The sequence below is a fragment of the Pleurodeles waltl genome, chromosome 6 (genome assembly GCF_031143425.1).
Source record: "Pleurodeles waltl isolate 20211129_DDA chromosome 6, aPleWal1.hap1.20221129, whole genome shotgun sequence".
Classification (NCBI taxonomy): Eukaryota; Metazoa; Chordata; class Amphibia; order Caudata; family Salamandridae; genus Pleurodeles; species Pleurodeles waltl.
This window is the reverse complement of record NC_090445.1, coordinates 1,597,372,463-1,597,660,820: the sequence shown is the minus strand read 5'-3', so window position 1 is coordinate 1,597,660,820 and position 288,358 is coordinate 1,597,372,463. Positions and strand designations below refer to the sequence as shown.

General features: G+C 43.9%; 2 protein-coding genes across 2 annotated transcripts; one reads left to right on the top strand and one right to left on the bottom strand.

Moving 5' to 3' along the window:
* The first annotated feature begins 38,387 nt into the window (after positions 1-38,387).
* On the top strand, positions 38,388-40,946 carry LOC138302184 (uncharacterized). The gene is made up of 2 exons (XM_069242532.1): positions 38,388-38,709; positions 39,945-40,946. The coding sequence occupies exons 1-2, from the start codon at positions 38,541-38,543 to the stop codon at positions 40,703-40,705; spliced, it is 930 nt and encodes a 309-aa protein (XP_069098633.1). The 5' UTR covers positions 38,388-38,540; the 3' UTR covers positions 40,706-40,946.
* A 15,738-nt stretch (positions 40,947-56,684) lies between these two features.
* On the bottom strand, positions 56,685-280,500 carry MAMDC4 (MAM domain containing 4). The gene is made up of 29 exons (XM_069241436.1): positions 280,345-280,500; positions 251,553-251,651; positions 249,039-249,200; positions 235,310-235,435; positions 223,815-223,960; positions 220,299-220,383; positions 218,778-218,894; positions 215,901-216,029; positions 215,155-215,255; positions 212,674-212,841; positions 202,959-203,040; positions 171,839-172,060; positions 163,456-163,575; positions 154,127-154,258; positions 147,276-147,406; positions 137,441-137,546; positions 130,915-131,055; positions 129,240-129,380; positions 116,933-117,057; positions 113,920-114,139; positions 112,187-112,324; positions 99,138-99,259; positions 86,652-86,742; positions 78,646-78,792; positions 70,836-70,970; positions 65,225-65,352; positions 63,320-63,440; positions 61,100-61,275; positions 56,685-57,485 (listed from the first exon to the last, which is right to left on the bottom strand). Exons 1-29 carry the CDS (start codon positions 280,388-280,390, stop codon positions 57,459-57,461), a joined length of 3,684 nt encoding a protein of 1,227 aa, XP_069097537.1. The 5' UTR covers positions 280,391-280,500; the 3' UTR covers positions 56,685-57,458.
* Between the last annotated feature and the right edge of the window lie 7,858 nt (positions 280,501-288,358).

Below are 288,358 nucleotides of genomic sequence, written 5' to 3'. Positions count from 1 at the left end.
AAGCATTCCAAAATCATGGAGGGGAGCTATAATCTACCCGATATTTAAAGGAGGTAGTAAATTCTACCCTGAGAACTATTGTTTGATTACCCGAATAGATGTAGAGGCCACATATTATGCTGGGCTTTTACTGGAGGAACTTCGCAGGTGGGAAACCCGGAATAGCATTATTCCCCCCAATCAGACAGGCTTTACAAAGTGCTCAGGAGCCGCCACAAATATTCTCTCTCTATTATCATAGACAAATGCAAACAAAAGAATCAACCCTTGTATCTGTGCTTTGTAGATTTCAAATCAGCTTTTGATTTGGTACAGTGATGCCTTCTATGGGAGAAACTAGCCTCCTGGGGAATACCAGGAAATCTGCTAAAAGCCATCCAGCTGCTATACACAGATAAATGGGTTAGAGTTAAGATAGATGACGGTTCCTTCCTTTCAAGGGAAATTGAGACAAAACAAGGTCTGAAACAAGGCTGTGTGCTGGCACTATTTCTTTTTAATCTTTTTCTGTCAGATCTGACTGTGGAACTAAATAAGGTGAATGCCCACGCCCCTAAGGTTGGAGACATGCTTATCTCCAATTTTTTATACGCTGACGATGTAGTTCTTCTGAGTCAAACCAAAATAGGACTACGTCGGCTCATCGTCAGGTTATCGGAATACTCTAAACAGAATGGAATGGAAATTAATCAGAAAAATACAGATGTGATGAAAATAGGTAATAACATCACCAGATTAAAGAAATGGTACCCCCAAAGGGGAGTACTGCAACAAGTTAATCAATGTAGATACCTGGGCGTACTATTTGACGAACAGGGGTCTTTTCTACCTCATAAGCATGCACTATATCGTAAAGGAAACACTACTGCTTGCTTTTCGCACCCTGAAGAAGCTGCTTAATGGCCCTAGCTACCGTCCCTTGCTGCAAGTTGTTGCAGCCAAACTGAATTCGACTTTAGGATACGGTAGTGAAGCACTGTGTGGACAAGATGCTACCATCCTAAACAGAATCTCTGGGAAAATATTCAGGTCTCTATTCAAGTTACCAGGGTATACCTCCCAAGCACAAATTAGGCTGGAGGTTGGATATTTAAACCAGTGCCTACCTAGGAAAAACTGTTATATTAAAATCTGCAAACACTTGGAGAAAACTAAAGAAAATCAGCTTTGCCAAGTGTGGTTTTCTTGGTAAATGATTCCATTAACGAATGGAATCATTTACTATGGCAACGGAATTTGAGGGACGGTGGGTTTGAAGAATGATGGCAACAGAGAGTGACGGTTGGAGGTCGGATTAGGAAGCTTATGGTTGGGGCGCTAATTGGTTCAGGAATGCAGTAAAGACATCTGATGGGAAACTATGGAATTTGAACAGAGTGGTTCCTCTGAAATTGTTGGCAAGAGAAAAATTAATCTGTCATTGAAAGAGAGTCTTTAGCCATTTTCTGGACACTAAGAAAATTTAAGCATTTTATTTGGGGAACTGTCTGATCATAAACCTCTGGTTGAGGTTTTTGACAGCAAAGGTTTGAATTGCATATCTGCTAGAATTAGAAGATGGTTTATTGGTTTACAAGTATTTAATTTCAGAGTTGTGTATGTACCTGGTGCAACGAATGTGAGTGCAGATTGTTTATCAAGATTGGTTGAGGTTAACAGGACTGGAGGAAGTGTTGATACGCCTATGGTGGAAGAAAATGTGTGTGAAATTTATGAAGATGTGAGTGAAATTACTTTTGGGGCCATAACGGAACAAGAATGGAAAGATGCTCTGGAGAATGATGAGGAATTGATCAAGATTATGGAAGCAATAAAAAATGAGATTTTTTGTGGGTTAAGTAAAAAGTGGAACTTGATAAAAAAGGAATTGGCAGCGGATAGGTCAATGTTATTGAGGGGAACAAGATTAATTTCGCCATTTTGTCTGAGGAAGAAAATAATGGATCAAGCTCATGATGGTCATCTTGGTATAGTAAAAACAAAAGAAAATTTAAGAGCATGGTTTTGGTGGCCAGAAATGGATCGGGAGATTGAACGGGTGGTCCGAGAGTGTGTACAATGTTCGTGTAGCGACAAAAGTTTGAAAACTCATAACAGACCTATGGTTTGTAGGAAATTACCAAGCAAACCGTGGGATGAGGTGGCAATTGATATTGTGGGACTCCTGCAAAGTGAACAGTTTACTCCATATCTGATTGTGTTGATGGATTTGTATTCAAGATGGGTTGAAGTTAAAAATGTGCGAGACATTTAATCTTCAAGTATGAAAACATTTTTAGAAGATGTGTTCAGAAAAGAAGGTTTTCCTAAATCCATTTTATCTGACAATGGACCTTAATTTTGTTCTAAAGAGTTTGAAAACTATTTGAAAAGTTGTGGTATAGTGCACAAAAAATCCGCAAATTATCATCCTGAAACAAATGGTGCTGTGGAGAGGTTCAATAGATATATAAAGGAAAGCATACAGTTGGCGAGGGTAAATTGTATGGATTGGAAAAAAGAGCTTTTAAGAAGAATTACAGCTTATCGTTTTTCTCCACACATGTCAACTGGGAAGTCATTGTTTGAACTGTTCAGAAGAAGAGTGCCCAATACAAAGTTGTGCCCAGGATGGATGGATGGATTGGGTAAAGAATAGCTTTAATGTGGATGAGATGAACTGGAGGAGAAGAGAGGAAATTGCAATGATTAAAAGAAAACAGGATTTTGATATAAGAAAGAAGGTTTGTGATGTGGAAGTGAAAGTGGGTGACGTGGTGAAGATCAAACCTCCGGTTGGTGGTGCGAATTGGTCAAAATATACGGGACCTTTGAAGGTACTTACATGTTTCAGGAATGCAGTAAAGACATCTGATGGGAAAATATGGAATTTGAACAGAGTGGTTCCTCTGAAAGTGTTGGGGGAGGACAATCTGAACTCATCTGCAGACAAGGGTAACGTAGAGGATAAACTATCAGTAGGGTCAAATTGTAGGCCCATGAAGGGAGCTGTGCATGAAGAAAGAAACAGTAATAGAAGGAAATTCGCTCCTGAATATTTTAAAGACTATATATTGAATTGATGGTAATCAAATGAAAGTTCACTTGAGTGTAATGTGGGAGATGTTGTTTCCTATTTAATGCAATTTTCATTTAGTGTATTTCTTGCTTAATTTGTTTAATTGTTATTTTGCCTTGTGCTATTGAATTAGTTTGTATTTTTTTTAGTTACTTAGGACTCAATATTTATGTTTGTATTTGTTAAATGTCGAAGAGAGATGTGTGTTGTTCTTTGTAAATGATTCCATTAACAAATGGAATCACTTACTATGGCAACGGAATTCGAGGGACGGTGGGTTTAAAGAATGATGGCAACAGAGAGTGACGGTTGGAGGTCGGATTAAGAAGCTTATGGTTGGGGCGCTAGTTGGAATAAAACCTACGTGAAGCATAATCACAACGGTGTCATATGTTGTGATTTACAGTTGTTACACCAAGCACTCTGGAAGGAGATTAGTTCCAATCCTAAAGCCAAGCCAAGACAGTATTTAGATCAGGCACTCAAAGGCTTGGAAGTACGGGATCTATGGGGACTCCAATCTCTCCTATAACGCGTAAAAAAAAATCTTAAACAGAACAGTGAAGAAAAGATCGGTAATTGTTGATAAGAGCCTATTAGCTACCAGATCACATGCTTGGATGATAATAAACGAGTGTAAACTTCTGAAATATCAGCCATATTTGAAGGCTGGGTGGTCAAAAGCAGACAAGGATCTTTTCATCAGACATCGATTTGGCATTATTCCTGGTGATGCCCATCGACCCCCATGGCAATGCACTGAAACAATTCCTCAGTGCAGGATGTGCGGATGCGGAGTGAAAGATATAACTCACCTGATCTGCATCTGTAACAATCTACGAAATGAACGAAATCTCTTATTAAAGGCAGCATTCAACCAAAGGGGAATACGGTCCTCTAGACAAGCAGTGATTACTTGCTTCAAACCTTCAGACTTTGTTTTGAACACAAAAATTACTACGTTTTTACGTTTGATATCTAAAAAACTACTACAAGCTTAAAAACCGGTATAAATGTAACATATGTACCTGTAGACTTATAGTCTCGTCTTGATTCTAGGGAAATACTTTTTCGCTCCTCGCTTTAGATAAAATTAATCGGACCTAAAATATACCCTTATAGTCTTTAGGATCACTTGTATAAAGATGTGGGTCACATAGAAAAAGATGTATTATACAACAAACACTATTCAGCAATAATATACCCATCGAAATAGGGGGTCACTGCTAGTCATAACATTTAATAAAATTATTATTCTATGTAATATACACTAGGTAAGTCACGGTTTGACATGCTAGACTGCACATCTACAACAGGAAGGTGTTTTAGATTAAAATGGGAAGTCTTGATCCTTTTTAAAGTATAAGGGAGGGGAGGTATATATATATATATATATATATGTATTTCATCCTTTAAAAAAAAGTGTATGTATAATGCATTGATTTTAATTAACTACGCATTTAAAAAATAAACTTGAACTTTAACTTGAAACTTGAGGAGTTGGAACACAGTTTAACTGCTCCTTGCATCAGAGCAAAGTTTTAAAAATGCATCATTAATGCATTTAACAAATTTAGTAAACAGCATGTCTAACGTGCCCACTTCAATGTCCTGTTGCCCACTTCGTATGCAGCGTTATATTGCTTTGGAACTCAGAAAGTTTTTTTGTAAATGCGTTTGAAAAACAGCTCTGAATGAAAATAAAAATGTTTCTTCGATACAGTATGGTGTTTCTTGGGAACTATTACTTATTTTCCAATTTGTCCTTATGTTTCAAACAACGCTAAAGATTTTGTCCATAGATGCACGCTATGCTTCAAAATGTGTAACATTGCTCAGAAAATAAGGATTAGTGTTTCTTGGGAATGGTTATCTATTTCCCAATCTTTCTATAGTTTCAAACATCGCTAAAGGTTTACTCCAAAGATGCGAGCTATGCTTCAAAATATTTAGCATTGCTCAAAAGATAAGGCCTGGTGTCTATCAGGAATGTTTACTTCGTTCCCATTCTTCCTCTAGTTTCAAACATCGCAAAAGGCCGCGTACAAAGATGCGCGAAATGTTCAAAAGGCTTAACACTGCTCAGAAAATAATAATGAGATGTTTGTGGAAAAAGGGATTTATTGGGCTCTCCAACAGTATACAGCCAAGCGGCTGGTTTTTTTCCCAGGCATCTAAAGTACATTGCAAGAAACATTCAAGATTGCACCAGATACAGGTCATGTCTGGCTGCAAGAAAATTCTTTTTTCACTGGCATTAAACATTTAGGCACAAGACAAATTCTAAACCGCCCAATTTGCAGCTCAGATCTTGGAGGCTCTGGCAAAGTGCTGTAAAATCCTATAACTCCCTTTACTGTCCGATACAGATGGGGGCTCGACAACTGGGAAGCTTCCAGCAACAGATTGAAAACCTCATAAAAGGGGCCTTTAGGTCGAGCACAAAGACCTCATAAATCATGGGCTTATCTCCAGGAAGCGCACCCCTTAGTTGCTTTCGTTGCAAGGACAGGAAGGCAGAATTACAGACCCAGTTCAGTAATAGTCTTGGCTTTTCAAAGGGAAAGCAGGGGCTAATCCTTTCAAACCATACAAATACACTTTACGTGTACATACATGTTTAGGTCGAGCATAGCAGTACGCATGCGCTGCTTTTCTGAAGTGTTGGTATGTACCTGGGCTTTTAACAACGCCCACCTCAGGTCCATCACTATCACTCGTTTTCGGGCTTGCCTTTCAAAAATCCTTTGACATTGGTAAATAGTTTAGTTCGTCCCCCCTTGGGGAGGTTTTGATACCGCCTTGGCTATCACCCCTGTTACTTGGCTAATTGCACTTTAGTCGAGAAATTTGACTGCTAGCGAACTTCTTTTTCCGTTTCTGTCTCTCCTTATTGCTGATGCTCATGCCAGCCGTGGCGCTGTGAATCACCTCGCTTATGTGAAACTGTTTTACTTTTGATTTTCAAGTTATGTGGCAAGAAAATTCCGGTTAGGAGTTTATAACGCTAATAGCGCTAACTCGAGCAAATGAGAGACCCATTGCATTGGAAATGCTTGTGGTTTTATTTTGCTTTTCCTATAGCTATACTAGACAAAATGTAGCATTTCCATGTGCTTAAAAACACACTAATAGAACTGGAAGTGACACTACTAACCTGGGCAACCCTGTTTGCACCTGGTGGAATTTTAACCCTTTTTCAGGGGAAAAAAGGCTTGCACGGGTAAAAGCTATACCCTGTCCTACTACATATACACAGTCAGCTTCTAGTGAGGGGATGGGTCTCTCTCACATAAAAAAAACTTACAAACCCTTACTAGGGGACCACGTCCACAAAGGCAACACAGTACCTTTTTAACCAAGGGAGCCTAATGTCACAACACAATATAAACATAGCCGGCCCTACAACTAATTCATCACTAAACAAGGTGTTTATCACAAGAACAAGGGGCGAGTCACCTTCGGTAAAGAAGACTTATCTGGACCACATGGTTGGGCGTGTCATCAACAAACATTATGTTCTTTCACCAAAAAAACAAACAAAAAAGTATTTGTAATGCAATTAGTCTCATGTTTGCTCGAGTTAGAGCTATTATTGTAAATTCCTAACTAGACTTTTCTTGCCACATAAATTGAAAATGAAAAGTAAAACAGTTGACATAAGGAAGCCGATTTAAAACGCCACGGCCGATATGAGCATAAGCTCAAAGGAGTGACACAAAAGGAAAAAGAAGTTTGCTCACAGTCAAACATATCGGCAAAAGTGCAATTATCCATGTAATAGGGTTGATGGCCAAGGCGATAACAAAACTGTACCAACGATGGACAAACGTAAAACATTTACCAATCATAACAAAGGATTTTTGAAAGGCAAGCCCATGAATCAGTGACGGGTGCACAGTGGGTGTGGTCTAAAGCCCACAGAAATATTACAACAGGCCAGAGTGCTTCCATACGTGACCTAAAAAGAGAAAGATTTGACGGGGAGACTGATTTCAACCAGAATATGGGACGTGGTGATCCCAAAGAAAGTGCAAGTTAGCTCCTACCAGGGAGCCTGATCCGGACACCAGAATGGGGCCAGCGACTCTTGAAAGGGGTTTGACTTTGACCTCAAAATGTGCCACATAAGGTCGGCAACTGGGTTTGACCGGGACCTTTAAATATGCCACATAAGGTGGTGGGGAACACCCCTCCACCACACAAAAACAAAAGAAAAACAATATGCACCCCCCACACAGTGAACGGTCATTACCTCAAAGCATGCACATGCATCTTACATGGTGAAGCTTACTGGGGCCATACTGTAGGGTCCCTCACAACATCTAGTTGTCCGACAAGGGCCTTCTGCTCCACATACTCTATTCCTGCCAATGCAATGCAAACTCAGGTCCTTATTTAGAACTCAGCAGACTGTTTACTCCGTCACAACGGTGACTGATATCTCGTCCGCCAAAATCTAAATTCCATTATGTCCTATGGGATTTAGGCCCATATTTATACTTGCGCTGATTTGCGTCAAAAAGTTTACCGCCGGCTAACGCAATTCCAACGTGCCAGCCGGGCTCCTTATTTATGGAGTGACGTTAGCCGGCACTGCGGCCTGGTTAGCGCCAAAATAAATTACGGTAACCGGGCAGCGGAGGCGAAGGGAAGACTGGGGGTTGTGCGTCAAAGAATGGTGCAAGTCAGGTTAGAGTAAAAAATATTGGCTCTAACCTGACTAGCGTCATTTTTTGACGCACAACCCCCATGGAAATGACTCCTGTCTTAGCAAAGACAGGAGTCATGCCCCCCTGCCCAATGGCCATGCCCAGGGGACTTCTGCCCTGGGCATGGCCATTGAGCACAGTGGCATATAGAGGGGCCCAAGTTAGGCCCCCCTGTGCCACTTAATAAAACAAAAAAAATTATACTTACATGCACTTACCATGGATGGATCCCCCCCGTCCATGGGTGTTCTCCAGGGGCGGGCGAGGGTGGCAGGTGGTGTCCCTGGGTGCAGGGAAGGGCACCAGTGGACTGCTTGAGCCCACAGGTCCCTTAACGCCTGCTCTGACCCAGGTGTAAAAAAACGGTGCAAATCCGGCTGGGCACCTTGTTTTAAGGCCCGCCTTCTCCTGTGCACCATTTTGACGCCGAAGGATAAATAAGGCGCACATGCCTTAGAGTAATTTTTTGCATGGGAACGCCTACCTTTCATGTCATTAGCGCAAGGTAGGTTTTCACGTACAAAAAATGACTCAAACTCCTTAACTTTGGCGTAACAAAAAAAGGACGCAAATCTGGCGCAAACAGAGTATAAATATGGGCCTTAGATTTTGGCGGACAGGATACCCGTCACAGTTGTGACCGAGTAACCTGTCCGCCAAGTTATAAATCAGGCCTTCAGTTCTTTACCAGGTTCTTTTATATTTCACCATATATACACCAACATAAAGGCAATAGTTGTAAAGTTTACAAGGTGCACCTTTCAAACTATACAATTAATAAATGCAGAGTTGGGACAGAATGTGTTCAATGGGTACTGTATCTCACACTTGCCCATTGTTGTATAGCTATTTTAGCCATGTTTAAGACACAATGTTTTAGCTTACTAGGCCTGCTGCTGTGCACTTTAATCGTGTTACATTTTATTCAGAATTGCTTTTATTTTCTAGCAATAGCCACATTTGCGTTGCTGTTTTATTTTCTTTATCTCATTGTCCCTTCGCCTAGGAAAGCAGCACGTTCTTATTGGGAAATGTATTTCACTCTGTGCTTTCTCCAAGGCTACAGTCAGATAGGGTTGCCGACAAATGTGGTAGGCTGTGTCTCCAATATTCACAGAAAACACATACTTATGCATGGGTACCATTTATTAGAATGTCAGTTGTTTTATTATAAAATCACCCCTTTGTCCTTGACACGTTAGATGGAGATTCCTGCCAGATGACCACAACTGTATGCGAATTGCTTCTCTGCATCTACTTGCGTAGACGGCCGAACCCCTGATCCACATGGGGACAATGTCTCTCTAAACTACAGGCTTCTTCCTCCAGGTATGAGGGATGATGTACCCCCAAGGGGGAAACCCGAAGGGTAGATTAGGCTTAGTAAGCTATGCTCAAATATAGTGTAGGTAGGGAAAATAAATATATATGTGTGTGTGTGTGTGTGTATATATATATATATAAAGTCACTCCTAGTGACAGTATGGTAGGACTGTTGTTTTGTTTTACTCTGTTAGTGACATGCTTTATTTTATTGTGTTTTATCATCATCATTATTGCAATACATTCCTTTTTATCTAAGATGCAGTTACTTAAAAAAATCCTTATTGAATTATATTCTGCCTCTGTTGTCTTTGCCTGTATGAGACTTTTGGTAATTGACAGAAAGGGATGAGATCTGAGGAGCCTTTCTTGTCTTGCACCCAGTTCCCACAATCACCTCGGCCAGAAGTTTTCCGGAGAACCCGGATTAGACCGACAGGCGTCATTTGGTGTGGAATCCTACTTAGTACCCACAATCCATGTGATCCTGACTCCCAAATCCAGTAGCCTCATCAGCATAGTGAGAACCTACGCGACATGGCGCCGCCAATGTTTGGCCAGTCACTAATATTCGGATCCTCCTGAGTATCTTGGTCTCATTTAAGGCTAAAAGACACCTCAATACTATATGCGGAGCTGTCCATGGTATTGAGGATTTACTGCTCAGCTAAATAGGTACTACCTAACTTGAGCTGTAGGTTGTTCATGCTTGAACCTTAAAAGGACCAATCCCCACTTGGTGTCCTTACCTCTGAACATACATCTACCATTAATATGGCAAACCCACAATGGGTAGCAATTGCAGTAAATATGCAACCTCCCCTTACTGCACATTTATTGGCAAATGGCCTAACGGCCCATTGGGGTCAAGTTACATTTGTAGTTGAGGCTCATATAGCCTATAGAACAGAATTTGTGTTTATTGCTCGGTCACTTTTACAGCAGTAGATGGGAACACAAATACATTTCATCACTACACACCTGCAAACATACCTGCACAATACAGAGCTTATGCATAGTTAGAAATACTTTTATCTTATCAAGATCATAATAATTGGCTTGATGGTGCCCTACCACATACAATATTATATGTTAGGTTAAGTCCTGTGAGTAATGATGGCCCGACCTGGCCTTTATTAGCCACATACACACCACACCCTTGTGCAGAAACCTTAGCAGTAGCTGAGGTTTGCCGCCTTTATTTAGAGCTCATGACGATATACAGACAATTAGAACAGTTTGTTATGCAAACATTAAATACTAACCCAGCACGTGCTGCCCCAGTGCAACAACATGCAGTCATGCCAGGCATTAACCCTGCGTCTGTACATTCAATCATGGGTAACGTACCCACCAAGCAGGAGGAAATTCCGTTTTGGTTAGCTCAAAAAATAAATGCGCTGGAAGTAGTTTTTCCTCATGGCGGACCTCCGGACAAACATAGAATTCTCACTATGTGCTTGCCATTCAGGACAGTTCCCACAGTGGATAACTGCAATAAATGGGGCATGGTATTTGCCACGCTCTATAATACCGCACACTGTACACCAACACTTGGCAATCTTCCAGAGGTGTTAAAACATATTCAAGATGAATATGGCGCCGCCCTGGATTTGGGGATGTAATTAATGGGCAATTTTGCCACGTTATCCTCAATCATATTAAGTAATCTTAAAGGGGAAGCAGTTGCATTAACAGTGCGCATGAGGCTCCGGGACATTCCTGTACAGGACCAAGAATGTGAGCTACCAAAGATTATCGCAGAGACCTACTCTGTTATTGGTGGAAATAGTCTGGGGGCCAGACCGATCAAACCATAATTTCAAGGCAGATCTAATAAAGATACTACCAAGCAGGCACCCGAAGTACCAAAAAAACGCTGGAATAAAAAAACAACAAACACCTAAAAAAGAAAGGGGAGAATCTCCGCACACGAAGATCCCACAAAATAGGTATAACCTTAGAAATAGGAATAATATAAAAATGCCTGCCAGATATCAATATACTGACACACACCAATCTTGTTCCTTTCAGGATTTAGCAGTCAGTCAGAGCAGGGAACTGAGTACTTCAAACCGAGAAAGGACTCACAACGTTCATCTGTAGTTTCGTTAAAAAAGAAGGGAAACTTCCCCAACAAAAACCCCGCTTTAAAAAGAAAAAAGTGTCCGCAGTTACAATTCGGCATGCCACTCAATAAAAGAGCTTTACTGAAGAACAAGAAGTGGGCACTGGAACTGCTCGACAGTGCAGCAGAGGTCACAATAGTTCGCCAGGATCTTCAAGAGCATCTGGAGGTTAAAGCAACTGATGACTTCTTACAAGTTGAAACTGCGGGCATGAGTGTCTCCACACCTGATAGGGTGTATAGAGTAACTAATCAGTTAGAAGGAGACATTGAACGTAGGATAGACGCCATCTTTTGGGACTGCGTCATTTCTATTTATGATATTTTGCTGGCTGAAAAAGATTGGCTGCCAGAATCCATCCGCAGTCTCCCTTATGGAGAGGATTTGATTGAAAAATCCTTCTCGCCCCTTGTTCCCAGAAAGCTCATTGAAATGCACGCCATGGATTGGGCAGTGGCACATACACCTGCTTTATATCGCAATCACATAGGATGGGACAAAGGCTCCCTCTACCTCGTAATACCAATAAAATCCCAACCCCAACCTCAACCTCAACCTCAATACCCAATAAAATATGATGCAAAAGCACCTGTGAGGGAAATCCTCAACCAATTGGAGTACCAGCGTGTCATTGAACCCTCAGACTCATTAATGAATAATCCATTATTTTCAGTCGCTAAACCTGATCATTCATATAGTCATATATTCAATACTAAACACTACTGTGTGGATGTATTATCACGCCAAGTAGCAAACGTTGGACAGGCAGTGCTTAGAACACTATTTCAAGCTACTCCAACTCCTACAGGCTAGCCACTGCTTATTTTGGGAGGGGACTGCTTTACAGTCTATGCAAAGCATGGGTGTTGGACCTGGCCCTTTTCACAGGGTCATCCCCAAACTTTTTGCATCCTTCCTCCTATTTTTCCTGACCTGTTTTTGTTGGCTTTTGAACGTTGAGCACTGCTAACCAGTGCTAAAGTGCATATGCTCTCTGTAGTAAAGTGTACTGTTAATTGGTTTATCCATGATTGGCATATTTGATTTACTAGTAAGACCCTAGTAAAGTACACTAAAGGTGCCCAGGGCCTGTAAGCCAAATGCTACTAGTGGGCCTGCAGCACCGGTTGTTCCACCCACATAAGTAGCACTGTAATCATGTCTCAGACCTGCCACTGCAGTGTCTGTGTGTGCAGTATTAAAGTATAAATTTGACTTGGCAAGTGTACCCACTTGCCAGGTCAAACCCTTCCCTTTTCCTACATGTAAGACACCCATAAGGTAGGCCCTAAGTAGCGCCATGGGCAGGGTGCAGTGTATGGTTATGGTAGGACATATATTAATGTGTTTTATATGTCCTGACAGTGAAATACTGCCAAATTCGGTTTTCACTGTTGCAAGGCCTATCCCTCTCATAGGTTAACCTGGGGGCTGCCTTTAAACATGATTAAAGCGTAGCTTCCCTTTGAGAGTAGATAGACATGTGGAGTTTGGGACCTCTGAACTCGCAATTTAAAAATACATCTTTTAGTAGAGTTGGTTTTAAGATTGTGTGTTTGAAAATGCCACTTTTAGAAAGTGGGCATTTTGTTGCTTGAACCATTTTGTGACTCTGCCTCTTTGTGGATTCCCTGACTGGGTTAGTTTGACAGTTGGGCTGTTTGCACCTCTCTCTCCAGACAGTGACACAAAGGGGGCTGGGGTGTAGCCTGCATATTCAAATGAGCCATCTGTGCTAGGAGGGAGGGGAGGAGTGGTCACTCGCACCTGAAAGGGCTGTGTCTGCCCTCACACAATACAGACTCCAACCCCCTGGTGTGTGTCTGGGGCCTTGCCGGGGCAAGGCAGGATTTCACAATCAAGCAAGACTTTCCTTTGAAGTAAGCCTACTTCAAAGGCCAAAATGGGTATAAGAAGAGGACCCAAAACCACTTTAGACACTTCTTGGGGTAGACACTCTACCTCACAGACACTTCTGGAGAAGAAACCTGCCCTGTGAAGAATCCCTGAACCAGACCTGACAAGAGGAACTGCCTGGCTGCCCAAAGGACTCACTGGGACTGTTTTTATGACAAGGACTGCTGCCTTGCTGTTGCCCTGCTGCCTTGCTGCTCTCTGGCTGTGCTGAGAAGTGCTCTCCAGGGGCTTGAATAGAGCTTGCCTCCTGTTCCCTGAAGTCTCAGGACCAAAAAGACATCACTCCTGCAACTGGACTCCTTGTACGGCGAAAATTCGATGCTCACCCTGCTAGAAATAACGCACAGCCTGCCCTGCGGTGAGAAATTTAACGTACGCCGAACCAGGGCGATGCAGCGCGCCTTCGCAAGGAGAAGATCGACGCGGCGCCTGCGTTGCGACCGGCCCACCAGATCGACGCCCAGCTGACCTGAGATGACGCAGCCCAACTTCTAGAGGGGAAATTGACGCAGCGCTTTCCGTGAGGAAGAAACTTCCACGCAACGGCCACCGGCACAACGCAGCGCTTGTGAGTTTGCTCCGCAAGCCCAGGATTCCACGCACAGACCCGAAGAAGATCCACGACCGAGCACCAGAAATCGATGCACAGCTGTCCCTGCGTGAAAACCAAACGACACATCGCCGTGTGCTTCCCGAGAAATCGATGCACAACCCTTTGTTTCCACGCTTCTCCGCCTCTGCGGAGATTTTTCACGCGAACATGGTACTTTGTGCTTGAAAGAGACTTTGTTTGCTTTAAAAAGACTTAAGACACTTTATATCACTTTTCAGTGATATCTCTACATTTACTTATTGCATCTTTGATCGTTTTTGACCTGTAAATATCCAGATAAATATTATATATTTTTCTAAACACTGTGTGGTGTATTTTTGTAGTGCTATATGGTGTTATTGTATGATTTATTGCAAAAATACTTTACACATTGCCTTCTAAGTTAAGACTGACTGCTCGTGCAAAGCTACCAGAGGGTATTCAGACGCCCCGGGGTCTATGCGTGGAATCCTGGGCTTGCGGAGCGAAGTCACAAGCGCTGCGTCGTTCCGGTGGGTGTTGCGTGGAAGTTTCTTCCGCACGGAAGGCGCTGTGTCGATTTCCCCAATGGAAGTCGGGCTGCGTCGTCCCAGGTCGGTTGTGCGTCGATCCGGTGGGCCGTGCGTCGAAGTTCCGGTCGCAACGCAGGCGCCACGTCAATCTTCTCCTCGCGAAGTTGCGCTGGTTCCCAAAAATATCTACACTATAATAATTTTTAAAGATAATCCCCATGTTAACCTATGAGAGGGATAGGCCTTGCAACAGTGAAAACTGGATTGGGCAGTATTTCACTGTCAGAACATATAAAACACATTAGTATGTGTCCTACCTTAAACATATACTGCACCCTGCCCATGGGGCTACCTAGGGCCTACCTTTGGGGTGCCTTACATGTAAGAAAGGGAAGGTTTAGTGGGTACACTTGCCAAGTCGAATTGGTAGTTAAAATCTGCACACACAGACAATGCAGTGGCAGGTCTGAGTCATGTTTACAGGGCTACTAATGTGGGTGGCACAACCAGTGCTGCAGGCCCACTAGTAGCATTTGATTTACAGGCCCTGGGCACCTCTAGTGCACTGTACTAAGGACTTCCCAGTAAATCAAATATGCCAATCATGGAAAGCCAATTACATACACATTTTATACAGGAGCACTTGCACTTTAGCACTGGATAGCAGCGGTAAAGTGCCCAGAGCAACAAAAACAGCAAAAACAGAGTCCAGCACACATCAACAACCTGGCAAACAGAGTCAAAATGTTAGGGTCTAACAGTAAAATTTTCCATATGTATCAACCAACATCGGCTTACAATGCAAACACATGTTTCATATAAAGTGAAGCATAGCTTGTCTGGGGGATTTACGCATAAACGCATATGTAAATAACATAGTCATATAGTACTTTCTACGTTGCAGCAAAACCCAAAACATGGAGCGGTAAGGGCTGACTACAACACGTCAACGGCATGTATATAGCTTATGGTCGCTGCCAAAAGCAAGCATCATAGAAACAATACATGCACACATACATAAACAACCAAGCACCCAGTAACCCTTAAGCCATATCTGCACAAAACATTCAGGTTTGGCCCATTACATCACCAAAATTACAAACAGTCTCTGGTTAACTAAACGAAAAGCTAGTGGTAGGGAACGGTGAATTGGGGCCGCTAAATACACACACACTGCTATAAAGCATTGTTTTTGAAGCACAGACAAACTAAAATAACCAGCTTTCACTTTAGCCTAAATCAATATGCATGGACCTAGGGGATATAAGAATTTCCACATACATCCGGTTAACTGCTAGTCAGTAACTGCAAGATAAAGGGCTGCACGGTCATGCCTATAAATAGTCACACACCACACATATGCAGATATATAGTTGGGTGTGTATATATGTATGTACATTTCTGTATTATGGATATATACTGTGTACACACAGTAGAAAACACATGCTCTCTCAAAGAGAACAAGTAGTAGACCACAGGATAATAATGTTTTTCTGTTGGTACTATTGGAACTTCACTCCCTCCTCCACAATGGGTAAATAGCGTTACATAATCGATGCACAGTATGGGAATCTAGAAGACGTCCATGCTGCAAAAGACACTGGTTACTTATCTGTATCAATAGTTTTTCAGCTTCACTCTTCTAGATTCACATACGACCCTCCCACCTCCCTGGTGAAGGAGAAGACTGAAGAATGAATAAAATAGATAAAAGTGGATCACACGTATTCAACAACATAGTTCATAAATAAAGGAATAAATACATTTGTAAATAAAGCATAAGAACACAAAACATTACTATTCTGTTCAAAGTGGGCCAAAAATATGTATACTACTACATATGTGGAATACACAACAAGCACTTTCTTGTTTTTGTTAAAAAAGGTGTATATATATATATATATATATATAAAATATCTTTGTTGGTCAACAAGTAACCCTGACTCTCACTACAGTAAACACATACAAATTATATTATGCTAATTCAACAGGCATATACACAATCACAAAGCATAAAACATAATCTGAGAGGTTGCACACACAAAGGGGGTTGTAGCCCAAGCCAAAGGGATATGGTTTCTCACACACCCATATAAAAAAAAAAGTTAAAACAAAACAGGAAAACTATAGCACTCTGACTCCAACCACTAGATGACAAAATATGCATAGTATGAGCATCTAGAAGAGTCAAGCCGCAAAAATATTGTTACAGGTAAGTCACTAGTTTCTTCTCTAACATTTGGAAGTGTTTAATCTAAGTACACCAGATTATATCACTGCATTGAGTGCCATTTATTAGAAGTGATAGTTTTCACCCATGAATTTAGAAAGATTCATGCCATACCACCATCTCTAGCGACAGTGACATTAGTGAAACAGGTAAGGCAGCTATCACGTGTAACCTCTCTGTGGCCTAAGTTGTTGTTCTAGATGGATCAACAATATAGACTATCAAATCAAACCGAAGAGGAAGTTATGTACAGCACACATCCCAAACTTGTGTATTTCAAGGTGCCTCATGTGATAATAAATAGAAAGGGGGGAATATTAAATAAAAGCATTGCTTAGTTTCTATCAGTCTGGTCAACTGGGATTGATCCCAGTTTTCTGGTGTTACATTGTGTAATGCAGTCACTGGATGGATATCTTTTTCTCTCTTGTTGTACATCAAAAGCTAATGCGTTGTCTTTAATTTTTGGCATATGAGGTTGACGTGTGGGTGGGAAACAGAAGCCACATGAATACTTGGCTCGTTTTGGGGTCAAGGATCCAATGACAATTAAGGGGACAAAGGCTTTTATAGGGACATGATTTGCCATAATCAAACAATTTGGTGCAGCAGGAAGACCAGCGCCACAGTGCAGGACTCCTTATTTCAGGCTCCATAAAGTCCTCACTGCACTACATTTTATTGAGTTGACTATGAGACTGGGTCCCACCAGGAAAACCAAATGATTGGTGGCATACAGTGCTATTTTCTTATCACATACTACTGCCAGTGTTTAGTTTGATTTAGGTTCATCCTATCTCAATAAATACAAAATCTGAGAAAAATCTTCAAAGAGCTATTACCCAAGAACATGTAATTAGCCACAAAGGGAGGTTAGAATTAATAAAAAAAAAACATGTCTTCTGGTTCTATGGTTTCCATCTTGCTCATTACACAATAACTAGGGTACTAGTGGTTTTGTTCGTAAGATTTGGGGACTACTTTCACCAAAGAATGTGCCACGGTTTTGTAAAACCTGCCCAGACTTTTAATGCAGTTCACAATTGGCCTATTTTGGCAAAGTGTTAAAGCCAGGAGTAAACATTGATTCACTGTGCTGTGGTTAAAACCTTCCTGCTGTACCACGTATAGTGGTGAAGGTTGGGTGTTTTGTGTCCGCCCATTTTAGAGAATTGATCACTGTAAGGAAATGCCTTCCTTGGCATGGTTACCCCCTGACTTTTTGCCTTTTGATGATGCCAGTTATGATTGAAAGTGTGCTGGGACCCTGCTAACCAGGCCCCAGCACCAGTGTTCTTTCCCTAAACTGTACCTTTGTTCCCACAATTGGCACAGCCCTGGCACACAGATAAGTCCCTTGTAAATGGTACCCCTGGTACCAAGGGCCCTGTGGCCAGGGAAGGTCTGTAAGGGCGCAGCATGTCTTTTACCACCCTGGGACCCCTCACTCAGCACATGCACACTGCCTCACAGCTTGTGTGTGGTGGTGGGGAGACTATGTCGACATGGCCTCCCCTCAGGGTGCCATGCCCACCTTTCACTGCCTGTGGCATAGGTAAGTCACCCCTCTAGCAGGCCTTACAGCCCTAAGGCAGGGTGCACTATACCACAGGTGAGGGAATGAGTACTATGCCTCTACAGTGTCTAAGCGAAACCTCAGACATTGTAAGTGCAGGGTAGCCATAAAGAGTATATGGTCTGGGAGTCTGTCAATTACAAACTCCACAGTTCCATAATGGCTACACTGAAATCTTTGAAGTTTGGTTTCAAACGTCTCAGCACAATAGATGCACACTGATGCCAGTGTGTGATTTATTGTAAAATATACCAAGAGGGCATCTTAGAGATGTCCCCTGAATACCAGTCGAACTCCTAGTGCTAGGCTGACCAGTTTTTGCCAGCCTGCCACCACGAGTTTCTGGCCTTTGTCACTCTGTGGCCAGGAACAAAGTCTGTACTGGGTGGAGGTGCTTCTCACCTCCCCCTGCAGGAATTGTAACCCCTGGCGGTGAGCCTCAAAGGCTCATGCCTTTTGGTACAGCACCCCAGGGCATCCCAACTAGTGGAGATGCCCATACCTCCGGCCACTGCCCCCACTTTTGGTGATAATGAGAAAAACAAGGAGGAGTCACCCACCAGTCAGGACAGCCCCTAAGGTGCCCTGAACTGAGGTGACCCCTGTCTTTAGAAATCCTCCATCTTGAGTTTGGAGGATTCCCCCAATAGGAATAGGTATGTGTCCCCCTTCCCTCAGGGAAGAGGCACAAAGAGGGTGTAGCCACCCTCAAGGACAGTAGCTATTGGCTACTGCCCGCCTGACTTAAACACCCCCCTAAATTTAGTATTTAGGGGTGACCCTGAACCCAGGATATCAGATTCCTGCAACCTGAAGAAAGAAAAGACACTGCTGACCTGAAAGCCCCGCAGAGACGACGGAGACGACAACTGACTTGGCCCCAGCCCTACCGGCCTGTCTCCAGACTCAAAGAACCTGCACAGCGACGCATCCGACAGGGACCAGCGACCTCTGAGGACTCAGAGGACTGCCCTGAACCCGAAGGACCAAACAAATCTCCAGAGAACAGCAGCACTGTTCAAAACCTGCAACAACTTTGCAACAAAGAAACAACTTTCAAAGAACTCTCTCTTCCCGCCGGAAGCGTGAGACTTCACACTCTGCTCCCGATGCCCCCGGCTCGAGTTCAAGAGAACAAACACCGCAGAAAGGACTCCCAGGTGACGACGATGACGTGGCTACCCTGAGTTGACCCCCCTGTGCCCCCACAGTGATGCCTGCATAGAGGATCCAGAGGCTCCCCCTGACCACGACTACCTGGTAACAAGGAGCCAGATGCCTGGACCAAGCACTGCACCTGCAGCCCCCAGTACCGAGAGGAACAACCTTCCAGTGCAGGAGTGACCAGCAGGCGGCCCTCTTCCTAGTCCAGACGGTGGCTGGCCCGAGAAGCCCCCCTGTGTCCTGCCTGCATCACCTAAGTGACCCAGAGTCCCTCCATTGCTTTAAATAGCAAACCCGACGCCTACTTTGCCCACTGCACCCAGCCGTCCCTGTGCTGCTGAGGGTGTGTTTTGTGGGCTTGTGTGTGTGTGTCCCAGTGCTAGGACCGGAGCACCCCTGTTCTTCATAGGTGCCTATGTGTTTTGGGCCCTCCTTTGACCTCTGCACCTGACCGGCCCTGTGTTGCTGGTGTGGTGGCTTTGGGGTTGCCTTGAACCCCCAACTGTGGGCTGCCTATGCCTAGGAGACTGACTGTGTAAGTGTTTTACTTACCTGAGAAACTTAACCAAACTTTCCTCCCCCAGGAACTGTTGATGTTTGCACTGTGTCCACTTTTAAAATAGCTTATTGCCATTTTAACCCAAACTGTGTGTACTACTGTTTTAAATCAAAGTTCTATACTTACCTGTGTGAAGTACCATGCATTTTATGTACTTACCTCAAATCATGAATCTTGTGGTTCTAAAATAAATTAAGAAAATATATTTGTGTGTGTTCCTCCTTTACTGCCTGTGCGTGTACAACAAATGCTTAACACTACCCTCTGATAAGCCCACTGCTCGACTACACTACTACAAAAATAGAGCATTAATATTATCTAATTTTGCCACTATCAACCTCTAAGGGGAACCCTTGGACTCTGTGCACACTATCTCTCACTTTGAGATAGTATATACAGAGCCAACTTCCTACAATCACTTTGTTGGGGAGGTATTTGTCAAGGATTTCTATAATACCAGTTGCGACCTTGTATGAGCTGGTTTCTAAGCACTCCTAATGTTTTCAGATAGGAGACTAAGGCCCATATTTATGGAAAGTTAGCGTCGCCTTAGCGTAATTTATTTTGATGCTAAAGCGGTGCTAACTTAACTCCATATTTATATTTTCACGCTAGACCCGTCTAGCGTCAAAATATTGGAGTTAGTGCCATTTATTGGACACACCAGCTCATCTTGTGTCAATGAGATGCAAGGTAGGCATTACCTTCATAAAAATTACGCTAGCCCCCCGCGTCATATTTAGCACCTGATGCAGAAACGACGCGCAACTAAGAGGTAGGCCTAAATAATGGCGCTAAGCCCAATTAGCGTCATTATTTAACGCCTGATTAAACCAGGAGTTAAAGTGTAGGTAGGCCAATTTCCATGGGAAAACACCACGGAATTGGCACATAGATACCCACATCACCCCCAGCATCACCACCACCACCACCCACACCACAGGGACACTACAGGAGGAGGGAGCCCATCCAGGTAAGTCTGTGTGTGGTGTGCCACTGGGGGCCCCTTATATGGGGCCCCCTGCCTGGCACTCGGTATGTTGAGTTTGCCCTGGGGACTCTGGTCTCCTGTGGTGGGCATTGGGGTAGTGGTAATGACTCCTGTCTGTACTTAGACAGGAGTCATTATTTGGTTGTTTGTATTTAAAAAAATGGCGCTAGGCTGACTAGTGGCAGATATTTCGCTGTTAGTCAGCCTACCGTCATTTCTGACCCACTAGAGCCATTTCCCCCATGTGACATCCCTCACCTGCTAGCGTCTTTTTTTGAGATGCTAGTCATTCCTTAGCACCATTGTGCGTTATTTCTTTAATATGGCGCACGGATGGCGTTAGGGAATGGTGTTTGCTTGCGTTAAAAAAATAACACACAATATGACGCCATTTTTCATAAACATGGGCTTGAAGGCATAAGGAGATTGGGAGCCCAATATTCCATTTCATTCCAATTCAATAATCAAGTTACTTCCTTTGTACACATGACTCACCAAAGGAAGCAACAGCAAGCACACAAGGGTTACTCCAGGTTGTGGGAGATGGACAACAGTTCTGCTCCAGGCTGTGGTAGATGGGTGACCGTTCCTAAACAGAATAACCCCGTATTATAAAATCTGTTCCTTATAGATACCAGGTGCTTAATTTAGAGGGCAGTATGGAATAAAACCCACAAAACAACTCCGACTCACTATCCACAATATGTACATGCTGTGCTTCTGTTACACCCACATTATGCCTGCGTTCCACAGCCCCAAGCCTGCTGCCATCGATTTGTCCTTTAGTCACTCCACAGGTTATGTTTTTTGCCCATTGGAAAATGTTTACATGTACCCATGCGTTACATGTTCCCATGTGCCAAGTACCAACTTTTTGTCATCAAACTCAAAGTCTGCTTAAGTAGAATTACCTGTAAAGCCTTTTCAATTCAAAAAGATGAAACAGTATGTCTGTAGGTTGATGGTATTACAGGGAATGCATTGGAAACTAAACTATTTTCTTTTCATGCGCCTACTAAACAGGTTCAACTTAAGGTTTATACTACTATATACATTACATCACTTTAGCTTATCAAGGGGTTTAAGCTATCAGCTGAGGTTTCTCATGGCATGTATTATGATGTCGAAGCCCTTCTTTGCTTGTAAACACAAGAATCCCGCAGATGCATACAAAATTGGTAAAGGTCAAAGTTTTTGAGATTGTGTAGCAAAATATTCACGCTGATCTTGGACTATTCACTTTAAATATGTTTTTAAATTTGAATAGGTCCCCTTGTAGGATGATTACAAGATGTATGTCACTTTTTCCAATGTATATGTCTAACCGCAGACTCAATTTGTGAATAATAACCAGGCATCAAACTGGATCCATAAACTTTTAGACCAGTTCTCCTGCGTGTCGCTAGATGTCATGCGGCTTTGCACTAACATTGTTTCACTCTGGAAGTGAGGAGTGGAGCCACATATAAGGCCACCCATGTGTGCTGGCATCAGTTCATTGGTTTCTGTGCCTTCATGCGCAGATCTAGAGCTTTGCTCTTTTTTTTGACCAGTCTTTTCATCAACATTTATTGTATGTATGGGAAATATCACCACCCCCTCAAATCACAGGGTTCACACAATGTAGGGACTATCACAAACAAATGTCTGTTACAGATCCTCGTGAAGTTTGTGGTGACTGTGCCATGATGAACCTGAAGGCCATACAGGATTGTAAAGCCAAACTCTACATCAACAAGCACAAGAAGACTGTGCCATGACCAGTCACAGTCGAAAGGAAGGAGCATTCCTGCAGCAGGTCGTCGGCACAGTTGAAGTCTTCAGCTAAGTCAAAATAAAAAACATAAGAAATCTAAAAAGGAAACTGCCCCTTCCCACCACTCTTAAACTCTAGAGTGGTCACAAGGGTGTCAACGTGTCTACCTGTCTCGCTCCCAATATTTATTGGTGCTGATTCAGAGCCTACTTCCAAGGCACCTTGAGTTGCAAGGTTCGCCAGCGATGCTGAAGCAAGTAGAAGTCTTCAGGGAGGCTATGCTGTAGATTTTCTGCACTTTACCAGTGCCATCCATCAGGTTTCTGGCCCCAAAGACAGCAGGAATCTCCAAATGGATTTTCACCGACCAGTCCCATTTCGGGGTCAGCAAAGGCTCCAGTGCCACCCCCTGCACCAGCCCTGCTTGCATTCACACTGATGCCATCAATGCTGGATAAGGATATACAGCCCATTATGCTATCCAACCCTGAGAAGAATCTGCCATGACCTTGACTGCAGTTGGGCCCAGCACACTACCTCTTGACAACACTTCCTAGTCTGATACCTGCCCTAAACAAATTGTAGGTCCCAGACTTTGCACAATTTATTTTGCACTGATTCTGAAAACGACAACTATGATGACAGGGATGATTATGTTCCCCAGTATGATGAGGAAAACTGGTAAGAGAAACTTCAGGATGCCAGTGGGCTTGACGCTTCGCCTGATACTGGCCTTGTGTTTCTCTTGACTCCAGCTACACAGGAAAGCGCTTCTTTCACTTTTGTGATGCAAAGTCTTGAAACTCCAACTGTCAAGCATGGAAGTGAAAACAAATGAACTGACAAACTTTGCATCCTGAGCAGGCTCTCACTGAGCCATTGTTGCAATTTAATAAGGCGCTTGCCCTGTTCAGGGGTGCCCGTTAATAGACTGTTTGCTCATCGCCATCACCCTGCACCCGGCAGTCCTGCTTTCCTAACTCAACATCCAACTTCAGAAAGTCTGGTGGGTGTAGGCATCCACCAGCAGAGTTAACCTTAATGCGTTTCCTAATACTCTTAATTATCGTACGCTAAAGAATACAGACGTTTGGTAAGAGAGTTTTCTCCTCCACAACACCATCTGTCACCTTTGACATTTTTCTCATGTCCTTTGGGACACGGTGACTCCGGTTTTACCGGCTGTTCCGAACGACCTTCAGGCACCCTTTACTCATGCTATTAAGGACAGTTGTGATGCCAACTTTGTGATACGCTCCGGACTGGACACAACTGCTTGCCTGGGAAATGCCATGGGTATCAATGGGGCCCTCCAATGCCACGCCCTGATTAGGTCTACAGGCTTCTCCAGGAATGTCTAGGGATCTTTAACAGATAAGTATGCCCTTTGGGAACGATGTGGACTTGGCTTTGGAGCATTTCAAGGAGAACAGAGCATCAGTATATTCTGTAGGCCTTCCTGCCCCAAACTAGGCAATTCCACCAGCAATTTCGCCCTCTCCATGGCTACTTTTCAGGAGTCCCCATCCATCCATGCCAGATCCCTCCAGCGTTTCAGCCCTTTTGTGGCAGAGGCCATGACTCCCAGACACTGAGGACAACACATACAATGGGCGGGTCATTGCCCTGCCCCTCTAGGGCTGCAACCACAAAACTGCTTCAGCGTGTCCTTGCTGGCACAAAGCCACCCTTTTGGATGTGGGATCCAATATTTCCTCTGGGAATGGCAGGCCATCACGATGGACAAGTTGGTCCTACAAATTGTGTGCTGGGGCTATGCTATCCTGTGCCCTTCTTTTTTATCCTGCTGCACTTTTCACTGCCTTCAGGGAGGCTGCCAGACGACAAGCTGTCCATCTTACGAGAGGAAGTGCAGGCCATTCTGGGCCATATAGATGGTTCTGGCCTCAGAAGTAGGAACTAAGGGCCTTATTTATGGAAAGTTAGTATTGCTGTTGCATCATTTTTTGACGCAAAAGCGGCATTAACTTACAAAATATATGTATATTTTGTAAATTTGTGCCGCTTTTGCGTAAAAAAATTATGCAAAGGCGGCGCTAACTTCCCTAAATTAGGCCCTAGGTATTACTCCAGTTAATTCCTTGTGCCAAAGAAGGACCAAGGCCTCCATCCAATTTTAGATCTTTGCCCTCTCAATGCCTATCTTTGGCATGCGAAATTCAAGATGCTCATGCTAGCCCAGGTGCTGTCGGTCTTAATGGATGGTGGTGTTGGACCCGCAGGAGGCTTACTTTCACAACCCTCTTCTACAGGACCACAGACACTAACTGCAGTCCATGGTGGGCCAGGAGCATTATCAGCTTGCACTGTTCGCAGGCTCACCAGTGGCCCTCGAGTGTTAACGGTGGTCGCAGCATATCGACAGAGGTTGTGAATATCAGTCTTCTTCTACCGCAGCAACTGGCTTTTGAAGGCGGGCTTTCCCATGGAAATTGTCACACACTCCAGATGACAGCAACTCTTACCATCTTTTGGGTTCTCTATCAATGAGCTGAAGTCACACCTGACTCCTTCTCAGATGCTCCCTTTTATCAGCTCCATTCTAAATACTGTACATTTTCGTACCTTTCCCCTGAAATGGAGCGTCTAGGACATTTAGGCTATGATACCAATGTTTCAGCCTCCGTCCTGAATTTCAGTGGGAATGACTATGAGGCTCCTGGAATTTTTGGCCTTCTGCTTCCTACTATTGTTGCATGCCAGATGGCACATGTGGGCTCTGAGTGGGACCTCAAATCGCAGAGGGCACAACAACATAAGGGGAATCTGCTGAATTCTATCCAGTTTTCAGAGAAGGACTGTAAAGGCTCTGCAGTTGTGGCTACTAGACTGTGATTGGATCCTAGCCTTAACCCACCCAGCGTTGACAGTGGTCATGGATTCATCACAACTGGGGTTAGTGAGGCCATCTGTGAAAGGTGGAGATCTCTGGACATAGTGGGACTGCCATGGGTTTTTTCAGATGGCGGCAGGATCTTTAAACGCCAGGGCAGAGTAAATCAGAAACAACTGCCTAGCAGATCATAAATATAAATTGCACTCGGAAGTGGCACAGTCCATCTCCCTGCAGAGAAGAGAATCCTGGCTTGATCTTTTTGCCATCACAGAGAATGCACAATGTCAGCACTTCTGCGCACTGGAGTTTTTAAAGCAGTTCTTACTTTTGAGATGCCTTCCATCTACAATGGATCTCAGGAATCCATTTTAGCTTGCCTGTGCTGCTTCTCCTGCACCAAATTCTGCAGAAGATCAGGAGTGACTGGGCTCACATCATCCTTATGGCATGATCGTCTGTCCTACAATCAAGGTGACACTTTCGGAATACCTTCTGTTGCAGCAACAGGGCAGGTTGCTTCACCTGGGCCTGCACATGTTGCATCTCCATGCTTGAAAATTGAGCGGTGATAATCAATCTGCTTCAACCTGCACCCCTAGGTTATTGGTGTCATCTTGGCAGCGAGGCGGGTCATTGATGGCATCTTGGAAGGGTGGCGTCCCTCCTCTAAATCAGTATATGCCAGCCATTGTGACAAATTTGTTGATTGGTGCAGCAACTGATAAATTAACCATTTGCAGGCAAAGTTGTCTGATGTTTTGCTGTTTGTTCTGTCCTTAGCCCATCATGGACTTCTCTGGGCACTGATAAGGGCTTCTTGTCAGCTCTTTTGGCCGTCTTGTGGTTGCCGGATCTGATTCTAATCATTCTTTGTGATGAGCCTTTCAAAATGATTGCAACAATTGTTTCAGCCAAAAAACTTTGTGATGCCCCAGTGGGACTTGAACTTAGTCAATTATTCAACTGCTGCTAACCGAAGAGGCCCAAAGAGTTTAAAAGGGGGAGTTTGATTCTTGCTGGGACAATTTCATGAATGCATGCTTTATGTACTGTTGTAAAATGAGTGCAAAAGTGAGTTAAATAAATGGAATGCTGCAAACGACACGCACCAGAGAAGAGGGAAAATAGCACAACATTCAATCAAGCATAATATCCAATAAGACAATCAAGAAAGCAAATGGAGAAACATGAAGGAAAAGACTCCATGAGGACCGTGCAAGAATACATGTTGTGCCTTGGAAGGATTTTTCATCCTTGCTCATTCCTTGAGAACTTAAGCAAAGGAATGAAAGGAGAGTGTTCATGAAAGTCGCTTGTAACCTTCCAGATGAAAGGAATCATGCTAGAGCTGTCTATATGACTACGAATGGGAAACACCTATATCTAGTGATGTTATGCCCAAAACACAAAGATATCTGTAAACCAAAGGATCTAAAGGAGGGTTTCTGGTGAACACAAAGTAAGAGTGATGACATGGCTGATAGACACATACCACCATGAAACACCAGCGAAAGCATGAAACTAGAATAAAACAACACAGTATTAATTGTTCAGGACACCCAACTATAAAAACTTAGAAACGTGTCCAGCTTTTACAGAACATCTACCACAGCTTAACATTAGAGTGATCATCTTACCTGTTACTCAATAGGTTAAAACCTTAAGTCCAGCACAGAATGCCGATTATCCGGTGCATAAAGAGAATTGAGATTTTATTAAAATATAGGAAGCTAGCATTATGCATACCTTCCTTTTATTTACTACTCTGAAGCATGTAAATAAACCACAAGAACTTAAAGCCTAATATGATTGCTCATGTAAATTAGAGCAGTCCATTCCAATGTTAGCAGTCCATCTTTCTCTTTTGGATGCCACTTATCTCCATCGCCAACATCAGTCTCCATCACTGACTGTAAAAATAAATATCTAAATGGTGAACACAAAAAACATTTTTTAAATCCATTTTGAACCTGATTACAGATCTGTCAAATAACCTGAATCTCATTAAATAAAATGAATTCAATAATTTAGCTACCTCTTCTACCCTCTGCACTTATTTCACCTTGGTGCAGATAGAGTGATAATGGAAGCCTCCTGGTCTCTAATAACATTTTGATTTTCTCTACTCTGTATTTTGGAAAGACCACATTTAGGGCCAGATGTAGCAAAGGTTTTTCCCCATTCTGTGTCTATGGGAAAAAGTGTTTGTACATATGGCCCTTAATGACAAGACAGGAGGCTGGCATTATTCATGTTCCAAAGTCCTTTAATGCAAAACCTGAAAAAATTATCTACAGGTCTAAAGTAAAATTTACTAAAACCTCCTGCTCTAGACCAATCTGGCCCTTTCAGAATATATTATAACCTTCCTCCACCAGTGAAGACCTTACAAGTTATAGTGGTGCCAAATAAATAAGCTTTGAAAACAAACATATTTACATCTGTCTCCTGCATCATCTCCTTAATCTTTTAGCAATTGTAGCAGATTTCACAGCCCTAGACAGCTTTATGTAAATCTACCCCTGCACCTGTATTCTTAATCACTCAATGATCATACTTACTCATACATCTCACCACAAATAGCTTTGAGTGCTTTTCAAAACCTGGGTATAAAATGAACTCAGCATTGTTTTTGTTCTCTGCCATACTTTAAAAACACTTTTTGGTTGATAATATATGTTACTCTGATCTGAAGTCCTCACATCAGACACTCTTCTAAATGATATTAGTCAAAGTAAGGTTGCTTGTTTCCAAGTCACCTTGCACGATGCAAAAAACTGTTTGCCAGCCGTCTCTCAGATAGTAAAAAAGCTAAATTGACATCACACAAAGCCTCATACCTAGAACCTGAAGGCGTTTTTAGGCTCATGCATTTCATGACAGCATACAAATGGACATCTTTCAATTGATACACCATCTAACAAACAATGACCTGCAGTGATGGATAAACCGTAACAAGTTACTGTCCTTTAGCACGAATCTTCCTTGAATAAATCTGCCAAGAAGTTGTCTACCATAATGTCAACCATCTCCACAGGATGCAAACCCCTCTCCAAGCACCAATCAGACCATACATTTTCCTAATACCAGGGTACCCAAGATCCACTGAAAAGCTCCGAGGACTCCCTGAAAGATTCTCATATTCTCTGGATCCCATGAAATTCCATAAACAAGACGTCTGAGGGCCCCTGACTTTACTGAAGGATGTTCCTCCCCTACTACTCCTATCAACATTCCCCTAGAAATTTGAATCATAAACAATTGCTTCATAGCCAGTTCTAACACTGTTGCCTGAGCGTTCCAAAAAGGAGTCACCAAATTTACACAACATCTTTGCTCTTCTCACAAACATCAACAATTGTTGAATCCTTGCAAAAGGTGGAAAAATATAACCCACTAAGATCTTACCAATTCTAATTGAATGCTCCCACTAGCATGGCTCTCAGATCCAGACGCCAACTGAAATACTTCTCCAGCGGAAATGGCAAACGAGAAGCAAAAAAATCTACTTCCAGTGGTCCTCAGAGCTCCTGAATTCTCAAAATATATTCTCTGCTCAACATCCAATTAGTGTACAATCTATCAAATGACAACAATTCCAATCTGCTACCTGATTGTCTTTTACCGAAATACTCTGGCCATGATTCATACTTTTTCACGCAAAACTGCGCTAATGCAGTTTTGCGTGAAGAAGTATACCGCCGGCTAGTGCCATCCCAAGATGCCGCCCGGACATCATATTTCTGGTATGACGGTAGCCTGCAGTTAGGCCTGGCTAGCGTTATGAAAAAGGACGCTAGCTGGGTGGGGGAGGCGTAGGGGGAACAGGAGGTTGTGCTTCAAAGTATGACTCTAGTCTGGTAAAAGGCATACAAATGCCTCTAACCAGACTAGCCTCATACTTTGACGCAAACCCCCATGGACATGTTTTCTGCCTTAGACCCCACATCCACTGACATCCCTCTCGTGTAGGAGGGGGTGTCCCTGGGGCTAGGGAAGGGCACCTGTGGGCCCATTACATGGTCTCTGACTATGGAAATAGCCCCACAGGTCCCCTAACGCCTGCCCCGACCCAGGCATTAAATAATGGCGCTAAGGAAGCTTAGCACCATTATTTAAGGCCCCACTACCCGCGTGCTTGATTTTAGCACAGGGGGATAACGTCTACTTTGCATCTCATTGACGCAAGGTAGTTTCCCGCAAGCAAAAAATGACTTTAACTCTATAACTGTGGCGCTAGGCGGGTCTAGTGCCAAAGTATAAATATGGAGTTAGGTTTGGGCAGAGTTTGGGTTAAAAATAATTATGCAAATTTGACGCAAACAGAGTATAAATCTGGACCTCTGTTCTCAAATTAATCTTCTGTTCCAAGCAGTAATGCTAATGCCACATCTCTTTCGCTATCTCTGTGAGTTTGTCTCTCTTTGGTAAATATTCTACTCTCTAATCCACCTTCTGTTCCAAATAATAATGCTAATGCACATCTCTTTCATTGCCGCAATAATTTCCTCTAGCTGCTGCCTCCCAACTTGTTTATGGAAGTAACTGCTGTCATATTGTCCATTTTTAACAGTTCTGAATCTGGGTTTTGTAACTCTAAATAGTGAAACAAACAGCAATATTTTCCAGAATATTAATGTAATCCTCTCTCAATTTTACTGTACACCTTTCAGCTGACATAACACACCAGTTTCTTTTGCTGGCTTCCACTTAAACCACGTAATATGGGGCTATTCCAAAGATGGCCTGCCACTTCCATGCCTGAAGCTTCTGCAATCACCATAGCAACTCTTTTATCTTCCCCAACAAACCAGAGACATTTTAACAATTCTGCATGCTTAAACCACTGTCGAGCCCTTTAAGTCAGAGGCCCTGGAAAAACTGCTTGGTTTAATGAGGGCAATAGAACTATCACTCTTGCCAGATCCCTCAAAGAGACCTTTTCTGTTTCCAATAAATGACAGATGTCTTGATCAATGTCACTTTCGTTTCAGCAACTGACACTTCACTGAATCTATCTTGAATCTCAATAACTAAAACCTTTGTGAAAAGTGACTTCCCCAAATTCAGAATTAATGTTAATTTTCTATCACTGATTTTGCCAGCTGAAGCTGTAAAACCAGAACCTTAGCATCTTGACACAATAGCAAAATATCATCCACAAAAATTACCTCACCCCTCTTAAAGTCGTACTCCTATCTCCTCCTCTTTCTCTTTGAAGGAAGAGCCCAGATGCACTCTGTTCACAGTGGTATGAAGGTCTTCCTTTATTATGCTGGGCTCAAAATCTCAGCTGAGGTTTCGCCCCCCTCCTGGCCCTGCCACGTAAAGCCCCTCCAAAAACTCTACTCATGGAGGTTGGAGCACTATCCAAGGCGTTGGATGCTGCCACACATTTCTTTAAAAATATAATAATTTCTTCTTCAAATAGGAGCCCTTTTGCCTTTTTATTAACCCCTTTCCTGGCTAGATCCCCCAGCTTGGGACTGATTTGTATTAAAATTAGATTTATACCTCTCCGAAATAAGCCTCACATTAGCATTTCCTAGAAAACAAATCACTCACAAGGTGCGCACCCTGTTCTATGAAGAAACACTCCTACACCATAGCAAATAGTCAAGCCAACAGATCTACGACATTCAGGAGCATATAGGGCCATATTTATACTCTGTCTGTGCCGAATGTGCGTCATAAAATTTGACGCACAATCGGTGCAAACCTTGCCCCATAATTAAACTTTGATGCCTGAGCCCGCGGACGACAAAATCCTGCGTGTGCGTCATTTTCTGGATGCAGGAAACCGCCTTGCGAGGTAGGCGTTCCCGTCCCAAAAAAAGACGTAAACGCCCGTGCGTCGTATTTATGCTTCCGGGCAAAAATCCTGCATGGCCGGTAGGCGGAGTCGGAAAATGACGCACAGCCCGATTTGCGTCAAAAATTAACGCCTTGGTCAAGGCAGGCGTTAAAATGGGGCAAACACACCTGTATTTAATCAGAACACACAGAAGCAACAGCAGAGCAGCAAAAGGGAGACATGGAGGTGCTTCACATCCAGCGTGCACGCAGACGCAGACGCAGAGCCCAGCAACAACAACAGCAGCAGCTACCACAACACCAGCAGGGACCCCAAAGGCAGTGCAGAAGGCAGGAGAGGATATTCCGCACCATAGAGCCACAGTTGGCACCCACCTTGCTGACACCCCGCACCATCCCAACAGAAACCAAGCTGCTAGCTGTACTTCACATGTTGGCAAGTGGCTCCTTTCAAAGCACTGGCGCCCTGGTTGCCGGAATATCACAGCCATCATTCTCTGCCTTCTTGCCCAGAGTACTAAATGCCATCATTGGACTCACACCCCACCACATCTGCTTCCCAAACACACAGCAGAAGCAGCAGGAGACAAAACAGGGGTTTTACCTCATTAATGGATTCCCACACGTCCTTGGTGCCATTGACTGCACACATGTACACCTTGTGCCACCTGCTGCAACTGAACACCTCTACCGCAACAGGAAGCACACACACTCCATCAATGTGCAGGCCATTATCGATCACCAAGGATTGATCACCAACATTGTGGCAAAGTATCCTGGGAGTGTCCATGACTCATTCATCTTCCGTCACTCTACCATCAATCAACACTTCCAGAATGGACGATATGGCAATGGGCAACTTGTTGGTAAGTACAGAAACCTACTTATATACACACTGCACAGCAACCCTCTAGGACACACAACTCATACACCACGACAGCAACATGTGGACAGGAACACACTGAGGTCGTGACACCACTAGCCATGTTTGATAGGTCTGCAGTGAACCTGTCACACATCTGAAATTAGTGTACAGTCTAATGTCAATACGTCAATGATCACTACGTATGGAGAGGTTTGACTAATTGTCACCTTGCAAAATGTAAGCGTCTCACTGATGTTTAAATTAATCCATTGCATATGTCTAAAGGTATGGGATGTCCAGGGTACATAGATGCTAACGTGTTACCACCACTGTCAATTTGAATCTGTGTATGGAACTATCATCTCACCCCCAGTGAGGACACAGGGGCACCTGTATCACAAGTCACAATGCTAGGGAGTGCACACTGTACTGCAAATCCCAAACATCGTTCAGCCAAGGAAACAACCCAATGCAGATGGTACATCCTAGAAGGCTACAAAGCAACACAATAACACAAAAGAGTCACAGACAACACAAGACAACTACTGCCATGCAAGGTGATATTAATGGGGCAAGCTACATCAACATGATCCCAATCATTTTCTTTTTCAGCTGATCAGGGGTATGGGACCCAGCCATGGATTATGACACAATTTGGCAACCCAAGCACTGCAGCAGAGCGTGCCTACAATTAGGCACATAGGAGGACAAGCACCATAGTGGAGAGGACCTTCGGCATCCTCAAGTCAAGATTCAGGTGCCTCGACATCACTGGTGGCAGCCTCCTATATTCACCAGAAATGGTCTGTAATATCATTTTAACATGTGCCATCCTGCACAACATTTGCATACGAAGGAACATTCCCCTCTTAGAACCAGAGCCACAAATGCCTGAAGAGGAGGATGCTGGCCTGCAACATGAGGGGGAACAACAAAACACAGCTGCTGGATTGCGTAGGTGCCAACATATTGTGAACAATTTCTTTTAAAACAACTCACTATCACCACTGTAGCAACATATGTAAATAAACACCTATAATAATCACAATATCATGATCTGGGTAATCATTTTTGCTCACCTTTATCTCTAACTATCAGAATAACAGTGTAGCCTCATGGAGCATTGCTGATATACCGATTAGGACACAGAACATTCCAAAGCAATTGTGATGCGTATTACACAACAGTCACATACACACACACACTGTAAATGACATACATCCTGTACATTTCACCTTTGAAGGGCAATAGCAGAGGGCCACACCTGTTTCACACATACATGTTGGCAACATGGTTCATCGCAGCATATGGCACACAACTAAGACACCATCAGTCTATAAGGGAAAATAATGCCTCATACATGAGGCAGTGGATGTGGTATTGCATTGGTAACAGGAATGTATGACCAGACCCTTGACAGCACCTATCTTTGCAAGGACTATCTGTGACTAGAGTTCCATATAAGCAGAACATAGACAGCGCAAGTGCCACACCTATGGCAAGCATTGCGCACATGACATTCCTTGTACATGTCAGCCCATTTCCTAACTCCTGACACACCCATGCTCCTGGTCTCACCACACATGTCTGAAGAGGTCCCTGGAATGGTAATATGTGTACCAAGATATTCCCTCCTCTCCACACACAGACTAACAATAGTAATCCAGTGTGCTTCACCCTTTCCTATGGTATGCCATTGTCATAGTACATCTGACTGCATGGACGTCAGGTCAATTAATACACTGGCTTGTAGTTTCTAAGCCCTGTTATCACCTGTAGATTGCTTCCCATGTGAAAGGTACTGTTGGCCATTTAAACTCAAATCTCACCTACAGGACATGTGATAAACTGATGCAGCACACACCTGTGAGCACCTCCATGCAGACCACCCATTTGTACATGCACTGCCCTTGCAGATGCTTGCAACAGCATAGAAGTTGCCATTTTGTGAAATACACTGTTATGCATTGCTAGAAAATAAGCCGTGTAACACAGCCCTTGGATTTATGTGTCACCTTCCAAAACACAGGACAAACACAGTTTCCCATGTCAACTGTCTTGTTCTTCCTCTGACCAGTGTAAGTCAGACCACGGAGTATGTACCTTGTGAAATTGCTGGATCCTGATTGACCCTGCATCCTGTCAGCCTGACTGGCACCTGTCTGTGCATTACCCTAAAGGTTCCTTGTGGCTACATATGTACTACACTTGCTTTCCCAAACTTCACATTCCTCAGGGGGTATTTTGTCAGATGCTTCCTCAATGCATACCCAAATACATTGTATAGCATCATCTGCTTTTTAATTGTACCATAATTGTAAAATTGTCTTCGAATACCAAAATCATGACCTATCCCTTGTCTGGGTCTCATGTATGCATGAACGACAAAGTGTGACAGTGTACCAGGGCCGTATGCAGGGATTGGGTATGGTGCCTCCAGCAGAACCAGCAACCTCTGATAATGTGCATGAAAATTCCACACATGTTAGGACCCTGACAGTTCACACGCTGAATCATATTGCTCACAACCTATTGATGGCCTGTGCGTGCTGAATAGCTGCAAGATTAATCAACACAGAGGCTATGATGTTCCAGGATGCAGTGGGAACTTTACAGGCCAACCTGTGTACAAATGTTGCTATGACACCTGCCGAAACCTGACTCCTGAGATATGATCTCACTCAGCACACCAAGGTTGCCCTGTTGACAGCCTCATAACACGTCTGCAGTGACAGGGTGGGACCATCCCCATGTAGGTTCTCATGTCCTCATTGGCTTTACTTCCATTGATCTCCGAAGGATACTCAGTAGATACAGGAATAGTTGCCATTGACTCATGATGAGACCTGAATGTAACTGTGACAACATAGACCCCTAAAAATATACAGGTCAACATTGAACCACACACACATGAACCAGACACCTCTGTGCAATTGATCACTGGAAATATGTGGCCACGTGCCACAGGAGAGTTGTGGCTCAGTCATATGACCACAACTGTGGGGTGAAATTACAGTTGTGGGTCACTTTTGGCTTTCCGTGTCAATAACATAGTACCCACTTAGTCTGTACATGTGCCTGACTCACGGTGGGTTCACCAACAAGTGCCTAGGACATGTGATGGGCAACTTTTGGACCATTGACATGAACAAGATTCTGCCATCTATCCGGTGCATGCTTTGACATTTGTGGTGTCTACGTTACCCAAAATGTTGGAAGTGCACACAACAAATGTTGCTACATGTATGACTAACACATGTCCTTTCTCATTTTCACACTGAATTGCATCTAAGGTTAGGACACATTGACGTCCCAGTCATACAAGCACATTTTCAATAATGCATCTTGTGATGCACACACACTGGGTCAACAACTACATTAGTAGCCAATGCACACACATTGAGCCATAGGCATTGAGGTATTGTACTTATGTGCGTCACATTGCTATCCTTTCCTGATGCCAAACATGCCCAATTTGTGTAATACACATATGTAGGCCACACATATGGCCATCTAGTGCGTCAGCCAAGAGTGAAAATCACATTAAGGAAGTAGTAGATCATGGTCCGCAGCAGTACGATGTCTCACATCTGCCCATACACCGTCAAGACCAAAGTGGGTGCAATCAGCCTCAGTTGTGTCACAAATGTAACATTACATTAAAATGGTAAAATTACCCAAACCCATACGCGTAAAAAAATGACACTTATGCCCGAAAAACAAAACATTATGCCCTGAAAATTGGTTAAGTGTTAGACTATTTCAAAATATATGGATGCGGACTCATTTTTTACTCCTGTGCGTCGAAATAAATGATGCCCAGACTGTATGCGTCAAATTGTGTTGATGCATAACGATAAAAATGGCGTCCATTTTATGCAGGAAGTGATGTAATAGATTATGTACAGTGGGTGTCCTTTCACTTTTACTTTGCAGTCTGTGATTCTTCTAGACTGTGTGGCTGTGTATTGAGTTTTGTCTAGTCAAATTGTGCTTTTGGCTCCGGTGTGGTCCATTACTTGTCAGTTTGTTAATGGGTTCATATCTCTATGGTTGGTGCAACTCATCATAGCTGGGCCACATCAAATGAAGACACTGTAACAACATGAGGGTTTACAACTGTCCCTGCCCCTCTGTACATTGTACCTGTGTGTCATAAATTTGTCATGGCCACAATGTCTGGTTGAATGGTAATGCACTCCTCAAGGAGAGTGGCTTTGGATGTCTCTCTTGGATACACATGATGTGACGAATACACTCCATTATTATGTTTGCCTACTAATGAAGGAGCATGTTTGCCACCACATGATAGTTAGGGCCACTGCATGTGTGCAGATGTGTGTGTAAATTTCCCAGGAGACCCATGGTATGTACATGTTAGCCATGCTATATCGGATGCAGTATCATCATGTCTGAGTGGCTTTACTTACTTATGTAATCTTACACATTGTATTTGTCTTTGGACTTGTTGGACAGTGCACAGAATTTGAGGATATTTCTCCCTTCTATGCCTTACAGGTGGACCCGCACCCTACACTGTGGGTGAGGTGGCTTCTTTCGAGGACCCCGACAAGTCCAGTAAGTGTTGATATCTCTTATGTGTTGTGTTTGCTGGTGATGTGTGATGGACTCCTGTGTGTTGAACACATAGCAAGGTGTGAAGCGCTGGCCCATTATTTGTCTTGTTCCATGAGTGGGATTTCATTTTCTCACCATTTTAGAGTTGGCCAATCCTTATCCTATTGTCTTATTTAGGGATTTTAGGTCAGTCCTGTAGGCCCCGCAATGTGAATGGAAATGAGCCATGTGGATAGCGCTTGTATCAGCAAGAGTTGCACTGGACCTAATCTGTGATTTAGTCAGCCTGTCAGACCCACATTCTCCCAGAATGGGGCTGCAAAATGCTTACCCACAGACTTCTGCTTCCCTATTCACTAATGTACTTATTAAACTGTAGGTTGAACTTCCTAGCAGCATGTAGCTCCACATGTAGTGCTATGAGTATGTGGCACTTGAGTGCAATGGCCTAGGTATGCATGCAAATCATGGCCAGGGGTGTTCTTGCATCTCTGTGTTAGTTGTAAGTCATGGTTTACTGGAAGTATATGATGTGGACAAAGGACTGCATCACCAGACATGTGTGGCGCTGGGATTGGTCTAGGATTTGCTGTCTCCTATTTGTAGATACACCTTACCTGTGGTGTGTGTGTAGGGCCAAACACATCAGCTTTCATAAGCTTCCTGGGTGTCCTTGTTGTTTGAAATTGTTAGTTGTTTCTAAACCCCCCACCCTCAATCTTTTGTCTGAACCTAGTATACACACTCATGTTTAGCACATGAGTACTATACTAGCAAGTCCATTTACAACTTGCAGATTATGTGGCCCTAGATTTCCATCCGGTCCAATGACATTTGTAGCCATGGCATTGGTGGAGGATGTGCTGCATGATTGTTAGCTGACAACTGGCAGAACTATGATGCCAAAACATGTCAGTTGTTACCCATCTTGTAGGGTTTGGATGTGCTATGTGTGATACGCCCTTTGTAGGCTGGCCTGTCATGTACTTCCTCAAGGACATTCAATGATCTGTATGATGATATGAGCTGTTACATGTACAGTAGATGTATTGTCTGATTTACTTCTTGTGCCATTTCACACAATGCAGTTGCTAATGTAATTTTTTTCATTTGTATTCCCAGCAGCAAATATGACACCCATCCAGATGCGGGAATTCCAAAGGCGGGCAATGCGGTACCAGCATATACTGCAGGTAGAGTCGGGGTACCGAAGAATGGCCCGCAGATATAGAAACGAATGGGCCTCCGGAGCCTGGAGGGCATTCCACCGGTGGCCCTTCTTTGCCCACGACAGCCACCACCAACACCACCACCACCACTACCACCCAGGTGGCACCACCAACAGCTGTGACCGTTGTGGCAACAACATCAGCAAGTGCTCCAGGCCCTAGCACAGGACCACCTGCAGGGCAGCCCACAGACATTGACCCTACATGGCCCCACACTTCTTCAGCTGGCACACAGACCACCCCAGCTGCAGCTATTGACCCTGCTGCTTTTGTGGACATGCAGCGTAAAATGGACCGTGTCCTGAGGAAAATGAGTCGCCTGCGGCAGGATGTTCGCCATATTAACCGGCGGGTGCGGTGCATTAAGCGGACCCTCCGGAGGGCCAACTTATAGACATTTGGATGGACATGATTCCCTCCCCTCCCTCCTCTTTCCTTATTCTTATACTTTGTGGGTTTAGGGGGCTTAGTGTTAGGTTAGTATAGGCTGTTAGTTTAGTTAGTGTTAGTGGGTGGGGGGTGGGGGTCCTGGTTATCACCTCAAAGTTGTCAATCAGTAGGAGAGAGGCCATATGGCAACAAATTGTTGACAAGATTAACAGTGTGGCTGAAGTACGCAGAACAGTCACCGAGTGTAAGAAACGCTGGCATGACTGCAAACGCAGGACCAAGGAAAAGATGGCCAGGAACAGGAAGGCAGCACTGCAGACTGGAGGGGGGAGTCCAGCACCACAGGAGGCCCTGGACCACATGGAGGAGATGGTTGCAGCCGTCATCCCTGAGGAGATCGTCACAGGGATTCAAGGACAGGACAGTGCAGACTACCACGAGACAACGCACATGCAGGGTAAGTTGCATGGGGAATTATAATGCAATAATGTCAACTGTGAGCAGGGGGGAATACCCACTACACATTGCATGTAAGTCATCATATACATGGAGTGGCATGGGTAAAGGGGCACCACAGGGGGGCATGGCCTTCACAAACAGAAGCTGGGGCACACCATTACACTACACCAACAACAGTCCCATGGGGGCATGCTGTCATTCCAACGATGGAGCAAAGGGAAAGCCACGACAGGAGGGAAGGCCACTACGTCAAACTTACATCCTGGCACTCGTCAGCCAACATATCTCCTACATTAACTAGGGCCCTATTAGCAATCCTCTAGCCAAACTGACAACTGCAATGTAACTGCAACAACAGTTGCCACTACCACCTCTGATCTGTGTGCAGCTCAAGTAGCCAATGGCAGTAACCTCCCCATGGAACATACATACCTAAATTAGGGGGTGAGGATGACATCTGCAACAATCTCCTGAAACAAGACAAAGGCCCCAGTACACTCATATGTCAATGCCCATAGGTGTCACTAACATCAGCCAATGTAAACAACAATAGGAGCGACACAGCACTAAGGATACACCCATGCTGCATATGTCAGGGTCCATCCTTTGCCTGGGTAACAAGGCAACATCCCAAATGTCATACTGCTCAGGCAACAGCATTGAGGAGGGGACACATGGAACTGGTCACTGAAATACACCTGCACAGTCAGAGAACAAAATAAGACACTGATAAGACTATCAGGGCAATCCAATGTAACACACATTACCCAACATCAGCAGGACACATCAACAATGTCAACATCCATATCACAACATAACATTGCCATGCATAGGATATGCTACATGTCAAGTAAAATTAAGTTGATCTGAACGATCAGGGATTGGGGCAGGTCCTGATAGTTAAGTGTGGTGCCAGGGCCATCACAACACCTACAGCCACTGAAAGGTCTCACCATGAGAATGGATATACACGGAGGGTCGAGTAGGACAAGAAGGTGGCAATTCTCTAGTTGGCATAAATCTACACCTAGAGGCGATGAGGCTGACAAGTCGGATAACTCAATAACATACATGTGACACACAGGTGGGCCATAGGCCTGAAACAATGCCCATCTGAAGGATTGCAGATATTAACACAAAACAAGATCACAAAGTGAATTCATCAAAAGGCAGGCACGTCACGTCAAAAATGTCACAACACAGACACACTAATTGTACCCTGTTTCATTGCAGAGGAAGATGGATCTCCTGCCGATATGCCTGTCCCAGATTTCCCTAATGACATGGATGATGAGCCCATAAACATTCCCCAGGAGACTATCCAAAAGGTCCTTGAAACCCTCCAGACCCCACCTTCAGTCACAAGGAGGAGCACAGAACAATCAGCCACCGCAGAGGACCCACCCACCACCCCAATTGCAAGACCTGCCAGCTCCAATACAGCTGAGGACTCAGACGACACAGGCACCAGCTTTGAGCGAACTGTAGTTGGAGTACAGCGGGAGCTGGCCAAGGAGGTGCGGGTGGGGATGCAAACTATGGCAGCCAGCCTAGAGGGGGTGCGTTTGTGCATGATGTCATCTGCAGATCAGGCAGCAGCTATGCAAGCCCTAACATCCATACTGCAAGGACTACAAGAAACTGTCAAGGAATTCACCACTGCAGTAAGGGAGTTGCCACAACACCTCGCACCCCAAACCTTCCACTGCATGCACGAATGCAATCATAACTCCCTCAGGGCCGACCTGGCTGCCTACCATCGTGATGTGGCTGCTATTCTCAAAAACCAGCAGACCCTCCTTGCTGCAGTACTGCCCTTAAGACCTTCACAGGGAGCAAAGACCGGGATGTCTGACTCCACGTCTTCTAACACTGAGGTGTGTGTTGTCCCTTCACAACCAACAACAACAAGGACGAAGCAGGCAACACACACATCAGAAGAAGAAGACATGGAACAGATCACATTCACACGGAAGAGTACCCGGAAGCACTAGTTCCTGCACCATGGCCTACTTTGACCAAGGTCCAACGTTTTGTCAAATGCCAGTCTTACAACAACTATACTCAATGACTGTTCTGCTAACCACTGTATAACTTGTCAGCATGCCCAGTTAATGTCTCTCTCCTACTAATCGGCAAATCCTGTCCCTCTGCACTGTCTGTAACATCACCCCAGCATGTCAGTAGCATTACCTACACCCCTTCTGTAGGATCACCATGTAAGATTTCACTAGAATGGACTCAGCGAACATCGACAATGTACATATTGGACTACAGCACCTATCAATAAATAGCACTTGCACAACAAATATGTCTCTGTGTAATTTGACACATCAACTGTGCAGTAGATAACACAGTAGTGTTCCAATCATGTAGCTTGTCAATACAACTGTCCCGACATTATGTAGTCAGAACCATCTGCACAGTGGCCAGGATTGCATCATAGCCTGCCCATCCTGAGGAGAATAACTGATGAAGTGAGAAACCACACACCATCATGCTGTGTTGGACAGAATAATGGTTCCTCAAGAGATATCAAAGTCAACTATTAGTGGCTGTTAAATGTTGTCACCATGCAATACTAACAGATTGAACTGTGCAGTCTAATCTAAGCAAACACTACAAAACACAGCATGAATCAATCTTTCGGAGTTAACACCCAAATAGGTAATGATGCTGAATATTGACACAAATGATCTATGTCAGTTATGAAGACAAGAAGACAAGAGTGTTAACAAGACCTCATCTTCGAAGGTGTCCCTGAACATCACACTGCAGTCCGACCTAACACTGTCCCCACAATACCAAGTCTGGAAGCACACTTTGTGACGTAGAAAACATACTCATCAACAAAAATCCTTTGTGATCCATGTCAACTCCGATTGGTGGTTCGAACAAATGGTGGATTCTTACCAAGGTAGCACTGGGGTAGCTGCCATTTTACACCTCAGATTGTATTTGTTTGTAGCACAGGACACAAATGTCATAGAACAACAATTATCTACACTGATACCAAGGCCATGATCAAGTAGCAGTTAACACATAATGTAAAGGGTTATCTATATATTTATTCAAAACTAATCACACCAGAGGCAACTAAGGGAAAAGTCATACCTACCTTAATCTAACCTGACTACTCATTACCCACAACTGTCCCTAACTAACCTAAGTTAAACTTACTCTACACATATAACGAATCGTTCTAAACATCAACCCCCCACCCACCATTATGAGACAGGACACATGGAGGACAACACATACTAACCTACACACATACTATACTATCCTAAACAATCATATATTTTTTTGTTATTTTTGTTTTATAATTTTTATATATATTTTTATTTTTTAGTTTTTTTTTCCAAACACACAGGAACCCCAACATTGACCCCCACCCACCCACACACTTAATAAGGAAAAGTAGAAAGAATCAGGGCCCCCCACCCCCATCCCTAACACTAACTAAACTAACAACCTATACTAACCTAACACTAATCCCCCAAGCCCACTAATCATGATAACAAGGAACGAGGAGGGAGGGGAGGGAATTATGTCCATAGAAAAAAGTTATTCCTAGAGGTTGACCCTCCGGAGGGTCCGCCTGATCGATTTGACCCGCTTCTTGATGTAGCTGACATCCTGGCTAAGATTGTTCACCTTCCATAGAACTCTGTCCATCTTACATTCCAAAGCCAGGAATGCCGCAGGATCGATTGTTGGTGCTGGTGCAGTTTGTGTCCCGGCCGAGGTGCTCTGTGTCCGTGTGGAGCCTAGCCCACTGGACTGTCCTGCAGCTGTCACACTGCTGGGCCTGGGTGTGCTGCAGATGTAGGGACAACTGTCCCCGGTGTGTCTGGGGCCACCTGGGGAGAACCAGTGGTTGTGGTAGTGGTGGCTATAGTGGGCAACCTTGGGCCACCCTGCGGTGAAGCCCACCATGCTCCGGAGGCCCGATCAGACTGGTAGGTACGGGCCATCCTTCGGAACCCCGACTGCACCTGCAGGATGTGTCTGTACCTCATGGCCCGCCTCTCAAATTCATGCTTCTGGGCAGGTGTCATGTTTGCAGCTGTGAAGACAAAGGGCAACTATTTACCATAGGAACTGCATTGTGTGGAATAGCACAAGTGGTCAATCTGACAATACATCTACTGTACTTGTAACAGCTCAGATCACCATACAGATCATTGAAAGTCTCAGAGTAAGTAAATGGAAACCCTGCCTACAAAGGTCATCCCACACATACCACATACAAAATCTACATGATGGGTAACAACTGGCAATAACTTGTCATCAAAGTACTGACAGTTGCAGCTAACAATCATGCTGCACCTCCTCCGCCTATTGCCTGGACTACATATGTCAGTGTATGTGATGATAATCACAAACCTCAAGGTCTGCGATTTGTAATGGGATTTGCTAGTACAGTACTCATGTGTCACACCTCAGTGAGTACACTAGGTTCAACATACTGGTTGCTTCAGTCCTAGGTACCCCATTCACAAACCTATGCCTGTGTTTGAGGGGGGGGGGGGAGAACAACAAACAATTCCAAAATACATGCACACCCAGGAGTGTATAGAAAGCTCAACATGTTTTTGGCTCTACACACACACCACCAGTAAGGGCTATCAACAAATTGGAGTCAGCTAAACCTTGTCCTATCCAAGGCCCACACATGTCAGAATGTGCAGACCTAGGTCAACATCACATACTTCCAGTGAGGCATAATTTTCAACAGACACAGAGGAGCAAGAACACCCATGATCATGAATAGCATGCACACCTAGGCCTTTGCACTCTACTTCCACACACTTGTAGTACAACTTGTGGAAGTACATGCTCCCAGGAGGTCCAACCTACAGTGTACTCAGTACATCGGTTAATAGGGAAGCAGCAGTCTTCAGAAAAGCCATTTGCAGAAGCTATCTGGGAGAATGTCAGTCTGACTTGCAGACTGAGTCTTAGACGAGTCCCAGTGCAACTCTTATTGTAACTAGTGTCTTTCACATGACTCACCCCAGTTCTCATAGCGGGCCCTACAGGAATGGCCTACAAAGCCAAGATCAGACAAATGGATAAGCATTGGTCAACTCAAAATATTCTAAGAACTGAAATCCCACTAATGGAACAAGACTAAGGATTGGGCAGTGCATCACACCTTGCAATGTGTTAAACACACTGGAGTCCATCACACATCATCAGCAAACACAAAACAGAACACACATGTCAACACTCACTGTAGGTGTCGGGGTCCTCAAAACGAGCCACCTCTCCCACTGTGTACGGTGCAGGTCCACCTGTAAAGCATGGAAGGAAGAATATGCTCAGAATCAGTGCAGTGACAAACAATTTCAAATAAAAATTACAATTTGTAAGCTGACATGGGTAATGAAACACTTTCAGACATGATCATACTGCATGGAATCTTTAATGGACAACATTTACATAGGATGGGTCTCCTGCTACAGTTACACACACTTCTACACACATGCAGTGGCCCTGACTGTCATGTGGTGGCAAACATGCACCTCCATTAGTGAGCAGCAAGAATATTGGTGTGTATTCGTCTATTCATGTGCATCCAAGAGAAACATCCATAGACTGGTTACTTGAGGACTGCATGACCTGTCAAACAGCCTATGTGGTCATGACACATTTGTGACAGATAGGTACATGGTACAGAGGGGCAGGGACTTTGGCAATACCTCATGTTGTAAAAGTTTAATAAATTGATGTGTCCCAACAATGGTGATTGGCACCAAAAATAGATTTTTGTACCCTAGCCCATACCTTTGGACTGCCATCCCTAATCGGATTTTGGCACAGGAAACAAAAAATACCTGTCTAAGATGTTAGCTGAGGGCACCTGACTCCTTTCCAAATATGGTTCATGTTCATATCTGGCATGTATCAATAAAATATGAAGGAGCACATTAATCCCTAACAGGCATAGCACTTCCGTGAACACTTTCCTTACACACTCACCAGACACACATGAGACATATGTCTGGGCCACATTGATATCATCAAATGACGTGAAGGCAGCACTCATTTTCTGCATCACGTAGGGTTTCCAATTTCAGTCTAGCTATAGTGTCAACATATGTAGCTATGATGTTAGTACATCCATACTTCACTGGCAATTGTGACCTGTAGAGTCCTGATAGCCTCATTAATGTTTCGCTTGTCTGACACAAAGGCGGCACTAAATTACATTCAGCAACAAGCAACTTGTAAGTGTGCAAAACATGAGCTGCCTGACTGCTAGTATTTGTCATCCTTCACATAGTGCATCAATTACCCTGTATGTTTCCTCAGCATTACACACAGTCAGCTACTTATCTGGCAGATTGTGTACCAATCATCTCATGTCACTACACAGCTTTTAATTGTGCACATTTACATGATCTGTACTCACCAACATGGCCACCAATCATGATTCCCAGGTGGTCCAGCAGATCTTGCTCCCTGGAGATCAGGTCAGCCCAGCGGTGCTTCAGTTGATGCTCATTGCGTTGGCTCCCATACAGACGCACCAAGTGATGGCGCACCTTCCCCCACCGGACTTTTCGGGCCTCAGTGTGATACCCCTGTATCACCCTACCCCCGGCCTCCAGCATCAGTGGGAGGAAATGGCACACCAGCCATATGAACCGCCCCAATTCCTCCTCACCCATGGAAAGATGTGGCCTACAAGACATTTAGGCACAGAAAAGGGAAAAATGTAGTGGTAAAAAAAGAAGAAAGGGGAAAATGGGGAAAGTTGGAGTAAGGAAATACAAAGTAAACTTAACAAATAGAAGAGCCCAACTATCCCCTATATTACAGTACCCACAACAGACTCCCACAGACAATAAATACAACACTGGACTGGACAAATGTAGACAACACAGACTCAGACAGTATTCTACAACAATATATTAATGACAAAACAACAAGTAAGATGGCACTCTGGACACTAAAGCACAAAATCACAGGACAACACTCTGCACACAACCACACAGTCTAGAATAATCACAGACTGCAAAGTGAAAGTACACCCACTGTACAGAATCTGTAAACAGGATATCCTATTACATCACATCCTGCATAACATGGCCGCAGTTTTTTCCCATTATGCCTCATATTTTCACGCATACAGCTTGTGCGTCATATTTTGTGACGCACAGGAGTGCAAATAATGCTGTATCAAAATATTTTTAATAATTGGTAAATATTATTTGTTTGCGGCATAATTTACACTTCCAGAGGTGAAAATTAAGCCGCATCCAAATATTATTTACCTGTTATTAAAAATATTTTGACTCAGCATTATTTGCACTCCTGTGCGTCCAAAAATATGACGCATAAGCTGTATGCGTGAAAATATGACGCATAATGACAAATATGTATTTTATATGTCCAAATGAGTCATGAAATTTACCTTTACCAAACGGTGCTAAATGATAAATACTGGGGTTAGCGAAAGCAAATGTGCCTTACAGGATGTATGGAAGGTATTCACAGTGCAATAGTAATGATTGGCCAAAATGGAGATTACTCATAATTGCGCACACATGTAGGTAAATGCTGTTTGCAACTTTCCAAATATGAAAGAGCTGACAGGATGTCTTTATTAGCTAATTTGTGAGCACATGTATCAAGCTATTCCAAATGGCAAAATGGCCATTTAGGTAATGCAATTGATGCCTAAACAATTTTTGGGGGTAACCATGTGCTAATTACGAGTTAATGTAGCTAAAATATGTTTCACTATAGACATGTAGCGCACACATGCCCCTTAAGCATGTGTGTGATTCACGTGTCCGTAAAAAGTTTTTAATTGGGGTGCAGCAGAGGGGGACTTAGGCCCCCAGCACCCTGGGATTTGCTGTTCCTGACTTGCAAATAAATCAACGGTTTTACCAATTTCAGTAATGCTAAACCATTGGCAGCAGGCCCATAGAAGCAAATTGAGTATGATTCTCATTTTGCAAATCTGTAATACCATTAGCCCATTTGAAGTTTGCCCTATTACTTCTTTAGAGAATTGTGACATACCATTTAGCATTGATTTATTAGGAAATTCTCAAAGTTCCTTATGTCATAATTGCAAATAGGTTTTTGATGTATGTGGCCCTTTACGCATTACCTGGTTTAGTGGCATGTTTCAATCTTCATGCTAGGTCACAATTGGGACACTACTGTGATAAGCTGCTTGCAAACACTTTGTTGATTGGATGGTACATGTACATGTGTGTGGTCCAATGTTGATCCTGTATCAACTGTTAAGGTGTATGTTGTCACTGTTACGTCCAGGTCTCATCATGAGTTAGTGGCAGCTAATCGTGTATCTAATGAGTATCCTTTGGAGATAAATGTGAGTAAAGTAATTGAGGACATGGTGACCTACACGTGGATGGTCCCACCCTGTCACTGAAGACGTGTAATGAGACTTTCAACTGGGCAACCTTGGTGTGCTGAGTGAGAGAATGTCTCAGGTGTCAGGATCCGGCATGTGTCATTGCAACATTTGTACTCAAGTTGGCCTCTGTGGATGGAAATGCATCTGGGAACATCATAGCCTCTGTGGAGAATAATATGGCTGGTATTCACCACACACGAGCCATCTCTATTATTTGGACAATGTTACTCAGTGTGTGAACTGTCAGGGTCCTCAAATGTGTCGACTTTTCATGGACATTATCTGAGGTTGCTGGTTCTCCTGGAGGCCAAGTACACCATCAAAGGCTATGGGCCAGGTACACTGTCACACTTTGTAGTTTAGGCATTAATGAGGCCCAGACAACGGATGGGCCATGATTTAGCTATTCAAGGGCACTGTAACAAATATGATACCAAGAAAAGTCAGATGATGCAACACAATGTATTTGAGTATACATTGATGAGGTAAATGACAAATTAGCGTCTGAGGAAAGAGAGGTTTTGAACAGCAAGTGTGGTCCATATGTGGCCACCGGGTATCTTTAGGGTGACCCACGGACAGGTGCCAGTCAGGCTGACAGGGTGCAGGGTCAATCAGGATCCAGCTCTTTCAGAATTGACATGATCAGTGGTCTGACTAAGACTGGTCAGAGGGAGCAGTAGACAGTTGACATGTCAAACTTTGTATGTCCTGTGTTGTTCTGAAGGTGACACATGAACCCTGATACAGTGTTACTCAGCAACATTAGTAGCAATGCTTAACAATGTAATTGTCAAAATAACTACATCTATGCTGTAGGAGGCATCAGCAGGGACAGTGCATGTAAATTTGGGTGGTGTGCATGAAGGTGATCACTGGTGTGGCCTCCATCAGTGTCTCACAAGTCCTGTCGGATGAGAATTGCTTTCAAAGGGCCTACAGTACCTTTCACACGGGAAGCAAACTACAGGTGATACCAGGCCTTAAAAACTCCAAGCCAGTGTATTATTTGAGCTGACTTCCATGCAGTCAGATAGTACAATGACAATGGTATACCATAGGAAAGGGTGTGGCACACTGGATGACTCTTGTTAGTGTGTGTGTGTAGATGAGGGAATATCAGGGTACACATATTTGTATTCCAGGGACCTCTTCAGACAGGTGGTGTGTGACCAGACGCTTGGGTGTGTCATGTTTTTAGAAAAGGGCTGACATGTAGATGGGATGTGATGTGCTGGATGCTTGTCATATGTGTGGCACTTGTGCTGTGTATGTTCTGCTTATGTGTAACTCTAGTGACAGATAGTCTTTGCAAAGATTGTATGTAGTTGGAATTACTGCTGCCAAGGGTCTGGTCATACATTCCTGTTCCTGATGCAAAAGCATGTCAACTGCCTGATGTATGAGGCCTGTTTTCCCCTAGTTGAGTGATGGTGTTTTAGTTGTGTGCCATATGCAGCGATGAAACATGTTTCCAACATGTATGTGTGTAATAGGTGTGGTCCTCAGCTATTGCCCTTCAAAGGTGAACTGTACAGGTTGTCAGTCATTTACATTGTGTGTGTATGTGACCGTTGTATGATAGGCATCACATTTGTAGTGGTATTTTCTGTGTCCTGATTGTTATATCATCAATGCTCCATGAGGTGACACTCTTCTCCCGATATTTAGAGCTAAAGGTTTGCAGAAATGATTAGCCAGACCATGATGTGGTGTTTCTTATCAGTGTTTATTTACAATAGTTCATTTAGTGGTGATGGTGATAATATGTAAAAAGAATTGTTCACAATGTGTTGGCGCCTACGCACTCCAGCAGCCGTGTTTGGTTGTTTCCCCTCATGTTGCAGGGCAGCATCCTCCTCTTCAGGCATGTATGGGTCTGGTTCCAGGAGGGGAATGTTCCGTTTGATGCAAATGTTGTGCAGGATGGAACATGTTAGTATGATCTTACAGACCATCTCTGGGGAATATAGTAGGCTATCACCAGTGATGTCGAGGCAGCGGAACCTTGACTTGAGAATGCCGAAGGTCCGCTCGACAATGCTGCGTGTCCTCTTATGGGCGTCGTTGTATGCACGCTCTGCAGCTGTACTCAGGTTGCCAAATGGTGTCATTATCCATGGCTGGATGCCATACCCCTGATCAGCTGCAAGAGATAAAGAATGGGATTATGTTGATGTAGCTGGCACTATTGAATAGACCTTTAACGGCAGTAGTTGTCTTGTGTTGTCTGTGACTCTTTTGTGTACTGATGTGACATCCTATACTTGTAGGCTATACCATCTGCATTGTGTTGTTTCCTTGGCTGAATGAGTGTTTGTCTGCTAACCGTTTGCCATCAGTATGTTTTGGGATTTTCAGTACAGTGTGCCCTCCCTAGCATTGTGACTTGTGATACAGGTGTCCGTGTGTCTTCACTTGGGGTGAGCTGATAGTTCCATGTACAGTTAAAATAGAAAGTGTTGTTCACACGTTCATATGTAAGTACCCTGGACATCCCATACCTTTAGTCTTCTGCAATGTATTAATGTAAAGGTCATTGAGACACTTACAATTTGCAAGGTGACATTTCGGCAACCACACTCATTAATGTCTGCACATTAGGCTGTACCGTAATTTCAAATGTGTGACAGGTTCAATGGTGACTTAAGAAACACGGCTAGTGATGTCAGGACCTCAGTGTGTTCCTGTTGACATGTTGCTGTTGTGGTGTATGTGTTGTGTGTCCTAGAGGGTTGCTGTGCAGTGTGTATATATGTAGGTAATTGTACTTACCAACAAGAAGTCCATTGCCATACCGTCTATCCTGGAAGTGTTGGTTGATGGTGCAGTGACGGAAGATGAAGGAGTCATGTACACTCCCAGGATATTTAGCCACGATGTTGGTGAACATTCCTTGGTGATCGACAATGGCCTGCACGTTGATGGAATGTGTGTGCTTCCTGTTGCGGTAGAGGTGTTCAGTTGCAGCAGGTGGCACAAGGCGTACATGTGTGCAGTCGATTGCACCAAGGACGTGTGGGAAGCCACTGATTGCGTAGAACCCCTGTTTTGTCTCCAGCTGCTTCTGCAGTGTGTTAGGGAAGCAGATGTGGCGGGGTGTCAGTCCAATGATGGCATCCAGTACTTTGGGCAGAAATGCGGAGAATGATGGTTGTGATATTCCGCCAACCAGGGCACCAGTTGTTTGAAAAGAGCCACTTGCCAGCATGTGAAGTACGGCAAGCAGCTTTGTTTCTGTTGGTATGGTGTGGGGTGTCACCAAAGTGGGGGCCAACTGCTGTTCGATATTTCGCAGCAGCTGCTGAATGGCCTGCCAGTTCAACCGGTACCTCTGTATGATGTCATGTTCCCTGAGGCCCTGAAGGGTGTTCTTGGGCGGAATATCCTCTCCTGCCTTCTGCGCTGCCTTTGGGGTCCCTGCTGGTGTTGTTGTAGCTGCTGTTGTTGCTGCTGGGCTCTGCGTCTGCGTGCACGCTGGACTAGAATCACCTCCATGTCTCTCTGTTGCTGCTCTGCTGCTCTACTGTTTGTTCTGTGTGTTCTGATTAAATACAGGTGTGTTTGCCACATTTTAACACCTGCCCTTACCCAGGCGTTAATTTTTGACGCAATCGGGCTGTGCATCATTTTCTGGCTCCGCCTCCCGGCTGTGCGTCATTTTTGCCCGAAAGCATAAATATGACGCACGGCCGTTTAAGCCAATTTTTGGACGGGAACACCTACCTTGCATATCATTAACGCAGGGCAGGTTGCCGCATCCAAAAAATGACGCACACGGCGGAATTCTGTCGTCCGCGGGCTCGGGCGTCAAAGTTTAAATACGGGGCAACGTTTACGCTGATTGTGCGTCAAATTTTTTTTTTTTATGCACAATCGGCGCAAACGGAGTATAAATATGCCCCTTAGACTATTGCGGCAGCCCATTCAGGGCAACCTAATTGAGTCAGAACTGACAGGTTGATGAATGGGTTTGGCCTAATGTTGAAGTTTAAGATAAAGAGTTAGATTAATTAATTGTTTTTCATTAATTTTCATTGCTTTATGATAGAGTATTAGAATGATGATTTTTTTATTAGTGTATCCGTTATAATGAATGGTTTCCAATAAGTTTTACATGTTCAAAGATGGCCTCCACCATACATTAAAGTATTATCTGTGAATAATGTACATTCTGTATGTTTGATAAAAATTCAGGACGCACTGAATGAAGTTTTCTGCCTAATACTATGAAAGATTAGCAATGTACGTTTTGAATGATTGACATTGAGAAAGGCGAGGAAGCCAAACATGTTTGTCATATGTAACATTTGTGGCCAAATAAATCAATTTTGCAGATCTACATTATTGGGTGGATACCTCCTGTGAGTGCCCGACATTGAGTCGAAGAAACAGATTTTGGTGAGGCCGTCCTCATTGGTCGGAGCACCCACCGTGTCAGAGGTGCAGCAGTGTTTAAGTATATATAGTGAATGATTTGGATATCTATAACCAAGGATTGCACTTAATTAACGAAAACATATAGGAACTAGCGAACAATAAATCTGTTACCCTGCCACCACTGTCGAGTACACTGTCTAGTACACTGTCTAGTACACCGGTGGGAGGAATCATCTTGTACTGTCTTACACTGTGGCATGGTTCCTTGACATTGTGAAAAATGCATAAACCCTTCATTTAAAATGTTTCTGCAAACAATGTGCTCAAGCAGCAGGCATCTCCATCTGGACTGAGGGTCGTATTCTACTAAAATAAATGACCAGAGGCGTTGCTCGTTTCCCACCAAGAAGCAATTTTTTTTTTAGGTTGAATATGAACAGCCAGGTCGACCAAAGCCTGCGGCTTGCTCCGTGCACCTCCTCCAAATGTGTGACAGGACTAGCTGTTCACCTTTGAAGGAGGCAATGTTTTTCTTGAAGGATTTCACACTAACGTTTGACATTTGGCAGATGATGTGGTCCAAGATACATTATAACGTGATCATCTATACTCCAACAGAGAATTCAGAGCTTGGCTGCTGTTTCTCAGATGCAGATTGCAAATGTGTATTTCAGGGAGGGCATACGGTCATCTATCAGAAACATTTCTTCGATGTAATCTTCCACCGCTGGCAGTCAGATATTTGGGTTTGATGGCCTCCTGCATTTTCTGTTTATATTGCACATGAGATTTCGTTGTGTCATAATCTATAACATTGAAAAGGACACTCCTTTTCTTCGGCTGTATTTTTTTTTAACTGCTTACACATGTCTCGTTGTACATCAAATCACTGCACATTCTTTCACTGAGGTCAACTTACTCCTGCTCTGTGCCCCATACGTGTGATGTTCAAACCTTTATTTTCACACTTTAAAAAAACGTTCAATTAATTTTTCAGTGGACTGGGACGCATCCTCAAGTAATTACCAGTGGCTGAGATTAATTCAGGCATTCCATTCATCACTTTTTGTATTCTTCATTGTGACGCCCTAAATGCTGGACGTGTGTCCGGACACCACGGACGTTGGTCCGGTGTTCACTGTGCCACTTCAGCTAAGAAGCACCCGACTGAAGAGGCCCAGATAGGCCAAAAATAGTCCTGTGTTGCTTGTGTTCCAGCTCAGACAGGAACTGACTTGGCATTTCAGGCTGGACTGTTCTTACTGGAACAGGAACACAGCTAATTTGCAAATGGCTGGTTCTAATCTGAGGTGGCAAGGTGGGCAAAAAAGTGTTGCACTGAGATGCAACCCCAAGTAATTACCAGTGGCTGGGACTTTAGGCATTTAATCCATCACTCTTTGTATTCTTCATTGTACACACCGCAGCACACCCTCAAAGATCCTGAAAAAATGTGAACACATCATTCCCACCCTGATGAAACTCCACTTGCTCCCTGATCCAGCAGCATCATCTTGAAAACCAGATGCATTATCTACAAAGCCATCACAATCAGGAATCCTGCCTATCTGGCTGACAAGATCACCATCTCAGGTGGCTCTTGGCACTCCTGCAGTCAGGATACCATCCAAATGAAGACAAAGAAGTGTCAAAAGGGAAATAACCAAGGCAACAGGCATTACACCTCTGTGCACCCAGAATCTGGAACAACATTTTCGTATCCATCAGGACTGCTCCACCCTGCTACAATTTAACAAATAGCCCAAGACATGTTTGTTAAGGACCACTCAGTGCTTAATTTGTGCTTGTTGTTTCCGGTGTGGGGCACCAATACTTATTTTTGAGGCCGGCGCTTAGTTTTCTGCATCAGGCATTTACTGTGAGCAAAATACACATATGGGAAAGACGGGGGAAGAGAAAACCGAAAAAGTGTTTAAAGGGAGAGAGCAGAAGGCTGCGAGAGTGAGCTGAAGGGCGAGGGAGGGGCTGTAAATGGATTAAAGATGCCCGAGAAGGCTTTACGGATACACTGCCTTGATGTTCTGTGTTTGCACATTTAATTGCAGCAACCTCGTTTTTCATAGGAGCACTTTGGGCACCGGCACGTTTTTATTTACAAATTAAGCACTGGGACCACTACATCACAATGCAATAACAATCCACTCTTGCTCCTTGAAACAGCTTTCCCTTTAATCGAATGTTCACTATCTTTGCTGTATCCACTGCTTCAACTGCCTTTTTGGCTAGATTTTATTCTATACAAATACCACATACACAAAAAGGGACACATATGCCCACCTGTCCCTGGCACAAAAGAGATTTACCTTAGTCGCACATGTACACTTTGTTGCATATGGTACAGAACCAAAATGCAGTCACTCAAAATGAGGAGACTAAGGCCCATATTTATGGAAGGTTTGTGTCGTCTTGGTGCCATTTATTTTGCTGCTAACCTGACTCCATATTTATACTTTGAAGCTAGACCAGTCTAGCATCAAAGTTTTGGAGTTAGCAGCATTTTTAGGAAGCGCCAGCCCACCTTGCGCTTATGAGCTGCATGGTAGGCATTCCCTTCCTAAACTTGACGCTAGCCCCCAGCGCCATATTTACCTCCTGATGAAGAAACGACGCACAACTGGGAAGCGGACCTAAATAATGGCACTAAGCCTGTTTAGTGCCATTATTTAACACCTAGTCAGACCAGGTGTTAAAGTGCAGGTAGGCCCATTTCCATGGGGAAACACCATGGAATCGGCACAAAGATGCCCACCCCAACCCCCAGCAACACCACCACCCACACCACAGGAGGAAGGAGCCCATCCTAGGTAAGTTGCAGGTAGGTGTTTGTGTATGTGTGTGATGTGCCATTGGGGACCCCTTACATGGGGCCCCCTGCCTGGCACTGGGTATGTAGGGCTTGCCCAGGGGACACTAGTCCCCTGTGGGGAGCATTGGGCTAGGGGTAATGAATATACTTAGACAGGAGTCCTTATTTGGCTGCTTGTGCATCAAAAAAATGATGCTAGTCTGACTAGCGGCAGATATTTTGCTGCTAACCAGCCTAACGTCATTTCTGACCTACTAGCGCCATTTACCCATACACCATCCCTCACCGGCTAGTGTCTTTTTTTGAGACACTAGCCATTGCTTAGCTCCATAGTGCACCATTTTATAAATATGGTGTACAGATGGCGTTAGGGAATGGCATTAACCGGTGTTTAAAAAAATCACGCACAACTGCATTAGCGCAGTTGTGTGCCATTTTTCATCAATATGGGCCTCAATGGCTGAGCCACTGTCCTATGCTGTGGCTAGCATATGCAAAATGTGAATACATTACATTAGACCAATGGATGAAAAGGGCTAACAAAAACTAACTGTAAGCTCCTCTGTGCGTATATATATTATTTTAAAAAAATGCTTTCAAAATACAAAAGGTCTTAGCGAATATCAGACTTTAAAAAGCTTCTCCAGTCCCATTCTGGTGACTTTAGGTTTTGCGAACAGTTAGATTCCTTAGTGGGTTTCATGTTAACACATTTGGAGAGGTTTAGCTCCCCTAGTGAAGCACTGCTATAATTTTTCAATCTTTCTTTTGACTACAGTGTGGTGTTTTCACATACTTTTAGGTGTGATGGTCTCTTTGATCAATCTTATTCCGTTGATTTGTCTATGGATGAGGGTTTGCAGTGGCATCTGGTTTAGAAGTGTGAACCCCAGTATGGGCTGGGGGAGTCTTCAGTGGTGGATGCTTGAATCCAATCGACTGAAAGGTGGCCCCTTTTCAGGCTTTTCCTCTCTTTATAATGAGGACAATAGGACTTGTACTACATAAAGTGCCCTTTGGGGGGGGGGGGGGGCGTAACAAGTATTTGTGCACACTTCCTGCACCCCGGGACACTTTGGTATTAAAGAAAGGGCCCTTGTAATACAGATAGCATGGGCACACATGTTACACTAATGCTATCCTTAAGGGACGTTCCCTCATTTGCATGGAGCTGTGACCCTATGCAATCAGGGAAACACGTTGCCTTTGCGCCTATGTCATGTTATGGATGCAGGTGTGGAGGCAATGGAGCAGTCACGAGATGCACAGATTATGTTTCACAAAGAGGTGGCACACTCAGGGGTGAAATTTTCATAGGCCTCCACAGACATCCCTCTGCAGGTCGGCGCAGCCACTCACTGAACCTGCCTGCAGGGGGATCTCTATCATTCCTTTGAACTGCAGGCATGGTACAGCCTCCACTGTAAAAGATGGAGCACCACTTCAAAAAGCTGCTCTTCTTATCATTAATGTGCCCCGCCCCTGGGGCTGTCACAAGGCTCAGATTGCCTTGGGGGCAGTGCATTATATGTAGGAGTACACGCTGTCCCTGTTGCCCTGCTATAGACATTTGTGCCTACTATAGAAATAATATCCTCTGCCTTATAGAAAAAAATGCCATGGTGTATTCAAATGAATTAATTAATTAATGAGCTGCCCTAAATCAGGGTATCCCGGTGCTAAGACATCAGGCTTGCAATTAAGAGAAGAGAATTAATTGGAGTTGAAAAGCCACGGAAGTTCAGTTGAGGCATGGTGGAGCTCCAGAGGAAAGGAGTTCCAGTGCTTGGAGAGTAGTGGGCAATAAGTAGGAAAATGACCATCCTGGTCCATGAAGATCTGAGGGACCTACTAGAGGGGTAAATATGGATTGATTTCTAAAGATAGTTTGTGCCTGCTAGTTACACATTAGTTTGCATTATGACCATTGCATCTAACTGTCCCAAGAAACCCTTTCCTACAACCTGTTGTGTATGGATTCTTCCTGATTTACGGGTGGTGTATACAGAGTGAAGGCGTAGGGCAGTACTGTGACCGGGCCACAGAAGTGCGTGGAAGTAGGATGGACGACAGCATGTGCATCTACATCTTGGGTCCTTCAAGTGTCAATACTACGCACAGTGTAGAACGGGTGAGATAACAAAATGTTTACCGTAGCTAGGGTGGGGAGGTTGATGGGCTGGGTGGGCAGGGTGAGCCTTTCAATGAGCACAGACCACGAGAATGATTGCCCCTGTGGATTCAGAATGGAAGGGCATGAGAATTCTGCTGGAGGACTCATTGGTGACACAGTGTGATGCATTTCCGATAGTAGTAAGCGGGCACAACCCACTGAGGGTGACAGAGCGGTAATAATACACTGCTCACAAAATGAATTAATTCATGGGTAAGTTGATTTTACTGTCCTACAGTGGGTTTCACAAAACCCTCGGGAATAATTACAACAGGAAGACCCAAATGTAAACTACTGCAGGTCTTGCAGAAAAAGATCAAACAAATGTATGTTGCATCAGCTAGAGTGCTAGAGTGCATCTAGTTAAAGAATCAAAGAATCATGCGAGGTACAGGAATGTTTGCTTCTTAGATGAGAGTATTGCACAGCCTAAATTCTCCAACGTTTCAAGTTGCTTTTCTCACTTCTGCACATCGCCACAAATACCATTTTCAAAATGGAAACATCCTGTTCCTGTCCAACCGCATAACGTACTGGTCCAAGCCTAGCAGTCAGACATTGACCCACAGCTTTCCACAACTCAATGCTTTGGAGACCAAAAATGGTCATCTAGACTTTTTGCAGACTGCAACTAGTAGCCAGCTCAGATGGTGGAGGTAGGGCATTTGCAGGCAGCGGTTCCTGACGTAGGTCATGCAAGCAGCCATCTTGAGCATTCGCTGGAGGATTCAGAGGAAGTTACAGGCCGCAGAAGAGAACACACCTCTCCTTGATGTGTGGTGAATAATTGCTGGCTTTTGGTCCTTTGACTGTCGTTTCTTCCCCCTTTTTTGGGCCTATTGTCCTCGCATCTTCAATCCTGGAAGGTTGAGTCCGTGTCCTAACCTGTATTTCTGAGTGCTCTCATACAAAGAGACATGGTAGTGTTCCTTCACTTCCTTGCTGTCTTGGCGTTCTTCGTCATTGCTCACCAAAGTTCACTGTGTCCTGAAATAAAGCACAAGCACACTCTGGTTACAGATCCGCCTGCACGGGGAAATCACAGCATCACAGCCATTAATATTAGTCATATGGCCAGATTTACTATAAAGCGGTGCTGCACCAAAATTTGCAACTCTGCCATGGTGAATATAGAAATGCAGCTATGTAGTGTATTTACTAAAATACTGCGCACCCCGGTGTTTCCCCCTGCGCCAGTGCAAATTAGTTGCCAATGCAGGGATCCTTGCACCATAGTGCAAGGGTGTCTGTGTTGAGGAGATTGATTGTTTATGTGCAGGAAGGACACCTTCCATGGAATGGACAAACAAAAGATGGACAGGCTTAAATAAGGAAAGCCGCCCAAAGGGAAGCAAGCAAATAGGAATGGCAGGAAAGCTAGCCAATGCAAGCAATGTCCAGTGTGCAAACCCCAGTGTGCCTTTGGTATGTCTGTCACTACCAGACTGGTAGGCTGGACCTAAAAAGGATGCACTGTGTAGATCATCATGTTCGGTTATAGTTAGCTAAATTTTATAACACCACATTTAAATAGGGCAAAAGTGAAAGATCAAAAGACATATGGACAGAGGAATTACATAAATAAAATGAATGCCCTTTATGCCCACTTTGCTGATGCCTTGAAATCTCCCTGTTTTGATCAGTGAAAAGATGACATAAAAGTTGCTGAATGGAAATCTTGCTATACTTACAAGATATTTGTTGCACCTGTGAGCTCAGGATTTGAATGACGTTTTGGAGATTCCATGGTTGTCACTACTTAAGGCAAGGTGCTGGAGGAGTTCTAGAGTTTAGAGATTCATTGAGTGCACTTTCTGTACATTAGGGCTCATATTTATACTACTTTAGCGCTGCATTTGTGTCGTTTTTTGATGCAAAATCGGCGCAAACTTATAAAATACAATTGTATTTTGTACGTTTGTGCCTTTTTTTGCGTCAAAAAACGACACAACTGCGGCGCTAAAAAACTATAAATATGGGCCTAGATTTCTTGGCATTGTGAGCTCAGATGTGAGCGGATGTTTTCAAATGGCAGAGCTGAGAAGCTGAAATTAACACACCCAGGAACTAACTGAATATGAAGTTATGGTTATTAGATAAGGTTGCCACCTCTTCCTATGTGGATAAGGAGAGGTGGAACTGGAACATATTTCCAGTTCAGGACTTTCAGTGGACAACCTAATGTGCTATGTGAGTTGTAGTTCTTGTGTGGTTCTATTGAGCCAATTGGATGAGAATGTCTAATAGCAATCATGTCTATCGGGAACGTCCAGGACTCAAAACATGGTGATCTGCTGGCATGGATAAACATAACAACTCCTAGATTAGGGTTTGTTCCACAGCTATGGTTGTTCAGAGGAGACTTTTAACACTTTCCAATAGCATGGAGGTTGATTCACCAAAATGCCAGGGGTGGCGGAAGTGACATCTCACTCAATGACATAACAGGAAGTGACATAATTTGACCTTTGACCTCGAATATCCCCAGGAAGTGGAATAATATGGCCTAAAACATTACAATAATTGTCTTAACTAAAGTACCATAACTGCATGATTACTATAACACAACACAGACAAATGTCCATTTTAGAAACCACCTACATTACGGCGTTCAAATGACCTTTGAAGTGGTTGGAAGTAATACTTGCCTTGAATTATTACAAGCCAGCCCTGTTCTAGAAGGTTTGGGGGGTTCTCCCCCCTGAGAAAATGAGTGTTAAATGGGATCAAATAGTGTATTTAAAAGCACAATTTTCACATCATTTTGCTAAAAAGCCAGAGACTCTGAAAAGACACTCATTCATATTCAAGTCCTTTCATGGTGTGCTAAGACAACGAAACTGGACGCTCATGAGGAGAAGACCCCATTGTTTTCAGCATGTGCTACGGGTGCCCCCCACATGTCAAAGATTACCTCCATTGAGCCGGGGCCAGCAGTTTATCATGCAGCCTTCTCGTAAACATGGATGCCCCCTCACACCAATAAATGAACTGCAACATGCCAGTGTCAAAATGTTGAATAATATATACTCTATCAAAATTTCTTTTAGTATGCAAGGGCCAGTATTTTATCCTGGTGCCTCCTTCTCATATGCCAAGATCTTCCTCTCTTATGTCAAGACGTATCTCCCATAAGCTAGTGCCACATGTGCCCCAATGCCAAAAATTTCCCTCAAGTATGACCGTGCCACCATTCTTCTATGGGTGCCACATTTTTCAAGAATTAATTCTGGTATGCCACTACCATTATTTTACTTAAGGGTGACAATTATACTGAGAATTGCCTCCAGCATGCCAGTGCCAGTATTTTGTCACAGATGCATGTAATGCTAACAATTGCCTCCAGTTTGCCAGCAGCAGTTTTTCTCTGTATGCCTGTAAAAGCCAGGGATTACCATCAGTATGCCAGGGCCAATGACAGACTCTACATTCTTACCCACACCCACTCACACTCCCTCATTCATTCTCACTTACACTCATTCACTGTTAGTCGGTATCTTGCACTGACTTAACTATCTATGAGGCCAGGGATCGCAAAGGCTGTGCCAGGGGTAATAAAGGGCAAGCCAGGGCTCGCATCTGCGACACCTGGAAACTTCTAAATGACATCCATGTGGATTACACTGTACTCTGAAGTGAGTGATTGAGTGGGTTTTTGCAGCTACTGTTGCTCACTAGAACGAACCATACCCTAGTTTGTACCTAGCAAGTGAGGAATTCCAAGGGGTCTTAAAAGCAGCTCTGTTTAGTGTAGGCTTTCTATTACTTTAGGAGATGTGGAAGTCTGCAGTGAGAATATGAGGGGATATGGGAGGTCAATAGCTAAACTAATATTAAACACATTCCTAGAGGTGTCTAGGTACTGACAGCCAGCGAACAGAAAGGCATCCCACAGACAGAAGTGCTCAGGTGGGAGACTTGATTGCACTCCAGCAGATGCCTAGATATCAGAAATTTGGAGATTGGGTGGGGGGAGGGGGCTACAGCCAAAATAGATTAGATGAAATCATTGCAATACAGAAGATGCGTCCTATATCCTTCCCCACTGTTAAATGGCTTGTCACCATGATGCACAGGAGTATGTTTGTGTCTGCTAGAGAAGTTACTCATCAGCAGTATCGGGCTTCGAGCTACGTCTGCATAGTATGGACCCCTGAAATCATGAGGCATACACCTGCTTTTTTCTGTATGGAGTCAGCATTCAAAAGTCTTTCTAATGAGGCTCTTTGGAATAAGACTGGGAGGTTTTGCAGGTCACTCATTAGTATAAGCAAAATGTCTAGGATTCTGCAGCACACATAAAAACAGGAAAACACCTCTTGTGATTGTTCAAAACAATCACCCTCGCAATGCAGACATCCTTGCACCATGGTGCAAGGGTGCCTGCGTTAGCGCATGTCAAACCATTGTGCACCAGCGCAGGAGAAAAGGATAGGAATGTGCCGTATCTTGAAGATACGCGCATTCCTGTCATTTTATTTTGACGCAGGGCAGCGCCACAAGAAGGCCTGCGGCACTGCCCTGCATTAAAACTTTGTAAATATGGCCCGTGTATTAGTCTATTTTCCACCCCAAACCAAATAAAAAATGCTTCCTTTTACCTCCTCAAATGTGAGGTTGTTGAAGCCTGCCACACCATCCACGTGGCCGAAATCCTCGGACAGCTGGGCTTGCTGCCTCTTCCTCACCCAGCGCAGCAGCAGAATGGCGGCAACCACCAGAAATATTGTTCCACCAATTACGCCAAATACGATAGCTGCTGTGTTGTCCTTCTTACCTACAAGCAGAGGTAGAGATTTTTTATTATTTTTCGGAGATCTTCATCTATTACTGTGTAAGGGCACCCAAGTCAAGCTTAAGTTTATTGTAATAAGGTTCATCAAAACACATGGTCGTAAAATACGGAGAAATGGAGAAAGTCAATCCTAATATCTCCCAAATTCCATATAAGGTGGGGCTATTACTTAATACTACAAGTAGAACTCAGTTAAAAACTCTCCAAGATTGTTAACTCTGAGTCAGTTGCAGGCCTGCTGAGCATAACATTATAAGTTTGCAAGGAAAGCAAAATGACTGCTCTAGATAGCATGTAGAAGCTTCAAGATATTAATCAAGCCAATGTATCTTAGATACTCTAACAAGGCAGAATACTTTGTCACTAGGGCACAAGGGCATTCAACGTTAGCATCACTAACTCAATACAAGTGATCACCTTGTTGTATACCCAATAATCCTTACAATTTCACCATAACTACATCATTTCTGCTATGGTACGCCCATTGCTTCTTTGAATGCAGGTCTTATAGCCTTGGTCTTGGAAAATATGAAGGAGAATTCAGTTTTAACATGGCTCAACACTGGTTCATACTCTGAGGTGAGAAGATGATTCATAGTCTCCAGATTGCCTCACCTTTGCCTTACTAGGCATGACATACTCCACCCCAAAGAAATAATGGCTACCAATAGTATAAACCAGGAGAGGGACTGTAATTGATGGTCGCCATTAAGGGGCACATCTGCCAAAATTCTGGTTTCTTTTTTTCTATGTTCATACTTGTTTTACAATTTTATCCACTTACAGAGTTCTCGGTGCTTCATTTGGAAGAGGCCACAGAAATGCCATAGAACAGAGAGAGCAATTAGAATCATGCAATAAACACTGCCTATTGCAGGTGAAAATACAACCAGCAGTATAGTCTTCTATTGTGAGTTACTACCATGGCTAAATGTACTACCAAAAGTAACAGGTATCATCATAGGCACTTCACAGAAAATAATACTGTCCAAATCCTGTAGGAATCATTGTATAAAATAAGATCAGCTCTAAATAGTCTGGACATTGGTAAAGCCCATCACCACCTTTTACAACATGAAGGTTTGGTTAAGTATGGTTATTAAACAATCAAGCAATAGTGCAGGTGAATATTATCCAGTAGGATCTTAGTCTCGAATATTTAAATATGTTTGTCTTCTGTACTATTAGCATCTAGCAGTAAATAATTCTACCAATAGTATGTGTTCAGCTGATAATTCCATACATGTGTCTAGCATGTGCATGCATTTTCTATCAGCCAAATCTCACAAACCTCGCAATAATTCATTTTTACTGGGAGTAATGTATAAGTATACTATGCAGACAGCAACCTTTGCATATCTGTATCACTAGCAGTAATTCTGTTCTTATGAGGGCCATCGTTTGTTATGATTTTTTCAAGGCTCTTTACACTGTAAGTGTGCAGCAAAATCACTTTTTTTAATGATTGATTCATTATACCCTTGCATCCAGCATTGCCTCTTTTGTGTATACCATTTGTTGAATGTGTAAAAGCCGTTCGATACCTAAACATATTGCATCCTTAATATTTTACCTACATTATCTGGATAACTCTGGTTTTCTGAAGGCCACTTGTAGTGATTTTCACCCTCGGGTTGGTTGCTAGACCGATTTAAGAAAAAGTTCTGGAGCGGTCTTTAGGTTGTGCTGTGGTCTGTAGTAGGCACATGCAGTTGTAACATAGGAAGAAAGTGCCCTTGAACTTTGGAACTTTTGAAATGTCATGAGAAGCTCTGTCTGAAGATATGGAGGCACTGACATACACAGTAGAGCTTTTTTTAAAAAAAATTGGAAGTGCATATTTCCTGAGGCCTCAAAAAATAGAGACCTACTCTAGGTGGTAGCAGTAGAGAGGTTAACATCTGCAATTTAATATTTATGAGATCTGAGTTTTTGTATACAGTTTGTTAACACCTTTCTCGCTTTGTGCAATATTATGTTACCAGACTGCCTCCAGTTGGAACAATTTATCACCCTCTTGTCTTACCTTTAGGTTTTTCCTCCTCCTTCTTGACAGTGTCACAGCTCTCCCCCATAACATATTCTATGTCATCCAGTGCCACAGGTCCAGAAGCCCCCAGGACACCTTTGGCCGCTTCAAACACAACCTGTAGAGAAGAATGTGATAGGCATCTTGAAGGGGTAATTCGGTGAATGATGTTACAATACAAGTCACAACCCATGCAGACATCGAACAAGGAACACTCTAGCATGCCTACTGCTGGTGATTGTTGGAGATGTCATACTGGGAGAAGTTTTTTTTTTCTAATCATTTGAGATCATCATATATGACTGCTCAAACAATAATAGCGTCTGCAGAATTCCAGGCAATATTTAAGATCCTAAATGCTCCTCCAATAGCACCACTCTTAACAACGGAGATCAAAATATTGTTCAAAGTCTTGCATTATATTTTTAAATGTATTGGTGGAGGTGCTCAGTTGAAGGATGGTTTGGGAATAAAACATGTCTATTTTTCGCTATTTATAAATTATCTGCTTTTCACTCTTATTAGTGTCAACATGTTTCAGCCTCCCTTATTGCCATTAATGGTCCCAGGCTTTTGTCAGGACAATAAAGGATGTCCTGGCATATGTGTCTTTTTGACCTTATTTGTGCTATTTGTAGCCTATTTGTCTGTAGGTATTGCATCTGGACTAGAAACATACACACGCAGGTGGACTACTCGCCAATTATTTTCGAATATTTATTTATTTGTTCCTGTAAAGGGAAAAGGCAAAACGGGGGTACATGGTAATGCAATCAATTGTCAGGAAGTAACCTTGAACTGGTGGTGCGATTTCACAGCACACAGACATGCACAAATGCAGTGTGAAGCCCAATGCGAACATACATGCATTCCATATGTAACACCATATGCACATAAAGCCAACATAAATTTGAGAAACATATTTTAGTAAATAGCTGCACACTGCCCTGCAATAACATGATCAGTGATTACATGTACTCACATGGAAAGTATCTTACCCTTTTATGGGATAATCTATGTGACATAAGAAAAGAGTGGGACATGCCCCTGCAGTCACATACTGAGGTGAAAAACAATAATAGTTATGCATTCATCATCAATTTCCTGAATGGGTTTGATCTCATTACTATACTTCAAGCAGCCCAAACATCTTTTCGAATAGTTTTAGGTGGTGCTGAGAAGCGCGGATAATCTGGACTAAGCTCTACTAAATGAAAATATAAAGGATTGAACACCCACCAAAAGTGTACAAGGTATTTATTGGTTGCCAATCCAAACAAAATTTCTGAACATTTGATCTGATAGCCTTGCGGTCCAAGGTTGTAGATTGGTGTCCATTTTAAATAAAAGTCGTAGATGTTTGAGGCAATGAAACAGAAAGCCGACATGTGTTTCGCCCCCTATGGTGTATCTACCTGGGGCTTTTTCAAGGCTAGTGAACAGAATCACAATACTTCCATTATTGCTTCTGTTTTGGCACTAATTGTTGGCGGTGCCATTGGCAAGGCCTCTGTTCATAATCAAGTAAAAAGCGAGTCCTTAGGTTCTATTCATTTAACAGTAAAGGCCTTGTTACGACATACCTTATTTTGTTGAAATGTCTCAAGTCACCATCTCCCAAATCCCTGATTTAGCAACTGGTGGATATGGGGGCTAAAGAGAGGAGAGGGTGGTGGAGATAATGGGGGATTACAAGGTGGCCCCTGAGAGTCCCCGCACAAAGGAGAAACAACCGGCAGAACTTGCAGTACTAAAGCCAACTATGCAAGTTATTCCTCATTTATCCCAGGAGTTTCTACTGGAGACTTCGGTTACTTACACCCTATAACAGCCGCAGTCTCCAGCCCTATATTGCTCTAATATTCCACGCAATATTCCACGCGCCTGTACCCTGGTGCTTACTTGAAAGTCCACCGAGCTGGTCACTGTGATCGTGCCCTCTTGCCAACCTGTCGTCCGATGTCCTTGAATGCCCCACAAGGTGAGCTGGCCTGCGGAGCTGGACGTCTTCACCCTCAGTTCTCCTGGATCTGCCACAAGTAGAACACAAGGCAATGAAAAAGCAGGTGTAGGTTGGCTTAAACAATATGGAAAGGAACATTTCCTGGGATGGCAGAGGGATCTTGAAAGAATCCTTGATGATTCATATATAGTAGGTATATACGCTCCACAGCTACTATAACTGTGCGGTATATAATGAGGAGGCCCCATTTAAGTCACTACCATAAAATTGTGTGACCTGCACACTTAGGAGTCAGGAAATGAAGGAAATGCCTCCACTTTGCTGTGTAATGGAAAATATAGCAACCCTTATTGAAACCAGAATTGACTTTAATATCCACCCTTACCCTCTCCTGCTTGTGGGACAAATCCAATGACAGGCAATGACAGGCAACAACTAACCAATAACACCAACAGCAGGCATGCCAAACTATTTGCAGTGCTACATGAAAAGAAAAGTCACTAATAAGCAATGCATCCACTATTAAAACAAAAGCAACCAGAGAAACCCAGAACGGTAATGCAAAAAGTTGGAGGATCCTTAGCAAACAGGGGGGCTATGTAACATCTGCCCAACGGAAAAAAATAATCGAGGAAATCATTTTATCTTCGGACTCTGTGTTCAAACTCCCCACACAAGACGCTCTCCTATGGACCTCGCTCAGATTAGGTACGGCGGGGACACGATGGTTGGCATGTAAGCGGATGGGTGTAGAGAATGCTTTTCGAAACCCACTGTTGTCCCAACACTTGGTGGGGTTCTTAGTCATAACCTGAGAGCCGCTGTCCATACTATGAATGGATGAGACTAACGTTTCTTTTCTTGGCCACAAAAAACTCTTCACAATAACCTGGATGCTGAAAAACACATTTTACAAACATACAAGATCAGGTGGATAACAGATGACACGCTCTCTGATCCTCGTCCCTATACAAAATGCGCGCTGGAGAAGGAAGCCCGCCGCAGGTTTCATCTCAAAAGTGGATTACAAGCATTGATGTGCTATAACTCATAATCTCAATGAAAGTTAGGCGCCTAAAATTGCTTCCACCTGAAACGTTTTCTACCAAAATATTCAAGAGAAGCAAGGCATTTCTGAACCATACTTATAAAAAGAGGCGCTACAGTTGTAAATGGGCAGATGACAACTACCTTCTGACAGGAAGCAGTAGTTCAGCGTTGCTATAGTCAAACATGTAGAGAGATGGAGAGTTTCGAATGATCAATGTAATGCCGCACAGCAGGCGCGCAAGCGGTAATAAAGACTCAGAGACAATATGTAACTGACAGCTCGTTTATTCACCTCGCTAGAACCATACTAACCCATTCCCGCCTTTCCACTTCTATATATCACATTCTCCCCGTCATCCTGGTGCGACCATCTCGCACCTCCGGCAAGGGGGGTTTCCTTCACCCAACACTTCCGCTCCTACCATACTGGTGCTGGCCGGTTCCGGCCACAACATTACATCCCTCCCCAACGGGGAAGAGAGGAACAAACAAAAACGTGAGATGAACTTAAGTGAGATGCTGCTATTGTCTGCGTGGCTTGTGAATGAAAACAAATGTTTCCTTTTCTTTTGAACGTTCCCTTATTAAGGTCAGTCACACGCATAGTCCGCGTATCGCCGAGAGGGGCCTGGGTTATGTCTCAACATGTACCTCCCTTCTCTCGACCGGTCCGACACCTGCATCCTTTCCGCACTCTGGCGGGGTGCTGTTGCTCCTGCGAGCTGGTTCTGCGGTTGTTCTGCCCTCGGGCAGGCTGTGAGGTGTTCCGAGGTATTTTCCGGTCCTCCACTTGTGGGTTCCAGGCATGCAGGTTCCACATCTGAGTCTGCACTTTCGTCTGTGTTGCTCCCGTCATTTTAGCTGAGGGGCCAATGTTTGAAGAGTGCCGCGTTGCGGGTTACTGTCTCTGGCCCTCGCCGGGCTGTTACCATGGTGCCCTTCACGGCAGTTACAGTCCACGGCCGTGTCTCGAAAGGTAGGCTGAACTTCCCTCCTGGGTGGCGGTCTTTTACCAGGACGGCATCACCTATTTGCACGTTTACTTCTCGGGCTCTCCGCTTCTTGGATGCGCGTGCATTAGTGTTGGCTCTCCTTACTGCTGACTTGTCAGGCGGTGGTGGTTGATTTGCCTACATTGGGTGATGCGGGATAGCATCTGTCACTGTTCTCCCGAAGCAGAGCAGACTGGGGGTGGCTCCCGTGGTGGCGTGAGGCAGCACCCTGTACTCCCTTAGGAACGCATATATCGCTCTTTCGGGGTTTTCCGCTTCTGCCACGGCAATGCGGATGACCTTGCTCAGGGTTTTCACAAACCTTTCCACCTCTCCATTTGCTTGTGGCCACCGGGGTGTGATGCGCCGGTGTTTGGTGTTTGTTGATGCTAGGAAGTCTGCCCACTCATGGCTGTTGAAAGGAGGGCCATTGTCTTTGCGCACCTCTCCGAAGAAAGAGAGTAGAGGTTTTGAGATTCCAGACCCTGAAATGTATTATCTTGTAGCTCTAGGTCTCTTTGCCACGTTTTGGTGCTACCCTGATGCGCATATTCCCTATCCTGTTCCGGAACAAGCTCAGACTAGTGTGAGTCCATTGGCTTCCCTTCTAGCATTAGACTTGTCCAGACCCCAGAGGGAATGTCACACAGTCGCCATCACATGCTAGGCCTGTAGATCTCTAAGTCATAAGACAGGCATGTCCTGCTTATATTGTCCAGTCATCAAATTGTTCTCCAACCGCCTACTTCCTCTCACCCTCAAACACACAGTGCAAAACACTTTTTCTAAAATGGCTATGGGGAAAATTGGCCACCTTTATATCTATGTCTCTTTTATGTTCTAGACCAATTTTGTTCCCACAGCAAAACTACTGCCCTTGATGTTTTCATATATGCTCATGTACATGACATGGTGAGAAAGATCTTGCCAGGATTCCCACGAAAGCCTGCTGAATTTCTCCCCCTGGCATCACATCAGCGGATACTACTCAATGGGTGTCTAAACTACACAACATGGTGTCACACTCAGAAGGGCCAGAACTGACTCAGTTTTCATATATGCTCATGTACATGACATGGTGAGAAAGATCTTGCCAGGATTCCCACGAAAGCCTGCTGAATTTCTCCCCCTGGCATCACAACAGCGGATACTACTCAATGGGTGTCTAAACTACACAACATGGTGTCACACTCAGAAGGGCCAGAACTGACTGAGTGCGTGACTGACTCAGCTAGAGTGGCTGGGAAGCTAGAGCTTAGGACCCTACCCCTGTTGTGTAGCCATTTTAGTTATAGCTCCATGCACGTTATTTTAGCACACTAGGCCTGTCGCTGTGCACTTTAAACAAGACATATTTTATTCGGCTTTGTTTATTATTTTAACAATATCCACATTTGCGGTCTTGTTTATTTCTCTCTATCTAGCTGTTGCTTGCCTAGGCCAGCAACGTGTTCTTAAACAAGACATTTCCTTCACTCTGTGCTTCTCTCAAGGCTGCAGTAAGATAGGTTGCAGGAAAACGTGGTAACGGTTTGGCTCTGATATTCACAGAAACATACACATCCTTATGTAGGGCCATTTTCTCAGAACATCAGCTGTTTTATTATAAAAAGACTTCTATGTCCCATACACGTTAGAGGGAGATTCCAGCCAGATGATCACGACTGTATGCTGATTGCTAAGTGCTTCGCTGAAACTGCTTATGTGGACTACTGGCCTCTTGCTCAGGTATGAGGGATGATGTCTTCCCAGGGGAACCTGAAGGGCAGAACTAGAGCTTAACAGGCTGTGCTCTAACTTAGCCTAGGTAGGAATTATATTAGTGACTCTAATGACAATATGGTAGCGTTATTGTTATGCTTTACTCTCTTTGTCACCATTTTAATCCTGTCATGCTTCATTGTCCTGGTTATTGCAGTACATGGTCTATTATCTAAGATGCAGTTGCTTCATTAAAACCTTATTGAAACATATACTGCCTCTGTTTGTCATTTGTATATGTGAGACTAATGTAACTGAGAGAAACAGATGCGATCTGAGTGACCATGATTTCCCTGAGGAGTCAGTTGTGTCATGTGCTCGGCTGCCCAATCATCCCCGCTCTTGTGTGGACATGAGGCACTGCTAGTTAGCCGGAGCAAAACCCGGATTAGGCTGACAGATGTTTCCTGTAGTGGGTTAGACTCAGTCCCCCAAACCGCTGGTGATTCTGTCGCTCAAATCCAGTAGTCTCATTAGAATAATGAGAGCCTACCTGACACCCCTATACCTGCTGGAAATACTGTTTCACATAAACAGGCACGCTGTCTATAAAATATAGGCACAAGTTAGTTATTACACTGCACATTCCTCCACCGCGCCTACAGCACCCCATGAAAACCACATAGAATTGATCCCTCTCTCCCTCATGGCTGCTGTCACTGCAGACAGGCTGATGACACTGGATTCCTTCACTTAGCTTGGGAATGCCTCTCCATCTTCAATTTCTGGCGTGAGATCCTTTGTGTGATAGCGTACATAACACAACACCCCCTACAGCTGGACCCAATGATCACTCTACTTGGTTATGTAAAAGAGGTCCCACCCGGGTCAGGCGTCTCATTGGAACAGCTCTGCTGCTAGTTAAACAAAGGATAGCGATGAGTAACCTAAGGTTACTGATTGTCTACGAGATATGGCAACTTGTAATGACCTAGTTGAAACCTACTCTTTAAATGCAACCACCCACATCTCGACCGCATGACCTATGGGGACTGTGTCGTGCCTGTCCCTCCGCAGCACGCCTGACAAGGTGATTCGCAGGAAGAGACTGACTAGGGCAACCTGAGCATCCAGGACCTGGCTTGCCCCCAGATTTCCTCCTTGTCACAACAGTCTCCTAGACCACCTCAGAGGCGAGGTGGGTCTATCCCTCCGCCGCCCTCCCCCGCCCCTGCTTTAATTTTTCTTCTCTCCTTTAATCTCAATGTTGTTCAGTAAATGTGTACAGCCAACATTCCTGGTGTACACCTCCCCAATGACTTTTCCTGATGGAGTTCTGATACTGACTGTCGCGTAGAAATGCAGACCTGCTGACACATCGCCATGTCGTCTGTTATGTACGTTATTAACTATAAGTGCTGATTAAAAAAAGAAGGGGGTGGGGTTCATAAAAATAGAATTCACTGCCACAACATTGCAAGGTAAATTTCAGTGTTATTTTTCAGTGCCATCAAACCTAGCCTAGAGGAATATATATGCAGGCCTTTTCTATCCTCCTGTACCCTTTGCAGAGTTGTTTATGCACAATAGTGAATGTATGTGGCTATCTTCTTTGCAGGTTTGCCTTTTAAGAAATTGTTTCAAAAGTAAAATTCTAACCAAGTGTTCACCAATGTGGAAAAGTGGAAAACTCTGCAACCTTTGCAAAACTGTAGCGAAGGTAGAAAACATTATTTGTAACTGCACACTAGCAGCAGATTCACCGGTGACATGGCACTTCGGACACAGGGAGAGGACCTGTACTTACACAATTCGTCTTCGGAGTCTGTACGATACCAGAATCTCAGGCAGGAGTCGGTGGTTGCAGAGAGCTGCTCACTCACCAGCCAGGCAGAGGTATCCCCAGCATTCAGTCGGTCAGTATCAAAGAAAATGTAGTGCCCTAAAGAACATGGAGAAAAAATAGAAATCCATGAACTGTGCCTTCATAGCTACTTTGTAAAAGTTCACTTCCTTGTGTAGATCAACCGAGGTTCTCATCAAAAGTGTACAAAGTAAAAGATGAAACTGAAAAAAACATCTTTCTGCTAGATATCATGCGACTAGTAACACAAATCATACTTCAATGGGGTACACTACAAAATTCACCTGGATTTCCCATGTTCCTAAAGTGGCCATTGGGTCAGCTCCTTGCTCATGATGACGTTATTGCCTCAGTTGTTTACTCGTGATTCACTAGCTTTCCTCCATATCACTGTGTTTGCCCCCCAACCCCCACCCCGGACTTATAAGGTCACACATTTGTTGTGATTGGATTATTTTTATCCTCCCACTGCACACTTGAGGGGACCTATGTATTTAGTATTGAACACCACATGGGAGCGCATATGTTTTCTTGCTCCCCCCTCTTTTCCTCTTTATCATCCCAGTCACCCTGTTTTACCTCCCCCGGCACCCGGTCCTGCTTCTCATGTTCATTTGTTTATATGATCATTATCATTATTATCAATGAGGGCCCCTCAGCTGCAAAGTGCTGCTCGGTCACTCACTTATGTTTTTCTTTTGCACTTCACATGCCTTCTTTTTTACTTGTTTTTACAATATAATTTAACATTCTAACATGACTTTCGACATGTTGGGACAGTAAATGAAAAATGGCTGCCATACATCACACCTCACGCACATGACATAACACACATGCGCTTGCATTACGACGCATGCATGCGTATGCATCAGTGGCCAATCACTTGCATGATTGCTGGCCATGCGCTTGTATCCGCCATTACACATGCGCATGCACGGGATTGGCAACAAACTTTGGCAAAGCCAATAGCTCACTCAGCCTTTAGAACCGAGACCTAATGGCTTTGACAATGCTTATTTTTCTTTCTGGTGACACCACTCTGGAGGAGTAAGTTAACGTGAAGCCTATGTCATAAGTGGTGTGAGGATCATAAATTGTATTCAGCAGCTGAAGCGCAACGAGCTAGAGAGACCGCGATCTCTGCACATTGCACTGTTCGCCGTAATCTTCTGTATTCTTTCTTTGCTGCCATCTTCTTTCTTCCTTACCGCATGCCGTCTTCTGTCTTCTTTCTTCACTGCTGTCTTTCTTTGCTGCCGTCATTTTTCTTCTTTGCCACATGCCATCTTTTCTTCCTTCACTGCTGTCTTATTTCTTCTTTACCGCATGCCGACTTCTGTCTTCTTTCTTTACTACTGTCTTCTTTCTTCACTGCTGTCTTTCTTCTGTACTGCTTGCCGTCTTCTGTCTTCTTACTTCACTGCCGTCTTCTTTCTTTACTGCATGCCGTCTTCTGTCTTCTTTCTTCATTGACGTCTTCTTTCTTCTTTACCGCACGCCGTCTTCTGTCTTCTTTCTTTACTGCCATCTTCTTTCTTCTTAACCGCATGCTGTTTCTTCACTGCCATCTTCAGTCTTCTTTCTTCACTGCTCTCTTCTTTATCACATGCCGTCTTCTTTCTTCACTGCCATCTTCTTTATTCTTTACCGCGTGCCATTTTCTGTCTTCTTTCTTCACTGCCATCTTCTTTATCCCATGCGGTCTTCTTTCTTCACTGCCCTCTTCTTTAGTCTTTACTGCATGCCATCTTGTGTCTTCTTTCTTCACTGCAGTCTTCTTTCTTCCTGTCTTCTTTCTTCACTGCTGTCTTCTTTCTTCTTTGCCACATGCCGGCATGCCAATAGGTTTCGCCTTTGTTTCTTCTTTCTATCTAACTGGATTACAAATATTAGAAACATTTTATAATAATGTTTGTTTTAAACTTGATAAACCATTAACTGTTTATCATAATTAAAACATTATTATAACATTTTTCTAATATTTTAGAATCCAGATAGAAAGAAAAACAGAGGAGTAACCTATTGGCTTTGCCAGTGCGTGTTGTAATTTGGTGTAAATCTGTACAGTAGTTTAGGAGTTATTAAAGGAAATAAATATAGATATCTAGGGACTCAGATACTTTGTGGATCCGTGGGTACCCACGGGCTATGTTCCCTGTAATGTGCAACATGCACAAACCCTACACTTTCACAGCACCCTGTGCCTCTGCAGGAGCACACATTGGATTACTGGCATGGAGAGAAAGACTTCCTGAGCTGCTCATTCAAAACGAACGCAGCAGTGTGAAAGTGTACTTTCTCTTTGTGTGCGCCTGCTGTCAAAGAGAATCCAGTTGAAAAGAGATCCTGCTGAGCCCCCATCAGTATTCTGATAGAGACCCTCAAGCTGGCAGTGTGATGAGGCATAATTTATATTCTAATACACTTAACCCTTTTTTGCTCTATCCCTTGAAAAGACTTGACAAGGTATTAAGTGCATTCACAAATCAACAGGCTGCAGGGGAAAACACACAGGTTCACTCGTCTATAGGGCAATCAGGCTAGTCTTACAGGTGTTTTTATTGTGGGCCGGTTTTTAGGAGCAAGCGCAAAGCGCTCCAGCCCTCTTCTAATCTCTCTTTAGGGGGATTTTAACCACGCCCATGTTACGTCAGTCACTTTTATTGGCTCGTGGGCTTGCCTTTTAAAATTTGCTTGTTTTCATTTGTGAAAGGCATTCATACGTCATGCCTTTTCCGGTGTTTAGACCTCCTTGAGAGCACCGGTAAACTACTGGAAACATATGAGGCTCCATGTTTTCCGTATGGTTTCTGGACTACTTTTTCTATTTATTTTGCAGCTCGATCGCGCTGTGTTTTACACAGCGCAATCGCGCTAGTTTTTTTTGTTTTGTTCATTTAATGTGGCAAGAAAAGTCCAGTTAGGAGTTTACAACGATAATAGCTCTAACTCGATGTAATGCGAGACCAGTTGCATTGCAAATGCTTGTTACTGTTGATTTCCCTGATATCATCACAAGCGCTGTCTGCAGTAAACACAAACACATGGAGTCTCACATAACTTGCAAAACACTTATATAGCATGTATTTACATGTTCAAAACTGCCCTCATTTGCAAATGTGGGCCACTTTTTTAGCTGTCTCATTCCCTAAAGGGGGCCACTTGCTGCCCAGTACGAACGTGCATGCATGGCTACAGGAACACGCATTGGCAAAGCCAATAGGTTTCACCATGCCAGATCTAATGGCTTTGTCAATGTTTTATTAGATATGTTGCACAGCAGCACAGGATTAAAGGAAAAAAAAGTGCTACAACTGTCACGTCATAGAGCTTTGTTTTCCTCTTCAAGCCATGTTGCATAGCAGCCTGTGCTGCTGCTCAGTATGTCTAAAAAAACATTGACAAAGCCAAATAGCTCTCAGGCATGCAAGTGCTATTTATCTTTGTTTAAAGCTTTTGTGGCTGCAACTTTGAGGCCAGCCAATCTTGGCCTTGCTTTTTGCCTGATGCGTGGACGGATCTGCGTCCCTAGATATCTATAATTATTCCTTTAATAACTCTGAAGCTCCAGAACAGATTTACACCAAAGTACAAAAAGAGCTCTTCTAGGCCAAGATCTACCTTTCTGCAAATTTGGTGTAATTTTTTCAGCGGTTTGGGCTGTAGTTGTGCTAAAAACTGCAAAATTCAAGTAGATATTACATGGGGATAAGCATTTCAGGAGCCCCCCCTTTTTCTAAGCCTCCGTTTGATGAATCACCCCAAAACCATCCAGACAGTATCTGAAGTATCTGGCACACTAGATTTGAACATTTTATGAAGATTCGTAAAATGGAGCAAAAGGTATTAGCAAAACAAAAACCCTTTGTCTATGGGAAATGCTGGTCCTAAGTATAACTATGTACTGGCTATCGTCAGCAGGTTATATATATATATGTATATATATATATATATATATATATATATATATATATATACTGTGCAAATTTAGATAGAGGGCATTAGAGAGGAGAGCTATACAAAGTTATTTCTATCTGCGCTGCCTCCCGTTTGACACACTCACTGGGTCATTTGAATGGGAACAACAATGGGACTTCCATTCTCTGTTCATATCACTGGCCTGTTCTTCACCAGCCTCTTCTTTCCAATATACCAAGGTAACAATTATTCCTTCAGGCAGTTTTTGCAGTTGGCTTCACATAATTGTCACTTACTTCTCATATGTTCCTTTGATTCACTTTAACTGTATTAGGTGCAACTTTTGGTCTTGCCAGGAGGTCTTCGAAACCCTAGGGAGTACCCACAAACTGATATCAGATGCATTTTGTTCTTTATAGGTCGAGTATAGCAGCGTGCAAGCACTGCTTTTCTGACGTGTTGGTATCTATGTGGGCTTTTAACCACGCCCACCTCACTTCCATTACTTTCACTCGTTTGTGGGCTTGCATTTCAAAAATCCTTTGATGACATTGGTAAAAGCTTCACGTTTGTCCCGCTGAATGGTTTCTACTGGGTGCTGAGTTAGATCTCTGACTTAATGGTGCATATCAGTTTAACCAGGGCTGAGCTTAGTGACCACCAAATATATACATATATTTTTTGCAGTTTTATATAGGATGAACTCAACCCGAAGGTACTGGAGCGCCTTACATTAGCACTAGTTAGGTTATATAAGGACACATTCATTTTTTGGTAGGCATGGGGAGATTAAGTGATTTGCCCAGAATCAGAGGATGTTGAGCCGACGCCGAGGCTTAAAACTGGTTCCCCAGCTCCAAAGTCAGCCGCTCTGGCTGTTACACCGCATCCACTTCCCTCTGGTTTCTAGAAAATCCACCATGCATAGGTATGAGAAGAATGCACATATAACCTATTCATTTGTAATTATTTGATTTGTTTTTGTTATTTAGTTTATTTCGGTGGAAACTCCTCTAACAAATCACAGTCAACATTTACAGTACATAAAAATATTGGCAATTAAAAATCAGACAAGGAACAATTACATCAAAATACACAGTAAAGCTTAAAAATGTATATAAATACTAAGACAACAGATAAAAATAGTATTACAAGCCTTACATTTGAGTACATGGAAATGCCTGTTGCTGCTCCTTATAATTTACAATCAGTTCATTAGTATCTGACTTAAGCAGTCTATGGGAGGTTTCATAACTTAAGACATCCAACCTCCAGCAGATGGGAGGTATCTATTTCTGCCTAATCTGATTATAGGCTAGACAAAAGAAACAGAAAATGAGCTCCCGTTTCAACATCAACCTTGCAGAATGGCAATTTCCCAAAATACCTTCTATAGTATGCCACTTTCAGCTTTATGTAAACTTGTCACGTTACAGTAGACCCACATCTCAGCACCATAGAGGCTGCACCAATCGTTTGGCTCAATGCATCTCTATCATTGGTGATATAGGTCAAAATATAGAGGTATTCTACACCTTCAAGATGACAATAACTCTGTGCTGTAAGATCATAGTACTTTTGGTGATCTGAAAAGACCAAACCATCTAATTTGCCAGCCTTACCCCAAATAATCAAAATCTGCCACCCTTTCTATCTCACTATCCCCCAATTTCAGTTTCCCCCAAAATAATCTATGTGGGTTAAAAGTCATAAACTTAGTCTTTGTTGGATTAATTTCCAGACCTCGGAGTTCACAAAATTTAGGGACTCAATTAAGCAGAATGTGCATTCCCATTAAAGTCTTGGATATTAATAAGGTATTGTCTGCAAAAAGCAGGGCTGGAATCTTAGAGTCAGACAGCTCAGGGGAATAATTCTGACAGTCATGTGAAAAAGGAACCACACTGTTGATGAAAAGAGTAAATAAGGTTGGAGCTTGCACCCAGCCATGACGGACACCTCTCTGAATGTTTATCTTTTTTGATCCATCTAACCTGGGCATAATTATTACTATGTAGACTGATTATCAGACTTAGAAGTTTAGTCAGCATGCTCATCACTTCAAGCACTACCCTTAGCTTGTTTCAGGGGACTAGAACAAAAGCTGCTCTTACGGCCAACAAATATTCCATAGAGGTTGCCATGACTCAAGTAAGTCTTTTTCCAATGCCACAGGGCACAGCGAAAAACCTGATCAATAGTACTGGTTTCTGATCTAAACTCTGTTGACAAGTGTGATAGAATATGACACTCCTGTGTCAAGTCTTACACTTTATTCAATATGTGTAAGTTATCAATCAGGCTTATTGGCCTGTAATATCCCCAGACTTATGAATCTTGTCCAATCCAAGTGCTTTGTTAGGTTTTAGTGATTCAATGGCTTCTAATGTATTATTATGAGAGACTCTAACAAGAAGTCCTACTTTCATTAATTAATTAAGGTATGACTCATGATAAAGGGTGCTGCTGAGTGATGGACCTCAGCCTCATGTAATTTATTCAATTCAGAGAAATGTTGATGCCATACTTGAGGCTGTATATAGAATTCCTCACTCCTAATTGCTTTTAAGTTGCCAAATGCAAGTAGTTGCCAGAAAGACCGATTATCTTTACTCTTTAGTAAGTCTTACCACCTTTCATCCCACTTCTGTTTGCTAGCAGCGTGTATGAATTTATACTCTTTCCTACTTTTCTGTATAACTAACCTATCACCACTTTTAACTGAAGCTAAACGTTTTGATTTAGCTTCCCTGGATTTACCATCAAACCATAGTGTTTCTTTATGACTGAAAGGTTGCGGCTTTACTTCCTTATAGAAGATTACTTTGACTTTCTTAAATAAAGTTGAATAAATTTCGATAATTGGGACCTGATTATCTGCAACAAACAAATAAGGCTCCAGACTATATGCGCAAACGGTTTTGATGTTTGCTTCATAATATATGACCATTTACCATTTCTCTTATTATTAGTATAAAGAATTGGCATCTCAGGTGTGTTGTCGACTAAGATCAATAAAATAAAAGGGAATCCATTCAATGTCAAGGATAACGCATTATGATCACTATCTTCTCTTTGTACAACTTCCATGTCATAAACATAACACCCTAAACTTAAATCTAACAATATACAGTCAATTTTGCTAGTACTATCACCCCTCTTAAAAGTGTAAGCTGCCTCCTTACCTGAGGAGGTTTGGCCATTACAGACATGCAGCCCAAAAAACAATATAAAAGTTGTTACTTGTAATGTCAAAGCCTATGTTTTGTTATTTGAGGTGCAGTTAGGGTGGGATACCTCACTCCTCCTGTATGCCTGAGATGGTATTCATTACCCTGAAAGGCTCAAATGTTTCAATAAAATCTGCAGCTACCATCAGTAGGTAGTTGCCTGGAATTTGTTCCAAATAACTGTCGAGAAGATGAACAGTGGCTTCTATTACATGTTATATAATTTAAAAAGATGACCTGAAGATGAAGAAATTAACAATCCTAAAGTATCACAGGAAGGTAAATCAATTATTTTGATTTTGCAAACCAGGACGTTCTTCATATCAGCATTGTTTGTATTTATCAGTCATCCTGGAAGCTCGACTGGATTTTCCTATTTATTGTCGCAATTTCGATGAAGTAGCCACCGAGATCACATTTCAGTTAACATCTAGGATTCTAAAGTATTTTAATTGCAAATCATATGAAACACATACCACACATTTTTAGCTCTGCCAACTTCAACCTACTGTACCATAACCTTAATCGCCAGAAACATTTTTAGTCAGAACAGATCACTGGGGGCTTCACTTTCAGCAGCTATACAATGTGCTGAAGTGCCTTACCTTCCTTGGTGCCCAACGTGTGGTCTGCATTAGGAGAGCGGTATCCTCCCTGGGTTGCCCCACTGCTCCAGTCCCAGTCGTGCCTCTCCCGGCGCCCATTCTTCATGGTGCTCCAGCCACAAGAATCACGCTCAAAATCACAGGTCCCTGCCAGGAAGGAGAACTCATGAGTGTTACACAAACACACACACCCTCCCGTTCAAATCATAGATTTATTCAAGAGGCAGCTCTAAATTGATGATACTCATAGGATAGTGTTAAATAGGGGAAATTGCACGTTTGTGGTGAAAAGATGGACAGTGTAGAGAAACCTGTAATCTACTGTGCCGCTTAAATTGACATAGTACTTAAATTACAGCATGACAAATTATGAAGTTAGTATTATCTAGTGTACATCAAGTGTGGGCCACTCATAACTTGGATTTTGCGGAGACAATATAAGAGTATCTAGATCAGCCGACTGATGTATCAATAGGGTATATCCCATTTAACATAAACTACCCATGGTTGAAATATTTTATCGGACTGAAAGTGTGCTTCTGTTCCTTTAACATGTCTGTGTCGGAGACAATTATTTTTAACTAGGATTTTATTGATACGCCAAATTAATTCAGATCTATGTCAAGCCAGTTGTACTATCTATACTTTTCGTACTAAGCACTGTGCATCTCGGTAAAAAGTCATATTACATTTTGGCACATAAATAAAACTTTATATCTAGATCCAAGGTGAACGTATTTAGCTGAACTATGAATCACTCAAAATTTTCTGTGATTTGGTGTTACACCAAATCTTCCAAAATGTTGAGACTTTGGTGCAAACGTTTGTGCAGGGAAGGGGGTGAAGGAATTGATTTGTTTTGCAAAGCTCCGATGCTAAATGTAATCTACTGTATGGCAAAAGCCTAGCACTGACTTGGGGCCAAATACTGTTTGCAACTACTGGTCTGAAACAGCAAGTTGGTAGCGCAACAACAATGTACAAAAAACACTGTTATTGTGCCATTTGGCTACAAGGAGAGGGCCACAGAATGCTGCCAAAAGTGACCCTGGTTTGCAACAGGGACCAAGCATGGTAAGCTTTCTTCCTCAAACAAGTTCTAACAGCTGAGATCTCTTCATCGAACACTGATATATATCACCAGTGAGGCCAATCAAAGCAAGATTGAGAAAGACGTTCACATCAAGTCCAATCTTCAATCAGGGCCGGACTGGGAGCTAAAAGCAGCCCTGGCAAATTTTGTCAGACCAGCCCCCTTACCGTGCACAGAGAGCAAGTGCAGCGAGCGAGCCTAACCACAATGGCGGCTTGGAGGGGTTATGACACAAGAATATTTGGGGAAAAAATGGTACATTCTAATGTATATTTTTCATTATATATTCAATTGTATTAGCTTTTAAAGCTTAGTAAATGATGATGATCTTACAGTCCACCATGATAGGACAATCTTTGTTGGGGGTCTTCAACACTGCATCTCATCTCTCCATGACACCTCTCTCACATGTATTTCATTTTTTATTGCACCTCTCATACTAGTGTATGGTGTTGGGTACTTTACATCACACACATGCAGGGAATCGTACATGTGAAAATCAGGTTATATAAAATGTCACCATACTGGCAGGCATTTTGTGAGAGTGCCTGGTCTGGAGAAGAACACACTCATGAATCAGAGCATAACACAGTGTTTAGGGTTGTATTTACTAATAAGAATGTATTTCTACAGAAACAAACCCTTACCAATATTAGAATAATGAAGGACCTTCTGGCCTGTATCATCCAGTTTGCATGCATCTCTTTGAAGGCACTTCATAGCTCTCTGTGCTAGATTACCATTGTAACTTATGAACTGCACAGTAACAAAAAGATCTCTATGACAAAAGCAATATCCCACTGAGCATTGCACATAAAAATACTGTTCTGTGATCTGCACGGTATGTGTTCTGTGTAACAATCATATTAACCCTCTGCACTACACTAGATGACTCAAAACTGCCACTAGACAAAACTCCGATCCCTCTCCAGCATGTACATTAAACACCCGGGTTGAGTGACACATTTATGGTTGCCTGAAAACTACTGCACATACAAGCAACTCTGGAGTGGGCGCTTTTTAAACTGCTGCCCTGCTCCAGTAACAAAGCTGCCCCCTTACCTTTCTAGCCTTCCGGGGAAGTACCTCATGGCCTCTACGGCCATTCCGGACATTTCAGCCTTGGGCCCTCATCATGAACATGGCGGTCTGGGCCGCCATGCCGGTGGTGGCGGTAATTACCGCCACTGGCATGGTGGCCCAGACCGCCATATAATATATGCAGCAGAACCACCACTGGCGTAACTCCGCCACTGCCATGCTTCCGCCGCCAGGCAGCCTGGCAATGGCGGAGTTACATATCTGACAGGGCAGCGTGCAAGCAGCGCTGCCCGCCGTATAATGTACCTGATTCCACCAGCCTTTCCCTGGTGGTTTACCCCACCAGGGAAAGGCTGGCGGAATGGGTGCCTCGGGCCCCTGCACTGCCCATGCACTTGGCACAGGCAATGCAGGGCCCCCGTGCACAGCCCCGTTGCGCATGTCACTTCCCGATTTATGGGCAATGATATGCGTGATGGGTGCTGCTACACCCGCCGCACTGCTTCATTGCCACCGGCTCCATGTGGAGCCGGTGTCAATGTACAGGCCCTGCATTCAGCTGGGCTGGCTGGCGTAAACACTGTTTCCGCCCGCCGGCCCAGCTGAATGTTCATAATGTGGCCGGCAGGGTCTTCAACGCACTGGTGGTCTTTTGGAGACCGCCAGCGCCAAACTCAGCGGGCTTTCCCGCCGAGTTCATAGTGAGGGCCATGGTCTCAATCCTCCTGAGCCTTCCAACTGCTTATAACACCAATGACTGTCTAAACCCACCACGCTGTTTTTCACTCCTCATTCACTTATTAAGAATGATAAGACATCCAAATCCATTCATTTCTGGGGGCGTTTAAATATATGATAATAGGACTAAGCCTGTCCACTCTATTAAAAGGGCTGACACTGTGACAAGTCATATTTTGAAAGCACATGCGCAATGACAGGTAAAGGTTTCACTGAGTACTAATTAGCTAGAAACTTTGGGACGACCCCGTACCTCTGTTGCAGGATGACGTTGACCAGTACATAGAGATTGCACGAGAATGGATGGAGAAACCAATAAAGCACTTAATGGGGTATATCAAGGGTTGCATACTCTCTTAATATAGTATACGAAGCAACTGGAAAACTGGACTGTTTTCACAGGAATTAAAAATCAAAGGTTGTGGTAAATGGCATTAAGCCAGACCATGCTAACTGTACTTGGTTTGCCTCACCAGAGAACAATGGCCCCAAAACAGTAGACCCACTCTGTCTTGCATTGAAATCTACTGTATATAGATATAAAATGAAAGCAATGAGCTTACAATGCGCACTGATATGCTGAAAGAGCTGTTGGCGCTACAGAGAAAGCAGGGCTTCCAGTAGAGAAGCTGTAATACAAACATATAAGGATTGGTTTCTCTAGTGGGATGTTATATCCACAGGGAAGAATTGCACAGCTTCTCTTAATTAATTAGCGTCTGTTGCCTTTCACAGGGAATTGAGTATTATTTTGTTGTATGAGAATGGAGAATTTGTTTACAAATATTCTGAACTCCATGAAGGGCCCGCGGATGGTAAGGATAAAGTGACAACAAAAATGGTAGGGAAAGAGAAAAAGTATTAAACAATAGATGAAGATGTATAAATCCCGTGGACCTTAGGGGGCTCCAATAGTAGATGACAATGGGATAATGATGTATTGAAACATGATCTGCATAGAATAAGGAAAGACACTTCTGGAAAAAAGGGACAGGAACAAATAAATGATCCTACACATAAGAAAGGAGAGAAAAAAATATTTAAAAATAGGGGGCATATTTACAAGCCCCTAGAGGCATGGGATCATCACTTTTTGTGAAGCTCCGGTAGGACTGTGACACTGCGCCATATTTACACTTTGTTGTGGCTTAATCCCGCCTTGTAAATATGGGTCCCTCTGATGCAGTTTTCTACAGCAGTGGGGCGTGCAATTGGTGTTGCTGTGGGCATTCCACCGCAACACCCATTGCTTTTGACGCTGCCCCAGATTGACAAGGAATCATAAATCTGAGGCAGGGGTGGCATTAACATGGCGCAATACTATAATTTCTCCTCATTTTTGCATTTTCCATGTGTGTTGCATTCTGCAGCATGCATAGAAAGAGTAAAACGCCATGAATGATTGTTTATGTACAGGAAGGTGCACTACGCAGCACACATAGAAGTGCTAAATTGCCATTGTAGATTTTTTTATGAGCAGGAAGGGAAACCTTCCTGCACATAAACAATCAATCCCCTCAATGCAGACACCCTTGCACTTTGGTGCAAGGATGCCTGCATTGGCAGATAAATTTAGCACTAGGGGAAACACAGAGGTGTGCCGTATTTTTGTAAATACGGAGCATCCCTGCATTTCAGAACTGACGCAGCGCGGTGCTGTCAATTTTGGCGCAGCGCCGCGCTGCACCAGTTTCTTGCAAATCTGGCCCTAGATGTCCTAGGAAAGCTCCTCAAGAACCACCTGGGAGCATCATAAAAAGCCACCTCAACTCAGCGTGGTTGCTTAATGAGTAATTTGAAAAAAAGGAAAAAAATACTTTGTATATTGTAGGAAGCATGGTCGTGAATTTAAAGTGTGATGAGATTGATGATCACTATGGCAAAACGTTTGGCAAGCCCTGCGTTAAAAAGACAAATAAGAATGAAAAAAGGGTGCACATGCAAGCATGTGATGTGTGGAATAGTCAACATCTCATAGACTCTTGTGACCGTTAGTTCAAAATATCTAAGCTGGATTGTCCACCTTGGTCAATCGATCTGATCCTCCTTTCAATGGAGAAAGAGTATTAGATGTTTTTAATATGCAGTGTCAACAAGTCATTTTGCCCAAGGACATTTACCCCATATAACGTAATCCTCCACTTGTATGGGACTCAGCAGGGGCGGCTCCTCTGCAGTGGTGGAGGGGTGTCGGCCCCCTGGCTGAGCCAGCACACGAAAAATAAAACAATAGCTTGCTATAGTTTTATTTTTCATCATTTTTCATCTGCTGGCTCAGCCAGCAGCACGTACAGGGAGGGGTGGGGCTGGGCCACAGGACGTGGGAGGGCGGGTGAGTGCACTAAGGGGGTCATTCTGACCCCGGCGGGCGGCGGGAGCCGCCGAATGACCGCACTGCGGTCAAAAGACCGCGGCGGCCATTCTGGCTTTCCCGCTGGGCCGGCGGGCGACCGCCAGAAGGCCGCCCGCCGGCCCAGCGGGAAACCCCCCTCAACAATGAAGCCGGCTCCGAATGGAGCCGGCGGAGTTGTAGGGGTGCGACGGGTGCAGTGGCACCCGTCGCGATTTTCAGTGTCTGCAAAGCAGACACTGAAAATCATTATGGGGCCCTGTTAGGGGGACCCTGCACTGCCCATGCCATTGGCATGGGCAGTGCAGGGGCCCCCAGGGGCCCCACGACACCCGTTCCCGCCATCCTGTTCCTGGCGGTAAAAACCACCAGGAACAGGATGGCGGGAAGGGGGTCGGAATCCCCATGGCGGCGCTGCAAGCAGCGCCGCCATGGAGGATTGCCTGGACCAGGGGTAAACCGGCAGGAAACCGCCGGTTCCCCTTTTCTGACCGCAGCTTTACCGCCGCGGTCAGAATGGCCCAGGAAGCACCGCCAGCCTGTTGGCGGTGCTTCCTCTGCCCTCTGCCGTGGCGGTTTCAAACCGCCAGGATCAGAATGAGGGCCTAAGTGTCTCAGGCCGGCCAAACACACATGCACACTTAGGTTTCTCCAACACGGCTGTATACAGAGCCGGGCTAGTGAAAACAGCGCAGACTCCAGGCTTTTGTCTGACCGGCAGTCACTGCCGCTCAGACCAATCCTGATGCTGCTTTTATGTTAGATTTAGTGAATGCTGGGACATCAGATGCAGAGGAGTGACAAGCGAGGCAGCATGATGCGGCGGGAGGCGGTGGCGGCAGGGAGAACCGGTGTGTGGAGGGTTTATTTCAGTTTCCCCCATTGTCGCCCCTGTCCCCCAGTCTCTCCCCTCCCCCCCGACATATCCGCCGGCTGCCGCTGGGACTCAGGCCAATAAACTGTGTCTGTAATCAGGTAAAAGATGTAATTATAGATCACCTAGGGGCCATACATCGATTGAGCTTTGATTTGCTTGTAATATTGGAAAAACACAAGGAAGGCACAAAACCAGGGGATTAGAGTTAAAAGAGTATGCACAAATTATAGTCCACCACTTTACTCTTCATCATACTCATTTTGAGACCCTGTTGTTTATCTGGCCACCTTAAGGACAAAAATGGTACATTTTAATTGCTATCTAGCTTGGTTTCAGATTAAGGCTGAAGAACAGTTGCTGGATATTAATACTCTGAGAAAGCAGTGTCTGAAATAAAAGTGATGGGGAATTCCGGTTGCAGGATGCAGACTGTGGCTTTGAGGATAATATAGCAGAATCGTCATAGATCTTCAAGATTAACATTGAAAGTACCAGGAAATCTTTCACACTAAAGGTATTCAGTTTGACACCATAATAGATATTAACCTCAAAACCAAAAATGGCTCTGTGAAGTGGTCCCTGAAGTCCTTGCTATGTAACAGACTCTTTTTAACATTGCTGGCATGATTGCATCGGACAACCTTGTCCTTTTATCCGTGACCAGAATGTGGCTTAACAATGTCTCTCAGCATGTGATGGGCATGCTTATCCCACCAGACTACTCTATCATCTGCCTGGTTGGACAGGAAAAAACATTGGAAGAGTAGCCGTGACATCATTGAATGTAAAAGTCGGGAAACAAAAAAAACCTTCCTCAATGGTTAAACTTAAAGAAAACAGTGGTTAACATTAAATTATCCAAACTCGGGGGTGGCTCCTTTGATATTGCGAAGGAGCGTCACCCCACTGGCTGTGCAAGAAGCAGACAAATAAAACAATAGATCATTTTATTTTTCTGCTTCTGGCACAACCAGCAGTGCTGGGAGGGGCGGGGCGGGGCCACGGGAGTGGGCAGGGGGGAGGAGAGTGCACATGTGTGTTTGGCTGGCCGGCTTTTGTAGAGCAACTGCTTTGCGACTCAACTTCAGTTTTGCAATTTGACTAATCTACAAATTGGTTGAAAATCATTGATACATTGCATTGCAAACACTAAGGAAGCTTTTTAATGGACTCTGGTGTATCTAGGAATACTTTAAGATGCAATCACATTTATTTATCAGGGACAGGCAATAAGATCTAAACTATTTAGTGAATAAACTAACATCTTCAGCTTATAGTAAAATAAACGCCACCAACAGGATTCTGACCAGTCAGACATTCCTACCTACGGATGCAGGCCACAACTAGATCATTCATTTATATTTGTTTGCTTTAATTTTTAAGATCCTCTTATGTCTATAAATCACATGCACATGGATTGGCATCCTCAAAACCGAACTGACTGACTATTCAATCATGAAGTGAAAACTACCCTTCATCTACTGTTTGGATACTTGATTATTAGGAACTTCCTGTTAATGTTAATTGGTATATTTATGTCTAAGATGAAACCCCACAATGATAGGAAAAACATTGACTTGTTTTGTTTATACAGTTAAACAGTATAAAATATATTTGTTATTGATCTTGGTCACTGAACTATCTACTTCTTTGAAGTAGAGGAGGTCTTTTAATGCGTAACATAATACGTAAGTCCACATCACGACTGCTGTTTGTAATGATTAATAGTCAATTTTAATGTTATGTTGTCCTGTTTGGGCCTTTCCTGTCTGTCATGCCCCAATAAGCTTGCAGTCCTTGACCTCACTCCACATGTCAGGGTTCAAGCAAACAGCAAATGATTTATTAGAGTTATATGACATGCAGGCATCCTAAGCATTGGAATCTGGGAAGCTTTATGCACTAACCTGGTTTTGGACAGCTCTTGCGACTCAGCTGTATATCATCCACGGCAATGAACGAGAGATCAGCCCCAGCTCCCACTGCCTCAATAGCCACCTGTCAGGAGAATGAGATTTACAGCATCATTGAAAGTTCAGAAAAGAAGTGGAACTTGTGGAAACATTAAGATATTTATTTGTGCCCTACCTTCATTAATCCAACCTTCTTGTAAAGTATCACAGTGTCCTCCAGGCATTCACTATAGTCTTGCCTGGTTCAGCTTGGTAGACAATTAATTCCTGTATTCCCACATACATTTTAATATCATCTTTTAAACGAATACACCACTTATGCGGGATGCTAGGGCTCTAGATGGCTCCAGTCTGCCATCAACAGATGAGAATCTGAACTCCAAGGGTGAAAGCCTTTGCTCTCTGGAGATAAGAAATAAAGTCTGCTCTGGCAGGGGTGTTGCACGCACCTCCCAATAGGATGAACTGCATTCCAAGGCAGGAGGCTTCATAGAAGCCCACTGCCTTTGGTATGTTGATCTGGCCTTCCTCAGAGGAAGATGCCAACCCCCGTGCCCCATGGCCTATCTGACACCTGGAGTTGGTAAAATTAGCTATGGATGAGGTGTGTTGCCTTTCTAGGCTAGACACATCCCTAGGGTGACCAGTCTCAAATGAACACAGCCTTAGAAATTCCGCCATATTGTCTGTGGTGGAATTAGGAATTCTGGGACACGGTGATGCCAACTCCCCAAAGGAAGCGGTCATCTAGGGGATGTAGTGACCTCAAGGGTAAGTAGTCCATTGACTACTTGTAAGGAAATGGCTCCCTGTTGCAGTTACCCCCCACTTTTTGCCTGATACTGATGCTGACTTGACTGAGAAGTGTGCTGGGACCCTGCTAACCAGGCCCCAGCACCAGTGTTCTTTCACCTAAAATGTACCATTGTCTCCACAACAGGCACAACCCTGGCACCCAGGTAAGTCCCTTGTAACTGGTACCCCTGGTACCAAGGGCCCTGATGCCAGGGAAGGTCTCTAAGGGCTGCAGAATGTCTTATGCCACCCTAGGGACCCCTCACTCAGCACAGCCACACTGCTTGCCAGCTTGTGTGTGCTGGTGGGGAGAAAATGACTAAGTCGACATGGCACTCCCCTCAGGGTGCCATGCCAACCTCACACTGCCTATGGCATAGGTAAGTCACCCCTCTAACAGGCCTTACAGCCCTAAGGCAGGGTGCACTATACCACAGGTGAGGGCATAGGTGCATGAGCACTATGCCCCTACAGTGTCCAAGCAAAATCTTAGACATTGTAAGTGCAGGGTAGCCATAAGAGTATATGGTCTGGGAGTCTGTCAAAAACGAACTCCACTGCTCCATAATGGCTACACTGAATACTGGGAAGTTTAGTATCAAACTTCTCAGAATAATAAACCCACACTGATGCCAGTGTTGGATTTATTAAAAAATGCCCACAGAGTGCATCTTAGAGATGCCCCCTGTATTTTACCCAATTGTTCAGTGCAGGACTGACTGGTCTGTGCCAGCCTGCTGCCGAGAGACGAGTTTCTGACCCCATGTGGTGAGGGCCTTTGTGCTCTCTGGGGACAGAAACAAAAGCCTGCTCTGGGTGGAGGTGCTTCACACCTCCCCCCTGCAGGAACTGTAACACCTAGCAGTGAGCCTCAAAGGCTCAGGCTTCATGTTACAAAGCCCCAGGGCATTCCAGCTAGTGGAGATGCCCGCCCCCTGGACACAGCCCCCACTTCAAGTCCAGGAGAGATAACGAGAAAAACAAGGAGGAGTCACTGGCCAGTCAGGACAGCCCCTAAGGTGTCCTGAGCTGAGGTGACTCTGACTTTTAGAAATCCTCCATCTTGATTTTGGAGGATTCCCCCAATAGGAATAGGGATGTGCCCCCCTCCCCTCAGGGAGGAGGCACAAAGAGGGTGTAGCCACCCTCAAGGACAATAGCCATTGGCTACTGCCCTCCCAGACCTAAACACACCCCTAAATTCAGTATTTAGGGGCTCCCCAGAACCTAGGAAATCAGATTCCTGCAACCTAAGAAGAAGAGGACTGCTAAGCTGAAAAACCCTGCAGAGAAGACGGAGACACCAACTGCTTTGGCCCCAGCTCTACCGGCCTGTCTCCCCACTTCTAAAGACACTGCTCCAGCGACGCTTTCCCCAGGACCAGCGACCTCTGAATCCTCAGAGGACTGCCCTGCTCTAGAAGGACCAAGAAACTCCCGAGGACAGCGGCCCTGTTCACCCAAGACTGCAACTTTGTTTCAAAGGAGCAACTTTAAAACAACTGCGTTTCCCGCCGGAAGCGTGAGACTTGCTACTCTGCACCCGACGCCCCCGGCTCGACTTGTGGAGAAACAACACTTCAGGGAGGACTCCCCGGCGACTACGAGACTGAGTAGCCAGAGTTGCCCCCCCTGAGCCCCCACAGCGACGCCTGCAGAGGGAATCCCGAGACTCCCCCTGACCGCGACTGCCTGCTTCCCAGATCCCGACGCCTGGTAAAGACTCTGCACCCGCAGCCCCCAGGACCTGAAAGATCGGAACTCCAGTGCAGGAGTGACCCCCAGGAGGCCCTCTCCCTTGCCCAGGTGGTGGCTACCCCGAGGAGCCCCCCCCTTGCCTGCCTGCATCGCTAAAGAGACCCCTTGGTCTCCCATTGATTTACATTGGAAACCCGACGTGTGTTTGCACACTGCACCCGGCCGCCCCCGTGCTGCTGAGGGTGTACTTTCTGTGCTAACTTGTGTCCCCCCCGGTGCCCTACAAGCCCCCCCCCCCCCCCCCGGTCTGCCCTCCGAAGACACCGGTACTTACCTGCTGGCAGACTGGAACTAGGGCACCCCCTTCTCCATTGAAGCCTATGCGTTTTGGGCACCACTTTGACCTCTGCACCTGACCGGCCCTGAGCTGCTGGTGTGGTAACTTTGGGGTGGCTCTGAACCCCCAACGGTGGGCTACTTTGGACCCAAACTTGAACCCCGTAGGTGGTTTACTTACCTGCAAGAACTAACAAACTCTTACTCCCCCTAGGAACTGTGAAAATTGCACTGTGTCTAGTTTTAAAATAGCTATATGTGATTTCTGTGAAAAGTATATATGCTATTGTGATTATTCAAAGTTCCTAAAGTACCTACCTGCAATACCTTTCATTTGAAGTAGTACATGTAAAATTTTAACCTGTGGTTCTTAAAATAAACTAAGAAAATATATTTTTCTATACAAAAACCTATTGGCCTGGAATTGTCTGAGTGTGTGTTCCTCATTTATTGCTTGTGTATGTACAACAAATGCTTAACACTACTCCTTTGATAAGCCTACTGCTCGACCACACTACCACAAAATAGAGCATTAGTATTATCTCTTTTTGCCACTATCTTACCTCTAAGGGGAACCCTTGGACTCTGTGCATACTATTCCTTACTTTGAAATAGTGCATACAGAGCCAACTTCCTACACTACTACTCTTCAGAGTACTTAGGAGACCCCTGGTACCAGGACTTTAGATCTTCTATGGACCCAAAAGAAGAAGTGGAGAAGAAGCCTGCTGAATGTAAAAACTGAGGCGCACAACAGTCTTGACACCAGTCCTAGTAGCCTGCCTGCTGCACCCCACCCACGAGGAGCACCTGACCTGTCCTGCCGCTGCTGCCTCCAAGAAACTGGGAGAGCTGCCAGTGCTCCGCAAACCACCAAGAAGAACACCCTTGGAGCAGAGAAGCTGGTTCCCTGCATCTGCAGGCACCCACAGAAAAAACCGAGGACCCGGACTGCTAAAAACCCGATGCCGGACAGCACCACTGCACCCGAGCCTCCGAGCCTGAGCTGAAGTAGGCCAAACGGTGCAGTGTGGTTCCCAGGCCCTCCAGAAATGAAGCCCCCTCTGCCCTCTGTGGACTTCCTGACAGCGTCTGCAGATCTCCCTGCAACCGCGAGTGACCTGGAGACAAAGAGCCAACACTACAGGACACCTCTGACCCGTCTGCCCCGGACCGAGGAGAAGAGGACCAAGGGTGACCCCACCTCTCCCTGCCTCATAATACCGAGCCCCCTTGTTGGCTTGGTCAGACGGGACCCCCAGTCCACGCCTGCAACATGTTTCTCTGGGTCCCCCTCCAACGGCGAGTAACTCCAGCACCAGACATGATGCCAAAAGACACCATTGCACCCGATCCCCACTGCCTGAGGAGAAGTGAACCAATGGTATCCCCACATGCCCGATGACCTCAAGGGTTGAGCCCCCTGTGGGTTCCCCAGACTGACCTTCGAGTCCCAGCTTGCAGCAACTTCTTGAGTGGACCATTTCTCTTTTAACTGAATGGGACACCAGACGCAGTAACAAACCTCTGCACCCGGATGCCCCAGAGTCTTCTGAGATGACTTGTTGGTGTGGCCTTGGACCGTGCCCCATACTCGCCTTAAGTCTTGGAGAACAGTCCAGTAAGACGCTGTTAAGAGTCTGAATGCAGTACATGTTTTTCCCCCATAGGATAACATTACACCACCCAAACAATGCACTGTCAACTTTTAAAAACTGTAAAAAATAAATATCTTGAAAGGTTTCTGTAAAAATGCCTATCTTGAAAAGGATCAAAGTGTATATAAAAGTACAAGTCATTTTTATAAATTGGTGTTGGATTTTTTTTTTTATTCAGCGTTTCTCACTAGCTGTATGAGTTGTGCCTTACATTCATTGCACTATCTTCTGATATGCCTAACTGCTGGACCACAATACCACCAAAAGAGAGCATTTGGGATGTCATTTGTGCCTATGTGATACCTCTGGGGTTTGTCTTGACTCTTTGCACAGTGCACCTCAATTTGGTCCACTATATAAAGAGCCAGCTTCCTACACAACTCTACCTCCTCCAAGGAATACTAACCACCAGAGTTTGCTAACGCATGCTGTAGCATGGCTTCATTAAATTACTGTAATGTAGTCTCCACTGGCCCCTCATGAAATATTTTCACCAGAATGAAAAGTGCACAGAATCAGGTAGCAAAAATGTGCTTCGACCTACCGAAATGGGACCATATTACCAGCCACCAGAGAGCTCCATTGGTCCACAGGAGAATTTGAGATCAAAGCTCTACGCCTTATGTACAAAGTATGTGGGGCAAAGGTCCTGGTTACATTGAAACAGTACCGTGTTACTGTGATCCATGAGGAAATCTGCACTCTTGATTGCATACATTTATCAAATAGTGCCACTTTGAGAATCTTAAATATGGCACAAGACGCTTGGCAGTCTAGGATCTGAAATTTTGGAATAGCCTCGGCTCTTAGGATTAGCTGAAATTAGGGCACTATTTGATAAATGTATGCAATAGTCACCCTACTCCTTTTGCTATGTTGTAGATGCTGTTTTTTAACCTAACATAATGATCAAAATGGGGAAAAAACTGCACTTTTCAGGTTCTGGAGCAGGGCCAATGGTCATTGATGGGTGATACTGAAAAGCTTGCCATGATGTTAAAGACTTCATTCTGCTAAGGCTCGTCCCTGTATTTTTCACAAACGCTGACATACACAGGTTAAATAGACTTCCATAACATAGTACTCCTTTGCTTCCCATAAAGTGAATCTTCCTACTATTCACACCACTGCATCCTTTCTCTCCTTTCTGTTTTACCAAACACTACACTGCCACAGATCTGTTTCCCCATCACGACAAAATGTGTGGATTATCTAATACGTGTTATTGCATTAGCTGTATAGCAGATGAAGTTCATAAAATGGAGTAACAATATATAAGTACCACTGTGAAGGCACTTCAGTGGGCAATGTGAACTAATGGTGATGAAGTAAGGGTGCAGATACAAGCTATTCTGTGTCTTACTTCGTTCATGCTCAAAGAAATGTAGCAAAGTCAGAAATCTATTCCATGAAATGGATGTACACAACATTACTGTTTCAAACAATTCAAACTAAGAACGTGTTTAAATCTTGGTGGTTGTTTGACTTGTATCCAGGTCTATCAGACTATGCCTCGCACGAGAGTCAATGGAATAGCCTAGGCAGTGAAGAAAGACTCTGGAAAACCGAGATTCAGTCTGTCAAGCTTTCCATACTCTAGGCAAGGATAGATCAGAGATGTTTTAAGGCATTGGCAGAGTGATCTCTGGCCTAGGGCCCCAGCCTTTCAGGGAGCTCTCAGGGAGCCCTCTTATAGAGCCAACTCTGGTCTACAGAGCATCTTGCCCTGATGACCTTGAACAATTCCTGAATAGATTTGTGCTGGTTGTTGGGACTTGTATCCAGGTCTAGCAGATGATGCTTCCCATGAGAGTCAATGGAATAGCATAGGCGAGAAGAAAGACTGCAATACCGAGTGGCATTCTGTCAAGCTTTCCATACTCTAGGCAAGGATAAATCAGAGACGTTTTAGGGCATGGGCAGAGTAGGTTTTGGCCTAGGGCCCCAGCTTTTCAGGGGGCCTGCAGAGGGGCCCCTGGTAGAGCCAGCTCTGTTCTGCAGAGAGTCTTGCCCTGATGACCTTCAATAATTCTTAAACAGATATTTTAAATACTGTTTTCCTTTAATTTATTTTGAATGTGGGTGATGTGAGAGCCTATTACAGACATTTTGCAGACAAATGTTGTGTTTGTTTCATGCAACATCTATAAAAAAGTTTGTTTTATGAGAAATGGGACACATCAAATCAAAATCAAAAATATCAAATCAAAAACACATGTCACTGTCCCTGAATATTAGATGCAAACACATTTAGAACTTGGACAGGTGTATCTGTGCACCGTTAGTGACCTGGCCAAAGATGGCATGAAAGAGCCGAAACTGAATCTTAAATTAAACGCTGTTCTGAACAGGGGCCTGGTGTGCAGAGATTTGTTGCTTTGGTGGTTTAATCTGACACCCTTCGAGTTGTCTCATAAAAAAGACTGGTGGCACCAGTAAATTCTGCAGTTCATCAATGCCCAGTGACCCAGAGAGTCACGCCTTTCAGATGACATTCCCCTCTTTCTGGTTTTCAACACCCAGGGGAGAGGGTGAGGTACAGGCACCGTACGTGCTCTCTAGTCACATACACTCCATCACACCAGGTACGGTAGATAATGAGCAAAGTAAATTGACTGTTTCCCTGTATCGGCAAACCAGTCAGTGTCCAAAATGGGGACATCACAGGAGTACTGTCAAAACACAACTCAAGGAAGATCATTCTTATGGAAGAGTAAGTCTCACACCCATATTTGTGTCGTGCATCATCATCTGCAACCTCTCACTACCCTGACAGGACAGTGCCACCAGGGCGGACTTGACCTCCTGATGGACCCTGAGAGGATGGAGTTCTTATAAAAATTAAAAAAACACTGGACAAAGGCGGGACCCAGATTGATCAAAAATAACTTGAGGTGGTCCAGGGTGCCACCTTTAATATTGGGGCTTCAGGTATATTTAAAAACTGAGTTGAGATGGTATTTTTTAGGTCAATGGCTCAACCCATCTCCTTTAGCCAACATGTTTCTGCTCTACTAAGTAGCCTTAACAGGTGTGGGGCATTCTTCAGGGCTGAGGATTCCTAACTAACTCAGGCGATCTAAACGCTGAGTTATATCTTTTAATTAACCAAAGAAAAACCAGGCGGACTTTGGCGGTCTTTTGGAAAGACTGCCGTGGTGGAGGCAGCCTTCCCAAAAGACCAATAAAGTCTGTCTGGTTTTTCTTTAGACCACCATGTTGGCGGTCATCCACCTGGCGCAGTAAGAGTCACACTGTGAAGACTGCCATAAAACAGCCAAAAATCTGACACCGCCACGACACAGGAGGGCGGGAAATAGGTGGTTCCACCACCAGCACTGCCAGGCCGAAACAAATCTACCCAGCAGATTACAAGCCACAAATCAGCACAGAGGTTCTTTCATGGCGGTTAACCGTTGGTGGTGCGAACCACCGCGGTCAAAACCCACTACTTTCAGAACACAACACCACATTGGACAGTTTGAACACCCCACACCTGACACACATCCACACACCAGACACATCTCTGCACTATATAACACCCACTCACACAACCGACAATTATTTGCAACTAAAATGACATACACATACACAGAGAGCAGGCAATCACAGAGAGAGAAAGAGCACCCTAACACCACAGCCACACACACACACCACACACCATACACCAGCACAACTAACACACAACACACATTACAAGCACCCACAAATCACCACAAGCGCCCATCACTCACAACATACCACCAACACCCCATCACTTACCCAACACTGCACCCTTACACACACACACACCAACCCTGTGTCAACACAACCACAACCGTGTCCCCACAAAAGCACCCACGGTTCACAGATGATGAGTTCAGGGTCAAGGTGGATGAAATTGTCAGGGTAGAGCCACAACTGTTTGGAGCACTGGTCCAGCAAATGTTGATTGCCAGGAAAATGGAGTTGAGGCAAAGAACAGCCAACAGAGTCAACTCAGTAGGCAACCATCCATGCACAAGGGAGGACATCATGAAGAGGTGGAATGACCTACGGGGGAAGGTACATTATAACAACACCAGATCGCTTTGCACAAGACTAGCGGTGGGCCCCCACCTCCTTCCCCACAGTTCACATCTTGGGAGGAGAAGGTCTTAGACATTCTGCATCCCAAGGGCCTGACTAGAAAACCTGGGGGGAATGGACTCTGGTAAGTACCCACAACTTCCATGTCACACAATTGTTGTGTCCTGCATGCTTACTCACCACCCAAATTCTCACCAATTCACTGTATGTCTCACTACACCTCTGACCTATTCACCTAATGCCCCTCTCCTGCATGCCACACCTCCCCCCAGCCCAACTGCCCACACAAAACTTGGCAAAGGCATGGATAGCATTGTCTAATACTATCACTACAACTCCCGCAATGGCCGTGGTGTGTGCAGTATGTGTGTGCGTGTGTGTATGTGAATGGGCGTATCAGTGTGAGGTAATGTGTGTGTCGCCCTCGCCACCCATCCCAGATTTTTATGTTGTGTTTGCGTGGGTAGTTTGCCTTTTACCTACATGTCAGGTAGGTGTGTGAACTCACAGCTGTTGTAATCGTTGTTAGTTCCAGAGTTGTTGGGCGAGCAGGAGCAGTGGGAGGACATGCAGTTCAGATTCCATGGTGGCTCCAGACAGGTATGTGTTCCAGAAGGTGGGTGTCTTCTTTTATAGAGTTGGTTTCCGCCAGGGTTTCCATGGTGGTGCGACCGCAGCGGAAACCTTGGATGTGTGCAGCCTCGTAATGTGTCCGGTTGGAACATGGTGTCCGCCGGCTTGAAGGTGGCTACCGCCGTCTGTGGCAAGCTGACCGCACTGGTGGTGTCGGTGGTTGTTTGGCTACATTCTGTGGTGAATACTGCCATGGTCATAATTTGGCAGTCTTCCCTGCCGGCCTGTTGTCGATCCGACCGCCACCGCCAACATGGTGGTCCTGAGACCTCCAGGCTCGTAATGACCGCCTATGTCCTTTGTAGTCACACATTTGTCAAAAGGTCCACGGTTCAATGCCACCTGAGTGGGACCGTTCCCAAGCACTGGTCCCTCTCTTTCTGCCATAGAGGTGAGTGCTGTGTGCACATTTGCTCCAGGAATTGTTAGTTACTTGTGTTTTTGTCTCTGCATCTCCCAGAAAGTTGCATCACTACAGAAACATAGGACAAAAAACGGCTCACATTACTTCTTCTTTGTAAGAAATTGGGTTATTGTTTGAAGAGGGTGAAAGCCCTACTCAGGCAACAACCACAATCCTTGTCAGAGTGAACCAGAAAAAGTCACTAAAGTATCCTGTGCTTAATCCTCTGGGTAGCTTGGCACAAAGCAGTCAGGCTTAACTTACAGGGAATGTGTAAAGTATTTATGCAGCACACAAACAGCAGCAAAGTGAACACACAACACAAGAAAAACCTCAAATCAATTTAGAAAAAAAGTAAATGTTAATAAGTAAAATGCTGCCAGAGCAAGAAAAATCCTACACGTAGAACCGGAGATATTAAATCCTAAGGTTTTTAGTGGAAATAGTGAATAAAAGCACAAAGCACCACTCACGGTCATGCAGTCACGCTAGACTGGGGGAAGACAAGTGCAGGTGGATCGCAAAAGAACAGGGGTCGGATACAGGGGCCACATTAGTCCCACATATGAGTTGCCTTTAAAGTCTGGCGCAAAGAGTTCCTTTTGTGGTGAGGAGGCCGTGAGGTTGAGGCTGAGTGTCACAGACAGTCATTGTAGTGAGAAGAGTCAGATAGGTATCACAGAGAGTCATTGCAGGCTGTTGTTGCTGTAGCGTGAAGTGCGGATCTTGTGTTGCCAGTTGTCACTGGCAGTGGCTGGTGATGTGAAGAGCAGGTCTCACCAGAACTTCAAGTTGGCGGTCGTTGCATGTGACTCAGTGATGGCGCAAATGGGGCAGGTCGCGAGGAGCCCAAACTTCAGAATTATGACCTTTCCTTTAATAGGAGTACATTTTGATGCCAGCCAAGGGTCCAAAATCTGGTAAGTCACCTCTTGGGGATAAGGAACTTTCTCGAGCAGAGGCTAGAAGGACTCAAGCAGGTCCAGTTTCAGGTCAAGGTAGGCCCAGTTGCAGCTGGCAGCTTGGCAGTTGCATGGAGGCCTCTCAAGTTTGTTGTGTCCCTGTAGCTGTAACAGGAGGTTAGCCTACTGACCCTTGGAGTCAACTCCGGTTAGCCTGGGATGAAGGCAAGCAGGTCCAGTTTTTCTTCTAAGACAGCAAAGTAGTCCTTCAAGCAGCAGGGTAGTCCTTCTTCTGTAACTTCTTCAGGTCCAGGAGTGTTCTGAAGAGTGGCTCCGGAGGTCCAATATTTACACCTGGTGCCAGTCATTGTGTGGGAGGCTCTATTTCCTACCTCCACATATGACTCTGGAAAGTTCTTCCCCTTCCACTGTCAAGGCTCCGAACTGTCTGAGGGTGGCAAAATGCAGGGCAGGCCTGTCTCCGGTGCCTTTTTTGTTTGCAGGAGGCAAAGTCCTTTGAAGTATAAGTGGGCAGGGTAAGCCCCTCCCCAGTCATCTTGCCAGGATGGCAAGTTCTAGCCATAACTAAGCCCCCTTTGTGTTACTGTCTGGAAGCTGTACACAAGCCCAAACAGAAGATCCACTCACAGTCAGGTGATCCTGGAAACTGGCAGAAGGCACAAATGGTTGGAAGAAGAAAATGCCAACTTTCAGAAATTCTAACTTAAAATCTACCTTTATCATTAAAGAGGATTTTAAATACAGTTCATTTGAGTGTCTGCTCCCAATGAAAAGTTATCACTTATTAAATACAATAAGGTAATGCATTGTTAGCCAATGGTAGAGATAGGCTTTACAAAAGTGAACAACTACTACCAGTTTTTCACTGCCAGGACATGTAGAACTTAAATACACATCTCCTACTTTTTACATACAATGTATCCAGCCCTTATGGGCCTCTGGGACCTACTTTAAGGGTAACTTATAAGTAGGTTGACCAGAATTTTAAAGTCAAAAACAGGGAATCTTCATAAAAATAGAAATAGAACTACAATTTCACTTAAATTGAGCACGCAGAATGACAGCTCTCATCAGCATAAAATTAAAGCAGAAGCACTAAGAACATAAATAAAATGCAATTTTCAAAGCTGGCATCATGCCTGTTAATTAAATTGCTTTCTTATAATAGTTGCTAACTCTCTCTGATTAAGAAAACATACAAAGGCACTTCCCACTTTTTTCAGTCAACCCTCTTTAAAAACCAGGACAAGAGCTACATTTCCAGAAACCTGCCAGGACAGCTGGTGAAAACCAAGGAACAGTCCTGGCAAATCTGGGATGCCTGGTCACTCTACATATAAGTATTAAAAGGAAGGTTTAAGCCTGGCAAAAGCCTGGCAAAAGGTTTATTTTGCCAGATCAAAATGACATTTTAAAACTGCCCTGAAGGCTGAAGCATGTTTTAAACGGCTATTTTAGTGGGTGGCACAATGAGTGCTGCAGGCCTACTAGTAGCATTTACTAGGGCTGTACAAGTAAGTTAAATGTGCCAGTTAGGTGTAGGCCAATTGTACCACGCTTGAAGGAGAGACTACAAACACTTTAGCACCAGTTAGGAATGGTGCAGGGCAGAGAGTCTTAAAACTAACAAAGCATGAGTTCAGCAAAGCAGGAGGGGTAAAAGCAAAAAGCTTAGGGGAATATCACATCAAGGTTGTCAGGTCTAACTCACTTTCACTCTTTTCCTTCTATCCCAGCATTTCCGTTTGCCTCCCATACTGTGCTGACATGTCCCGATTTCTCTCATTCCACCCCCATCTCCATTCCAAACCAGAATGTTTTTTTCTTTCCCAACATACACTGCTCCTTTCTCTCCCAAGGTGCACTGTTACTCTTTCCTTTCCATTCCACCTTTTGACTTCCACACCACCCTAGTCCTTTTACTCTCGCTGCTCATGATTCAGAGGGTACTACAGAGCTTGCTTACCGTCCAATGAATATCTGCTTGGATGCTGATGTTATTGTAGTGCCAGGTGCCCCCTGGGATGTCACTGATTCTCAGGACCTGTTTTCTGGTCTTCTCTTGCTCCACATATATGTTCAGAATTCCTGCCAACACAGAGTAGAAACCATTAGTGGAAATTCACTTTCAAAAAACATATTTTCCTTCCTCCACTTTAAGTGATATACTTCATTAATATTATTCAAAGGGAGGGCAATCCCAGGTAGTTATCGACCAAGGAGGAGTCAGAGTTGTCCCATGCATGTACATTACAAAGTTTTATTAATGCTCTGTTTTGTTTGTTAGGGTGTCAGACCCCATTCAGTGGCCACAGAGCAAACAGGCTACTGGGGACCGACCATAATGGTTGAGGTTGTTTGCCGCTGGTGTTTCAACAAAGTAAACCCTTTTTGCAGTTGACTCTAAGGTTAGTGGAGGCGAGCAGTCAAAAGCTTCTCAGAGAGTTAGTGTGGGGCACAAAATATGAGAACTCAACAGTTAACCACTAGACTCAAGAATGTATTGTTCAGCCCAGTGCTTAAGCATTAGGTAAAATAATGTACAGCAAATTGAAATACTACACAGCTCAATAGGGGACTCAGTTACAGGATTGTTATCTTATTTGCAATCTTCAATGAGGAGTTGCTCCTCTTTCAGTACCCTCGCCCTGCTATAGTAGTTTCCTAATGTACCCAGCCCCCTGTGTGTGGTAGGGGTGTAGGAATTGATTCTTCATAGGTGCAGTTCACCCAAAACTTCATGTGATGTCCAGTCTTGCAGACATCAGTCCTGGTATTGCAGCAGTCCTCCAAGTACTCTGCAAACCACTTCCTTCATGGTCAAGAAGAACATACATGTGATACACACTAACTGCACATAGACACACACACGGAAAGTCAGCACCAAGTCTGGATTCACATCAAAGTAAAATATTACACAAAAGGGATCTGTAATCTGTGCTTTCTTCTGACACAGAGAAAACGTTCTGGCTATACTTAACATTCACAATGACTTGTTAGGCTGCCACTGTTGCTTTAATACATAGAATGTAGTAGTCCTATGCTCTCTATGAAGGCACACTTTGTGATCTGCCCCTGGTCACAGAACAGGTTCTGGACCTGGTTATACAAGGGTCAGGCCTAGGTCTACAAATATGCTTGATTGGCCTGATGCTAGAGCCAACAAATAAGTTAAGAAACTAGATTCACATTCACTAGGGCACACAAGGGATGTGTATACTCCCCACACACATTGACCACCCAAGGGGCATTCCAAACCCAACAAGGGTTTGTACAAGTTGCCAAAGGGCATTGCCATTTAATTCCAAGGGGCTAAGCACATATGTGAGCACCATATAATTGGTGGGGTATACATAACTGGACTATCTATTAATTAAGAAAAGTGTTAACAATATTGGAGAATGTGATGTTGCATGTGGAGTATCTAAGACAGGATGTAGATTGCCAGGCTATATGGCTCAAATCTCTCTTCTCCTTTAATGGATTTTGAATTGGCGGATGCCTGCGGTGGCTCAACATCTTATTAGTAAGCGTGTTAGCCGCCTATATGCCAGTTTTGCACATTACTTGTATGTGAGTTGTAACCCAGTCATGGGCGGCCAACCCTCCAATGTGCATGGTCTTCAGCTGTGTGTAGTGGAGAGTTAGAAACAGGGCCTGGCCACTGATCAGACCCTGCATCCATGACCCCCATGGGTGGCCAACACAAATTCATTATTTTACTTTGTAAATATGTGCTAATGTAAAAATTTGCTTTCTAGTGCCTAAAAGCAATAAGCACCAACCATGGACATCTGGTCATGTTTTCCAGGTCAAGTCAAATTTTGAGGCTGATCGCGATGGGGCCCAAGTTAGCTACACAGAGCAGGAGTTACCTTCGGACGTAGGGCCTGATTTAGATTTCGGCAGATGGCATACTCTTTCACAAAGGTGACGTATATCCTGTCCACTGTATTACGATGCCCATAGGATATAATGGGATCGTAATACGGTGGAAGATATATCTGTCACATTTGAAACAGAGTATTTCTCTCCACTGAAATCTAAATCAGGTCCTTAGTCTTTTTTCTGCAGCTTTTACTCTCGTCGTCGAGTGGGGCTCCTCTTCAGGCCTGCTTGCAATGCAACATTGTCATATTGACTCAGCACTAAGTCCCGGTCAACTCCTGTAAGTCTTGACAATGGGGAAAAGCTCTGGAGCTTCAGCGGGACAAGCCTGAAATTTAGGCTGGGTTACGGTTTTGACTTCGCTGGCTTGACTCTTGTTGACGGGTTGGTCACATTATTTAATTTTTTTTCGAAGTTGCTTCAAAAATCTGGATCTTCCTACAGAAGTCCTTTCTAGAGTCTTGCAGTGTCCACAAACTTGGTCTAAGGTTCCAGAAGCTCTGAGTTGCTCCTTGGGAGTTGGGACTACAATTTTCAGAAAGCACCTGGTCAAAATCCTCAAAAGGCCACGGGACTCCGGACAGCTGGCTCTTCTTGCAGGACTTAATGCAGAGGACTCTTGTTAGCTCCTTTGTACCTGTTGCTTACAAGGAGTCCACTCCTGGATCTTGAGAAGCAAGGCAAAGTCCTTTTTGTAGGGAAGCCCAGACTGTGCAGCTGATGCAGTCCTTATAAATGCAGTCCTTCAGGTGCACACCAGGGGTTCAGAAAGGCAGTTCTTCTACTTCTGATTTCTTCCAGCAGGAATCTGAGTTGCTGTGCAACTCTTTCATATTTATACATGCTCCTGGGTTGGCAAGCATGGAGGGCACCCCTGACCAGTGGGATTCAGGGTGCCACCCTCTGGTGTGACCCCTTCTTGCGAAGTGTGGAAAGAATCAATCCCAGAAAGCACTTTTCCTCAAAAGTCCAAGATGGAGAAAGTCTCTCCTGGGAGATTAGATCTGGCTGAGCCCACCCACTGGTGTGGTTAAGTTTCCCTAACACACCCCTTCCAGCCGCTCTTCTAATCTAATTATTGGGGCTCCCATCTGGCTGGGGCTGCAGGAAATGCAGGAGCTCTGGTTTCTGTCCCAAGTGGCTTTCCCTCCTTTAAACACCAGTTTGGACATCCAGCCCTCTTCCTGCGTGCCATTTGCCACAGCAGTTCTCCATTCACCAGATGATTCCTTTGTTTCAGCCCAGGCCATTTCACACCTCATTAAAGTAGCCTGACTCAGCCTGCCAGAGGCAGATCAATCAAGAAAGGCTACTTCTGGGCTTATTTAGCAACTTATATTTAAAAAATAAATGTATGTGACCGTCATCATTTATTTCTGTATGGCAAACTGATAACAATCATTACAGACCCTTAGGCACTCAAAGCTCTTACCATGATTGTAATTCAAAAGCAAAACTGTCACAGAAAATTTACAGGTGTGGAATTGTTTACAAACCAGGCAGCTGACTATGTTTTGCACCATCCATTTAAAGATCAAAACATGCTCACCAAGAAATACATACATTTTATTACATCACAATCAATGCTGTAAAGACTATCAGAAAAGGAATCAGAAAAGCCTCCTACGAGGCTTTTTTGTGGACTGCATAACATGAATGAATGAATCCAAACATTTAAACTCATAAACAAAATTACAAAAGAGGAAAAGTATAATGAGATGCTAGTATACAGATATACAAAATGAATTTAGAATCTCTTTTTTTTCTAATGTTTTTTATTGAAAAATGTTAAAATATAGAAACAAACAAACCCACTTCCACCAGCACAAGAGCAATCATGAATCAAATATAAGATTATAGACACACAGGGGGTCATTATGATTTTGGCGGATGGAAAAGGCCATCCGCCAAACTCCTGTGCCTTCCCGCTGGCCCTATTATGAGTTTCCCACTGGGTCAGTGGGCAGAAACAGAGTTTCCGCCCACTGGTTCAGTGGGAAACAGCCCGCAACATTGATGCCGGCTCATAATTGCATAGGGTGCACCAGCAACCGTCGCACAGTTTTTTGTCTGCAATGGAGACAGTGAATTGCATAACGGGGTGGCCATGGGGGCCCCTGCATGGCCCCTGGGGCCTCCAGCACCCCATCTCTGCCAGTCTTTACATGGGGTGCTGTAATCCCCAGGGCGGCGCTGCATTCAGCACTGCCCTGGCAAATTATTACCGCCAGCACTGTCAGCCCCTCCTGTGGAGGGAAACTGGTGATGTGGCGGTCTGACCGCTGCCAAAGGAGTCGGACCACCGCAAAGACCGGCAGGGTTGTAATGAGAGGTACATTGTTAAAAAGTGCAACTTTCATATAAATGGAACCACAGATCCCCACATTCATTTCATAGTGAAAAGTGCAATAAATAAAGTGCAAGGTGCAGAAGCCGTCCCTTGGATCCCCATCGTAAAGATAAGATTAAATTAATCTAAATGTTGCGCAATTAAAAAAGCAATTAGCATCCTACCCAAAACCCCCACATGCTATTCCTGATGGGCCAGAATCCAATCAGAAAAGGGGGCCCGAATCCAAAGCCCCCTCTTTGCCTTTTTAACCTTTCATTGGTACAAAGCATTTTCAAGCTTGTATGTGGCAAACATTCTAGCAAGCCATTGCCAAAAGAGGGAGATTCAAGATTGAGCCAGGCCGAGCTGACACTAAGCCGGAATACTGTTAAGGCCATAAATAAAAATGGACTTACCCCTTCTAGGACACCCTCTTCCTGAATTCCAAGCAATATAAACTGGGGAGGTGGGGTTAAAGAAACTCCATGCTTAAGCTTCTCATTGAGAAACCTGGAAATTTCAGCGATGACTTCAGCTTAGTTAAATTTACTCCATAAAGAAGGCATCTTGGTCAACCACGATCCCTTGCCTCCCTACACTGCACAGTCTTCCCCAGGGTGTTGTATAAATCAAAACAAGTTTTATAATGTTGAGCTAACAAGTTAACAGACAGGAAGACTGAGCGAGTACAAAGAGATTCCAAAAGGGTAGAGTTAGGGATGGAAAGTTTTTCCTGCAATTTCTCAGAATGCTTATTTTGATTATCCTTCATAAATTGAATCAACAGCCCGTATATTTCCCCAATTGGTCAAAGTCTTGCATTTAAAAATAAATCCACAAGCTCCACCCAGAGAAATCCAGTAGGGCCACATCCCTTCCAGCTGAGAAAGTCCCTAATTTGCAAAATGTAAAACAATTCCCCATGTCCGACTGAATAATCACTGACCAGAGCCTCAAAAGACACAAGACCTGAGTAAGAAAAGAACTCCCCCAGCCTAAGAAGTGATAATCCTTTCCAGCGGGAAATATATATGGGTCCTAGAATATATCTGGTAAAAAGGGATTATTAAACATAGGCATACAGTAATTTAGCCAACTGATACTGAGATGTTTACGAATAGCCCATACCTTAAAAGCATACAGCCAAGACTTAAATTGAACCCTTTTAAAATATACAGATTCAACTTGTCTCCAAAGTCAACCCCATGCCCCTTTCCCGAGCAGAAGAATAAATGGCCAGGGATCATTACCAGCCATCACCGACTCGGAGCTTTCCTCCTGACACAGGATTCAACATTGTTGGAGAGTGATCGACCAATAATATAATTTAAAATTTGGCACCGACCAGCCACCTCTCTCGCACAGAATTGTCAAAAACCTTAGAGCTCTCCGAGTCCAACCGTAGGACCATAAGAATCTTATTATCATGCCACCCAAACTTCTAAACCAACAATTCTGAACTTCTATTGGATTGGCCCGAAAGAAGTATAGACCTTTCAGAAGAAGCAGCATTTTAAGAACATTACATTGGCTGACTAAGGAGAGGTGTAAATTATTTGTCTGGGCAAGATCCTTGTAAGCTCCCTCTATTAAGAGCTCCATGTTAGAGCCTACATTCTGGTCGACATTATAAGAGATACTAACTCCTAAATACATTGCACTGTCTACTACGCAAACATCATTCAACAAAGCTAGACGATTGCTAACCACTTGTGTCTTATCATTAAGCCAGTACCCTGAAAACCGCCCAAACCAAATGGGCGTCTCTTCTGATTTCTTTCAAAGCGGTCTTGGGGTCCAGACAGACTAGAGCAACATCATCAGCATATCCCAAGGTCTTTGTATCCCATCTGTTCAACTGCATAGGCATAATCTTTGGGTTAGCATCAAATCTCTATACATATGGATCAATATAGATAGAAAAATGTAAAGGAGAGCAAGGGCATCCATGCCTTGTCCCCCTTTAAATCTTAATAAGCTCCAAGTACCCTCCCTTTGCAAAGACTCTGGCGGTCGGATCCTGATATACAGCACCAATAGCCTTGATAAATCCAGGTCCGATCCCCACTTTCCGCATAACATCCCACAGGTACTGCCAGGAGACCCTATCAAACGCTTTCTCAGTGTCCAAAATTAAAGCCATAGAGTCTCCGGCTGTACCTGCGGCATCAAAAAGCAGAATCACACAACAGATATGGTCAGTCATTCCCCTCCCAGGAATAAAACAATTTTGCTGATAACACTGGACAAACGCATAGACGTAACTTTGGAATACATTTTGGAGTCCCCATTAATCAGCGTAATTGGGGGATACAAGCACAATTCCTGTACTAGTTTATGTTTTTTTAGGAAAAACCACAATATTGGCCATAGACCACGACTTCGGGGGATGGTGCCGTTTTGAATATTTATAAAGAGATTGAATAGGTACTCTCTGATAGATATGGAAAAAACCTGATAAAACTCAAGAGAGATGCTGTCTGGCAGGCCGCCTTACCTGATGGTAAGCTAGGGATAGGCAGCAGAATTTGTTCCCATGATATAGGGCTTCCAATAATTCCCAATCCAGTTAAACTAGGACGTCTAATGAAGTTTGTCTCAAAACTGCAGAACCTCTCTGTCTTCCCAATCCAAGTTCTCAGTGGACAGAGTCGAATAAAAACCTCTGGAAGGTGGCGAGGATGTCTGAGGGTTATGAGACTTACCCAAACAGAGTCCCTTACTTCTTTTATACCTCCTTGCACTTGCTTTCGACGCACACAGATAGCAAGGAGATGACCTACCCATTCGCCAAAGTTGTAGGATTTCTCTTTCCAAGCAAGATATATATCTGCCGCTTTTTTGGCGGTCACCTCTAAATATGAGCCCTTAATCATTTCAACCCATTGTTGGACTTTTGTATGTCCTCCCTCTTGATGATAGCAGATACTAACCTAGTTTCTGCCACCGCCAAAGCTGTAAGTAACTCAGTTATGCAGAGCTTCTCCTTTTGGTGATTCAGAGTAAAACATTTCTTCTCTGAATGCCAGCTTTAAATGTGTCCCACCCGACCCGAGCAGAACACTCCCGATGTTTTCTTTCATAAAGATTGGGATTCATTTCTTAATGGTATATTTATATAATCATCAGCCATTAAAAGGGCACGCTCAAAGCTCCATTTCGAAGCCTGTTTTTCCCCAACTTTGAGTGTAAGAGCCAACACAAGAGGGTCATGATCAGACATATAATGGGGAATCAATTCTATAATCCCAGATTAAAGAGCTTGACACCAAAAAATAGTCAAGCTCCACATGTTTTTGGTGTGGGCAGAATAGTATGTATATCCAGGGTCGAAAGGCATTTTGACCCCCCAAACCTCTACCAACCCATGGTTATGAACAAAGTCACACAGAGAGCGAACAACCATGGGCTTTTGACCAGAATATGCTTAATGCTTAATAATTGGTGACGGCCATAAGGCCAATTCATTATTAAAGCACTCGAACACCGTTGGGTCATCAAAGATGGTCCCGTACGTGGAGCAACTTGTGAATGCCCCATTTGGAAAGAGGCATTCAGTTATGACCCATTGCCCCTGACTATCAACTTGTGTGCGATTAAAAGAAAAGAGCTGCCTTCTTGCAAGGACTGCAACACCTCTTGTCCGTGCTCCAGGCGACGTGGCGCCTTTTAACTGGAGCCTGAGAGACTCAAGGATCCCTCACCTAGAACCCTCGGTGTGTCTCTTGGAGAGAGATGATATCCACCTTTAATAACTGTAACTCCAAGGAGATCCTATGGCATTTTTTAACATCATTTAGCCCACAGATATTAACTGTGGCTATTCGAATACTGTTAGTCATATAGCTAAGGTAGGGAAAAATCCATAGCCAAACAAACCCCAACTGTAGCTGAGAATATATAGTACCAACACATACGGAATCTGTCCAGGAAAATCCCCTTGTGCTCTTGTGTTGAAGCAGCTCCCACCACCACCACTCCAACCCCTACCGCCCCCTAACCACCTGAACCCTGTCCCACCCCCCACCCCCAGCCAAGGTCCCACTAAACTCATATCCCCCACTGCCCAATTGGAGCAATCAGATCAATGACCTAATGGGTGCCACCCAATATTATTCCTGCCACTCCCACCAGCCCCACAGCCACTGATAACTAGACAGAGAAAAAGAGAGAAGGGGAGCAAAAAAAAGAGAGACAGGGAGCAGGGAAAAAAACAGAAAGGAAGATTACCACTGAGCCATATATATCTAACAAACACCATTACACGTGAGTAAACTTAGAAAGAAAAGCACACTCATACCCAACAGCTAACGGCAAAGCATTTCCATCTTACAACACATATTCCCAAGGCAAAGGAAGAAAAAAGAAAATAAAAAAACAGAGGCGAGAAAGAGACAGCCTTCACTTGATAAACAAGTCCATTAAGTCCCTACTGAAGGCAGGACACTAGCTCTTTTAAATACTCTCCCGAATTGATTCCTGATAAGAAGGTGCACATTTTTCCCTTATTAGTTACTTTGAGACAAGCAGGGTTCAAAAGGAAGACTTCTCCTCCCAGCGTTTGAAAGGGAACAAAGAGCTTCCTCAGGCACCAACGTAGCTCAGTCGTTGAATGACAGAAGTCAGCTCTGACAAAAAAGGAGTGACCATTGAACTCTCTTCTGGCATTAGGACATGCCTTCGAAAATTAGTTGCTCTCAGGAGAAAATTTCCAAAGTACTCTAAGATGGCTCTCGGTTTCTCCATATCTGTCACCTGCTGTTTCTTGATGGTAAAGGAGAAGTGATGCACCCGCTGAAGCTCAAAATCCCAGTCCCATTGTGTAAGCTCAGGAAATGCTTCTTTAAGAAGTGTCAGTATAAAAGAGCCAATATTGTTACCCTTAGCTCCTTCCGCTATCCCAAGGAAGCAGAAATTGTTCCTTTGCTGCCGGTTTTCAAATTCCTTAAGCTTCCACATACCATCTGTTAACAGAGATTCTTGTAACCCTTCTGGGATTTTATTAAACCCATCTCAGACTGAGGCAGCTCGGAACGTTCTTCCACCCCAGAAATGCACGTGCCAATGTTGGAGTAAGTTTTATTAACCTTCTTGATGACTGCCTGAAGTTTTTGAGATGCCAGGGGAGTGCATCGGTTCTCTATATGCATGTCCTCTTGCAACTCCTTTATGGACTAGAAAATGAGTGACAGCAAGGGTTCCCGGGCCTCAGCAGTATCTCTTGCGTCACAAACCAGAAAATGCCCTAGATGTGATGATTCCGGGCCTCTTTGGTCCTCCGGATATACCTGCTGTGTGGTTGAGTAGTCCCACTTAAGTTTACGGGCCACATTCTCCTCAGAAGCCTATCCTGTGCCCCCATGCAGTTCCCCTTTTTTCCTCTAAGACTCTCCACCCTGACCACATTTGATTGTTACCGCTGGTTCATCCACTATGCTACTAGTGCTAGAGTTTGAGACAGTATCTTCTGCGGATGATACTCAGCTAATCTCAGAATTATCCAAGTCATCAGTAAGAGAAAATAACTTGTCCCCAATATCAGGGGACCCGACGGCACCTTGTGTCAAGTCCTTTCCAGCACCTAACTGAGGCTCCTCGGAGCTTACTGAGGCTTGTGACGAGAGATGATTTAAAGCAATACCACCCATAAGAGAGCTCACAGCTGGCCTTGCTTCTGACAGGAGAGTATGCACCCTCAAATTATCTTCCCCAGAAATGCTAATTTCATCACACACCCCCATACCTGATAAAGTTTTGACCACAGAGTGTGTAATGTCAGTGTCATGGGGGTTAACTGGACCTTCCTGTTTACTCTCAATACTCCCTCCGGGCTGTGCAAGGACCATGCTGCCGGAGCCTCCCTCAGAAATCAGAGCCACCTTTGATGATTCCTGAAGTGCATCTAGTGTCACCAGAGGGGCCGTAGAAGAAGGAGTGGAAAACATGTCTGTGATAGAGGGCTGTAAGGCTTTGTTGGCAGGGAGGGAGGGTCGCAGATCAGCCTTCTGCAGCTGCCTCTTCAAAGCGGGGGCCCACTTTGCAGTAGGGGGTGGTGCTGCCTCCCTTTTCCGCGATGTCTGTCTGGTGCCACGCTGAAGAGGTAATAATCTGGCGACCGAGCAGCTCTTAGTGCCTTTGAGCCCCCTTGCGCCTCTGCCTCCTCTGTCAGACATAATCTGTGCCCTGCCATATAGCCCAGTCTGCCAGGGAGAGAAAGAGCTGATCACCTGCAGAACGCATTGCTGTAAGAGCAAAGAGCTGATGTCGCGGAACAGTTCAACAGCGCTTCCCAGGGCAGCCCAGGAAAATGCGGTGCACCAGCACCTTCTCTCAACCTTACTGACGATACCGCGGGCCAAGAGTGAAGCAAAACAATGCCGATAGATAATTGAATGGGGCTGGCAAGATGCCTCCATCTTCCCCAAAGATGGGTTTTCTTTGGGCTGCGAGGACGGGGAGAGCAGCGAGCCGGCATGCTACACAGGCGCCATCTTGCTCCAAGGTACAAGCACCGCCCATTAAACCATGTAGATAACACAGGTGGAAACCCGTCGCCTACTGCCTTAGGATATTGCATGGACCAGTAGTAGCCTCACCATGAAGCAGGGGATCTGAGTTGGGCCGCCTCAGTGTCAGGTGCGGCTAGCTGGAGCATCCAGGCAGCCATGGCACCACACAATCACTCAGTAATGGGAGGAAGATTAGGCCATCTTCGTCGGTGAGTTTGACTTCCCCTCTCCCCCTCAGGCGCAGGGGGTCATCTTGCAGCCACGACCTGCCCGACAGGAGGGGAACAGAGCCATATCAGTGGAGCACTTCTCACTGCACCCCCTAGCTCCTCTGCAGCTCCCCCGATCCTAGCAAGGTGTGAGGGAGGGGCAGAAATTCCAACCTGCAGGCGGTCTCCTGTGCAACAGGCCTTTGGGCAACAATACCCCTCCTTGTGGTGTGGTGATGGATAGTGCAAGGCACAGGAGCAGTAAGGCGCTGCTGAGCACACCACCAGGCCCGTATCCCGTGCAGCCCCACACCATGCGCCGGCAGTGATTGGATTCAGCTAGGCCAGGCAGGTCGATGTCAGTTCTATTGCTACAACAGAGGCAGAGTTACTAGTTAATAGTATGTGGATCCTCAGTCCAGCAAGATAAGTGTTGGATGATGAAAGAGGAACATTTCTGTTCTCTGTTGTTTAAACTTTGTTACATGTTTTAATTTTGGGTCTGTATTTGTACTACAACTACTGCTATATTTTGGATTTAGGTTTTTGTTGTCATTGTTTTGTTGCAATTTTGGTAGTGTATAGAACCCCACACCACCTTTATGTGAGGGTGAGCTTTAGAAAATGCTTTCAAAAGTTATAATAAAATATTCAGAGTGAGAGAAAGTGAGCCTGGCCAAAAGTACGATCAAAAGCAATGTTAAATTATAATTATATAACGGGGACTATATATCAAGCTTGAGTTTCTTTATTGGCATCAAAATGACATCCTCTAGGAAATAATGGTAAATTAAATTCAATTATTTAAAATAGTTCACAATATAAATAAATATAATGTAATGTTAAAAACATATATAAAGATAAAATATTTTTATTATTTATTATTTAATAAACTATTTTAACTACCCTTTATGAATGTATACATTAACATTTTTTTCAAAATTTGGTAAAGTATAGGGAAAAATAAAAAAAGTTGATTTAGTTTAAAAATGGTAAAAACATTTTTATGTCAAGTATTGTGAATTAATTTTATATATTTTAAATATAGAAGAAAATAATAAAATGCTACTGCACTATTAACCTAATTTTGCATTGAATTATTAACTAATTTAAATTTAAATGTATAAAACTATTTTAAAGTTTAAATTAAAAAATAAATTCCCACTAAAGTAAGCAAATTAAACCTTTTTATTATGCATTAATAAATATTTATTGTGATGTATAGACATAATTAGATGTAATTTAAATATATTTCAAGGAAATGTAATTAATATCAAAATTCAAAAATGGCTGTTAAAAATTAAGTGATAAATATGTGCTATTTTTAAATATTTTTTTAACATTAAATTATATTTCGTTATATTTTAACTATTTTAAATGTTTTAATTTAATGTAACATTATTTCCTACTGGGTTTTATTTTAAGTCCTTATCTCCATTATTTCCTATGGGAGGGTTTGCAGTACTAGTGGTTGGCTATGTGTGGGGATGGACATACTTCAGTTCTGAACTGAAGTAATTTACTTCAGTTTTAGGTTTCTTTTTAGCTCGAGTAACTTTATAGGTGAAGCTTATGTATAGCATTGGGCTTACTCTTTCTTGTGTGGGTGGGTGCAGGACCTTTCTTACCCCCCCTCCTAAGCTCCTTATTACTACTCTTTATACCCCTCACATGCTGTAGTAAGTATGCCCCTTTTTTCTAGCCACTCCTCATGCTCCCTCCGATATTTGTTACTAAATAAGAAGCTGGCATGTGTGAGAATGTCCCCATAGAAAAGATAGGAGGGCTGGAGGTGGAGATTTATACTTGTAGGTTTGTGAATAGTGTTTTGTAGTACATCAGCAGTAGTATTGTAGTACTACTAAATGTAAAACAAAATGCAATTTGTGAGTAGGCCCCATAGTCTCTATAGTACACATCAGAAGTTTTAAAGCTTGCTCATTAAAAGTATAAAAGTACTTCTTAGAGTGCATGCCTCCAGATGTAAAGGTGGCTTCTGAATTCTAAAAGAAGAAAGGGTTGGAATTTAAGTTATAAGACTGAAGATCAAGGTCACCATTTGACCCAGCGGCCTTACCTGCATTTCTGCCGCTCACATAGTACCAGAGCCCAAGGCATCCATCCCCATAGAGTGGCTCATGCACCTCTGATCTCATCAAAAAGGAAGTCCCACTGGCCATAGCCACTTTGCTTGTGTCCACAATCATATATTGCCCTGTAAAAGAAGGACACGCAATAATAATAAATTGTTTATGCCATCGCTTGTCAATTTGCCCCATCCCTTATTTTTCATATTTCCTGTGGCACAAGAATAACAATCTTCAAGAAGAAGACTGAAGATGCGGACATGAATTAGCACAAACACTTACTTTTTAATGTATCAAACACAAGAGCCCTCCATCTGGCTCCAGAGTTACTTTATTACTACAGTCCAGAAACCACATAACAATCCACCACTAACAACCCTTGCCCCACTACATAGTTTTAGTTACAAGAGCGATTATTGCCAGAGCACAAATGATCACCCAAAAACTTATGCTTTTTGACCTAAAAACAGTGGTTCCAACTGAAAGAACACGAACACTATCTAATCAGGAACCCTACTAGCGGAAAGATGGTGATTTACACACTGGTCAAGACGCACCCACACAGTGCTTACCAATCAGTAAATACCTAGTGAAAGTGACAAGTTCAAGGAAAGTGGGGACGATCTTAGTCATAGTCCAAATCAAATGTGTTAGCTCTATCTTCAAGCTTTAAATGAACACGCCAGCCCATAACATAGATGTGGGTTGAACTCCCTGTCAAATTTCTGAGACTTGTAAGCTCAGAAGATGGGTTAAAATAGTTTTGAAAAAATCATGCACATTTTTCAAGGTGTAGGACGTCTTGGATTGTGTCCTTGTAACTGTCCACAGATCAGCCTGCTTCTGATCTCTACTCAGATGCAAAGGTATGGAGAAATCTAATTGTGTCTCCATCAAAAGTTATTTAATGTACAGTAGGCACTCTATCACTACATTTCTGCCAAAATATTGATCAATAAAAATATTGCGTCCGCTTAATCAACTTTACCTCTACAATGCATGGCAAGTGTAAGCAAGTGAATGTGGTGTTAAGAATAGCACATATACACTTACCTTGACAATGTATTGGTAGGTGATGCAATGGTTGCAATGTTTTTGTAGGTTGATATTTCAATCTCGATGTAAAAAAAACTATGATATATAATGTCATCTGGTCTGGAAGTGACATTTAGGAAGCCCTAGACTTTCAAGGTGATATCGTTGAAAAAGCACTCAGCATTTACAAAGATGTTTTAACGTCTGGCTTTTAAAAAGAAAGGAAGGCCCAAGTACAACAAGCTAATGAAGACAACCAGTGTTTTGTAGTATTCAAAAGCCACATTAGGAGAAGAACTTAAAGGAGCATGCACATTTTTGAAAATTAAGATGTTGACCTACTTTGTTAATGTTATGACTTCAGCTGGATTTCCACTTTAAATTTAAAAACTCCTTCCACCCATCTTATTTCTAACTTTTTAGAGGTTTTCTTAATTTGTGTCCTGCATTTTGGGAACTACTGTCATTCCATGAACCAGGAAGTGGCATCATCACAGATAAATAGCAAGTACAGTTTGCAGATATATTACACCTGCAAGGAAAGACAATTTAAACACTTCTTCTCTAATTTTCACCGCAATGAAAATGTAAATAAAGAGGAGATCTTGAAGAATATGACATCAAAGAAGATTCTTAAATCAAGTTACATCAGGCCCTTGTTACCAATATTGGCTTAAGAATGTCCTACCTATGATGGTCTCTGTGGTGTGATCAATAGAAGGTCCTCCTCTGGTGATGCCACTGAAGTTGCTCTGTCGGACCCACAAGTGGTTTGTTTCATTGGAATAACCACACAGGCCTTCCTCAAAGGAGCAGTGCACCTGAGCTACACAGTGCCCTGACCGCACTGTGATATCATCAATGGCAATGTTGCCCAAGGAGCCTCCAAGCACGGCATCGAAGATCAGCTGCAATGAACAGAAATCAGTTTGTTGAGGAATCTTGCAAAAACGATTTGAATACTAGGTGAATGCCATGGGGTTCATCACAATTCTTAGTATATTTACTGTCATGGCCATTGAAGATGTTACTGTAGAAAAAGCAGACAGCTCTGGATTCGGTAGCCCACCAGTAGTTGTGGAGGAGGAGATCCTCCCTCTTTGGCACCAGCTGCATGGCTAAATGATGCCTTAGAGGTGTAGCCATGAAGATTCTAGACTAGCAAGACAGAACAAGCATAACACTACGATTTTGGGGGCAACGTGAAAACCTGGAGTCAGGTTATCCAAACTCAAAGTGCAAGTGTCTCAGGTACTCGTTTTGATGATGGGATCTGAGAATGAGTCAATTGTCTTTCCAGTTAAGGCCACCATTTCTAGCATAAGTAATAACGATGAATTAAACAGCTACCTTTCATTTTCCAGCAGCTTCAACAGCATTCGTGAATGTCTTTGTATAATAATGTCTGGTAAAGAGGCTAGTTACATCCCTGCACCTTCACAGTGCTCATAACAACATATCACTTACAGTGAACACATTACTGGATATTTTTATTGTCATAGAACTTGCAAGTTACCGTCTATCACTTCCTGGCTCTGCACTGTCCATTTTAGAAATCATCATTTTTTGTTAATAAAAGTGTATGCTTCAGAGGTGAACAAAAGTTGAAGGTGTGTATATCATCCTAAAAGGTATTTCTAACTATTGAGGTCAAGTCGGTACAAGGGGTTCTAATCCCACTTTGAATCGCATACTAAAATCAGGGACTTCTGTCCTAAGTAAGTTTCTAGAAGCAAACCTTATCCAGCATACAAAGTCACAAACTGAAAATAATTCTTATTTCAACCCCTTTCCTTCTAGCCAATTTGCAGGCTTTGGGCCTAATTACGAGTTTGGCAGATGGGAACAGCCGTCCGCCAAAACTCCTGACACTGTAGTGGTGACCTCCCCACCGGCCCAATTATGACTTTCATGGATACTGGGCTGACAATCGAGCCGGCGGCACTGCTGCCGCCCGCAGTGGACACCAGCACCCTCGTAATGCGCACTGTATTCAAAGCAGACGAGGAGGTATTATGAGGGTGCTGGGCAGGGAGACCCATGCATTGCCCATGCCGCGGGCAGTGCAGCGGCTCCCCTGTGGCCCCTTGCACCTATTCTCCGACAGCCTTTACATGTGGTGAAACCGCCATGAAAAGGCTGGCGGAGAAGCAGGTTGTAATCTGGAGGGCAGCGCTGCCCTGGCTGATTGCAACCTGCCGTCAGCCCGTCGGGATCACAGATCCCGGAGGAGATGGCGGTACTCTGTTGGTTGGACTGCCAGGGTCATAATGTGGCAGTGGGCCTGCCACAGCAGCGTCGGTCTAGTGACTGCCAGACTCGTAATTAGGCCCTTTGTTTCTGCAGGAGCTTGCAGCCCAACAAACCATGTAGTCTCAGATGCATTTGCACTGTTTTGATTAGATGTTTTCAGTTGATGCATTGAGTTGAATTGAGCTGGCTTGGACAATGATTTAAGCATGGGGATTCTTTCTGTAACAGAGAACCTGTGTAATCTAGGTCTTTGGGTATTGTATATTCTTGATCTTGATAATGGTCTATAATAGTTATTGAATACATAATGCAACATCAAATTCTAACGTGAGCCATATCACTGTTTCTTGTTCTTTTATTTAAGGGTTGACACGCTAATTACCACACCACTTCCTCAACCATTCATATGGAATTTTTTAATATTTATGTTGATCTGCGGCCACATTTATTATAAACGTGTCTCTTTTGTGTCCAAGCACTTATTGATTGATTGATTGTACATATAAGGATACAAATATTTAATTGTGGATAAAGGTATAATCCTCCCAATTTATTTGAATAATTCCAGTGTGGGAGAATGGTTACCTTTGGGAATCCTCGCTATCTTGTATATTGATTTCTCAGGGGATATAGTATTATCCATTAAGATATAACAGGAAAGATGGCAGACATCTCTTTGTACCAAAATCATTGTTTTTCACAAATTGTCTCTCCTGATTCTATTTCCAACATCCCCTTCTTCTAGACTTAGCATCAGTTTCACAGCAAAAGGCAGCAGTGTACCTTCATCAGTTGAAATGTCACCTCACACACTACTATGATCTCAATTTCTACAAAATGTAACACATCTTACACTGCACTCTGCCAAAACCATCATCACAACTAATGCACTAAAGACCTATGCAAGCATGACCTTTTCATCAAACTCATGATTTCCTTCCCCTTCCTTTTTCTAGCCCTTCAAACTCTTCACAACCATCCAAAACCCAGTTCCTAATCCCTCTACAGATCTCGGGAAGGCTGGTTTAGACTGTAACACATATGTAGGATTCACAGCCTTGCCCTCAGCCTACCATGCATACAGTTCCCTGTACAAATCCATCCACCACCTCACTGCATAACTGAAATACACTGCCTTGTCAGTACCAAACTGCCCTGGTTTCCAGGTGATTTAGTTTTCCTTCCTGTCACTCAATTGGAAAGGCTGCCCAATTGACCCTAGGTCTAACCCTTCCTTGAGCACCTTAAAATTATCCTCAATAGAATTTACTTACAACTGTATATATCCCTCATCACCTCTGCCCCATCTGGATGATGTAACTTGGAAAAAATGCATTACAATCACTTGACAATATGTAGATTATGTGTGGTGCTGTGTACCTTTTGCACTAAACGATGGGAAGCATATCTGTTTCATATAAATGCAAACACAAAGAATGTGTAGTTACCTGGTATTCTTCCCCATTATGGTTAAGTGTTTGATATCCGAGGTGCCAGGCATTCCCATGGGTTCCTGTCTGGGTCCAGAGGAGGGTCTCGTGTTCTCCATGTCTGATTTTCAGGTTCAGCATGCCTGTGGTACAGCAAAAGGCATTTAGTGGACGTATGAATGCCAATTGGCTTTAGACAGGATTTGCTACAAGTAGTAACCAAAGATATAGTTAAGTCTAGCACAATATATATCCAAATTCCAAAATGGATAATTCTGAAAACGTTAAATAAAGATAGATTGATTTATCATTCTAAGTTGTAGTGGGGGGTATTGTTTTATAATTCTTGATGGTCTTCAGACATTGTTAACTGGGTACAAAATTTTAAGAATTGTGACCAGCGGACATGCGTTTCCCCCATGCGGCACGCAGGCCCCGGGCTTTTTCAAGGCTGTACACACACACACACACACATATATATATATATATGTCAATCATAACACCATAAGTAAGCACAATAATATTATAATGTGTGAAATAGGTATTAAATAAATAGAAACAAAAAGGAAATTGCATAATTTTGGTGTATTAGTGATAACCATGAGTTAAATAACAAAGTGAAAAGGAAAAAAAAGATTTGCAAGCGATGAAAAGACATCACAAAAAGGACAAAGAAAAAACAAAGACAAATTATCAAATGACATACAAGTGGTTGGTCCATAAGATCCTACCTAAAAGGGTGGCAAAGCAGTGCTTGTGCAGGAGTGTACATGCATGTTGGGCCATACTCATGTTTGGAAAGCCTTGAGAAAAGCATTCAGTTCTACTATGTGCTTGGTAGTGATTAGTATCATAAGGTGTAGCGGTATCTTTTAGAAGAAACAATTTTGTGGCAGGGACCATTGTGAGGGGAGGCGAACACACATCATCATGCTAATTGATGAGGAGAAAGAAAGCCTATCGAAAAACCACTGTCCTGATAAAGTAAAGTGTTTAATGTTTGATCTAGAAGAGAGATACAAGAAATTACAGTATAAATGTTAAATAAAAGGAAGTAAAAAAGCCAGGTGGTTGAAGGAGAGGGAACTTAAATTTTAAAAGAGTCTCAAGACGTGTGTCGGATTTGGAGGAAAAGAGCTCTGTGCTTACATCCAGAAAACAGGAGATTGATAATCGCTGTAGTCTTTAGGAGGGATATGGTACTCCCTGAAGTAGCTCCTGCTGTTGTCTATTCAGAGAGGTAGGTCCCAAGGTTTTTAAGGTTACTAACCTTTGATTTAGTGCCGGTGCAAAGGTCAGGCATTAGTATGTGATGGGGGCAGCCATAATAGGACAAGGAAAGTAGTAGAACTAGGCGGCCATGTTTTAATGGGTTAGGTCAAAATGCATAAGTGTCTACAGACAGGCAGGGTTAGTGCTAGAAGAAGATCATATCACGGTCAGGTTAACATGAAAATGAGTTTCTTATTAGGGAGAGCCCAAGCGTTATGACAACATACCGAAATATGCTACAGTGTCAGAACTTAGTCATTGTCCTGCAGAACAAATAAATAAAATGAATAAATCTAAGATTTGTAAAGGGGGTGCAAATCACCCATAAGGGTTTCAAAGAGCTGAATTGTAGGCACAGGAGAATAAGTAACAAGAAACTAGCTCTGATCTGGACTCACTGGGAGGTGGAGTAGAAACTACAACCTCCAAACTCAATGTTAGTTTTTTTCGAAGAAGTCAGAAGACATCGACTCTGTATACGGAACCAAAACAACCACGATACCAGAACTATAACCAAGGCTCCCAAAACCTCACAACCACAGACAATCACTCCAGGAGTACCTACACGAGCACGGAGGACGGAACAAAGAAAAGAAACCAAGAACCAAACCAACTGAATCAACTTAACTAAACGCTAAATTGAGCTCATGAACTAAGGCTTAACAGTTTGCACTACTTCACACTGAGACCTTACAAAAACTCAAATTGATCCATTCAAATTCACCAGAAAACTGAATCTTGCATCTTTCTTCAGCAACAAACTCAAGAAACCTACCAAAAAAGACAAATATTGACTATTACACTATCAGTCCAGGACCTGGAAGATATACATCTGATTGCTACTCTCTTAGAATTATCAGAGGATCTGCAATCCTCTCCCCTCTACTTGGCCCAAGGTTTTGGAATTGATACTTCCCATACTATGAGTGACATTATAACCACCAAGACATTCTTCTATCCACAACTGCCAACTGGATATACTACAGATCATTGTACACAGCAGTATCTCAGTATCTGGAAAAAGAATATAAAAAAATATCAGAAATGTAAAAGGTATGTACCTAGGAACTTGAATAAACAGAAACAATCTACTTTGAAGCTTCTTAAAAACAACCCTGAACAAATTGTTACTGAAGCAGACAAAAGGGGCAATGTTCTACAAAATAACTATTAAATAATGATTGCTAAACAAAACTAAAAGAAAACCCTATGAAAGAAATACAAATGAAACTGAAAACCAAACTGGATAAATGGTACAACATGAACTTACTCACATTGGAAGAAAGAAACTACCTGTTCATCGAACATCCTATCTTGGCTACCTTGTATGTGCTACCTATTATTTACAAAATATAATTTGCACTGCCAGGGAGCTCATTATTGTAGGTATTAATTCCAGCTGCTCCCATGTAGGAGAATAAATTGATCACCACTTGTATCCTTCCATAAAACATCTTCAGTCCTATATCCAGGATTCTAAGGATATTTTATAAAAATTAGACAACATTGTCTTGGAGGAAGACTTTGTCCTGACAACCACAGACGTAATCAGCCTTTTCACCTAAATAAGACATTCGGATGGCATCAATGCGGTACGTAAAGCATCAGCAACCAAACCAGCCTACTTTGTGGAATCCAACCAAATGATATTGGAAAGGGCACAGCCTTCCTAACAATGTTTTTAACTTTCATTCTGAGTATTACCTCCAGACCCAAGGAACTATGATAGGGGCCAAAGTTGCACCCAGTGCACATGCATTCTAATGGGAGAGGTAGAAGAATTTTGGTTATGGGATAAAAGATCTACAGAATACATTCTTCATATAATGTTTTGGGGATGTTACATTGACGATATCCTTGGCATTTCACTGGCAATGAAACATTACTGCAACAGTACTTATAATAAATAAATAATAATCAATGGAACATTCAGACAACAGTCAATATGCCCCTTACAGAGACTGACTTTCTGGACATAACCATCGAGGTTAAAAACAGGAGGATACAAAATCAACAACTGACAATTGTATTCAGCAAGCAGACAGTTGCCATCCCCAAACAATGATCAACAATATTCTTAAAGTGGGTGTGGCTTAATCAGCCATGGAGTAAACTGCGTCTTGGCAGAGCTCCCACAGCCGACGGAGGCCCCAGGGCCATATATCCTCAACACTGCTGTGCTCTGGCACCTGGGAGTACAAACAGCACTGGCAGAGGTGGGAGCCTCCTTGGCCAGACACACAGTGACTATCCTGGAGGCTATAAGGGGCACAAAGGTATCAGTGGAGACGCTGATCATGCAGTGGGCGTCCTGCATGAGGGTCATAAAAAGCTGGCAGATGGCGTGAAGGAGACGGAGGATGATCTGGGTACTGCTCTACCAGTCATCAAGAAGCTCACACTGAAATGCTTAACCATGGGAAGAGAGGCAAAGATGCTAACAAACCACCTAAAAGATGCAGAGAGCAGGTCCTGCCACCATAATGTAAGACTAGTGGGTGTACCAGAAAAAGCAGAAGGTCCCACTACGGAAGTTTTCATTGAGGACCGGCTCGCAAAAATTGTTCTGCAGAGACATCCAGCAAAGTTCTTTTCAATTGAGCGAGCCTCAGGGATTCCAGCAACTCCCCCGGCACCCGGGCCCACATTCAATCATAGCCCAGCTGATGTCCTTAGGGACAGAGACGTCCTACTACAGGCAGCACAGAAAAATGGACCTTGGCTGTTAGAAGGTCAAGAGGTTAACCTGTACCTGGACTACACTAATATGGTAGAGAGAGACAGAGAAGGGCGGTCACACCATACCATAGACTGGTCTGCTATGCACACTACACCTTGGGCTCAAGCGGGGTGATAATCCTTATCAAGAGGGCTCTGCCATTTCATATGTCCCACACATTGATGGATACTAGTGAGTGCTATATTGTAATGATGAGAGAATGTGAGGGCGAGACCATGCTGCTAATCAAGTCCTAGTCTACACCCCACTGGGACTTTGTTCCGCAACACTTCACAACTTTGGAGACATTCTGATGGAGGCCCCCCTGGCAGTTATGATCATTGGCAGGGACTTAAGTTCAGTGACGGATACACAGATAAATAGGATGAGCATGAAGAGAGAGGGAGAGGCGACCCGGGGAAAATTAGAGGGGTGTGCGTAGGCACTGGGGTTCTGTGACTTCTGAAGAGGTATACATGGACAAGACAGGGGATACTCGTACCACTTAAAGGCACACAACATGCAATCTAGGCTTGATTACTTCCTCACACCAGGGAGCACTTTTAATAGATTCACAAGGCTGGATATTTGGCCCGATGAATCAGTGATCATTCACTCCTGAGCCTCATTATGACCACTAGTAGGCAGTGGGCGCACAGACCTTGAAGGATGGAGACCTGGCAATAATAAACAAACAGGTCAAAATACTGGGGGCATATTTACAAGGAACTGGTGCATTGGCTCCAATGCACCCGTTTCTTTACGTCACCCTGCGCCCCCTTATGACACCATTGGTAGCTCTGTATTTACAATACAGCGACATATGGCACATTTTAGCACAATAGCGTCAACATTTTTGACGCTGTTGTGGCACTTTGCTTGACTACACCAAAAATGTTGACGCCAGTCCAGCAAAGCTCAGGGAGGCTCATAGCAAATAGCCAAGTGTCACTTTAACCCCTGCCCTGGGCAGGCATTAATAAAATGATGCTAGAATGGTGCAGTGAAATCTTGTAAATTTCACTGCACCATTTTTTTGGGCCTCCCTGCAGTGGAACTCCCCCATGCATATATTATCCCTGGCACAAGTACAAGGTGGTGCAAGGGTTTACAAAGTGGTGTAATGCTAGCATTGCGTCACTTTGTAAATATGACACAGGGTGAGGGCCTGTTTAGTGCCGCCACAGTATGGCGGCGCTAAGGGGCGCAAGGAGCTTGTGAAAATGCCTCTACATGAGATCACTAAAATTTAGTTTGAGGAGAATAAGGACACAGTCCACATTCAGGTCACATTATGAGAAGCATATAAAGTCACAATCCCGGCATATCATAATTACTGGGGAGATGGGGGACAGGAGGGAAAGAATCCATAGACAACCACCCTGGAGCAGGAACTGGCACACCTAGAGAGAGACTATGCTGCCTCCCCGACATCCAGCCTCAGAGCAGATCTAGACCAAAAACAGGCTGAATACCAACTGGAAGCTAGACATGAGGTGAAAACAACTTACTTGATGAGGCAGAGGCGTTTATACGAAGCCTGGGACAGAGCAGGTAAACTGCTAGTGTGAATAGGCAGTAAGGAAAGGAAGTGAATGCACATACGAGAAATACAGGCAGCATTAGGGGAAGTGGTGAGAGACAGTGAACCAATAGTGGAAGAATCCACGAGGTACATGGAAACTTCCTTTAGTGTGCAGCTGCATGCCTCGGTAGGAGGAAGTACTGGCTTTCATACATGACTGTCCAGTGTGGCGCTTAAGCCCAGGAGAGGCGAGGGAAGAAAAGGCTGATATCTTGGTATAGGAGGTATCACTAGCTGTGTGACAAATGCAGACTGGGAAGGCCCAGGGCATGAACAGGCTCCCTGTTGAGCTGATCCGCAAACTGAATAGGAGGATAGCAAAACCTCTAGAAGTGGAGTATGTCCAAGCATTTAGAAATGGGGGACTGTTGGCAGACATGAGGACTGCATCTGTCGTTCTTATACCGAAAGCTAGGAAACCCCGAGACAGCTGTGAATCTCAGAGGCCGATATCCCAGCTCAATGCAGGCACCAAAATCCTGGCAAAAGTATAAGTATCCAGATTATGAAAAGTAGTGACTGACCTTGTGCACCCAGACCAAAACAGGTTCATGCTGGGTTGCTTGACCCAGCTGAACCTAGGACGCCTCCACAAACACATGGCTGCTGCGAAGGTTCTAGTTGACCGAGGGATCATATTGGTGCTTGATGACAATAAGGCTTTTGACTCGGAGGAATTCCCCTACTTATTTGGGATACTGGCCAAGATGGGCATTGGGCCCTAATACCTTAAATGGGTCAAGCTGCTGTAAAATAGACCAAGAGCCAGAGTGAAACTCAATGGTCACATCTCCTGAGAAGTCAAAGTTCAGAGGGGCACCAGACGGGGTGGCCACTGTCACCGGTGTTATTCACCCTGACAAAAGAGGTCGTGGTGGAATGGGTAGGGATCAATGCCCAGGAATGGGGTTGGACGGGTGGCACAGGCTGGGAAGACTGCATATCACTCTACACTGCTGACTTTTTTTGTACTTGATGAAACCAGCTCAGACGCTGACCAATGGCAGAATATTTTCCAGATATTTGGCAGACACATCGGCTTTGCCATAAATTGGGAGAAGTCCCTACTGTTTCCAAAGGGGGGCTGGGTACCAGAAGGTGCTATACCCTTGCCTCTATGTGTGGAAACAGACCAATTTAAAAACTTGGGGATATGGGTCGCTGGAGATGCAGACTCAAACTACGGAGCAAACCTGTTGCCCATGATTAGGGCGCTGGAACGTGACATGAGGCATAGGCACACGTTGCCGCTCTCGCTAATGGGAAAAGCAGCAATGTTCAAAATTATAGCTCTTTCCTGGTTCGTCTACATCCTTCAGAATAGTCTGTACAGGATCACTCATGCCCTGTTTGCCAGTGTTGATGCACTTGAACACTTCTCTGGGAGGGGGGACAACCCCGCATTGCTATGATGGTCCTCCAAAGATCCAAATTTAAAGGGGGTATAGATTTGCAGAATATCGAGAAATATTACGAGGTGATGCAGGTAAGCTTGGCAACAACTGGGCATAGGCAGATTGGGGAGACCCGCCTCTTCACCTGGACAGGCGGGGTATGGGTGAGCAAAGATATATGCACACACTATGTGGGGGAAGCTGGAACTTCAGGCAGGCCCGGCAACAAGGACAGTAGTAGACATCTGGAGGAGACTGACTAGAGAGATGGGAAGGGGAGGCAGACTGAGCCCCTAAATGCCATCATGGGAAGGGATCTGACTGAGGCCAAAGACAGCACTGAGAGATTTCCAGGGTGGGACAATATCGGTCTTTCCATCTTGGCAGATGTCTGGGAGGCCAACGGCATGGTCCCCTTTGACTTTCTAATGAAAGAATATCAGATGCCAGAGTCGCAGTGGCTACGATATGGCCAGTTGCAGCAAGCACTCCAAGAATGTGTGCCACAGGAGGAAACCCAGGAGGACTCCCCCTTGGAAGGGAGACTGTAAGACGGGTGAGACAGCAGCAAACTAGTATTGATGACATATGGCACTATTATGAGGAACAGACAACCCCCCCCCCCAAAAAAGCTACAGGAGAGGTGGGAACAGGACCTGGAAGAATTAAATGACAAGGACTGGCAGATGGCACTGAGCTTTCTGGCAGTGGTCACAATAAAAGCAAGTTACCACCTTATCCACCTTAAAATTATCCACAGGACGTACTACACAAGAACACTCCTACATAAATTCAGGAGAGTGGAGAGTGCAGTCTGCCTCCGAGGCTGCTGGATGTACTATTACACACATTATGGAGCTGCCCCAGGTTGCGCTCCTACTGGGAAGCAGTTAGTGGAATATTGGAAGAGGCCACGGGGATCCCCACTGGAGATAGAACCCAGATAGGAGCTTCTGGGAAAGTGGGGCCCCTTGGATCTGATGCGCCACCAGAAGATACTGGTAAACATTGGATGGATGGTGACGAAGCTGGATGTTGCCCAGAAATGGGGCAGTGGGATTCCCCACCTATACCAAGGCGGGGTGGCTAGCATGGAACATTGTAAGCTGGTGGAAAGGGAGTTCTACAAAGGGCGAGGCTGTCCACGGAAATTCGAGAGAATATGGGGCAGCTGGGGGTCGATGAGCCTTTAGGAATCGGGGGGGGATAGTGGCGAGGAACGCCCAAAAGGGACAAGAGAAGCATGTGATTAAGTGGTCTAGATTAGAATTACATTAGAGATGAGCCACAACAGATAACAGGCGATACACCGCACAGTTGGAGGATGGTGTGTGGATAAATAATCAAACCTGGAATATTTATGTGCGGGGAATGAGGGGCTGATGGGTGATCAGTTTGACGTGATATATGCCGATTTATATGTTTGTCCTGTTGGGCATAAAACAAATATTCTTTAACTAGAATATTCGTAAAGCTGAACTTCAATGCATTAGAAGGAATTGTACGGGGATGAACTTTACCAAACAAACTCATAAGAACTGACCATGCACCTTGAACAAAGGGGATATTGGAGGAATCACCACTGAACATGTGCAAATGCAACAAGTCAGAAAAACTGCAAATATCAGTTACTACCTAAAACTCTAAAGGAACAATCAAGCCACAAAATAGTGTAAGATTTATGACAGATTATCACAATGGACATTTCTGTATCGGAAAAATTCTCAAACAACACTGCCATCTACTATTGAATAACCGATCCATTAATAATGTTATTACCAACTGCTCACAATTGTGTTTCCACAGAACCAAAAACCTCAAACAAATACTTTGCAAATCTGAATTTATTGACAAGACATGTCCTAAAACCACCCTTTTAGACAAACAACGTGATTTCCACACATGCCGTAATTGTGGAGTCTGCAAACTTGGACACAACAAAATGAAAGTTTTCTCACCACACTGGATAAATTGCAACAGCAGCTGCATAGTGTACATAATAAAATGCCAATGCAACCAATTTCACGTTGGCAGTACTATCAGATCCCTATGAACCAGGCTACCATAAATCTACAGGAATATTAATAAACCAGAAATTGGTCTTACAGCCAGTTTCATCCAAAAAAAACGATAACTTCTTTGTATTAGAACACATCAAGGCACATTCACGAGGAGATTTTGTCATGAAGAGACGAGGAAGTGAATTTATAGTTAAGCTGGGTACCACCAAAACTGGATTAAACAAAGATGCAGAAATGCACTATTGGCTATAAGGAAGTCAGGACCCCCAACCCATTGTTATGTTCTTGCATGAGACACTAGACTACTGATGTCAACTGATTACTTTTTACTTAGGAATGTGCACTTAGGAGCTAATGAACAACTATGCTAGAAACTGGGGTTACCACTACAATCGCCTAGTCTCTGCCATAGGAAACACATAACCCTTAGTTAACATCTTGAGATTTGTATATTAATGGGATTACTACAATGCAGATCTTTCTTTGTTTTTTGGGGGCTTATGTTTGACTATGTATTAGGACGAAACTCTTTACTGTTTTAATGTAGCAGTAAGTATCCGTATAACTTTTATTATAATGTTTTAATTAGAAACAAGTAATATACTGCTTAATATTGGCTATCACAATATGGCTAAATATGTGTTGACGAAGTGAAACAGGAAGACACTTTCTATTGTCTCTCTGTACCAGTGAATAATAGGGCACCTTTTACTGCAATATTTGCATTACAAAATAAGTTCCTGCTTATCTTTGGCAATTATAAGATGGCCACCACTGTTTTGTCTCTTTCCATCATATTCCAAGATCTTACTAAGATCATATTCAGATCACTATATTTTATTAAAACTAGATGTGTTGGGTTCTTCTTAATAAAAAAAACTACTTTACATGTTCACCTGACCAAGATATGCTTCACTTCACTTACTGGCCGTGCCTCTCTGTAGACACTCATGCATTTTGACCTCACCTGTTACAAAATGGCAGCCTTGTCCTACTACTTTCCTTGTCCTATTATGGCTGCCCCGATCACATACTGTTGCTTGACTTTTGCACCGGCACAAAATCAAAGGTTTGCGCTGTTAAAAACCTTGGGTACCCTGGTCTCCGAATAGATGACAGCCGGGATTGTACCCATAGAGCAAGTAACTGTGTGCAGTGTCCCAGGATTGTGAATTGCTTTTAAACGGACACAATGCACTCAATCAACACATTTCTGAAGATACTGACTAGACAAATTATATGATAGTATATTCATTGATAATTACTTTGTTTTTCTATTTTTTTGTTGTCCTTTTTGTGATGTCATATAATAGTGCCTAGATACCCTCTCAGGTCATTAGTGTGCTATACAAATCAATATAACATAACATAACATTGCTTGGAAATCTTTCCTTTCCTTTTTCACCTTTGTTATTTCACTCACAATATGTGTATAACTAATACACTGAAAGATGCTATTTCCTTTTCGTTTCTATTTATTTGATACCTATTTTACACGTTATAATATTATTGTGTTCATTTATGGTGTTATGAAATATACTTACAGCCTTCAATAAGCCCAAGGCCTATGGGCCACATGGGTGAAACATGTGTCAGCTGGTCACGATTCTTACATTTTTGCACCAGGTCTACAATGTTTGAAGGCCATCAAGAATTACAAAAATAATAGACCGCTACAACCTAAAATCATAAAACAATCTACCTTGTATGTAAAGTTTTCAGAATAATCCATTTTGGAATTTGGACATATATTGCACAGGAATAACCTATACCCTTAGTTACTATTTGTTGATTTGTGGGTTCTTAGGGGTATAGCCCACCCACCTATTGATGAGACATCTGATGGGTACATTTAGCCCTGTCTAGGTGACGTAGATCCACCAGATCAATAACCCCTATTCTCACTAAAAGCATTTGCTACAAGGCATGTGCATGTTGTACACCCCCAACTAGCATTAAAGATGTTTCTGCTGCGTTTGTTCTCCTATCGTCTCCTATATTAATACAACATTGGTTGGTATTTCTAATGGCTCCTTGGTGCTGTTAGGTTTTTAAAGCTTAGAGATGGGAGGTCTCTATCGGAGGATGGTGTGTGGGCAGGGCCGTCTTTAGAGCAGTGCTAATGGTGCAGCTACACCTGGAGCTGACTTTGGTAGGGGGCCCAGTGTTAAAAATAACAGCAGTTTTCAGGCAACAATAAAAATGTCAAGATAACTCTGGTGATTAGTGTGCCTGCTGGTGGGAGATCGGAATTTCGTCTAGTGGCAGTTTTGACTCATCATAGTAATGCAGAGGGTTAAAATGCCTTCTGCAAAGAACGTGCACCATGCAGATCACATAACTGAGTGTGAGTGAATTATGAGCAGCGCTATCAAAAAATACGTTTTATCGAGATGATCTGGAGAGAAATTAGGGGCACTGCTGGGGGGCAGCAGAGAGGGGAATTCGTGGAGAAGGAGGTCATTGTTAGGGGGTGGGGGGCGCCGAAAAAGACTGTTGCACTGGGCGGCCACCAGCGCTAAAGCCTACCCTGTCTTTGAGGGACCAAGCCTTGCAGCCGTCTGTCACAACCCATGTCTGTGCTGATTGACCCTAAAAGTGGCTTAATCTCTATTAGTCAGATGTACTTTCTTATGTCCCTTGTTTAAGCAGTCATACATGTTTGTATATTCTCCTTCTTTTTCTGTGTTCCGTGTCACCCTTACTGCGGTCTCCTGGTTGTGAGCGATCACCAGGGATCTCTAGATATGGGGCTTCCTGCCAACCCTGTGAAGGTGTGAAAAGATGAAAGATTTGTACTTGCGCCATCAGCACTATCCGTGGGGGCCGTAGAACCGTGCCTGTCACTGTGTGCAGACAGGTACAGCTGGAACCTAGACTACGAGCCGCTAATGTTTCGGCCAGTGAATATTCATTTGCATTTGGAGTAACCAGGTTATCTGCGGTTTCCGCATTTCTGAATGAGGACTGTGACTGACCTGCATTTGTCACTGACCTCCCGGTATCTGCAAATGAGCTCTGAAGGTCAGTTTTCATTCTGTCACATTGGTCATTTCAAGGAATAGAAGCAATCAGGCTTTAATCGAGCTGTTGAGATTTGCAGTGTTCTTTTTCAATTTAGTAATCGCTATCTGCTTTGAATGAAGAACATAAATGAATGTAAGTTGGCGGTATTGGGATTCTTCAGAAGGATCCTATATTATGTCCGCAAACGGGAGGATTTTCTAGTACCACCAAGTCCAAATCAGTATCGAAACAATTTTGTGATCAGGGGCCACTCATGTCCCTTCAATCCTGAAAGGTAAGATCTCAGGCAGCACGGAATGATGCTTACCAGTGTGAGGCCCGTACATGTGGTACCACAACGAGAGGCACTGCTTCTCCGCGGCGGGAGCGGGCTTCTGCGGGTAGGTGAGAAGGCGAGTCCTGGTGCCACGATGCAAACCAGAGGAGGTGTCCGCATAGAGGAATGTGCCTAAGGACCAAGAAAAGGTTCTGTTCATGTCCAGCAGACTTGCAAGAAAGGAAACATCATCATGGGTTAACATAAAATCTTATAGTACTGTCTGCTTATCTCAAAGACCCACTTGGCCTATCTGGCTACAGTCTTAGAGATAACTAATGCGGCCTGCTGAAACCAAGTAATATATGTCCACATTGCACACGAACAGTATTACAGCACACGACACGAACCACATAACAGGAAGCACTCGTTATCATTAGCATGAGAGGATGGTTCAATCTGTTGTCTGAAGGATAGACAATCCTGTGCCATCAAGAAATAATTCTCCAGTCAACGCGGGCCAACAGCTAAATGTCACAATCAAGACTAACTAACTGCCTTAACAAACAAACGAAAGCACAAATGTCAAGCGCTAAGAACCAGCTCCTTGGCAGAATTATATAGACTGGTTCTGCAAACTGAACTGTTTGGTGGCTGTCCGCTGGCTGTCTTGCTCTGGTTCCATTGGCCACTCATAATGTTTGGTGAAATAACATAGTCATAGTTAGAACTCTAGTTGGCAGACTCTGCACAGATGCCGGCCAATCAGCAATGAGAATAAATATATTTCTTTTATGTTTTTGTTATGCAAATTAAAAAATTGTGGTAGCTTACACTGGTTCTCTCACTTGAACCAAACCAGTATCTTAATTTTTCTTCATCAAATGCCATGTACTAGTCAACTGTATCTCCTTGTTGTTACTTCTAGAGTTAGGGAATTGTGTTTTTAATGTCTGGGAAGATAAGGTAGGATACATACTAACATAGATGGTGCTTGCCAAGTTAAGGCCGTCTTGTGTGAAAATTATGATTCACAGTGATCCCAAAAGAAGATCAGGAGTTGAAAGCCCATGGGCACAGAACCTTTCTGTCATTCAGAGAAGTGACCCCCAGAAAATCCCACCAGGCCCCAGAGGAGAGGCAATGCAATGAAGTCATCATTGGGGCAGTTGTTCCCAAAGCACTGAGTGGCAGCACTGCAGGGAAGCCACTATACCACCACACTGTTGCTTGAGCATCTTGAGATGAGAATTGTGCCCGGGGTAGCACAGGCAATGTAAGTGAATAATCTCCTCTTGCACTGAACTGTTGCATAGGGATGTTAATGACAAAACTTTCTGGAGAGGTGGTCTAAGTATCATAATGTCACTTGAGACCCTGTTGTGCTGCAACTCGCAGAGTACTGAAATACTATACCAGAAGATAATTGATTGGATGGAAGGCACTTTCTCTCACTAAAGTTTTAAGAAGGCACCAGTTACTGCAGAACACCTTCCTCCCCTCAGCAATCCTGGTGTTTCAAATGGGAAGCCCTCAGATGTTTAGAAGTCTGGAGCTCAAGAATTGGAGAGAAGTCTACGTAACCTGAACTTGAACATCAATCAGAGTCCCAAAATGTTGGTTGAGAATTGAGCACAGTCTGTAGGCACCGGTATCCATGGCATTCTTGATTGTTAGTAACACAGGGATCTGAAACAAAGTGTCATAGTCTGTGAAATATACATACCATTTCCAGTGGTATGGTCAAAATTTGGCCTGTTGCTAGAGACAGGATCTTGGCTCGAAAGTCCAAGTGCCCATTCAAAGTCATCTCTTTGGTCCTGATACCATCCACACAAATCTGTCTCAAAGTTGCAAGAAATGTCAGCTAGGGATAGAAACAGAAACAAATTTCAGAAATGGCAGAACATATGCAGTTACATCTTTCAGTAACTAATTACCTACTGTTTTATTTACTGTCCTGTGCAGATGATCAAAATTGTTGCATAGTCTGTAAGCGATCTTAACTTTCTTATCTTTCACCTGTTATATATGCTTAGCGTGTGAGATAATAATCTGAAATACAACAATTGCACTGAATTACATCTTCATGTGAATTAAACCTTTTTTTAATAATTTTTTTAATGTTGTTATACATCACAAACTCACTCAGATTAACAATCAGTAAACATTTGCAGCTATTAGCATATATATAAAATTAGCATATAAGATCTAGCTAAAATATGTTATGTCAATTTTGTGGATGGTTGAACATAACCTTTGCATTGTGAACAATCAAATCTCTTGTCAAAAATAATATTTAGCTGACCGCTGGCATCTCAACAGAGTTTCCTCAAGTTTAGCTTCAATGTCAATATTCTCCAGGTTCATTCGGGACATCAAGCTGTACAGTTGCTTTCTGTTGGACCTGTCCCTTTTTACAGGGTCATCCCCAAACCTTTTGCCTTCCTCCTCTTTTTTCACACCCTTTTTGCTGACGTTAGGCCTCTGGGCACTTTACCACTGCTGATCAGTGCTAAAGTGCATGTGCTCTCCCTTCTAAACTTGGTATGATTGGCTTACACCTGATTGGCACATTTAATTTACCTGTAGGTTTCTTGTACAGTGGTATCTCTATACCCAGGGCTTGTGAATTAAATGCTACTAGTGCACCTGCAGCGCAGCGTGCGCCACCCACCTGTCTCAGGCCAACTAGCACAGGGCCTGCGTGCACAGTTCACTGCCACAGGGACCTTGCATCCAAATTCACTTGCCAGGCCTGGAACTCCCCTTTTACTACAAGTAAGTCACCCCTAAGGTAGGCCCTAGCTAGCCCTAGGGGCAGGGTGCTGTGTGAGTAAAAGGTAGGACATGTGCCTGATTGTGTGGTCTGTCCTGGTAGTAACAAACAGCCTAATTGTTTCCTCACTACTGTGGGCGATGCCCTTCTCATAGGATTGCATTGAAAATGCCCTAACAATTGTCTAAGTGGTATTGTCTGATCTATGAGGGGTACCGTAGGCATGTTTGATATGGTTGTAATGGTAGTGAGAAATGCTGCTTACTGGTGTAGGTGGATCTTTTATTACCATTATAGAAATGCCCCTTCTAGAAAGTGGGCATTTCTCTGTGCTTTTGACTCTGGTGTCTTTCAGCTTGACTCCAATCCACATCTGGGGCAGAGTGACAGCTGGGCTTTGTGCATATCTTTCAGATACTGTTCATAGGGAGGGTGGAGGTGTCACACAGGTGCATCTGCATATTGAATGGCCTTCCTGGGCTGAGATAGGGAGAGGCAGGGCGCACCTGCATTTGTAAATTATGTGCCCTTACCTCACACAAAGAGCTCGTTTACCCCTCTCCCCCCCACACACACACTGGAGGAGAGAGGGGGCACTCCTAGAACCAGTAAGGACTGGTTGGATCCCCTTCCCCCCTTTTGTGGAGACTGCGCAAAATGCGTATAAGTACCAGGGTTTTCCCCCACATGGAGAGACACTGATGGACTAGACACAAGATGCTGCTGGAGGGACTCAACAGGATCCGCCTTGGGACTGTTTTGCTGATGGGCTGACCTTTGACCTGCTAGGTCACAAGAGGAACTGTCACTGATTTTCTTCAGGACCCTTGTGCTGGCCTGCTTGCTGGACCCTACAGCTGTGTGGCACCCCAGTTGTCTCCAGAGCCTGGGTGGAATGCTACCCCGTCCACTGGCCGGGAGATTCTCCATTGCTGTTTCCCCCTCAGGGGCAGACAGGGCACAAGTGCAGTGCTCCTGACTGGACTGCTCTGGTGTGTGGAGAGCACCTCATCTTTATTGTGTGGTGCAGCACGTGAGGAGCGCTGCACCCAATCTGACAACAGCACGTGAAGAGTGCTGAATTTGAGTTATCCTCTTGCCCTGAGGGCTTTATTTCCATGTAGACTATCCCTCCGGTGCAAGGAAGCTCCCCTGTGACCCTGTGTTGTCCCCCTCTCCCCCCCCCGATGTGGGAAGAGGCCGTGAGGGGCCGGCAGCCAGTGCGGCAAGAGCACCCCATCCAGTGTCCCAGGGGCACAAACAGGTACCTACTTTGGTGCATTCACCACCATGACCCGGATCAAAGCCCCAGAGCAGCCGGCTCACAGCCGAAGGCCCCAGAAGGATTCCCCAGGCCGTCGCATCAGGAACAAAGGGGGAGCATCTGGGGAAAAGGCGAGCGACTCTGGAGGGCTACAGACGTGCCCAGGACAGCGTGGCAGCTGGGGAGGAGGCTGCTGTTTCCGGTAGCCACTCCCACATGGTGGCAGTTGGCAGCACAAAGTTCTCTCCGACATGGGGGGCCCAGAGAGGTAACCACATTGCCAGGGAAGCAGTGTGTGTTTCCCATCTCCCAACCCCCCTTTTCTGTCAGAGAGGTTGCCCTGCTAGGCCCTGCATGGAGGAGCCCAGGGAGGGTTCCCCCCCTCCAGTCCTCACTTTGGGGGAGTCCATCTTGTTGTCCTGGAGGCATCGCTTCAGGGCAATACCTTATGGCTGGCAGGACAGGAGGGAAACCTCAATGGAGGTCCTGTGCCTGCTTAGCCCCGTTTGTCATTCCCACCACCTCATTCAGAAACAGAGCGCAGGAGGCTCAGTAATGTTGGGAGGTTACATTTCAAGTACCATCATTGTAGAAGTAGCTGGGCAGAGGGCCCAGTGACCAAGGTTGGAGATAACTTCCTGATGTAAAAAACAAGCACAGAAATGATGTGGCCTTCGTGCAGAAGGTGTTTGGGGTGATTGCTGTGTATGTTGTTTTCTCCATAGGAACATTCTCCTCATTATTCATGCTAGGAGTTATGCTGGGATTGGTTATGCCATTCCCCCTTGCTGTGTAAACTGGCCTTTCAGAACCTGCATTACCTGCGTTAAGAGGGATATTGTTCTATGACAGGGACCACATGGGAATGTCCTCATAATATGTGCAGTCATGATGATGTCTTAGCATGTTTACTCTGATGTGCATTTCTTTTTCTTTAGTGGTAATGACAGATACCCTGACTACTGCTTGTGTTACAGAATACCAGTAACCTATATGTTAACCTGACTATTGCTTATTTTTTCAGAGTACTAGTAACCTGTGTAATGTTCTGACAACTTCCTTGGTAGCTGGGTATTACTGATACATGTCATGTTTGGTCTAATTATGTTTTATGCAATACAGTTTTATTTTATATACCTTGGTGTTGTGTTTTCTTTGTGATGTATTTATTGTATCACTTGTTGTGTGTGTTGTGCAATCGCTTTACACATTGCCTCTGGGATAAGCTTGACTGCTCATGACAAGCTACCATGGGGGTGATCAGGGGTTATCTTGGGTGTGTAACTCCATTGTCCTAACTAGAGTGGGTGGGTTCTGCCTGGCTTATGTGCATACCCTAGTCAATCAGAAACCCCATTTCTAACATTGGTGATCAGTGGTGAGGAGAGGACTTGCGCTTGCAAAGTACCATTGTGACTCGGTATTGCACTTAAAACTGCTCTTAGACCATTACATATTTTATTTTTAATGATTCTCTCATTTAGTCATTTTCTCTGTGTCAGCTCTTACACCTGGGATTCTTGTTTTACACTTGTGGTTTGTTGCACTCACCTAGCCAAAATGCAGTCAACCTTTAATGCTGAAGAACTAACGTTTTACACAGTGGAAGAGCTTAAGGGCCTTTGCAGGGAGAAAGGGTTAGCAGTGATTGGGGAAGCCACACAGCTGGATCCCTGGAATACCCTGTTGGCTTCCGAGCGTGAGGGGGCAATAGCAAGATTGAATCAGGGGGGTAGTGGTTTTGAGGAAGATCCCGAAGAGGACCCCGAGATTCGTGTTGACTCTGAGTGGGAGGGTTCCCAGTTCACACCCCACGGGGACAGTGACTCCGAAGAGACTGAGGCAGAGGGAGAAGGTGACTAGGTAGGGACGCCAGTAGAGAGAGAGGACCCCATAGATAGGGAGTCCCTTACTGGGTCCTGTCCTAGGAGCAGTGTCACCTCCAATTCCCTGTCACCTGAGGAGCTCAGAGATAGGCAGGACGAGAGGGACCTGAGGTTGCAGCTAGCACAGTTGATTGTGGAGGTGAGAAGGGTTGAAGAATAGAAGGCCTTACTCCAGGAGAGGATGGCAGAGGCTGAAAGGGCCTTTGCCAGAGAAAGACTTGCCCTTGAGTGCTGTCTGACAAGTCTGGACTTACCAGCACTGCAGGTGAAGTCCAGTGGTCGCAGCAATTGCAAAATTGTAAATGTAGTGTCAGGGACAATCCCCACATTCTCACCGACTTGGTGCCTGGGTTAAAAAGGGGGGAAGACATACATCAGTGGCTGAGGGAGTATGAAAAGGCTCTGGTAGTGTACAGGATCCCTGAGAAGGATTGGGGGACTGACCTGGGGAGCTATATTCTTGAGGATTAGAGGGATGCTCTACGGCCCCTGGAAGGGAGTGCCAGGCAGGAGTATCCCCTCATGAAGAAGGCACTGATGAAGAGGTATGGCTTCACCCCTGAAGACTACAGTTTGAGGTTCAGGGGCAGCATAAAGTGGTCTCACCAGTCTTCGGGGAGTTTGTGGAGGATTGCTGCATGGCACTGGAAGGATGGGTGAAGGGTAGCACAGCAAACAATTTTGATAGGCTGGTCAATCTGATTGTCAGAGAGCACATGTTCTGTAGTGGTAATGACAACCTGACTACTGCTTGTGTTGCAGAATACCAGTAACCTATATGTTTACCTGACTACAGCTTATTTTTTAAGAGTACTAGTAACCTGTGTAATGTTCTGACAACTGCTTGGGTTGGAGGGTATTACTGATACATGTTGTATTTGGTCTAATTTTGTTTTAGGAAATATAGTTTAATTTTATATAACTTGGTGCTGAGTTTCCTTTGTGGTGTATTTATTGTGTAACATGTGTTTTGTGTGTGTGTGTTTATGTGTGTGTGGTGCAATCGCTTTACACATTGCCTCTGGGATAAGCCTAACTGCTCGTGCCAAGCTGCCAAGAGGGTGAACAGGGGTTATCTTGGGTGTGTAACTCCCTCGTCCTGACTAGAGTGGGTGGGTTCTGCCTGGCTTAGGTGCATACCCTACCCAACCAGAAACCCCATTTCTAACACTTCCTCTTCAGATCTTAATCAAATATGTAATAGACTAGTCATGATGTCTGACATTTCATTGTAAGAGATCAAGGGCCTGATTTCGAAATTTGGCGGATGGGATACTCCATCACAAACATAAGAGATATCCCGTCCGCTGTATTGCAAGTGCCATTGGTTATAATGCAATTGTAACAAGGCAGACAGGATATCTGTCATGTTTGTGACGGAGTATCCCAAATGCTGAACTCTAAATCAGGCCCCAAATCTCCAATCCAAAAATCTAATTCTTGATTTTGGACCAGATGAATGTAGCTTTTTTGTGCTCGCAAACAGCTCGATTTGCAGAATTGGGCCGTTTGCGATCGACAAAAAAGCTTTTTTGTATGTACAAACCCCATTTTGCGATAAGGTAACCTTTTACCGAATTGAAAAATGGGTTTGAGAGTCGGTATTATGAAGCGGGGATGGGGGGGTTTAAGGGCATCCCTTCCTCATAGCGCCTCGCACAGGGATGTAAGAATGTTTTGCGACCAAAATGGGGTCACAAAACATTTGCAGTTTACCACCAACTTCAAGTTGGTGGTAACCAATTTGCAAATGGGAAGGAGTCCCCAAAGGACCCATTCCCCTTTGTGAATGTGGGTGGAAACCTTTTTTAAGAGCGGGCAGTGGTCCTTAAAAAATTAAAAGAAAACTTTTCATTTTTGAAAATTATTACGTTTTCCTTTAATGAAAACGGGCTGCATTAAAAAAAAAAAAGTTGCTTTATTTAAAAGCAAGTACAGACATGGTGGTCTACTGTCCCCAGCAGGCCACAGTGTGTTTTTAGAGATTCCCAATGTTTCACTAATTCCCAATGGGTTGTCAACCAGACGCTTATGGTTACAGTTACGTGTGAGTGGCATCCTTTGTTATAAGCAGATGAGAGGGGCGGCGGGCACCTAATGGGCATACTGCCCCGCCACGGACGCAGAGAGTAAGTAGACTTACATAACGGGGATGCAGTAGATTATTGCTTTTAGTTGTTGGCTTAGACCGTTTATTCCTATAGTATCATTTGGTTCTCCTCAGAACCTGTCAGTCAGTTTGATCCCAATGAGATGACGGGCTTCTGAATAGACCAGCGATTTGGGGGAATTCCTGACTGATTGACTGATGAGGAACACCTACTTCTTGCATTCGTTGTATTCAGCTCACAGTCCACAAATTGGATGTTTTTAACACCAGCACTTGGTTCTTTGTCTTCATGTAGATGCGCCCAGCCAAGGATCATGACCTATTGCAAGACAGAATAAGAAAACGTGAGGTGCACACTCCATTCATGTGACATTCTCTTCAATCTCCTAGTAGCCGCAACCACACCTGTGTTCTTCTTGCAGGACCTGCAACAATGTGCCTAAGTCATGTATATTCCCTCAAGATTCTCGACTCATCAACAGAAGTACACTACAGACCACATATGGAAATGCTTAGGCTTTTTACCCCATTTCCAGTCCTTGGGATTAGTAGAGTGCATCCAACGCAATTCACATTACGCTTCAGTAATCAACACCCATGTTCCCTTTACTTTAACACAAAAATACATGAAAGCAAATAATGTTGGATCTTTGTTGCTACTGTCCCTGAGCCCAAAGTCCCTCCCATTAAGGTGAATAGCTTAGATTAGTGCTGAGGGTCATGTGATCTGCAAAAGAGAGCCAAATTAATCTTTGTTGAAAACAAATGTACTATAGGTCTGCAGGTTTCTGGTCATTTAGGGGCACTGTAGCCACCTATTGGGGAGTGCTTGGCAGCCACTGCCCGTTAGGGGTGGAGGGGTCACGCCCCCCCACCTTTTGCCCCTCATGGAGAGTGTCTGTTTGGCTGAGCAAAGGCGAGCCTGACAGACACTCTTCATGTTCAGCTCAGGCAGCCAGGAGCGAGACATGCACGATTTGCACAGACTCCTGGCTGCCTGAGGTGAACTTTGCTGGGCTGAAGAGGTCACAGCTCCTATGGGTGTGACCTCCTTAGCTCAGCAAAGGTGCCCGAGGCCCTTCTCCTCGGTGACAAGGGGAAGCATCACCCATTGACTTCGACCTGGGCGCTTCAGGTTTAAGCCCTGAAGCGCCCAGGGCGAGTGTCAATCAGTGACACCTCGTCACAGAGTGGGGTGAGGTCAGCAGACTCACTGACCCCATCCCACTCTGTGACGAAGTTGGGACTGCTGCCTTCCCTCATTGGCTGATCTAAGGTCAGCCAGAGAGGGAAAGCAGCAGTCCCAACCCTCCTGGGACCTCCGAGCAGAAGGTAAGTGTGTGTGTGTTTTTAAATGAATGTTTGGTGCGTGCATGTATGTTTGAATGTTGATGATTGTTGTGATTGGATGTGCGTGTGTGTGTGAATGAATGAGTGTGCTGCCCACCCTCCTCCCTCCTATAATTACCGGCCGCCACTGGTGCTTGGGCACAGTGAGGAGTAGGTGTCTTGAAAAGTGAAGAGAACAGAAAGAACGGAGCCTTAAGGTGAGTTCTTCAGAGTTCCCAGCCATGTTGTTAGCTGCTTAAGGAGAATAAATCTCACTAACAAAGTAAATGTGGCTACAGTGACGTGAACTAGTTGGTACAAATGACTCAAAAGAGTAGACACCTGAACAACAAGACACCTGACATACTACAATTCCCATGAATAAACCAACGGAGCAAGGTATGTAAGACACACCAAATAGAAATATCTTGCATGAAGCAAACAAATAAGACATTGTCTCAATTTGTAGGCATGGATAGGTTACTGCAACAGAGCGTTGCAGTAGACAGTGCACAAGCACTATGTGGCCCTAACTACTTGGTTCCCGTCCTAATACTGCACTCTGTTCCCTATTGTTCAGATATTTTGGACATTACTGATGGAGCCTGAAGTAAAGACCAATTGCCCTGTGATAAGAGATGCACAAGAAGTAGGGTGCACAGTTCGGTACCAGTAGCTGTGGATGAATCCATAGAAGGCTGCAAAATGTGAGAGGAACATACTGGTGCTTAGCCTAGCAAAGAAGGTGCAGATAGGGAAAGTCAGACATACTGTACTGAGCAGGCCACACATGACCCAATAAAGGAGTGGGGAATGGTTCTTGCAGCTAGACCTAGCGGCTGATGAGGCACCTGCGAGGTGAGTTATGTTAGAAGCCAGGGGCCCACTAACAGCAGGGGTTCAAGATTGACCAAGGAAATAAAACATCTGTTTGCAAGAGCAGAGGATTTGCTTGTGCTGCACTCTTCCGGGAATTGTCAACGATTGCCAGAAAATCAGATTCTCTCAGGCACAATCTGATTATCTCTTGGGAACCTCACTGTATAGATTTCCATTTCTTCAGTGGTGGCTGGTGACTGAAAGCAGTGGTGGGGCACAAATACAAGACGGAATTGCACCTTGTGAGTGAGCCTCACTACCCACGTATTTCCATTCACCTACTCACCCACTGCCTTTGGTCACCTACCCATTTACTCATCCACATTGTCATTCACTGCCATTCACACAACTCTTATACACAGACACCCACATTTTCTCAGCCACTCTGTCAAGCCCTGCAAACACATTCAAACAAACACACATTGCCTCACCCATCCAGTATCCAGCAGTTTCAGTGATAAAAGCTACACGTTTATTTGAGCTGCAGATTACATGTTTAATATGACATATCATGTTATTAGTCTGCAGAAGAAATAAAACAATAACTAGCCATGATAAATTACTGGAACCATTACTGCCTTTGAGAGACGAAATCTACAGAGGCAGTGAAAGGAGAGGAGAGCTGAGAGAACAGATTATTTTCTTATTGTCTGTAAAAAAGATAGAGCTCCAACTTACTTGTGTGCAGGGTTGTCTTTGGCATATTTATGACTTGATGTCTTCAGGTCACACTCCTGTCTCCAAGAGAGCCCTGGATGGAGTTATTTATTGTATTTATTCCATTTCTCTGCCACAGACTGGGGATTTTCTTTGCGCAATGCCACATTCTTTTAATAAAATGTGACCTCTGGTACGTTTACCCTTCTGATCACACCCCACCATTTGAGTAAATAGGAAAGGGTTGAGAATAATATTGGAGTGACATGAAGTTTTCAGAAACCCGGGCTGAACAAAAAATGCTCCAGGTTGTTTACAATCAGGGCTTCTGGTGGAGGAGGAGATAAGCCAGGGACGTCACTGCGTTCTGAGAAAACGTAAGGGCTTTGCGTGGGCAAGCCCTGTCAGCCCTACTGTGCAGCTTTCAGCCACATACTGACGCAGGCGCAGTGGGGCTTTTCAAAGTGCACAACTTTAACTCCGAAAATGTTGTGCAGAAAATGTTTTACTTTCATCATGTAATTAAATTTATGCTTCACTAGAGAGGCCAGAAAAGGCTAGGGGCGGGCGCAGCCCCTTAGCCCTTGAACACCAGCCGCCACTGCATTTATTGTCGAATTATATTGGTTTATGTAGAATCCCACCTGGGACCCCTCTGGCATTAGGAGGAAAGCAGAGTAATTTGACTTGTTCAGTGGCTCAAAGAAGCAGACCTCTGCAGAGAAGGTTCGAGTCAGCTAGTGTGGATGGCACACAATGTGGTGGCAAAGTGGTGGACCCTGTGTTTCCAGGACCGAGGCCATAAGCCTGTGAACAGAAATGAGCTCCCACAAAATGTCCATCCACCAGGAGACACACTTAGATGATCTGCAAAGCAGATGTTAACAATACCTCCATTGAGACCTTCACTTCTGGTGCACCAGCAGGAGAAGAGGGATAACTCTTGACCGATGAGTGTTCTGCATGAAGCAGAGTGTACAATCCAGTGAGGGACTGAGCACCATCTTGAACTTCCTCTAACTTTCTAGAAGAACACAGTGAGGCCAGCAAACCAAATGATTTGAGGGTGACTTAGTCGTCCTCGGTTCTGGAAGAATTCAGAGAAATCACTACCTCACTGTAAAGGCAAATCCAAAGCAACCATTATACCCTTCATGTCCTTACACATCTTCCTGTACTAGGCAGTGCTCTATACTCCATGCAGCCAGAGCTTTTGTTCATCAGATCGCATGCTAATGCATGTTATAAGGCATCAGATTGCCTGCCGATGCATGGTATATGGCCAAGAACAGTACCAAGGTGAATGTACTTTCTCCAGTCTTAGCCCTGCCCTGGCTAGTGTCTCAGAAGGCCAAGGTTCATGGTATGGGTTGTAGGGTACACCCTTCCTGAAAAGGGGGATGTTGTAATAGCAAAAAAATTGTAATGAAATTTCAAGTGATTCCTTGAAAATGTTCTGAAATTCCATTACAATTTCCCAAAATTAAACTTTTGGGGCAAAATGTAGTTTACTGGTACAGAGCATGCACCTCAGAAAAAAAACCTTTAGCGAGGAACCTGTGCGAGACTAGTTTAAGTCGAATTTCTTCCTCAGAGACAATGTTTCTGTTTCAACCTTCTCCTACTGGCATCTTAAAACACATTTGTTCACTAAATGCATGTTCATATTAGCATGCATTTGCAATGCAAAGGGTCTTGCATTTGATCAAGTTAGAGCTAATAGTGTTGTAAATTCCTAACTGGACTTTTCTTGCCACATAAATTAAAAATGAAAAGTAAAACAGTTGACATAAGCCGATTCAAATCTCCACGGCTGCCATGAGCATGAGCGCGAAGGAGAGACACAAAAAGAAGTTTGCCAGCAGTCAAACGTATCAGCAAACTTGCAATTATCCATGTAACAGGGTTGTGGCCAAGGCCGTAACTAAACTGCAGCAAGGAGGGGCAAGCATCATTTTCCAATGATAACAAAGGCTTTTTGACAGGCAAGCCCATTAATGAGTGATGGTGTTGGGCGTGCCAAGGGCAGGTTCAAGAGCCCACAGATAGATTAGAACACGTCAGACAGCTTGCACGCTCGACCTAAAAACAGATTTGAAAACAGATACAATCCAATTTTCGCTGGAGTTAATTTTGATTTTGCTGGCTAAGACTCTTTCAAACATAAGTAAAAAAAAAAGTGATTGATTGCATTTTTTAATTTATCTTAGACAATGGCAATTGTTTAGGGTTGTATTCCATTCCATTGTTTTTACCACTACACTACTCTTGATTCTTCTTCATTAGGAAAAATCCAGCTCAACCTGCCTTGTCAATTCGCTTCTAGATGAGAAAACAAACTACCCCAGACCATTTTCAGTCTCTTGAAGCTCTTTTGTGAGGTGCAGCTTGAGGCCTACGGCACAGGGAGAACGGAACCAAAGACTGGACATATCTGCCGCATTTAGGCCCTGATTTATACTTTTTGGTGCAAAACTGCACTAACGCAGTTTTGCACCACAAAATTTAGCACCGGCTTGCACCGTTTCTGTGCACCGGCTTGCACCATTTCTGTGCACCGGACGGGCACCATATTTATGGAATGGTGCAAGCCAGTGCTAAATTTTGTGGTGCAAAACTGCGTTAGTGCAGTTTTGCACCAAAAAGTATAAATCAGGGCCTAAATGCGGTAGATATGTCCAGTCTTTGGTTCCGTTCTCCCTGTGCCGTAGGCCTCAAGCTGCACCTCACAAAAGAGCTTCAAGAGACTGAAAGGGTAGGCTAGCATTAAAAAAAGTGACTTAAGTCGGGTGGCGCTGGCAGTATAGAAGAAGGGGGTTTTCCACCAAAAAATGACGTTAGGCAGGTTAAAATAAAAAAAAATTACTCTAACCTGCCAAGAGTCATTTTCTGATGCAAAACCATCCATACCACATGACACAAACTTACCACATCTTAGAAAAGACAGGAGCCATGCTCACCTCCCCAATGGCCAGCACAGGGGACCAGGGTCCCCTGGGCATGGCCATTGCACCCAGTGTCATGTAGGGGGGACCATTTCAGGGTCCCCAATGGCACTTAAAAAAATAAAAAAAATACTTACCTGTACTTACCTATACTTACCTGGGATGGGGTCCTTATCCTCCGCTGTCCCTCTGGTGTGGGTGGAGGTGTCCCTGGGGCCTGGGAGGGCACCTGTGGGCTTATTCCATGGTGTTCCACCATGGAAATAGGCCCACAGGTCCCTAAACGCCTGCCCTGATCCATGCATTAACAAATGGGGCAAAGCAAGCTTTGCACAATTTTTTGACCCCTCCTCCCACCCTTGCATGATTATTGCACAGGAGGATTAATAAGGCCCTAGGGCCTTAGAGTCATTTTTTGCCGGGGAACGCCTACCTTGCATTTCATTGACGCAAGGTAGTATTCCATAGGCAAAAATGACTTTAACTCCAATATTTTAGAACTAGACATGTCTAGTGCCAAAATATAAATATGAGTTAAGTTTGCGTCGGATTTGCGTAAAAGAAAAATGACTCAAATCTGGCGCAAAGAGTATAAATATGCCCCTTAGGGTCACGCCATTAGAAAAACAAATACAATGATGGGTTGGAGGCTTGATATAATCTCAGGTACTGATAATTACTGGGGCGCATTTCCATTCCATTTTGATTACCCACTGTTAGACTTTTCATCCTTGGCGTGATCTCCCTTAAATTTTTGCCTCTGTTTCCCAGGTTGTTGATGTGTGCTGGACTCTGATTTTGCTGTTTTTGTTACTCTGGGCACTTTACCACTGCTAACCAGTGCTAAAGTGCAAGTGCGCCTTTACAAAATGTGTATGTAATTGGCTTATACATGATTGGCATATTTGATTTATTATGAAGTCCCTAGTACAGTGCACTAGAGGTGCCCAGGGCCTGTAAATCAAATGCTACTAGTGGGCCTGCAGCACTGGTTGTGCCACCCACATAAGTAGCTCTGTAATCATGTCTCAGACCTGCCACTGCAGTGTCTGTGTGTGCAGTTTTAACTGTAAATTCGACTTGGCAAGTATACCCACTTGCCAGGCCTAAACCTTCCATTTTCCTACAAGTAAGGCACCCCTAGGGTAGGCCCTAGGTAGCTTCAAGGGCAGGGTTCAGTGTGTGGTTAAGGTAGGACATATAGGGGGTCATTCTGACCCTGGCGGTAAAAACCGCCAGGGCCAACGACCGCGAGAGCACCGCCAACAGGCTGGCGGTGCTCCCATGGGCATTCTGACCGCGGTGGTACAGCCGCGGTCAGAAACGGAAAACCGGCGGTTTCCCGCCGGTTTCCCGCTGCCCTGGGGAATCCTCCATGGCGGCGCAGCTTGCTGCGCCGCCATGGGGATTCCGAGCCGCATACTGCCATCCTGTTCCTGGCGGTTTTAGCCGCCAGGAAGAGGATGGCGGTATGGGGTGTCGTGGGGCCCCCGTAACAGGGCCCCACAAAGATTTTCAGTGTCTGCCATGCAGACACTGAAAATTGCGACGGGTGCAACTGCACCCGTCGCACCCCTTCCACTCCGCCGGCTCCATTCGGAGCCGGCATCCTCATGGAAGGGTTTTTCCCGCTGGGCTGGCGGGCGGCCTTCTGGCAGTCGCCCGCCAGCCCAGCGGGAAACTCAGAATAACCGCGGCGGTCTTTTGACCGCGCAGCGGTATTCTGCTGGTGGGACTTTGGCGGACGGCCTCTGCCGCCCGCCAAGGTCAGAATGAGGGCCATAGTAATGTGTTTTATATGTCTTGACAGTGAAATATTGGTAATTTCGTTTTTCACCATTGCAAGGCCTGTCCCTCTCATAGGTTAACATGGGGGCTACCTTTAAATCTGATTAAAGTGTAGATTCCCTTTTGGAGTGGTTGGACATGAGGAGTTTGGGGTCTCTGAGCTCAAAATTTAAAAATACATCTTTTAGTAAAGTTGATTTTAAGATTGTGTGTTTGAAAATGCCACTTTTAGAAAGTGAGCTTTTTCTTGCTTATACCATTTCTGGGACTCTGCCCGTTTGTGGATTCCCTGTCTGGGTGAGTTTGACAGTTGGGCTTGTTGCACCTCACACTAGACAGTGACACAAAGGGAGCTGGGGTGTAGTCTGCATTTCCTGATGAGCCATCTGTTCTAGGAGGGAGGGGAGGCGTGCTCACTCACACCTGAAAGGGCTGTGCCTGTCCTCACACAATGCAGTCTCCAACCCCCTTGGTGAGTGTCTGGGGCCTGGCCTGGGCAAGGCAGGATTTCACATTCAAGAGAGACTTTGCTTTGAAGTAGGCCTACTTCAAATGAGAAATTGGGTATAAGAAGGGCACCCAAAACAACAGACTTTAGAACACTTCTGGAAACCAAGAGGACCCTCTGCCTGGAGAAGAAGAGATGTTCTGCCTGTGACTGTGCTTTGTGGAGCTATCCTGCATTTGCTGCTTCTGCAAGAGTAAGAGGGCAAAGACTGGACTTTGTGTGCCTTCCATTTTGTGAAGATCTCCAAGGGCTTGATTTAGAGCTTGCCTCCTGTTGTTTGGAGTCTCAGGGACAGCAAAGACTTCTCTCTGCCAGCACCTGGAGTCTCTGGAGAGACTCCTACTCTGCCCTGTGGTGCCCATCCAGTTCCTGGGACCCTGAAAGGAGAAGCTGGCAGCCTAAGAGGAAAAAATCCACACACAGAACGCCATGCAGGGAAAAGATCGACGCAACTCCGATCTGCGGCTGAAAAACCGACACGCCGCCAGCTTCGCGGCTGAAAATTGACGTTCACCTGCAACGCAACCAAAGAATCAACGCATGGAGCTGGAGAAACGACGCTCAGCACTGCTGACGGAGGCTGGTGAGATTGCCACCCACGCTGCGTGGTTTTCGGATCATCGTGTGGCTGTATTTGTGACGCAAGCACCAGTGGGCATGTAAAAACAACGCAATGCCTGCCCAGACTCGAGAGTGCCTACCCGATCAACGCATCGCTCTCCCGTGGAGAGAAGAAACGATGCACCCCGACCCGATGAAAGGAGAAACAACGTAAGGACTCGCTCGTGAGTGGAATTGATGCATCACAAGCCCCTTATGACGCACCCTCGCCCGTGCGGGGTTATTTTTGACGCACCCAAGGTACATTTTCACGCTAACAGTGTTAGTGTGTCTTTTAAACTACATAAAGACTCTTTTTGCTTTTTAATTGATTTGTGTATGGTGGATTTTTGTTGTTTTGGTCTTGTTTTGTTTAGATAAATATTTTCTATTTTTCTAAACCTCTGTTGTGTCATTTTGTAGTGTTTTCATTAAGTTACTGTGTGTGTTACAAATAGTTTACACCTAGCACTCTGAAGTTAAGCCTACTGCTCGTGCCAAGCTACCAAGGGGGTAAGCAGGGTTTAGCTGAGGGTGATTCTCTTTTACCCTGACTAGATTGAGGGTCCTTGCTTGGACAGGGTGTAACCTGACTACCAACCAAAGACCCCATTTCTAACACCCACTATCCCACTCCAGACAGAGAGCAGCCATTCTTAAGTCATGTAATATTTTAGCACTTCAAGGCTGCTCCTCTGATTCTGACATGAATTCCCTTTATTACTACTTCCTAAGTACAACAGCACTAGCCAGATTGCCAGTCCATCTTTGTTGACAAGATGCTATGGAAACTCACACAGCCTTTGAGGTATCATTTCAGGAGAGGACAAATCTTAAGTCCTAAAAAGAAAATGCACCATCACCATGTAAACTGGGAGATAAGAGTAAGGGTACATAACATGCACTCAGTTTTAGCCACAGAAAGTTCCATGGCTTTTGAAGTGTTCGGCTAAAGTTAAACAAATCTCGAACCGCCTTCCGGAGCACACTTGTCCAATTTCTTGCAAATCTGAGGTTACTTGAAAGATTTCACCTTCGAAAATCTGTTTAAAGTCTATTTGGAATACTTTTTAACACAGACATCTCTATGGAGTACATTGCGGGATAGATTACTCAGAACTGTCCGCATTGAACCTCATGAACATTGACAAGGCCTGAAGAAACTTACTGGAAGTATGTGCGCTTCATAGATCCCTTTTTTGTGGACTAGTTTGGGTCCCTTGATGACCACTGTTTATAGACAGCTTTTTATGTAGATTTGTCTCCAACTAGTCCACAAAAAAGGGATCTATGTAAGGTGTCCACCGTCTAGGGGCCCATCACCAAAGATGCGTTTGTTTACCTGGTACGGATACAGCCTTTCTCCAAGTGGGACAGACACCTGGGTCCAGTTTGTGCTGTGCTCTCCTTGCACATACCACACCACCTGGTGTGTTCCAAAAGTCGAGTCTACAACACTGGCGGAAAGGACACCTACCACAGAAAGAGAATGCATTAATTAATTGTGTGATATAGATAACTGGCGACAATAATCTCCACATGTATTTATAACATCCCTCAATAGTTGAATGTCTGTTAAATGATCTGTGCCATGAGTAGCTATATTCATCACTTCCCTGTGCTTCAGTCTCACGGACCAGAAAGGCTGACAATGTGCAGCAACAAATACACCTGGTAATTCACTCTGAGCCCAAAGAACATGGGATCTATTCACAAAGGAATGTAAGAGTATGTGATGAGTTGTTCTCTATTACTCTTTAACATACTTTTATTTGCCTTTGAGAATTAGCCCCTAAACAACTAAAATAGGAATAATATGAAATATTCAGGGAATATTCACATCCAGTTAGTACATATAGGACTGTGCCCTCAGTGCACATTTATTAAAAAGGAGTTGGATATTTTGAGATGATTCACAAAGGCTTGTAGGAGTAAGCAAAAATACTCTAGTAGTACTACTTTCCATACTTACAAATGCTTTTGTGAATTGGCCTGATATATTTTGTGCATATAAATCTGTAAATATGGGGATGTGGCTTTGGGTGTAAAGAAGGAGATTGCACTCTGAGAGGGCTCCGGACCCCTCCATTATCCACCGCCATCAATGTTCTCTAGTGCCCCCTCACCAGCTCCCTCCCCTCTGCTGCTGACCAGATCATGCTATTGATCTTTCTTTAGGGCTGTCTGTGATTCGGCTGCGGCCCGAGGTGGCCAGGTTGTGGAGCGGTTCCAAGGCAGGAGCCGGCCGCCTTCAACTTGGCAGCTCCCAAGGGATGCTAAGGCCGTTTGAAGCCTTACTAGATGCAGCCTCCTTTTTGTGGGGCTACTGCTGTTGCATTCCTGCTGCAGCCCTGTGCTGAGGAGGCCTGTGGTGCTTACTGGAGTGGCCATCCTGCTGACAAAAGGAGTTCTGCGGTCTGGTCGCTGCCGGGTGGCGCAGACCCCACAACTGATCCAGGCAGGCTCAGGAGGCCATATCGGGCTCGGTGTGATGACCCTATTAGATACCTCTGAGACCATTTCTGGCCTCAGGTGAACTGGGCGAGCTCCTGTCTGTTACCCCTTGCACCGGTTCCAGCACATTTCAGAGCAGCACTTCCGAATCATCGCCTACACTGGTGCCTCCCCCATGCCCAGGGAGGATTTTTTGGTCTAGAGGGCAGGGTTGAGAAAAAAGGCCTAAATTTGGTGTGTCTACGCATCCCCCATCGGCAACTGAGCTCTTTCTTCACACTTTCAGAGCTCTAATCCTGGTGCTTCCAGGTGGCACCACAGTGGTGGGAGGGGATTTCAATGTGGTCCTCCAGGCACACACTCCAGACACAGATGTGCGAGAGCCTGTCAACTATCCAACTGGGTTGATGCCCTTGTATTGTGCCATACATGCTGACTATGGCACCCCTGATAATGGCAGTACACGCACACCTCAGCGTCCCATCACTCACATGTACATGTAGACCTTATACTTATGGCAACTGCCGACTATTGACACATTTCAGAGATACAAATTCTACCCAGAGGGATCTCTAACCATTCCCCGGTGCTCCTCTGTCTAGGCTCTAAACTTTCTACCCAGCGCCCAATGTGGTGCCTCACTGCATGGATTCTCAAAGACAAAACATACTCTTGGGCTCAGATTAAAGAGTTGAAAAAAAAATTTTCAAATTAGAGAATGGTGAAGTCTACCAGTAGCCTATGGTCAGCCTGTAAAACTAACATTAGTATTCTTAGGTCGAAAGAGAAGAAAAGACTCCAATGCATGACTTGACTGGAGGCTCAGGCCCTCCGGCTGGAGGCGCAACTTCCAGATGACCCCCATGGGGCACTCTTCTGACAACTTGTCCTTGTCCACGACACACTTTGACATATATTGCTCAAAGAGGTGCAACAAGTTTGGAGTACCTCCACAGCGAGGGTTTATGAATCGGGTAAAAAACAGCAAATTGCTATACTGCCAAGCTACTAGGCCCCTGGCCACCAGAGTGATCCTTGAGGTGTTGGAGGGTAATAGCACCCTCCTTCGTTCTGCCCCAGCCATAGTCCAGGCATTTTCGACTTATACCTGCTGCCTGTACACAGAAGTTCCACAACTATAAGGTGAACAGGCCTCCCTACTTTTAAATGACATTCCATTGCCTAAAGACTTGCAGACTGAGTGACATAACTTGGAACAGCCCATCATAGCTGAGGAAATTGCCACCTGCCTGACCTATCAGCCGGGAAAAAGCCTGGTCCTGATGGTTATCCCTGCTGAATTTGATGGCAAATACAGGGACATCCTCTTCCCACGCTTGCTGGTGCTTTATAATGAAGCCAACAACATAGGCCATTTTCCACCAGAATGTGTTATGCCCACCATAATGGCCATTCAAAGTCAAACCCCTCACTCAATACCTGCGCGACTTACTGAGTCACCTCACTCATTAATGGGGTGATTAAACTCTTTGTCACAATACTAGCCAATCGACTGGAAACAGTCCTTACCACCCTTGTACACCCAGACCAACGTGACTTCATGCTGTCTAGAAGCATGAGGCATTGCCTCAGATGCCTCCATATTGCACTAGCATACCAACACCTCTGACACCAACCATGGTCCTGCCATTACTAGACTTTGAACACAGTGGACTGAGCCTACCTGCCACAGGTACTGCAAAAGGCAGATTGGGTACTCTCTTTTCTGGTTATGTTAAACTGCTTTATTCCAATCCGACTGCACGGGTGCAAATCAATGATGTAGTTTCCCACCCGTTCCATATTCAACAGGGCTGTCCCATATCCTCTCTCATTTTTGCCCGGGTCATTGAACCTCTGCCATGGCTCATTAGATGTAATGCACATGTACAGGTTGGATGTGGGATGCGGGCCATGATGACCACATTGCATTATATACCGACAATGCCCTCCTGCACATGGCCACCCTACCTTAACCAGCCCACACTGCCTTCAACTCATGCAACTCTATTCGGAGGCTTCCAGTCTATGAGTTAATCATGCTAAGTCCATGCTGATCCCCCAGTGGTTCAGGGAAATGGACTTCTTAGTGACGCCCTTTATCTGGCATAAAACCAGACTGAGACTAGCTTTTGCTAAATGTCAGTAGGCATCGTATGATAGGGGTTTGTGTATGGCCAATCTAAGCATGTATTACTTTGTTAGCCAGGTCTCAGACACTATGATTAGTTTAACAGGGGTTGGTTTGATCTATCAATTAGAGTGGAGCTGACCTTGCTGAGTTTTGGGAGCGTACTGGGGCTGCTTTGTGGTGCCCAACTCCCTAGAGACTTGCCCGAAGTGACCGAATAGTCTTTCTTTGTTGGTGTGGTGTGCTTCGTTACCCAGATTGGGACACCAAGCTCAGTCTGCAGATCCCCCTACGGAGTGGGAGGTGGCCACAGGAAACGGCTGGCTTGAAAGGGTTTACTCACTAGGACATGATAAGCATTTCTTTGCTTGGGATGCACAGTCTGACACTAAGATTTCCTCTTTCCAGGACCTCCAATTGACCCATAGCCTATCAACCACACAATTCCATAAAAATCTTCAACTGTGGCATGCATTGAGGACTCACAATTCCCCCAACTATAACACTTCCCAAATTCAATCCCATAGAAGCTGAACTCATGATGAGTGCATTTCCTAAATCTACCACTTCTTAACCATTAATTCCCCTGACACGTTTGCACAGCTGAGGACCCAATGGAAGGAATGGGTGGGGCAACTGGATGAAGGTGATTGGTGAGACACAAAGATGGCCCCTGCACTATCACAATTTCCTCTACAATGTGGCTGGTACAAACATACAATCTCCACTATGCTTATCTCGCCCCTGGCCTTCTCCATAAGGCACTCCTCCTCCCTAGCCTTAAGTGTTTTAGATGTCCATACCATCCTGCGGACTTCTATCATATGGGTACTACTGGTATGAAGTAATTAGGATGCTGTAGACAGTAGTGGGGTGGGAGGTGGAGCTTTCACCAAAATTCGTCCTCATAGGAATCTTTGATGGTATGAGAGGCACGAATGCTGACAGGGCACTGAATGGAGTTGCCACCATGGTTGCCAAAAGGGAAATAGCCTGTAGATAGAAATCCCCCATTTCACCATTGCTATATCAATGGCGCCTTGGAGTGAACTGGTGTGCACAGCAAGAAAAACCAGTATATGAAGCCTGGGGCTGCACTAAAAAGCAGGCGTGGCTCCTCCGCTATGGCGCACGAGCGTTGCCCCCTGCAGCAGCAGCAGCAGCAGCAGCTGCAAACCTTTTACTACAAACAATATGGGGCCACGGGCTTTGATGCGGACAGAGGGGGAGTGCCCAGCACTCCCCCTCAGTGCACACTCCCACTCAGTGCACATGTATGTTTGGCCGGCCATCTTGTGCCGGTCAAACGCACATGCGCACTGTGTTCTCTCCACAGAGAGAGCAGGCACAGGCTACCAGTCTGCCTGGGAGAGCCCTGGCTGGCTGCTCCGCCGAATCCGAACACTGCTGTCATGCTGCCAGCAGTGTTCAGACTGTCCGCAGGGCAGGCTGGGAGCCTGTGCCTGCAGCTGCAGCAGAGGAGCGGCGTGGTGGTGGCGGCAATAAAGGTAAGTGTTATTTTTTTTGTTTTTGTTTTTTAATTCCCCCCCGTACGTGCCGCCCCAGCCCTACAAAGCGTTGCAAGCCACTCCTGCTAAAAAGCATGAAAATATTTGGAATAAATGGAGGGGTCATTTTGAACTCGGTTCATTATTCTAAATAATATTGTAAATTACTGAAAGCTGTCCCTCATGAGTGTGCTTATGTAGGCCTTAAGCTGATGACTGTGTAATATGCTCCAATTTCAGTCTCCAATGATAATGTTCAGAAATGGCTGGATGTGATATGACTAATCATTGCCAAAACATCAATAAAGTTGTTTATAAAAACAAATCTGTAAATATATGCAATATACTCTCACTCTATTTTAACCACTTCTCTATATCACTATTTCACCATCGACATTCTCTTGTACCTCTATATTACTATGTACTATGCCTTTCTGTCCAAAATGCCTACGTGTTCTTTCTATTCATACTAGCACACAAGCCACAGAAAATGTATGGATGACTTGGAGCAGACACACATCATTCCATGAATAAGTACAAAAAATATGAACCATATTTATTAATGAGTTGTGACGCCCTTGCGCCATGCAACTGGCGCAAGAGTGACCCAACTCTTAAGTTAGATTTGTCAAGCCACACAAGGCCACTTTAAGTGGCCTTGTGTAGCATGATTAATCTAGAGTAATGCAACGCAGTGCAAATTGCTGTGTTGTATTACTCTGCACTGGAAAGATGTTCCAGGGGAGGAGTGTCAGTGTTCCCAAGCATCTACCCATAGACTTTGGCGCACTCCCAGATTTACTATTACTTGTAGACCTGGGAGGCATAAAATGCTACGCCTCCACAAGTAAGGGGTAAATATCTTCATTTCTCCTCGTTACTTCCTCTTTCTGCAGCACACACAGAGGAAAATCTCTCAGAGGATGTCTTTGTGCAGGAAGACACCTTCCTGCACAGAGCAATCCTGCTTACAATGCAGATACCCTTGCACCATGATGCAAGGTTGCCTGTGTTGATACTAGGCAGCACATTGTGCACCAGCGGTGGGAAAAAGACAGGATTGAGCTGTATTATATTAAATACAGCGTGTTGCTGCCCTTTCCCTTTCACGCAGTGCAGAGGAGTAAGGCGACTTGCAGTGCTGCGTAATTTTTTATAAATATGCCCCTATGAGTTCAAGAAAAGAGGCAAAGTGCGGATCATTCTCAATCCAAGAGTTCATAAATTTAACACACCGTTGAAAAATCTCAATTTGGGAGTCTAAGGGCAGAATCAAAAAACGCAAAAGTGTCATTCTGGGAATCCACAAGCAGACTCACAGCAGAAAGATTTCACAGGAGCAGACACAAACGGCAACAGTCTTGGTCTGTCAATTCAAGAACAGACAGAAAGATCGAAAGAATCTCATTCTCAGATCCTGGAGTACACGTCTATGATCTACTGGTAAGCTGGGGGAGCAGAAACAAACCCGCGCAGAGATCTCATTCTGGCAGCACTGGAGAAGGCTTCAAACAAATGATGTGTTGTAGGATTTCTCAAGCACACACTGATCTCGTGTAGGAGTGTTGGTGCAGAATCAAAGGCTGCCATGCAACTTTTTACTTATATTTTCTAAAAACAGTTTTAACACAAGTTCAACATAAATGCACACATAGTAGAAGCCAAGTTTAAATCAAAATTCTAAAAGATATGCAATGCAGTATTACATCCATGGAAGCGGAAAGCTACTCATGCTTTTACAGAGAGAGCAATTTCGGTTCCTGCCAAAAACTGTTAGGGATCCAGGACATAGGATGAAATTATTTAATTAAGTGAGCCTCTAGTTTGAGTAGTTTCATATATAGACCACTTTGCTAACACACACTTTTGGCGGTATTTTGCCCGATTTTCAAATCTAGCACAGGTAGCACCATCTGTCATCAAAATGCCCCAACTGAAGCTCTCGATCATGAAACCTGAATCCACTTATCATTATTCTAAATAATATTGTAAATTACTGAAAGCTGTACCCTCATGAGTGTGCTTATGTAGGCCTATGATAAGGACTGTATTGATGAACTTCAGGGACTGTAATTAAAAGAATAAACTTAAAAGGATTACCTGCATGTCCATCTTTCAGATAGTAGGACAGAGTCATGGTACAGGCCGCACCAGAGGGAGGCAACGCAGCAGTGCGCATCTTAGCTGGAGTCAGCATCTGCCCCCCGGCGCCCTGCAAAATCATGTAAGGTTCTGTGTGAAGTAAAACAAAATAATGAGGGTTACGTTTGAAAAAATTGAAATGGGCATGTGTACATTAACACAAGGTATCGATTCAGCTTCTCTTCGCCTTCTGCTTTGGGGAGTCTAATGGTACCCCGTTCCATGATGGAGTTTCCCTCTCCCTGGGGAAGAGATTGTCTGTAGTTGTGACAGGATACTCTTCGTAATGGAGTCTCCATCACTAGCTGTTTTTTGGGGAGACTCTCAATTTTTTACCTCTGGGTAAATTTCAAGCTCTAGCTCTGCCAGAGGGACTCTTAATTATTAATCTGACGTTGGGGTCTTTGTCTGTAGCTCCCTCAGCAAGGGGTAGTTTTCATTTTTAACTCAATGTCTTTGGCTTTCCACCTCTAGCTCTTTCTAGGGAACTCTCCTACGCTCACATTTCATGGAGAGTCTCTATCTCTATCAAAGGATGTGCTTTGTCTGTCACCACTGTGTCTGACGGAGCGTCCATCACTATCTCCTTTTATGTGTATCTTACCTGTACTTCTACTTGACATTGGTGCTCTTTACCTGTAGCACCCTCCATATTTAGCTCTATGTGGGGGAGGTCTTTGTGATCCCACTGTAAGACTTTGGCAGGAGTCCTTTTCAAGGCCTTGGTGGGATAGTGGTATAAGTTAGGTGGACATGATCAGTACATGTCTCAAGCCTTGTTTGAGGGGCATCTCAGGCAGTGCTTAATTTGTAAACTAAAACTTGCCAGTGCCCAAAGCTCTCCTCTGAAACATGCGGCTGCTTCAATTAAATGTGTGAGCACAGAATACTGCGGCAGCTTAATCCTAAAGTCATCCTGGGCCTCTTTAATCCATTTAAAGACACTCCCTGCTCCTTCAGATCGCCCTTCAGGTTTCTGCTTTTCTCCATTTGTGAAGCTTTTCCATCTTTCTCTTCCCCCATCTTTCCCATATGTGTCTATTGCTCGCAGTAATTGCCTGATGCAGAAAAATAAGTGCCAGCCCGCCAAAGAAAGTGCTGGCCCCCACCCTCCCACCGACAACTTTTGGTTGAAATTAAGCACTGATCTCATGCCTTGTATGAGTTATGTGTGTAAGCAGTATCTATGCACACCAACGGACCTCCATGAAAGGCTCAGTAAGCATGCACAGATGGTAGTTTCCCTATCACAAAGGTCAATCACTGTAGTTCGGATTGAGCCTTAGTAAAAGTCTTGTATGTCTTCCCATTCCCCAGTTTTTGCAGATTTATACTTGTAAATGGCCAATACACATCTGGGTTCTTCAAACTGGATCCTGCTAGTTTGACCTAAGCCCTTTTCATAAGGAAAGTTCATAAAGTTGGGCATATCCATTAAATTCTCCATCCAAATCCACACAATAATTGAAAGGACCTTAGCGGGGAGAATTGTAAATCATCTCCAGGTACAATAGATCTGGTTCAATAATCATACAACACTGAACTGCAGTCTAGTCCATTCAATACCTTTGTTGATTGTTTTTTTTCATGATGCCAAAATTTGTAGCTCTATCACCATTTTATTAGCTTGCCAAAGGTCAGGTCTGAGTAGTGCCTTCTCCCTGCTACTGACCATATCCAGAAGGGGGGTCTCGGTTTGGCCACCTCTCAGCAACATTTCAAAGTTCTTCTCAACACTACATTCATAGCCCTATATCAAGCCCCTTGCAGTGACTTTGTGCTTCAAGGTGTTGTGTAGCCATTTTAGCTATAGTTTATACACGTTATTTTAGCAAACTAGGCCTGCCGCTGTGCACTTTAATCTAGATATGTTTTATTTTAGCTTTGTTATATTATTTTAACATTAGCCACATTTGCGGTCTTGTTTTATTTTCTCTATCTAGCAGTTCTTTGCCTAGGTCAGCACTAGGTTCTTAAACAAGACATTTCTTTCACTCTGTGCTTTTTTCAAGGCTGCAGTAAGACAGGTTGCCGGCAAAAGTGGTACGCTTTGTCTCCACTGTTCACAGAAACATACACACTCTTACATGGGGATCCTTTCTTGGAACATCAGATGCTTTTTTATAAAAAAAACACTACTTTGACCCATGTACGTTAGAGGGATATTCCAGGAGGTCACGACTGTATGCTGATTGCTTCGCTACAGCTGCTTATGTAGACTACAGACCTCTTGCTCAGGTATGAGGGATGATATCTTCCCAGGGGGAACCTGAAGGGCAGAATTAGAGCTTAACATGAGGTGCTCTAACAGTCTTGGTAGGAACTATCTTTACAAACTCTAGCAACAATATGGTAGCGTTATTTTTGTGTTTTACTCTCCTTGTCACAATTTTAATCTTATTGTGCTTCATCGTCCTAGTTATTGCAATTCATGCTTTGTTATCTAAGATGCAGTTACTTCAATAACACCTTATTTAGCTTTACTCTGCCTGATTATCCTTGCATACGTTAGACCAATGTAACTGAGAGAAACGGATGAGACCACGATTCCCCTGAGGAGTCACTTATGGCATGCGCCCAGTTGCCCTAATCACTCCTGCTCTTGAGTGGAGATGAGCCATTGCTAGTTAGCCGGAACAAACCCGGATTAGGCTGACAGGTGTCACGTGGTGCGGGATCAGACTAATTCCCCACAGTACAGATGATTCTGCCACCCAAATCCAGTAGTCTCATTAGGATAAAGAGAACCTACGCGACAGAGGTTTGTGAAATGCCTTGTCTTATGGCATGTCTTGCAAGACATTTTCTCTCTGGGCCAATCAGCCATTTTCAGGAGTGCTTGAAATTGATTCATAGTCCTGATAAAGACCTCAAATTCAGATGAGTGGTTGAACCATTGTTGAATCATTTACACCTAGACTCATAGACCATGCATTCTTATGTATCTTTCTGGGTTCAGAGCCAATTGTTCACCAATTTACACATTACCACCTCAAGTCTGTCATACTGTGTTTTCACTTTTTTGAGCACTCAACAGTTATTATTGAATAAACACTGACCAATGTATTTATGCATATGTATTTAATATATACTTTGTTGGCATGGACATACTTATCTGTTTGCTTTAAGCCTGTATGATATACACATCCATTAATTCAGTATTAATTATCAAAGTAAGTCTCTAGTGAATCAGTGTTGTTTTCCATCACTCAAGACATCTTCCCAGAAACTCTCATGAAACATTAAACCCTCCCACTCCTGATAAAACCAACACTGCTCCTTGACGACCCCCTCTACTCTTGGCCAATTACTTACTAATTCTTCATTGGCAAGATCATCAAAAAAGCAATCTATGCACAAATTAAAGACTGTATCAATGCCAACCATCTCACGTAGGACTATCAATCTGGCTTTAGATAATGTTGCAGCACAGTGACCGCTACAATACAAATGATAGACAACACCCTCTAGACCACAGATAATGATAACTGTGACTCTTGACATTGCTGGACCTCTGAGCCGTCTTTGACACTGTCAACCATCCAACCCTCATCTACACCCTGAAGTCTTGAAGGACAATTGAAAGGGATGGCGTGGTCTTGATGGATCATCATTTACTGGTCCTCCTCTTATCCATCTAACTGACATGAGTTCATTCATATGGGCACCTTTAGGTCTCTGAAGATCTTCATCATCTGCAGAGTTCCCTAAGGTTTCATCCTATCCCCATCACTGTCAACTTCTAGATGGAGTCCCTTGAGATTCTATTCACTGATAATAGCATAAAAATATAAAAATACGCCAATAATACTCTAATTGAAAGTCTCCTCCAACTCAGACATCAAATACCTCAAAAACTACCTGTGTCTCATCCAGACCTGGATGTCCAGCACCTATCTGAAGCTCAACTCCACCAAAACAATATCAAGAAAAATGAGCATAAAATAGTTCAGAGCTGGCTCAAGGACAGGATCCTTGATGGATTCAATCTCCATCTTTCGCTTGGTACACAGACAATTAGTTTCACTTTGTACATTGATCTGAGCCTTTACAAACATATCTTGGTACAAGAACTCTGTACTCAAGAACTTTAATTCATTCCTGCCTAAAAGCAAATTCAGAACTACTCTCTTGAATACTTGCATCTTGATGGTGGCAACACCTTGGTACTTGGCCTTCATGTCTTCATGCTGTCTCCCAATCAAGTGCATCCTACAATTCACAGCATGCCTTATCAAGGGACTAACAAAATATGAATAATCACCCCTTACTTTGATGGAACACCACTGGATCCACTTATCTGTCTGCACTATATTCAAAACTAGATGCATCATCTACAAAGCCATCACAATCACCATTCCTGCCTATCTGGATGAGACTCTAGCAACTTTATTGGCTGTCAGTACATCCAAAGCCAGGATACCATCACACTTGAGACAATGATGTGAAGAAAAAAAAAAAAGAAAAATAGGCAAACAACTCTCTCCATCAATGCACCAACAATACAGAATGACATTGCCATATGCATTAAGACCACGCCACCCCTGCTCCAATTTAGGACTTGGGCTTGGTTGGTTTTCAGCTGGTTTCCTCAGCTATGCCCACCCCCTACTTCATGAAAAAGATTAAGGCTATTTCTTGAGATATGCAGAGTGGAGATATGAGAAGAGCATTGGGCTTTGTTTCCCATCTAAAAATATGTTCCAGATATATTCAGTGACTATGGAGGTTCAGTGCAGATTATTTCCCTTACTTATGTCATAAGATCATGATATGGAGGAATGCGGTTACTTGTCTATTACCGATCATGAAGAGGCCTGTAAATTTATAATGGCTGAAATGCTTCAACCTGTTGTTTAGTGGAGGAGCCTACAGAAGATGGACTTTTTGCTGAAGATTTGTGTTTGGAAGGCTTATAATTGACATTTATATGTTATTTTCAAGCCAGAACATTCCCTTGCTAATCGGGTGGATTATGAACTTTTAGGAATATATACCCACCCATTTGATTCAACTTTGCAATTGGGACAGACAAGAGATTACCACAAATTATGTGTTTTTGTATGATAATAGATGTGTCAATATTTGTGTTGATTTTTTGTGAATCAATTAATGTTTTTTTTAAAGAATTGCGTGAGAATGTACTCTTTCATGTACAATGGTAATGAATAAAAACATACAAGGTTTCAAACAAAGATATATGGTGGTTTATACTGACATTCCAGATTAAGCTTCATAATAGTAGTGAGTTGCGAACAGATAAGTTTTGGGTTGCTGAAAAAAGCTTTATTTGGATTAACTGATGCTTGTGCTCTCCATTCCTTTCTGTTGGTAATATTAGCCCATGATCAGCAAGACTTTGTAGGGTTCCCCCTCCCTCCCTTTGATGCCAATTTAGGATAGAACTGAAGATACACCTCTTTAAAAAAATGACATCACAATGCAGAACCCATCACTCACAGACTATTTTGACTTTTACCCTATACGGTACTCTGCTGACTTTTGGCTAGCTTTACACTACAAAAATACCACATTCTCACATACATACACGTACTCATCATATAACTCCAGAGAGCACATAATACAGCTGACAGAGCCATTTTGGGTAGCTAGGAATAAATCATATTTTCTCAGCTTACACAGCCAATGGAAATGCACAAACGTGTTTTCCAGTGATTACAAACTAGTTACTTTTACTCCAGTGCCTGCTGAAAATGCAATTTTCATTTAAAGGTGGAATGTCGCAGGGCATCACCGGTTGGACATTTGGTAGATGGCCTAGGACAGTGTTTCTTTTTTTCATGGAATTGGAATCGCGGTCAAACGCTGTGGCTCCTTATAAGTTACTCATTCTTAACTTTTCTTACAAGCTCTCTCACACATGCCTATTGCCTCCCAAACATTCATGGAAGTCTATCTGGTTTACAAGGCTATTAATGGAATGAGATTATCTATATTCAATATTTTTAGGAACTAATTCTTGGACACAGTTAATGGCCATTGCCTAATACATGTGAAAAATTATGACATCTGTAGGGATCTCAACTATGAAAACATAGTTTTTTGTGTGGAATTTCTAAACCTCTGAGTTACACCAGGTTAATGTGTATCCCCTACAACAGAAACATGATCCTTGCAGCACGGATGTGGTACTGCTTTTGCATGGATAGTCACAGCAGTCAAGCCACACTTTTAAACAGTCTTGACCTTTTAACCAACATCATATTGCATTCTGCAACTTGTTGATATACGTTTAACTTTGTGTATTTGGACTCGTACCCAAGTAGTCAAAGTATGGTTGGCAAACTAACAGGACTGGCTGAAGATGTCATACATGACATTATGCCACTTGTCAGCTTTGAATAATGCTACTGTATTTTGGTTTGTGTCGTATCCTGTTTCCACCACTCTCTCATGCACTTGGTGCTACAGACCTTCCACAAGTACATGGTAATCCATGAAGCATTAAGTGACAATGGACCTGATTTAAATGATGGTGGTAAGCGCACTCCATTACAATGGGGATGGAGTGTGCTTACTGCCAACATGATGGTCAGCTCACATAATGTAAAAGCAGGCAAACTATAGTTTGACCAAAGTGGGGAGTACTCTATCTCCATCTTGGCCAAACTTCTCTGATGGTCCGATCGATTCAGAATTGTCGGCGAACTGGCTATATGTCCCTCTGTCCAATTAGGCTGGACAGACATATAGCTGTTTTTTACTGCCTGTCACCATCAGGCAAACCCGGACAGTAAGGGGCAGTAAAAAAGCGATAGCCACAGGAGATTACTCCCATGATGGGTGGGGGAATTGTTTTTTTTAGATTTTCAAACACAAAACCCAATTTGGGTTCTTGTACTTGAAACAAAAAAAAAAACTTTGGAAACTTTGCCGTATGGCTCTATCATGTTTGGTGGAACCATAGGACAAAGTTACAATGCATTCACCGGAACTGCCTTGATAGCAGTTCCTGTGAGTGCTAGAAATATCCATCAGCCCGAGGGACACTTCTAAATTTGGCAGTGGGGACCTCTGCCAGAGAAACGGAGCATTTTACTCCATCGTCCTGGCAGAAAATGGCCTGTCCCCCAATAACTAAATTGGGCCCTAAATCCTGAAATGTGTGCATGTGTCCTGTATGGCTAATGACTTGTGAGCAAGACTTCTTGCATACCAGCTCTATTGCCAATCAGTGACTGAAAAAAACAACATACTGCAAAAAGGTTAATAGTGTAAAACATATAATTAGAACAGATCTGAAAACATGGTTGTATATCCTGCAACTCTACACATAAAATGAGACCAACAAAAAAGTGAAATATAATTTTTAGAGATATTCCTAAATAATAACATGTAAGCAGATTAGGGCCTTATTATGAGTTTGGTGGTCCCACCGCGGGACCGGCAAACTTGCGCGAGGACGCCACCGTGATGGCAGTGTCGTCCCCCTCCTCCAATCGTATTACAATGTCTAGCAGGCCTGACTAGTGGAAACATTGAAGTACACAGTTCCTGCTAGGCTGCCCGGCGGGAACAGTGCTACGATATTGGTCTTTCCTCGAGGCCAATAGCCTACAACAGAGCACCCTCGGAATGTGCACTGTGTGACTGTGCTGGGTGGGTGGGCTCTGCAATGCCCATGCCCTGGGCATGGGCATTGCAAGGCCCCTGTGGCCCTCAGCACTGGCTATCCGCCAGCCTTCTCATGCGGGGACCCTGCCATGAGAAGGCTGGCGGAAAGCTGAGTTGTATTCAGCCAGGGGACGCTGAACTCAGCACCACCCTGGCTGAGTACAATTCAGACCACCGTCGGACTGTCACGAACCACATTTCCCAATGGCAATGGCGATCCCCTGACAGGTCCGCCTGCTAAGGTTGTAATGTGGCAGTCAGACTGCCATAGTTGCGGTGGTCCAAACGTCACTGCGAGACTGGTGGTCCTCAGACAGCCAGCCTCGAAATGAGGCCCATAGAGCCTCATAGAATTTGAGAACCAAAGCTTCACCATAAATTGATGGCACTACACCCCCATCAAACTCGCAAATACCATGCGCCATATAGTGGTGAGAAAATGAAATGAATCCAAGCTTGACACAAAGAAGAAGTTGGTAATTTCCTTGAAATAAAAAAGCTGCCAAGAGAAAACAAACCAGTATCCCCGATAAATATCAGAGAAAAGGAAGACACAGTCAAGGGACAGAAGCTGCGGAGAGAAGAGGATGACACTCAGAAATGACCCAGTCAGAAACAGCCAAGAAGTGTGCTAGAAAACCGGACTTTGAGGCCCTTACAACGCTCAGGACATGGGTGGAAGTGGCCCATACATGGCCCATGGAAGAAGCAGCACAGATATGGTCTAGAAAAGAAGCCTATATCGATGAAGTTCAGAGAACAGAAGAATTGGCTCAGACAAGACCAAGGAAAGAAGGAGCCCAGAAAAGAAGCCAAGCAGCCTAGATGAGATTCAGAGAAGAAGAAGAAAAGGCCAGACGTCCCCAAAGGAAGATGAGAAAATGTCCCGGACATGGCCCAAAGTTGAAGAAGATATATACAACAAACAAGGTACCACCCATTAGTCCTAGGGAACCTAGGTAAACTTGAATTAAAGAAACACAGTGGTTCTCTTGGAATCACTTAATGGTAAATTATTCTTTCATTCACATCCAAGGATACCAAATGTATACCTATTAGTACATTATATGTAAATAATACACATTAGAGAATCCAGAGTTCTCCCAAATAAAGTGATCAAACAATATAATTTCCTATAATGAGTGATGTCTGAGGAACCGCTGTGTTTCTTTAACTCAAAGATGAAGGAGAAGTAACACGAGAACAGATACAAAGCAGGCCTAGTAGCATCCAATACAAAAGAAATACATTTCCACACCCTGCCCAAATAAAAAGGGGCAGCAAGCCAGATACAGTCTACAGAATTGCGGTCACATATGTTGGTCAACAGCCCAGGAACTACCCTGGAAACAAAACAGCCAATAATCCTTCAACTTAGTGTTATTTGTTACTTGGGTGCCTTCACCAAGGTCACCAAGGTCAAAGGCCACAGGGAGTAATGTTCTTTATAGCCAATAAATATGATTAGTAACTTCGAAAAAATCATACCTCTTTTTGTCTTCAAAAAGGGCACGATTCTATTACCCTACCTACGGCTCTTACATGCCTATCTACACCCCCCCCAGTATATTATACAAACAGAAACCCATTTACACCACCTCAATTAAATCAAAAGCTCTACTTAGGAGATCTATCCACAGTTAAACTATTACCTTCAACAAAGCTTGTGTTTTCATTGTTAGGAGGTGTATTTATTTTTGGTTTTGCCCACTTCAGTCGCCCAACACTGTGATCCTTCCAGTCAAAATAGTTTGTCTTGATGTTGGTTGCCCCTGTAGAAACAAAAGCGTTTTAAATGAAAGAGCGTTGAAGCTAGAGTCACAAAGGGCAGACAAAGTTTCAGTTCACCCATCTGAAGGCCAAGTCCAGCTTTAATCTCCCCCTTCCCAAGAATCCACCATACTGATTTCTAGGGACCAATGGTTCCAAGTTTGCTAGTTTATTTCGTCTTCTGAAACTCTCACCAATGCTCTGTGTGCCTTAGGAGCAAGGGCCGTTGTCAGACCTCAGCCAATGGCTTACTTGGTCTTGCCAGTGCATATCATTTCACCGTTAGCAGTGGTTGTCTCTTCCATTAATGAGGTGGAGAAGCTTCAGGCTAATCATTTTTAGCAAATAGTGGATTTAAGGTTGGCTGCCCTGCAGGGTTCCACACTGCACCTTACCATCATGAATTTTAGTTAATTCCATCAATGTAAGAAAATATCAAGGCACACTGACATGGTCATTTTTGAACTATTGTAGATTTGTATTCCTACTATATGACTCTTTATAGTTTTAACACTGCTTTTGTGACTTTTTGCACTCACAGCAGACTGTGTGACATGTTCTCTTCTTTCTCAATCACTTCTTTACACACCCTAATGAAGTGGCCGAGGGCAGGTTGTGTTGCAGTTGCTTTTATATGCCAGCGGACAGTATCAGATCTCTAGTGTGCACATACTGACTCTCAATCTAACAGAGTCACTATCACAGATGTGGCTGCTCCATGCTCTCTCAGGGAGTGGTCGGATGGAAGCACAAGGACAGGTGGCAAGTATGGGTCCAGTTGGCAGAACACTAGGTATATGTCTAATGTATCAAAATTGGAAGAGGTAGAAAACACAAAGAGAAGGGGTGATAAGGTAGTGAGATACCAGAATCCAGAACAGTAAAACTATGGGAGTAATGAATGGAAGAAGATCTCTCAAGAGACAAATGTATTGTTTCAAATATTTAAGGGACCCTTTATTTTCTGATATATTTGTGATATGGTACGATGAGAAAGACAGAAGCAAAAAAGCAATAGAATTGAAAAGGCAAGAGTTGCTTTGTTACACTTAAATAATTTAATACATTGTGTGTGCCAACTAATGGCAACCATAGGAAGCACAAGAGAAAGCAGACGTACAAAATAATTGCTGTGACTGAGTATGCAGCAGCTTCACATACTGGATCTCAGTCAAATACAAATGTTTTGTTTCATGTATGAATGTACTACGTCCTTTGTCTCAATATTTAGGGCTTCATTACGGCCCTGGCGGACGGCGGTACAATGGCGGTAACACCGCCAACAGGCTGGCGGCTTACCAGCAGTAAATTATGACTGTGGCGCATTAGCCACGGCCATGCCGCCGGCCCCTCCAACTGACCGCCACGCTTCCGCCAGGCAGTCATAATCCCCAACCGCCAGCCTGTCGCCATGGAAAGGCTGGCGGAAAGGGGGACTCGGGTGCCCGGGGGGCCCCTGCACTGCCCATGCACTTGGCATGGGCAGTGCAGGGGCCCCCAGGCACAGCCCCATCATGCATTACACTGCCCGAATTTTGGGCAGTGAAATGCACGACATGTGCTGCTGCACCCACTGCACTTCAACATTGCCGCCGGCTCTATTATGAGCCGGCTGCAATGTTGATGTGACTTTTCCGCTGGGCCAGCGGAAAAGTCATGATAGGGAGCCACATATACCGCCAGTACTGGCGGTATAGTGGCGCCTGCGGCTTTGGTGTTTTTTTTAGTAAGACCGCCGAAGTCGTAATGAGGCCCTTAGTTTTTTTTGTATGTCCTGTCATGTGAATGTATCATTTATCTAAACGGGTGATAATACCACAAGTATTAACAAGCATTTGCAATGCAATGGGTCTCGCATATTTCGAACAAGTTATTGGTCATCTTTTGACAACAGAATCCACAAGAAAAATGAAAACATGAGAAGAAACTCAAAAATGAAATCTTGGCAAAATTAAATTTAGTTAGCTTTAAAAAATACAACTTTTCAATTTTGTGCCTGCTGGGCATGTTTTTGCCAGTCACAAGCCTTCTGTTTGCAGGGCTCTCACAGTTAAAAACAACAAATAGTACCTCGATCATGTCGGGAGCAGCGGACGGGCACTGATTAAGTTGCATCAATTAGTGCTTTGTCGCTGCTCAACACAGAGAAACAGAAGTGATGTTCGACATGCCTTGACGTATTATGAGGCTGTAAAGAAGAGTGGCAAGCAAACCAACAAATGGTGAGCGACAGGTGGGCTCCAAGCCCTGAACTAAACACAAGAGAGTCTCGAAAGCGAGACGCATGCGCTAGTGCATGCACTCGCAGGCTGGACCCTAATAATGGTGGAAATGTTATCTTTTGTTTCTAATACTGTATTGTTTATTAAATTGGATGTTGTGCCTATGCTTACAGACATTCTTCAGAACACAGTACTGAAATCCAGTCACAAGAGACATTCTATCCCGGTCCATCTCTTTTACTTTGGGCTTGTCTAAGAACTATTTTATGATTCAAAATATAGTTTTCTTTTTGAGAAATGATACAAGCAAGAGGACCGCTTTTGCCCCAATCCCACCCAACCAATACATTGACCATTTCAAGTCACTACATATACTGAATAATACTGCTCCCAAATTCAACAACATCTGAAATTGGTTTTGAAATAAATTACATGATATTCAGTTTGTAAGGCAGGCTCTCGACATCTGAAGATTTTTTTGAAAGGCTAAAACAACGGTTTAAGAATTGAGGCCCACGTTTTTCTGCTACAAACGAATACATTTTCTTGAGGTGCTCATTAAAGTCTAGGAGGGTAACAGTACACTAATACATCTGTAAAGAAGACCACCAAGAATACACTAATGCCTTCAAATTGCCACACGGCTCAATGTTCTTTTGGTCAGTTCCAGAGGCTAACACAAAAGTTAATTTACTCTGAGGTTATCATGAAGAAAACAGGTGCACTTCAGATTGGTTCCCCAAAGTGAGCTGTTTACAGGTATGCAAGAGAGGCAAGAGCTTTGATTGGCAAGTTCTCTTGCAGCCTTGGCACCGGTAACATTCCATGGATCATTTTGGTATATGCCACAAAGGACAATCTGGAGGATGAAGCAGTGTAAAATCTGGTCAACGTGAATCAGCAATTTTTATAATGTTGGAAATCTGCCCACTTGGGTAAGGGTACCTTTCAACCCACCTTCCACAATATCCTTTGACTGATATATAGATTGCTCTGTTAGTACTTTTTTGGGCAACTTGCCCTGAGATGTAAGTTGACTTTAAAGATATATATTTCCGTAAAATGTAATTCAGCACCTTACCATCTAGTAAGTAAAGAAACATTTTAAACATGCAGATAATAGTGTGGGATTTTGAGGATCTTCTTCTGGGCTGTTTTTTCAGACTCATTTAATTACTCCTTTCATTTGAGCTTTATTTCGGCAACAGATACCATAAAAACAGTACACATACACACATAAAACCATAATTCACAGTACAACATATAAAAATACAATAAAATCCTCAAGATAAAAGGTTCCACATTACCAGAGCCCATGGCATGAAAATCGCACACAACACTAGGTACTCTATCAAAAGATGCATGTGGCTTAATTTTGTGGACCTATACCATAAAAATTATTAAACAAACTTCTACTCTGAAACATGCAAATAACACAGAAGATCTTTACCAAATGGGTTTAAATTCCTAAGACCTTGGCGATCTCCTCCCCGTGTTATAAAAAACGCCTGATATAATACAAATGTATGAGCAAGGAACTAAGAATAAGCAATATAAAATTGATTAAGAAACACGATCTATGTTGTTAAATAAATGGTGTGTTAATATTTTAAAAAACTTACTCCGATACACCATATTGCCGCTAAAATCTTTGCCACAACACACACCACCGGCCCATGGGTACTAGTTCTGAAAATCCTAAGGGCCAAATGACGGTCCCTAATGCCCAAGGTATTGCAGAGAGGTCTTATCCAATGGGCCCTTTGCTTTTTATATGTGGGACAATGGAATAAAACATGACTACTAGATTCCCTAGTGTTACACACCATCGGGCAAGAGTCTGTTGAACTAGCAGTTTGCTTCCACCTGGAAGTAAGATCACTTACTGCTAAGGATCCTAATTTAAATCTTGTGTAAAGTGCACGTGCCACAGGATGTGAAATAATATCAAAAAAGTGCTCAAACTCATAATGACACTTAATTGATAAAAGACTGTCCGTCATACTACCCGACGGAACAGCTGCTAAAACTGACTTTTGCACACTCACCCACTATGGTGGTCATTCCGACCCTGGCGGTTTGAAACCGCCAGGGCCGGGGACCACGGAAGCACCGCCAACAGGCTGGCGGTGGTTCCAGGGCCATTCTGACCGCGGCGGTAAAGCCGCGGTCAGAAAAGGGGATCCGGCGGTTTCCCGCCGGATTTCCCCTGGCCCAGAGAATCCTCCATGGCGGCACTGCTTGCAGCGCCGCCATGGGGATTCCGACCCCCTTCCCGCCAGTCTGTTCCTGGCGGTAAAACCCGCCAGGAACAGGATGGCGGGAACGGGTGTCGTGGGGCCCCTGGGGGGCCCTGCACTGCTCATGCCACAGGCATGGGCAGTGCAGGGGCCCCCTAACAGGGCCCCACCATGATTTTCACTGTCTGCTATGCAGACAGTGAAAATCGCGATGGGTGCTACTGCACCCGTCGCACCCCTGCAACTCCGCCGGCTCCATTCGGAGCCGGCTTCCTCGTTGCAGGGGCTTTCCCGCTGGGCCGGCGGGCGATCTTCTGGCGATCGCCCGCCGGCCCAGCGGGAAAGTCAAAATGACCCCCACGGTCTATTGACCGCGGTGCGGTCTTTCGGCGGTTTCCGCCCGGCGGGCGGCACCCGCCGCACGCCAGGCTCAGAATGAGCCCCTATGTGTCTTTCAAGATCTGTGAGGTGTGTTTTGGGAGATGCAAGGGATATGCCCTATAGCAACCCAACCCACGCTTGAGGAAAACGCTTTTTACATAATGACACCATGGAATTTTCCCAACCTAGGGGTCTCTTAAGACCACTCCTGGCCATGTCCTATAAGGGTCTAAGGCTGCTGTGGACCAAATCTGAATCCAATATTGCAACAGTCTCAGAGCAGCAATATCTGTAATAGAGTACAAGTTCAAATCCATTCGGATAGGCAAGGTAGGAGAACTCAAGGGAACATTTAACAGGGCCGTAATAAAAAATATCTCTGCTCTTTCTATGTCATGTAGTTTACCATGGCCCCACAGCTCAGCACCGTACAAGGCACCCGCTGTAGCCTGCATTTTGTAAATATCTACTGCAGGTGTGATGGGAAAGGTGGGCATTCTAGCAGCAAACCTCAAAATGCCCCCGGTCTTTTGTTTGAGGGACATGGTGCACTTTGTCAGATGTGCTGACCATTTATGCGAATTTTCTAATCTAACTCCCAGATAGTCAAAATCAGTTACACGTTCAAGGGCCTTGCCATCCAGCACTATACTTTTCTTAGCTCTAAATTTTGGATCACCAAATACCATGCCTTTGGTTTTGGTGCTGTTTATTTGAAGTCCGTAGTCCCTACAAAACCCCGAAATTTCCCCAGAAGCTTGGATAATCCAAAGGCAGATTATTTAATTACTCATCTCAAGTCTTAATTGAAAAACCCCTGACCTAGCAGTGGGAATCTTACCTACGGCAGACTCTGGACAATTGAAAATCTATTTAGGTTGGTAAGTGGATTGGTCTTTGAAACACTGAAATCTTCCTGTATATGTTTATATCTTTAAAAGACGCTCATATGCAAACAGTTTCTACATTTTTTTCATTTGGCTATTTATAAAAGACAGAGAGGCTTTTGATTGTAATTATTTTATCACTCCTACATAATTTATCCATTAATTGACGTTTTTGGCCAATCCATTACTATCCATTATTAATGAGTATCGGCCTCAATAAGAATGGCTCTTTACTTCTGAAGGGGCTGTTACTTTACTTAATAGCCACTTTGGAATTACAAGATCAATGGCAACACCACAGATCCAATGGATTATTTCCGCTGCTAAAAGTAGGTGAAATCTTTGTGAATCTGTTTGCATATCAATAAATTATGTTTGATAATTTTGTATATTACATTATCTTTTTGTCGCACTTAAATTTTCTATCCTGCTATTCAGAAATGTAATTCTGTGCTCCAAAATATGTGATTCCACTTCCTGCTAATTTAGGGACACCTTCCACCGCATTGTAAGTTAGGCACCTGGGAGTCCTATTGGAGTCTGAACCCTCCTTTGTTTCCCAAGTCAATGAAATGTCAAGGGGATTAATCTGCAACTCTACATATTCTAGAAACCCTTCCTCTCCCCTGACCTAGTCCCTGTGGTGAGCTGACTAGAGCCTTTGTGGTGGCCCACTTAGATAACCGTACCCTTGTTTACACCAGGCTTCTACTTGAACTCATTGACGGGTCTTAAAGGCTCCAGAACAGAGAGGGCATAATGTGCCTGAACCTGGGGTGGGGAAACCACTTACGACCAGTTTTGATAAAACGTCACTGCCTCCTAGGAGACTCAAGGAGATGGTTCAAAGTTCCATGCACCATGTGCAAGACTTGCTGGGACAGGTGTCCTGGCTATTGTGGAGACTGGCAACTCACAATGTGCCGAATAGAAAACTGTGATCCACCAGCGCAACCGTAACTGTTTGTATGTCCAGAGTCCCAGACTGTGGACTTCACTGAACCCAAGTGTCACAGTGGATGCAAACTGCAACCTTTAGAGATCACTCATGAAAACTGAACTAGTCCAGAATGAATCCAACTGAGCCCCTCACTCCTGGGGTGTGACTGACAAATATGGCACCAAGGCCTTTCCTTCACAAATTACACTGTAACTCCTCTGTTCTGTATTTCACCTAGCGCTCTGAAGTAACTGAAAGGAGGCTTGCAGTGTGCTTTTAAAACTCTAACTAAATAAATGTTCAGCAAGTGAATTCTGATAAGTCATCACATGTGACGACCTCATTTGAATGTATGGCCATAAGGGCAGTTTTATTTGAGTGGGGTATAGCAGATAAATGCACATTTTAGGCCGAGAATTCTGCCATCGAGGCTAAGGGTTGCATCACTGGTGCTTCCGCAACGGGGGACCCGGAAGGAGGCAGAGTTTCCAGCCGTGTGAAAATCTAGAGATGGCGAAAAACTCCTAACAAAGTCTCAGCACAAGTTACCCAACATTACAGAACAAGGCAATGGTGAGCAGGCCAGAGGCTGCTGTTTTTTTTAACTAGTGCTACCGGTGTACCTCTTTGGATTAACCGGGTTATAAAGGCTGCCGAATAACCAGGTTATTAAAGCTGCGGAATAACCGGGTTATAAAGGCTACCCAAACTCCACTGCAGATAGCCTGGTCCTTGCGTTTCATTACTGTCTGCTTTAGAAGTTCATGATTTCCACCTTTATTGGTTGATGTGAGGTGAAGAGTTCAAGGTAGGATTTTATCTTGGGGCTAGATGTGCCTCCTGAATGACAAAAATGTCTGGCTACCCAGTACAGAACCACAAACTCCCTCCTATTACCAGAAAGCCTACTTTTCTTCAGAAGTGTCTTTATTTGCTTCAGGTGAGTCTCAACCAGAACAGTAGGAATTTTTTAGAAGGTACCGCTTCTGTTCAGAGGGAAAAATTTTGTTTTTGCCATGGATATTCTCACCGCGACTTGTGAATACAGCAGGCACACCAAATATACTACTTAAACTAACAATAAGAAATTGTGTGAGTGAGGGTGAACTAGGGGCCCTTATATACAGCATTAGCAGATCAGACCATACACAAAATGCAAATATAATGTAAATTCCAAACCTGCTGTGGTTCATTATACTGCACATGGAAAGTCTGTAAGAATGTTGGCAAACCATCGGAAGGTTTCATTTTCCATTAGGCATGGGAGTTATGGTATATAAATGCCTGATAGGGGAATACGATACCCGCACCTTTAAAAGCGAAAAATGGGGTTGGTAGTGCCAGGTTGAGCAAATAATACATTATTATTTGTATAGTTAATAAAAGTGGTGGTCTTCATGGCAACATTTGTAAGGGTTCCCGGCACTACCCAACTGCTAGTACAAATACACATAATGGTGCATGACTTGGGCATTGTGAGGCCACCCTAAGAAGTCAATATATGTCACATTCTTAGTGTTGCTAAGATGATCTTACTCGGAACGCTTGAGTCACTGAACCCACATGATTTAGCTATGTTAAAAGGTATCTCTTACATGTCAGTTGGCCTTTATTACAGGTTTTTTCATCAGTGCCATCGCCACAGTCATCCTCAAAGTTGCAGACCTGGTGCTCTGCCAAGATCTTCCCATTGGTACAGCGGAAAAGTATTTTCTTATTTGAGGCATTGGGGACCTTTGAGGCTGTGTTTGAGGCTGCCATTGTGGTTGTGATTGTGGTTGCAGGTGGTGGAGACACCGTCCCATCTGTCAGATTTCCTGGCAAGAAAAGAAAACGTTTAATGCAAAGGAGGCAATTTTACAAACTCTGGTGTGAGTGAGGCACACCCAAAGCAGAGGTTGCTATGTTTACAGAGCTAGAAATGTTTAAGAATGTTTTTTTCTTCTAAGATCTTATGTCAGAATATCTGGGATAAAAAAATCACCCTACCAAAATATCGAGGATAGAATATTCACACCCAGCTACAAATCCAAGTTTCTTGAAGAGAGAGAGATAGATAGATAGATTGAGATAGATAGATAGATAGATTGAAAGTACTAGGTATAGTAAACCCTTTACTTGCCTCTATATAGGTAACTTCATAATACTGTGATAGTCGATATTTATGTCCCAATATGTTTGGAGGCTATTTCATTCACAGTGTTTTGATACCATATCTTACTAATCCGAATTTGAGTTTCTACAGTTGGAGTGTAATTTAGTTTTAGAGCTACAAACAAGAATACGACTGTATGGTTATGCACCCAGCTTGAGGTCATTTCCACCTGGCTGGTTTGACACCATCTGTCGTGGCCACATTAAAGCCGCCATATTAAATGTCCGGGGAATGATCAATCTCATCATTGCAATCCAAAAGAGCCCTCCTTTGTCTCCTCAATCTTCCGGATCATCTCTGGTCCCTACTGCTGTACTTCCACCAGCCTCTTCCTTATACAATAGGAGTTACGCGTTCCCGACTAGCCCCGAACCATCCCCCGATTCATCTTTATATTATAGGACCAGAAGTAGGAACAATAAGGGACACAGCACCCTGAAGGTGAGAATGCGCAGCCTGCAGGCGCGAGGACGAGGGAGCTGCATGGGAGCCGCGCTGTGGCCGGTGAAGCCAAGGAACCCGAAGCCTGCGAGGCCACGAGGTGGCCATGCGGCTGCAGGGCTGACGGGGAGAAGGATGCCGGTGTTTGGAATGCGTTGGGAGAGTGACGCGTGGCCACAACAAGCTAGACCTGGAGGACTGAGAATGAGTCTGGGGCGGCAACAGGTAGAGTCGCTTTCATTACCCCTCCCATCGCTCCTGCTCTCTCCTGTCGCCACTGCTGCCTGCTTTGCCCACCTGTGCCCACCTAAAACCACCGACAGCAGAGCCCACAGAGCTGGCCTTTCAGTGCTTGGGCCTCGTTGGGCTCCCTACTCCTGCCCGCACCAGTATTTTCTTCCCTCAATCAAGTGCCACTGAGGAGAGGAAGGGAAGGGTGAGGGCGGAGGCAGCGCAGTAAGGTCTGCTCCTACTACAGGTTGGCAGGCTGAGCCCCGAGTCACGAAAGCGGCCTGACCAGGACAGGGTGTGGCCTGCATTCGGGTGCGCTCTCGCCCACCTAATCCCCCCTTCCAGGTATCATCCCCTAGTTCCAGCCGCAGAGGACGGAGAGGAATCAGCGTGGAACTGGGGTTTGAGTCGCTTGCCAGCCATCACCCATCACAGCAGCGTGCCCGTGCCCCTCTTCTACTAATGGCATAAGAATAAGGAGACTCGCAGACGGGGCGAGGCAGTGCTGTGAAGTCTGAGTGCAGCACTTGGCCATCGATTCCTTCACGAGCGGACCTGCTCACTATTGCCTTATCCATGCCGACTTCCAGGCAGGGCTATAGAGCCCTATTCTGATTCCGGGATTCGAGGAGGCAGTGTGGCGGGGAGCTTTACGTACCGTCATAGCTGGGCAACTAGACAGACAGTGGTTAGGTGGCGCCTTTATCGATTATACTCCAGTTAACCCTCATGAGGTCGGGGAAAGCCAGGGGATGGTCCCCACAGCACCCCCAAGGAGGAAATGAGCCAGAAGCAACAGCCCTCCTGGCCAGGAGAAGAAACAAGTGAGACCAAAGACTGAGTTTAAATCGCAACCTACAGAGGAGCCTATAATAAACCTTACGGGCTCGTGTGTAGATAAGTCAAAGAAGCCAGGGAACTGCCTGACCTCCTCTAAGCGGGCAACAACAGGTCCTACTTCTAATAAACACTTAGGGGGTTATTACAACTTTGGAGGAGGTGTTAATCCGTCCCAAAAGTAACGGTAAAGTGACGGATATACCACCAGCCGTATTACGAGTTCCATAGGAGATAATGGACTCGTAATACGGCTGGTGGTATATCCGTCACTTTACCGTCACTTTTGGGACGGATTAACACCTCCTCCAAAGTTGTAATAACCCCCTTTGTTTGTACAAAACAGCCCAAAATCTACTCATAAAAGTTTAGCTTTCTGAAAGAAGCAGGCTCAGCTCTATTTTCAAGTAACGAACCATACCACAGGGCCAGTACCAAAGTGCTAAACTGCGTTCCAGAATATGTCTCCAGAGGAAAGCATGACACTCTAAATAGGGGTAATATTCCCTGGCTCTTATCATCAATCCCAAAATTAGCTGACTTGAGGATAATGGATCTTACGGCAATTGAGTTTTTGTGGACAGATGAAGCGCCCGGAGGGGAAGCATCCAAGGTCACTTGGTCCTCAATTAAAATTGCCCAGAAAGTGCTCTCAGAACGGTCTACCTTTGAGAGGTGGAGCATAAAGATCTCTCTGTGCCATGATCCAGGATATCCTCTACTTATCCTCTTCCCTGGCCACCCCAGAGGGAGAGTCAGAGTACACATTTCAGCCTTTTCTGTGCTCAGGGGGGCAAGTGGCCTCGCATCAAGGGAATCAGAAGCAATCACTGAGCAACAGGGATTAACAAGCGAAGACACAGGCACTCAATGAGAGAGTGTCGTAGTTGGACTCTTGCTCTAGGCAAGACTGCTGGTTTAAGGATAACAGTACTTATGTTTGTAGGCGACTATGCCAGTCCTACAACAAGTCGCAACTGTTGTCCCAGCCCTCCTGGCTCACAAGCAGCACCTCACCAGAAACCCAAACAGTAGAAGGTGATTTGTGGCAGCCTTTACGCATGGACTCAAGAGTGTGACATCTCAGGGAGTGTCGTAGTTAAACGGAGATTACCCCTTTCTCACATTAACATGTCTCAATCACACATGCAATGACGAAGATGCAGTAAAGTTTCAATAGGTTTTATTTTAGCAAACTGCAATCTGCGATAAGTTGCATGGGTTGCAATAATTAGGATATTGAACAGTGCAAGAAACAGAATGGTAAAGATGAGAGTCATTAATACAAAGACCCCCACCATCTTGCAATATCATGAAATGACATGAAGTGTGTAATATGTCCTAATACCCTAGCATGATAGGCCTAACCTCTAAACTAAAAGAGAGCTAGGTATGTTAAACCTTAATCTGCCATGTCCATGAGATGAGCCCCCAACCCTCGTTACCTTGGAATGAGGTCTCTAGCTCAGACTCCGTACAGACACGAAGACTGGGTAAGTAAGAAGGTGACGTGAAGCATCGATAGCAGCGATGGCATCTGGTCGGAATCCCTCTGACTATCTGTTTAAGTGAGGAGTATTTATACAGATCTACTTGGACCCCAAACGTAGGTTTGTGTCCAAACAACAGATAACAAGGCGTGCCTAGGACGGTAATTAATATAAACAATTCCCTCGAAAGCATGAAGAGGGAAAGTATCTAAAGTGAACACCTACAGTTTGTTAATCTTTGTCGCTTGATCTTGACGCCTCAGCACGGTGACACTGATAACGCAAACTAAAACACAGGCCTAACTCAAAACAAGGCAGCCATTTTAAAATATTTAATTAAATAGATGCGCTGAAAAAGAGCAAGCTAAGTAGGGTAAAAGTCACTGGGTGACGGGGGGCAAGTTTGCAAGCCAAAGGCTAAGCTAACTCCTATATACCATTAAAACAAACTAGGATTCACTACACCCTCCCTATTGCCGTAACAAGTATGACGCCACAGAAGGTGAATGAATCCAAATGCTAAAATGCGCTGGACTAAAAGCTTAAAACATGAAAACTAGCTAAAAAAAAATCACCTTTAAAATATGTTAAAATCAATAGCTAAAAACATACCAAGAGATATAATGTCGACCATGACAAGCACAGCAGGCCAAAGTAAGGGTAATAAATGTATACTTTGTATTAGGTGTAAAAGCCAATCATCAAATTGTTTAACAATAGCCATGATATTGAAGAGCATCTCCGAAGTCATTGAATGGAATGGTTCTCAAGAAAGAGACCACATCATCAGACGTTAGATCGATGGGCAGTCGGATCCATGGAGCAATAGTGTGTAGTAGTCTCTTGTGCAGGACCACCTGCAGTAGTGCCATCCTCCATAGTGCAAAGAACCAACTCGGTCAGCAAGGAAGGCTCATAAGTGGCCTCGTGAATCAGCCTTAGTCTCAAGGGGCACAATCGTGAATGAACCCTCATCGGGGACATCAGCAGTTCTTGGTCCACAGGAGTCACTGGCGTAACAGCAATACACATTGAAGGCAAATGTTCGAAGACGCACCGTTCGCAGCAAAAGACTGGTTGCATGCACCATAGGAGTGGTTGGAATGACAATGACCAATCATTCTCCAATTCCATCAGCGAGGAAGCATCGAAGATCTGAACCATGCGTTTACTGTACAGTTGAGCTGGTGGCAGCGGCTCCATTGCTTTGTGTAGCTGGAAAGACCCAACCACTGCGAATCAGAAGAAATAGCAGCAGTATTCGGCCAATCAATGTAAAAATAATAGGAAAGCCACCAAACACACTTGAAAAGAGTGAATGGATGGCCTATGGAATGACTCCAAAGACAGTATGGAAGATGGACATGAATCCAGACCCAACAGCCTTAAAGAAATGGACAATCCTAGCTGTGCTCGAGGCGTTGAAAATTCTGGATACCAGCTCCCCAAAGTGCTTGGGGAAGTTGGTATTTGTTGGACCTGGCTTTTTGACAGGGACATCCCCAAACTTTTTGCCTCCTTCCTCCTATTTGTTCTGACCTGTTGTTGTTGGCTTTTGACCTCTGGGCACTTTACCACTGCTAACCAGTGCTAAAGTGCATATGCTCTCTGTGTAAATTGTACTACTGATTGGTTTATCCATGATTGACTATTTAATTTACTTGTAAGTCCCTGGTAGAGTGAACTACATGTGCCTAGGGCAGGTAGATTAAATGCTACTAGTGGGCCTGCAGCACTGGTTGTGCCACCCACCTCAGTAGCCCATTAACCTTGTCTCAGGCCTGCCATTGCAAGGCCTGTGTGTGCAGTTTCACTGCCACTTCGACTTGGCATTTAAAGGTATTTGCCAAGCCTAGAACTCCCCTTTTTCTATACATAAGTCACCCCTAATGTGTGCCCTAGGTAACCCCTAGAGCAGGGTGCTGTGTGGGTAAAAGGCAGGACATGTACGTATGTGGTTATATGTCCTGGTAGTGTAAAACTTCTAAATTCGTTTTTACACTACTGTGAGGCCTGCTCCCTTCATAGGCCAACATTGGGGCTGCTCTCATACATTGTTGAAGTGGCAGCTGCTGATCTGAAAGGAGCAGGAAGGTCATATTTAGTATGGCCAGAATGGTAATATAAAATCCTGCTGACTGGCGAAGTCGGATTTAATATTACTATTCTAGAAATGCCACTTTTAGAAAGTGAGCATTTCTTTGCACTAAAATCTTGTTGTGCCCTTCAATCCACGTCTGGCTAGGTTTAGTTGACAGCTCCTTGTGCATTCACTAAGACACACCCCAAACACAGGGTACTCAGCCTCACTTGCATACATCTGCATTTTGAATGGGTCTTCCTGGGCTGGGAGGGTGGAGGGCCTGCCCTCACACAAAGGACTGCCACACCCCCTACTGGGACTCTGGCAGACAGGATTGAACTGAAAGAGGGCTTGGTGCATTTCTTAGAGACTCTTTGAAGTCACCCCCACTTCAAAGGCAGAACTTAGTATAAAACAGGGCCTCTGCCCTACCTCATCAGACACTTGCTGGAGAAGAAACCTGAACCAGAAACTACATCCTGCCAAGAAGAACTGCCTGGCTGCTCAAAGGACTCACCTGTCTGCTTTCTACAAAGGACTGCTGCCTTGCTGTTGCCCTGCTGCCTTGCTGAACTCTTGTCTGTCTGTGAAAGTGCTCTCCAAGGGCTTGGATAGAGCTTGCCTTCTGTTCCTTGAAGTCTCAGGGCCAAAAAGACTTCTCTCTTTTACTTGGACGCTCCGTCCGCCGAAAATTTCGACGCACAGCTTGTTTCGCGGCGAGAAAAACGGCGCACTCTGACGCTGATCAACGCAACGCTCTGGGGACGATCGAAGATCCGATGCACGGCCTCGCAAGGACAACGCCGCGCGACCTCTAGAGGAGAAATCGACGCAAAGCCTGCCCTGAGATCGTAATTTCAACGCGCAGCCCCGCAGATCGAAGTCTAGAGGAGAAATCGACGCGACGCCTGCCGTGAGATCGTAATTTCAACGCGCAGCCCCGCAGACCGACGCGCAGCCAGAGAACAAGCAGGAAAATCCACGCACAGACCCGGGACATCTGGTAATCCCCGCGATCCACAGAAAGAGACTGTCCACGCGCCGGAAAACGACGCCGACTTCCCCGCGTGGAAAATAACGTTGCAAGTCCGTGTGTGCTGGGGAGAAATCGACGCACACACCCTTGTCCACGCACCTCTTCTCTTGTGGCCCTCTGAGGAGATTTTTCCACTCCCAACCAGGTACTTGTGCTTGAAAGAGACTTTGTTTATATTCTAAAGACTTAAGACACTTTCTATCACTTTTCAGTGATATCTTTACAAATTCGTATTGCAACTTTGATAATTTTGACCTGAAGATACCCAGATAAATATTATATATTTTTCTAAATACTGTGTGGTGTATTTTTGTGGTGTTATGCTATGGTGTTGTATGATTTATTGCACAAATGCTTTACACATTGCCTTCTAAGTTAAGCCTGACTGCTCGTGCCAAGCTACCGGAGGGTGAGCACAGGCTGATTTTGGATTGTGTGTGACTTACCCTGACTAGAGTGAGGGTTCTTGCTTGGACAGAGGGCAACCTGACGGCCAACCAAAAACCCCATTTCTAACATTGGTGATCAGCGGTGAGGATAGGACTTGTGTTTGTGCAGTGACATACAGTAGCTAAGTATTTCACTACCTACCCACAGTTGAAGGTCAACTTGATTTTTCATCTTTTTTTTGGCTTTTGGTTCTCTGATGTCCTCCTGGATATACTATTGATATTTTGGATTTTGGATTTTGGTTTTTGCTAGTAAGATCTTATCAGAATGGGATTGCTTACCTACTCATTCTTTGTTCGTACTGACCACCTCACTAAGGCTGACCTAAGGAAGCTTTGCAGACAATGGGGCCTTCCTGTAGCAAGGAGATCTACTAAAGCGGAGATGCTACATGCCTACATAGTCTGGGGGGAGGAAAGATGGGCAGAGAGAGAGGCAGCAAGAAACCAAATGACTAAGTACCCCTCAGATGAGGAGGAGGACTACGCACATGAGGAGGAAGACTACTCAGATGAGGAGGAAGACTACTCAGAGTTGGACAGTGACCCAGAAATAGATGAATGGCTCCGAGGTCAAAGGCGACAGGAGCAACAATTAGAGGAGTATCTTGCAGAGGTTGAGGCAAAAAGACTCTTAGCCCTGGAAGAAGAAAAGATTGCAGCTCAAGAGCTGAGCTGTAAAGAGCTGAAACTGGAGGCCGGAAGGGCTGAGTCCAGTTCAGATGGTGGCAGCAAAAATCTTGCATCTAGTACTGCTGAAGAAGGGCACAAGCCCAGAGATGTGGTGCCCAACTTGAAGAAGGGAGTTGACACACCCCAGGCAGTTGACACACCCCAGGCAGTTCAAGGGTATGAGGTAGTTCCCGTTATGCACAGGGTCCCTGAGAAGGATTGGGGAACTGGCACAGGGAGTCATATTCCTACTGGGGGGAGGGACACTTTACTGACTCTAGCAGAGAGTGACAGAGAAAAGGGTTCCCCCCTGGTGGACGTCCTGGATATAGAGTGTAGAGACATCCCAGAAGAGTATGGGTTGAGTGTCAGGGACAGACAGATACTGTCTCACCAGTCTCAGGAGGGTGAGGTAGAGTGCTTTTCCAAGGTTGAGTTACTGGGTGGTTGGGTGAAGGGTACTGTGGTTAATACATGTGAAGGGCAGAATGATGTAATTGCTAGAGAGCATATGTCTGGTCCTTATTTTCCAGAGCTACGCCAACACCAGGTGGAGTGTGAGTTCTCTGACCCCAGGGAACTTACAATGGAGGCAGACTTCTGGGTGAGTATCAGAGAGTCTGAAGAGGCATTTGGGGGTGCTCCTGAAGGGACTGGTCTAGGTGGTTCCCAACCGAGTGAGGTGGGAAAGGATTGTAGTGTCCCAGGTAGGTCCCAGGTCCTAGAGGGTTCCGTGAGGGAACACCAGGAGGGAAGCCTAGCCTGTACCGTAGGGCCACCTTTTGAGGGAAGCCCGCAGTGTCAGAAGAACTTGGGGGGGGTGACTGTAGCCAGCATCCCAACAGTTCTGGTATCTGGCAGTACCCCTCCTAGTGAGGGGGTGCAGAAGTCCAGACATAGGGTTGAGAGGGGGTTGCAGACCCCAGTGGAGGACCTTGAGAGTCAGGGGACAGCTCTGAGAGCAGAGCCCCCCAGGAATGACCCAGGTGAAACCGTTTCTGGTTTGGGGGAAACCCAGACTCTGCCGGATGGGCAGAGGTCGGGAGACCTGCGCCAACCAGACTCTTGTGTGGCCCTTGGGGACGGTGTGTCCCTTGTGGGGGGTGAGAGTGCCCCCCAGGAAGTCCTGGCATGCCAGGCAAAGATTCAACCTCAGGGTGGTGACTCTGGGTTGGATACCCAGGTTCAGAGGTTAAACTCTGACCTGGTGGGAGGTAGATGTGCCTCCCAAGAAGTCCTGCTGTGCCAGGCAATTGTCCAACCTCAGGGTGTTGACCCTGGGTTGGATGACCAGGTTCAGAGGTTAAACTCTGACCTGGTGGGGGGTAGGTGTGCCCCCCAGAAAGTCCTGGCGTGCAAGGCAATTGCCCAACCTCGGGGTGGTGACCCTGGGTTGGGGAACCAGGCTCAGAGGTTAAACTCTGACCTGGTGGGAGGTAGGTGTGCCTCCCTGGAAGTCCTGGCCTGCCAGGCAATGGTTCAACCTCAGGGTGGTGACCCTGGGTTGGCTAACCAGGTTCAGGGGATAAACTCTGAACTGTTGGGGGGTAGGTGTGCCCCCCAGAAAGTCCTGGCGTGCCAGGCAAGTGTTCAACCTCAGGGTGGTGACCCTGGGTTGGAGAACCAGGTTCAGAGGTTAACCTCTGACCTGGTGGGAGGTAGGCGTGCCTCCCAGAAAGTCCTGGTGTGCCAGGCAGTTGCCCAACCTCAGGGTGGTGACTCTGGGTTGGATACCCAGGTTCAGAGGTTAAACTCTGACCTGGTGGGAGGTAGGTGTGCCTCCCAAGAAGTCCTGCTGCACCAGGCAATTGTCCAACCTCAGGGTGTTGACTCTGGGTTGGATGACCAGGCTCAGAGGTTAAACTCTGACCTGGTGGGGGGTAGGTGTGCCCCCCAGAAAGTCCTGGCGTGCCAGGCAATTGCCCAACCTCAGGGTGGTGACCCTGGGTTGGGGAACCAGGCTCAGAGGTTAAACTCTGACCTGGTGGGAGGTAGGTGTGCCTCCCTGGAAGTCCTGGCCTGGCAGGCAATGGTCCAACCTCAGGGTGTTGATTCTGGGTTGGATAACCGGGTTCAGAGGTTAAACTCTGACCCGGTGGGAGGTAGGTGTGCCCCCCAGAAAGTCCTGGCGTGCCAGGCAATTGTTCAACCTCAGGGTGGTGACCCTGGGTTGGAGAACCAGGTTCAGGGGTTAACCTCTGACCTGGTGGGAGGTAGGTGTGCCTCCCAGAAAGTCCTGGTGTGCCAGGCAGTTGCCCAACCTCAGGGTGGTGACCCTAGGTTGGAGAACCAGGTTCAGAGGTTAAACTCTGACCTGGTGGAGGGTCAGTGTGCCCTCCAGGAAGTCCTGGCGTGCCAGGCAATTGTTCAGCTTCAGGGTGGTGACTCTGAGTTGAACGGTCAGGTGCAGAGGTTAAACTCGACCTGGTGGGGGGTAGGTTGCCTCCCAGGAAGTCCTGGTTTGCCAGGCAGTGATCCAGTCTGAGGGTACAGACCCTGGGCTGGAAGACCAGGGTCAGGGTGTCCCCCCGGACCTGGAGGGAGGGGCTACTGATAACAGTGCCCCTACCATGTTGTCTTCTGAGGAGGCCACTCCTAGTTGGAGGGTGCTGGACCCCAGAAGGGAGGGCAGGGGGAGGGAAGCCTCACCCCGGGCCCTAGTCCAACCTGAAGGTACAGACCCCAGGTTGGAGGGCCAGTTGCAGGTTAACAGCCCTGCACTGGTGGAGGAATGGTACAGGGCGACTTCTGTAAGCACCCTGACCATGTTGGACTCTGGGGGTACCGCTCCAGGAGGGAGGGTACAGAGCCCCAGAGGGGAGGACCAGGTTCAGGCTGTCATCCCTGACCTGGTGGAGGGGAGAGTGGTTAAAGGGTGCCCAGCACCTGGGGCTACCGCCCCCCACTCTCCACAGCCACAGTGGTTGGAGAGCTTTGAGAGGCCTGGGGCCTGGCTCTCATCCCTGGCAGCTGTCAGTAATCACTGTGGCTTGCTGTCCGGGTGGACAGAGTTATCCCTGGGGAGGGGACAAGTGCCACACCCCGGGGGTAGAGTGGGCAACACCACTGTGTTGGTCATGGTGGTACTATCCTGCTCCTGGGATACATCTGTGAGCAAAGTAAGGTTAGGTGCTGCACAGATGGGATCCGCAGGTAAGGAGAAAGGTTCCCCATGGGTTGGCTTAGTGGGCCCTGAGAGTATGGACAGAGGGATCCAATTGGAGTCAGGAAGGCGAAGAACTGGAGCATGCCCCTGCTGTTGTGGGCCTGGGTCCTTGTTCTGTCGCCTCAAACAGGGAAGTACATCAGGATAGTGATTGTTCTCCCCTGGCTTTAGGCTGGTAGGGGGTCATGTTGGACCTGGCTTTTTGACAGGGACATCCCCAAACTTTTTGCCTCCTTCCTCCTATTTTTTCTGACCTGTTGTTGTTGGCCTTTGACCTCTGGGCACTTTACCACTGCTAACCAGTGCTAAAGTGCATATGCTCTCTGTGTAAATTGTACTACTGATTGGTTTATCCATGATTGACTATTTAATTTACTTGTAAGTCCCTGGTAGAGTGCACTACATGTGCCTAGGGCAGGTAGATTAAATGCTACTAGTGGGCCTGCAGCACTGGTTGTGCCACCCACCTCAGTAGCCCCTTAACCTTGTCTCAGGCCTGCCATTGCAAGGCCTGTGTGTGCAGTTTCACTGCCACTTCGACTTGGCATTTAAAGGTATTTGCCAAGCCTAGAACTCCCCTTTTTCTATACATAAGTCACCCCTAATGTGTGCCCTAGGTAACCCCTAGAGCAGGGTGCTGTGTGGGTAAAAGGCAGGACATGTACGTATGTGGTTATATGTCCTGGTAGTGTAAAACTCCTAAATTCGTTTTTACACTACTGTGAGGCCTGCTCCCTTCATAGGCTAACATTGGGGCTGCTCTCATACATTGTTGAAGTGGCAGCTGCTGATCTGAAAGGAGCAGGAAGGTCATATTTAGTATGGCCAGAATGGTAATATAAAATCCTGCTGACTGGTGAAGTCGGATTTAATATTACTATTCTAGAAATGCCACTTTTAGAAAGTGAGCATTTCTTTGCACTAAAATCTTATTGTGCCCTTCAATCCACGTCTGGCTAGGTTTAGTTGACAGCTCCTCGTGCATTCACTCAGACACACCCCAAACACAGGGTACTCAGCCTCACTTGCATACATCTGCATTTTGAATGGGTCTTCCTGGGCTGGGAGGGTGGAGGGCCTGCCCTCACACAAAGGACTGCCACACCCCCTACTGGGACTCTGGCAGACAGGATTGAACTGAAAGAGGGCTTGGTGCATTTCTTAGAGACTCTTTGAAGTCACCCCCACTTCAAAGGCACAACTTAGTATAAAACAGGGCCTCTGCCCTACCTCATCAGACACTTGCTGGAGAAGAAACCTGAACCAGAAACTACATCCTGCCAAGAAGAACTGCCTGGCTGCTCAAAGGACTCATCTGTCTGCTTTCTATAAAGGACTGCTGCCTTGCTGTTGCCCTGCTGCCTTGCTGAACTCTTGTCTGGCTGTGAAAGTGCTCTCCAAGGGCTTGGATAGAGCTTGCCTCCTGTTCCTTGAAGTCTCAGGGCCAAAAAGACTTCTCTCTTTTACTTGGACACTCCGTGCGCCGAAAATTTCGACGCACAGCTTGTTTCGCGGTGAGAAAAACGCCGCACTCCGACGCTGATCAACGCAACGCTCTGGGGACGATCGAAGATCCGACGCACGGCCTCGCAAGGACAACGCCGCCCGACCTCTAGAGGAGAAATCGATGCGACGCCTGTTGTGAGATTGTAATTTCAACGCGCAGCCCGAAGTCTAGAGGAGAAATCGACGCGACGCCTGCCGTGAGATCGTAATTTCGACGCGCAGCCGGAGAACAAGGAGGAAAATCCACGCACAGACCCGGGACATCTGGTAATCCCCGCGATCCACAGAAAGAGACTGTCCATGCGCCGGAAAACGACGCCGACTTCCCCGCGTGAAAAATAACGACGCAAGTCCGTGTGTGCTGGGGAAAAATCGATGCGCACACACCCTTTTTCCACGCACCTCTTCTCTTGTGGCCCTCTGAGAAGATTTTTCCACTCCCAACCAGGTACTTGTGCTTGAAAGAGACTTTGTTTATATTCTAAAGACTTAAGACACTTTCTATCACTTTTCAGTGATATCTTTACAAATTCGTATTGCAACTTTGATAATTTTGACCTGAAGATACCCAGATAAATATTATATATTTTTCTAAATACTGTGTGGTGTATTTTTGTGGTGTTATGCTATGGTGTTGTATGATTTATTGCACAAATGCTTTACACATTGCCTTCTAAGTTAAGCCTGACTGCTCGTGCCAAGCTACCGGAGGGTGAGCACAGGCTGATTTTGGATTGTGTGTGACTTACCCTGACTAGAGTGAGGGTTCTTGCTTGGACAGAGGGCAACCTGACGGCCAACCAAAAAACCCATTTCTAACAGTATTTAATAGGGATTGTATCTCGGCTGATGATCTTGCTATCTGGAGAGCATATGTGTCTCCAGCTGATGTCAATGCCCCTTGTTTTTGAAACAGTAGTGCCTTTAGTCTGCACAGCTTGTCATAATTTACATTAACAGTATCAATGTGAGGCCACATGTCTGATACTTTTATCTCCTGTGTGGGGGAAAATAAAACTTGCCCACAACACGTAACGACCTTAGAAACTGAAATTGCATACGCAATTCCTGGTCGCATACCGCAACAGCTTTGGTCGCTCAGCACCACATAACTTCCATTTGAAAGTACATGAAATGCCAGTCGAATCAAAGGGATGGGAGTACCCTTCAGAAAACAGGCCAAGTTCGCAACCCCTGCATTGCAAAGGCCGTGAAGGGACACCTGCTTGCAGATCATTGAATGACTGACAGTAGTCTCATATTCGCTTCCGCTAAGAAAGACCTCTGTTTTGCCGTTCAGACATTTATAATCAAAGGGCAACTCCCACTCTTCTTTAATATAGCTATTGCCTAGTCGCTCGTACCTGCGACAGCAAGATGTTTCAGGCATTTTGAAAAATGAAAAGTGGAAATGGGCAGATTAATAAGGCCATGTAGAAACCATACTGTTGAAGGACTCTCTACAACTGTGAAAGGCAACTTTTCTAACTTCTCTATGTGAAGCATGGTGAAGCTCGTTTCCCTTTTAGCCATTGTCTGCTGTTCCCAGGATACATTAAAAGCAGTGAACAATTCACTACCGTTAATGTACTTCCACGGAATTCTTCCCATTTTTCAAAGTCTGTAACGTCCAACCTAGCTGCATGATGAAACGCAGCTGATTTTGCCCATGATATAAAAGGGACATGTCTGCCTGAATGATATCTATTGCAGACGACACTATGTTTGCCAGTGAATAAATTATGTTGGACAGAGTGTTCATGCCGTTTTCGACAACAGCTAAAGCCTTTTCTAAATTTTCCCTATCTATTTGCCTTAAGTGCGCAGTAGCTTCGATCTGAGAAAGCTTGCAGATCTCGTTATACATAGCATATATGAATCTTTTAGAGCGTGGCTTTCTAGGACTTAGCAAAGAGTCCTGCAGGTCTACATCCTCAGAAAGAGTGTTAAGATGTTCTTTAACTCCGGCTAACATGTTAGACTGTACCCATTGTTAGCACAGTTTACCCACACTGTATGTTGTAAGTATATCCTTGTTTTGACCCGAGACAAAGCGAGGGTCTGGCCGGCTAATCTTGAAACCCCCTGAGGAATTAAAAAAACGTGCCTGACATCCATTGGTGTCCAATGGCCAAATTAACCACCCCTGGGACTGGAAAGTGAAGAATTATAAGTACCAGCCTGAACCTTTGCATCTAGCTCTTCCTCTGTGACATTCAGGAAGAATTGACAATCATTAAACTTTGCCGGTGTGGGGATACTGGGCATGTTAATTTATTTTATTTTTGCTAACCCCAGACATGATGTCTGTTGAATGGTGTCATTTAAAAAGATCATTTACACAGGAATCAGGAACGCTCTAAATCAGTGGTTCCCAACTTATGGTCTGCAGACCCCCAGGCGTCAGTGACACATTCCCAGGGGGTCTGCAGGCCTGGGCTGGGAGGAAGGCACTTCTCGAGCTCGGGCCTCTGACAAACACGTGCATGCGTGTTTTCATATTTATTACTTCCTTTGTTGAGCAGTTTTAAACGCACTGCAAAGCTCCTTGTACTGCAAAAAAAAAAAAGCATCAAGCTAACTCAAGTGATTAATGTGTCTGCTGGAGAGAGATGGGAGTTTTGTGCAGTGGCAGTTTTGACTCAAAGGTAGCACAGATGGTTAATATGCCTCCTGCAAAGAATGTGTATCATGCAAAAAACTGTATTTTATGTGCATGGCACAGTGGGTTACTGCTTTTGTCACAGATAATTTTTTGTTACTATTCAAGTCATAATCGTAATCTAGCACAGTGAGCTGTGAACTGCCATTAAAGAGCTGCATGCAAACCGCATGGCACAAATTAGAAAGTTGTTTATTTACTCATCTTTCATTTTCCTTATGCTGCTAAAAAAGGTATGCTTGTGTAGAAACACATTCTTATTGTTAACGCAGTGCTCAATTTGTGCTTGTTGTTTCCGGTGCTGAGCACCGGCATTTATTTTTGAGGGCCGGGGCTTATTCTTCTGCCTTAAGCATTTGCTGTGAGCAAAAGACACATATGGGAAAGACGGGAGGAAGGGAAAAATAAAAAAGCGTCACAAAGGGAGAAAGTAGAAAGCTGCTAGAGTGAGCTGAAGTGGCAGGGAGTGGCTTTAATGGATTATGGATTGAAGAGGCCCGAGATGGTTTAGGATTATGCTGGCTCAGGATTCCGTGTACACACATTTTATTGCAGCAGCCGCATGTTTAAGAGGAGGGCTTTGGGCACCGGCACATTTTTATTTACATATTAAGCACTGTGCTAACGTCATCGCTAATCACTGTGCTGTGTTCTGAATTCTAAGTTTGTGCTTCTCCGGACCAAGCACTCTTAGAAAATGCCTACCAGTGTGGATGACATGTGAATCCTGCACCCTGTAGTCCCCTGCAAAGTGCCCTGACACCCTACAGTGGTACGAGAGGTGCTATAAAACAAATGAAGTACATGTGACAGAGAGGCTAGGGAGAGATGAGAGGCCCTTATGGTTTACTTCCTTTCCCCTTCACTTATTTATGTGAAAAAGCTTTCTCAGATCTTGCATACCTGAAAAATAAAAACAGAAATCGCTCCGGAAATGTAGAATCTGACCTGAGGATTCACCTTTCCTAAATAGAACCAAACATTGAAAAGGTAGTTAACCGAGATGCAGCGTTAACCTTCCCAATAAAATGTTTCAATTTTTGCATATTTTTTCAATATAAAAGAATTTTATCTTTAGTAATTTGAGTATTTGTTTGGTGTGTACTTGTTATATTTTTTGCGAATTACTATTTTAATGTTTGAAAATTAAATCGTACAAATTGCTGGGGGTCCCCGGCTTCCAGTAATGATTCATTGGGGGTCCTCAGGAGTCAAAAGGTTGGGAATCACTGCTCTAAATAAAGCTTCCCTACCCTGTATTCCCCAATCTTGTGTATACACTGTTTAAATCAATAGTGTTCTTCCAGTATTCGTAACCATCAATCCGTAAGATGGGAAACAAAGGAATCTGAATAAATTAGCTTTGTATCAGTTAGCAAAATTTTCCTAATTTTTTAAGGAGGTAATTTGAAATAGTATGATGCTGAATTTCTTGTGTCATACCCACTAAAATAAGTGAAGTTATCTAAATAAAGTTTTGGGCTCCCCACAGGTGGTGTCGAACAGTGTTCCCACTGTGTGTAGTTAAGTACTGGTCTGGCTCTAGTGGTACGGTGCAGGTAGTAATGTCCCCAGTTACTATAACAGAACATTTCCCCATAATTCATTGTATATCTATATATATCATCACTTTCAAACACTGAATAGTCCTTCATTTCAGTTAACTGTCTGGACATCCCAATCATCAGATACAACACCAGGTGTAATTACATCTGTCATAGAAATTTTAAATACATATGGAATTTGAATGCCCTCAGTGGGCCTGTATATATATCAAATGGAACGTTGTCCCACACAATCCCATGAGGAATTGGCACAGCTGAAATGTTCACAAGGGATAAGTCTCTTCGGACCTTATGTGAGGAATGATATAGAGTTAAGACTTATCCACAAGCTCCACTGAGGAGCGTTCAGGAAGGTAATGACCATTTATAAGCAAAAAGAAAACAGTCACAAAACAAATCCATAGAAATAATGCAAGAAATGTCAAGCAGAATCATAAATAGTTCCATGGGTATATTAAATAGTTATTTTTAAGCTATAGGTATAGCTTATGTGTCTTTGAAACATTTTCAATTACTGGAGTCGATGAGTCTGAAGAAAAGTCATCAATGCTGATGAAATAACCAGAGGCAGTCTCTGAAAACGCAGGATCAGGTGCATTACTGGTAAATAGATCCACTTCACGTGGAAACTCATAGTAGACGGTGTCATCAGTCTGTGTAGTGTCGGTGAAAAAAACAGCCAAGTCTTGGACAGGTGTTGTCATTGGAGTGGTAACTGGAATCAGTAAAATCTCATTTTCTATCCTCCCCAAGGTCAATGAGGTATTTGTAGCATCGTTGGACATTGTTATATAGTCCGAAGTAGTGTTGTTAATTCTACTTTGAAGAGGTTCATCCTGTTGCATAGTGAGAGGGGATCGGGAACTACCCAAGGGACCTTTGGGTCTACTGTGCAGGATCGGCCACATGGTGAACTTTGACATCATCAATGGAAATGAATCTGTTTGCTCTGCAACCAGGCAGTGGAGGTAAGATGACAGTTCTGGTGCCTTGTACTCCCAGGACTGGGACTGGTGCTCTGTAGGATGGACTGAATTCCTTCTTCACAGCGATCTTCTCACAAACCAGATCCCGACTTTAGGAATCCAGCCAGTGGAAGTTGTTGGTAAATCCCTTATGCCTAAAGTGGCAGCACTGGTGGATGATTTGTCATCACAAAATTGCTGAAGCTCCTGTAAGACAGTGAGATGTTCATTTATGTCAAAAGGTGTGTGTGCTGATACCAAACCAGGGCCATCAAGATCTGGGACATACATAGGTATCCCAAAGAGAACCTCATAAGGAGTGCGTCCCCCCCAAGGACTATCTTGGCAGATTGTTCAGTGCTCTCTGGACCCCATATAGGTAATGAAGCCAGCTGTGGCCAGAGTCTAGTACTCTAGCTGTTAAGGACTGCTTCAGATCATGGTTCCGCCTCTCCAAGACCGAATTTTCCTCGGAATGGTATGGTGAGGAGTAATGGAGTTCAACACCCATCGTCCCCATGGTGTCCCTGAATGCCTTGGAGGCAAATCAGGGCCCTGGTCCGAATGGAATGCTGCAACCGCATATGTACCGATAAAATCAGCAAGTCTTTCATAACCGCTTGAGCGTCAGCCGACTGCTGAGGCAATACCCAAAGGAATCTAGAACAAGAATCTACAGCGACTAAGATGTATTTGTATGCACCATCAGGTTGAAGTGGACCCCAATGGTCCAGGTACACATATTGTAGTGGCCTGCTGGACACTAAGAGGGATGTCTGTGGTGGGGGTTTGATATTCGAGCCCTTTATTTGCTGACAAATGTCACAACAAAGGATGTATCGTTTGTATAGACCTTGCCACCGGAAGCGTTTCTGTAAGAGTGTTACTGTGGCCGAGATACCAGCATGAGCAGAAGTGACACCCTCATGCGCTGCTTTTATTAGATCTAATCTCTGGTCTTTGTTGGGGATCACTCGATCTCTAACTCCAGGAATTGTTGTGTAGTCAACATTCTGTGCACTGATGTGGTAAGAATATTTTGTAGGGTATGCTTTTGGAAGAGACTTGCCTTCAGCCGAAGCCTTCACGGCAGTCAGAATCTCATTATCCAATCTCGTCTGAGAATGAGTCACTGCAGCCACAGAAGCTGTAGCTAAAACTGATTTGGCTGTTTCGTCAGCCAAAGTGTCGCCGATAATGTGTACTCATACATGTTGGTGGCCCAATGTATGTACTACATGGACACACGGCAGCTTATCTTTAAGATCAGCCACCCTCCCCCACAATGTTTTGTGTTTTATGGTGTTCCTTTTGAAATCTCTAAACCTGTTCAGTTTCTCATTATTGAGGTAATCATTATAGGACTGGACGCAGTAGTATGAGTCACAGACAATGAAGGTCAGCAATCCTGGCTCTGTGTGTTCTAGCGCTAAAAAAAGAGCTTTAAGTTCAGCCAGCTGAGCTGTGCAGTCCCCAAGGGTCTGCATGTAGGTATTTTGAGGGTGGAAAACTCCATCCTTCATCACTCCATATACGGTTGCGCAAGCGGTTGAATATTGATGTTTGGTACCTACAGCTGGTTGTGCTGAACCATCAGTATAAATGACAGTATGGTACCTGCCAAGTGGCAAAATATCTAGAGGAGGGGGGTAATCCTGGTCGTATTGGAGAAATTCTTGTGTCTGAAGTTTTGGATCAAAGATATAGACAACATCAGTGGCGGACAGGGAGGTTGCCCACTGAATCCAACGTGGATGTAATGCTTTAGCATTAGGAACGCTTGCTTTGATGACGGCCTCTAAGACTGGCACTGGGGTGATGACAATGATGCATTTCCCTTGGGCAAGTGGCCTGTCCTTAATGACAGCCATTTGAACTGCAGTTAGATTTTTTTCTGTGGGTGCAAAACGTTGTTCTGCATTGAAGTATAAATGTGATTTATATGCCATGGGCACTGTGTCACCCTCATTAAAGGTGACGTAAGTAAACCCAATAGCACTAGAAATTATTCTGATGACCAAATTTGTTTTGTTGTCACATGTGCAAGTGTTTGGCTTCTAGCAGGTCCTGTTGCACTTCCCTAAGGGTGCGTGTGTGTTCAACTGTCCAGTGTCTGCTAGAAAAATCTGGGCGTATTAAGTCATAAAGTGGCTTGATACGTTGTGCATAGTTTGGAATGTACGTTCTACTAAAATTAAAGAAACCAAGTAATGACTGTAGTTTCTTGAAAGTGTTAGGTGGGTGAAGTTGTGCACATTTCTCTAGAAACTGCAGGGCCAGGCTATTCCCCTCGTTTGATAGCTCATATCCCAGGAACAGTACGTTGAGAAAGGCTATTTTAGTTTTCCTAAAATTGAATTTGTATCCAAGGGCTGCGAATCATAAAACAATCCGATCGACCCTGGCAAGATGAATGTTGAGGTCGTCATCTGTGAGATAGATGTCATCCACACAGGACAACGGCTCGGGATCAATATCATGTAATATTGACGTTATTCGGGCTGAGAACAGCCCTGGGCTGTTCTTATAGCCCTGGGGTAAACAGCAGAAGCGTTTCTGTGAACCAAATGAGAATGCACTCAGGTCCCGACTTTCGTGTGCTAAGGTTTTGCAGAGAAATACGTTTTATATATCCAAAGTTGTTTTGTATTTTTTTACGCACTATATTATTAATCATTGCTGTGCTGTGTGAATTTTGTACAGCATATGTACGTGTATGACTGTTTAAGTGTCTGTAATCTAGGACTATTCTGTGGGAGTGGTCTGGTTTTGCAACAGGGAATAACGGATTATTCATTGCCGTGACACAGGGCTCAATTCCTCCCTGGTATTCAAGCTGCGTAAGGATCACCCTCACTGGAGCTTTTGCTTCGTGTTTAACAGGATATTGTGGCTGAGGTTGGGGTGTAGACCTGATAGGTATTACATGACAAGTAGAGTCCTCGTCCCAACCTACATGATTGCGCTACAACGCAGGTGCCTGCGCTAAAGCCCAATTGACAGCGTAGGCTTCTGTTACTGCTTCTGGAACAAGGTCAGAGAAAGAAGGCAAAATTATATCTTCCCCATGTGGGAGCTTACGGACGTGCTCAGGTGGCCAGTCCTGTTCAGCCAGCAGGATATCACACTAAGTTCATCCCAGAATATTACAGCAATGGTGCGCTCCACGTCTCCCTCAATTTGGATGTTTAAATCATAAACCCCGTTGGGTGGTAGTACGCGGCCGTCCGCAGTCTCAACTGCAACGAAATTGCTAGTTGCAGTCGCATGCAGATGATCTTTCAGACTCTGGTGACATATCGTGACCTCTGCTGCGCTGTCCAGTGCTTAATTTGTAAATAAAATGGTGCTGGTGCCCAAAGCCCTCCTCTTAAATAAGCGGCTGCAGCAATTAAATATGCGAACACGGAATACTGAGGCGGCGTAATCCTGAAGCCATCTTGGGCCTCTTCAATCCATATAAAGCCAATCCCTGAACCTTCAGCTCACTCTTTCAGCTTTCTACTTTCTCCCTTTGTGACGCTTTTTCGTTTTTCTCTTCCTCTGTCTGTCCAATATGTGTCTTTTGCTTGCAGCAATTGCTTGAGGTAGAAGAATAAGCCCTGGCTCTCAAAAATAAATGCTGGTGCTCAGCACCGGAAACAAGCACAAATTAAGCACCGGTGCTGTCTAACAGTGTCACTGCCCACGTCTTGTTCTTCAGCAATGTTCTCGAGTGTACTGGCATTTTTAATTGACAGTGCTGCCACCTTTTTCTTTTTAAACTGTGGCTTTTGTTGTGGGGACTTTGCTTCTTTTTTGTCTGAAGACTGTAGTGAGTCTTATTTCTGTTTCATGTATTCAGGACGTTGATCAGGACGGCCCCCTCTCTATCCGGTGCGTCCTGAAACGAACGAGAGGGACGTGAATCAGTATATCTGTCAGGAGAGTTTATACTTTCTCTATTTCTGAGAGTGTATCTCCTTTTGGAGTTCTCCAGATGTGGAGAATCTGCTCTCTGATTTAGTCTATCTTTAAATTGTGTCTGCTTATATCCCAGCGCTTCTTAGAACCCTCCTGTGCTTGTTTAGTACCTTCCTTAGGGGTGGTACTCTTGTAATTTGAGTTTTTTCGGCTTAGCTCCCAAACTATCCCGTCCTAAACTAGTATAGGTTTCGGAAATAATTTTTGGTAGCCCCTTCTCCCGATCCAAATGTGAAATCTCTCAGAGACTCTGACGTATAGCCAGTTCTACCGCTTCCCCTTTAATGTTACTGAGTATGATTGAGGAGACCGCTTTGAAGTTACGCATTCATTTCATCTCCAAATCTAGGGCTGGTGCAGCCACATGCTTATTCTGTATTTGTTTTAACACTTCTGGTAAATTGGCAAGTGTCGGGGTACCATGTGTGGTACTGAATATTGCAGTGAAGACTGTACCCCATGTGGCACAGACCATCCCGAAGGGCAAGCACATTGTGAGAATTCTATGTTTCTCCTGTGGTCCCGTAAGGGGAACACAGCTTCCAGCTGATTTGTTTTCTGGGCTAGCCAGAATGGTATTTTCTCCCATTCTGTGGATACCTTATCCATGATAGTATGTACTGTTTGTGGATTAATCCAAGTAGCCAATTGGTATCCAGCAGGTGCTGGTGGTGCTGGATGCACTGATGTAGTGTTCAAAGTCCACATTACGAACTGAACATGTCATCTGTAAAGTATTACTAGTTCAAGACAAAAGTCTTGCAGGTCTACCGCCTGCATATTTTGCATGTCTGGGTGAGGCGTGTATGTGGCAAACATTGGCCACGTTGGTCCCTCATTACCTAAGGGACCTAATCTCATTGGTTGTATTACATGTGGTAGGGCACCATTAAACCAGTTGTGGTGTCCTTGATAAGTAATCAGAATCTCAAGATACTGGTATGCTTGGTACCGTTGAGGTACGTTTGCAATTCTGTATATGTGTAATGTAAATAATCTTTGGTCTTCCTCTGGAAAGGTGACCCAAGAGTAGAATGTTTCTGTTTGGTAAGCTTCACTAGCTCCTACTATGGTTGTGACATCCCCGCCCTCATCTGTTAAGCTATGCGCTACCAAATGTAGTGTTAATGCTTGTCTAGCATTTTCAGGAATGTCTATGGCGTTAGCCATATTGTGAAATGAGTAAAGAGATGGAACACCAAGTGGGGAGTAAAGTCCTTTTATGAATTTGAGTTCGAACAACCTACAGCCTAATTAGGTGCTCTCTGTTCAGCTGAGGAGGGTCTTCCCCAAGACCACAGACGTCTCCTTATAATCGTACTTAGGTTACCTGTCGTCTGCGAGACAGTGATAATTAAGGTATCCGTAAATTAGTGCCTAAACACCATCGTTGGTGGTGCCATGTCATAGTTGGACTCTTGCTCTAGGCAAGACTGCTGGTTTAAGGATGACAGTACTTATGTTTTCAGGCGACTATGCCAATCCTACAAAAGTCGCAACTCTCGTCCCAACACTCCTGGCTCACAAGCAGCACCTCACCAGGAAACAAAACAGTAAAAGATGATTTGTGGCAGCCTTTACGCATGGACTCAAGTGTGACATCTCAGGGCGTGTTGTGGTTAAATGGAGATTACCCCTTTCTCACATTAACAACATATCTCATTCACACACAGGCAAGGAAAAAGATGCAGTAAAGTTTCAATAGGTTTTGTTTTAGCAAAACTGCAATCTGTGATAAATTGCATGGATTGCAATGATTAGGATAATGAACAGTGCAAGAAACAGAATGGTAAAGACGAGAGTCATTAATACAAAGACCCCCACCATTTTGCAATATCATGAAATGACATGAAGTGTGTAATATGTCCTATTACCCTAGCATGATAGGCATAACCTCTAACCTAAAAGAGAGCTAGGTATGTTAAACCTTAATCTGCCAATGCTATGTCCGTTAGAATAGACCCCAACCCTCGTTACCTTGGAATGAGGTCTCTAGCTCAGACTCCGAAGACTGGGTCAGCGTCAAGGCGACGTGCAGCATCGATAGCAGCGATGGCATCTGGTCTGAATACCTCTGACTATCTGTTTAAGTGAGGAACATGTATAGAGATCTACTTGGACCCCTGACGTAGGTTTGTTCACAAACAATAGATTACAAGGCGTGCTTGGGACAGTAATTAATATTAACAATTCCCTTGAAAGCATGAAGAGGGAAAGTACCTAAAGTGAACCCCTACAGTTTGTTTATCTTTGTCGCTTGATCTTGACGCCTTAACGCGGTGACACTGATAACGCAAACTAAAACATGGGCCTAACTCAAAACAAGGCAGCCATCTTAAAAGATTAATTAAATAAATGCGCTAAAACAGAACAACCTAAATAGGGTAAAAGTCACTGGGTGACGGGGGCACGAGTCTGCAAGCCAAAGGCTAAGCTAACTCCTGTATTCCATTAAAACAAACTAGGATTCACTACAAGCGTACGATGGGCTTCAAGAACAATCATTTGCTTATCTATGAGTAGATGACAGAACCTGGCCAAGGGGCCACCAGACGGAGCCAGATGCTGCCTGGTGAGCTTGTGCTCCTGGAACATTAATGGCGTTGTCACCAAATCAAATGATCCAGATTTTCAGGACCATCTGGGATCATTTTGTATCATTCTCTCTGCTTGCTGAACCTGCCCATATTCAAGGCTGTATGAACTTTTCTGTGCCGCCTGTGAAAAAGTCCAAATATGTCTTGGCAACTTAAATTTGTCATCTTGGATAACATAGCAGAAATTGAAGTGGTCCCCATCAATGCCTACAGCCATCTGAAAAGCAGGTCGAAGACCTCCAGGTGATTAGTGCAGGAACTTGTGAGGATTACAGAGGGGGAGGGCACCTCGTACTTTGTTGTCTCTGGGGATTTTAACCAGAATTTATTGGGCTCCTCCTCAATTCATATCAGAATGGACCAATCCTCACAACGGAAGATCCAATTACAAGGTTGGAACAAATCTGGGACACAAAATAAAATTGGAAGTCGATTGCTAGGATACCTTGAACACCTCATTTTCTGGGCATTGAATGGCAGGTTCATAGGAAACAACCTACTGGCTGCCACATGTCACTTGTCAAGAACCAGGATAACATTGGACTATACTCTTCTCACCCTTACGCTATTCCAATATGTATGTGCATACTGGATTAATGAGACAAAGGACAGTGACCACCTTCCACAGAGGTGACCTTTTCATCTGGTTAATCTGCTACGAGTCGAATAAGGGAGGCACTGGACACCACTTACATCATCAACTACAAGCCAATTAAGTTCTCACCGGCTACCCTTAGTGATCTGCCCCTGGCTGCAGCTGACATGCTGCAAAAATCAAGGGCACTGTCTAGTGATGCTGTGTCCATGTGGGAGTGCTTTACAACAACACTCCGGGCTGCGTATCAGTCAAGACTAGACCTGCCCACACGGGCCACTCTAGCAACAATTCATGGCACAAGGGGCACACTTCAAGACGCTCAAAAAGGCGATAAAAAGAACTCTTAGAACTCTGTGGAAAAGACCAGGTGATGAAAGTCTGCATGTGGTATTAAGTCAACCGAAGACTCAGCTAAAAAACACAGAAGTGGGCAGTTAAAAGAGCACAAGATGATAACCTCTTGACTAAATTGTTTTCTGACTTAAAATTCGAAGACAGCGTCAGGTTCTGGGTTTACGTTAATAAACTAATCTGGCCCAAACATGCAGGTATTATCCCCTATATCTCGGAGGCCACTTAGGCAAAGTTTCTAACCGAGCACTTTGACCATTAGGAGACCAGAAGTATTCTGCAGGTCACTCAAGAAGCCATAAACTCAATTTATCCCACAGGACTGAACTAAGGGACGAAGGGAGGGTGCCCAGGGCCCCAATTACATTCTGCCAGAAGTCACTGAGCAGGATGCCGCTTTCTGGGCTGAAACCCTGGTACCGGTTTCCCCACAGATCAGGAGTCTGTGTAGTACCTGCATCATGGACAGGCTCAATAATGTCGCCCATATTCAAGAGCGGGGATAAAACTCTGCCAAAAAACTATCATTTAGTAGACCTGATTAAAAATGAGGCAAAATATTTCACCAGAAACTTGCTTGAAGAGTTAACACTCTGGACTTCCAGCAATTCTATGATACCGCTTAACCAGACTGGTTTTCCGAAAAAGACAGGCACTGCAACAAACATCTTGGCAATTTTTCAATTATGTTGACCGGGGACGTTTTGGGATAATCTGGCAAGATGGAACATATCTCAAGCCCTGCTGGACATGCTGATCCTGCTCCTTAAGGATACATGGGAGCAGATCAACCTGGACGATGGAACACACCTACCTAGGGAAATCTCAACAACTCACGGCTTGAAGCTAGGGTGCATCCTGGCGCCAACCCTTTTCAATCTCTTTTTGGTGGACCTGACACAGTTGCTGCAATCTGCAATACCCATGCTCAAAAAAAGGGGTCACTGCAATCTCCAGCTTTCTTTATGCGATTACGTGTTCTTGGTCAGCCTTACTCAGGTGGGGCTGCAGCACCGAGGTCTTATTCTGTGACCAATGGCCTGACTATCAACCTTGGGACAACCAAGACCATGACGTCTAACAATAACAAAAAATGAGCTTTTACATGGTTCCCGGGAGGTACCCGGATTGAAAGCACAGAAGAGTATAAATATTTAGGGGTTATTATTGATAAAAATGGCTTCTTAACGGCTTAGAAAGAAGCTTTCAAAAGAATAGGATTGGCCCTGGCTGTAACATTAAAAAACGTTAAAAATAAATTTGCAGGACCTTCACTTGCACTCCTTCTTTGAGTAGTGCAAGCTAAACTCATACTGACAATTACATATGGGAGCCAGCTACTTAGGGGCAGTGACACTAGAGTCTTGGACAATATAACAGCACGCTCGTATAGTATTAGTTTTTTACCTCCCCGGCACAGATTCAGCTGGAGTTTGGCGTGTTAAAACAGACTCTGGCTAGGTGGGGAACCTACCTAATATGCTGGAATAAAATCAGGAAAGCTGAGCCCAGCACACTGAAATACCTCCTATGGAAGGAGCTGTAAGATCAGGATGTGTTGTCAACAAGGGCGTATCTCCAGGAATCACTAGCAACTAATGGGCTATTAGAGCTTTGGGATGCACCTACCAGCCATCAGGTCTTTAAGACGCTAGTTTGGAAATCACTAAAAATCTGCTCGCTCCCCGAAGATAAGTCTTTACTAACACATGGAGCCCACGGATGGATGACACTAGATAACTACAAGACTCTCTCACCACAAAATTATTTTCACTCCGAGTACCCAGCCTTTGTTAAGGAGCAGTTTTTACAGTACCGGCTGGGGTTGCTGCCCTCAAAATTTCATCTACCCCCTTGGCTACGGGAGGGCCTACCTGATACTTGCTGATTATGTGGCTTAGGGGAGGGAGACTTGCTTCACCATTTCTGCTCTTGTGAAGTGTTGCTGGACGAAAGGAAACAACTGTTAAAAACCCCGCTTAATCAAAGAGGCAAACTCACCCGGAGGCAGGAGATGCTGGCCTGCTTTGATCCAAGGAGCCCTCAGCTAAACTGCCATTTTGTTAAATTTTTGTTGAAGGTGGGGAAAAAAGTTGCCTCATAATACACCGAATTATCTCACCATGCAGGAGTCGGCTATGACTAAACTAAAGTAGGAGGCGAAAGGCATCTCTCACGAGGGCAGCTTTGCTGGGGCCAGAGGCAAGCTAATCATGTGGGTGGTTCTGCTGTGAGGGAGGTTTGTTTGGCTTTGTCACCGAGGGAGGGCAATCCATATAGACCTGCCTCCCCCTTTTCATTCCCCTGGGCTCCATCCCTCCTGTTTTTGCACTTTAACTCAGGGGTCGTTTTGGTCCCTGTCTTCTCACCATTCAGAACAGGCTTAGTTATAATAGGCAGCTAAGACTTGCTGCCCCCTCTAAACTTGTTGCTGTGGACTATACCTGTACTGTTGAGCTTTTAAGGTCTTTTATCTGAGGCACTTAATGTAACTTTTTCATTTTTTCACCCTTGTTTTATTTATGGGGTCTGCTTACCTATGCATGGGACTTTTAACCAAGACTAATTAATTTGAGGAGTTTACTTGTAACGATTGTAGAACTGATATTTAGTTTTAAGTCGCTGTTTTATTGCAAAGGTTTTAAGTAACTATGCAATTAATAAATACATCTGAATCTGTTTTGTTCAGTGCATTTGTCAGTCTTTTGAGTAGCAATCATTTTTTTAGGACCTATATATACACTGCATTTTCCTGTCTTAAACTTGTAAGAAACAGATTTTTTCAGGGTGTTTGTTGATATTTTAGATCCTAAATATATATATTTTTTACTTTTTTCATTCTTGGATGATGTGTCACTTATGTGCTTTTGGTGCTCATAGCATAACACTGATCAAATTGGGGGAGAGAGACATTTTGAATGACTGGCAAGCAGTAGGGAAACATAATCACAGAAAGACTTCTAGAAAGAGACAGCCATTTTGAGAAGGCGGATCAGGTGAAAACTACAGATTTGATTGTTTCTGCTCGGACATCTATCCCAATATTATTCCTTTTGTCCTTTCACTGAGATCTCATCACCCAGCATGCTTTGTCACTCTTGGGAAACTTTCAAATTCAGACGCTCTCACCTTCAATAATATGCTGTATTTACTACAGGGAAATGCAATACCCACAACTGTGTGTCTAACCCTTTGCAAACCACCTCGATGGGAACACACAACATGTTATTAGGTGTAACCAACCCCACATGTGAGTATGTGTATCCTCAGACAAGAACCAGACCTTCCTTCTTGTGGGCTCATTGTTAACAAGTTAACAGATCAAACCTATATGGCTATCTAGAGGGGAACTACAAAACCAGTAACATCCTCCAGGCTCCTGCACTGCTACATCCCCACACTACATCTGCCATGATTTACAGTGCACTACAGACATGGGCTTTTCTTAATTGTACATACCGTGCTATAAGAAACAAAACTCAGCGATCAAGTCTTAAACATGTTGTACATACAGTCCTTGCTGTGAGTAATCATCCATCTATGGATTCAGTGTTTTCCCTGGTATAATCCTTATAATCAGTAGGTGTTAACTCTTACCCAACGTAGGTCTCAATATGAGTGTCCTGGAATTTTGGGTGGCAGAATACAGCTGCTGCAGGGTGTTTGGTTTTACCAGCTATGGTATTACCCACTCATTGCTAGATCCACAGGTTGGAATGGATCATAACAGGTGCTATCAGATTATGTGCACCCTATTAAAGCAAGTGTTGCCTCTTTCTCACCCTTTTCCTCAGATACATAGCACCAGAATTTTCCTGGACAAAGGAGCCCAGGGAAAATTGTGATATTTACAAAGCTCAGAACCACTCTGGTTGCTACTAAAAACAGGATTTTCTCAGCACTTGGCCTCAATGATGGCCTGAATATAGAAAACATGAAAGGCTGAGTTCACCTTGCAGGGATTTGTACTTGTGTCCTCAGGTCACACCAATCTCAGGTGTGAGTTCTTAATTTATTGAGCTGTTTTACGAGTTTATTGATAAGTACATTGACACCCATAATAAGAGCACCATTCGTACTAGAGAGAATTTCTCATTAGTCTCTCAGCAGCCATTGCTCTAAGGAGAGATAAGAATGGTCACACTGGGTTCCATTCTACATGGACTATATCTTTCTTACTAATCCTTAGGGCCATGAACGAGGCACTATATAGTTATGTTCTCTGCAACACCTTGTATAGTTCCTTGAAAATTATGTCCCATGGCGCACACTCTTTCAGGTGACCCACTCCTTCAGTATTTATGTGGCTTGTAATAGTAATAAATGAGGCAAACTTTTAGCATTCTTCACAACCCACAGAAATGGCAACAGTTAATTCAATAAGAAACAGAAGGACTCCTGCCATTTTATCAAGCCAACAGCTCCTCATTGAAAGGCAAGGAGTAGTGGAAGTGGCATTACTTGTCCTTTGACCACTTGCTGACATCAAGAGTTCATCCACTTTCCAACTGTCATCCTCAAACTAGGGGAACGGCTTGGAATGGATACTGCAGAGAATAAAAAGAGCTCTTGGAAACTAAAGAGATAGGTGTGCTAGAGGACAAAGGCCCATGGAATGTGTGTGACAGAAAGTGAGGAAGGTGGAACCATAGGACAATACCTGACATCAAAGTGCTGCTAAAATAAGACAGATTAGCTCTCTTCATCAAAATCCTTCTTTGTTCTAAAAGCATGGAGCCCTAGTAATGGCCAGGTTAAGGATGCTGAAGTTCTGAAATTAGTTTACACAGTGCAGGTTTTTTTGTCATGGTTAGCATCTTACGGCGTGATTTAAAGAAGAGTGGAAGTCTGTCATCACCTGAGAAGCAGTGACATCTTCGCTGGCAGATTTTCTACCAGACAATTTACTTTTGCCATTCTATAGCATGACAAAGGTAATTGCCCCAGAAATTCCAATTCTATGTCAAAATATCATCTATGGAACTATCATCTGACATAAACATTGTATCATAAATTTCCTTTACAAAAATATTGTCCGATTGGCTGCAGATTTTCTATTATCTCAAAAAGGGTGATATCTTTGTTGTCAATATTTAGGACACAACATGTACACCAGACAGTATTGTGACAACAATATTGTAGTAACACATAAGAAATTACATTGCCATTGCTTTTCAGGGAATCAGACCACAAGCTAGCATGTAACCAGTCCTTGTGTGGCTTGGTCCACCTCCTGGGCACTGTCTGGGGTGGTGCTATCATAATACACAGGTGCAGTGGTACCGAGTCTCCGGGGTATCGGAACCATTGCACTCTTATTATGGTTGTCATTTGCTATCCAAAGGGGTATTTCCCCCCAGCTTAAATACTTATTTTAGATCCATTTGCATTCTTTATGGGTCAAGTAACACCATGCAAGTTCCAGGAGTTTCCTCATTTTGAACAAAGCCTGTTAAGAGTGGCTCATTGCATTCTGCTAGAAGAAAGAGATTTTATAACATATAGGTATATAAAATATAATAAAACACATAACTTGTAGCCAGAAAATGTGACATAGATATTGTCCTTTCTAAACAAAAATAATATTTTCTTTTCAAGTGTGGATTAACTGTGCGATCAACTTGCTTACCTCTGTTTTCTGCTGCAGGATCTTACTCTCATTTTTGAAAGCTCTTCAGCTTCCGCAAGAGTGGCACTACATCAAACGTACCATAACAGGCAGGTGTGTGGTGCAGGATGCAGGGTTTAGTGTCATACTACATTGTGGCATAGGTGTAGGTCCATCATGGACGTGATGACAAATAACCCATGGAGAAGGTCTTAACCATGTGCTTTATTAAGAGACATGTCTCCACTTTTGCAAAAGGTGTAGTTCACCCGTCCAATGGTTCACAATAAACAGTAAAATCAAAGTTTAGATTTGATCATCCCTAAATTCATGTACTCACCATCAGATGGTCTGCATCCCGGTGAAATGATGAGGTCATCCAAAGCAATTCCACCCATCTCCACTATGCCCTCAATGACAATCTGCCAAGACAAATCAAATGTTTCCTAAGCAGGGTCGTTATTTGCCCCTCTCAGACTTGCCTTTTGGAAGGCACTGCTGCCATGCAAAGAAAATTAGGTTGATAGGGCATTTATATTGATACAACCCAAATTGATCAGACATAAAGGGGGAAAAAAAGAAAATATGAATATATAAAAATGTTAATTGATTATATTTAAGAATAAAATTAATGAAATTAATGAGCAAGCCATAACAGTGGGGTATGGATTTCTCGTCAAAAGCCAACTAGTGAATTTCATCAGCGTGGGTTTTTGAGACCTAGCTTTCAGAAATATTTTATAGTAGCCCCTATGAGATTGATCCAATACCGTTTGGCAAGCCATTTGTATTAGAATTCTATTGAGGATCTGTCATTTTAATATCTTATGCTACTTGATATGTCAGATGCGATTGTTTTGATTGAATTCTCTTCACCCATTTTTTGTTATGAAGGTTTGCCTTAAAATAGTGGATGACATCTGCAATACCTGTTTGGAGGTTAGAAAAGCATTTGTTTCCTTTCCTATTGATTTTACTGTTAGGAAGGTTCACACACTTTTCTGGTTTGGACAAGTTAGCCCTAATCACTGTATCTGTACCTTTAGTTTTGTGTTTTAAGCAGGGCTACATCCATAAGTACTATTGTAGATCATTGTTCTACAAAGAACAGCTCACTTGACTTGAGTATTTGACCTTTCAGCTGATAGTGGAAAAGTCTAAAAAAAGTTGTAAGACCTTCCTTATGCCTTGAAAAGGATTATGCTGGTCACACAAACCAGCACATTCCAAAATATATCTCAATTTCCAGTGGTATAGTTGTTAAATGGAGTATTATGAGGCAGCTAATATCTTAAGGAACATTTGGAATTGATTAATAGCATTTCTTCAAATAATATCACACCTTTGTTTGAAGGGAAGGAAACCTACTAATTATGAAACAGAAACTTTGTCTCTTCTGAACAAGAAGAACTACTGATTTTTGGAAAAACACTCCTGTACATCGTTCATACATTTGGACATTTTGGATTTTTAGGAATACTTGTACTAATTTTTACTACTACAATTTTTTAGAACTCCAATTCTGTTTTTGTGTAGAAAGTAATAGAGAAGAAATAGTTGACATCTATAGATTAATGGATAATTGTGAACTCTCCAAACCTTTGCACATTTGATGCTTATTTTGAATGTCCAAATTTTTAAAATGGAACTAAATTTCTCTTCTGGGTAGAGTGTACTTTGGATTCGTGAATGTAAGATGCAATCATAATTATTTCATTCTACAAGTGGAAAGTAAAACTAGTGAAATATGTAGTGTAAGTTATGTGAATGTGACTCATTTGGACGAACTTTGCTGCTGCCTGGGGCTGGGAGGAGCCCCGTTCCTGTTTCCTGTGTGCGCACCCGGGAGAGCAGGTTGCGCTTACCTGCCTGACACCACGGGATAGCGTGGGAGGCTCCCATAAAGGAAGGGAGCACTCCCGCTTTGCGGGACGAACTTTGCTGCTGCCTGGGGCTAGGAGGAGCCCCCTTCCTGTTTCCTGTGTGCGCGCCCGGGAGAGCGGGTCGCGCTTACCTGCCTGACGCCGCGGGACAGCGCGGGGGGCTCCCGTGGAGGAAGGGAGCACTCCCGCTTCGCGGGACGAACTTTGCTGCTGCCTGGGGCTGGGAGGAGCCCCCTTCCTGTTTCCTGTGTGTGCGCCCGGGAGAGCGGGTCGCGCTTACCTGCCTGACAGCGCGGGAGGCTCCCATAAAGGAAGGGAGCACTCCCGCTTCGTGGGACGCGCCCGGGCCAAGAGCGGGCCCGTCCTTCGCCCCTCGTCGCCAGGAGGAGGCTGGGCTTGGCCCCCCCTCTTTCATCTGCCATTGAGGATCCCACGGCCATAAAGGAGAAGAGAAACATTATCTTAATTTGACAAGTTTAAAGAACTTTTGCCTATCTTGGGCCGGACTGTGGCCCCCTTGGGAAGCTTTGGAACCTGCTTCTTCCGCTGGCGGGACTCAGCCTTAGGAATACCCAGGATCCACCACACGCTGGATACCCAAGTGACAATTTTCTTTTTTTTCTTTCTTCTCTTTTATCATTTATCTCTCATATCCTGACCTTATAATCGAGTAGATTGCTACCTGTTGGTAAAGTGCCTTTTCTTTGTACCTCACCTTGGCCAGCCATTTATATAATCTAGTTGGGGTGGAGCTATTCTGGCGCAGGTAACATAATCAACTAGCACATTTTATACATCCTCATCCCCCTATATTGTACTTAGAGCAACACCCTATCAAATATGGGGAAAAGGAAGCATTCAACATTGAGCCATCCCTCAAATTTAAAAGATAGTACTTCCATACTAAAGTACATCTCTGGGGCTATGGGGATGATAGACAAACAAATTGGCAATGTAGAGGGGAAAATCCTGACATCCAAAGATTATACCGCACAATCACCAACGAATGTGGTGATAATTGACGACTCTACTCAATGCAATAATGATGCCCTGAATAAAGACGCTATAGATAAAAATGGATGCATCCAAAATACTTCAGATTCAATATTCACATTGGATGACCTCTCACCTGCACCTAAACGCCGAAAAAAGCCGCCCCTAGTGAAGGCAGACAATATCTCTAAAAATAAATCTCCCAAGAATGATCTGGTACCCACATTTGATCGAAAGCCCCCAAAGAAATCATCTAGAAAGAAACTCCCGATCAATCCAGCTGACACGACCCGAACCCTCCTCGCAAACCTCTATGACCTGATAAATAGTATGAAATCAGCAATTGGGGCCACATTGGACTCCTTGTCGGAACGCTTAAAAGCGGTGGAGTGCAAGGTTGACGCGGGTGTGGGAATTATAAAGTCCCTAAACACAGAGACCTTACATGATACTAAACAAGGCTTTAGGGTAATACAGCTGAGTCAAACTTCTGAGTGCAATTCTCAACTCTTCCCCCAGGATAGGGCTGACGACCTACCCTTGATCCCAAAGATCTTGATTAATTCACAGGCACCACCTATATCTCCAAGCACTAGTTATACACATTTGACTCACAAGCCTCCGATCAGAACACAATCATTCACACATGCATCAATTATTAATCATGAATCAGCTATAACATCTCCGAATATTCCACCACTAATTAGGACAAAGCACCCCCAGGCAGTCAAAGGGAGGACCCATTATACTGGAACAAGACCTCCGAAGCCTATATATTTACCAAGCGACCTCCTACATCTTCCTCCGGAGGCAACCCCATACGTTGTGGTCCTGGCAAACGTCCCTCCCATAGGCGACCAATATCGTGAAACGTAGCCGGTGCTGAGGAACAAGGCCCTGAATTGGATAGGAACACGCCTGGGTCCTGGGATGGTGGGGGTTCTTTTTGATGATATACAAATGGCCAGAAGAGTCAAGTGGATAGGAAATAGGGAGAAAGCAGTGGAAGGAGACTGTGTGGTCCTTTCATTTAAGACCCCTGAACGGGTGCACAGCATTATCCATAAACTAGGTGTCAGGCAAGCCACCTGCCAAGGAATCTCACTACTACCCCTGGGGTTCTTTTACCCAAGACCCTGGGGGTGTAATTCAAGGAACTTGCAATCTGTAAATGATCAAGTATTAAATGTCCCGGACCCTATTCCCCTTAGTAATAGATTTCAATCACTTAACACGATAGAAGATGTGGATTGACTAACTAGGATTAAGAGAGATTCCCCACATGAAGATGCTCTGATCGCAAAAATAGAAAAGCCTACCAAAAATAGGGGAGATGTATTCCGTGAGACGGAACCCGACAGGAACATCACAGACATCCACTTGAATCCGGGAAATCTTCCCTTTCCAATAACTTACACTCTAGATGATGGATTATCCACATCAAGTATAGAGAAGGAATGTCCTCAACCACTCCAACACATGAAAACAGCTATACTCGATTGGAATCTGGCAGGCCTAACCAATAAGATTAACAACGAGCTCTGGGTGAACTTTATTGAGGAGTTTCCCTGTACATGTCTCCAGGAGACCTGGACACTAAATCCTGCCCATATAAATGGCTATAAGACATTTCATACACCAGCTGTACAGACCAACCATGGCAGGCCAAAAGGAGTCTTATGTACATATATTTCTAACAAGGCGTGGTTACACAACCCAAAAAAGCAAATCACGAAACCTTATTACCAACTGATAGAGTCTAATCTCGATCAGAATACACACTTAGGGGGTCATTACAACCTCAGCGGTCTTTTAACAAGACCGCCGAGGGACCGCCGTGCGGAAGACCGTCAGTAGTGGCGGTTTGCCGCTCGGCGTATTATGACCGTTGGCTGCCCTCCGTCGTTTTCAGATGGAGAGCCGCCAACAGCCATATTTGCGGGTGGCGGGGAAGTGGAGGTTGCTCCACCTCCACCGCCACGCCAACAGAACACCGCCCAGCCAATCACGTCCTGTGATTCTGCACGGCGGTGTTCTGTTGGCGATGTAGTGTCGGCGGAGCTGCCCCCATGGCTCCCGTCCCCTCCCGGCGGATCGACAGAACAGGTAAGTCGATCGTCCGTTAGGGGAGGGGGTGAGGGGTTGTTGTGTGTTGTGTGGGTGCATGGGGGTGTGCGTCTGTGTATATAGGGGGGTGTGTGAGCGCGTGTATGCTCGCGGGGTGTTGTGTGTTTTGGGAATGAGTGCGTGTATGTCTGTGGGTATGTCTGTATGGATGTGTGCGTGTATGTTTGAATGTGGGTGTACATGTCTGACTGTGTGTGTGGATGTTGGCATGTATGTCGGTGTGCGCGCGTGGATGTGTGTTGGTGGTGTCTGCGTGCGTGTCGGGTGTGTATGTGTAAGGTAATGTCAGGGGTCGGGGTGGGGAGGGGGGCCCTGCCACCTTTGGGGGGTGGCAGGGGTAGTGGGGGGGGTGTAGGGGAGGGAGTCAGAGTGGGGTGTGGGGGATACCCCTATCAGTGCCAGGGAAGGAATTCCCTGGCACTGATAGTGCTTACCGCCATGGATTTCATGGCGGTTCCTACCGCTGGAAATCCACGGTGGTACACCGGGTCAAAATACCGGCGGCGGTATTGTGATGGCTGCCGGGCTGGAGACCCAGGTCTCCAGCTCAGCGGGCGGAACGGAGAACCGGCGGATGACCATGGCGGTAACCGCCATGGTCATGATTCCACAAAGTAAGACCGCCAGCCTGTTGGCGGTCTTACCGCCGGTTTAACACCGACCGCCAGGGTTGTAATGACCCCCTTAGTACTCATTAACTTTTATAATACCGCACTGCCAAGAGAAGCCTCAAAAATGTTAACAGAGATGAGCGAGGATTTAGAGAAAATATGTGGGGGGCTGATTTTAATGTACATCTTTGTAAGGAACCCACGGGAAGGGTGTGTGGCTGGGACACCGAAGATATTGGCATAGGGCCGCACTTTTCACATACCACTCAAGGAGACACAATGAACTTAGTGGCCCAAAAACACAACTTGTCTCTTGTAAATGATTTATGCTCAAAAGAGTTACAGTTTAAACCAACCTTCAATGGAAGGGGTGTCAATACAGTGATTGACTACATTTTAATGTCAACTCATTTTGCACATTATTTTACTAACTACACAATTCACGATATTGCAATAAGTGACCATTTCCCCCAAAGCTTGGAACTGCTACTAACTCCTGCCCTAGAGGCCAAAGTTGGAAAGTTAACGATGTCGCGCCGCGTCCGCAAGCACGGGCTGCGCGGCATTCAATAAACACCGCGGCCAACAGGCAAGCCGCGGGGAAAGCCGCGGCTTGCGAGCAGGCCGCGGGGGAAGCCGCGAATCAGGCCAGGGGTCGCGGCACTCGCCGCGCCCCCTTCTTTCGTTTTTTCTGCAAGGGCAGACGTGGCAAGAGATGAGACTCCAAGCTGGGTCTCGAACCTGCCGCGCATATCGCATTTAGTGCGCTTTACATTCTGGTACATTAGGTGTATTAAGAAACCTTCTTTTCCCACCACTTACCGGCCACACAAGCAAAAGCCGGATTTTTGCACATGATTCCCTTTTATGCATGTCCTTCTCTTTCCCAGCATGCTGCTCACTTCCTCTCTTCCCAGCATGCATTGTTTCTCTTTGTTTAGACGCATGTTCTTTATTCATTGATATAACCTCTTCCCCAATCCAAGATGGTGGTGTTTCTACTTCCTGTTTTCTACTTCCTGTCTAGGGGTATATAAGGGGAATTCAGCTTCTTGCTCATTGCGTTGCAACACTCCTTTGGTGGTAGTCACGCTCCGGCTGGTTTCCTCTTGTGGATCCAGTTATTCTTGACCTGTCTTCGTCTCCAGTTTTCCTGTACTCTTGGATCTTCAGTTCTAACGTCCTTGTGTCCTCCTTCTGTTTCAGGGAGTTCCTGTTGGAGTTTTTTTACCCTTTTGGGTCGTTCCCCAACTCTCATCAACTTCGACGGTAAGCCCAGTGTAAACCGTGACAAACTATGGCAAATGATATTGAACTAACCGCGGGTAATGGCTATACATTAAGATGGACTCGGACTGATCCACAGGTATTATTGAAACATATACTAAGTGAACATAATCAAGCGTTCATTGATTGCCTCGGCGAAGATACGGCCCCAGGAAAATGCATAAGTGCATTCCTACAGATAACGCAAGCCGTGAAAGAAACTCTTATGATCAGGACGGGAGGGGCATGGAAAAAAAAAAGGAAACTGGCTGGTTTGACCATGACTGCACGAAAGCCCATACGAGACTTAAAAAAGCCCTAAGTGCCCCTACAAGATGCTCGACTGAAATACGTACCTGCAGACAGGCATACAAAACAGCCATAAAAAAGAGGAAACTTGCTTTGAGAGGGGAGTTATGGGATAACCTACACAGAGCTAGTCTTATGAAAGACAATGTCCTCTTCTGGAAAATAATAAATACACCTGTTCTAGGTAACAGCGATACTCCCAGAATAGAAATTGCAATCTCGAAGGAGGACTGGATTACGTACTTTTCCAAGATATATTGCCAACCTAATGACAGAGCCCCCCTGGACCCTTTAATGGCCTCAGACTCCCAGGAAGTCCTATACCCAGCAGTATCACCTCAGTTTACTTTAGAGGAGGTAGCGGAAGCCATAAATATAAGCAAAGCTGGGAAAGCGCCGGGGCCTGATGGCGTCCCAATTGACTTATACAAAGCTAACATTCACTTATGGGGTCCTCTATTGATGCAGGTATTGAGGGCTTTCTGTTCACAAGGCCTTCCATCGACCCGGCGCGACTCTATTATTATACCCATATATAAAAAAGGCGATCGCCTTAATCCAGCCTGTTATAGGCCTATTTCTCTCCTTGATACATCAGCCAAGAAGAAAATAATATTTTATCCCCAGTGCAGTACGGATTCCGTACAGGACTAGGTACCGTCGAACAGGCTCTAAATTTAAACATCTTAGTGGGGAAGTATGCGAAGATCAGAGAGGGTAATTTGCACCTGCCTCTTATAGATCTATCGTCAGCATTTGACTGCGTCCTGCACGAGAAGTTATGGGACATTCTAACAAGAATGGGGGTCGAATCAACAATAGTTCATTTCATAAGGGATTTGTATACAGGCTGTAGAGCAAGAGTAAGGTACGGGACGAGAGGGGAATGTACCAGGTCCTTTAGAATATATAGAGGGGTGCGTCAAGGTTGCATTCTTGCTTCACTTCTATTCTCATTATACATAAATAATCTAGAAAGAGAACTGACAGGTAAATGCAGAGACCTTCCTCAAATAGATAATCGCCCCGTCCCCACACTTCTTTATGCAGATGATGCAGTACTCATGGCCAGGACACCACTAGCCCTCCAGAAACTTTTAACCACCTGCATAAATTATATGACAGACCTGGGACCCACATTCAACCGCTCAAAAACCTTTATAATGAACTGTGGCAGGAAACTGAGTAAGTCCTACAATTTTACTATCCACGAGGATAAGGTGAAGATAGCCCCTACCTTTTCATATCTGGGCATAATGTTTGACAAACAGATCACTTGGGCACACTTTGTGAAGATAAAAAAAAAAGATCAGCTTATTAAAACAACGGCGGCCTTGAAGATCTTCTCTAAAAAGATAGGAGGGATTACCCCGATAAATATGGTAAAAATCTACAAGGCCAAGTGTATCCCTGCAGCCACTTACGGAGCATGTATTTGGGGGTATACTAACTGGAATGCGATTCAGACAGTGGAAAACGATTTCCTTAGACACTTGCTAATGATACCAAATAGCACATCATCATACATTAGTCACGCAGAACTTGGGGTCCACTATGTAATCGATCTGATAAAAATCCAGCCATTATTATTATGGCATAAGGTGTGGACCACTGAGCATACTGGACTAAACAAGGCCATTTTATCTGATTGCACAAGGCTAACACACTCGCTCAGAGTTCCCTGGCTGAGCTACATCATGACTTTTTAAAAAAAAATGGGTTGCAAAGATTATTACTTAAATCCACAATCACTGGAAAAAATAACCAGGAGAGAACTGAGGGTCTTGTCATTGAAGTATTTGGAAGAACAGAGACGGGAAAAGGAATAAAAAAAATCCACTGTAATGTCTAATCAACTAATTTTGTCTACGGATGCCATCCAGCCTTACCTAGTAAGCGTGGCAAACCCCCGACATCGATTTGTTCCTACAAGACTCCGTTTAGATATCTTCCATCGGCTAGAAACTTTCCCGACCATGAATGATTGGAGTATAATTTTAAGAGTTTGTCCTTGTGATGCAAAGGCCCCCCAATACACAATGCATGTGGTCCTTTTCTGCAAATTTTACAACTCACAAAGAAAACAGCTTTTATTGCCTTTTTTAAGGTCGATTCATTTGCGTCGGTGCCGCGACGCGTATTTTAGCTTACAGCTTTTATCCTCAATTGAAATGTGTGGAATTTTAGCAAACTTTTTATGCTCAGTATTAACCGTAAGGAATTCTATGGGAATCCTGGACTAATTTAATTGGATTGTTTGGAATTTTTTACCTTACGGAAAATACAAAAGAGAAAAACAAAAACTGCAAGGACACTTGATCTGGTATTGGTGTAAATCTATTAGGGGTTCATATACCTGTATTGAATGAATTTAGAATGTGCTTTTACTTCTTCTCCTTCTACTACTTACTTCTTTTATATATATTTATTTATTTATTACTAAATGTGTTATTACTTGATACTTTTATGGCCGGTTGAAAGCCAAATAAAGTCTGTTTGATGATGATGATGACTCATTTGTGTTATGTGTATCTACCCTGTATTTAAATTACTAATGTGAATAGTGAACATCTGTCTTTAAAGTCCCCATTTCAATTAGTGATTTAGAGCCTGATTTAAAGTTTGGCATACAGAGACTGGTGCCACAAATGTGACAGATATCCCATCAACATATATCCTAATGCACTTATAAGGCAAACATAATATCCATCAAGTTTATCAAGTTTGTCAGGAAGTACCTGTCCACTAAATTCTACATCAGGTCTTTAATCCCTAACAACAGTACTCCCACTTCCCCACACAATTATGATGGATTTGCCATAATTTCACTTTGTTCCCAGGAAGCAATCACTGTAGAATACTGTACCTGGAATGTCCCTTGAGTGACATTAAAGACCACCCTGTCTCTGAACCAGTGATCTCCCATCTCTCCTTCATGTTCCGATTCCATGACTAGAGATCCTTCACTGCTCATGTTGTAGTAAATGTTGAGGATGTTTGAATCAGAGCCAGACATAAAATAGTAGAGCACCAACTGGGGAAAGAATGGGGACCAATGTTACTCGAAGTACTTCTTCAAATGAAGGGCAGGCATGTTCGCCATCCGTCATATCAGATTTGATCCTCAAAAAGCTCGTAAGATGGAGGAGCGCCTTTTTGGAAGCTAAATATCACAATCTTCCTTGACAAGATTATGGGGGTTATTCTAACTTTGGAGGAGGTGTTAATCCGTCCCAAAAGTGACGGAAAAGTGACGGATTTACCACCAGCCGTATTACGAGTCCATTATATCCTATGGAACTCGTAATACGGCTGGTGGTATATCCGTCACTTTACCGTCACTTTTGGGACGGATTAACACTCCTCCAAAGTTAGAATAACCCCCTATATCAGGACACAAGGTATCAGAACTTTATGATAAGAATATCTGTTATCGTTTTGACTTCACCAGAAATATTCTTAATCATTTAAAACATAATTTCCCTTCTTCCATACCCACTGGTCACCCACAAGAATATGTAATTCATTCTCCCTTTTTGCGAGCCACCATGCCAATCAAGCCATCAAAGCTGATGGCTAAAACTGACCCAACATCAGCACAATGTGTAACTCATGCTTTTAATGACTCTTTTTTGACAATTGTCCCTGAAAAAATGCACACTATTGCTCAACAAAACCCTGGTTTCAATGCAACCCAACAAGCAAGCCTGATGTGGTACTAACTCCATCACAACCCCCTGCCCTTTTAATGCCATCAGACTATTAGAAAATCCTCGTGCATAGGCCAGCTCACCTCTGCATGGAGTGGCCCAATCCCCACTTTCTGGCCCCAGCCTATCTGAGATAATTCAGGAAAACAGTCAAATTCTTCCTGTTGATCGAAGCTTATCTTTAAGAGTGTGGTTGTGGGATGGGAATAGATTCAAGACAGTGGTGAGCTACCTAGCAATAGAACGTATTTGACATAATTTGTCAGTTTAGAGGCTATTAAATATTACATAACAATGTGTCTGTTTTACCCTTTGTTCCTGTCATTCTTATAGTCAGGAGTCACTAAAAATCCTGATTGTTTGCTTTTTTTGGTATCTCACTAAAATGTTCATCTCAGAGCCATTCCAAATAGCCTTCATTTTAAGATCATTTTCCAATAATGCTGAGAATTTTAAGCATAATTTATTCATAAAATGTTATTTGTATAGCACTGACCAGGAAACAAGGCCAATGGTGAAAAAGGCAGAAAACATTAATACATTAGTAATGACAAGAAATGTATAGTCTAGAGAACATAGTACATAATAAAACTCTGTGGAGCTGGAGCAATAGCAGTGAGAGCAGGGTTGAAGATGGTTAACTATTTAAATAGATCTTGAAGATGTGACTCTTTAGGAATGTTCAGGTTCTTCACAAGATCATCATGAACTAATCATTAATTTCAGGACAAAACTGAACTGCTATTCGACCACTCATCTACCATTCCCTAAAAGTCTTCTTAAATGGAGATTACATGCAACATCGTATTGCGTCTGTTCTTTAGGATCCAACAGGAAACGTGACACGAAATTTGCATGTTCATAAAAATGTTTTATTTCAAGTTTTCATCCTTTAAACATGATTGGCCAGATGTAAGGAGGCATTTTGCGGTCACAAAAGGCCCAACTTACAAAATCAGGCAGTTTAAGACTGCAAAAAGGCTTTATGGCACGCAACAAACCCAAATTGTGATTCAGTAATATGCTCCTGAATCACAATTTGAGTTTGCGACTCAATACCGAATTGATATATGGAGGGGCTTGTTTAGGGTGTCCCTTCCAAATATTGATTCGTAATGGGAAACATGATTTTTTTTTTACTGAAATCAGTTTGTAAAAACAATAGTATTTTACTGACTAAGTAAATGTAGTGGTAACCCATTTGTAAATGCTCTTTCCTTTGTTAATGTTGACAAAAACATGTTTTAAGTGTAGGCAGTGGTTCAATAGAACACAATTTGTTTTAGTAAAACTTCATTTTTTTAATGCAGCCAGTTTTCCTTTGAGTAAAACTAACTGTGTTAAAAACAAATAGTTTATTTAAAGCAATCACAGACATGGTGGTCTGCTGACCCCAGTAGACCACCACCCCAGTCATGGCAGCGAATCACAGTGGGTAGAAATTTGTGACATACCTCATTAATATTTATGAGGAATTACAACTAGTATTTTGCAACAAGTACTTCATACATCTGGCTCAAAATCTATTCCATTTTCGATCACAAACTCTTTTCTCCATATGTTTAGACACACAGTCCATTTTTCTAAAATGAAAGGCCAATACTGGATACAACTATAAAAAAAATGATCCAACTTACAAAACATGTACCATCGTTCGTTGCATTGAAGGTTGGACTGGTCAGCATGGCTGTGACCGCCTTACCATCTGTTTTGTTGTTTGTAGCATAAATAAAATAGCCTGCATTAAGAGCAAAGTATACACAGTTTAGAGTGTGCCTTCCACAATATAGGATAATTCAAATGACTTTACATATGGAGACCTGGGTACTTCTAATTACAGAACCCAGGAATCTATGAAATGCACTTGCAAAAGAAAGAATGTTCACAGGCTCTTCAGACCTGACCAGCATTACTCCAACAAAGCTTATCTCAGCTGCTGACATGCTGGAGAAGACATCTTCTGCTCTTTACTTATCCTCCTTCTTGAGTAACATCCAAACCAAATAATCCCTGACCTCTTGATTGCAGCTCATCAGATACACCATGTTAGTAAACAGTGATGAGTAATATGCATGATGAATGGATTGCTTTGGATTGTCTGGCATAAATCAACAGTAATCACAAAATAAGAAGATTGGTCTCCCTCCTTTGTCGCACAGTCCTGACCATTCTGGGAACATAATCAGAGTAGCTACACGATTTTAGTGAAGATTGATCATTGTTTAGAAAGAGATGAGCAAGGAAAAAAAACATAAGATAATGACTATGCCTGTATGCATTTGTTGTAGAAGGCGTACAAGTTCCATAAACAGTTTAGTAGCTACAATGCAAGCTCCTCATTTCGAAAGATGCAACGGAAGGCACTCTTGAAAGATGTACATACCCTCAGGGCTGTTGCTGGTGTGGTCCCTGGGTGGTCCAATCTCGTTGGTCCTTGACCAGCCCAAATCTGACGCGGCCTCTGTCCACATACAGAATGTATTTTCGAAGTGGCACACCTTGTACGACGTGCCTTAAAAAGGAGAATATGTGTATGAGACGTGATTTGTTTCATTCTATCTCTCCCTTCTCCTATATACGTCTCAATGAAGATCGTGACTCTCACTCACACAAGCTTTAAGAAATATTATGAGACCCAAATCCCGACACCTTCAGAGCTCTGGAAAGGAATCCTCCACAGTTACTTAATCTATGTTACATGAGGGGTTTCAAGACCCGATGCCTCTTATGGGTGACCACTGCACAGAAAAGGAACAACTGGCAGGTGACACCTTAAAGGCAACATTGTACGAACTAATAGCATGAAGTTGAAGGCTGAACATCCCTTCCTGCGACTATATAGAGCCCCTCCACCGAAAATATCCATGCACTTGATGTCCCACTAAAGCTAAGTGGCCAAGACTTTAGCTACCAGAGAGCTACACTAAAAAGCATCACGTTACTCATGGAACAAGCATAAAGTGATGGTTAACGTGTCTGGAATACACCCTGAGAATTGTTGTTTAAGTTCATGAACCACAGCATGGTAAAAAAAATAAGTTTAGGTACTCCAGTTTTGGTGTGAGTCTGCAGTGATTTCAGCATCAGAGGCACCACTGTGGTAGCCAGCCCAAGACCAGCAGGAGTAATACGTGGCTGCAGGTGTAAAAGAAAGAGAGATAGGAAGAAGTAGGGATAAAACTATCAGCTTAGAAGGCCTTAGTGAAGGGCATGCTCATATTGCTGACTGATCCCCAGATAAGATTAGCTGAGGCTCTGCTTCCTACAGAATATTTTGGTAGGTTTCTTGGTCACTTTGTTTAAAATACCCTATTTCAAATAACTCAAAGTGCTCTATAAATATGAAACCTCACTTTAAAATTGTAGAATTTATGATCGTTTAGAATGTAGATTTCTATTTCAAATAAAGAAAATATATCTACCTGTCATGCCATGGACCCTGTGAATTTTTATTCTATTTACTCTTTCCAAGCATCTATTATTAACAAAAAAGTTGTCTCTCCCGCTCCAAAATGTTCAAATACGTTGCCTTGTATGGCAGCTTCCTCTGTATATCACCTTGAGAACTGAAGAAAGCCAGAGCTCTGTGTAAGGTTTGTCATAGGCCACAAATATAAATACTACATTGCTGCTCAAGTCATATTAATACATTGTTGCCACCAGATAAACTATAGCAGAGGCCAAACTCCCACTGTGAGACACTTGGGGTCATACAGCGACCATTAGAGGATCTGCCGGCCCACCAGGTCACTAAGGTTATGGCCTCTGCTCACCTGGTTGAGGACAGCTCACCAGATTTAGAGATGCCCATCTGCCCGACAGGGATCTCTATGACTTTAGTGGGCCTGCCACTCTGTTGGCTGCATTAAAGGCATTGATTCTTTACCAAGTGGGCTATAATATTGGTAATACTAGTCAGCAAAGCGTTTTTTGTTTTCTTTAACAAACTCCCAAAGCAGGGATGTGCTATTGAAAAACAAAACATAAATGGTTCTGATATGCTGGATGCTTTAATGCTGCACATTTCGGTTGGATTCCTGTTCAGAAGAACCAGGCTTTCCCTGACCATTCCGAACAGGAAACATATACACCGGAAGGGCAGCCCTAAACAGGACGGTTGTTCTGACGTAGATTGACTGGTGGCCTTACGGCGGACATGCTGTCGGCAAGGGTGGAGCCAGGTGAGGTCTCACCGGCAGGAACCTAGCACTTCACACACTTACCCGGAGCAGACAAACCACAAGCCTGGAGGACGAGGCAGCTGCCACTTTGTAGCAGATGATTCACATCAGCCAAACTGTGTATAGCACCTTTATCTTGCTTGGCCTCAATCTGGCACCCTCCACCACACTCAGCTCCTGACTGTGTCTTCCTATTGCAAATCATCCGAGTTCAGCAAAATGGTCTTCACTAAACTATTCTATGTCCCCTGTCATCGGCACTCCCACCTCTCGACACATTACAGTGCCCCTACATCTGTCTCAAGCCTCATCGAGACACAGATAACCAACTCATTCAATATTGATCTATTCATGAGTTAAGGGTGGTGAGACATACTCAGAACTTTAACCTCTGACACTGTTGAGGATGTGTGGAAGATAATTTACTCATTGATCGATGATGTTACTTACGACTAAGGGACATGGTAACAAACAATATAAATATACAAGAATGTCGGATAGAGGAGTTGGGTGGATATTTCTGTGCCCCAACAATTTAGAAATCATTGATAACTCAGTGCCCTGTTATAGATCATTATGTCTTCATATTATGTGGAGGCCAGCAGTAAGAGTATAAAAACATGTTTCCATTTTTCACATCAATTCTCATTTGTAATAGAAAATGGCAACTCTTCAATGATCTTTTATTGCAGGCCATTTGTGATGCCACAAGCCTACTCTCAGAGGTAGCTGAGAGCGTGGAAGATAACTTACTTAGCAAAATGTCAATGCATCGTAAACAATTAAAGTGCCCAATGGCTTTTCATCTCTGTTTCTTTAGATCATTACACTGCTGGAGTTCGTTACAGTAAATATTTCCAATTTTTCTCTGGTTCATAAGAAGACACCAGACTGAGGATTTAAAATAGGGTTGGGATGAAAAGTGATGATGGAATCGTGATATAGAGAATAAAATACAGCCTTTGGTCGATTTATTCTTTATGGGCACAGGACTCCTCAGTGGCTTGCAATGTGTATTTACAAACTATCGCAGGTGGCAGTTTAACCCATGGAGCACAAAGGGTACAAGTGAAACTCACAGTCTGCTTCGTCAGCACTAGATCCACAGTCGGCGGTGCCATCACAAACCCGATCCGGCTCAACACACGACCCCTCGGTGCATTGGAACCAATCCTGCGGGCACACACGCTGGGGCTCTAGATGAAGTAGGATTGAGAGAAGGGATCAGAGTTATTGGACATATATATCAGGAATCCATCCACACTGCCATCTCTCACGAACAGCATGCTAACCAAGGCCTGAAGCTAGAGATCCAGACCTCATCCGTTCCATGGACAGCAGGTGGAGGAAGAGATTCTTTGTGTCAATTCTGATGTGTATTTAAATGAAAGAATTGTGTATGTAGGGAATTGTCAAAGAGGGGTAATCCCTTGCGTAGCTGTTCTTGCAGCTAGTCTCTGTGTATTGCTTTTTTAAGGAAGATGTAATTTTCAATCCACTGGAATGTCTTCCATCTGCTTTAAAAAAAAAGAGAGATCTTTAGCTGGATATTTACTTAAGCTACATATGTTAAGAAAGTGGGATATGGTGGGAAAGTCAAGGAGACGTAAGGCAATGAGGATCATATTTACTATTGCAAAACACACTACAAAATTGCAAAATGTGTTTTTTATTCATAAATTGGCTTCCTCACACTAAGATTTTATATGAGCAACTCTAGGACTAAGGGAATGAAGTGAGTGGGAAGTGAGTGGGGAGTGGGTTGGGTGTGACATGGAAGGCATGCCCTCTACGTTTATGAAAAGCCACAAACGTGTATTTATATATTTATTTCACATTTGTACATAGCACAGCTCTTCCTAAAACAGGCAGCAATGTGGTTTACTAAAGGAACGGCAGATAGGCGTCTGGAGCTCCAGAACTGTGGTAACTAGAATCTCTTTACAGTAGCAGAAAATAAAAAACAATGAAGTCTAACTTACATTAAATTCAGCATTATATACAAAATAGCAACACCTGGGCGAGAGGGGTGTTGAGTTAGATGGAAAACAGAAGTGCGAAGACAGTTGGGGAGTTGAGGTGATACAAGGGAAGAGGAGGTCATTTACAAGGAAGAGGAAGGTTTTCTCTACAGAAAAAAACAGTTTCCTTGTAGAATAAAAAACGGTTGGCAACTGCATTTGCACTTACACTGCAGAATTGCTCGTACACATATGTGTGTATGTTTTGGACTAGAAAAATGAATTCACAAAAGGTTTCTAGGCGAACGCCTGTATCCCTGTGATTCTAACAGCTTTAAATATGGACACTGGAAAAAGCTTGTACGTATCAAAAAGATTTGCTGGACCCTGGCAGATCTACAGTTCCTATTTTTTTGTGAATCACTCCTTGGAGTGCCCATGAAGGTTCTTATTCAGGGTTTGTACCGATCACTGCATTAGTGATCTTGCATTGAGGAGTCTGGCAAGAAAGGAGCTGGTGTGGAGGTCATGGGTAAGGTGAGGAAAATAGTGGGGGGAACAGGTGAGAAAAGCAAGGTAAGACGTGATTGGTTCAAATGTCACCAAAGAAGAAAGGTGTAAACAGGCTCCAAAGCTCACGTGGAAGTGCACAGTGCTGGAACGATATATCGTCAATGGCCAAGTCCGCTCTGTTGGAAAAATTCCTAGTAGATGAGAGAGTTATCTGTGGGTAAAAGAAAGAGAAAGAGCTGGTTGTAGAGTAAATGTTTTTCAACTGTGGCTGGCTAGATTCTCCTTACCCAAACTGCAACACTTTACCCTGCTGACACCACATCTCCACAAATGTGGCCACTCTCCGGTTGGCAATAGGAACCTCAGCACCATATGCAAAGCAATGCTGGAACTACTAAGTCTACTGCGATGCCATAACACCAGCCATAACCACAGCTGTAACATGAGCCCTCCCACCTGCAGTTCAAACATCACCTAAGTGCCAAATAAAAACAAGAACAACATGGCCTCCTGAGCCACATGAATTGATGATACAGGATTTATCCTCAGAATGAAGGTGGTGTTTCTTTGCTTGCTGGCCTTGGTCTGCCGCAAGTGTTTTGATGTTTCGTGAAGGGCCATCTACAGCAAAACTCCCCTTATCCAGCTAATGATACACAACTCTGATGTTCCTTGAGATGGATTGGTTTGTTCAGGAATCACAAGATTTTCACAAAGGCTGCTGCCTCTTAAAAGAAGGTAGGGCAGAGTGCATCACGTCAGTTCGTTCAGTGATATGAAAATGACCCTACCAGATCCCTCCAGCTCTTGAGCATATGTTTCAAACTCTTACAGATTCCATAGAGGCTGCTTTGGTATTATAGATTTTTACCATGTGGATAAATTAATCTGCTGCGCATTTGGGGTCTCCATGATCTATCATGAAAAATCATCCTAATGGGAATGGAGCATGCTCGGGCTTGTGATGAAAATGGGTGTTCTTTACAGTGCCACTCTATGGCCTAGGGGAAGAGTATGCCCACCACCCGCAACCATCTGCACCAATAAACCCCTGACTAGCAGTGCCTAAGGGTCACCATTCAAAATGTTGGTGCAGATTGTGGTAGCACTTCTCTTGGAGAAGTGTGGCACAATGGTTAGAGTGGCAGACCCTGATGCAGAGATCTGGCCCGGGACCAGGGTTCAAATTCCTGCCTCGGTGAGTCTTGGGCTCAATTCCCTTGGACCAGATAATTCTCGCCTCGGTGCCTATTCTAATTAATGGGTCCCACTCTGTAACTCTAGGCAATAGCTTGCTTAATCTCCACAACGGCCCTCACAGCGCTTGGATGCCTGGCTTCACCCTGGGGCTGTCCAGGAGTGGGCGCCTCACAGGGAAAAGCCAGGAGGGGTTCCACAGCGGTATGCATACAGCACCTTGAGACCCTAACGGGTGAGTAGTGCGCTATACAAGTGCAAAGTTTACAGTTTTACAGTTTTCTAAGAAGCAAAAAGCCCATCGCAGGTATGCACCTTTATTAAGGATCCACAGCATTGTGCTATACTCAGCCCTGGCACCTTTTATTGATGTTTTTAATCTTTATTTTCGCCTTTAAATACTGATCAATTTTCATTCAGATGATCTTCCTTCATCTTAACAGTTAGTGAAGTTCAATTCTCACTGAAGTAATCTCCTGACTTCATGATGCTTTGCTTTCATAGAAGCTCTACAGAGGAGCAGCACCACCCTATTACAGGTAATAACACTGAATGCTACAGAGTTTACTCATTTATTCTGTAACAATTCTCCACTTTGTCTCATATAGTTTATGTCAGTCAGTCCCCATTCATAATCCCCACCCACCACTACCTTTAACCTGCAGCCCTTGCTTTATCCTGCACAGTGCTGTACTGGCTCTAATGCAAAAAAATCGAATGGTTCCGATTACAACTGTAGATATCCTTTGCGGCCACAAGGCTCAAAAGTAGAGGGGGGCACATAGACTAAAGGAAGGCCCTATCAGTGGCTGGTATATCCATGTGAGAAACATTTAGATATAACGAATCTCAATGCAATTTATTTATGTAGTTATTGGTTATCCAGGATATGCTTTAAATGGGCAGGTACTCAATACCTGAACTTCTTTATTCCGAAAGGGAAAGTACTTGCACTTCTTAGCATGGATGCAATACTTTTAATAGTAGAGTAACTGCACTTCTCAATAGCAAAAAGGTACTCTGTGATAGTGGGTACTTGCACTTCTATATTTCCATTTCAAGCACTGGTTAACCTGAAAATCGGGGCTGTTGCAGCCCTTCTGGACCTCAGACAAGAAAAGCGAAACATGCACTGTACAGAATTGTTTTAAAGGATGTGTAGCATCAAATAGCTTCAATGTTATCCCTATTAAGGAAGTAACAAATAGGACACCATATGCAGCATGTAGAAGAAGCAGACACATTCAACAAGTGCTTGATCTAGGGAGTGTTCACTCTTGGTGCATGAGGGCCAGATCCATCCTAGATGTGTGTGATATTTGAATGAGATACAAATATTTGATGTAACTAGGAATATTTTACATAATGGTTATCCTCTAAAGTGAGCAAGGTTCCCAAAGTTGTGGACCACTGTTAGGCTCCTCTGACTATCACATAGCTCATTTGTAGCCTTTTATCAAAGGATGTAACTGAAACACTAACGATGAAGAGCAAATTGTGAGTTTACACACTTTAATGAAAAACTCCTACTTTTAGTCATCAATGAATCAATGCAAAGGATGAGATTCCAATTTTAATCTAGACGCAGTGTCAACTTTGAAAGTTCCTGTAGCTGATGGGTGTAGACAACACACTTTTAGGAGTAATGAGGAAGTGAGAATTCCACAAAAGCTGCACAACAGGGATGGACCGTGGCAGAGATTGTTTACAGGAGATGGGGAACTCACTAGGGGAAGAGAAAATGTGGTGGTTCACGAGCACAGAGTAGCATGTAGTGCAGCACATATGGACTAGAGTTGGTAGGTGGCGCATGTGTCAGCAATCAGTGGTGGCATATTGAAGACATAGCCCAAAGCACAGGTGACATGTGCAGGATGATGTATGCATTCTGTAGCAATGGCAACTCAACCGTGAGTTCAGAATAGGCTGTCTGATGCAGAACTGGCATGCATCAGTCATTGTATGGGCGTAAAGATGGAATATAACAGAAATGGAGCTTGGCGTTCACATCTGGCGTAAGGTAAAGGTGACTCATGACAGAGCTGGAATACAGCAAAAGTGAAGGATACCAGTGAAGTGGTATAAGTGAACATGACATGCAGTAAAGATAGCCGGGCACAGAGGTGGCAGACGAAAGAGGTGGCTTGTCTGTGACTTCATGGATATGTTTCACATTTCTTTTTTTTTTACATTGATAAGAGCATTGTGGATGAAGGTCCTGTGAGGACAAGGAAACTTATTGTAAAAGTGAAACAAGCATGATTGTATTGGTCAAAATACTTGTTTTGGGTTATCAGCTCAAGGTTCGAATCTCAGTAGTCAACAAGTTTGACAAATCACTTTATCTTACTGTGCCTCTGCTGATTACTTTGCATATTGTAAGAGCATAAATAGTATACCCCGCATAAACGGCATATCAAGAATGAACAATGAAAATGTACTTACTTCAAACTCTCCAGAGATCCTACCAGTGAAGAAGACTATTTCCCTCCATGCATAGACACTCCGCTTTGGACTCTGCCAAACTTCATATGTTTGGTTGAGGTCTGAAATTTTCACAGATAGGGACTTCTCTGGCACCTCCTTTGACCCTAAATTAACAGAAGCTTTCTTATGCTGGGAACACAGCTCCATCACAGTTTATCCAGAAAAGACCAAACATTCTGCATTAAAGGTAATTGACAAAAACATTGCACCAAAAAACCACAATTTTATCCTACAATGGAGAGCACCATCACATTCCAACAAGAGAACTGGAGTGTATCCCATTAAGCGGAAGATAATTCTGTCCCACCAATGGAAATCAAAGACAGCTCTACAAAAGCAAATATGAATATGAAAACAAGGGTTGTAAAATCTGCTCCAATTTGAAAGTATCCTACCAAAACATATCCAGCACATTTTATCAAAGTGAATGCAAATATCAAAAAGAACATAAACTATCCTGTTTGATGAATCGTCACGAAATTTTCCCCCAAAAAAAGTGTGCCAGCAATTCTTCTTGTGCATGGAAGTCAAGAAAAAGTAAAAAAAAAAACAAGCCCACAGCCCAGGCTGCTAGAAGGAATTATATGAAATTTGGCACAAAAGTAGGTTTTGGTATACGAATTCCGCTTTTGCATATTTAGTGTAAATCCATTCACTAGTTTTCGAGAAATTATAAGGAAAATAAATGTGTATATCTAGGGCTGTGGATCTGTTGCGACGGTTTCGGAGTGATCGCATCGAATTCGCGAATACGCACGCCAGCAGGAATGCTGTGATTGGCTGGCTGCAACCAGACCAGAAATCTGCAGCTGCCATTATAGGTAACAGGACATAGTCCTTGGGGCTGAAAAATAACATGAAAAGTGCCATAATGGGTGGAGGTACCCTGACCCCAGGGCTGTGATATAGAAGTCTTTGAGGGGAAATTATGTCCTTAAAAATATTTTTTTCACCACACGCAATTTTCACAAATACATCTCGATGCTCAGCCTGGCCTTCCCATATAACATTGTGACGAATTCACGCATATTGGCGAAAAACATTTTTTTAAAAACGTTCACAGATTTCATACACTAACTCATTCACTCATTGAAGCACTCAGACACCCACTCACAGACCCACTCAGAGAGTCATACACCCATTTGCAGACCCATTCATACACTCACGGACCTTCTCACAGTTCCACTCAGACACTCATGAACCCACTCACAGACCCACTCAGACTCAAGCACTCACTCCCACACCAACTTAGACAGTCATGCACCCAATCACAGTCCCACTCAGACATTCACGCACCCACTCACAGATCCCCCCAGACTCACACATACACACACAGACCCACACAGACATTTGCATACACACTCACACAGACACTCACACCCATTGTCACACCCAGAGACACCCTCTTACACCTACTCTCACATCCAGGCAGACTCTCTCACGCCCACTCCCACATAGACTCTTTCACATCCACTCTCACACCCAGGCGGGCACTCTTACACCCACTCTCACACCCAGAGACACCCTGTCAACCTATTCTCACACTTTTAAGTGAAAAGTCTCTCTTTGGACTTGTTTTGGGTAGAGTGTACATTGTTCTTAGATACTTTTTAATACTATGTGGTGTATTTCCCATACGAGTTTCACTGTCTGGAAACAGTGTGGTACAGAGTAAGTTGTCTCCATAGCGTAAACAGCGATCATAGTACGAACTTTTCTATTGATATCCACTTCATTTCTCTCTGTAGGTTCAGTGACTGTGAGGGTTTTGATACAGGTAACGACTGTCCATAGTAGGCCATTATTTATGTAAGAGGGCTTGAGTGTCTGGGGAAACTTGGCAGTCTCTAACAGTTATATATGGATTGAACATTGTTTTATTCTGAGCTATTTTGCACTTACTTTATAGCTCTAATGCTATTTCCATTTAGACAGCGATGTGCACATAAGAAGCTTGGATGATGTCATCAATTATGTCATTTGAGATGTCAGTGATGTGATAAATGATGTCATCAGTGATGTCATAAATGATGTAATAGCACATGTAATGAGTGATGTAATATGTGAGATTGTAAGCAGTGCATGGCTGGGCACAGGTTCATATTAGCTCCACTAAATATAACTGGTGAATTTCTGTGTGTTTTTTTCAAACTCAAACCTGGCATATTCACTAACTATAATGTCTATTAACCTGGTGTGGGCAGGGTAAATACTATGTTTCAGAGGTGGCCTCCCAAGGACACAATAAGTGAGTTGGCCCTGGAAGATGGGGTTCCCAGGGCCCTTAAAGGCTCTGGGATGGGGAGGCGTGTGGCCCCCTCCCTTTAAAATAAAATATTGGCCCAAGGAGATGGGGTCCCCGGAGCCTTTGCAGGCTCAAGGAGGCGAGCCGCCTGGTCCCTTCTAATTTTTTTTAGAAAACACATCAGCCCCAAGGGATGGGGTCCATGGGGCATTCACTGGCTTGCAAAGGGGGCTGCATGGCCCCCCACCTCTTTATTCGCAAACTCGCCCTCTGGGTTGGGGGTTTCCGGGTCACCATTGGCTCAGAAGGGGGGCAGCAGGCCCCCCACCACTTAAATAAATATACTTGTCCCTGGGAGAGGGGCACCTGGGGCACAAAATGGGCTGAGGGGGGGCCCTACTAACGACCCTGACCCATCTATTTAAAAAATAGTGTGCTGTCATTTTTTATTTTTATTTTTTTACCGCGACCCTGTGGGATCCACGTGTTCTGTGATCCTCCTTTTTGCTTGGGCCTCGCTTGACGGATCACCCCATATCTTTCCATGCACAAACTAGGCAAAAATAAGAACACTTTTTTGGAAAGTTTTGTGAAGATTTGTCACCCTTGCTATACAGCTAATTACCCCACATATTACATCATTCATGACATCTTCTATGGCATCATTGATATTATCACTGCAACATTTGCAAAAAATTACTGATGAGAAAACTGTGGATGGCGGGCGCGCAGGTTATAGTTACCTTATGGCACAAGTTATAGTTACTTGAAATAACTATAACTGGGAATTGTTATTTTTTTTTTTTGAGTCCTCATTCAACCCCGCATTTTGAGCCACCTCTTGATCCGTACACCCTTCTCACCATCTAGATAAGAGAGAGACCCAAGCCAGGTGGCACCATTATATCTCCCGGTCCGCTTTAACAGACAAGAGAGAATAGCGAGCAGTGAATAATCATTGGACGATAAATGACACGCATATTTCAAATAAATCTCCCCTCCAATTTAACAAAGGCAACCACAGTTCCGCATTTGTCCCAGTACACCGCGTATTCAAGTCCATGTTCGAAATGCGAAAAACTGCGTTGAGCCAATCCATATAAACCGGAGGGGAGTCCTTCATCCAGTTTTTGCTAATTTCATTTCTGCCCAACAAAATTACATAAAACAAAAATTTTAGTTTAGCATTACTCACACTACTCCCTATGCCCTCTTCCTGTAGCTGCCCAAATATAATCAGCAGAAGCGATACAGTAATCTCCCAGCCCAACATAGATGATACAACACCACACACTTCCTCCCAAAACAAACGGATAGCAGGGCAATCCTAAAACATATGAACGTCTGTTGCTCCTACACTACCGCATTTCAAACATTTAACCACTTCTCCTTTCTTAATCTTAGAAAGCTTCTCCGGCGAGATATAAGCTCTGTGTAGAGTATAAAGATGATTCTTCCTCAACGGGGCTGGCTTCACTACTTCGTAGAGGATCGACACAGACTTCTTCCACCATACACCAACCTTATCCCTGGGCATATCATTACCCCACAGATCAGTCGGCAGTGTGAAGTTCCCATCAGACATTTCTACCATTTCCCAATACCAAACCGCCAACTTCTTTTCAGGGACAGAGACAGAGAACTCTAAAAAGAAATCCTCCAATGGATTTCCCACCCCCAGAGCCCCCTTAATTCCTCTTTCCCACTCTTTCATCTGCAAAAACTTCAACCTAGACAGGAATCCGCCCGTTATCCCTACTAACTCTTCCCATGAAAGCAAAGTTCCATCTCAGGAAAGGGCGCTCCAACTTTCTACCCCTGCCTTTTTAAGTGGTAATGCTAAAATATCTTTAAAGCACTCTGGGGTGCCCGGGAATCCCAAATAGGCGCATAATAGCTGCAATAAAAAAATACCAAGTCGTCGTCTCAACTGATACCAGCTCTTCGCCAGCCCTTGCAGTACTTTCAACTTGATTTTTTTGAAAAACTTGGGATCGCCAAATTTGAAAAGGAAATACCTTGAGGCCCCTTCAACAGTTGAAACCATTGCCTTATACATCACACCCACCGCTGAAGCATCTGGGCATACAAACAACATCCATGAATTCTTGAATAAGAAGGCCCAAGCATAATATGCCAGATCTGGTAAAGCCAATCCTCCCTTTTCCCTTCTTCTACGTAATTTCTTCCAAGATATCCTTGGCCCCTTTGAACTCCAAATAAAAACGTTTATCACCTGCTGCACTTTATCCAGATGCCCTTTACGCATTGCCAGAGGGATCGCGGCAAACACAAAGTTCCATTTAGGCAAAATAAACATTTTAATTAAATTTACTCTCCCAAGTATCATCAAAGGGAGATGTGCCCATTTCTGAAGCATACCTTTACACTCAACTAACAATTTTTGTAAATTCCTTTCAACTAGGTCCTTAAGATCATGGGTCACTAAAATACCTAAATACCGTACTTCCTGCTTACCCTGTATCGACCCTACCTCCATATTCCATTGCATAATTTCAGTTTTTCCCACATTAACCCGACATACCGAAATGCTTCCAAATTGCTCAGCCAATTCTTTAACTGTATTAAAGGCCAATGATAAATTATTAGTGTATATCAGAAGATCATCTGCATATAAAGATTTTTTTTCCCAACCGTTGCAGCGAAAAGGAAGGATGAGGCAATTTTGCCTAATCTTTCTAGCAAATGGTTCAATATACAAGTTAAACAAAACAGGGGACAATGGACAACCCTGCCTAGTGCCTCTAGAAATTGTAATAGGCCCTGTGAGATTCCCATTTACCAACACCTTAGCAAAAGGAGCTGTATAGATCTGATCAATAACCCCACAGAACTTAGCTCCTAAATCGGCCCGCCTTAGAATTGATTTTAAATAATTCCAGTTTACCTGGTCGAAGGCTTTCATTGCATCTAAAATAACAATTGCCAGCGGTGACCCAAAGGTTGTAGCCAAATCTATCGCCCAATCAATTCAAAAGTCAACTTATGCAAGTATCTACCTTTAGAGAAGCCTTTCTGGTCTGGGTGCACCAAGTTATTGACTATCTTACTCAGCCTCTCCACTAAAATTGTAGCTAATAATTTATAATCGCTATTCAGCAACGATATAGGCCTATAAAAAGCACATTTTGCCGGGTTTTTATCCGGTTTCGAAATTAGTGAAATAACAGCCTCATTCCACAAAAAAGGAATACTATAGCCATGCTCGAAAATCCCCCCAAACAAATCTGTCAAGGCTGGGATAATCGAATCCCCTAATGCCTTATAAACCTCCACTGGGATGCCGTCTGGGCCCGAAGCGGTCCCGTTCTTACTGCTATTCAAGGTTTTCCTAATTTCCTCTGGCGTGATTGGGGCGTTCAGTATTTCCCTTTCCTGCAGTGCTATACATAAAGATATATCAGACCCTAGCCAATCCGTCACCATATCTTCTCCCACCTCTAACTCCTCCGAGTACAATTATGCAAAAAAAAATTGAAAGGCAGATTCAATCACAGCATTATCCGTTCCTTTTTCTCCTGACTGCTCCATTTCAATCTCCTTAATATAGTTCCTTACTCGATCTGCTTTGCACTTCCAGGCTAACAACTTCCCAGCATTTTCCCCATACTCAAAATGAGCCAATTTGCTTACCTCCCATCTCCTTAAAATCCTTCCCTGTAATACATTCTGCAACTGTTTTCTCAGCCCATCCAAACTAGCCCTCAAAGACTCTGTCTCACCCGATTCTATCGACTCAGCCTTATACTTCAACATTTCTTGCTCTAACAAATTAATTTCATTTCTAAACAGTTTATGCTTCTGATATGAGATGTTCGTTATCTCCCACCTAATAACAGCCTTAAACGTGTCCCATACCAATGACATTGGGGCGGACCCTGCATTTACACTAAAGAAAAATTCTGATTCCTTACGCAATTGCATCACCACCTCCTGATCCAGTAGTAAAGAGCGGTCAATGGTACACCGATTACTGATTGTTCTGTGCGGAAAAATCATATCTAGAACAACCGCAGAATGATGAGATAAGTGAGAGGGCAGATATACTATCTTTTTCACAGCCTCTCTCAAGCGTAGAACTAATAGAAAATAATCAATTCGGGAGGCATGTCTATATTTCTTATTGAAGAAGGAGAAATCACTATTATTTCCTACTCTTTTTTTCAAAATGTCGCACAACCCAAATTCTTTCATCATCCTCCTTAAATATTTTTGCGATTTGGGAGTGCCTCGCAACGTACAATTATCCCTGTCCAGCTCATTATCTAACACAACATTAAAATCACCAATCATAATGACTGGGTCCGAAAATTCAAGAAGCTGAGAAAAAAGCCGTCTTAGAGGTTCTATGTCATCACAATTAAGGCCGTAGTACCCCACTAAAACAAAGTTTCGACCATTAAGCTGTACTTTAACTACAACCCACCACCCTGCTGTATCCGATCTTACCTCCAATATTACTACATTTCCCTGTTGTAGCCGTTTAAACAAAATGGCCACACCTTTGGTATGATAATTGTGCTCTGTACATACAAACGCTTGAACCCACCTCATCTTTTTTATTAAGCTTATACACTCAGCCTTTGCTAAGTGGGTTTCTTGCAAAACCAAAATTTGTGCAGTTGAATCACCCAAATACTGCAATATTTTATCCCTTCTTCCTCTCGTCCTCAAACCATTAACATTCCAAGAGAGAATTTGCAATGGTGTACTCCTTGTCCCCTGGCCTCTCCCCCTACTAGCTAAATCTCAAATATTGCAAAACAAATAACTGGGTTGAGCAACGCACTTTTTTATACTCTTTCCCCTCCAACCTCCACCCTACCCAACCCCCCAACTCACATCCCCCAGCTACCCCACCCATAGAGAACCCCCCCCATATAGAGACCATTGTTGGTCCAAATTTTCGAACGCCCCTGCATTCCTGGGTGATCTTGATTTAGAAAAACCATCAAACACCGCTATTTTACGGTCTGCCCACTTAACTACTTCCAATAGTTCATCCGCATCGGTTATATCTCTGATATTATACATTTTGTTATTGTACATAACCCGGAGAAAGGCTGGAAATTTCAACTGAGCCGAAACCCCTAAACTCTTAAATATCTCCAAGCGCTTCCCCAGCTCCCACTGCCTAGCCATAGTAGACCTGGATAAATCAGACCTAATCTCAAAGACAACATCATTTACTTTTAAAGATTTTTGTTTTAACACTCTAGATAAGATCTTCTCTTTCATTTCATATATCAAAAAAATTATCAAAATTCTCCGAGGTTTACTACTGTTCATCCGCATCCTAAAAGGATCCCGATGGACTCTCTCAATATCTTTTCCGATTTCCTCATCACTCTCCTCCAGTCCCACTGCAGATTTAATTAGCAAGACCACAAAGGCTTTAAGATCGTTACCGCCCGCGCCTTCTGGCACTTTCAAAAGCCTTAAGTTATTTCTTCTTGACTAATTTTCCAATTGCTCAATCCTATTTTTTAGGACCTGCTCATTTCCCTTCAGTGCATCAATCTCAACCTTGTGTTGACCCAGTTCCTCCTTCATACCGCCCACAGCCTCTTCGAGAACCTGAGTTCTCTCCATCAAGCCATTGATCTTTCTTTCCAACACCCCGCAAACCTCTCTTATCTCCCCTTGATTTATTTCTGAGTTCGCAAAGCCTCTCTTTACATCCTCAGAGATAGACAGGATCAGCGCCTCAAACGAGGAACTCTGGGAAAGTGAGGGGGCTGAAACAGCTTGAGAGGTTTCTTCAACTGCCGTAAGTAAAGGGTCTTGTGACTGTAGAACCACCGAGGTTAGACTCCGAACTTGAGGGGCACCAAACTGCTCCTTGCCAGACTGCATCGGGGGAAGTGTCTTCTCCAACCCTGATCCCTCCTTATTTCCTCCATTAGCTTGGGACAACAAAACCATACTATTATCCACCAACCCCCTGCCCTCACCAGAGGAATCAGCAAGCTGTAAGGCAGAAGCCTCCATCACCGCTCTAACCTGACCGGGCGTGAGCTTGACTACCTCCTGCCTCACTTTAAAAAACGACCTCAGGAAAGGAGTCAACTTGTCTCTCCCCTTAAGCTTACTTTCCCCCTCTTTCCTCAAGGCGCTCCTTCTTCCCTCAAATGGTTTAGTTGCAGTCCTCTCCTTGCCTGAGTCCCCCTTACCTTCCAGTACAAAGTCAAGTTTGTCAGTCCGTAGCTGACCAGTCCCCTCCACACTCGTTAGGCCAAAGGGGGGGACCGGGGTATCACCGTTCCCCCCCCCCCACTTTGCCTTACCGTTCTCTTTTTGGGACCCTGGCATCCGTCCCCCTTTCTGCAGCAGAAATGCTGCCAGTCGGCGCTCCTTGCCTCGCCAGCTTGGCCTTAACCTAGCTGGTGCTGCCGCTGCCGCTGTTCCCCCGGAGGGGAATACGCGCCGCTCCTCTCCGTGTTCAGCGCAACTCCAGCGCGGCATGGCACCACAATGCAGCCCCAGCTGCCTTCCACCTTTCGTCCGGTTTCAAAAACTGCGGTGCCGTCTCCTCACTTCCCCAGGAACCCAAAGCCGTCCTAGTGCAGCCCGCCATGTTCTCCCTCTCCTCCAGGGAATTGTTAAATTGAAGACAACTATGTCCCACCAATGCAAATCAATTAGAGTTCCACAAAAGCAAATATGCATATGTAAATAAGGCTTGCCCATTGTGTTGCAATCCAAACTAATCCTTGCAGAAATAATTCTGCACTATCTCAGTGAAGAGAATGCAAATATCAAAAAGAACATGAAAGATCCATTAGGAAAACATTTAACACAGTTGTTTGTCAGACTATAGAGAAAAAAATAATGACATGCTAAAATACCAACCACCAGAAATATCATGAATATAAGTAGATATTGGTAGTATAGATTTACTATGCTTAATTCCGCATCTATTTACCGTGACAATACATATATAATCATGGTTTGTATATCTAGGGGAAAGTATATTAAGCCTATGTTTAATTATATATGTTTGCTTTCATTATACCCTTGTTATTTCAGACTCGATATTTTGGTGGTTATGCCTCCAATATATCTACTAAAAGAGCAGTAAATCACACCAAACCTAAGAAAAACAAACCATACAACACCAGGAGTCCATAAAGTCAGCACACCTACTCCAGAAATACAAAGTGGTGTGTTATTAACGGGAATGAAACACATATCACCTGTGATAACTCAAGTATGTCCTCCTTCAAACATTTCAAATGTTTAAATTAAAAGAGAAATTCAGGGTATCCCACCAAATATAGCTAACTGATACCCACAAAATATACATTAAACAGTTATTTCCAAATGGGAATGGTTTTCCACAGAGGGGAAGTCAAGCTACTCCCCCATGTAGATGTAAAGCATGTTTGTCTTGACAATGAACTGCAAACAATGCCACCAGGGACAGCCTACAAATAGCAATCAAAATGCCCCACTCCTGTCTCATGGACAATACTTTGTCTTCCACTAAAGACAACTAGAACATATCATGAAAAGGAAACCAAGAAGGTACATCAAACTTGGTCAACTGTTTATTCTTGCAAAATTAACTAAAGAGTCTTTAACCATAGTAAGTAAAAAAAGATGCAACACAAAACATTCAAGAGCATTTATCCAAAGAGAAATCAAGGGCATGTAGACAACAGGAAGTCAACAGCATCCAAACAATGCAAACTTGTGACCACCAACCAAGAAAGCACTCAAGAGCATGAAACCTAAAGAAATCAAAAGTATTCACCTATAGAACACCAAGGGGCATATTTACAAGGAACCCTGCACCCCCCTAACGACACCATGGTAGTGATGTATTTACAATACAGCGCACCATGGCACACGTTAGCACAATAGCATCAAAATTTGTGATGCTTTTGTGGCACATTGCGTGGCTAGTCCAGCAAAGCCAAAGCTCGGGGAGACCCATAGGAAATGGCCTAGCGCCACTTTAACAGATGCCCTTGGGCAGGTGTTAAAAAACAACTGTAGAATGGAGCAGTGAAATCTGGTAAATTTTACTGCTCCATTTTTTTGGGCCTCTCTGCAGGGGAACGCTCCCCTTGCATACATTACACTTGGTACAAGTATAATGTGCTGCAAGGCTCTACAAAGTGGTGCAATGCTAGCATTGTGCCATTTTGGAAATATGGCGCAGGGTGGGGGACTGGTCAGCGCTGCTGTGGCATAAAAAAATGATGCTATGGTGACGTTAAGGGGCGCAAGGGTCTTGTAAATATGCCCCTAAAGGTTTTTCCCAAAGATGGAGACATGAGAATCCAAAGAATGAAAGCTCAAATGTATTCAACCAAGAAGAAAATCAAGAACATCCAACCTAAGAGCATGTAAACAAAAATTGCTTCAATATATCATAATAAAAATAATTCAAACTGCATCCACAGCAAGCAAACTTAGAATCTCCAACCAAAGATAACTAGGGAACATCCAAGAAAAGGCATGTTACAATATCAAAGGAAAGAACATTCATGCATCCTGCCAGATAAATCTCACAAACAACTTATTAGGGGAATTAACTAAATTTCCATCTTGAACTAAAAGAACAAGGAGCAGATAAATCTGATTAAGAAAGCCACGAAAACTTTTTACAAACATCCAACTAAGCTAGCATTCTAGAAGTGAAGTGCACTATCAAAAGAGTTAAGATGTCCTGTTAATGTATTTCACTAAATACAATTCATGCAACATGTATCTCTGAATGAGAAAAAAACGTAATTACAACCTAAGACTGATCGTCGTGAGAAAATCCAGATGGGACATATAATGATAACTTAAATATATCTCATCAAGCACAACTGGAGTTCCAGTCATGTCTTATATGTGTAATCCATATCCACACTTGATTTTTAAATTACATGCATTTGCCTACTGTGACTCACACGTTTTCTATTGGCAGTAAATAGAGAAGAACGTGTTGGGTTTATAGAAACTCATTCCGATGATTTACATAAGGACAGCATGAGCTGTGAGGGGATTACTTATTTTGGCCGTTTTTCAATTTTTCATGGCATAACAACTCTGCCCCCGCCTGCATACTATAGATACGTGGAGCGTTATTTGGACTGTACCGATTGTAATCCACCAAAAGGTTTGCAAAGTACCTTGGCACCCAAGAGAAAATACTTGTTGGCATCGGATTATGTAGTATTTAGACAGTTACCTCCGTCCCACATGTGGTAATGGACTCTCACTTCACAGGTTGCTGCTGCATCTCGCAGTGTTGGAGATCTCAGCTTGGCTGTGGCGGGAGATTTTCCTCTGTGGGCTTCTGCAGCCATATACCAACCTATTGATAGACAGATATTTGGATAGAATAAATATATACTCTATGTTCTGTTTAGTTCTGTCGGCAGAACTGCATGTTCTTTTAATGAATGCTCCACCTATTTTGAAATATTGAAATATTCGCAGTCTGTTTTTTAAAACGTATTTTGCAAATAATACAATTCTGCAGAGATTTAGAATAGTGATTATATTCCGTTATGATTTCAAATATTATACACAATTACAGCTTACAACTGAAAGTTCATGGGTTCTGCGTGCTCCTTTGTTCAACCACATTTTGGGTTATCTTTGTGAACTAAAAACTGCAATCGACAGAAACAGAACTCCAACATTTCTATTCCATCCGAAACAACCAATTGAAAGGGTGTAGTACTCTTCTCTACAAGCCTTTCCCGCAGCATTGAAAAACCTCATGGGCCAATATAAAGCTGGCCTTGGGCTACAAAGAGGTAGTCAACTCCACGTACCACCTGAAATACAATAACCAACAGGCGTCTCTATGTACATTTGAAAAGATTCTGTTTGTCACCACCAAAAGCGAAAACAGAACCTATCTTCAACAACATATTTAAAACCAACATTGTAACAGCAATTTACCCAGCAAGGTAAAACCTATCATTCTGGAGCAGTCCTTTCCTTCATCTAACAGCTAATTAGCAGTCACCAATCACCATTCCAACAAACTCCTCCAGGCTCATAGAAAAACACTTTCAGTTGTTTAACAACATATCACTCAGAATCAGACAACAAGGTGCCTCCCAAGTGCAGCCAATCTTCCCAAATGTTGTAGACCACACAGAACAGCAATGAAACGCTACTCCTCTAAATTAAATTAGTTAATCCTCCCACTCATATAACAGACCTTCTTGATCTGTCACTAAGTATTGCTAACTCCTGCCTACACACAAAGTTTTTACCAAAATCAAGGAATATGTCTCTGCTCTAGACAGCGCCTGAATCGGCACTCTCAACGCATCCCTAGATCAAACTCTGATCATATACATCCACTGCACAGTTATTCAATGACTGAGCTTGCCTGGTTTGATTTGAACAATTGTAAATGTACAAAAAGTAAACAGAAAGGGTACTTTTGTGATACATCAAGTGGTTTACACTCCTTGAAAAGACACTGTCGAATGTCACAATCTTGAAAATTCTCAAAATAACAATCCTAACTCAAATTTACCCCCATGGGCTTGCTTACAGTGAAACATATCATCTCTCTCCTAAAACACCTTCAAACATTCAACCTTCCCTGCAACCCAAAAACAGCCAGAGATATAATAACAGACAACATGGCTACCTCCAGACAAAGACAACTCTGGTCTTCTGGTGTACCTTGATCTTATTGAGTCATTCCCTATCATTGTCACAGAGTACACGTACACAAAGCCACTTGCTAGTTCTCAATCCGAAAGAAACTCATGTCTTATTTCTCCAATGCAGATTTTCGATTTTCTGTAATGCCTAGATATGCCTGGATCAAAGAAATTCCACACTAATCAGGCAGATGGATCCATAGACATTGCAGAAAATTGTCAAGTTGACGATGCAGATAGAATATCTAAAAAGATGGCTTTAACAGGTGGGACCATGCGACAAACTGGCCTGAAAACATTGGAAAAATCTAGAACCTTCAGCCACAGTAGTACACTTACATGCATTTTATAGAGCTGAACGTTTATATTTGTCCACATCCACTATGTTTGAAATTGAAGGTGGGCCTATGTCACCCAGCTAAAATCAGTGAAGTAGGTAGTGCCTCTTGCTGCCTAGGTCAAAAAGGTATATGCCACCAAGATCTCAGTTGGTCCTGTGTAGACAGTATTTATTGCTCATATGGCTCTTTTTGAAGTTTGCACTCTAGCATTCAGAATGTATTCCTTCAGATGACATTTTGACCTAGCTAATTCCAGAGGTTAGTATGCTGGTCTAACTGTGGCCTTAGAGAGGTATGGATGAACATCTCCATATGACATTTTGACCCATATAGACCCTGACGTTAATATGCAGCTGGAGTAGAATTTACTAAAGCAGACCGGGGCTAGTCCACAGGCATCGTTTGGAGGCTGTGGTTGTAGTCCATTCCAGAAGGCATCATCTTTTCTACCTCAGAATCCAAGAGGCATTCTTTAACAAATATCTCAGAGATCTGTGCTTCTTGGAAAAAGACACCAAGAGGAGCATGCGAGCTTCCATCTCACCATTTATCTCCATTATCAGACACATCACATTCCAGTCACTTACATTCCAGGAGACTCGAGGGGAGTTATGATGAATGATGAGATTCAATCAATCAATCAAATTTGTAGAGCAAGCCTGCATCACCAGTGAGGGTCTCCAGGTCTAGAGAAACTGCCATTTCTTCTTTGGTTGAACATCCAAGTCTTGAGGTCCTTCCTGAACTGATGGAGTGATGGTGAGGCTCTGAGGTATAGGGGGAGGTCGTTCTGGGTCTTAGCCCTTAGGTGGGAGAAGGAGCGTCCTCTGTTCGCTCGGTGGATGTGACGTGTGGCTGCTCGGGAGAGGGAATTAGAGCAGAGTTTCCTGGTAGGTTGATAGAAGTTCACTCGAGTGTTGCGGTACGCTGGTCCTTTGTTGTGTGGTGCCTTGTAAGCGTAGGTGAGGAACTTGAACTGGCATCTCTTTGCGACTGGTAGCCAGTGGAGTTTCCTGAGGTGCTGGGTGATATAAGTCCATCTGGAGAGGTCGAGTTTGAGTCTGGCTGCAGTGTTCTGGATAATCTGCAGTTTCATCTTGAGTTAGGTGGTAGTTCCGATGTAGAGGGAGTGGCAGTAGTGTAGTCTGCTGGTGACGAGAGCTTGTATGACTATTGGCCTTGTGTTGGGTGGGAAGACATCTGAAGCTCTTCCTGAGCATGCCGAGGGTGAGGAAGCAAACTGAGGAGACGCCGTTGACTTGCTTATTCATGGCCGAGGATGATGCCAAGGTTGCAGGCCTGTTCGGTGGGTTTGGGCCCAGCTCGAGTGGCCACAATCCGTTATTCCAGAGGGTGTCCTTGCCTTTCCTGAAGATGAATACTTCTGTCTTCTTGGTGTTGAGTTTGAGACACTTGTTGTTCATCCAGACGGATACTTCTTTCATACATCTTTGGAACTTGTTCTTGGTGGTTGTGGGGTCGTTGGTCAGGGAGAGGATGAGTTATGTGTTGTTCGCACAGGAGATAATGTTGAGCCTGTGGCTCTTGACAATTTTTGCTAGGTGTGTCAGGTATTAGTTGAAGAGGGCTGGGTTAAGGGATGAGCCTTGGGGTACACCACAGGTGATGAACTTAGGGAGCAAGGAGTAGGGCGAGAGGAAGATCTTCTGTGTTTTACCTGTGAGGTAGGATGCGATCCACTTGAGGGCTGCTCCTTGGATGCCCATCTGGTGAAGTCTGTGTAGAAGTGTGTGGTGAGATACAGTGTTGAAGGCTGCTGAGAGGTCAAGGAGGAAGCAGGCGGCCATTTCTCCACTGTCCAATAGCGCTCTGATGTCGTCTGTGGCTGCGATTAGGGCTGTCTCTGTGCTGCGGTTTGCTCTGAAGCCTGACTGGGAGGGTCCAGAGGGTTGTGGTTCTCCAAGTGTCTGGTGAGCTGGACGTTGATGGCTTTCTCTATGACCTTGGCTGGGACAGGGAGGAGGGAGATAGGTTGGTAGTTCTTAGGTTCCTCTGGGTTTATGGAAGGTTTCTTCAACAGTGGCTTCACATCGGCGTGTTTCCATTTCTGGGAGAAGCGGGCAGTGGTGATTGAGTTGGGGACCTTGGTGAGTTCTTTGCTGATGGGTTGATTGCAGAGGTTAAAGATATGGTGTGGGCAGGGTTCTGCTGGGGCTCTGGAGTGGATGGATCTCATGATGGACATTGTTTCCTTCTTGAAGAGGATGTTCCATGAGTTTAGCTAGTGTGGGTGTGCGTCTGTCCGGGTGATGCTGTTGATGCTGTCTTCAGCAGGGGGTTGGGCTGCAAAGTCTTGGTAGATGGCATTGATTTTGTTGTGAAAAAAGTCTGCAATGGTGTTGCAGAGAGCTTGTGAGGTAGTGATGTTATTTCCTGTCACCGCAACTGAGCACCAGTTTCATCAAACCCACCTCAATACCCACTTCTGGGTTGTCACCCCCTAGATCAAGCCTGTGTAGCAAGTCAATATTAGCACAACCTCACCTCTAAACTCAGCTTTTTTATGTTTTGTTGTTACAACTGCATGGTTTCAAAAAAGTAATATATAACATACAATTATAGTTGAGGGTGTAAAGGAGAAGTAGAAAAAAACACAATGGCCTACTACCATGGGTCTTAAGACCAATTTACAGGGCAGTGCTGTACTCTATTTACAAATTCCATACCTAGTGGTATTAATTATGAATTATTCATCATTTTGTTTAGCAAAGAACACATACTTTAAAAATATACATATAAATATAGATTTCCCTATGTGAATGTCGTTTTTGTAGCACTCCCCCAGTATACCAATTCAAGTTTATGAAGCAGACATTCTACATCACATAACATGTCTCTCCAAGAACAAGAGGGAAGGTGAGATAGTTTGACTTGACCTCTCTAAGTCCATGCAGTGATCTATAACGTGATTCCAGCCAGAGCCCTTGCTATATATAGGGAGCCCAAGTGTTCAGTTTAAGGACCAAAGGCACTTTAGGAAGTGAACTGGGATGAATGGTGTTCAGCTGCAGCTTAAATCACAGAGTTTGCATACACACTGAGTGAGTTCTGAAAGAGTGCATTGAAATTCAGAATCTATGGGAATGACTCAGAAGCTGAGGATGTTTAGCATTAGAGAGTGCCCATCATGGAGTGCAAAAACGGCAGCAGATGGTCACTCATTGCAGCAAGTTTCCCATCCCCTGATGTTTAGAAATCCAGTCATACAAGTAGCTCCTGCTTTGGGACTAGAGGTGATTGATTCCAGCAATGAGTCACAAGCCAACATAATGATGTGAATGGAGAGATATAAAATACACGGCAATGAACCTTAAAGATTCATATCAATGCCCCCCAATGGCTATATGGATGGCATAACCACTTATCTAACTGGTGATTGAGGAAGCTGTCTCAATTGTATCTTTAGCCCTTTTACCCATTAAGAAACACCTCTCCATTGCAATCATATTCTTCCAGTAATACTAAAATTGCAAATTCCCTGAAACCAATGCAACGCTTTCTTGAATCTTTACTAGGAAAATGTTATGGTGTTTCTTGTCTGCCGAATCAAAAATACGAGTTCCTCCTTAAGACTTCCTATGCAAACTCAGCTAAGTCTGACCCAGGACTTTTTTTCCATGGAGGTAAGATGGCGAACGCATAGTGCCGTTGGTTGCTGACTCCCCAAACACCCCCCCCCCCAACCCTGCTCCTCTGGGCTCCGGATTCTGGTGTGGCGTTAGCGACTGAAGGAAGGGGAACTGGAGAGACGGTCCAGCGCTCTCTCTGGGCTGCTCTGGGAGACGCGAGGCCTGGGGAGGCACATCGCTGAAGAAAATAAACTGCCAGGGAGGCCGGTGCTGGATGAAGCTCCTGTGCGCCATTTATTTGGATTTGGTTTTGGCGCATATCAATGCACTCTTTTTGTCCTGTGGAGCCTGCGGTGCAGGACTGTGTATCGGCCCTGCAACCGATTACACTGTGGTGTCTGATGTGCTTGGGGGCATCAGGGTGCCAAAAAGCACTTGCGGCGCTAGAGAGAAGACAGATAGCATGGTGCCTGGAGGATGGTCATTGCTCGGTGTCGGGTGCCCAAAACCGGGAGCGGATTAATGGGGCCCCTTCAGGTAGGTGGGCTGAAACAGGCTCTTCTAAACTTAATAAACTTGCTGATATAACCTCACACAATATTGACTCTGCATTACATATACGCAATGTGAGGGGCCGCAGCCGGTGATCACAGAATTTTTTCGTCCCATCGGCACTTGGGAAAAAGTAGGGACTGCATTTAAGAGGATGTGGCATCAGGTGGGGGACCCATTGAAAGTACGCAATTAATCAACCTCATTGAATGCCCGGTTGAGAGGGGAGCTTTGGTGGAGCTTAAGTCTTCTGGAATAAATTCCGAAGAGATTCAGATGCTGACCGAGGCTGAATCAGAGCTGTCTAAGGGAACTAGCCTGGGAAGTAACCTGGGAAAGGCTGAGTCTGCTTGTGGTCTTAATGACCTGGCTGGCCCTCAGAGAATGGGGGATCTATCATTGCCAGGGGGAGACAAATACATAATTCATAATAACAGCCAGGGCAATCCATGGGTCGCATGTGGTGGGCGGAATACCAATAATGGTACTAATTTGCCCAGCCAAAGGGACCCCACAGAAGTTGGAAATATAGGCGATACATGGAAGAGTGGTAAATGTTCAGATCTGACTCAAGAAGGATGAGATAAGTTCTATTCCCTCACTGATGGGACTAACAGCAGCAGTCCCAATCTAAATCAAGACAATGCCAGTCTGTCCCTTGAAAGTGGAAATAGCCTGTCTATGGCACCTCAGGTACAGTGAAGCAGTGGAGGCAGCATAGAAGGCTGAAAGTAAGATCAACACCAAAGACAGTGAAGGATAAAGAACTTCTGGGAGCAGCAGCCCTGAAGTGGGACTATTCGGCCACAAGATTATATTATATCAAGAAGGGGAGTCCTGAGAACATGTCAGCATCAGCATCCAAAGGGGAAGGTGATGTCGAAACCGACCTCTCTGATGGGACAGTTAATTCAATGCTACACCTTATTCATGGTACAGCAAAACAAATTCTGGCAGAAACTTGGGCACAGAGTTGGAGGGCATGGCTGGCTACCAAGCATCTCCAGGGGGCACTGAAGAAATTGTCAAAGACCTGTGGAGAGATTGAAGAAAAGCTCAACTTGTTCAAAGAGAGAGCTTTGTTAATAGAAGCTGAAGTGGAGGGTCTCAAGGAAAAGGCCAAATCCCAGGGAGGGCCACTTACTAACATGTGGAAACTGGAAGATTTTGAGAACCACCAACAGCAGAACAACTTGCTCTTCCTTGTGATTAAAGAAAGTACAGAAGGCAGTGACATCAGGACTTTTATGATCGGCCTCCTTAGAAATGGTTTTCCAGAGCTCACATCTTGGGACTGGGAATCAGAAGTACAGAGGGTACACAGGTTCCTGTTAATGTGAAAACAAGGCACTACTGAAAGTACAATTGAGAAACATCCAAGATGCAATTCTTGTTTTCTTTGGGAACTTTTTACTCAGACAAGTCATTTTTGAAAAAGCTCGTCTTGACGCTCAGAGATGCTATAAGGGTCATACATTCTTTGTGCATCCTGATTTCTGCCAGGCTACGGTGGAGCATAAATGGAGGCTAAGACAGCTAATTAAACCATTTCAAGAAGCTGGGGCAGACGTTTTTCTACTGGCCCATGTCCATCTGAAAACTGTGTCTAAGGGCAAAGTAAGAGCTTTTTCATCTGAGATTTTGGCTAAAGAATATTTAAATGGTTTGGCCCCACAGAAGCTGGAGTAATTAGAGGGCTTTTATGTTTGTTGATGGCTGCTGTATGGTTGTGCTGGGACTAAGCTCATATGTTTATGTTTCTGCCTTTGTTTGGAATTAAGGTACTTCAGTTATTTGTCTGGTTGAGTCAAGGTTAGAAGCTTGATGGAATACATTCAGATTACAATGGGGGTAGCTAATTAATGAGATTTTTTTGGTAAATCAAATACCTGGAGAGCAAAGATATCTCCCTACCCCTTCAATATGTTCTTTTTTACATAAGAATGTTCTGATGAGATGAGATGATATTTTTTACACAGATGCTAGTCGGGGAGCCTCCAGTGGCACAAAGGGGAGCCATCATTCAGGCCATGGGGGCCTGATTGTCTCAGATGGTAAGGGGTGGGGAAGGAGGGTTGGACTGGGGAAGGGGCTGGCACGGGAGATGGAAGGGGTTGGGCTGGGGGGTGCTGGATGAGGGAGGTTTGGGTGGGTAGGGATAAGGGTAAAGGGAGGTTGCAGATAAAAGAGATGCTTGGGAAGGGAATAAAGGATCCAGTCACAGTTGTAGAAGTAGGGAAGAGACATGAGTGCAGCAGGGATGTAGAGTGTTACGTAGGTGGAAGAAAGAGGTTGTTTGTGAGGGTATGCACGCCCGGATGGAATGAAACTGGTCTGATCACAGTTTTGCCAGGCCTTGCCCTGCCATTGGACTGTACTGGGATCATGGCTAAGCTACGTATAGCTTCCATTAACATATGTCGGCTAAATGATGCCAGGAAAAGGAGAAGAGTTTCTGTAGACATGAAAGCACCGAGGGCAGATATTTATTGTCTTCATGAGACAGATACAGATTATCCCAGTTGGCAATTACTAGAAACTCTACGTCTGACTCTTGTGGTTAGCACCACGCAGAACACTAGCACTAGTGGGGTGGCTATTCTCGCTCATGGCAAGGTGTGTGACTTTACCCGCTGTGCGCAGACAAATATAGAAGATGGAATATAACAGAATGTTGTTATAACATGGGGTGTTGTACCTTATGTTCACTGTATGGTCTGGTATTAGATGAGCAGACGTGTTAGATTTCTTAGCTGGGGAGCTCCCTGTCTGGCCTGCTCCCTGTGTAGTATGTGGTGGATTGAATTTTAATGGGGCCTTTGTTGGGGATGTTGGCCGATATAAAGGTCGTAAACCCTGGGTCTTCAGGCCCTTCTGTAGTTTGGAGAAGGACACATGGCTGAAGCTTAATGCGCCGGATCCTGGGTTTACATTCTACTCGGCCTCGCATGGTTCTTTAGCCCATTTAGATTAATTCCTCTTGTCCCACGATTAGAATTATTTCTGTGCTTTATGTCAGATCATAATCCTCTGGTAACAGAACTTTCCCTGGAGGGTTTAGAAGGAGGGGGAGGAGCTGATCATTCAAAAGGGGTGTCTTGACACATACCGCATGCATCCAACATATAAATAATTGGATAGCTGAATTTCTGGAATTCAAATGGGGCTGTACCCCTGCAGGAATTGTATGGGGCTCTTTGAAAGTGGGTGTCCAGGGGGAAACCCTCAGGTTTAGTCTTAGGTGTCAAAAGCAGACTCAATCTTCAATCAGTGAATTACACCAGAATCTTGGGTAGGCAGAAGCTTGTCTTGTTTCAGCAGTAGCTGAAGTGATGGATCTCGCCACCGCCTAGCAGCAGGTTGCAATCGCCAAGGCTGCAATTAATGATATTATGGCCTAAAAAAGGTAAAGAGAAGCTTCTCTCCTGGCAGCCAGAATGTTATGAAATGAATGAAAGAGTAGGACACCTTTTAGCAGTTCATGCCCGTCAAAAGGTTGCATCTGGCCTTATTAATGAGATAAGAGATGCGCAGGGCGGTCTAGTCTCAGACCCTGGAGAAATTAGGGAAGACTTCTGGAGGTATTATGAAGAACTCTATAGTGCCACCCCGACAGGGCCGGGGCAATTTATGGATTAATTCATGAGTATTGTGACAGCGGATAGAATTATCTAGGAGGAGCACAAGGGTTTAGGAGCAAAACTTACTATTGAAGAATTACAAGATGCTATTTGTGATTTGCCCTCTGGGAAGGCTGTGGGTGCATATCTAATGCCTTTGGAATTTTATAAGACTTTTAGTATGGTACTTCTTCTGGTTATGTTAGAACCTTTTATACAGGTACAAGAGGGTCAGAGCCCCCCAGAATCTTGGTCAACAGCCAAAATACTAGTTTTCTTAAAGAAAGGAAAAGCCCCTCATAAACCTGGGTCATATCGGCCTGTAACGTTGATTAATCGTGATGCCAAGATTTATTCCAAAGCTCTTGCCTCTCGGCTTAGCTTCTATTATTAGTAAATTGGTCTTGTTCAATCAACACGGCTTTGTGCTGGTGAAAGACCCAACCGATCATATTCATAGGGTCATAATACTCCTTGAAGCGACCACTGTTCTGGACAAGCCCATGGCTTTGGCCCTGTTAGACACTGAGAAAGCATTCAACAGGGTCAATTGGGAATATCTGTCGAAGGTCATGGGCTCACTCGTTTGGGTTAGGACGGCGCTTCATCAAAGCCTTGCAGGCTATTTATTATAAGCCTGTTGCTTGCCTACAGTTGATGGGAGGTCAGTCTGGCCCCATATATATTGGAAGAGGTACTAAGCAGTGATGCCTCTGCTCCCCATTACTTTTTGTGATATACATTGATCCTTTTCTTTGTCAGCTAGAGGCTAATCCAGCCATACTTCCAGTGAGGCATCATGGCTGGGATACCAAAATTCTAGCTTATGCGGATGATGTGGCAGTGGTAACAGCTAATCCAAATGCTGCATTGTAAGAAATTGAAGCAGAGGCTTATACGTTTGGGAAGTTTTTGGGATATTCTCTGAATAGTGGTAAAACACAGTTGGTTGTAGATAGCCACAGGCTAACTCGAAATCTCCTATTGGTAGAGCACATGGTGTATTTGGGGATCTGTATCAGTGCCAAAGTAGATCAGACAGTCAAGTTAAAGTTGGCACCAATTATGGGGAAAGCAAAACAGGACTTTACTAGATAGAATAATTTGCATCTGTCCCTCATGGGCCAGTGTTATATTGTCAAAATGTTATTTGTACCAAAAACTCTTTATCTATTCTGGGCTATTGCTGTAGAATGTGAAAGATCATGCTTCACCGCTATGGATACTTTGATTACTAGATTTAGCTGGACATATGGAAAGATTAGGAGGGCGAGTAAGTACTTGTACTAACCCCGGGAAAGGGGCAGGTGGTCCCATCCAAATTCAAGGTCATATCAGCTAGCCGCCACTCTCTGATATAGGAGGCCTCTTATTGGTAGAAAGGAGGCTGGGCAAGGAGCCAAAGATTTAGAATACACACCAAATATTTATGAGCTGCATATTGGCTCAATATCGAATGGAAGCCTGCTAATGCTGGAAGAGCCCAGCTACTACAAAAAAGTCCCATTTAAGGTGTTGGAGGCTGCTTTTAGGGGCTGGACCTTCTGGCGGAAACAAATTGGGCTTGGTAGGCTTAGTTGGTATACCCCATTTCTGACTAATCCCCTTCTACCAGATATATTTCAGGATGGGTGTCTGGCAAGATGGGGCCAGAAGGGGTTTAAAAAATTAGGGATTTTTTTTCATGGGGCCAGAATGACATATTTTGAAGATCTACAGGGCCGCTTAGCTGCAAACCAAAGAGACTTTAAGTTCCTTCAGATAGTGAGTTTCTGTTCAAGAAAAAGGGTGGGCCAGCTGGATTTTGTAAGATCCCACTTATGGGGGTGTTGACAGGGGCTGGGGGGGGTGCTCAATTAAGTTGTTATATTCAGTTCTAAGCTCCAGACAGCTTGATGACTTAGAGAAGCATAATGACATGTGGCAATTAAGACTTGAAATGAATGCTCTTAGTTTTTATGAATCTTTGGAGCTTAGTGGCGCTATACTTTGCTCGTCGGAGCTTCATATGCAGCATTGTAACATGATTTTTGATTTATATATTCCCCCGCTAAAATTACCAATGGGGGTGGGGGCCTGAGGGGACATGCTGCCCGTTATATTAATCTCTCAAAGCAGGTCTTAAATTTGCCCAAAGTTGGATCCACTCAAGTTAGAGATCTCTAAATTCTTGAGGGAAGTGTTAAATTTTGATTTGATACTTACTCCGAGAATTATGTTCTTGGGAGTACCGGGGACACCAGAAACCACTGAGATAAGATTTTGAATTTTTATTGTGATAGCTGTGGCATATCTGTATAGCTGTGGCATGGCTCGATCCACAGTCCCCATCCTTTCAGCAATGGCTGGGACGCCTCCATTCATAGTATGATTTGGTGAAGGCACTGTATCAGCAGGGCTGCATGAGGAGTCCATTAACTCTTGTTGTCCGGCTATAGTGTGAAGGAGTAATCAGAGAGGTGAAAGTATTTCCGGCTGCATTCATATACCATTCAGTATTTTAGATATGATGAGCACTTTAGGGAATGGTGGTTCGAAACGGATCCTGGGGATTTTGGCATTATGATTATTGATTGCCGGTGATACTCTTCGGGATTATCTATATTAATGAAATTATGACTGTCGTAATGGTTTGCTTTAACTCTTTTGCTTTTTAAGGTAGCACTCATGCTCATGTTTATATCAAGCATTGGGTATCTTTTGATGCATATGCTTAAATGCCCCGCTAATTTTTAGGCTGCTTTTGTACTTGTGCACTTTGTTCTATTTTTAGGGTCGAGCCAGCGCTTGCGCATGCGTATCGCTTGTGAGACGCTGTAGTAGTTAGAAAAGGGAAAAGCCCCGTCCATGTCACATCAGTGTCTTTCATTGGTTCGTGGGCTTGCCTTTTGAAATCTGCTTGCTTTCATTAGTGGAAGGCATGCACACGTCATGCCGTTTCCGGTGGTAGCCCTCTTCGAGTGCAGCGACCAAGTACCGAAAACGTACGAGGCTCGCTGTTTTCCATCCGGTTTGTGGACTACGTTTTCTCTTTTTCGCAGCGCGATCTCGCTTGGCAGAAGTCGAGCGCTTTCCATGACATCGACCCTGATACATAGTTAATTGCACTTTTGCCAGTTACGTAGATAATTGCACTTTTGCTGACAGGTTTCACTACGAGTGAACTGTAGCAGCGTGATCACGCTCTTTTTTTCCATTTCATGAGGCAAGAAAAGTCCGGTTGGGAGTTTACAACTGCTAATAGATCTAACACGGAGAAATGCGAGACCCGTTGCATTGCAAATGCTTGTTTTTTTTGAGGTGTTAATTGTACAGGCTGTTTTCGTCTCTTATGGCTTCTGTTTCCCCTCTCTGTGTGCCACTCGTAATGAATTTAATATTGATTGTCTATTAAGCATCTATTAAAAATGTATTAAAAAAAAAGTCTATCCCCAGGAATCAGTCTTGGCACTGAGCTACTGACGTTCAAGGCTGCTATGACCATTCACATACCTAATCTGTGTTACACTGCAAGTATGCACACCAGGCCTGGCGAGGCAAAGTACAGGGAAAGGATCAATTGCTTTGCAGATATGATGACCAGCCCTGCTTTCGAAGCAACCAACACAAAAGGTTCACTTGCCTACAGCTCCTCTAGAAAGACACACTCCTCAGGTCCTTCCCCTGCTGAGAACCAAGTGTGTCGAGTTCACAGTTTTCACATAAGCACAAGCACGATTTGTGATTGAGGAACAATAGTGTTCTAAGGTACTGTGGCAGACTGAGAAGCACTTAAATATGTTACTAATAACAGTTCAAATTTACATCTAAAGCCAATGAACTTCAAAAGGAGCTGCAGAACGCACCATCTGGCCTCCCTTTTTTCCCCAAAATATTCCTAGGTAGATCGCCCCCTTCTTCCTCCTCCCACCTCTTTGTACACCTCAGACGTCCTCCATATCCTCACTCTCACAGTGCACTGTGGGAGAAATGTTGCAAAGGCTGATTTTGGATCTTTCCTATGCCCCCGAACCCTTGAGGTGACCAACAGGAGGCCCGAGTGCACAAAATAAATCAATAAATAAAAATAAATCAATAAATAAATACATATGGGAAGCTCATGGATGGATGGAAGTGTTTGCAATTCAAGCCCACACCTAAAAATGAAGTAATTGACTAGGGTAGCTAGGTTAAAAGACTTACCACTGGCAGTGCCAAGGGTGTGATCTGCAACGGGGCCAGTTCCATACATGGAGAAGCCGCCTCGGTCGCGGATCCATCTGTACGCAGAGGTACTGACGTCCTGCCAGCCACAGGTATCCTCTTCAAAGTCACAGGTGAAGGGAACTTTGTTTGTGCGATAACCTGGAATATCAGAACAGAGCAGGCCAAAGTCCTTGGTGACTTAGGGAGCAAAGGCTGTGCTAGAACTTGCCAAAGCTTGCTCTACTTTTTTGGATACTACACCTACCCTGTGAGTGGTGAAAGCAATACGTTATCACTAGTGCGTTACAAATGGTGGCTCGTGGGCAGGGAGTGCATTTAGGGAGGATATAGCAGTAGAAACAATAGAAATGCATGAAAAGTGAAAGTGATCATTAGGTGTGGTTGGGCTACAACATGTAACCGTGTGGGAAACTTGTGATGTGCTAATAGTGGATGGACTACATAAGCCACAGATTTATTTTAAATAAGATACTGTTTTCAGTGTTTACATCCTCCTTTCAATGGAATCTACTAAATCAAAAACGTAGAGTGTTCATTTGATAAAGGTGAAACAAATATGTTGGAGTTCGAGTCCTACAAGGTGAAATCTCTCTCTCTCACACACACACAAAAAAAACTTGGTCATAAGAGTAAATTATACTTGGCTAAACAATGCATAGTGGGACAACTATCTCTATATTATGGTGCCCCAGCAAACCATCTTTGAAATGGAAAACGTGGCTAAGAAACGTTAAAAAACATTTAGTGACCACTAACTCCAAAAAATATGAATCTGTTGGATGCTTAGGTGATGCTGGCAGGAGGTGTTTGATCATCTTAGATCCTCCAGAGGCCAGTTTTGGTGCTCGAGATAAGTATAAGGAGGATGTTTGTAGACGTAAGAAGCAGTTTGGGGATGAACCTTTCACTTTTTTCTCAATGGAAAACGTAGGTGAGGAAATAGCGAAAAATACGTGGATTACCTAAGAATTGTAGCTGCTGTATGCGACTTAAAAAATACCTTGGACACCTATTTGAGAGGTCAGCTGGTTCTAAAATGCTTGTCAAAAACGATACAGGGGAAGTTACGATGGCCATGTACGCCCACACTGAAGGAAGCGATTGACATGGCTAAAAGGGTACAAATTTAATTGCAACCACAGACCACTCGATGAAGAGCTCTATTTAGACTTCATGGACACTCAAATATGTTGTGCAAAGGCCTCGAAAAGGTCCCATGCTTGCGAGCAATGATGGGACGAAACACTTGTTGGCTGTCTCTCTTTCTCATGGCTGTTTGTCTTTCGATGCGAAGACTGAGGGACTAAAAATCCATCGTCAGCATATCTCCGATACCTACTTTACATTTATTTGATGAAAGTGTCTGACTTGCCTGAACTTACTATTGTACTTATGTAACAGAACTCAACATAAAATGATTCTCCTAATTTCATTGTAAATATCCTTTCACCTTAATACTTTCGCCACATTCCTGCCAGAAAATGTCACAGGCTGAGCAGGGAGGGAAGGTGCTCCACGGTGGTGACCATCTATTTTAATCCTGTCTCCAGGAGAGAACTCATAACCTTACTCGTTTTCTAATACCTCACCTAACCCGCACCCCACACTCCAAGACTGAATCCACAAATATCGTCCTTTCCCCTTTCTACCTCCTGTGCAAATGTATATATTTGTAGGCATCTTCACGTGCACTTTTCTTTTTCTCCTGGATCTTTTCTAAATGTTGCCCATGCTTCGGTGTCCAACACCTACGATCTGAATGATCACGGTTCAGGCAGAGGGTATCCTGGCTGTGTGTTGCGGTCACCAGTTTTCCTGGGGGCGGAAGCACAGGTAACTCTGGCAGGTAAAATTACACGAGACTTTGGCTGCAACACCAGCCAAGTCTCGTCCCCTTCGCCCCTTTCCTGTTGACATTTTTATCTGCCAAGGGGAGGCATGCATTTCTTCTCCCTGCCAGAGTTTTCTTCTCCGTTCTTCCCCTAAACACAACCCCTCTCCCCACACACTGAACCCCCAGCACACCTTTAACACCTACTTGAGGCAGGTGACAAACATGTGCCTTAAAGTTCCTCGGAAAAGGAAATATCATGCAGATTTCTGCACAGTAATTCCACGTCCACACAATTATTCCCCATCTCAGGGGTTTAACTCGTAATGCGCAGAATTCTGTACTAAGATATTGGATGGTAACTAATTCTCAGCACTGGGGATCTCTGCACTGAATTGCCTCACTTGTAACCAGGACCTCAGCAGAAAGTAATCATTGTGCTATGGAGAGTGCTCTGCTGCTCTTGGGATATTTTCGCACCACATAAATATTCCCAAGTGAACAAAATACTTATAATGTGCCTGATTTGCTTGCAAAATGTGTATATAGTATAAAGAGACGTTTCTGATATGTAGTCTACTTCTTGTGTCTAGTGAAATTATATTGTAAAGTTGGCTACTTAGAAAGATGCAGGTAGCACTTAAGATGCAAAGACTCACCACACGCGTCTTCATCCGCGCAATTCCAGCAGTCGCAGACAAAGTTACATTTTTTCTCTTGAGGGATGGTGCAGCCACTAGTAGAAGAAACCTGCTGAGCTACAGACATGAAGAGACAATAAACAACATTGTATTATAACAATTCTAACACTTACACAGTACTTACTACCCCAACGTGAGGCGCTGAAGCACTTGCTTACATGGGTGGCTCTCTACACAGTGTGTGTGCTTGGAAGGAAGTTCTCCTTGTTTTGATCCTATGTGGGATGTGTTTCCATGTTGTGTGTGATGACCATTGAGGTTCCGTTACCCTATTATGGGTCACAGTGCTCAGCAGTGTGACAAAAAGGTGCTCCCTATGGTTTTCAGTAAACTGTCAGCTTTCAGCAGCTCTGCGTGATACTTTGTGGTATTTCCTAAGTCCATAGTCGACTGGCCTGCTTACCACACTGGGCTGATCATTTCCAGGGTTTTTATTCATGTTTGTGGTTCTGAGCAGCCAGAGTTTGGAAAGCCGGTCACGAGATCTACTGGGATGGACTTATATAATTGCTGTTGTGAGATGTCAAGAAGTAGCTACAGAACAGCATATGTTAGACAAAAAATAGTAACTCACCCTTTGAAATAATACGTAAAATAGTGTTGATTAAGAGTTTGGTACAGACACAAATCCTTTCCCCACGCATATTATGTAATCTAGACCCTTTGGTTTTGAAAAAAAAAACTTTTTTTTGCACTATATTTGTTTGATGCTTGCATAAAAAGGAAAGGAGCATACTAATAGCCTTAACAAGTTTTAAATGTGGATGATATAGAATTTGAGGAAAAATTCACGTTTGCTGTTTTGTAGGCTGTAGGCAAACACAATTTGCTCAATGTGTTGAATTTATCTACATGAGTGAAATAAATCGCAAAAACTACAGAATAAGTCCATTTAATCTCTGGGGAATCCAGTTGTGAAAATAACTCCAACTATTGACCGACAATGGATTCAATTAGTATTTTATATCAGATATCTGGTGGTGTCTTCTTCTAGTCCTCATACCACGAGGGCTCTCACCAGAACGAAGGTGGAACCTAGAGCCAGCAGAACCATACACTAATGTACTTCATTCTCTATCAGATTGGACATTGAGAAATGAACTAGCCACTCACAATGCCTTTTAACAACACCGATACTCTTCAACTTATCTTGACTCACACACTCACAACACCGTAGGAAAGGCACCGGCCTATGCCAAAACACTGCAACACCCCACTGAGGTCTCCTAATGACACCCAAATCCAAACAACTCCAGAGAAACCAGGAAGGGCTCCATTAGGAGAGCGTCAGAGAGCATTAGGTAGCATAAACTTCAGTGATTGGATTACGACCTGAATCTCACCCGGAGGCACCATACTCTGTACAGTTCAACCCAAAGTACACACAGAAGTGACATTCATAGCTGCCATCATTCCAATCCCACAAGAAGATTGTGTAAACAACTCTACCCTCTGCCATGGCAATTATCCTGCTTCCCCACACGTACAGCTGGTATTACGAGAACCACACACCAAACTCTTCCTGGCCTGTTAGTTTTTGCTTGGTAATAGTTTAGTAATAGCGTTTTTTTGGTTTGGATTAACTACAGCATCGTATTGCAATAACATATAGAAATGACAAAATAAGTATTCTGAAAATATGATATCACATGGCGTTCAAAATAATCCCAAAAATTCACAAACCGATTTTAATCAATGTAATATTATTGGGGTCCAATAATCATTTAACTTGATCTATGTAACACCCATCACCTAGGAAGGATCCTAAACCTTAGATCATAATAAGGTCCAAAATACTTAACAGATGCAACCCTAATTGTTTTCACACTATTGTAATTGCAGAACATGCATAATCATTCTTTTCATGTGAAACTCTCCTATACACCAGTGCGCTCAAACATACCTTAACGGCTAAAACTAATGTGAAGGTAGCCTAAGCAATACAAGCAAATAGCATATGACCACACAATATGTGTTCAGAGCCAGAATTAAACATCATCATAGACCGTGAGATATATTGTGAGGTTGTTTAAGATAACATAACATCAGGTAACGTTGCAGCCAAAGCCTTAGATGGTTTAAACAGAAAATGTAAGAGAGAGGAACCACACTGAGTGCAAATTAAACTGGGCTCTAATGACCTCATATGGTGTAATATTAGCGAGATGAAAAAAAAACAAAGCAGAATACCGCCTTCCAGTTTACCAACAGAATACCTTCTGTGTGGCATCCATGTGAAATACCTTCAGTACTGCTGCTGAGGAATAACCTCCATATTTCCTTTCAAATCTGCGGAGACCGCTCAATGCACCTTTCTCTTTAAGCAGATAATCAGTGTGCCAGCCCAGTTTAGAGTTGACTGTGGCACTCAGGTATTTGTTATGTAAGAATCTCTGAAGTTTATGGACCTTTAAGGAAGCAATTCTGACTAGTCAATGACGTACAAAACCACATAATCTACATCTTAGGTTGAGGACTAGTGAATTATGTGCTGCAAGTATGGGAAGCACATCTAAAGGTCTTTGGAGAACAATAGGTGTTCAGTCCAAGAGTAAAATGTCATCAGCATGGAAAATACAACATAGGGGAACAGACCTGTCTTTAGGGAGAAACAATGTTGCTCTACATAATTTAATCATCATGTAGCCGATGTACATATAAAATAACATGAGCCTTCAGAACACATCCTTGCATACCTCACATTGGACCCTTGAATGTAATCCATCGTCTTATAAGTAAATCTGGCCCAATGTATTGCAGTGCAATTCACCCAGAATCACAACTAAGGCCCTCATTATGACATTGGTGGCAAATGCCGCCTACCGCCACGCTGACGGCCGCTAACATACCGCCGCGGTGGCGAATATCCGTTCGCCATATTATGACACACACACACACCAATCTGACAGAATACAGCCATATACACAATTCAGCCAGCCCAAAGGTCAGTGCAAAAGTGGCAGTCCCAACACCCATACCGTTACGCCAACAAAACAACACCCATCACATTATGACCCACAAATCACCATGGCGGACATTCAACGACGGTAAACAATTGGCGGTACATACCGCCACGGTCAAAATGGACACCCACATACAAAACAACACTACATTGGCCAATATGAAAAACACACACCTAACACTCATACACACACCACACCCACCCACCCACCCACAGCACTATAAAACACACACCCACAGTACCCACAACCCTTTACGATTACAAATCATTGCCAGCAGACGGACACCAAGACCACTTAGACAACTAGACACACACCATCAACACCCATACATCCCTCACACCCCCCACATTACACACCCCACCACATTACTCAACACACTCTCACCAACACACATCACACAACACCCATGTCCCCACAAAGGCAAAGGCACTCTGAGGAGGAGTTAAGGGTCATGGTGGAGGAAATTGTCAGGGTGGAGCCACAGCTGTTTGGAGCACAGGTACAGCAAATATCCATTGTAAGGAAGATGGAGCTATGGCGGAGAACCGTGGACAGGGTGAACGCCATGGGACAGCATCCAAGAACAAAGGACGACATCAGTAAGAGGTGGAATGACCTACGGGGGAGGGTATGTTTCATAGCAGCAAGGCACCAGCTCGCCATACAGAGGACTGGCGGTGGACTCCCACCACCTCCCCCACAGCTCACAGCATGGGAGGAGCAAGTCTTGGCATTACTGCATCCTGAGGGACTCACTGGAGTAGCCAGAGGACTGGACACTGGTAAGTCAACATTTAACACTTATCACCCCCATACCTGCATGCCATCTCACCCCCTCAACCTCACTCCCATCACTTCACTCCATCCCACACACTGCACCAACGGAGATGACTAACCCCAATGCCATACCAATGCATGGACAGCCCTCCCAGCCCTGCATTGACACCCATCACCAAAGCATGCACAGCACAGGGGAACTAACAATCCCACAATACATCACCATTAACAATCAACAGTGGCAGGGCAAAAGCAACCATAGAGGGGAGGATAGGGATGTACAATATGTCACAGGCATGAAGCATAATACATCTCTTACATACCCACAGGTGCCCCAGCCAATCTCAGTGGAGAGGAGGTGTCACGAATTTACAGTTGCCCAACAGAAGATGCCCCCAGTGATGATAGTAACTCTGGACTTCAGGTTCTGGACCAACAACCTGGCCCATCAGGGACCACTAGACAGTCGGTCAACCCAGCCCACTCACAGACCACCACAGAGCCTCCCCCATCAGGATCCAACACCATAGCACCCACCCATAGTACCCACACCTCTGTCCCCAGGACACGTCAATCAGCAGTGTGCCCACCTGTACAGGGACCCCAGGCCACACCTCATACCCAGGTCAATCAGGGACGTGGGGTCATTGGCAGTTGAATCTCTATCCATCTGGAGAGTTGGTTTACAGGGCACTGTAGGTTCAACCAACTGGGCCAGTTGATGCAGATTGAAGAAGATCTGCTGCTTGACTCTATAGTTAATGACACACTTATAGCCACGGTAGAGCCCCGTGTTTAGGAATAGCATTCAAAAGGTTGGCAGAACTTAAGTATGATTGTGAGAAATGGATTATTAGTTGGAGGGGATGTGAGTCCTCACCAAGTAATAATGTCACAGTTCCCCACTAGATCAAGTTAGGTTTCAATAATTTGAACCTGGATATAACCCTTGGTAGCTGTAGCGCAGAGCATGCAGGCTTAACTTAGAAGAAATGTGTAAAGGATTTATCAGTAACAAAACAGTTAAAAGGTAGACAACACAACACAGTAAAAATCCCACTTCACTTTATAAAACCAGAATAAATTCTAATGAGCAGATATACACCAAAATGACAAAAATCAGGTGTGGGGAACCGGAGGTATGATTTTTAGTACTTTAAAATAATTTTAGCACCAAAAAACGCAAAACATAAACAGCGAGTATGGTAGACTGAGTCAAAGTCAAAAGTTATCAGTGACCGCGATGGAGTGCACATTGGATACAGGGACTAGTTAATCCCAGTGGAATGTTTACCTTTGGATTTAGGGGCATATTTACAAGAAACTGGTGCATCAGTGCTGATGCGCCAGTTTTCTTGCCTCGCTCCTGCACCACCTAACAACACTATGGGTGTGCCGTATTTACAATATGGTGCACCATGCTGCTCGTTAGGACAAAAGCGTTAGAATTTTTGACCCTATTGTGGCGCTTTGCTACGCTATCGTCAAAAATGTTGATGCTAGTGTAGCAAAGTGCAAGGAAGCCCATAGGTTTCTATGGGTGCATCATTTTAACACCTGCTTTCAGCAGGCATGAAAAATTATGCCAAAAATGGTGCATTGAAATCTTGTAGGTTTCACTGCGCCATTTTTGTGGGCCTCGTAGTGCTGGAACACCCCCCATGCATGCATTATGCCTGGCGCAGGCATAATGTGGCGCAAGGGGGTGCAACGTGTGGCAATGCGAGCATCTCCGTCACTTTGTAACTCATTGTGGCAAAAAAGCCTTCCTAACGCCACGTTAGCATAAAAAATGGTGCTAATGTGATGCAGGAAGGCGCTACGGGCTTGTAAATATGCCCCTTAGTTGTTCCTATGGAGAAAAGTATTTGTCGACGAGTTCGTTGACAGATCACGCTGCAAGCTGGATTTGAAAAGAGGCTTGTTGACAGTGGCCAGTTGACGCATGGGTTCTTGTGGGATCCTCGGCTCTGGCAGAAAGCTTAAGGCTCTCAGTATCAAAGGTGGGAAAGCTTTGAGCGGGTGAAATCCAAAGTCAGGGCACAGAAAGGCATCATCATTGTTGGGGTGCTGCTCAGCATTGGTCCCTGTGAAGTCCTGTGTGTTTGGACATAGAAACATTTCTGAAAGTCAGGATCCTTTCAGCGGGGCAAATTAGCAAGTTGAGTTCTAGTAGCAGTTCAACATTGGAAGCTCGTGGTGGTCCAATTTTAGCCTCTTTTTAGAAAAAGCAATTTAGAAAGAGGAAAGAATATGATCTAATCTCAGCCAAGTGTCCAGGACATCTTTGGCACCACTTGAGAGTTTGGAATTTTTTTTAGAAGACACCAGAAATGGTCCAGGGCAAATCCAGTTGGAAATGGTCAGCTGGACCCAGCAGAGATTTGATCTTCTTGCAGCTTCCTGGACCTGAACAGGTGGCCAGCCAACTAGTCCCTGGAGAGCACTCTTCTGTCCTGGATACATGTGGGGGCAGGCCCATCCCTTGGGGTCTCTTTCCACAGGCTAAATTGCAGATGCAGTCCTTATTCTGCCTTCCACAGGTCCAGAGATGTTCTTAACAGTGTACTGAAGGTGCCCGTTTTATGCAGAGTACCAGTATGTGGGTGGGGGTACCTCCTGGCCACTCCCTAACCAATGGGATAAAAGTTCCCAGGGCTGCCCATACTCACTTTTGCAGCACTTCCTGTGTGTTTTACTGTAAACTATCCCACAGTGCCTCTCTCTACCTAAAACCCATATAGCAAAACCTTTCTTCACTTGTACAGATCTCTCTAGAGGGTAGGCATCTTCTGAAGTTTAATTACATTCCAAGGCACTGCCCAGATGGCCACCCAGTCAGTGGAAAACAGTTCCCCACACCCAAGCTTTTAGTCTACTGTCTTGGAGCACTACATATCTCACACCAGGAGAGCCATTACCAGTCAGGTGACACTGAACATTGGCAGAAAGGCACATTTGGCTTAGGCAGGAAAATACCAACTTTCTAAAAATGACATTTTCAAAATAGTAATCAAAAATCTGATTTGACCGTTAGATTGGATTTTCAACTACTGTAAATATGAGTCCTTGAATTGTTCTAAACTGAAGTATGCTCTATAAAGCGTTATATTGTAACACAGTGTTTTTCTATGGGAGAGCTAGCCTTGCCACAGTTAAAAACGACTTTGCAGATTTTTCACTGACAGGACATGTAAAACATTTGTTTTTTATTTCACAGAAGCTGCACACTACTGCAGTTTGGTTATTGGTAAAATGTCAGACATGGCCCAGATGATGGATATCGCTGATAGTGAGGTGGACCTAAGGAATTCACTGATTAATGAGGAAATGTGACTTTTTAATTTTTCACATGAAGTGATACATGATCCCAGAAAAGAGCCCCTATAAATTGTCAAAATAAGTTTAGGCCTTTTTTCCCCTAGGGTGTTGTCATAGCTGTGCAGCCAAACAAATAACAAACAGGATGGGTGAGAGGTGAGATCTTTGATGTGTTCTCCTCACATTTAGAATCAGACTGGAAAATTGCCATTCTGTCAAATACAAGTGGAAGGGAACAGGTAAAACCTAAGAATGCATGCCCTATTTTTTAAATACCCTGCACCTTGCCCTATGGCAGGACTACAGCAAGGCTCAGAAGTCAAAGATAAGGCTAGTGGAAATGCCAGAACGAGGAAAATAGAAAGGTTCAGAAGGGAAGCAATAGGAGCAAGAATGACCAGCAGGAGCAAGAAGACACTAGCAGGAGTGAAGACACATCAGCAGGAGCAAGGAGTGCTGAAACACAAAGGAGAAAGACAGTTTCAGTCTTTATATACCCAAAAACAGGAAGTGACAAAGAGGAAGAAGTGAGGTCGCCATGATGGATTGGAAAATGCTAGCAGGAATACATAATAAAGCCTCCATGATTAATTGGTTAAGTAAAAACCCCTCCTCAGGAATTCTAGGAAGAGGAAACTATAGAGAGCAAGAATATGATCCCCAAGGAAAGGTATTCCTCCAGCCCAGATGAGAAGAGAGGTGAAGCATGGCCCTTCACATCCCCTTGCAGGACTCCCCAGGATGCAGATAAAGATTAAGGATGTCCTTCTGTATAACACGGGGCAACAGGAAGGCCGTGGAGTAAGCTGTGGATCGCGCTGAGACACGTGGCATGACAGTATGCCCTCCTCCCGAGGCCTTGGGCTTATCAGGGATTTGCCACAAAAAGACATTGGTGAACCAGGGTGAACAGAGGCAGCATCTTCCCAAGATCCCTCGCTAGGAGTATACGCTTTTCAGTGAATCAAAAACTGTAAACGATTTTGAAAGAACCAAGAGACACAAATGTCCTGAACCTCATATTCAGGTACATCATTCACCAAGACTGGTGGTTGAGACAAAACGCAGAGGTAGGGATTAGGAATGTAGGATTTCAATTGAAAGGTATAAAAGACAATATGCACCTTCCATGAACATGGCAACTGAAGTTGGAATGCCACTGGGTTCATAAAGTGCACTATCTTGAAGGGCCCAGAACATTGTGGTTAAAATTTGTTCAGCAAGAGATGGTGAGGCAAGTATTTAGAAGATATTAAACCCTTGGCACCACTTGGTAGGAGGGGGAATGTCACCGAAGAGCATCAGAGGAGGCTTTCATTCTCTGCTTGGACTCCCGCACATTAAGGAAGACTTTTAGTCAGGTAAAAGAAGCAGCTGCCAGAACTGAGGTAGAGTTCTGTAAGCCTGATAGAAAGGTTTTCGGATGATATTTGTATAAACAAAAGAAGGGTCTTGTTTTTAAGGTGCTATGAACTGTATTGTTATAAGAAAATTTAGCCAGAGACAGGTAAGTATTCCTCTCACTTTGGGATGAATTACAAAAATAATGAAGGTATTGTTCTAGACTCTGGTTTAGGCATTCAATCTGAACATTGGTTAGCAGATGGAATCAAGAAGATAGAGCAAGGATACACAATCAGGAGCAAGGATACATCAGAAGGAGTGAATACACACCAGTAGGAGCAAGGAGTGTTGGAAATCAAAAGAGGAAGACAATTCTGCTCCTTAAATACCAAAAAACGGGAAGTGGCATAGAGGAAGAAATGAGGCTGCCATGATGGATTTGGAAATGATGGAAGAAATACATGAGAGAGCCTCCATGATGGATTTGCTAAGTAAAACCCTCGCTCAGGAATTCTGGTAAGAAGAAACTACAGAGAGCTAGAATATGCCCCAAAGGAGAGGAACACCTCCAGCCCATCGTACAAGCGAGGCAAATAATGGCCTTCTCTGGCCCCTTGCAGGACTCCCCAGGCTGTAAGTGAGTATTTAGTGCATCTCGTTGTATAACGTGGGACTCCAGGGAGGCAGTGGAGTGAGCTGCGGGTCATGCTGCGACCAGTGGTGGGACACCTTAGGGTTATTGAGTTTGCACTTTTGAAACTTCACGCTCAGGCTGCAGAAACAGACTGGAAAACATGCTTTGGATTGTCACTTTACTACTGGCACAAAAGTGCTGTAGACCACTATCTATTTTTAATTACAGGCCCTGGGTACACTAGGTACTATATACTAGAGATTTATAGGGAAGAAAATGTGACAATTAGACAAGTTTTTAGAGGTCAGAGCACATGCAATCGGGCTAAGTTAGCCGGGTCCCAATGTACAAAGTACAAACACCAACACCATGAGTTGAACCAAGTCGGGTAGATCATGCAAAAAGAGGCATTTTCTTAAACATAGTCAAATGAGCTATCCGTACATCTTCATGATCACAAGGGGAACCATTCTCCACAGCAAACAGGGTGGTCCTTTCTTTGACCTGCCCATACAAATCTCACTATACTACAACTATACTGTATATTGTTTTTTCTTAAATTCACTGTCATTTTTACAATCCTGCTTTATATAATGCTTTAAAATATATATATATTTTAATTCCATTTACAAGCTTTTTCTGGTAAAGCAAGTTTCTGTGCATATTACACAGTTCCAGGTCAAACCATTCTTTTGTGCACCCATGTGAGCGCATTTGGCCTTATTTGGTCTTTTAAAATGTATTTATAAAGGGGACACATTAGAGGTTCAATGGACCTAAGCATTCAAGAGTCACAGTGCAAATTAATAGCAACAATAACTGAGCAATAGAGATAGCATAAGTTCAACGGGTGAACAAAATCAATCCTTGATTAATAGCATTTGCCAACGTTTGGGCTCACTAACTAGACCTCCAATTAGAATAGCATGCTTGGACATCATGCAAAACAATTTAGTCAAATGTTAATTTGGAAAACATCTAACTAGGGCTCTATCAAATTAGCGGTTGGTACCTAGAAGAAAGGAACAATACCTAAAACAGAAACAATAACATTTTGTTATCCCTCTCCTCAAAGGGATCAACAAGCTGCGATTTCTCTTCATCAGTTGGACATCCACCTGGTCTGCGTCAGCAATTTGCAGTGAAAGGAAATGGCTCAGCCACGGCTGGGCTCTAAGTTAACTGAACTACCAAGGAAACACCAAACTAAGAATCAGCATAACACAAATACTCTATGAAGATGGTTACCAAGCTAAGGAATCAACAATTACGCAGCGTCTCTATGGGGATGGTTAAGAGGGACAAAGGAACACCAGGAACTGCTCAACTCCTCAAACGGGACCGCTAAAGGGTAGAGATGGCATAGAAAAATTGGAAGTAGTAGTGTGCGTCTCCTCCAAGTGTAGTTTGGATATATCAAATTCCCTAAAGCATTTTCACACACCCTCATTGGTCAGAATATTGTACGTTCACATAGACCCAATAAAATGTAAACATTAAATCTAAGATATAACTAAACAGTCTTTCACACGTCAATGATTGGCTCCTCTCCTCCTGTTCCCATTGTCAAGTAACTCATTGTTGCAATTGTTGCTTCAGTCAGTGCATCCATTGTTAGCTCCTAGGAACATCTCTTCTCTCACGCATCAAGTTAACATAGTAACTAGCGCAAAGCGTCTCAACAAGCTGTTCTCATGAGAAAGTTTGAGAGATTTTACTAATTGCTTGGTCAACACAGTGTGAACAGTGCGCGATATTAACTTCTCTACTTTCACAAAATGTTTACGAACATTTATTAAAACAATGCAGCTCGACATGAAGTTTTGTCGACTAGGCCCAAACCTCTAAATTAATCAATGCCTAATGTTTTTAAAGCAAATAAATAACCTTAAATCATTAATATGACCCACTAATACATCTTATTCTACATATACAAGTTATTTAACTAGAAATGTGAGTTCATTACCAATTATTACACGCCTTATGATGGCCACCCAAGGGGGCCCATTTTCCAAAGCACACATTATTTTCTATGTTAGCCTAATTCATGTAAATCATTAACTAAATAATAAATGCAAATTTGTTAGTGATTAGTTTTTGCTTTCACACCAATTAATAACATTCTTATTATGCTGGAGGATGCTAAAAACCACCTTTTTCTGTGCTCCACAAGCCCTGATTCCAAATAGTTTGTGAGTATTGTGATGCCCTTCTTAGGAGTCTAAAGGCAATTTGTTTAAAGAAAGAAAGCTCTTAGTGAAGATGATTAAATATGCAAAAAACTGATCAAGCAAAATATAAAGCGGTAATAAAACATCAAAGGAAATTCAAAAGTTGACTATGATGGAATGGTTAAACCTCTATACACACCTATGTTTGCAGAATTTGAGAACTATTTGCTGGGTTCGAAAAGCACGAAAATAGAGGAAATGTAGCTACAATATAGAAGAATCTCCTCGAGTCCTGAGATGTTGCAGCTCCAGGTTTTACAAAATATCACACCCTCTCACAAGCTTTTCAGCATACTTTCTAAGAACTATATATTTCATTTTTGTCTCAGATGCCACTTAACTGCCTCACTTTGAACAATTATAAAAAGAACCCATAAACAACTATTCAGTAGCCATTTCTGCACTTTAATGCCCTTGGCTGTAACCAAGTTCTACCTACACTACTTGGCTCCCTTTTCTACTCTTTCTTACTTCTGAGGTCAGTTTCTACGTTGCGCCACATTATTGTCTTTCTCTTCTACTTTCTCCTACCTCTCTAGCCAATTTGCCACCAGTCTTCTAAGGTTTTTTCACTCCAACACCAATCTGAGTTTTCAGATCCAACTCGGAGCCTGGCTGCCCTTCCGTATCTCTAGGCTACATTGACATTGTAACTTTATGACATCATTGTTTTCTCCATGGTAACGGTTGACCTTGCAGCCTTTCCACCCTCTATGTCATAATTGACTCAATATGTAATGTCTTACTTATAGAAATAATCGTATTCACAATCCAACACCCACCTCTGCATTATATTTTCAGATTCCGTTTATTGATAAATGTTTTATCTGCCCACTAACTTAAAACTCCTCTCTATACAGCACTCTAATGCTTTTGGACACATTTAAATGACTACATTATATAAATTAGATATTATTCTAAATGCCTTCTAGAAATATTTTTATATATTTGGAAGTAATCCATGAAACGAGTTTTTTATTGTTTCTTTTGGTTGATGAAGATTTTGGTTATGGCATGGGATATTTTTGTTTTCCAGAGAACAACTTAAATTAGTGTAAACTTAACTCATGGTACTTCTGATCTGTTAAGGGAATAAAAATGAATTCATCCTAATACAATTTTGTAAATCATTCATTTTCATTTATTTTTATTGTTACGATCCATTCCAAAACGGATAAGTACTTATAAATTATATGCAGAAATTTTCTGGTAAATAGAAGTGTCACTGTCCTCTAGGAGGAGGTAACTCTGTTTGCTCTGGTAATTAACCAAGAGAGAAACCTCACTCATACCTATTCAAGTGTTGTTTTTCTTTTTGTTCCAAACTGTGATGGGTTCTAAGCCTGCATTGATGGATGATAATATATGGCCTCATTTAGCCGCTGGGGTTCAAGGCCCTACCTCTGTTGACTCAGCATCAACCAGTCCACCATATTTACGGTTCCTCCATCGTACATGGAAAAAGTTTGCTAAAAGTGCGTCCTTCCTTCACCATAGAAGGAGTGCTTTTGGAAAATGCTCACAGCCAGCCAGTCCATTACACCCTAGTTGCATGGGCTAGCCGACATTTTTTATTTTTCAAAGCTAAAACCCCAATGTGGGCAGGTGCTTTTAAACAAAAACCTGTGTTCTTAGATTAGAGTTTTCTCCCTGCTCAGGGGGGGCATTTGCCTGTTTGTTCTTGCCCAGGACTTCAGTGTTGTACATGGTAGCTCGGGATAGGTACAAACAGCACTGGAAGCGCACTCTAGAAATGACGTGACTTGTAATACCAGAGGGCTAGTAGCTCTGCAGGAGCCGGCCCACCACGAAGGGGTTTTTAAAGGCTGAGCAAGTGTAACGACCCTTAAAACTCGCTCGTATATTTATTGGAAGTAGGTATATTTCAATGCATATGAATCCTAAAGAAAAAACATTTTATCTATAAAGCACTCAGGAAACCAGAAAGGGAATCTTGAAGGTAACAGACTTACAAACAACAATAAACATGTGGGGATTAGAACATGGCAGGTCTCATCATATGACAAAATGTAATTTACTCCGCAGGTCCACTGCCTTGTTACATGAACAAAACTTCTCTTGCCTTTCACCTTCGTTCAGCGTTTCAAGGCTGTCCAGGGCTTCCTGAGAGCTGATGCACTTTAGTGCATTAGCCAATATGGGCCATGTCTTGCCATCAGGATGGACACTTTGTAATGGACAGAATCTTGCAAATAATCACAGGTATCCGAGCAGCTGCTCGAGAATAGGTGACATGCCAAGATCAGCTGCTTGGTGATGGGCATCTGAAACCAGTGTAAGCCATCACAAAGGCAGTCGACGCCGTTAGCAAGTACTGATGATATAAGCAAACTACCGCATTGACATGCACCTTAACAGAGTCTCTCCAGCAATTTTACTTCTGAAAACTACTGAAATGACAAAGTTGTCAAATATGAACGCATTATATAATGTCTTCCTTGATGCCAGCTTGCATTCATAAGCACTATGACTTTTGCATCACTGAGTGTCAATTTTCTTTTATCGAAGAACTTTCCTGTAAATGTCAAACAACTAGAGCACACCTGACGAGGAATTGCCAGTGAGTTTCAAGTACAGCTGAGCATTGTCCGCTTGGGTGTTAAACTGCTGACCTTTGGAACAAAGCAGTCCTTGCCTGGGTTGGAATAAGATATGAGATCGGGTGTGGAACAGACGTCACCCCCGGCATGGACTTCATTTAGGGGCCGCCAGGGGTCGCAGACGCGACCTCCAGCCTGACCCTGGCGACCCCTGGCCTCAGAGGTCGCAAAATCAGTGCCAGGAACACAGGGCAGCTCCTCTTTATGGAAGTTGTTTGGGGCCCCACTTCCTTGCTTTCTAACAGTTTTTATTACACTAAGAGTGAATAATATATTATTCACCACTAGTGTAAAAGCAAATGGAGTAGAGTGAGCTGGAATATGACCCTCCTTGGTGGCTGAGGTAAGTTAAAAAAAACACTTTTAAATGTATGATGTGTGCACGCTTGCGGGTGAGTGTGTGCTAATGTAAAAGACCGTGGGCATGAGTGAATGTGTGTTTGTGTAAGGATGTGCGTGAGTGAAAGTAAAGATGCATGGTGTGTGATGTCACTTCCGCTTCCCCTGGCGTTTTGGTGAGTTGACGTCCATGCCTCCAGGGTATCCCAAACGTCACTGTGGTTCGTCTGGATTCAGCTTCACCTAGGACAACACAGTTCAACTTCAACATTTGCATCACAATCCTAATTGATCTAATTAAAGCTGATGTCCTGAAAGAAACTTTAATTGGGAGGAATATAACAATAAAAGTATTATGTAATTAGGATTTAGATTAAACAGACAGCTAACAAGGAAACTGCAAAAGCCAAAGGAGATACTATAATCTCCCTACCACTGAGGTAAAACAGGCTATCACTCGGTAACCAGAACCCAATACTCTATCCCATCATGGAATGTTGCTGAAGTTACAAAACAAACCCTATTCCCAGATTTTGTTGAGTATTTTTTGTCAATTTGACTTTGTGTGCCTACTAGAAACTAGTCACAGAGGAGGGCTATTTACCAAAAGTTGAGCAACCACGTGTGTGGCGCTTCACAGTTTGGTGCTGCACCCACAGGCTTCTAAAATGATACGTAAATTGACGCAATGCATTGAGGAACCTTGTTGCATTTTGCGCATGCGATTGCAACCACAAAAACTCTGTCACTAACCCCTACAGAGTCTATCTTTATTAGTGGGTTTGTCAGTAAAATGACTCATTAAATCACACCTCAGTGAAAAGAAGGAATGCTTACTGTTTCTATATGTAGCAAAAATTAGCTCCTTGGCTAATTCAGTTCATGCAGTAGGCACTGTCATTCTGGCAGTACGACTTTCGTTGACCACAAATTTAATGATATTACATTTCTACCTTTCGACATTTGTGGCTGCTGTAGGTATAGTTATAAGCAACTGGCGGGAGATATTGACGCTACTGAAGACCTTATAAGTTCCTCCAAGGTGAAACACTTGTGACAGGTGACTTTATTAGTTATATTTTTGAAAAAAATAAAAAAAATATGAAAAGATTCATATTTTGAAAATAACCGGATGCATATCCAGCTCCAGTAATTTTAGAGGTTTGCTCATTAATAACCACATACATTTCAACTTAAAGCTCTCACTTGTCGTCTCTGAGGTCCTCTTTACAAGTCCAGCACATTTATGCTGGGGAGTTGGAATTAACAATTTCGGCAGGTATTTCCTCATTATAATCATGACTTTCAGGGTTATTGGGCCTGAAAATGGAGAAGAACATGTAAAACCAATGGCAGTGCCCACAGTCCATGCCCCGTGCAGAATGCTGATCCCAGTGTTCTTTCAGCCAATGATTACAGGTGCATGAATAACAGACAACCCGTAGTCTGGTACAGTGATATAACTTCCTTCCCCTTTTGGGGTTACTGCTTGAAATGAAGCCATAATTGGACCAGGCCTTCATTGATACGCTGTAGCAAAGCAAAATAAACAGACATTAAGCCAGTGTGCTATCGGGTCTCTAAAAAAGTATAGCTGATTGTCTGTCACACACTGGAATTGCAGCACATCATCACTGGGGACGAAGTAATACAGTGATGTTGTTCTTTACCATTACCACTAATAAATTCCGTAGGAAATTGGGACAATAACTACCATTCTTGTTAGGGTGAACCCTCAAAGTCACTAAATCAACCTGAGCTCAACCCCCTGGTAGCTAAGGCAGTGAACAACCAGGTTTAACTTAGAGGCAATTTGTAAAGTATTTATGCAAAACTAAAACAGTAATAAAGTTGCAATGTAAAACAATAAAAATCACAAAAGCAAGTAGAAAAATAGAGTAAAATTAAATTAACAAAAATATACCAACATGACAAATATCCAACAAAGAGAACCAGAGAGATGTGTTTTTAAAGTTTAAAGGAGAAATAGAGGCATGAACCCCAAAGTGTCAATGATCATCAATGGTCGCGGTTGAACAGGACCTCAGCACAATTTGATGCTCAGCACGATGGAGTATGGATCAGGTACACTAACTAGGATAATTCTGGCCAAAGGTTTTACCTTCTGACTTTAGACCTTTAAGTCCTAATTCACTACAGGGGTACAGTTATAAAGCTCCCCAGGACCTCAATGGCAGCACTTGAGACCCACAGGATGGCATGAGGAGGCCAGCAGGAGAGTGCAGTCCTGGTCCTGCTGTCTCGGGTCAGCAGGGCAGTGGAGGGAAAAGGCCTCTTATTGCTTTTTGTATCCCTGTAACTTTAACAGAAGGCCAGCCTTTAGGACCCTTGAAGCCCACTTCTTTGCCCTGGGACCTGTCTTCTAGGCTCTTCCCTGGTCTCAGACAACAGATTCAGTCCTCATCTGATCTTTCATAGGCTCAGGTGTGTTATGAGGAGGGTACAGGGGGAGACACATTTATGCACAGTGCCAGGCTGTGGGTGGGGAAACTCCTCACCACTCCCTAACCAACGGTGTAAAAGTTTTCAGGGCTGCCCTGCCGCCTTCTGCTGCACTTCCGGAAGATTTTAGTACAAACAATCCCCTAGTGTCTCTCGCTCCCTAAAACCAACACAGCAGAACCTGTCTTTCCCCATGAAGAGCTCCTTATGCCCAGGAACTTCAGGCAAAGCAAAGGTAACGTATTAAAAGTCGTCTTTCCAAGATATTTAATACCAATCTGACTTCCCCAGTAAATTGGCCTTATAAAAAATATTTCAGAAAATTCAAAAATGTTATTTGTAGCTGTTTCTTGGTTGGAGATAACATTTATTCAATGGAATATTGCATCCCAGAACAACCAACTTTGCTACAATGAAAATACTTTTGAGGTGCTAGTCACTAAAGGACATGTTTGACCTTGAAGTTGTACATGACCTACTCCTATATACAGTTCTCCATGTCTTAATGGGTACTAATGCCAAATTAGGGTAGACTTATTAGGGATTTATTATAATTTAAAAAGAGGGGAAGGATTGGATCTGTCAAAAGGGGTTATTTTGCAGTTACAACCTGCATCACTGTGCTAAACAGGGCAAGTCTGCAGTCATGTTTTGCCCTGCCACTACAGTGGGTGGCCAATGAGTGATGCAGCCCACTGGTGACGTTTTACTTACAGGTCCTGGTTACACTTTGGGTATCATATACTATGGACTCTTTGGAAAGTTAAATAAACCAATCCAGATTACATAATCAATTTTACCATGTTAAAAAAGGAATTAGTACAAACACTTTACCACTGGTCAGCATGCGTAAAGTGCGCAGAGTTCTGTGGCCAAAAATAGGGTGCAGCAAAAAGGAAAGCATAATTCAGGAAGACGGTGCAGAAAGGGAAAATTTCCAACAAATTCTAATTGATTAGCTAAGTTAATGCTCTTTCTACATTTGACTCTCCAACGGTGGTGATAGCATGCAATCAAGTGCTGCTTAATTTACCTTGTCAAATATTTTATTGCCTTTGGCCTGAATAATGGTGTTTTATAAACTCTTAAACAAATACATTGTTGCCTGCTGATGTGGTTATTATTTGTCCACAAGACTCGATTTATGAAGCACAGGATTGTATTTCACAAATACTAACTTGTGCCCGTAGGCACACAAACCACACCTCTGGTGGAGGTTTCTTAGCTAGGCTTCCTACCCCACCTATTTTAGAGTCACCCCTTCTTTTTCATCCCGCTTTAAGTAGTGGGTTCACAGATGCTGCTCTTGCTCAACACTCCCATAGTTCAGTGGGAAGATTACTTTTGTTGATATATGCTTGAATGTTCATAGACATTGATGACATAAAATCCGCCACGCTTAGCCACAAAAAAAGTCACCATTCCATCAGGAGTTTAGACAGTCATGAGTCAGCTTATTAATGGCAAACACCATAAGTGCTTTGTCCCTGGATTGCTAAAATAATCAAGCAAATCCAACTGTTCTTGGTGTTAGATTGAGATTACCCAATGCACTAAATGTATTGAAGTTCAAGAGAAAATAAAATTCAAGTAATGCTATGTGAGGTCACATTTGGGTTTAAATTGATCCGCTTAGTAATGAAAATTCAATAAAACATCGAATTGTGTCAGCAGAGACCTCTAATGTCCACCAACCAACCATTAATCAAGTCCAGGTCCTCCTAAACGACTCTTACAAAATCCATTATGGTGGGTTCCTAGTCCCTGTTCACTACAAACCCCTTCCTTGCACTGGTGTTCAGCACACGACAGCAAGAAGTAGAGACAAGCCTCTCTGTTCCCGCTCCCTCAAAAACCCTAAACCACATAAGATGGTGGAGTAAACTGCTGCCACAGGTTTTGTGCACTTCATGAATAGTATTAAAAAAAATGTTTTAGCTTAGCATGCTCCAAATTGACACCCATATTTATACTTTTTTAGCCCTGCATTTGCGCCGCTTTTTGACGCAAAAACTTTTCAAACTTACAAAATACAATTGTATTTTGCAAGTTTGCGCCTCTTTTGTGTCAAAAAATGACACAAATGTGGCGCATAAAAAGTATAAATATGGGCCTGAGTGTTTTGTTAAGCTGGGGTGATTGAGTTTCTGTAACTGGTCAACAACTTTTTATACCTGCTCTACAGTTGTTTCTGAAACCAGGGAATCTGGCCAATTGGGCTGCATGCATGTCCAACCTAACCTCCCCCTAAGCCTACTCTTCTCTCCTTCCAGGCAGTGGAAAAAAAGTAAAATGATGTGCCTCCTCCTCCACCCCCCCACACACAAAGAGAATGTGTTGAATAGTCCCTGAGAGTCCTGTAACTCACAGATATCCATAGGCTTTTCAAAGGTGCCTGTGAAGTCCTTGGGTTGCGCCTCTACGCTCTGCATGGATCACATAAGCCCCTTATTGAGATGTCCGTGGATTGCATCATGACTGCATCTGGATGTTACACAATATACCCTGTACTATCCCTCTTGCTGTAGTTGACTGTAGCAGTTTCCACCATTTTTCGGCCTGCACTAATTGACAGCTCAAGCAGCGCTGTGAGCAGTAATAGGTCGATCTTCCAAAGCAGGATCAACCTATTCTTTATTGTTTAAAGACCATGTTTCAGAAGTACTCAGGCTTAGAACTTTAAACTGGTGCAAAAAACATGAAATATAGGTCAAATCAGCGCGCACATTTTGTGCCGCTTGATTGGTGGGCAAGGAGCAAACAGTATCTGCTGCAAATGAAAGTTTTTGCACGAGGGCCAAACATGGACCAAAAATTTTAATGCTGTTTTTGGTAATAAACATGACCAAAATCAGAAAAAAACGTTTTTCCACTTTTCAAAGGAGAAATCAGGCTAGGTTTAAGGAAAACGTGTTTGTTCCTCTTTTTAAGATGCCCAGGAAGCAAATATGAATGTGTAATATGTTAAGCAATGGTTTTACAGTCCATGACCTCCATTTTGCTCTTTCTTTCTGCATCTTTCTGTGTTATGAACTGGAAAAAGAACGTGTTGGCTCCATTTCATAACACAAGCAACCTCTTCCTGTGAAATGGATGTGCCCTGTTGTTGCATCAGTGAAATGTTTCTGTAATGACTCAGATGTTAGTACGGATGGCTGTTTATTGGTCGATTAGACATTAGGGTCCTGATTATGACCTGGGGTATATAATGGAACTTGTAATACAGCGGGCGGGATATCTGTCACATTTGTGATGGAGTAATCCCCTCCGCCAAGTTTGCAATCGGTCCCTAGAGCATGAAGTAACATCTCAGTGGCATAACAAGTCATAAACTAAAAAGATCAGTGTCCAGCAATAAAAAGGGCAGTTGCTACAGTGAGTTTTGTGTCTTTCCTGGTAGAAAAAGCAACCTTTGCCACAGTAAAAAAAAAAAAAACTTTGAAATGTTTTCAGTATATTGTTTCTTCTGTGGCACTTGAATAAGCCTCTCAAACGACAAGTATTCTACATATTTGAAAAGGGGCTTTCCACTCAGTCCTGCATCACTAGCTGTCACCAACAATGAACATTCTAGAGCATTGCTTTGTTTCATGATGTCACCTGGGGTTTGAGATGTTCTGTAATATTTACTGGGTGCCTACTGCAAAAACAACAAGGTGATGGAAGGAATGCCCGGAGGGTTTGCCAGTGGTTGATATTAATTCAAGCATTCATCCATCACCTTGTTGTTATCGCTGTTGTCACACTAAGTGTGACAGGTATGCCCAGACGTGGGCCCAATGCTCACTGCCTATAGGACTCAAGCTACAGTCGCGGCTAGTGAATGGGCAAAGTGGCGGGGCAGGGGTGAGGGGAATAACACCAAAATAAATATATTTAAAAGAAAAAAAGACTTACCTGAAGCTCACCACCGCTATCCGCCGCTCTCTGCTGCACTGCAGGTTCCCGGCCTGCCCTGCTGCCAATCATGACGCTGCTCAGAGCAGCATTATGATTGGCTAGAGCACCCTGGCTGGGCGCTTCAACACAAACTTGGAGCCTGGGCTTGCTCTCTCCAACCTGGCAACATAGTGCCAGGCGACAGTGCCGCCAAAGCAGAGGAGCAGCCCCTGTCAAGCTGTTCTCTGCTGATAAGCCTCAAGTAGGGTAAAACTGGTCTAGTTGTTTGTGGTCCTGTCTGGTGGGTGCCTTGCGTTGCAATTTGGGACGGACTGTTGTCATGAGGAGCTGGGTCAGTACTGATTTGCATAAGGTCGGCCTTTGTCTAGAGTGGCATGGTGGGTGAAAAATGATGGACTAGAATGCAGTCTGAGTGATTGCCAGCGGCTTAGATTAATTCAAGCATTCCATCCATCCATCACATTATTGTTGTTGTTATTTACTGGGTGGCTGCGTTAAGGAGTTCCACCATTCATTGTCAGTGGGTGAACGGCTACTCTTGGCCAGCCCTTTGTTACCCTGAGCACTCTACTTTAAGATATGGTGTGTATGATAGTGCAGTGGGAAACACTGATGAAGTATTGGAGCCGTTTACAACAATTAGGTCCATTGTTTGATACATAGGTAAAAGAAACAATGCAAAATCAGTTTTCTTTACTTTTTGAATGATTAATTCTTTGTTAAACACACTATTTAACACATATTTACACATGTTAATCAATGGTTTCACAACCCATTTCATCCATATATGGCTTTGTTCAGAATTCTTTCTGTGTTATGGAAGCATCAACTTAGTGTGAAATGCATTTGCCATGTTTTTACATCAGTGCAATATATCTGTTATGTGGCTCCCATTTTTATGCTTGTGTGCTCTGCCATGTATTGGCCCATTAGGGTCTGATATCTCAGTGCTTGACAAATGGATAAAAATCAAAAGGAGTTGAGCATTAGAGCTATGAAAAACAGGGCTTCTATCACAGAACGTCAAGATCATGTTAGTGGTAGGGGAAGCTATATAAATGTGCTAGGTCAGTCATCACAGATTGCGCATGTGATGTTTTGACTAGCACGCTAAAAGTTCTAGAAAGGTGATGCACTGTGCATAAATGTGTGTATGTGTGTGGGGGGTGAATCAACACAGGTGCAGTGAAAAAACAAATTCATCCTTTAGTTCTGAGATCTTGAAAAGTACCACTTTCTTCTATGTCTCTAGTTTTTGCAGCCAAGCCAAGTTAAAGGGGCCAATCATTGTAGAGATAAACAGTTCTCTTTACTCTGCCCTGCATCTTTAGCAATCACCAACAATAGGCATTCTATAATGGTGTTTGTTTCATGATGTCTCCGTGTATTTTCAAATGTAATGTGGCATGAGGTCCTGAATGGCCGCTTTAAAGGTCTCTTGGAGAACAGAGTTATAACGAGAGTCCCAAGAGAACATGGGCTTTTGATGGTGAAGAGGAGCATGAAAGCCATTTTATCAGAACAAGCACCTAAGAAAGAGATCCCAAAACGTCAAAGACTGTAACACCATGTTACCAGATATTGCCTAAAAGCAAGTAAAATAAATAAATAAATAAATAAAAAATAAAAAAATATATTAACAAAACCCAAGCACTCGAGCTTCTTTGTTACGGGCAGCTCAAAGAATGAAATTAAAATTCCGATGGCAAACAAGCAATGGACTCGGCACTAAATACCTAAACAAATTGATGCCAATTTACATCCCATACTGAAGTTTGGGATCCAGGAAAGCAAGATGGATCAATCAAGATTCATTCGGAAAAAATATGGAGGCAAACTGATTTTTCTGTAATACATAGCACAAATTCTGTTCAATCATGAGTTTCTATATTCTTTAAATTTAATAGCTGAAATAGAGCTAATTCATCAATATCATGTGGTCGTCAAGATGTACCTTAGTGTGCAGGTTGACACAAAAGTCTTAGGATTAGATATAAAAGTAGGGGTCACTGCAACATCATACAGTGTGATCATCCATCTTTGGAGAGGGAGTTGAGTAGTAAAAGGGAGAAGAAGAGCTGATTCTGTTTAGAAGCCGGGCTTTACAGGGAGTGCAGAATTATTAGGCAAATGAGTATTTTGACCACATCATCCTCTTTATGCATGTTGTCTTACTCCAAGCTGTATAGGTTCGAATGCCTACTACCAATTAAGCATATTAGGTGATGTGCATCTCTGTAATGAGAAGGGGTGTGGTCTAATGACATCAACACCCTATATCAGGTGTGCATAATTATTAGGCAACTTCCTTTCCTTTGGCAAAATGGGTCAAAAGAAGGACTTGACAGGCTCAGAAAAGTCAAAAATAGTGAGATATCTTGCAGAGGGATGCAGCACTCTTAAAATTGCAAAGCTTCTGAAGCGTGATCATCGAACAATCAAGCGTTTCATTCAAAATAGTCAACAGGGTCGCAAGAAGTGTGTGGAAAAACCAAGGCGCAAAATAACTGCCCATGAACTGAGAAAAGTCAAGCGTGCAGCTGCCACGATGCCACTTGCCACCAGTTTGGCCATATTTCAGAGCTGCAACATCACTGGAGTGCCCAAAAGCACAAGGTGTGCAATACTCAGACATGGCCAAGGTAAGAAAGGCTGAAAGACGACCACCACTGAACAAGACACACAAGCTGAAACGTCAAGACTGGGCCAAGAAATATCTCAAGACTGATTTTTCTAAGGTTTTATGGACTGATGAAATGAGAGTGAGTCTTGATGGGCCCGTGGCTGGATTGGTAAAGGGCAGAGAGCTCCAGTCCGACTCAGACGCCAGCAAGGTGGAGGTGGAGTACTGGTTTGGGCTGGTATCATCAAATATGAGCTTGTGGGGCCTTTTCGGGTTGAGGATGGAGTCAAGCTCAACTCCCAGTCCTACTGCCAGTTCCTGGAAGACACCTTCTTCAAGCAGTGGTACAGGAAGAAGTCTGCATCCTTCAAGAAAAACATGGTTTTCATGCAGGACAATGCTCCATCACACGCGTCCAAGTACTCCACAGTGTGGCTGGCAAGAAAGGGTATAAAAGAAGGAAATCTAATGACATGGCCTCCTTGTTCACCTGATCTGAACCCCATTGAGAACCTGTGGTCCATCATCAAATGTGAGATTTACAAGGAGGGAAAACAGTACACCTCTCTGAACAGTGTCTGGGAGGCTGTGGTTGCTGCTGCACGCAATGTTGATGGTGAACAGATCAAAACACTGACAGAATCCATGGATGGCAGGCTTTTGAGTGTCCTTGCAAAGAAAGGTGGCTATATTGGTCACTGATTTGTTTTTGTTTTGTTTTTGAATGTCAGAAATGTATATTTGTGAATGTTGAGATGTTATATTGGTTTCACTGGTAATAATAAATAATTGAAATGGGTATATATTTTTTTTTGTTAAGTTGCCTAATAATTATGCACAGTAATAGTCACCTGCACACACAGATATCCCCCTAACATAGCTAAAACTAAAAACAAACTAAAAACTACTTCCAAAAATATTCAGCTTTGATATTAATGAGTTTTTTGGGTTCATTGAGAACATGGTTGTTGTTCAATAATAAAATTAATCCTCAAAAATACAACTTGCCTAATAATTCTGCACTCCCTGTAGAAAGTGTAGACATCCAATTAGGTAGATCTTGGAGAGATGTGACTTGCTTCGCGGGTATCATGAGATGCAGTTGCCTGTCATCTGCATGTTGCACTGTTCATGTTTTCAACCAGATCACTAAGGGGTGCAGGCAGAACACATATATACGCTGAACTAGCTCTTCAAGATATACACCTTATCTGTGCATGTGCAACAGTAGAACACGTAGAATCTTGAACTGGTGGTCTGGCGAGCGGCCAGCTTTTTCACCTGCAGATCTTTGATGTCCGTGCCACAAGAAGGGTTAAATATTTTACAGTTTTCATATACCTAGATTTAAGCTAGGATCTTTCTGACCATGCATCTGTAATATGGACTGTAAACAAAAAGGAAGCATCCTCTCCTCATTTCTGTATGAGGCCAGGCTCATACAGAAATGAGAAAACACCCCTTTATATTGGACTGGTGCTAGGATTGTACATGTACATTGGATATTATGAGAGTGTTGTGCAAACATCTGTGGACCCTTCGTTAATACCAAGTTGCCCCAGAAGTGCCAGAACTAGTGTAAACAGGACAGTTCCAGTAGTCCATTGGCTTTTATATGTGTTTGGTAAGAGTACCCTAGACCTAAAGTGTTCAGAATTTGGCATGCTACCTCAAATTTGAGTGACCTAATGGGGGCACATGGACACGGCAAACTTTGAGTGACATATAAAATCCTGATTAAGTATGGTTTGATATAAACTGATTGCTGGAAATGATGCAGGAGTGTTGGAGAAGCAGTCACTTCCACTGCTACAATTCTAATGGCCTAATTTTGAGTCAGAGAAAATCCTCCACTTTGTGTAGGGATTGCTAAACATGGAGTACAAATCGCTGTCTGCCAGTGCCGGATTACCAAATAGGCAAAGTAAGCACCGGCCAATGGGCCCCACTCCTTTTAGGGACCCCACGACAACAGATCAAAATAATATTGATTTGATCTTGAAAGAAAATTAAAATCAAGCTTTCTTCAATTGTTTCAGAAGATAGAAAAAATGAATCAACTCAAAGAAAAGAAAACTTTACAATAAAGACTCTATACAGAAAATACTGTATTAACGTAATGTACCCATTAACAAGTTACATAAACCATAGACAGCAGATTCACACAAGTTTGTCTCTTAAAAGCTCATCTACTGTCAGCTGATAGTTTATAAAACAATTCGGTGCAAACTACGTAGTGTAATGTTTAGGTCTGTGTAATAAAATTGGTTTATTAAAATTGTTGTTTGGTAAAAACATATTAGGAGATAATTTGCGAGGGGGCCCCCGAAATCTCGAGTGCCTACGCGCCTTCACAGAGTTTAATCCGGCACTGCAGTCTTCAGGAATTTTCTCTGCAAGAACAAATTCAGTAGATGGTTTCTACTCTGTATTTAGAGTTTGCTCCAGAAACTGGAGGGATTTCATTTGCCTCCAACCTCTAAAAAAGGACCTGGGTTGCTCTGTAACTTGTCCAAGTTTACTAATCTGAAAACTGATTGTTCATAGCTAAACCTCCCGTTATGTTTATAATAGCTGGGTGTTTGTATCTGTTACCATTCTAATGAATTAGATGCTTCTCCATTTTACACAAATCGACATTTATAAGAATGTGATTGACCTGCCATCTGGGTCAAACAAATCATTTTATGTCATTCCTCTGACGTACGCCATGAAATGGTATATAATGTCGGTTCTAACGGCAGTGAAAAGATATATTTTCAGGATAGCTAAATCATACAGATGATTTGTCATTGCGGTCTTTGATCTAGGCACTCTGGACGTTGGGCAGACAGTTTTTTTTACCCAAAAGGAAAGGTGAGAAAGGTGAGAAAACAGTTGCACCCTCAAGCGCAATCCTCCATTTACAACTCAAACGTTGCAAACAAGACAACTAGCAAACTGCTTTCAATATGCAGAGAAGCTAAGAAGGGCAGATTTGTGGTTTACATTGGAATTGTACAGCTATGAACTTGCATATCTAACAGTTATGGTCCCCAATAACACTAAAACCATAATACTCAGTGATCAGCAGCAAATCATAGCTAATACCTCTTAAATACAGTTACGACATATCTGATGTGATGGTTCTCCATCACCAGACCTGTACAGCCAAAAGAACCGACATCACCAAATGAATAGATGTGGAATAACAGAAGAGATCTGTCACACATTGCTGGACAATTCAGAAGTCTTTCTTAGAGCCCACCCCTTCGGGTACTAAATATCTATACGATCTTACCACTTCTTTTCATCTCACAAAGACAGTCAAATATGGGACAGTAATAAAATGCTTCTAGCACATGGGGAGAAAAGGAGGACACTCAGCATAAAACCCCCAATTGAACGTATAAACATAGCGTGTGCGGTGAGGGATCATTAAAGAAGGCTCTCTGTCTCCTTACCACGTACCTATCAACCTTGGTGGCCGATCAATAAAAATATATATTGGATGAAGGGGTCTCACCCACTTAATGTGGCATACTTCATACATGACCATCTCATTCCACCCTGGTATGTTGGTACTACCAGTGTGAACTCAACCTTAACACTTTTTAAAGGAGATCTAAAGATATATTGATCTTCTGGAAAAAATAGGGATCCAATTACTCTAAAATACCTTAAAGTAAGTTTACATTATACTTGGGTTTGGAAGGGTCCCTGTGCAACAATCCGTAAGGAAAATTATATTAGTTTGCTCTTGCTTGACAGGATATGAGCCACGATCAAAAGATCCTGATCTGCACTTATCCATTATAAGTTAGCATCTACCCTCATGTCATTGAGGCACCAAGGTACCTTTGGGTTTGCATTTACTGGCTGCAGAAGGGACCCAAACCCCTCCATTAAAATCCCTAATGTTTCAAAGACAGCAGCCGAAGGGGGTGCATCTGAGTTGGCTATATTGCTGAGTGACACAATTATGAAATATTCCAGTAAGCAGCGTGAAGCATCAGTACAGCAAGGATTTTCCAAAAGTGGTAACCTGAGCTACTGCGAGGGTCTTTCTAAGGGAGGAAGAGGATCCCAGATAGCCCATTGTCTACCCTCTGCTTCTACAGTCCAGTTCAAATGATTGTAAATGGAGGTGTGGCCCCACAATGCAACATAAAATCACCTTTATCACACCAGAAAAGGCGATACTAGGGTCGCCATGTGATGATCAGGACGAGTAGAATCAGTTATTGAGTGCAGTGTAAACAGGAGACTAGAATGGGGCATGGGATAGCTGAAGAGTAGGGATAGGGATGTCAGAGGTAGGGGTGCAGCTATCATAGATACAACAGGGGCCCCTTGAACCCTGATAATTGTTGTATTTCACTACCCCAGAGGCATTCAGAGAGGGCATCTCCCTTGCTCGCACCAGGGCCCGTGACATCCCTGCTCCGCTACAGGTCAAGAGAGAGTAGTCGGGAGTCGGTGGCTTAGCAAAAGCACAGGTATGGACGCCCTGCTGCCCCTCTAATGGGACCAGGTACTTTTCGGGCAGGAGGCCTCACCATCACCATCTTTATGAGAAGCTCAGAAAGCTCAAGACTCTTGGATAAGTTGTTTCCTAGCGTTGGGCAGTGCTGCTTCCATGGGTCAAGCGCTGGTTTTTTCTTGTGCCGGTTTCTCTTCAAGCAATGAACTTCCATAAGTTATATATAAACTTTCAATCTTAATTTCAGATTATAAAAAAAAGTTGTAACGCTGAACCCATCAAGTGTTATTGTACTGCAACATAACTGGCACATTTTCTCAGCTGGTAAGACTGCAGCTGCTCTGATTCCTACCCCTGGGGGGCTTGCGGTTCTTTCCCTGCCCTTCCTTTGATGGCTGCTGGTCTTCACCTTACTATGCGAGTGAGTAGCCTTAACTACCAGCACGTCTGCTGACATGTCTGCTTCTTGCCACTCCATTGTCTTACTATCTGTTAAGGAATTGTAGTCCTGATCGCGTAATATCTTAAAGAACCTGAAACCGCCACTACATTTCCCAAATAATCCTCTAGGGCGATCCTCTCCAGAGTGCCATCATTAAAGTCCTGCCCAGTTTTGATCACTGGAACTGACCGAAAACTTTTACAAACGCACCATTTACTACTTGTTCGCCATCACAACCCCTACACTATGTAAAGAGACATTTAAAGCCTACAAAGTTATGGGCAAAGGCAAAATGTTCGTAAGTGCAAGATGTTTACAAATGCACCATTTACTACTTGTACGCCCTCACAACCCCTACACACTGTAAAGAGACATTTAAAGCCTACAAAGTTATGGGCAAAATGCTTGTAAGTGCAAAATGTTTACGAATGAACTATCTGCGACTAGGTTTCCACTCAAGCTTTGGTCTTTGAAGTATATAAAGTTATGACATCCTGCCTGGTATGCTTAAAAAAGCAGCGAAGGCCACCACGTGCCCAGGAGCACCCACCACAGAAAGCGCCACCTCCCACGTCACTGCCGCCCTGGTCCTGTCGTCCCCACGCGCACAAGAGGCACTGCTGGACTTACCGCAGAGGTGGGCGAGCAGCAGGCACAGCAGGGGCACCGCAGCCATCGTGCTGGTGACCGGGGCTCGCAGGGGAGAAGGGTCCGCAGGTCTTGTGGGGCCCGCTCCTGCCGGGCAGAGAGGGCTGACTCGGCTGGCGAGAGACGGTGAAGCAGTGGACTTTCATCTCCTTATCACTGGCCTTCCGATAGCGTTCTCAGAGGAGGCTGTGTTCCATCGGAGGAGGCATGTCATGGTATTTAACACCGCCGTATCAGACTCCCAAGTACAATGTCACAACCATTCCCATCTGAAACCCTATGTTTTACTGCTTCTTGACACTGTCACATCTGACTCCCAAGGACAATGTCCCTTACCACGTAAAACTATTGTGTTTGAGTACCTTGTCTCAGCTATTACCATTTAACACTGTTTGTTGTATTAGTTACTTAGGACTCTCACAGATGACTCCCAATACAATGTCGCCGGGCTGTCACTGCTGAATCCCACACAGTGTCGCAGGCGGACACCCTGCACGTATGGATGACAAACTCAGCGCCTCTGGTGGTTCTCAGCACATCTGCAGCCAGGACACCATCAGACTGGAGACAAAGGGGTGTGAAAAAGAAAAAAAAAGACAAGCTAGGAGACCTGCTCCTTGTATGCACCTAAGATCTACAACAACATCCCTCTGTCCACCAAGGTTGCCCCATCGCTCCTCCTGTTTTATGAAAGATCCAAGGACACACCTCTTTAAAAAAGAAAACATCTTGATGATATGGCAGTCCACCTCCACTCAGAACCCAGCTATCCCTCCACCAGTGGTCTTCAAACTTTTTAATGCCGCGCCCCCCCAGTTGAAAAATAAGTCATTTGCCCCCACCCTCAGAATTTTTCACAATTATTTTAGAAAGATGGCAATGTTTAAATATGTCTAAACCTATTTAAACATTGCAGTTAAGTACTGCTACCTTTTTAAAACTGGAATAACATGCTTCTGCTTAAAACAAAGGCATGTTATCTGTATAATATTTCTTTTGGACAGAGTTTGTCGCCCCCCCTGGGATCACTTGAGGCCCCCAAAGGGGGGCCCGCCACCCAGTTTGAAGACCTCTGCTGAGTCCAGCGACTCGTTTCCTGTATCGTTGATCCCAGACAGTGCTCTGCTGCCTTTCAGCTAGGGACATGCTATACAAGCACCACGTTCGCACATACATACACAGCACGGTCACTGCTTGCAAGCGAAATCACACAACTCTGCCGACTCCCCAATTTAATGGCACTGGACGCTCACTGCCAGTGCTTAATTTGTTCAAATAAAGTAGTAAGTCCAGAAGGCCAGTGTTTTACTTAACAGCCCATCGGCTGCACTGCCAAATGATGGGGTTGATCAAAACCAAGTCTGCGCTGTTCCGATTAAACCTCATGCCTCTTTATTCCGCCACCTTCCACTTCTGGTCTATTTATCTCACTCACTGAGGTTCCTTTTGATCCTTACTTTTTTTGTTACTGTTTTCCGACAATATTTTAATTTCTGCTTTCTCCCTTTCCTGCCTTTGTCTCTCTTGCTCTGGGTCAAAATCTGATAATGAAAAATAAGTTCTAGTCCCCAATAATGAGTACCGGGGACCACCACCACCTGCAAGCGCAGATTAAGCAGTGCTCACTGTTGGCTTCCACATACAACTAGAAGTAAGGCAAATCGTAGCTGCGCCTGCTATGTGGCGAGGTGACCTGTCTGGTGGGTACAAAGAGAAACAACACTACCATCATTTTGAAGGATTTAAAGATGGCGCACAAGGCCGAAGCTCTGTCGGCTGTCAGAGCTGATCAAACTCCTTTTCTCTAGAAGGTTGCTAATCCCGCCAAAATTCCTGGGCTCACCTTTGAGGGCATCACTGCAACACCCTAGTGTCCTTGGGTGGGACACCTGGCCTCTGATGACACAGCCCAGACTAAACTGACCCGACAAAAGGGGTCTGAAGAACTGGAGCACCTGGGTTTCAGAGTCCTGCAGTGCCCTCTGTTGGGAGAAATGGAAGCAGCTGCTAATCCCTCGGGAAGGGGGGGGGAGGGGTCAAAGTGCATGGCAGTGGAAACCACTAGGAGGCAACATGGTCACAGCAGCAGATGGGGGGTCAGAAAGTAAACCAGCTAACTTTGAGAGGCAAAGAGTGTGCAGTGGAGGGGGTATGGCAGGCCCACAACCCCCGTAATAAGGTAGTGGCAGCAGAAAAAGGAACAGACAAAACAGTTCAGGGGGTAATGAATCAATCCAGAGCCAAGGGGTGGATTGCTATCCTGTGCATAGTGACCTAAACTGCAGAACAGAGAGGGTGCAGAGAACCACAAGCAGACATAGTTCGATGAGGAACCGACCGGGCTGGGAGCACTCCCCAACTAGACAGCCATGGGTCAAGACAAATCCCAAACTACTTCAATCATCTAACCTTGAACAATAAGCCTTCAAACGTATACCCCAGTGAGGCTCCAGGCAACCCATTGATTGGATCCTGACCCACGTTGAAAGAAGTGCTATTAGATGTCATTGAATCATGCTCAGCCTTGGAAACCAAACGGATACTGTGGCAATAGGCAGAAATATGTTGTGGGTGGATTTCCACAAAATGACTGCCACAGTGAATGCGGCCAAGGGCACCTTGGCAGAATAGTAGGAGTTTATAGCTACCCTCAAGACAGAGGTGCGCTGTCTCTCCATGGAAACCTAGCACATGCACAACAGGAAGGAGGATGCAGAGGGGCGAGCCAGGTGCAATAATATCCATCTGGTGGGCCTGCCACAAAGTGGAGGGCTGCTAAGTTGAGCACTTTGTGGAGCAATTAATTAAAACGGCAATTGGACTGGCAGAACTCTTCTAATGCTTTGTCATAGAGAGAACACAGCAAGTCTCTGGAGCACCAGAGCAAGATCTAGGCCACTAATGGCTGTGGTACTCAACCAGGGACACTATCCTTAGAGTGGCCTGCCAATGAAGCCCAATACAATTCGACCATCATAGCTTTTTCTGACCCACGTAGGCCAGGCACGGCAGGGTACATTTGACAAGGCAAAGTTGAACTGCATAAGCATAACATTCAATACATGATGATCTCCCCAGCAAAATCATCTCCGAAATCTACTTATGGTTCTTTATGACACTGGAAGAGATGTGGGAATGGCCAGAGGGCTGAAGACCTTTCAAACTTAAGAAATCCATGGACTTGCCCGTTAAGGCCCAGATGGAACAAGAGGGCCTTTGTTTCCATCACCTATGGAGGCGCACACAAGGGAGATCGATTGGGTGCAAAATAGAGCCTCTAACACCCACAAGCCACACGACGGATGGAAAACAAGCCAGGAATACTAACCAAACGGAGCCTGCTGCAGCTGGGGACAGCTGGAGAGGCATAAGGCCATGTGTTGTTGTCACACACCCCTACTTCCCAGTTCCGAAAGTACAAGATACGGCTCTGTGGTTTGTTTTATTTGATGTGCTGTTGTTTTCTTGCAGCGACAGGCACCTCAAGTGTTGGGGCGGTGGGTAGTTCTAGACCCACGGCATGCGTTGTTAAGGGGAGAAGGTGGCCGTGCCTGACACAGCATTGGTGTTTGTGAACTCTCTGGTGGGGGGGTACGGGATGGATGACAAGACTAACACTGGGAAGGCGCATGAACCAACAATATAGTAGAACATGGTAAAGAGACATTTTGGGTATTTGCATGAAATGTGAACGGCGTGGGAGTTAGGTCAACAGTGAGTGGTTGTTAAATTCGTGGCAAGGCAGGAGGCAGCCCTATTAATACTACAAGAAACACAATTGGTAAGTAATAACCGAGTTCCTGGATAGGGATAGATATAAGATTCGACCCCACTCAAGCTTTACATCTGGTTCCAGAGGAGTGGGGATATTATCCTGCAAAGCTCTTTCACTCACAGTCACACATACGTGGCTTGACCCAGGGTGTCGCTATGCCACTATACCAGGAGACTGGAATGAGTAGAACATTTTGGCAGCATCAATCTTCCCCTGGTCTCCAAGCATTGATACTGGAGAAAATGAGGAGATGGCTTATACAAGCCCCCACTGAGATAGCGATCCTTGGGGTGATTTCAGTCTCAAGATGCCAACACAGCTTGACAGATACTCCTTGACGACCTCCTTGACTTCTCTCACGGGTGGGGAGCACAAACAAATACTTCAATTTACGAGACTTGTGGCTTCCCGACCTCTGGCGACCAGCCTATCTGGGGAAACTGCAATATTCATATGTTAACGGAGGCCTCCGCTCTTGCTCCAGACTCGACTAACTGTTTGTGCCAGTGGTGCACAATTTAAGATTCAGGGATTCCCAGTTCTTGCCCAGGGGTATTTCGGACCACTCGCCGCTTACTGCTAGAGTGGTAACTAACACATCCTTGAACTGGGAAACCTGCAGATTAGACGCCTGGAAACTTCGTACCTGGGAACCTAGAAGACAATTGACAGTAACCATAGAACAATGCTTCATTGAAAAAACAGGGTCAGTTACCTCAATCGTGATGCTTTGGGAAGCCTATAAGGCAGTCGCAAGAGAACACCTCATTGCTGCAAACATAAATTCAATGCCATATAAGACATTGAACAGTAATCCACAAAATGGGAAGCTGAATAAATGCATGATGCAAAGTTGGAAATTTTGCATACAGCAGCAATAGGTCGCTGAGGACAATGCAAGAGGCATGGGCATAATTTCAAGCCCTCCAACAAAGGCAGGTAAACTCATGGCATGGCTGGCACATAGAAAGACAGGACCGAGATGGGTGCCTGGCGTACATACAACCCAAGGGAAAATGGTCCACATCACCGCAGACATTGCTGAGACTTTCGCAGACTACCTAAGCAATCTATACTGCACTGAGGGAATGGACCATCGAGTAAATGACATGATTTGTGTAAGACATACCACTCCCTATTGTCTCCTTGGAAGACCGGGGAAAACTTGAGAAAAAGACTGAACCTTATGAGATGGTGGAGGCCATCAAGCAACTCAAAAGTGCCAGCACTCCCAGCTCAAATAGCCTGCCACTTGAATTTCTCAAATGCATCAGTCAGCATCTTAGTGTGTAGTGTAGCCATTTTTAATGTAGCTTTCTGCGCGTTTGTTTCAAGTATTAGGCCTCTGTGCACTTTGCCCTAGATACATTTTATTTAGCCTCGCACTGTTATTTTACAATAACCAGTTTCACAGTCTTGTTTTATTTTCTTCTATCACACTGTTTAGCTTACTTCAGCACTGAAGTTCTCAAACAATACATTCTTGCTAGCTCTGTGCTTCAGCCAAGGATACAATCTGGTACATTGCCGATAGACGTGGTAGAAGTTTAGTCTTTAGGGTTCGTAGAAAGTACACATTCTTATGTAGGGACGTTTCTTAGAACACCCACGTGTTAGTTATAAAAACACTTCCCAGTCCTGGTACACGTAAGAGGGAGATTCCGACCAGGAACCCACAATTAGATGCTGATTGCCCTGTTGCAGATGCTGATCCAGATCACAGGCCTTTGCTCAGGTATGAGGGTCGATGTCCTCCCGGGGGAACCTGAAAGGCAGGCTTAGAGCTTAACATGCTGTGCTCGAAATAGAACTTAGAGAGGGAACGTACTCTAGTTGCACTATGATAGCATTATTCTTATGTTTCACTCTCCTCGTTACTATTTCAATATTACTGTGTTGTATGTTTCTGGTTATTGTGGCTCACGCCTTGTTATCTAAAATGCAGTTGTTTTATTAAACCAATCTTTAAAACTTAAATTGCCTTTGTCATTTATATATAAGACCATACTGTGTATGAGAGAACTGGTTGGGACCCGAGTGACCACGACTTCCCAGGGAAGCACTAAGATGTCATGCGCTCGGCTGCCGAATTGTCTCTTCCCTTTGGGAGAGATAAGACACTGCTAGTTAGCCGGAGCTCAACCCGGATTTGGGGTGACAAGGGTCCTTCGCCGTGGGTTAGACTTAGTCCCCCACACTGTGAACGATCTTGCCACCCAAAAATCCAGTAGTCTCATTAGGATAATGAGAGCCTACGCAACATGGCGGCGCCAACGATTGGTCTGGCTCTAATTTTTGGGTCCACCAGTCTCTCTCAGTCTCATATATCATAATGATCCCTCAGTTCCTTTAATGGAGACGTCCGTGGCACTGAGGACTTCCACCACCGCAATATAGGTGATCCTAAATATAGCGGATGGTTGTTCAAGCTTGAACCTTAAAAGGAAAGACCCCGTTTTGCTGTGCCTTCTCTGAACTAACGCTGTTTTTCTAATGGCGAATCCCCAGGTAATACAAATAGCTCTTAATATGAGACAGCCACTCATGGCACATTTGCTTGCACATGGTCTTACGATCCAGGGTGGTTCAGTCACGTTTGTGGTGGCCGCCCATGCAGCCTATAGGACAGAACTTGTTTACCCTTGGGTCACATTTCCAGCAGTTGATGGGAATACAAATACATTTCACACATATACAGTTGCGAACGCGCCTGGCCACTACAGAGCGTACGCATACCTAGAGATACCTCTATCTTATCAAGAACATAATAATTGGCTTGATGGCGCCCTACTACATACAATATTGCCAGTAAGGTTAGGTCCACTGAGTAATGATGGTCCGACGTGGCCTTTATTGGCCACATATACACCACATCCTGCGGTTCCAAATATGCCGGTGGCTGAAGTTCGTCGTTTATATACAGACTTAACGGCTACATATAGACGCTTAGTACAATTTGTAATGCAGACATTAAATACAAACCCAGCGCGTGCTGCTCCAGCACAACCACATGCAGTAACACCAGGTATAAATCCGGTGACTGTACACTCGATCATGGGTAAGGTTCCAGCAAAACGGGAGGAGACTCCCTTTTGGCTGGCACAGAAAATTAATACGCTGGAAGCGGTATTTCCCCATACGGGACCTCAGGACAAACATAGAATATTAACTAGGTGTTTACAATTTGGCATGGTTCCCACAGTGGAACATTGTAATACATGGGACACGGTGTTTGCCGCGCTCTACACAACGGCACACCGACATTAGCATACCTACCGGAAGTGCTTAAACAGATTCAGGATGAATACGGGGCTGCCCCAGCCTTAGATTTGGGAATGCAACTGATAGGCAATTTTGCCACAGTTTCTTCAATAATACTAAGTAATCTTAAAGGGGAGGCAGTTGCACTAGTGGTGCGTATGAGTCTTCGGGACATCCCGCAACTAGATCAGGAGTGGGACTGCCTAAAATAATAGCGGAAACATATTCCAGTATCGGTCGAGCTAGCCTAGGGGCTAGACCACAGAAACCACAGTTTCAAGGGAAAATTAGTAAAGACAATACTAAACAGCAACCAGAGGGTAATAAAAAGCGCTGGGAGAAAAAACAACAGACACCTAAAAAAGAAAGGGGAGAATCTCCGCGTCCGGAGACCCCGCAGACTAGGTATAATCTCAGAAATAGGGATAGCTTGAAAACGCCCGATAGATATCAATATACTGATACACGCCAATCTCATTCCTTTCAGGACTCATCTGAAAAGAGAAATGAGAGAGGTGGGCGGTCAGAGCGGAGAACAGAGTACGTGAAACCAAGACAGGAATCACAATGCTCTTCAGAGGTTTCTGCCAAGAAGGAAGAGAAACCGATACAACAAAAACAACAGTTTAAAAAGAAAAAAGTGGCGGCAGTCTCAGTTAGACATGCCACACAGGAAGAGAGTTCTCTTGAAGAACAAGACATGGGCCCTAGCACTGCCAGACAGCGCGGCTGAGGTCTCAATAGTTCGCCGGAATCTTCTAGAGCATCTGGAGGTGAAAGCAACTGATGACTTCATACAAGTTGAAACAGCAGATACGCGTGTCTCTGAACCAGATAGGGTATATACAGTGACTTTACAATTGGAAGGAGACATTGAACGCACTATAAACGCAATTTTTTGGGATCGTGTAGTCAAGATATATGACATTTTGCTGGCTGAACAGGATTGGCCGCCTGACT

Excerpts from the sequence above, each read along its gene's own strand:
- LOC138302184 (XM_069242532.1), top strand. The coding sequence starts at position 38,541 with ATGGCCAGGAACAGGAAGGCAGCACTGCAGACTGGAGGGGGGAGTCCA. Across the intron at positions 38,710-39,944 it reads CGAGACAACGCACATGCAGG|AGGAAGATGGATCTCCTGCC; the intron begins GTAAGTTGCATG and ends GTTTCATTGCAG.
- MAMDC4 (XM_069241436.1), bottom strand. The coding sequence starts at position 280,390 with ATGGCTGCGGTGCCCCTGCTGTGCCTGCTGCTCGCCCACCTCTGCG. Across the intron at positions 249,201-251,552 it reads CGCGGATGAAGACGCGTGTG|GTTATCGCACAAACAAAGTT; the intron begins GTGAGTCTTTGC and ends CTGATATTCCAG. Across the intron at positions 57,486-61,099 it reads ACAACCTCACATTTGAGGAG|GACACAGTGAACTTTGGTGA; the intron begins GTAAAAGGAAGC and ends GCTTTATTTCAG.